Genomic DNA, 287483 nt, shown 5'->3' on the forward strand with positions numbered 1-287483 from the left:
TTGTCATTAAAAGCTGGACGAAAATGTCATTTTCTTAAGCAACACGTTTTGCTTTTCCACTTTTCCCTCTTCTTTCTTCTTTGCCTCTTTTTTTTTTACTTTTTCATTTTCAACTTTGTTTTTTTAACCTTACCAGTCATCTTATTCATCATTTAGCCACCATTGGAGGCGGGAAAACTCGAAAATTTGAAACATGTATTCATTCCCATCTATCTCTCAATATTTAGGTTTTGGTTTTCATTTGTTTTAGCGTTTTGCATTTCTCCTTCGCCCTTTCAATGGAGGATGAGGAAGATGAATCGTAGGGTAGAAAGAAAAAAAATGTGAAAATGAACGAGTGAAAAAAAACAGGAAGTAAAAACGTGTTCGTAAGGGACTTGATAAGCCCATTCGGAATTTGGTAACCCCATTTTGATACTGGATAACCCCAACCCTAGAGACTTGAAAACCCCCTTCCAAAACTCCAGTACCCTTGGGCAATTTTAAGGGACTTGATAAGCCCATTCGTAAATTGGTAACACCATTTTGATACTAGATAACCCCAATCCCAAATACTTGAAAACCCTCTTCCAAAACTTTAGTACCCTCCGCCAATTTTCAGGGAGTTGATAAGCCCATTCGGAAATTGGTAACCCTATTTCGATACTTGATAACCCTAATCCAAGAGACTTGAAAACCCCCTTCCAAAACTCCAGTACCCTCGGCCAATTTTCAAGAACTTGATAAGCCCATTCAGAAATTAGTAACCCCATTTTTTATACTAGATAACCCCAATCACAGAGACTTGAAAACCCACTTCCAAAACTCTAGTACCCTTGGCCAATTTTCAGGGACTTGATCACCCCATTCCAAAATTGGTAACCTCATTTTTTATACTAGATAATTCCAATCCTAGAGTCTTGAAAACCCCCTTCCAAACTCCAGTACCCTCGGCCAATTTTCAAGCACTTGATAAGCCCATTCGAAAATTGGTAATTACTTTTGAGAGTTACTAACCCCCTTCCAGAGAGCTGATAAACCCCTTCTGCTACAAAACCCTCTACCTATAGCAACTCTTCTAATGACATTACAATTCTGCTCATGATAGAAATAACAAAAGAAATGGATGTTGTTTTCATTAAATGTGCTTCATGTATTACATCCCAATTTCTGTATTACAAAAAAAAAAAAATGAAGTAAATAAAAAAATGTGTAGCCATCCATTCATGTATTACATCAACTTTTTCTTAGACAACCACTTGTCTTCCAAAAAAGCGAGTGAAGCCATCCATGCATTATCTATAGAACTCGCCCTAAAATACAAATCTCTTAAACCCTAAACAAGATAAATAAAAAATAGAGAAATGAAAAATAGTGCAAAATCCTAAAAAAAAAAAGAAAAAACAAAACTTAAATACAAAGAGATAGATGGTAAGAACTCAAATTCAAGTTTTCAAGATTTGCCAGCAACAATGGTGGCTGAACAAGGAGGAAGATGACTAGTAGGGTAAAAAATCAAAAAGGTGATAATGGAAAAGTAAAAAAAGATGGAAGAAGGAAAAAACATGGTCAAAACGTGTTGTAAATGCCAAAGGGCATTTTCGTCCAGCTTTTACTTGCAAGACCTATTTTGTCCCTCGTTGATAATTTTTGAAAAGCATGGGTCTTGTTGATAATTTTTCCTAATGTTTGTCCTCCATTGGTAATTGCTCCATAAATGTATCACATGGTAAGGTGATTGATGCTACAAACGAAAAAAAAAAAAATTGTATAAGATTATGTTGCCCCAATAACAGGCGCGGTGATATCTCCCCCCCCCCCCCGCGATGGCTATTTTCCCCTTCCCTTTAACTGAAATCATTAACTTTTATGCTTTTGGAGTTAACGGTTGCTTCTCCACCCCTTCAACGAAAACTGTTAGTTGGGGGGGGGGGGGGGGGGGGGAGAGAGAATATCACTGCCCCAATAATAGTAGTAAATTAAACTCGTGGAAACATCGAACAAATCAGGACGGATGATAATGGCAATGACAATGATAGTATAGTTAAATCAACAAAGATGGTGAAAACAATGATGATGATGGCATTGAAAATTAATTAAGTATAACTGATCAACAAGATCATGTATAAGTAATCAACTATGAAGATAACTTGCACTTCGAGATTTATTATGAGACACTAGATTGCCAAATATATTTTTCTGATTTTCTCCTTTATTATGCATAGGCAGCCTCCAAGAGCAAATCTTAGATAAGAAGCAAAAGCTTTCTTGTCTGTGGAGCACCACTCTGTCAGTTTGGTTGCACGTAGTAGCCTCGTAGAGTAATGGTGTAAGTAGTCAACAGGGAGGAGACAAGCATTGTAGTTACCTTGTAGTTACATAGTAAAGTAATGGTAAGTAGTGTTTCGTTGTCAACTCGTAGAGTAATAGTACAGGGAGCCATAATAAATATATACACACGTAGAGAGAACATCAATCCCAAGAAAATCCAACCAAACAACCACCTTTTTGGGGATTGTTAGGTTGTAATTTGATAGCAGTTTGCAAGCACCACACAAGTGGAGACAACTTGGAGACATCCTTGGTGGTCTTTAGAGATTTCATTCCTCTTTAATGGCAACCAACGTGGCACCCATGACCTTAGTAAAACTTAGGAAATCCCGGCTTTTGTACAACCAAGGACTTGTGGAGAAGATAAGCCGAGAAAATGTTGGCCTGTCAACGGTCGAATTGGATCCACCTATGCTTCTGCCACCATTCATTACCAATGCTTATGTCACTATTCTTGGGGACCCTTTTTCCTCATTATCGATTGGATCATCTTCGAAGTCTTTTTAAATCTTACTTTTAAGTGTCAATCCATTTCAAATAGAATCACCAATCATAGTCTCTTAGGTCTTACTTATAATACCTACAATTTAGGGTTGGGAAAAGTAAGAAGAGAAAGAGGAGAATCATCCGAATGAAAAGCTAGAACATGAAATTGTTGGAAAAGTTGCCTTATTTCGGGAAAGCAAAAGAATAAAAATAGAAAGAGTTCTTCTTAGGTTTCTAGAAAACCTTGTATAAAGTCTTCCTATTTTGCATGACAAGGGTGTGGGAAGCGGCACGAGAATTGTTAGGGTGTGTCTGCTTCAGAGGGTAGAGAGGAAGAGAGAGAGAGGAAGAGAGAGAGAGAGAGAGAGGAGAGAAGAAGAAAGTGGGTTTTTCTCTTGGGTGATCTCTTTGGGTTTCCTCTTGGGTTAACTTCTGGAAGTTCTCTTGTACGGTCTTGGGTTGAGGGAAGCAAAGAAAGGGTTGTGAGTTTGTAGGTTTGATATTAATCCATTATAATCCTTGTATTTTGTTTTTCTCATAGTGGAAGATCGTGTTTCTTGCCTGTGGAGTAAGCTTGCCCGAACCACGTAAAATCTTGGTGTTCATCTTGTGGCTTGTTTGTGTTATTTTACTTTTCATTTAATTTGTACACGATCGGATCGGATTTGCCTGGCGGATTTTCTCAACAGAAATGTTATTTTTCATTTTGACTCAGATATTTAAATGTAACCAAATACCCATAATAAAAAAGCATAAATGAATGAAAAACACGGGCTATTACTGTGCATTGGAGTAGTTCAATCGGATCTAGGATGTTCCATCAGATTTTGGGCTCGTTGCTATCCTTTCAAAGAAAAAAGAGCCTAGTTGCTATCAAAATAACATTCGGGTCGTTTGGACCGTGTGGGTCCATTGACACCCATGTGCATAAGGAGAAGTAAAAGGGAAAAGCAAAAGGGGAGTAAGTAAACCATTAATAGCCTGCAGGCAGGATAGGTGGGGATTAAATGAACCTTCCATTCCCGTATCTGTGGGAAGAAAGTCTTGCTTTTCCGCAAATTCTATCTCTACTTGCAAATCAGGGAACTCTCGTGAATTTGGCTCCCTCTTGTTGTCATGCCACACTATTAATCGAGGTGGTATAATCTCTCTCTGAGTAAGAAAAAGAAGAGAGGTATTTGCAAAAGATGTCTTTTCCTGTGTTTTCTTTGCAAAAACAGTCTTCTTTTTTGGACAATTTGCAAACAGTGTCATCACATTTAAGGCTCTGTTCACTTCTTTTCTCCGGAAAAGGTTTCCAGGTGACATGGCAGAAGGAAAAGGAATCCAGGAAACTGTCAAGGAAAAGGCTTCGTTTTTCTTGGAAAGCCTCTTTCCAATATTTCATCTGAAACCAAATCTCAAGTAACAGGGAAAAAGTCAATTTCCACGTCATTTTCAGCTTTTAAATAAGAAATTCTACATCTGATAATATTTTTCCCTGGAAAAGAAGTGAACACAGAAATTCTGTCTTGTCAAAGTCTTGTCAGGGGAAAAAAAGGCTGTTTTCCAGAGAAAACAATACCAGGGAAAATAAGTGAACAGAGCCTAAGTGATGTTTGGAAATCAGGTTGTGCCATCAATTTGTGACTACAATACCCACGGTGGACTGTTTTTGGCTCATCAACTAAATGCCCTTCCAAGTTAAAAGACGAAAATTACTCTGTAAACAAGACCCAAATACCTGTGATGCTAAATAATATGTTTTGATAGAGTGGGTCCCAACAACTCAACTTAAACCCATGCATCGTATCAGGCCCGCCATTTTGCCTTGTGTTTTGGGTGATGATAAACTCACACCCCCTGTAGGATAATTCGCACCCCTCTAACGCGGATTGATGTGGCAGACTTTAACACTTTTTCATGTTAAAGGGGTGCGAGTTTATCATCGCCCTGTGTTTTGATGGAGTAGGTCCCACAATCTCCACCCACACATGTATAGGGTGGGACCCACCATTTTGCACCTCGTGTTTTGTTAGGGTGGGACCATTTTTTCACACCCATCGATTGCATGGGCCAAGAATGTTCACATGTCTAGAAATGATATTCCCACACCCTCTGATTCAAAACTATCATCGACCCTCAAAGTATTTGGTCTCTTTGCAAGGTAATTTTCATATGTGAAGAAATTTTGGTCTTTTACGAATAAAAAACAATCCATCTTCGGTATTTTGGTGACCACAAATTGATAGCATGATTTGATTTTCAAAATTCAATCAAATGATAGGACTCTATTTGCAACTAGAAGACTCATTTTGAAAATAAAGGAAAAAGTAGAAGACTTCTTTTGCAAAATTAAAAATGCCAACAAAGAACTGCATTGATTTGCTGAAATGAGGCTCTGAGAGCAGCATCTTTTTGTTCATTGCTTCAACGAAGCTCGAACAAAAGAAACTCATCCTTAATAGTAATTGCACCAACAATTCCGATTCAAATATACATTAGAATCTTCACTACTTTCTCCACAAGAAAAAAACCCAGAAGCAATAATAAAAGAAGAAAAGAGACTAATACACTCCCTACCTGTTGCTTGTGTTTTTAATAGGCTTCCATGCAGAAGCAGTGAGCAAACAAAGATCCTTCCATCCGAGCTTCAAAGTACCCTTCTCCTCCAGCAGCGTATACCCCTCGCTTGAAAACATGCCGAGCAGAAGAGTAGCCTGAGTGGCTGCATTGCCCGCGAGAGAGATGCCTCGGAACCCACATTGCTCCATCTTCTCCCTCCAGTTCTGGAATTTCACCTCCCCACTCCTTGATGGCCCACCCACGGCCAGAACGTTCTTTATCTCTCTTGACAGAAGCTGTTGTTCCACCGCGTGTCTATCAGTACTCTCCTCCCCGTGGCTCGCACTCAATGAGTCGAACAGGGCTGAGTAGTAGTGGATAGCCTCCACGAACCGAGCCAGGAACGACCCCTCGTGGCTCAGGTCTTGCTCCACCATCGTCACCACCTTTGGAGCCAAGCTGTGGGAAGGGAAGGGTGTGCCACATACACACCATTTCAGTTTCATTCAATCTAGTTGCCTATGTTTCACAATTTTTTTTAAAAAGACTCAACCGTCCTTAGCGGACTTCAATTCATTTTTATTTTTATTTTTTATTTTATGGGTAAGCTGGGGTTTGGGGTGGGGGGGGGGAGTGACCTCTACCGGTTTATTAAATAAAGAGAAAGATGATACAATATAGCCACAAAACTAACCCTAACTCGGAACATGCGAGAGAGGGAGAACCAAGGCTCAGCACATATGAGCGACAAACACTAAGCCTAAGAGATCTAAATGCTCAATACTTGTGAATTACATAATCATCTAATTTGCTAGGGGTATGTTGGGCTGAGACTTCAATTCATGATGATGACAATAGATATAGATTCAAACAGTTCAGATCGAAACTCACTCAAACTGGCTAGCAATCAGACTACTTTATCAATCGTAATCAAGATGGTCTGTTACTCAAAATTATTGATCTTATATCTTTGGCTATGATAAAAATTCTCACCGATCTGATGGTCAGGATTGATCCAATAGGCAAAAGTCTGTGAACTTGGATGGTTAAGATCAACCAATCAGTGCAAAAATTTGGGCATTACAATTCCATAATGAGCCCCACTTGATATCGGTGACAGTGCAGATTATCAAAAGAGAAGAGTAACTAAAAGACCACCATGCCAAAAAGTACAAGATTTGAATGTAAACGATGAATAATTTATTTTCCATAATAGCCCAAATGCAGGCAATCACTCCTGTCCAAAACTTCTCACCCTTCTATCAAAGAATTTGAACGTTTTCGATAAGGATGCTCTTAGTTTGCCAGACATTTCTTTGAGGTGGATTTTACAAGCCAAAACATGTACTTTTATAAGCAAAAACCTGGAATTTTACAATCCTGAAAATGAAAAATCCATGTTTTAGATTATAAAAACTATGTGTATCCAAACGGCTTTTTACTTGTAAGAAGACAAACTGACATGGGTGCTATTCATAATTTTAAGGGTCCTGAAATAAGATTAGTACGTCACCACCGGAGCACGAGAACTGAAAATCCGTGCCATATTTCCATGGATTCCGCTCTGTAATGTACGTCAAGAAAGCGAGTGGATCACGGGAGGAAGATGAGATTTTTTTATTTATTATTGTGTTAGGTGAGAGAAAGAGTGTGTTTGTTAATGGTGCAGTAAGAAAAACAAACGTACCTCTGCAAGAGCCAAAGCGTATTGGTATCAGAACCAGTAACATCATAAAGCGAATGGTGCGACCAGTGTACGGCTACAGCCTCTCTCTTACTCACATGCAACTTCTCCAAATCCAAATTCCCCACCTTCTCACTCACCGCCTGAAACTCAAACGGAAGCTCTAACGTCCGAGCAAAGTCCGTCAACCTTTTTCCGGTCTCCTCTAAAGAGTCCATACAACTACCCAACCCCGTCAATCTCACAAACGGAGGACCCCCAGGTCTAGACGCAAGAATATTGAAAAGACCTGGCCATTGTAAACCTTGCATAATATCAAGGTCTATTATATGAACCCTATCTTCTCTCTCGAATGCTTCTTGAATGGCTTGGTTTGAAGTGAAGTGAGAAAACTTAACAAATGGGCTCATCCCATTAAAGGTTTGAAAGGCTGAGTATATTTTTTGAGTGGTGGCTTGAGGTGGTGATGGGAGTGGGGAGAATATGCCTAAGCATGAGCTTACAAGGCGACAAGACATGGCTTCTGAGAAATAAGCTGCTACGCGTTGAGCTGATGAGCCAAAGGGGGTTGAGAGTTCAGAGATTTCTAATAGCATTTTGTTTGCTTCGTCTAGGTTGTCTGAAGATACAGCCTCGGCACATTGGAGTAGGAGGGTTAGAAGGTGGAGCCCTTCTTCGTCTTTCTGTTTCTGATTCTGACGTTGCTTGATCTGTTCTCTATTGTCTTTAGCATTACTAGGAGTAGTACTAATCAAAGACGAGGATGGAGGAGAAATCTCTTTTTGTTTTTTTGATTGGTTGTGATTTGGGTTTTTTTCCGGAAGAGAAGGATACAAGTTCTTTTCGAGAATTGAAGGAGAATCAAGGTAGAGCTGATGATTAATGGCGATTTGGGTTTGTCTATTTTGAGAGGGCTCTATTGGGTTATTGGTTAAGGAGCGGAGACGAAATTCGAGAAGGGAGGCGAGGGTGGGATTACAAGGGTGGATGATTTCTCTTATGTTTTGGACCAGTTGTGGTATTGAAACATTCGTGGTGTTGTTTATAAGGTCTCTGATAATCCCATCAATCAATGTGTTCTCATCTGTAGAACAAAAGGGTACTGCATTCGGGTTTCCGGCTAGGGTTTCGACGCCGATCCGATCTATTTCCGACGTGAACAGAGGCAGGCCGGAGAACCCACAAATGGCCGGGGGCAGTGGTGGTTGAGAATCGACGAAATTAGTTGTAGAAAACCCAGAAAGGCCGGAATCCAAAAAACCCAAATTCTGGGAGGAAATGGGATTAGGGTTAGGGTTAGGGTTTAGAAAACCCAGAGAGGGGTGGGTGATTTGGGAATAAGGGTGGGTCCGGCGAGAGAATCGCTCGCCGGAATTTGTTTCGATCTCGGAAGCAGTTCTCTTCCTCACCATATTGTTGCCGTTGCCATTGCCGCCAGGAAGAATGCAGGTAGCCATGAGAGAGAAAGAAGAGAGTGAGGAGAAGAAAAGGGATTTTGCATGGTGGGTAGTGGGAGAAGGTGAGTCCTTTTTTTATGTATCTGAGTTTTTGTATTGGGTTTTGGGGATTTTTTCCAAACAGATAACGGTTGGGGGATTAGACAATGGAGGGTTGGGATTCCCTTTTCTCTCCACGAGGTCCAACGTAAAAGACGCAGCTCAGTAAAAGGAACCTTTTTATTTCTATTTACGTTTTCGAAATCTCGAAAGTGTATTGGGGGGCAGATTTTTGGATTTGAGAGTGGGTTTTGGGAGGAGGGGTTTGAGCTGGATTTTGGGGTTGTCTTGTTCGTCGTTGCGTGTTTAACGTGTTTTGGGGTTTTTGAATTGCAACTCTCGAGGGTTGTTGGGAATGGTAAGGTTTTTTCAGTAGCCAGGGTTCACCTCTTTTACCGTTTGGATATTTTGTTTCTATCGAGGTGAGTCAAAACTCCCGGGTCGACTCATTCCTGTCCCGAAAATCGTCTTCTATATGAAATGAATAGAAATTATTGCCAGCTCTTTATTTTTTGAACATAATGTGGAATCAGAATGAGATACTGATTCCAAGGCCCGGTTCTGATAATCCAATAGTCGATTTGGGACTCACAATCAGTTGTCATAATCTAAAACAAACAGGGCCTAAAGAATGTTTCACGCCTTCGGACCAGGGCTCACCCATGGCTATGCCAAATGCATCTGATGATTCTAGACCTTTGATCAAGCATGATGGAAACATGCCCATTAAAATGTCTTCAAGCCATTATTTTGGCACACCTCAGTAATGCCATTAAAATGTGTCCCGCACTCTTTTGTAGGTAATGAAAAAAGATGAGATCGTCTTGCTAGTCTATCTCATATTGAAAATCATGGCTAGTGTATTTGGAATAGGGGCGTATCATATGTGGGGGTTTTAGTCGTTGAGACGATCTATAATAAGAAATTAATTGCTGTTACAAGTGAATGATAGTACGAGAAGTCTAATCGAGGCCTACCCACATGAGATTGGAATGATCTACACCCTTCATTTGTTATTAGGATTTGCCTTGGAGATGGCAAGAAAACTTCCCTAATATGATCTTAAGCAATACATCTGATCTATTGCTTTCTAATAGGCTTGCTGATTACGGGAGATGTTATCGCCTTATCGGCACAACCATATTTGCATAAACCCAGCTGTCTTTTCTTCTTAAATCGGCTCGTGGGAGCTCTTTTTGGGAAACGTAATAACCTTTTTGACCGCTCTTTAGAATCTAAAAGACAAGATGTTTAGTGAAAATATCAGAATATGGTTGCCCTGATATAATTAAAATGACATATTCGTGGCTCCATCACTTTTGCAGGAGAGAACAGCCACACATGCTCACTTTCTAGCTGATTTTGTCTTTCTTATTTAATTCATCTGCTTAGGGTCTCTATATATAGGAATAGGATGGGAATGTTTTAACTCCATGATAATTTTATAATTGACAAGATAACCACAATGCACTTTGCCTTCCCAAAATTACATGTGAAAAGCTCAATGGAAATGGAAAAAGGACCTTATGTTAGGTAAATGTGTAAGACCTAATTTGGACTGTCATTGATTATGGGCCCACTAATCGTCTAGATTGAATTAATAGTACCCAATAAAGGAACTGGTGTTAGGTAAAAGTGTATGACCCAATTTAGTATGCCATTGATTATGGACCTATTAACAATATCAGTGGGTGATTATAAGGTTTAATTGAGTAATTGGTGCACTTAATAAATTAATTGGATATGGATGGTTTAGGATTGGGCAACCACAACTAGTTAAGGTGGAGATTTGCTTAAGTTAACTATGATCTGATAAGATCAAAGGAGCTTACATGTTTAAGTTCTATGAAGGACATAAAAGAACTTTGTTTTGTATTCTTGTAGTCTATCTGGTTAATTTAGTTAGATCTCGTGTTGGGTTTGTGGCTTAATCTAAATATTATGATCTAGTTATACAACAAGAATCTCAAATTTACACTAAACCACCATATAATAACTAGAAGAAAAAAAAAAGGAGAGAGGAGTTGAAAAATAGAAAAGGGTGGTGGGTCTATCAAAAGAGGGATGTAGTGTTTGAGGTTAGTTTCGTCATTGGAAAACTTCATGTGAATGGACGCTGAAGTACCCTCCTTCCATCTGACACTGTCAACAACCCACTTCCCAATAGATATTAACGTAGCGTTTGACATTTTGCTGTCAACTGGATCAGCTTTTTTCATGTGTATTTAATTCTCCGTTTTGTTTCCTTGCGGGGGGTCTCACTCACCGTCATTAATTCTTTTTTTTTAACACATCTCCCCAAAATGCACTCTCCTTTTCCATTGGCGTGCAAAAGTCGAACCACTTTTCCATTTTCATGGCTTCTGCATGTGGACAGGTCAATATGGGCCCCACCTAACTTTTTTCTTGGAACTCGCATTGTGAAATGACCACATTTACCCCTCGGTTAGTAGGGTGTCAACGGATCCACTTCGGGTCTGATCCACCTATGTCACAGTCACGATCTATGCAAAATCGTTATCGGACAGGTCGGATTCGGTTTGTTCTTCGGATCTTACTTTCCACGTTATGATCACAGTCCATTTTAATTCAGACCGTCCATCGGAGTGTCCTATTATGTCCCACTAAGCTAAAAAAGAGTTAGAATGGCAGTCCACTTTTAGTGTGTCTCTGTGCATTTTCTTCAATTAAATTAAAATTTTATCTATGTTTAATCTATGTGTAGATTAATGCTTGTATATCAAAGAATATGATACATAACAATAACACTCGGTAATAAAAAATGATGAACTAATAATATATTCATGACTGCATATATGTTCAATAGACTAGCATAATGAAAGTAAAAATTGAGAAAATGAATCAAAAAAAAAAAAAAAAGACTCATTATGATAATCCTCATCAACATGACACGGAACCATCCAAAAATAGTATTGCTCTTCTAAGTCATTTCTAAACAGTATTTCATTAAGTGATAAGAGAGGTTTCGACCAAAATATCCTTAACGGTTAGCATTAACAAAATTTGAAGGATATTTTTGCAGAACATTTTAGATCGTAACTATCCAATAGGCATATGTGGGGTGCCCATACCAAATCCGAAATTTTTCGGATCCTAGATTTGATGATCGGAAATATGCCCATAGATCCTATTCATATGTTTAGATCCTGTTCACTGACGTTTGGATTCGGACGATCCATCGGACCGTCTGAATCCATTGACACCCCTGTCGTTACTCTATTTCTCAAAGCAATTCTTTATGACTTTATTAATACAGCGCCTCCGAGTGAGAATATTTTGGAAAATGACGACTCGTTTTATCTAGAAAAAGGGAGTGACTTATCTTGGTCATTCCCCTACGAGTACATAAGTGTAAAACCAAAACCCATTGTACATGTGAAGAAAAGATGGCATTTTGACTACGACAAAAAGGTAGAGATTCAAATATAAAAACATGGGTTGGTCTGAATGAGTAAAAAGGCTTATTCTACTTCACCAAATGTATCTCTCTACTCTCTAGGTAGACATCCCACATGCCTACTAATCTACTATAGCTGAGATAATGGTCAAAGACCGATATGTTTTATTTTCAAGTGAAATTATATGGTGCACGAGCGTGGCTGCAAGTAAAGGGAGTAGAGATCCAAAGATCTTTGAGAGGAGAAAAGAAGACCATGATGAAATGTTCCTTTTGACATATTGATGACCCCTTTGATGGCCTTTAATTGAGAATATAGACTTGTGCATATGATGGCAGACCGAGTTTGTTGAGTATCGAATGTTGAAGGGGCTGCAACACTGCTACAATACTTTTTTGAATCGACAAAAAGGTCACCAGAATGGGCAAAGAGCTTTTGGCTCACCATGGGCATGATATATGCACACCCATCTTCTGAATTGCACTCTCTACTTACTAAACATCTCTCTTATTTTCATGGTGCCATTAAAGTTCAACGAGCCATTGGTGGGATATAAGAATTTGGCTCGACATGAACATTATTAGCAAATCTACTAAAGATTACTTTGAAAATGTTTTCACTTATGGAGGGAGGAGCAATGAAGACAATGAGCACTACAATCTTATTCGTCCCCTCATTTAGTATGAAGACAATAAAAGCCTAGTAAAAGACCCCCGACGAATTAAAGACAATGTTCTTGGTCCTGTTGGAGTTAGTGGATCCTTTTACATTTGCTGTTGGGACATCATAGGCAAGGATGTAGTAGAAGCTGCAAGAGAATTCTTCAAAAGGCAAAGTCACAAGGCACTACACCTCGACCTTTATAACACTTATCCCGAAAGTCGCCAAACCTATATACTTCCCAATCAGTTTATATAACTCTCTGCTAAGTGATCCTTGCGAAGCGGCTTGTTTAGGCTTTCCCTTATTCTTCCAACTCTCATATCTCATGAACAAGGGCTTTTCTTAAAGATAGGACCATTGTAGAACATATTTACATAGTTTAAGAAATGATGCAACGTATAGATTAAAAAAATGCAGGGGAGGCAATATTACGATAAGCTAAGAAGGTCCTTGAAAGGTTTGGTTTCGATGCCAAATGGAGCGACATCATTAAAGTAACCATTCAAGACTATTGTTATTAAATTCTGATTAATAGGAAGCCACATAGTTACTTTCAGTCATCAAGGGGTCTTAGACAAGGTGATCCCGATCTTCAAATCTCTTCATCATTGCTGAAGAAATTCCAAGCATAGGTCTCAAAGATCAATTTAAAAAAGTTTATGCCCAATTCTATTCATTACCTAGAGGTATTCTCTCCATCATCCACTGTCTCTACGCTGATGATACAATTATATTTGCTAACAAATCCAAGTCTTTTATTAGTACTAACTTGAAGTTTGTAGGCAGATATGATAGTGCTTAAGTTCAGAATGGCAACAAGACCAAAAGTTGTTTTATGTGCTCTCACAAGAGATTCATTTAGAGATAAATGATCATTGCCAGTGCCACCCATCCACTAACTCGGAGCACTCATATTAAGGGAATAGTGAAGATAGAATGTCTCAATAATTTGATAGGAAAAGTTTGAAACAAAGCAAAGGGCTAGAAAGCCAAACTTCTATCCAATGGAGGAAAGCTACTCTAAAGCTGTCATTAAAGAATAAATAGTATCACGGATAACTTCTGGTGGGATGGAACATAATTCATAAGAAAGCACCATTGGGTATCTTAAAGCAACATATAGAAACCCAAGAAGAGAGGAATCCTAAGAATAACATTGTTGAATGACTATTCCACTACTTTCATGCTAAAGTCTCTTCACAAGCACCTTGAGATCTCTATACTATGGATAAAATTTTGAAACTCTATCTACATCAATGATAAAAATAGTTCATATCAGTATGTTGTCATCCAGACAATGGAGAGACATATTGAGGGTCAGAGAAAATAGTTAGAAAACAGTAGATGGCTGATTGAGCATGGGGAACCTTTTTTTATATTTATAATTGGAAATGATCCCCTCGTTGAATATATTGATAACCTGATGGAGATTAATAAAAAGGCCTATGTTAGTAAACTCCTTGATAGTCATGCACACAAATCCTCAACACGTGGATTCCTTTAAATGGTTGCAAAGATATATTGCTATGGAGCATTTCAAACTAAGACGGATGTCCACTGCTCTTATCTAAGAGATTTTCAAGAAAGATATAGGCATATAAAGCAGAATCAAAAGTGTCCATATCCCTATCATGTCCATGTGCAATTGTTGTAAGCACCCAAAAGAAGAATGCTCAAATCACTTGTTTGCCAGTGGTGATCTTTATCATACTTCGCATGGCAAAACAAAAGAGATACAGGGAGGGAATCATTGTGAGAAGCATCCACATTTTCATCATGTGGGAGCTATGGAAAGAAAGGTGCGAAAGGAGATTGGAAAGTAAAACCAAGAATTGTGAACCACATCATTCGGAGAGTTAAAGAATGGTCACAAGCTTATGTAAGAAATCTACATTCCAAGCTAATAACAGGTTTGATTACAAATTAATCCTAAGATGTTAGCATATTATTCCTCAATACCACTAAACTTTTCTCATTCAAAGGAGGAGACCAGACATGGGAAGGTTCAAGCTAAGCTTTGATGGAGCTTCCAAAGGTAATCCAGGAAAGTCGACTGGGGATCGGAGGAGTTATCAGAGATGATAAAGCAAGGATTGTGTGGCATTCATTCAATTCTACCGTGAAGAATCCAAAATTCAGGCGGCTGTTGCATGAGACTACAGCCACATGGGCTCAGATTATTGTTCCTCATTATTACAAAACATACTCACCTGCCCCCACTTTATTGGATTTTTTATATGGTGCAAGGCCTTACAACAATACGGTAGGGCCTTAGATCATATAATTTCTCACTTTGAGTTTTTATATATATGGTGTTAGGCGGCCTTACATCATATAATTTCTCACTTTATTGTTCCTCATTTATCCTTGTCCTCTTGTCTCTTCTCTTCGCTTACCTAAGAATGATCTCATCTGTCTTTCTCCTACCCATATCTATATAATTTCACATGAAATTTTCGAAGTACCTGCTCTTCCGATTAGGGGTGCAACTCGGGTCACCTTAGGTTGGGTTGAGGCCAACCCTAGCCCAAACCCAAGGTTGCATTACCTCAACCCTAACCCGGCCCAACTCAAGCCACCGGTTGAGAAGGGTCAATCCAGATCCAACCGCATCTAAATCTCTCAACCATAGCCCAGCCTGTCCAACCTGATATTTTTCAAATGGGGTTGTATTGGGTCTGATTGGCCTTAGCAAAAACAGAAAAAAATTACAAACCCATCCCTAAAATTTTGAAAAATCACAATAAAGTTCGGGTGATGATGAATTCGCACCCCCTGTGGGACATCAAATCACGCTCTTTGACATCAAATCACGTTAAAAGGGGTGCGAATTATCGTATATATAGGGGTTGCGAATTTATCATCACCCTAAAGTTAAGCCATATAAAGGTCAGACTCGGATCGGTCAAGGCTTCAACCCTAAGGTACCCCAACCCAAGCGGAAATCTGGTTGAACCCGTGGGTAAGGTGGAGCCCGGACCAAGTTGCACCCGTACCTCTTCCATTCCATGTGACCTGCCCCATGTGACATGGGCATGCCAAACCAGATAGGTCTGAAAAGTCTCTAAATCCGTAAGATTTCGAAATTTTTTTCCCATGCAAATGTCGGCTCTGCAGTGAATTTCTTTGTCCTCCTCCCCTTTATTGCGATTGTATTTGTTCTTATTATCATATGCCTTTCATGCCAAAGAAAAAAGCAAGCACGTCTAATCTCGAAGAAAGTACTTCGAGAGGGCTACAACTTTTCCACGACGTTATACATGTAGCAGTGGGCCTTGATGGAGAGAAGGAAAGAGCCACCTTGCCTTCCTAATATATCTTTGAAAAGATAATTGATTGGGTGTGTAGTGTTTGTAAGGAACAATCTGTTTACAATCTATTTTTTGCACAATCTGATCACGATAGCTGTTTTAAAGTGGTGGGTCGCATCACCTCGCAAGTGTATATGGAATTATCACTGTCCACATTATACATGGGATGGTTTTCCTTTTTAAAAAGGTGGGGTAACTCAACAATCTATGATTCATCAATTATCAACAAGCTGGTCCAAAAACCTACCAAGAAAATGGGTAGGTCCGAAAACTGAGATCATCTAACCTATTAGGGAAATCATTGTGTCGGGTTTGGGCAGAGCTTATGGGAAGCCAAGCCTCCACTATGAATTGTTTTATTGGAAAACCGGCTAGGATTTGAGGGCCAGGGTCATGCAACATATAATGCAGATTAGACGATCGACGGAGGTAATCTGTGGAGAATACTTGGGTAGTTTAACTTAAGAATGGCAGTTTCAAGCAATAACTTTGCTATCAACTGCCACACGACCCACGGCGGCACTACTTACGAAGCCGCTCCATGAAACATGAAGGCTTCATCCAAGTATATGAGAAGTCAAACAGCAACATGCAAGATTAGGAATGTCACGATACTCTCAGTACATTCTTATTACACGTAGGCTTCATCTAAGTATATGAGAAGTCGAGATTTTATATGGTGTGAGGGCTTACAACAATTAGGTAGGGGTACAGCCCTTGATATTTGATCCAACAGCAGCTCACTTTTTGAGCTTTCTGAGGAGCTGCTGTTGGATCAAATGTCAAGGGTGGTACTTCCACCTTACAAAGGCCTTATTCTTGTAAGCACTTACACCATATATTTCTCAGGAGAAGTCAAACATTTTGACTGCCTCATCAAACCAGATGTTCCAACTACGAGGAGCTTGCTTTGACCCATAAAATGATCTCATCAACTGAGCATCTACAAATCAGAAAGCAGTGCACAAATGACTCCGGTGAGTCCAATGCTTGGAACTCTTGCAACTAAGGAAGGCTTTGCATTGATTCCAAACATTCAGTTAGTGTGTCTTGCAACTAGTGTTGTCAGAGTGTATGCCCAAATGGTGCCTCACCTGTTTCTTGAACTGATCTCTAAACTCACTTACATTGAGGCTTGTTTTACTCTGATGGCTCGTCCTTTAGATCCCTAAATCAGTTTGTAGTCAACTGAAGATTGGCTCAATCCTCCTTATGTTAGTGGAGACTTCCAAGGTTTAAAATTTCAGTGTTGGTTTCAGCAGCCTCAGCCGAAAGCAAAATTTCAGCGGCAATTTCGGTGTAAATCTTATAATTTCGGCCAAAAACTTTTAATTTCAGTTTCGGTGAAATTTAAAACCATGCCTGATCCTCAAACTTCCTTAATACCCCTTTCATGTTGTTTCATCTGTACACTTTCACAATTATGTTTACTAGAAAACATTAAAATCTTGTACATTTAGCCACGTTCAATCCATAAATATGCTGGGCTTGTAAGCCAGGCATGGCGATTGATTTGCTAGATCAGTTTGCAGTTTTATGAGTTAAAACTAAAATATATTTACATCGGTTGCATTTCCAAACCTGAGCAAACTCTTCCATCATCCTGCAGAAACGGAACAAGAAAGCAGAAAACGAAGACTTATCTGAGGGGGACTTTTTCCAAGTGACTAATCTTACTTGAGGACTTTCACCATCCTCTTCAGCGTGGGTACCTTTTTTTCTTGACCCTTTTATCGGGGATAGAATTCAAACATTCAAAGGAGACTCATCTAAGTGGCATGATCTGGACCATTCATAGAGTAGGGTCCAATCTTGATTAGCAAGCACAAGAATTTTATGACTGTAGCTCAGTTTCTAATAACCATCTTTAACTTGTGGTGATTATTTTATTGATGAACACTACTATTTCGTCTGTAGATTGGTTCCAATAGAAACCCATTTGGCGTGAGCAAACCTGCACACAATCAATCTCAGCAATTCCTAAAAGCAAACCCAATCAATCTCACATACCTTCTGTAATAGTTAAATCTTTTAAGAAAAATATAGAACAAGCACATGAAAAGGGCAGTTTATATGAGTCGTGTTCGCGCAAGGATCTACTTCGTCATCTCACCCTGCATGCCGCAGGGCCGCCGGTGGAAGAATTGGGATTCGGAGAAGCGCAAATTGTGCCATTGGCCGCAAGCCCCCTGTGCATTCGGTAATCGGGTTGTATGGTAACAACAGGGCTGAGTGTAGGGCCTTCATTAGCTCCTCTACTTTGTAAGGGCTCCAGCGTCTCAACTACGTCACTCATGAGGGGCCTTGCCTTGGGGTTTTGGCTCAGGCAGTAGTATGCCAAGCTGCAGGCCTTCTGTGCCGCCCTCACAGAGTACTGGTTTTCCAGTCGGGGGTCGATTATCTGCAGCAACTTTCGCTTGTCATTGAGCTTGGGACGGGCCCAATCAACCAAGCTCTGTTCCTTGCTAGGCCGGGTCTTATCCACGGACCGTCTACCTGTCAGAAGCTCGAGAAGGACAACACCGAAGCTGTAGACGTCACTCCGGGCAGTCAGGTGGCCTGATCATACAATAAAATGAATGAAATCAACAGCTCAAAAGAATCCACATCGGCCAAGTTATGAAGCCCAAGTAAAAAGGTATCAAGTCTGCAAAGTTTTAATTTTCAAAAGCTAAACAGATGCCAAGAATGTCATGAATTTCTTCAAGGAATAAGCATGAATGTCACTAGTTAAAAAATAAAGTTAAAACGTTGTGGGGTAATTTGCACATTTAAGGCCATTAGTGCCAATATAAGAACGAAAGGTTGGGTTTCATTGTTATGCCAAGTAGGAGGAGGTCTCGCCTATATCTGCGTGCATCGATGGATGGGCGACTGGGTCGTGGCAAATGCACAAAATGGTAGTACATGTCTGACTATGTATTAAAAAAAAAAAAACACTTTCTGTTCTTGTTTTTGCTTAATAATGTTTCATCATTCAAAAAAATGTCTCTACGTATCAATGGATGCGTGGCTTGATGAGCACAACAACATTTGGTGTCAAAATGAGTGCCAACGTAGGCATAAATTTTAAAGACTAAGATGAATTTAAACCACCTCAGATAAAAACAATGACATTCGATTCATGCTTTATTTACTAACATGAATTTAAATTACTTCAGATAACAAAGATAACATTCGATGCAAGTTATATTTCAGGAAGCTACTTGCAACTATAGACGCAATCTCTACTCATTTTAGAGATTCAGGATGTTTTCAGTTACTACGCAAGTATGGTGAGGTGCTGGTGTGCATATATTGATTCTTCAATATAGTAAACGACTCATTCATAAATATGATTAATCAATACAGTATACAACTCACTCATAAAAAAGTACATATGTATGTAGGTATTCTTATAAGTATGTTTCCACGTGCATTTACTCGGCAAAATGTAAATATATGCATATATGTATTAGCCATACATGTATGCGTCAGTTCATCCATAAAAAGTGTACAGAATTTTGAATTAGAATTTTATGCCCCAACATCACGAGGCAAACACCAGATCAAACTAAATAATTAGTTTGAGTTTTAATTTTTTCCAAATCCAATAGAACATAAAATAATGAAATAAATATGTGACAAATTAACTACCACATCAAAACCCAATTCATTTATAGTATTCCATTTTGCAATTTTATGTAGCGATAAGAGTATCCAGTGAAAGGGAAGTCAACGGCAGGAGTCATGAATCAATGAAATAAATCTGACTTTAAAACCAATAACAAACATCAAAATGTCAAAGTTTCGAATTAAGAGAAAATTGTATAATTCACATGTGACTTTTCTCAAACCTTATTCTACTTGAGTCATGAATCATTTCCCATGGAATTCATGAATTGCATGCATAGGAACTGAACATTATGCATATACACAGAGATGCATGTGTGCATGCTTATCTCTGCATCTATGGCAGATGCAGGGCTAGGATGCCCACATCAATTTACAGGAACCTAAGAACAGACCCAGATAGGAAGATATTATGCTTAGTGGATTAGTAATTACCCACGAGTAATTAGTGAAGCAGACATTTATAATAGCAAAGCAGACATTTTAACAAATAATTGGGTGAAATTAAAACAAGTTTACGAAATGAGGGTATTCCCATCAGGAAACAATAATAACAGAGAAAAAATCATGGACGATTGGAATAGACTTTAAAGTAATTGAGGAAATATCGCACAGGTTTCCAGAAAATAGCCAAAGCTTTCTTGCCTTACAGGAATGATTGAGGATTTGATGAAAACTAAAGAAATCCAGACGATCATTAGTCAAATAACAAAGTTGCCAATCCAAATGGGAATGAATATTTCAGGCATTTCTTTAGAATAGTCAAAAGAGTTCGATAAGTTTATGCATGAAAAATCTGGGCACTAGAGCCAACTTTGAATGAAAATTAGAAGTTTGGTAGATGGCGATCACTGAAAACAAGGAGCATTGAATCATCTCATAGAGCCAAAATGTCCTAATCAGTTTCAAAACAAGAACTTGTTTCTCATTTCAACGGCAGATTGCACAACTATTTCTTTAAGTCTCTGATCAAAAGAATTGAACAATCTTTCCAGCATCAGCAAAAGAACGAGATGCTGATAGAGAAACCCATTCCAAAAGGTCTGGAGGCCATACCGGTCATTACATACTCAGGTGCAGCATATCCATAGGTGCCCATCACACGTGTTGACACATGGGTCTCATCTCCCTGCGGTCCAGCTTTTGCAAGGCCAAAATCAGAAAGCTTTGCTGTGTAGTCCTGTGAGATGTAACAGAGAACCAAGGAGAAAAAGTCAAAAGAATCCAATAAATCCCCCATGCAATGTCAAAAAGACAGCCATAAAAAAGGTTTGATGGGTTTGTGAACTTTAAGAAACACCACTAACAGAGTCCAACAATATATTCGAGGTCTTGAAGTCCCGGTAGATAACAGGCCTTTCTGCGTCGTGAAGGAAAGCGAGCCCTTTGGCAGCTCCAAGTGCGATCATCATTCTCGTTGCCCAAGATAATGGAACAACCGCCTCTGAATGCCTCAAGGGAGAGAAGCTTTGTCAGCTTAAATCACATCAATGGCAATACGGGATACAAAAACTTAAAAAATCTTGGTCATGGAAATGTGTTCATAGCTTTAGGTTATTGAAGGGCAAGGAACTATAATTAAGTTTTTAAACTGAAATGTGTGTGCATGCGTGACATTTTGTGTGCCTGTGCTCCATGAATCATCTCAGAAAAGGGAGTGTAATAAAGCATCTGTAACTGTTATATCCATAAATAAATAAATACAATCATGGAGAAAAACCAGAGAAGATAGTGCCTCAAATAATTGAAAATGAACAAAATGAATGAGAAAAAGAGGACACATAAGAGCACAAGATATGAAAAAGTAAAAAAGGGGCACAATCATGAAAGGCCTATTAGTGTTCTGTTCTGGTCGAGCCTAGAGCTAAACGAACAGTGATCTAGGTTCCACATCACAACCTTTAGGTCACTAGGTTGATCCTAGCATGCTGGATGCATACCAGTATGAGGAAAAGGAGATTGAGACAGAAAAAATTTGATTGGAAGCATCATACCTGTCTCAGAAAAAGGATATTGAGTGCAGAAAGATTTTGATAGGAAACCCCACTACAGAGTTCAGGCCAGAAACGAATGGGGAACCTATGAAAAAGAGGGAACCTAACTTCCAAACAATCTATGGAAAAATGATTACTCCAGTTCATTGGATTGGATGAAAAAACAAATCATAAGTTGACCCTGGGATGACGAAGAAACAACAAATCTTTAGCTCATTGAATGGCAAAATGCATAACGATCAAGTAAAATATCAAATATTAGTAAAAAAATGCTTTATTTATAGAAAGCAAAAAAGAGGGGGCTTTGCTGTACATACAACACCATACAAGATGAGAGAGAGGGAGAGAGGGATTTTCAAATAGCTACGCATTCTGCAGTTCAAGGCATTATAGAATCTGTAATAAAGAGAAGCCAGGTGAGAAGGAAATCTTAGTTTGAATACATATGGAGAATATATGAGATTGAAAACGACAAAGAGGATAATATAACAGCGCATCTTATAAAGACAATACTACTGCCTCTGGTTAATCTGCTCATGCACTTGAAAACACAGATAACATCTAGACATATGGAAGCAAGACAATAAGAAATGACACCCAATGCACTAGGGAATGGATAACATGGGACAGATGCTTCCTTCCATGTCACTGCAAATGGAATATAGCACAGCTCATTGTAGTACGACACAAAATCTCTGGGAATTTGTACTACCTCATGCATGTGAGTGGCACTGTGGCCTAACAATTGCTGAAGGAACCATTGATTTTCCATTCGGATTTTATGATTTTGATTTGATAACGTGGCGACTGGTGAGTAAAACATCCTTTCCCCATCATACAGGTTTTGAGATGAGTACAAGCCTAAATTCCTATTGCTCTTGTCAGCATCTCTGTGATCAATGTTCAGGATTGACTTCTTTTTATTACATTGAGTTTGTACAGAAATGGAAGAGTGGCAGAATGATTGATGTCTCTGTACGAGTGGTCATGTTCAATTCCCAGATGCCACAAACAAGATTTTGTATTTTCTATCCAGTTTCTGGTGACAAGCTGCAGGATTATTTTCTCAAAAACGCCGGCATGTGGCAATGATAAAGAACCTGCTGAGATTTGGTAATCCTTCAAATGCCCTGGATAGAACAAATGCATTTCTAAAAGTTGGAAGTGAAGAAGATTGAAGGATCAGTTAAAGATTATATGAAGACTTGAGAAGTCGTAGGTTCTTGTTTAGTGGCAACACTCATCCAAATGGGATCAAATCACATCATGACTTCCACGAAAGATCATAACATATGTACCTGTATGCATATTTCATTCACAGGGAACAGTAGCATCCACCCTATTGGCCAAAGGGTAAAATTTCCATGCGGGCCTCATCTTATACTTCACACCAATATCAACATGCTTTGACTATTCAATAACAATAAAGGTTGTTTTCATTAGCAGGTTAAGCTTTGCACAAAAAACTGTTGGTTTTGTTGAAAATAATGTAACCTAAGCTGAAAGGTAACTTAAAACATGAGATATAGCCATGTCCAGAACATTATGAATACAAGGAAATGACGATTTGTTATTAAACAATAGACCATAAGGAACACACATCCAATGGAACAGAATGAGAAAACAAAAACACAAAACATGTGAAAAAAGGTACTTCTCAACGGCTACCAAGCTGCAAGCTTAAATGATAGTCATAAGAATACAAAAAGGGAGAAACATAAATTCATACTTCGGAACAAGTGGTTCTCAAGGCTGCCACGGAACATGAATTCATAGACGAGTAACCGATGATCATCTTCACAGCAATACCCGATCAACTTCACCAGATTTGGATGCCTCAGCTGCCCTAGAAAATTAACCTCTGTCTGAAAGAGAAATCACACACAAGAAAACATTTAATGTAGAACCTGAAATGCGACACACAACACAAAGATCAAAGGAAAATCTCCACAATCAAAGAAAAACCATATCATTAAATCTTACAAGCCATTCTCTATGTCCTTGAAGGCCCTCCTTGTTAAGGACCTTGACAGCGACGGGAAGAGATTTTAGGCCAACCCTAACATTCTCATCTATGTATCCCTTGTATACGGTTCCAAACCCCCCTTCACCAAGGACGTAATCTGAACGGAAGCTCTTCGTGATGGTCTCAAGCTCAAACAATGTAAACGCAATGACATTAATATATAACGCCACATTTTTTCTTAGATCTTCAATGTTTCGAGGGGTCGAAGGATCACTCAAATCTGAGAAAGAACGATTGTGTCTCTTCTCAGAGGGAGCATTTTTCACAGGCAAAGGGAACATTTGGAGTTGCTGAACTGCAAAAAACAAAAGGCAAAACGAAAGAAATATAGTTCAATATCAGGAGATTGAAGCATAAAGACAACAGATGAACAGATTGTCATGAATCATGAGATTTTTGTAAATGTATAGAATTCCAAGAAGTCCAAAACAGAAACCATGGTGAAAGTATCAGCTGATACTGAGACAAGACACCAGATACATCTCATATTTTCAGCTGGATGAAACAAAACAAGGGGTATGTCTTGCCCAAATAAATGTACTATTCATCCCAAAAAAATCCCATGTTATTTGACACAATGACTCTGATAGAAATTTAAAACAGCCAATGAATGTGTAGAGAAAGAGACAATAGGGACTCAACTTAGTGCAACTGCAAACATAGTGTTCACAGGTCAATTTCTGGGAGCTTTGGAGCTCAAGAAATGGTTTCTAATTCAGATTAATGGCAACTTACATTCCCAAAATGAAATAAACATCACATAATAATCAAAGCAACTAGAATTTTAATAAAGATCCATAGTTTTAAAATTAAGGGAAAAATACAGATACACCCCCTCAGCTATGGCCAAATTCCACTTCTAACGCCGTGGTATCGAAGGTACCAAAGACACCCCCTCAGCTTTCTGACATTGACTTTTCACCCTATAGTTCAAAATTCATCAAAGACACCCCAATTTCTTTGTTCCCGTCACATAACAAGAATTATTGAAAACTAAGGGGGTGTCTTTGGTACCTTTGATACCACAGGGTTAGAAGTGGAATTTGGCCATAGCTGAGGGGGTGTATCTGTATTTTTCCCCAAAATTAATTCAATAGAATTAGCTAATCGCAGTAGAAGTTCCAGCAATGGGTTCTAATCAAAAGGAAATCGGACCTTAATAATAATCTATCAAACAAACTAGATCAACTAACTAAAGTCTAACTATAGCCCAAAAAGATTATAACAGGATATATGGCTAATGCTGTTGATAGGTTCAGCGTATGAAGAAGGGGAAATGTGAAGAAATCGAGAAGAGGGGGAAAAGAGGGGAGGAAAGTCGACCAAATGGAAGTTCTCTCTCACATTTTTTCCGAGATACTACTTTTGGTAGGGATTCATGGATATTTATATGGAAGAGTGTTTTTAGGTTAAGTGGTGGGTACTAGGTTGGCCAAGAGAATGGAGAGAAAAGTAAAACGGGTTTAGGGGTTACAGCCAGTAGGATAAACAGGAAAGTGGGTCATGAGTAAGAATTTATAAATTGTGATCTTTTAAAGAGTACGCTGGCCATGGGTAAAAACGTATGATGGGTCATAGGCTTATGTGGACATGCCCCACATCTAGGCTAAACAAAATGGTAATAAATCATATAAAATACTACCTAAAAGAAAAATAACACGTCTAATAGTCTGATAGAAAAAAGCTAAATCTAACAACTAAGATGATTGCCGGATCACATCCGTTCCACCATATGGAAAGAACTTGACCACATCTAGTAGAAGTCTTTCATATGCTGAAACATATCCTCATGAGTCGTGAAGTCGTCGTAGTTGCACTACATCCAAAGAATACTCGATCAAAGAACATCACCTACAACGAGTGAGGTCTCTACTCAAATCTATGGCCATGGATTTAAATTTCGGTTTCGGTTTCAGTCCCTACCGAAACCCCTTTTTTTTTCAAATTTCGGTCATTTCAGCTGAAATTTTTACAACTTCGGTCAAAATGACCAAATTTCAGCCGAAATCCAAAATTTTCAGTTTTCTGTCCCAACCGAAATCCGGAATTTCGGAGGCTAAAATTTAAAACCATGTCTATGGCACATCACCATCGTCTGAAAGACAATATCGTAAGCTCTACCCTCTAGATGGTAAAAGCGCGATGATGGTAATCTTCAGCAAATCTCCAAGGTGCTGATGGTGAACGACTCCAACCACGAATCAGTCTTATTGAGGAAATGTCGTCACTACCCCCCACCCCCGCAGTCATCAGTCACCTTGTACCTCTCATTAGTCGCTCGCAGTTGCTCTAACACCTCTTGTTGTACCTCCTTGATGTGTTGAAAATCCTCGGCCACGACACTACATTGTCTAAGATATGACATATGGGCAAGATCTAGACGGTATATAATGGAATGGCCATAAGTAGTATCAAGGGAGCTGAGAATGGAACAAGTACATGTGCCTTGGGTAGAGTTAAGTCCCACTGATGAAATCCTTCGCAAGCTAAGCATCTAAATAAATTTCTGTAAGTGATCTCTCTAAACTTCGTCATCAGCCACCTCGTACCTCTCATTACTCGCTCGCACTTGCTCTAACACCTTTTGTTGTACATCCTTGATGTGTTGAACGAAATCCTTGGCCACGGCACTACATCGTCCAAGATATGATATAGGGGTAAGATCTAGACAATATGATAATGGAATGACAAATCTCCAAGGTGTCGATGGTGAAAAGCTATAACCAAGAACTGTTATCGAGGAAATAACTTCACTAGCCTATCTCCCCCCCTTCTCCATTGTAGAGTTGTCTCTTTGAAATTGATCAGTAGCCACATCATACCTCTAATTATTCACTCGTAGTTGTTCCAACACCTCTTGTTGTACCTTCTTGATGGATAGAACGAAGTCCTCAGCCATAGCACTACGTTTCCCAAGATAGAATAGAGGGGTACGATTTAGAAGGAATGGAATAGAAAGGCCATGAGTGGAATCAAGTGAGCCAGTAATGGAACTGTGGTAAGCAAACTCTATTAGAGGTAGAATTAGGTCCCATTGATGGGATCTTTCGCCAGTAAACTTCTCAAAAAAAAATATGCAGCAATTGACTACCTCTCTTTGTCCATCCGTTTGGGGATGATAGAAACTATTGAATGGAAATGTAGTCCCCATTGTGCTCCATAAAGTTCTCCATAAATGTCTTGAGAATGTCATAGATAAACAAATCTACATGAAATGAGACATCTCCGAGACCCTAACATAATGGCAACGATGGACTCAACCCTACTAACGGTCTAGATCAAAGATGCAATAATGAACTCAAATCTACTAACGAACTGACTCGTCCTTGTCCCTAATAGAGAGCATTGGCCCTATTAGCCATAACCTAGATATGTGCAATCGATGACTTGGACACCCTTACGGACTCTAGAAACAACTGAAACTCCTAACCAGAAACTAAGATGACATTAGACTACGGAAACTGACACTAACTTGGGATAGATCCTACGACGTAAAGACAACACTAGAGACTTGATTCCTACTTAAGGAAGCCCTAACTAACAGAAAACAACTAATCTGAAGTCTATAGGGAATTGGATCGACTACCTAGTGTGTGACAAATGAACAACTTAAGGCCTACCACTAAGGAGGACTATATCGGGACTTTTAATGGTGGGCTAAAAGTGATGGAACCCTACAAGGGATCTGAGCTCTGACCTTAGATACCAAATTTGAAGCGAATCCAGCTCAGATACCAATTAATGGAAACCTAGGGTTTGCATATCAATTTCGGGGAACTTTAGAGCACAAGAAATAGTTTCTAATTAAGATTAATAGCAACTTACATTCCCAAATTGAAATTAACAGTGCATAATAATCAAAACAGGTGGAATTGTCATAAAGACTGAATGCTTTAAAGTTAATTCATCAATAGAATTCAATTCATCCAAATAAAAGTTCCAACAGTAGGTTCTAATCAAAAGGAAATCAATTAACTAAGCAAAGAAATCAGACCTCTCATTTTCAAAAAATAAAAGAAAAGAAAAGAAATCAGACCTCAATAACAATCTATCAAGGTTAGTTTTGTGATCAATGTTTGCCAAAGTGGGAGAGACTAAGATCTTATGTGGGCAATCATTGGTCTAAGATCAACAGTCTAGATTGATTAATGAGATTAAGTGTGAAATTACTAGAGTTGCCCATTGACCAAAGTAATCAGTAAAAGGTATAAGCGTAATCAGTGCATCTCATCCTTATTAACATCATGCATCTCATCCTTATTAAGATGTAGATGATTGGTGTAGCTCTAAGTTCAACTACATCAGGAATATTAGTTGGTTAGATTGATTGAGCTACTTAGAGTTCTATTGTGGGTGGAACTCTAAGAGGTCTTTTTCACTGGACACCTGGTTGACCTGGTTTCTAATGGGGAAGATATCCTTATAGTTAGTTAGATGGTGACCGCTCTTTTAACAAGCATATGTAACTACTCTTGTTTGCAAAGCTTTTCTCGAGTGAAGTGAGGGCCCTCAGGAGAGAAGGACCAAAGCTAAACGACTAAACCGATAGGGCGCGGGAGTTGGAAAACATCTCCCTTCCGCGCTTGTGTGCTTGCGTGTGGGAGAAAGTCCCACCCCACAGATTGTTGAGTCAATCCTGGCTTCTGTTGGTTTATAAAGATCCTTTTTTTTTTTTTTTGATAGGCAAGCTAGGGTTAGGCACGAGTCGGGACCCCTACCAGAATTATATAAAGAATCAAAGAAATCGGAATTACAATCGGGGATAGCTAGAGCCATTGGCATCATTACAAATCATATCCATAAGAGGGGAGGGGACAGAATAAAGATCAATATCCACTCCCTTGATGGGGCAGTTTCTTTTGGATAAGAAGTCAGCAGGGCAATTTGCTTCTCTCCAACAATGAGAAATCTTCCATTCTTCCTTCTCTATAAGGAGGGACCTGATTCTCTCCAGGACGGGCTTTTTCCTCCAGGGACACTTAACTTCTCCTTTTATGATCTGCACAGCATTCATGGAATCTGATTCTATCCACAGTTTAGTGTTGTTCTTTTCTTTAGAAAGGATGAGTCCTTGCAGGATAGCCTCAAGTTCAAGGTCATGGATGGGACCGGGTTGAGATTGGAGGGAGAACAAGGCCACAACATCAACATCATGATTCCTCAGTAAACCACCAATGCCAGCACCTTCCTCCGTGAGAGAGGCATCGGTATTGAGTTTCGTCCACCTGGATTCAGGTCTAATCCAGTAGCACTCCCCCTTATCCTTGCTTGGGTAAAACAGGGGTAAGTTCATGTTGGCAGCAATGACTGTATTCTGATGGCTGAACTTGTCTTTGAGATTCAAATAGAGGCTCCTAGTCCTAACCAAGGCAAGAACATTCCTGAGAATGTATTGTTTATGGTTAGGCGACTTATCATGAAGCCTCCCATTACGCTCCATCCAGATCATGTAAATAGTAGCACCAAATGCAATACGAATTGCTGTCGCTGCTTGGCCTCTCCGTGTGAAATTTGTTCTCATCCATTCCTCCTCCTCTTGAAGGGATAGGCTTTGGTTTTCTCCTATGCGTGAAACGCCACAGGACAGACCTCCATATCCAGGAGGAAAAGGAGCATGAGAAGAAGAGGTGGTTCACTGTTTCTGCTTCTGAGTTGCACAGGAGACAGCGGGTCTCCGTGTTCGGTCCGAGGAAGAAAAGTCTTGTAGTTGCCGAAAGTAGTCCGCATGTCAGATTGAATCATGCCAAGCCCTTTGAGGTACACACTGATGCCTCGGATTTTCCCATTGGTGGGGTGTTGATGCAAGAGGGCCAACCCTATCTCGCCTTCGAGAGCCGGAAGCTCAACGAGACCGAAAGGCGATATACAGTGGAAGAGAAAGTGGAATCCTTTATCAGTATTCGAGCCACGAAGCAAGCTCTTCCCATCTGTTCCATATGCTATCACAATTCTCCTCAAATAAATGCTTAGACTGGGAGGTTGGTAAGCAAGTCTAAGCATTTTCTTTCACATTCTTTTCACATAGTAGTTAAAGACCTGAGTTCTAGCACTTAGCCCTACAAGGCACGTATATAAGGAAATGCTTAGATGCTCCTACTCCGTCTTGGTGGCTCAAAGATCTCAGAATTCGCATATGGAATGGACGGGAAGGCAGATAAATTTGCTAATCACAGCCAAATGTAATAGCATCATGTGCTGGAATTTCACGTTGAAGCCTAAATTGGTCCTTTTCACAAAATATAGGCCAATTAGTAATCAAAGTCGAATGTCAAAGCATCATTTGTTGGAATTACAATTTAATTTGTAATTTAGTATTTTTTTCCTTTTTGTTAGTAAAATTTTGCTCTTGGTGTGTTACAAAAGAACAGACAAATTCCAAATTGGCCAAAGCAAATACAACATGATAATCATAACAATAATAATATAAATAATAACAGCAATAAAATGTCAAGAGATAATATGGAGGCAACAAAATCAAGAAGATTTGTAAAATTGACCAAAATAACCATATGCCCTTCATTGAATTTGTAAAATTGACCAAAATAACCATGTGTCCTTTATTGAAAAAAAAAAAAAAAAAGTCTTTTGGTCAAAAAGTCTGATTTTGATGAGATTGAGTAGACTATATTTCTTCATTTATCCGTCTCAACTATCTCAATATTCCTAAATTAAAATAAGACATTTTACACCTCAAAAGGTTACAATTTTCATCACATAATTCAGGAAAAAAAAAAAAAAAACCCTAAATTCAGAGAATTCAATTGCTTACCAAAAAACAAAAAGAAGAATAAGAAGACAAATATTCAATGAAGTGTTAACTAGGAGAAACAAAAACCCTAATTCGTAAACCGGAATGCTAAAATGCGCTGAGAGAAGATCAAAAAGGAGGAAATCTGGACTTCACGAAGCTTGCTAAAATACGCATCGGAAACGTGGATACGATCTACGTGCGAAATGAAGAGATCAAAATAATGTATGATGAATCAAAGAGAAGAAGAAAAAAAGGCTAAAAAAAAACAAAGCCCTAGAAATCCAAACCTTGAGCGTGAGCTACAACGGCTGAGTCCTCTGTGCTTCCGCAGTTTCCCATATTTCTCCTCGACGGAGAGTCTCATTATTCGGCTACCGAAACCCTAGATATCCGTTTCGGTTCCAGACTCCGATACGCTCCGATCAAACTCCGATACGCTCCGATCAAAGTTCCCGTTTTCTTCTTCTTGTGTGGGTGCTTTTTTTTCCCGTAAAAATTATAAAAATCAAAGGGAGAGTGTCGCTGTCTTGACATTCGCTTTCGGATAAAATTACTAGAACACCCCTGGCTTCCTGCTTATCTAGGGGACAGTTTTATTTGATCCCTATTTTTGTCCGGGATATTATATCCCCAAAATCATGGAGTTTTTTACTTTATTTGGTATGATTTTATTGCCGGATAACAATGCACATTATCATTTTTCCCCTTTTATTCAATGAGGAATACTCGGGGTGAGAGCACGATCTTGGATCTTGGACCCACTAGAGGTCACTACGGCATCTGAGTCCCACCTTTGTTTGATCTGAGCCATTATCATGGAAAAAGCATCCTAATCCTAAGGCAGGATTGCAAGAAAAACAATTATTACTGGAAAATAATATCTGTGAAATTTTTTTCTTTTTATAATTTAGAGGGATATAATATGATTGTGGTTAATTGAAAGGGATATCATTTAGGGGTGCAACCTGGGTGGGGCTCACCTGAACCTGACTGGTTCAAACATATTTTGGCTCGGGTTGGATTGTGTTGGGGTTGGGAAAAGCCAGCCTGATTTAATTTCGGGTTGGGTTAGAGTTGAGTCCTTAGCAACCCTCTCCGTCCTATACTTCATTTTTTGTTTGGTCGTGTTGAGAAAATCCGCCAGGCAATCCGATCCAATCGTACACAAATATAATGGAAAAGTAAAATAAACAAGCCACAAGATGAACATCAAGATTTTACGTGGTTAGGCAAAGCCTAATCTACGGGCAAGAAACACGATCTTCCACTATGAGAAAAAAAAATACAAGGATTACAATGGATTAATCTCAAACCCACAAACCCGCAACCCTTTCCTTGCTTCTCAAACCCAAGACTGTACACCAAGAGAAAATTCCAATAAGAAAACCCTCTATTCTTCTTCTTCTCTCTCTCTTCCCTTCTCTTCACTTTTTCTCTCTCCTCACTCTCTCTATCTCAAAAAGCGGCCGACGCATCTTTGCCTTTATTACTAGAGAAACCTTTCTCTCATATGTCTTTCCAAAAACCCAAAATAGCTTCTTTTTTTATTTTTTGCATTTTCCTTTCAACGACATTCACATGATGTTTTTGCCTTCTGCCTTCTCGCCAACCATGGTGGGAAATAAGGCAACTTTCCCAACAGGTCGTAAGTGAACCCGAGCCCAACCCAACTCAACCTAACCCGATTTCGGGTTTGAATGGTTGGGCTAGGGTTGAGAGACTTAGATGCAGGACGGGTTAGGGTTGACCATCCTCAAAATGAGGCTTGGGTTGGGTACGGTTAGGGTTGAGGGAATGCTATCCAGGTTGGGCTCGACCCGACCAAACCCTACCCGAGTTGTATGGGAAGTTTTATAAATATTTTTCCTTTCCAGACCTTTTCACAAGTCGTTGCAAATTGCAATACAAACCGGGCCTATAAGAGGTAGAAAACTAGAAATTCACTTCCATGGAAAAGTGGAAAGGAAAACCTTCACGGAGTAGTAGAAAAAAGCCCTAACACGTCCAAAATCAAATTCGAAATCTGCATCAACCCTCTCCTCCACCGTCTTTAATCCTCGCTCTCGAAGGTCACAAAGGTAATCTATCTCTGTCCATTTTTTATTTTTTTTTGTGGGCAAGAGAAGCATGGTTTAGGATATCGGATTAGTGTATAGTGATATCTGTATTCCCTTGTTTTGACAATGACATTCCTCTCTATTTCTTAAACATGGTTAAACAACAAGAACGTTTTCAAGCTTACCCTTTTACAAAATCACATAACTTCCTTTGATCTGAGCCTTTTCTACGAAAGCACTCCCTGCTAAATCTCGTTTTTTTGTCTACCTCTTATATTGTGATTTAGTGTATGTTCTCTAGGATTCTTCTGTATGCGACCTATAACTGTCAGAAATATGAGGTAAACATATTTGGGTTTTGAGTCTGTTGACCAAAATCTTCATATATTCTTAGGTTGGCATGATTTTGATTTATGGTAATAGAATATTCACTTTTGGCTTTGGGCATTCTGTCCCTTTTTGTTTGAAGATATTATGTTGTGACTTGAGAGGCATGTTCATTCGCAATTATAGTTCATTTTTACTAGCATGATCTTATCATGATTTATTTTCTTTATAGTTTATTTCTTTGTGTGTTTTTTAATCCATTATAGCACTACTTATACGAAACTGGTTTATGTAGGCTGCTTTAAATTTTTTATTTTTTTATTTATTTTTTATTTTTTTTTGGGTTATTAAGAATTTTTTTTATGCTGCACTAAATTAACAAGTGGCATTCTCAAAACATTTTCTTGGTAAAATAGAGAATAGTCTAGACCCTAATGCAATTGGTCAATGTTTGTGAAATTAAGATCTATGAAAATTAAAACGAAAAAGGAATTGACGTCTAATAAGCAATCAATCAGTTGCACTCTCAAACTTAGATCTTTATCAGTTATATCGTACTAATGGTTGACAACTGCAGCGGCATCTCAAAGAAGAATAGTAATAATCGATGCTTTAGTGGTAACGTACTCCTTGCACAAGGAGAACATCTCGAAGAACCACAATGATAAATGATGCTTTGTTTATGGCTTGGCAGGAAATGCATTTGCAATTACTTCCCAGTCTATGAATTTGACTTTCATGGATCATGGTTACCAACAATTGGAAATTCATTAAATTAAAAGTCTCATTAAATCAAAGTTAATGGATCGATCTTCTTTGGGTTGAATGCTAATTTCAAAGCATACAAAAGTTGAGCAAACAATTAGTCTATCGACATAGAGGTCTCGGATCTAGGCTAGACAGAATTAGAGAGCTGGTAAAAATTCACATCTTAAAGACCAGCAACACCTTAGGGATCTCTTTTATGAGATTGGGAAAAGAAGCTGTTGTTTTCTTCGTGGCGGTGGAAATGCATGATAGATAGGAAGCTAGCTCCATCAGGCAAGCTCAGGCCTAAGGTTAATGGGTCCAGATAAGAGCAAGAGAGATAGCTCGTCTTGAGACTAAAGTGAACTATGCTGGGAATTCAGCTAACAGTGGACCTTTGGCGGGAAGAGCTAGAATTTGCATTAGAGATAGAGAGGAAGGAATCCTTCAACTGACAGTTGTAAGAGAGTTTATCGTAGCTGACAACCTCTAAGAGAAGGCCCGTGTGAAAGTAGTAGTTTTTAAGCACAAGTCTTTGGTCTTTTATCTTCAAGAGACTAAGTTAATGGGTATGTCAGTACTCAGTTTGAGATAGCTAGGCTGTAGGCATATGTTCACACTCTCACCTCTTGCCTCGATCAGTGTTTCACGTGGAATTTTGGTTTCCCAACGGCTTTGTTGGCGGCCTATACTCCCAATGATGCCACTCTTTTTAACAACATCTGGTCCGAAATTGAATCGATTCGTAGCAGATGGCAGATCCCTTGGTGCGTTGGGGATGATTTCATTGTCACTCTTTTCTTGAATGAGAGAGAAGGTAGCACCCATATCACCCCCTGTATGTCGGCCTTCTTGGACTTTGTGGGCAGAAATGCACTAGTTGATCTCTCGCTGTTAGGGGCTTTTTTTAATCGTAAAAGAAATTATTAAAACAAACTGGCAAAGCCCATTGGCCTAGTTGGTCAAGTAGAACAAAACTAAAAAGAGAGAAAATACAAAGGTGAGTTAAGGAAAAAAGCTAACTAAGGTGGACCATGACAGTTTGAATGCAGAAAGAGAAATTCAGAGAGAATTCTCAAGCAAAAAGATGACTCCCTCGAGGCCCCAGCTCGCTCTAGAGAATCTACATTTGAATTTTCTGATCACTAGACATGTCGGAAGTCTATGTAGTTGCCTTCCAGGTTCTTCAAGATCTCTTCTATAGCATCGACTAATCTCCACGGGTGTCTAGCATCATCTCTCAGCTGTCTGACCACATTGATGGATTCTCCTTCAATAATAAGTTGATCCAACTGTATCAAACAGTCTAATATCGTGAAGAAGCACCAGCATCTCTGCCTCAATAGAGTCTATTACACCAATCGGACTCGAGTAGGTCCAAATTAGACCTCTATAAGCTGCCCTCCGCAAACCTCCAATACCTGCCGGTCCAGGATTGCCGAGGCTCGAGCTGTTGAAGTTCAGTTTCAGCTTCTCCAGAGGTGGTGGTTCCCGTTTTGGGCTCGAGCTCTCCATGAAATGTTTACTCATCCATATTTCCTACCTCCCAAGACTTATAGAAAGATGCCACCGATATTCCTCTAAGGCAAGAAGGGTTGAAGCCTATTGGACAATGAATGAGATGATCTCCTCTGCAAACAGTCCACAGCCTTAACATTCACCTTTGAATACTCCTATTTCTTTCCTTCAAGACCAGACATGGAATGACAGTGAAGAAAAGACTCCATAAGATCTTACCTCGGTGAGATGAAGGGGAAAAATCCCACGATTTTAGAAGGCTGACACTGTGACTAGGGTGAACGTAGGAAACTCCAAAAGGACAAAACTTGAAGTACTAAAGCTTATAAGTGAATCCATAGTGAATGAGAACTTGTGTTCCACTCCACTTTCTCATTAGTTATATGTATGTTGTCTGTGACACTACTCTCTTCAATTAAAGCACACTAAAGAGTATGGGGAAATCCACTTTTAGTGTCTCATTTCACACGGTTATGAAGTAAAAATCAAATCTTCTCTCCATCGCTCACTGTGATTGGATCCCTTTTTCGAACAATGCCTTTACTTTTACGATATCTCTCCCTACTATTGTCCCTTTGACTCTATATCCTCTGAAACTAGATCCATATTGGTGCCCATAGTCATTCTCCTTAGGTGGAGAACTACTTTTGAATCCAAAGGTTTTAGACTGAGCAAGACTAAGATACAGACTATGGAGTGCAACTTTAGTAATGTAAGGAGGCGGGGCGAGGATGTAGTAAATATGACTGGACAGGAGGTACCTAAGAGGGATAGCTTTCACTATCTTGGTTCAATCTTACATAAGGAAGGAGAGATTGAAGAGGATGTTAAACACAGAATAAGAGCAGGTTGGTTGAAGTGGAATCATGCTTCAAGAGTTTTGTGCGACCGTAAAATACTTACCAAGTTGAAGAGCAAGTTTTATAAGACAACCGTGAGGCCAGCCATGCTGTACGACTCAGAATGTTGGGCTACCAAGAAGCAGCATGTGCATAAGATGAATGTAGCGGAGATGCGAATGCTTAGATGGATGTGCGGCCACATAAGGTTAGATCGAATTAAAAATGAAGACATCCGTAAAAAGGTGGGGGTGGCACCAATTGAGGAGAAGATGAGAGAGCACCGCTTAAGATGGTTTAAGCATATCCAACGTAGGCCTTTGGATGCTCTGGTGAGAAGAAGTGATGCGTGCCAAGTTGATGGAGTAAAAAGAGGTAGGGGAAGACCGAAAACAACTTGGGTAGACAATGAGGAAAGATTTGAGGGCTAGGAACATAACAGAGAACATGACCTTGGATAGGAGAGAATGGAAGAAAATGATCTAGGGGTGGCCAACCGGTTCGGTTCTCGGTTCCTTTTTTTCGGTTCTCGGTTCTCGGTTCCATGAATCGTAAGAACCGTAGTACACAGTAGGACCGAACCGAACCGGACCGAACATAATCGGTGCGGTTGGGTCCGGTTCTTCGGTTCTAATGGCTAATTATTAATTATTAATTATAATTTATAAAAACTTTTAATTAAAGTTATAATATAAGTTACTTTCTTATTATAAGAATAGTATTAACTATTACTTATTAATATTATAAGTAATTTATATTATTAAGTATATGTATAATAGAAATATAAAAATATTATATATATATATATATATTCAAAGTTCGGTTCTTCGGTTCCGGAACCGAACCGAGAACATTAGACCCGGAACCGAACCAAATAATTTCGGTTCTTCATCAGTGGAACCGAACCGGACCAAAAATATTTTTTTACAGTTCGGTTCCGGTTCGGTTCTTCGGTTCTGGTTCGGTTCTGGCGACCCCTAAAATGATCCATGTAGACGAACCCAATTAGTGTCAGGATTAGACTTAGTCAATTTGAGCCGGGTAGATCCTTTCACCTTCTTCATGAAATTTTTTTAAAGGATTCATTAGCCGGCCCACTTGGGTAGACAGTGAGGAAAGACTTGAGGACTAGGAACATAACAGAGAACATGACCTTGGATAGGAGAGAATGGAAGAAAATGATCTATGTAGACGAACCCAATTAGTGTCAAGATTAGACTTAGTCAATTTGAGCCGGGTAGATCCTTTCATCTTCTTCAGGAAAATTTTCTAAAGGATTCATTAGCCGGCCCCAACTAGTTTGGGACAAAGGCTTAGTTGAGTTGAGTTGAGTCATTCTCCCTGGGTGCTCTCTATCTTTTCCGTATTCCCACACCCACTTTATCAGCAAGGCTTTATTCATCAAACTCAACTTCCTCAAGCCAAGCCCTCTTTTGAGAGGCTTGCAAGCATCATCCCTATTTACTTAGTAGTATTTTTTGCCATCCACTATATCGTTTCCTCAAAAGATCCTTTGAAGATATCTTCAAAAAAAAAAAAATTCCTTTGAAATTCCTCCATTATGTGAATTACCGATACCAGACAAAGCAATAAGGACATGAAGTAAAGAGGGAGATTTGCTAGGACAACCATGATCGATGTAATTCTGCTGCTGAGTGAAAGAAGTGACTTTTTTCAGAGGGCTAATTTTCTTTCCATTGGTCCCATAGACTTTGGGTCAGTCTGCCAATACAGAGGGAAAGCCCAAGGTAAGAATTCTAAATTTCTCCTTTTTTTCCTCCCATGGAATCAACAAATATCACAATTTTCAGATCTTCCAGCCTCAACCCCATAATTAAGGATTTAGAGAAGTTGACCCTCTGACCCTCTGACCCTCTGACCTGGCATTACCTCAAAACATCAAAGAATAGCCTTTAAGTTTCCCAAGGTACGAATTCTAAATTTCTCCTTTTTTCCTCCCTTGGAATCAACAAATATCACAATTTTCAGATCTTCCAGCCTCAACCCCATAACTAGGGATTTAGAGAAGTTGACCCTCTGACCCTCTGACCCGGAATTACCTCAAAACATCAAAGAATAGCCTTTAAGTTTCCGAGCTTTCACATATTAGAGTTGCTGAAACGTAGTTGTCGTCCCCATAATGCAGATGTGAAATTTCATCCTATGATTGAACCTTTTTGAAATCTTCGAGTAGACCTTTAGATTGGCCTTGTCTATCATTCATCTAAGCACTTCTGTTAGAATCGTAAAAAGGAATGTAGATAAAGGATCAACTTGATGAAAACCTCCCGATGTCTTGAAATACCTTTGTGAGTCTGGTTAATCAGAATCGAGCACCAAACAGACAAAATGCACTTCATCATCCATCCTCTCCATATTCTTTTGAAGCCCGTCCTACTCAAAAGATAATGTATGCAATTCCATTCTCGTTTGTCATATGCTTTTTTCCATATCTACCTTACAGAATACTCTGGATTTGCCCGGTTTATGATGGTAATCAATGCACTATTTGCCAGTAGGGCACCATCGAGGATTTGTCTACCTTTAATGAATGTGCTTTGGACCATGGAGTTGATATCTCCCAAAATACCCTTTAGCCTGTCTGCGAGGACTTCAACTAAGATTTTGTAGATACTTCCTACAAGGCTGATAGGCCGGGAGTTGCCCAATCGATCTGCTCTGGCTTTTCTGAAACTAAGGCAATGAAAGTGGTCCCGTCACACCTGGTGATTGCACCACCTTTATAGAATTCTTTAAAAAAATCTATGGTATCTTTTCTTAACCGTTCCCGATCCACCTGATGTGTAAAAACCATCCGAGCCATGGGCTCTATCTTTGTTCAAGGAGAATATAGTTTCCTTGACATCCTTCCCTAAAAAGGGTCTTTGGAGCCAAATCATGGGCTCCTCGTTGAGCTCCGAGAAATTTACATTTTCTGGTTTAGGAAGGGATAAATTTTCCGAGGGATATAGCTTTTCAAAGAAAGAGATGAGTTCCGAAGAGATGGAATCCTGATCCTCTATTCTTTTGCCATTCACTCTCAGGGCCAAGATTCTGTTACATCTTCTAAGATTCTGTTACATCTTCTCACGCTGGCAATACTTGGAAGGAAGCAATGTTCTTGTCTCCCTCTTCAAGCCATTTGGTTCTAATCAACTCATTAAAGGGTCTTACAAAGAACCAACTGAGTGCACATGGATTGGGGAAGACAAGTTTCACAAGCTAGTTGGAACTGTCTTTCAAAGATATGTTGAAGTAGATTCGTCAAAGCTGATTCTTCTCAATTGATGGGGATTGATGCAGCCTAGAGAGGGGAAGTCTCAGATAATAAAAGGTGAAAGAAGGGTTGACGATGACCCTTCTTGCTGATATGACGATGTCAGCACAATACCTTGTTGATGTCAACATTAAATGGGGCTGTTTTTTTATTTTTATATGGATTTTATATGGGTTTTAGAGTCTCAGTTTGACTTCATTTAGGGACTGATTTTTGGCTGGAAGCTTCGATTTTCACTTGTAGTTAGAAAATCCAAGTTAAAGTAGGAGTCTTTTAGGTATGTTTTAAAGTTGGAAAGTATCTAGGATTAGGAGCCGTTACTTTGGAAAGGTTTTGGAGTCATAATAGGAAAAGTATATGGTCTATATACAACGTTCGTTAATGTTTCGGTCTAAATATGCGAAACATGCAACTTTTTAAATAAAAAAGTAAAATTTTTCTCGACATTTCGATAGAAACCCAGACAAAAATCAACTCCACTCGTAGAAAAGAGAAGAACAGCGAGATTCCTTTAAGATCTTTCTAAAAATGACAAAAAATAAAATAAAAACCATTGGTGAAGAATTTTTCCTGGATTTCGGCCGTGATTTCGTACCGAAGCCGAAATGTTTCCATTTTGTTGATGATCGAAACCGAAATTTAAAACCTTGGTTAGAACTACTGAGAATGAAAACAAGAGAGTAATGGTTTCGGTTTGGTAGAGACTTTGTAGAAGAGCTACATGAAGTAAACGATATTGCAATTGAAAATCAAAGCATTAGGCGCTGATCCAGCGAGCTGAATTTGGCTGTCTTATAGCCCAATTCCAAATCTAATATGAAGCTGTTTTGACACACTGTGTTGATCAGTCTTGTAGTTGAGTGTAAGAAATTAGATCTATATAGATTACACTCAGCAGTAGAACAAGAATGAAGCTGAACTGCAAATATGCTAGGCACTTGTATTTATAGTAAGAACACATTCAAATCTGGACAGACACGAGCAGGTGCTGAATCTTGCTTGTGATCTCTAACAGCTCTCTCCGGTCGTTCTTGATCAAAAGATGGAGGAAAGAAATTTAAATGATAGGAACTCTTTGATTTCTCACAGTAATGGCAGCAGGTTCATAACCATGGCTTAGGCAGGGAAGAACGGGTTTTGATATAAATGTGTCATGAATTTCAGGATAGAAACAATGATGCAGAAAAGTAATACAAGATTGCAGGAAATGAAATGAAATTGAAACACGAGGACGGTTACATCCAAGAACAATGAGAGAAAGGAAGGAAAGGGAGGACTTGCTGTGAAGAACCTCCCCTACTCTTCCGTGGAGAGAGAAATCTCTCCTCCTTGAGCCCTAGTCTCTCTACGAAAACCTCCAAACACTCTCTCTAAGTTTACAAAATCTGGACTAAAATCTCTGCACCTCATGCCCATTTATAGGCAGAAAGAGATGGCTCTGGGGGGGTCCATCTGGTGCCAACTTTTGGACAGCTGGATCCAACTAATAAGAGGTGATGTGGCACGAGGACAGCTCAGCAGATGGCATGCCAGCTGTGATCTTGGTGATGTGGCACACTTGTCTTATTACACAATTTCAGCTCACACACGCGCGCGCATACACCACAACATGGCTGTCTTGGCTGAACACACACACACACATTTGAACACATTACACTTTACAAATGTATAAACTAAGTCCATGCATCAAGCCAAGCCAAGCCAAGCCAAAGCTCCCCTTGTCCTCAAACTACTCTTGGTCTTTGAGAGCTGTTGTCCTCGCTTCACTTTATTATTCATGAAAGCAAAACTAACAAGTCTCTACTCTACGCCTATACTTCTTGGCCATGCTCCCCATGTCTACATCACATTGGGCACACATTATCTCTTGTATAGATAAGTATATATGTGTAGTCTGTGATTGCTTTTTTAACTCTTGGAGTGGGATCACCTTGACCCCCTGGGCCTTTGTTCTCATTTATAAAAAATTCTTTACTGGTAAGTTTCGAACATAAAAAGAAAAGGAAGAAGAATATGGACAAGTTGTTGTAGTGAGGCGATATGTCATCCACAAATTGTAGTGGGGTCTTGGAGGAAGAGAACTACTAACTTTGAAACCTTCAAGTGCGCCTTGCTCTTCCACGGGGTAAGCCAATGGCTTAAAGTTTCTCCAATTAATCTGAAAAGTAAGGGTGAGAAATGGACTAAAATCAAGTGAGACTTGGACTCAACTCAAATGAATTGAGACTTGGGTAATGTAAAAGGATTACCTTTTTAATAACGTGAAAAAAAACCCCCAATAGGGCATTAAAAAACATGAAAACTCAGACTACCCATAAGGTTTGTGCTTGACTGGTTTGTGTTTGAGTTGACTTATTTGGATTTCTTTTGTTTCTATTTGCTAAATATATTATAGAAGGTTTATTTTTTTACACTGAATATATTATAGAAGGTTTATTTCCTTTGTATAGGCTATACTGCATAAATCGCATTTCATTCAGAATGTCAGGAAACAAGCCAACAATTGGCCTTTCATGGGCACCAAAAGTGCCACCTCTATCTTCCGGAACAAAAAACAGCTCAGAGAAATCAGAATGTCTACCACAAAATACGGCGTATAAGCACAATGCTGAGCTTGTGGATGGGCTGTTTGTTCCACCAAGAGACCCAAGGAAGTTGAATAAAATGTTAAAAAAACAAGTGAAAGATACAACTGGCAAAAGTTGGTACGTGGGTGAGATACTTTGTGTTTGTACTTTAGCGTTTAAGGTTTCTAAATGTTTCTTTTGCATAGGTTTGACATGCCAGCCCCTAACATCACGCCCGAGATAAAGAAAGATCTCCAAATACTAAAGGTGTCGTTCTCTTTATATATTTTTTATCTAAACAGTTTTCATCATTCAAAAAAAAAAACTGTTCGCTTTTATTTCGTATGGGATCCTGACAGCTATAATTGTGCTGTAGTTGAGAAGTGTTATTGATCCAAAGCGACACTACAAAAAGGGCGATCCCAAGGCACTTCCCAAGTATTTTCAGGTGAGTACATGTATCTTTGTACTCAGTGAAATATCTCATTTATTGAGAGGTACAACATGGTCACTCACTATGTATTAGCTCTGAGTAACTAATTGGTCAATTTTCATTTTAGGTGGGCACCGTGATTGAATCCCCATCGGATTTCTTCTCGGGCAGGCTTACTAAGAAAGAGAGGAAAGCAACACTTGCTGAAGAACTGCTCTCTGATCGTTCCCTTGGAGATTACAGGTTAGGCGATGCCATAATTATTTACTCATTGAACAACATTCTCATTTTATTTGTTGCAACTTTGGTTTGTTACATTCAGTTGCTAATTGAAATGCAATTTGAAACATTTCGTTTGTGACTAATAGGAAGCGCAAGGTTCGAGAAATTGAGGACCAACATCGTTCTGTTGGGGTTGAGAAGTGGAAGATCAAGGGTCGCCAGACTATGAAGCGTGCCAAGCAAAGAAGGCATTAAGTTGTATTTGTCAAAGGGTTGATCAAACTTTACAATATGTTTAATCTTTTGCTTCTAGATGACTGAGCTACTTGGGGAACCATGGTGGTAAGTGTATAAATTGCTGGATATGCGTCTCTGTAGATGTTCAATTATCTATTTGAGAGCAAAACATTGCAGGGGTCTCGAAACAATCTTGAAGTGAAAAATTGTTCCAACAATGTGCTCTTAGTACAGGTTTTTTATCTTATCTCTCCATAAAACATCTGATCAACTTGGGGAGATGACATATGCAATCCTGTTTCAATAATGGCACTCTTTTCATTTTGCATTTCTCATCTATTAAGCGGTAACAATTTCAATATATTAACATTCAAGCAGTGAAGTGTTTAATGAAGTGAGGAGTGCCATATCAAAACTTGTGTGGAAAGAAGAAGAAATAACAACTGTAAGTTTATACTCTGTCTAGACATTTGACAGCAATGCATGCTAAAGTCTCCATACACTGGAAAGGTGATTAGCACAACCATAGGAGGAAACTTTCCCTTCAGTCTCCACCGTACACTTGGTTTAAGCACAGTGATTGGAACCATTCATTTGCTGGGACCTGCAATAAATCGACCACCAATCAGTTCTTACACCAACTGGATTATGATAGATATAAACATTATTATTGTGAATCTTCTATATTTAACAGTCATTACTCAGATGGTTATGGGTTTTTTTATCATTGAGATATTTGAAAGGGGGACTACCTTCCTTTTAGATGACCTTCTAATCCTCCATTGATTGAGATATTCTAACCAGAGTAGCCATTACACAGTCAAAAGCATAGGGTTGTGATGTACTATATCGTATAGTTGACGTCTGTGTGTGGCCTAGAAGCAGCTTACACTACGTTAGTTTAAAAGATTCCTTACTTCTTAGCTATTTTTTCTAGTTCACATCCGCACAAAATCAGCCACATCTTTTGTGTGGTTGAATATTCCTCAGTGGCTTACACCTAATAACCCACTATCACACAACTAGCTACCAAAACTATAAATAAAAGGAAAAAATGAAGTATGGAAGAAGACAAGAAAATAAAAATAAATCTTGACTTTGAGCTGCCCTTGGCTTTGAAAGGAATTTCTTACGTGCCACCGACTCCATGAAAGAATCTCTCTCTCTCTCTCTCTCTCTCTCTCGTCGACCCGGGGACGGAAGGGGTACATGCACATGAGACATAGAGAGGTTTTAAATTTCGGTTTCAATTTTCAGAAATGGAAGCGGTTTTGGTTTTGATTGAAAATTTCGGTAAAAATACTGTAAAATCACAGAAACGTATGTAAACGACGCAAATGATAAATTTTAAGATAAAACTTCAAAAAAATCTAGAATAAGCACAAATTCACACTTAAAAACTATCACATAAGTAAGAAAGCCACCCATAATGGTTTAGCAACATTAAACTCCTAGTGACATGCATTGTCCCACATGTCTGATTAGTTGCCGAATACTACATTTCACGTGTAATTCCTATAAATATTTATACATAATATGTACATCACATTTCATATGCAATTCGTATAAATATAATTGTGTAACACATTGCTATAGTACGTAGTTACACTTACAATTTTGGTTTCGGTATGCATTTCGGTTTCGGAACAATTTGGGTAGGATGAAAATAGAAACATTTCAATCATTTCGTATTGATTTTGGTGGAAATTTAAAACCATGCTTATGCATTGCAATTAGTTTGAAATTGAGAATGATATCATTGTAAAAGACTTTTTTTTGGGTCCCACACGAGGGTATAAGGGGACATGTACGTGATATATATCAAGAAGTTTAACTGTGTAGAGCATCATCATGATTGTTGGCCCCTCACGTTTAATGGTATGAATCGTAGTAGATCCCATCCAGTGGATATCGCATGCATGAGATAAAGGACAACAAAAAATCAACAGTTGAGCTTTTCTTGGTAGAATTCAAACGAGGCTTGATGAATCAAGAGCCTATAATCATCCGATCATGGTATTTCAACGGCATTTGGTTTTGGACTACGGGATCTAAGCACATAAACTTTGCGTACATGAGACTCAATAAATGTCTTTTAAGGAGATTAGAAGTGACTTTCTTTTTTAGTATTTTCCTTTGAAATTAGTCACAATTTTAGGACACTTTCAGTACTTAATATGTAGGATCTCACATCAAAAAGGGAGAGAGACTTCCTGGGCTATATATGTGCCTCTCCTTCTTAATGTGTAGACGTGTTTTCAGCATGTCCAAGGGGGGGCCTGCGGAGTGGGTCATAGAAGACCCAAAACCAAACAATATTTACACATAGTTGTCCTGACATGACATAATAGGTAAAACATTAGTGCATCTAAGCACTGTTGTAAAAATAGAAAGTTCATTTTAATTATAAATCAATATTTATAGCGATTCATTCCGATGCAAAGGTATGTATGTATATTTAATTATCTATACCATTTATTTAGTAAAATGGCAAGCAAAATACACATTTAAGTGCAGTTCAAAAAAAAAAAAAAAAAACAAATTTCAGTCCTCTATTTATATATTTTCCATGTTTCATCACCTAATTAGCTTGTTAATTAATTTAAAGAAGGAAGAGAAACCCTTCATTTATTTAAAAATGGCATTATTGTTATTTTTCTAAATTGAGTGCCTTTAGTTTTCCACATTTCGACCAGAACAAGGACAAGTTTCCTTAATCAACTTGAAGAAATTCCCTTCCATCTCTTCTCTAATCCTCTCTACCCCATCCACCTTTCCATCAAATCTTCTACCACTTCCATGGGCAACAACTTCATCATCCTCCTACTTCAATCTCTCCTGTTTCTTATCCTACTCACCTTCTCTACCTTAGGTAAGCAAAACTCTCACTAAACTTATAATTTCTAGCAAAAAGTTTCTTTAGATTAATTTTGTTCTCCTTTCATCTATACTCTCTAATTCACTAACTCTCCCACATATACACACAACACACATGTACCCACTTGCAGGATCAGGTGCTACTCAGACGACTTCCGTTGCTCCGGCGATCGAATTCCGGCCAGATGAATCAATCCGATACCGGATAATGCCCGATGTCAGCAGAGGGAGGCGAAAGCTAGCTCCTTTCCAGCTCTGCTTGCTTTGTAGATGTTGTGCAATTTCTATGCCAAGCAACTGCACCACCATGCCTTGTTGCTTTGGGATCGATTGCCAACTCCCCGATAAGCCATTTGGCGTCTGCGCATTCGTGCCGAAGTCGTGCAGCTGTACATCCTGCAGTGTGTGATTTTCCACAAGGTTTTCTTCACTTGATATATAGATGGGTAATTGACATAAGACGGAATTAATCTCATCAAAAGCTTTGATAAAGTATATTGTCTACAAATAATACGTGTGCAATGAACTGATTAAAGGTTGGAAATTGGTGGAAGGTTTATTAATTTCCTGTATTCTTGTTCACATTATTGGAGTCTTGTTGGTTTCTTGTTTCACAGCCCTTACTTGGTTAAAAATAGGAAAGTTTACAAGCAGTAGTTTTGGTTACTGTTCTTACTTTTATTTGAGTTGATGTCTTTAGAAGTATGTGATGTACCCTCTTTTATTTGAGAGAGTGTGAGTGTTTGTACTCTTCATCTCTCAGTATGAACAACTGAGAGGAGATACCATTCACCTCTATCATTGTTCTCTATATCTCCTATCCTTAGGAATGAGTGACCCTTCATTCTTATAATGGGTATCTCCTCTTCTTTCTAACTTATTATAGGAAACACAGAGATGCTCTTTCTAGATCCCTTTCTTTCCTTTCTTATTCCCTTCACATTATTGTATAGCTCTTCTCCATTTCTATCCACTACTATTCTTATCCTTTTTCTTTGTTGGGCTAAGTTATCATCTGTTTCCTATAATTGGTGGATCTTGTTAAAGGATAAATGTGCACTCCTCTATGTCTTGTCAGACACGTACACTGCTAATAGGTCTATAGCGAAAGGAAAGCACTTAGAAAACGGGAATCCGTTCTGAAAATAAAGACGAAACTGGAATTGACTAAGAATTTGGTCATTTTTCAATATTTCTAGTGTTTGTAGGGATTCGAGCCCTCTTCCTTGTTTTCTTCACTGGTCACCAATCACCATAAACATTCTCAGTCTTCTTCTTTTTCTTCTTTTTTCAAAAAGGATTCCCGTTTTACTAGCAACCCTCATAGCAAAAATAGATCACTTAAATTGTGCCAAATGCTACCGAGAATGTATTCTATGAAGGAAATTTGAAAGACGATCAATAAAAAGATTTTACCAAAGTCTGATTCCACTTTTAAATGTTTAATTCAATATTAAAGGAAATTTTAGAAATACAAGTAGAAAGAGGCTATTGTAAAGATAAATAAAAATAGACAATATATTAGATTTCTAAAAAAAAAAAAACAACAACAACGTAGAAAAGTACAGAGAAAACTCTCACAAGATGTAAGAAATTATTTACATCAAGAGATAATTTTGAGACATTTGTTCTGTCAAAGAGAGAGCGGGTCTATCTCTACTCCTAAGGGCAATGGTCTATATATCTCTAATCTATGTCAAGTAATTTATTTTAAATCACTAATCATATTTGAGCATGTTATTAACTACCTTCAAATCCAATTAATTTTTAATGTGTGGTTAGTCACTTTTAATTTTTAGTAAGATCTTAAGAGGAATGATAGACTGAAGGGCGCCATTGCAAAAACCATCTACAAGGGCGCCCCCATTGGTCCATCTCAATAAAGGGCATTTATAACCATGGTTTAAACTTTCGGTTTCGGTAACCGTTTCGGACCCCACCGAAAACTGAAATTTCGGCTGAAATTTTGTAACACTTTTCTTTTAAAATAAATAATGGCATTTAAACGAAATTTAGGTAAAATTTCGGTCTGAAATTTGGTAAATGGCTAAAAATGAAATTTCGGAAAATTTCGGTTTCGGTCCCCACCGAAATCCGATCGAAATTTAAAACCATGTTTATAACATAAGAATGGCGCAAGAAAATAAAAACTTAAATGAACAATAAATGCACTCTGTTGAGATTCACCAAAATGGGGCGCCCTTGTTGATTGTTTTTTGCAAATACGCCCTTCATTATATAATTGATAGATCTTAAACATGTTGCCCAGCTACCATCAACCTCCGCAAGCATTTAGGTATGTATAAGCTTTTAATGGGAGTAACTACTACTAAACTTTTGGCAAAGATGACCCATCAGTGTTTTAATTCAAGAATATACTACTCTCCTCAATGTGTCCTTCAAGTTCTCTTTTCCGAAAACATGCTTAATAATTAGGCAGGAGTACATATATTGTATAGAATGTTAATTGTGATGCCAACATATTGTCATTGTCACGGTCCCACCAGGCATCCCAAAAGAAGATGTTGATAGAGAAATTTAGCCATCTTCAATTTCACGTCGGATGCTTTCATAGACACGAAATTCCATGGGATTCACGGATTTATGCAATGTGGGACTAAAAGCATGGAGAAAATGGAAGCTCTGGAGTTTGTTTCCAAATTGGGAAACTTGCGACCATAGGTTATAATTTGAGACAGCAAGTGAAACCCTAATTCTAGGGTTTGCGACAAGGCTATACCAAATGACTCAGGGCCTGGTTTTGACTCGGAACTGGAGGATTTTGGGTGTTACAACTTATAAGGTATCAAAGGTAGGCTATTGTTGGATGCCTACGGGTAATCAATTCAATTAGGGGCGAGTTCTACCCGGTTAGATTCCCTTCAAATGGTATCAGAGCTAGGGTGTGGTAACTCCCGGAAAGATCTCGGTAACCCCGGTGTGCATCCGAGGACGGTGAAATTCCTTCGGAGAAGATCTCGTGGTTCCCACGTTGCCGTAGCGTGGAGGGACGAGATGGTCCGCGTTGCTTCTGCGTGGAGGGTGAGATTGTTGGGGTTCCACGCAAAAAGCAATAGTTCCACATCGGACATGTGACTATGTGAGATGGATGTGGATGGGTTATAAGGGAATGGGCACCCTCCCTCTAACAGCTAGCTTTTAGGGGTGAGTTCTACCCAGTTAGATTCCCTACAGTTCTCTTGCCCGCAGTGACCATTAGTCCGCATATTAGGAGTTGCTCATCATCAGGAGTTATCATCGCGATAAACTATCGTCAGGCCGAGCTGGGTAAAACGAGGTGTCTATAGATGTCATACTTTGGCAGAGGAAGCTTGGCATATGAATGCCAATGCCAAAGAGACAACAATATTTTTAATTACCAGCTGGACTAGCGATAGGGTGCAGGACTTTTGGATCCCAAAACCCAATCTCCGGAGAGGAGTGCCTGCAGTTAAGTTGGAAATCTCTTACTGTTTAAACTTCTGAAAAACTTAAAATCAAGGTCAATTGACTCCAAAAAGATAAGGTCAATAAACTCCAAAACCAAAGACAGAGACTTAATTCATACTCACATCCAGATAGACTAAGACACCTAAGTGCCCCAAAATATCAGAAGATGATCCTTTGCGATCGATCTGCACCGGCTAATGTGTTTCTCTCACTCAAAGCCCATACCAAAAATCCCAATGAAGGGTGTGCCTTACTAAGACACAAAACTAGCCACAGTTCAAAAGGTATCATTTATTCCCACTTTTTTATTAGTTCATTTGTTTCATAGTTCAATGTTTATTTTCAATAATTCAAAGAATCTAACTTTCAAGTTCAGAATATTAAAGTAAAACCTATTCTAAGAGAGATTAAACCTTAATATTAATCTAAAAGTATTCCAAAAACCCTATGTAGGTCAAGGAACCTACCTCTTTGGATGAAGCTTTTCTCTGATTCTTCCAACCACTTTAGGCCCACTTAGGTTTCCTCCTTTCTTTTCTTCAATCCTCCAAGGATTCTCACCAAAGCATCCAAGAAAAATACTCAAGAGAGGTTTCTTGTGAGTAATAATGGGTTAGGATCGTTCAAAGGATGGAAATGGGTTAGGGCCGTTCAAATGGGTGGGAATATGGAGAGACACTGCATTTTTGAAAGGCTTATCATCTCAATTTATGGGGAGATTAATTTCCCCAAGCTATTCCATATTCTCAAAAGGCATGAACTCACCAATGACCAATGATGAGCTCCCAAATCAATGGTTTGACCATAGCTATTATGGGTGTGTTTGGCGTACCGTTTGAAATAGCGTTTAAACGCCGTTTTGCAAAACGGTGTTTTGCCAAACGGCGTTTTCATGTTTGGTTGGCCAGATCAAAACGGCGTTTTAAACGGCAAACAGAGGTATTGTGTGTTTGGTTGCAAATGCCCTAAAACGGAGTTTAAGTGGTAAAATGACCAAAAAGGGCATTGTTTGGTTGGCTTCAATGTAACTCAACTACTCTCTGATTAGGCCCAATATTAAAAGGTCATTAGGATCTCATTCAAACATTATTAAAATAAAACATCATTGGCAAAAAAAAAAAAAAATGGCTATACCTTTGGGGTTCTTCTCCTTCTTCTTCTTAACGGCTGGATTTGACGAACGAGTGGAGGCGTTGAGGCAGTGAGGCAGACGAGTGGGTTTGCAACTTTGCAAAGTAGATGAAGAAAGTAAGAAACTAGGGTTTCTTTTAATTCTTTTGTCTTTAAAAAATCAAAATTAAGAGATCATATAATGATATCAGCAGCCCCTTGTTCTAAATTAAATATTAACAATTTAACAAATTTGTGTCCTCAAGAATGATATTAACACCCCCACTTTTTTGGTATTTGACGTAACGCATAAAGTCGCACGCATATATGTAAAAATGGATTTTGGTGAGGGCAAACACGTAAAAACCCACAGCCCAAAAACTCCGTTCAAAACGGCGTTTTGCAAACGGACCTCTCTCCCTCCGTTTGCAAAACATCATTTTGAGGGTTCAAAACGGTATTTCAAACGGTGGTTGCACACCCAAACACTCCCAAACGGCCGTTTGGCCCCAAAGCGGTGTTTTAAACTCCAAATGGTGTTTTAAACGGTACGCCAAACACGCACTATATCTTCATGGTGTGCATGGACTTTCATAGAACAATCTTTAATTTTCCCAATATCCATGTGAACCTCACCATGGGAAGTTGTGGTATATTAAGTAGGTAAAGATATCACCGATTGGTTTAGTGGATTCTAACGAAGCGGAGCTTAGAGCGGTTGCTCTTCTCAACAAGGTAGTAGTGGAAGGTGACTCTCTAAATGTAATTTGATGGTTGAAGGGCTCTTCTTCGTCTCCTTGGCGCTCAGTGCAATGGTTGGATGAAATTATGGATTGAATAGAAGGATCTTCAGTTTCTTTTCTTTTCACCATGTGAAAAGATTGGCTAATAGCAAAGCGGATACACTAGCCAATTAAGGATTGTATTTCCATTTCCCTGTTACCTTGTACTGACCATCTCGGTCGTCGGGTTTTTCCCCATGTATGGCCATTAAATAAGGAGAGTTGGAAGTTCAAAACACTGATGCTCTGTTTGGTTATTGAAGTTTCCTGGGAGATTAGGAGAAGAAGAAGTCAAAGGGAATTAGACAAGCATGGAAGATGGGGAGAAGATTAGAGGAAGAACTGTAAGTAGTGTTTAGTTGAGGGGCAATCCGCGAGAAGATTAGCAGAAGATGTAGGGGTGTCATTACCAAAATAGAGGCTAGAAGAGAGAGAAAGGGAAGAGAGAGAAAAGAGAATAAGACAAAAATCTTCTCCTAATCTCTCACCCAAATTCCACCAAAATGGTGAAAGATGGGGAGAAGATTAGAAGAGGGAACATTGCTGCCACATAGGCGCCACGTAGGAAATCGACAACAATGATGTATAGAAGATGTCTGGTGGTCAAAGGGAGTTTCAATTCAAAATGGCAACCAACATGCTTTGGGCAGATCTTGGGAAGATCTTCGGAAGATCATCCTCCAATGATCCCCCCAAAATGAGCAGTCAAACAGAGCATTAGGGTAAGACCTTTTTTGGGCCCCTAGAACATTTAAAAATTAAATTATGACTATTTAACCGTTAAAAATTAGAATTTTGACACAACTATGGGACGGTCCACGCCATACCTACAATCAAGTTACATTTATTCTTATTTTATTTCAAACATATGAACAATTATGTGAACAATCATAAGATACAATAGTTCCTATAAAATTACTGATTTTTCATTCTAAAAATCAAATTTACCACAGTATTAAACACCGGATTACTACCGATTTTACCGCGCTAAATTCTGTGTTTACCGCATTAAATTGCTTGAGATTTATGGTTCATTTCAGAAGTGGTTTAATCCTTTGAATATCTACTCTTCCATTGAAATGCTTCATAAAAATCATACTCGACTCATGTTATGGTAGGATTTGAGGGCATTGCAATATTTGCCGAAGATATACAAAGACATATCCCAGAAATGAAGGGCAAGGAGAAAACAACTGAGACTTCCTCCTCTAGGGGCAAAAATACCCTAGAAAACAATTCGGCATGCTGAGTTCAGAATCGATAACATGAAAATGAGTTCTCCAACTGGAACCTTGAAGAAATAATGGACATTGACATTTCTGGGTATCCTCTTGAGCTAATATCGACTTCCCAGGACTACAAATAAACCAAGGAAAAATAAGTCTTCAACCACGAAGGACTATATTTTCAAGATGAAATCAACTATACAAAGATGTTACAAAGGTTATATCAAGAAAAGTTTATCAAAGACCCAGGAAAAAAAAACCCGCATGTTTTCAGCCCAATCTCTACATCCCTCTTACTAGATAAACATATATTCCCTTTTTTCTTTTGAAATGGCAATATATTGAAAGAATGGAACCGAGATAGCCCAAGAAATAAACAAATATTCCCTTCTCTTAATTATTTTTTTTCATGGTTCCCAAACATGCACTAGATGAGACTTTTTAAAATTGGACGTAAAATTTGTTTTATGTTATTTGTACAGCATAAAACAAATTTTACGTCTTATGACTTTTTAAAGGGCAATGATAAATGTGCACTCACTGTAGGATAATTGGCACCGCTCTGACGTTAAAAAGTGTTGAAGTCTTCCACATACGCTCCTTTACAGGGGTGCGAATTATCCTACAGTAGGTGCGAATTTATCATCACCACTTTTTAAACTAGAAAGGCTATTGATATTGCACTACTACCATGTTTTGATAGTGAGACAAACTCGTCTTGTCTACTCACTTAGTCTCTTATTATTTAACCAGCTGTCAAAAGCTATAAAAATTTGTGTCGCTATCAAAACACAGTAGTGCAGATACCACTAGGCTCTAGTAGGGGTGGCAATGGTTCGGTTTGACCCCAAACTGAACCGAACCGAACCGAAATTTGAATCGGTTTGGGTCCGCCAATTTTGCCAGCCCTTACTCATAATCATTGGAAATATTCGGTTTCGGTTCAGTTTGATCCCCAAATCGAACCGAACCGAAATTTGAATCGGTTTGGTTAAACCAAACCGAAACCGCATTTTCGGTTCGGTTTCGGCTCGGTTCCGGTTTGGCTCGGCCAATTTTGCCACTCCTAGGCTCTAGCCATTAGAAAATACCCAACATAAACAGAGGAGTTGCATTCAAAAAAAGAAAAACCAACCAAAACCAACCAAGGGAGTGCAGAGATCATCTCCCCATTTTTTCCAAAGTCATCTACTTAACCCTCTCAAGCCAGCAACTAGAGAGGGTTTAATAAGTGGGGAGTGTCCTTATCAAAACAAGGTAAGTCGGATAATATATCCCCTATCCCCTGCCATTTATCCCAGAGAAAGAAAGAGCTAGGGTTTTTTATTTTTATTCAATGGCGTGTGTTTCTTCTACTTGTCTCATGGCTCCATGGACCATGTCCTCTCGTCGCTCTGCACTTCCTTCTTATTCCTCCTTACCTTCTCTTCAATTCACGCCCTCCCCTTCTTTTCCCCCATCCTCTCACCTTAAATCCCCTCAACAAAAACCTAAATTCTCCAAATCCTTTTCCGGCCTCGCTCCATCAAATCCCCTCCTCTCTCTCGCTTCAGGTAAAGTAAATCTTTCCCCTTCTTCCTTTTCATTCCAATTCCTGCCTCACACTTTATTTTCTCTGCGCTTGGAAATGTTATGCTATTTATCTGGAAGAATTTGAGAAATTCAGTTTATATTTAGGCCCTGTTTGGATTGCAGGAATTTTTTTTTGGAAAAAGTTTGGAAAGGAAAATATTTCTATAATTTCGTACCTTTATAACACACGAAAAAAGAGAGAAGATAACTTCATCTAACCCTATTCAATTTTTAATTAGTGAGACCATCAATGTATGATAATATTCCTAAAAATTAACCATAATCATATCATTTCTCTCTGAATTATGAAAAAGAAAGAATTTTCCTGAGAAATTTTTTTTCTGTCCGAAATGTTTTTCTTGCAATCCAAACAGGGCCTTAAGACTGTTTCTGTCTCTTAATTTGATATCCATTTTTGAATTAATTTTTTTTTTGTCAATCATGAAGACATGAAGTATTTTGGGCGATTTTCTTGTGGGGAGCATTGTGAGAGCTTGCAATCTTATGCTCATTTAAAACAAGAAGAGTCTGCACTCTTATCGTTCCTTATTCTTTTGCAGATTGCGATGGCTTTGAGCATAATTTCAATGTCATTGACAATGGAGGCAAATTCTTTGCAATGAGACATGGGAGGAGAGTGCCAAAGCTCAACAGGCCTCCTGATCAGCGCCGAGCCTTACTCCGTGGCCTAACAACTCAACTCCTTAAGCATGGTAGGATCAAAACTACCAGAGCGAGGGCAAGCGCTATGAGGAAATATGTTGATAAGATGATCACATTGGCAAAGGATGGGTCTCTGCATAAGAGAAGGCAGGCGTTGGGCTTCATATACGAAAAGCAGATTGTCCATGCCTTGTTTGCTGAGGTCCCAGATAGGTATGGGGAGAGGAATGGAGGGTATACAAGAATCATCAGAACCCTTCCGAGGCGAGGGGACAATGCACCTATGGCCTACATTGAGCTTGTCTAGGTACTGTATGTGTCTATCTTGGCGTTCATTCCTGCAATGCAATTATCTATGATTTATAATGTTAATGTCCATTCATGCAATTCGCTTCATATGCATCTAAATCTCAATAAGAATCATTCCTACAAATACATTTTCACTTTGGCCAAAACTTGCTTGCCGTATGTCATTTTCATTTAACATTATGAATATTCTTCCCATCTGTCAATAGTCTATCTCTGATGAGATGGTTACCCATATTTCGGATGCTAATGTTTCCAATCAATGTGGTTTTGCATTGGGGTCATTTCTAATGTGCTACAGAATCGGCTTATGTGTGTGGATGTTTAATGTGCGCACACACGCGCACACACACACACACACACCAAAAATCTTAAAAAATAAATAAATTTGCCTTCGTTGTTTTTGTAACAATTGACACTTACCCGCCATTTTCCGTACACTCATTGATGGTTATCAAAAATGGGCCATTGACCCCTTCCCCCTCGATGCTCATCTCCCATTACTTGAAAGCACCTTACCAATTCAAATATTTAAAATAGTCACTTCATTCTTCTCTCTGATTATCCTTCTAAGTTCTTCCTCCGATCACCTATCGCTGAAGCGATGAGGTCTTGTTTTTCCTTCAACTTTCTAGTAATTTTTGCCTAATTTCATTGGGTTAGCTCAATTTGCCAACTTAGCCAACTAAAACTTTGAAACCAACATAGTGGGTCCATTCCAATTTTCGGAAATTTGATGATGCATATTTATAGGTGTACCCCATTGGTAGTTATTTATTGATGCAAGATTCTACTCTGCAAACCTTATAATCCCTATCATGGCTTTGAATTTTTCTATTCACTGGGAAGTTAAACCCGAACAAAGTTAGCTGTTCTATATACTTATGTTAAAAAGTAAAGCTCCTCTATAAATTTTGTGTGTATTGCTACAACTGTGTGAAACACGTCAACCCATAGATTGAGGAACACCATTGTGAAATTTCAAGGAAAGCTAAGTTCTGTAATATGACAATGTTTGTGTTTTGCTACACAAGTTGGAGCTGGTGTATGAGGACATGGAAACCCTATCTTGATCCCATTTTGCAGAAAGTAGTTATGGAAAACTACTAAGGTTAGCTCTCCACCATCAGTTGAAGTGTCTTGGTACGTTGGAACCAATGTGGCAATATTGATAAACACATAGCACTTTGTTTCTGTGTTCCAAAATTTGAATCCGTGCAGCGAGTAAAATCATCAACAAAAAATAGAGTAACTATAGCCAGATAAGGAAGAAACTGTGGCAGGCTCCCTCAAATTACAGTGAACAAGTTTTGAAGGGGAAGCGGAAACTTTACTAGCTGATTCAAATGGTAAATGTTTTCGCTTCTCAGGCTGACGAATATGGCATAATTCAAATGGTAAATGTTATTAAGATTGGCAGAATTCAAATAATCAGATGAACGTTTATTTGGCATGACCTAATATGATGTCATTGAAATATGAATATGGAGTAGAAATAGAGAAACCTATACATGAGGGCTGGATAGAAGATAACAGATTCTTTAGTCGAATTATTCAATGAGTTATTTCCTTGGGTGTAGATTCTTCACAAAACAAATGAATGTGCGAAAATGAAATGAGAATGATTATAGTCAACAAATGAGAATCAGAAAGAACCGTTTTATGAATACTAGGAGCTATGTTTACATTAGAGATAGATATGAACAATAGTGTATGAATGCTGATCCTAAATGAGAATTAGGAAGAGATGAGCCATTTCCCATGATTATATGAAGACCCTTAATTTATGAGGAAAGAGTCCCGAGCGCACCAGAGATTTGATTGGTGGTACCCGTGTCAATAATCAAAGATGCTTTTGAATTGTGGTAGGTGTGGGTGTAGTGGTGGTGGTGGTTGTTTGTGGTGGTGGTGGTGGTGGTGTGTGGGTGAGTGAGTAGGTGGGTGTGGGTGTTGGGGAGCTGGTCCATACCCATAAGATGCTCGGTAACTAGACATATGAGGTTGTAAGGGTTACTAAAGTTTATTTTGCTGAAAATAGTTGTCATTAGTCTATTTTGTGGCTTCATCCTCTGCCACTTCATCCACGTCTATGGAGGAAGATTTATCCACCAAAAAGAACCTCAGTTTGATCTGAGGATTATGTAACCTGATTTTCAGAGAAAAAATGTGTTTTATGAAGATAACTTCTTACCAATAGAATTTGGAAATGGTGTCCTCATTGGTGGGAGACAACCATGCTATATTTATTACTATTAAGAGAATGTTTGATAGGACCCATCACCTAGTGACTAACTGATGAGGACCGAGTCCCGGCCAAACTTAAGGAGGGCTTAGCGTGGTAGGAAACTAGAAACGGTGAGAGTGGTAGTTTTGTAAATAAGCCAAGGGCAAGGCTTGGTAATTAGAGAGAGAGAGAGAGAGAGAGAGAGAGAGTCTGGGGCAAATGTAGTGAGCTTTTGTTGTAAAGGGAGGAATGAAGGATCGAGTAGGAGAGCAAGGTGGAGAAATCGGTTGGGGACCACACATGTCAAGTGGCAATTGGTTGGGGACCACACATGACAAGTGGCAACCAACTACTCATGTAGGAACTTTAGAGACAACATGAAGTGGACATATGTCAACAAATGGGACTTGGGAGCGCTCTTTCCAAACTACCTACACTCTACTTTTGACACATGGCAAGCTGACCACTTGGAGAAGGGGACCACATCCTTTAAGCATTTGTGGTGGCACCACATGACATGCCAAGTCAGCCAGCGCCACCACATGACATGCCAAGTCAGCCAACCAGCTGGCTATGAGTTGGCAAAGAGACACATGGCAGCCTATGATTGGAGCAAGGTCCCTCCAAAGGAGGACACATGGCAACGTGCAACGGGCTAAAAGTCCCTTCCTCTATAAATAGAGGAAAGAGGACTCATTGTCCATCAGTTTTAGTGTTGAGAATTTCTTTGGTTTTCCTCCTTTCTTGGACTGAGTTTGGAAGCTTTGGGAAAGCTTGCGAAATTTGAAGAGAGAGATTTAGAGAGAGAAGGAAGAACTCTTGGGAGAGTAAGATTTCTTCTTTCGCTTTCCTTCTTCAACATTGTAATCTCTATTGAAAGATTCGTTTCTTTAACAGTTAATCCAACACTATAGTTGTTCATTATGTGCTTTTGTTTCCTGTTAGTAGTTGCTACCAAACGTCTTTAAGCTGTTGCTTTTTGCATGCCTCAAATCTTCCGAATGAGATTTTCATTCTGCTTAAGATCTACACACATTGGGTCACCCTAACGGCCCCGATCACAAAGCAAATATGCCACATTGCACTTGGTCATGATCGTTTGTGTACATCTAGATGAGATCGTCTTGCTAGTCGATCTCATCGAAGAAACTTACTTCGATTGTAGTAGGAAAGATTGCCAAAAGCCATAGTAAGGTCCCTTTGGATGATGATGATATCACTTATGCGAGAACATTTATTGAAGGATCAAACCCAACTAGAAAATCAAATAATTAATTAAAAAATCATATTCCAAATAATTGGATTGGTTTGAAGTTTGTGAGATGCAAATCATAAATCTGAACGAAGCCAATTGAGCCCGTAAATCAGGTAGCTAGAGGGTTTGACCTCTTTGTTGCGCCACCTTCATGAAGTGCTAGAATAAGCACGAGGACATAGTTGAAAGCCATCACATAAGCAAAAGAGACACTCATAATAGTTCAACAACATCGAACATCTAGTGGCTTGCGTTGTCACGAATGTCTAATAATTAGTGTATACCACATTTGTAATTTATATAAATATTTATACATAATACATGCACCCCATTTTACATGCAATTCATATAAATATAATTATGAATAGGTTTTGATATAGTATATCCCTAATAAACTTACGGTTTTTGTTCTGATCTGCGTTTCGATTTTGGTATGCATCCCATCCATCACGTTGGAATGAAGTTTTGAGTTTAACCTTAATTGGTCAATATGCTTATTTCCTCTTAAGATGGCAGCCCCTACCGTTGAATGTTTGTGGATTTTTATTGAGGAGATCTTCTATCGGATGGAGGGGGGTTCATGTTTGCTTCCGTCATGTCAGGAGATTGGCCAATAGTGAGGTGGACCAATTGGGCCGTTTGGGGGTGGACAAAGCTAGTTTGGAGTTCTTTGATTTCCTTCCCTGTGACCTTTTCGATCTATTGTTGTTAGCTGTCATTGCCTATTTGTTGCTCTTGCTTCTTGTATCCTAAAACTTTTCCGTGATTAGTTCAAAGGATCTTTCCTTGTTTGCTCTGATACCAACTTCACATCCTGACTTGTTTGAATATCATATTATTGAATCTATATAGAGAAGATCATGCTTGATTATTTGCTGGCATTTATTGGAATTACTATCTTTCTAAACTGCAGGTTAAGAAGCCTAGTTTGCCAATTTGAGTTGATATGTCTATGGTTCAGAGATTTTTTGTGATCTGGTTCAAAACTGTGGTCACCTTCAACGTAAATGAATCAAAGTGTTCATGTACTTGTTATTAATTCAATATATTTGGCAGTCCAGCTACTCTCTCACTCTTTACCTATGTGCTTTCTACCTAAAGGTCACATCTTTTATAACTTCATCAATAATTTAAAGGTTGCTCTAAGTTTCCTTAACTTAAAATGATGTGCAGTCAATTCTCAGATGACCAAGTCACCCTATCTATCATATAACAAGAAGATATGTGTCACCCATAAATTAGATCTGGTGTCCAATCATCATTATAGGCTGAGAGTTATTTTAGGTCTACAAAAAAAGACTCCAGATCCCCTGCTAGTGATTTTACAATTGCAAGCATGGTGTCTCTACAATGTTACCTAAGAGACTTTGTATCAATGTCATCAATGACATTAAATTAACATACATATAAATAATCATGATATTTTAACTGATAAATTAAATTAACATTTATTCAAATAAATAATGACTTTTTAGGGCATATATCTGTAATAACTTCTCCCACCAATGTAAATGTAGGCTGATGGGTGTTCCTAATTTCCAATGTAGACTGATAGGCGTTTGGTGTTTGAAACTTTGAATACTTTTTCTTTCCTTTGATAAATGATGGGATTTTGGCTTGCTTAAGATGTAATTGGAAGGTGGATGGAAATGGAAATGGAAATGGAAATAGTTGTATTGACACTCTTAGTGGGCTGTTTCATAGCTCTGGTCTGGACCATAGAAAAGCCTATTAGTTAACTAAATCCTCTATGTAAGCACTTTATTGCCTAATAAGAAATTTTCATAGGAAATGTCTCAGTCCATCTTTTGTCTGTATGTGTAGAACTTGCATCTGCTTGTTCAATGTAGGCTAGATGTTCACTGCAACCTTTGTTTTTGGATAAAATATTAACAGAACAAAATTGGTGAACATCAGACAAAATAATTTCAAGATTAACTTATTCAAATGTCTGATTACACATGAAAATTAGTAACTTGAACCATTGCAGTTCAATTTTTACCTACAACGATCTTCAATTTATAAAGATAACCATCTATGTAATCCGTAAACCGTGGAAACGGACAAAAAATCCTAGGTAAAATTTATCTGCTGTAAATATTTTTCCAGCAATCCAAAAAAGGTCTTAGAGTAAAATTTTCTTTAAAAAAATGAGTTTTGTAGTTTTTGGCTAACTTATTTTTCCATGATATTTCTTTTTCAACACCAGAAAAGGCACTTTGTGAGGGATCTCTTATGTTTGTCATATGCATTGACTCACCATTGACAATGAAATGCTTCTGTTGTGCCCATAAAGTGTAAGTGGGTCGAGACAAGGGTGAGACCCTATGGCCGTACCAAACAAAGAGTATTCATGGAAAATATTTGAACCTTCTTCTGATAATGGTATCAGTCTTGACTTTCCCCACTACGGTCCCATTAACACGTGCGCGTGCACCGAAATTCCTATCCTAAAATCATATCTCTCGGCCGTGGTCGGCAACCTCCATCCACTCCTACCTTCTCCAATATATTTCTTGTCAATAAAATCAGATATAATCATGGTTTAAAATTTCGGTTTCGGCAACCGTTTCGGACCCCGCCAAAAGCCAAAATTTTGGATTTCGCCGAAATTTCAGTCCGAAATTTGGTAATTTGGTTTCAAATTCCGGACCCAAATTTCGAACACTTTAAAAAATAATAATAATAATGTCTTTAAACCGAAATTTAGGATATCGGTCGAAATTTTAAACCATGGATATAATACAGTGAGAAGCTTCTTCACCTGGGCCCACTTACATGACCCAAATACTTGATATCAGGGCCCCACATTTGCATATGGCATAACATGAAAATCTGGTCATTGATTGAAAATGGCATGGCCTATCGATGAAGGATATATATGGAATTAATGTTCTGTGGGTCGGCCTGGAGTACTTTTACCCATCACGTTTTTGATGGAGTGGGGCCTACCATCTCTACCCAAACCTATGCATAGGGTGGGGCCCACCATTTTACACCCATGTATAGCATGGGCCCGGAGTACTAGTGTATCTGCGTGAATATTGAACCAAAGAAATGATGATTAAATGTAATCCTGCAAAAGGAATCGTAATTAAGGTTATCCTTGATTATCTTGTCACCACCAATCTATGAAAGATCGACCAGGGTCAAATATTGATAAATACAGACGTACTCACCCATCCATCCAAGGCATCAGTTGAGATTTGCCTCATTTATCTTTGCTTTAATCTTTAGATATAGCAAAGATAATCTCTTGGATGATGTCTTTCATAGATTACTCTCATTCTAATCTCTACAACAGACCCTGTTTTATTTAATTGTATAGGCCCCTGGGCGGCATAAAATATCATGACATTCAGTGTGACTTCCTGTATCCGGCACATGTTATTCAAATAGTATTATTCTAATAGGAAGCTTTTCCACAGCTAGCTGCCCAGTTTGATTTTAAAAATAGGGTGATGATAAATTCAAACCCCCGTAGGATTATTCGCACCCCTTATAACGTGATTGGACGTCAAAAAGCGTTAGAGCCTGCCCCAATTCACTTATAATATTGTTGGCAACCAATATATTGTAACATTGTTTACCTTTCAAAATATATATATATATATATATATATATATATATATATATATATATTACCTTTCAAAAAAAAAAAAAAAATATTATATATATATTGTAACATTGTTGGCCGCCCAATATCCGGATAATTCCTATTTTTTATTATTACAAAAAGATATATGTACACACATATAAGAAACTACAGAGTATATGTACGTAATGTAGTACGACATAGGTGCCGTCCTCGATGTTTGATCCAACAACAATCTCTTATAAATTTGGTTTTGGTTAGATATTAAATATAAGGGAAAATTATAAAAAAATATGATTTTTATATGAAATTCTCAAAAAAGAGTTGAGAAGGCTAATTTCTCAAAAAAGGAGTTTTTTGGGACAAATATGCCCTTGTGTTGGTTTTCCCTCCAAGAAAGTAAGCAACGATTCCAAGGCATTTCACCTAACAATTTGACTTTTTGACCTTCTTCTTCCCCACTCCAAAATCAAACTCTATTTTCTCCTGTGAAAATCTCCTATGAAATTCCATTGCAGAGAGGTGAAAGTCCTCTCTTAAAATTTAGATTTTATTGGATTTCTTTATTTTTCTTTGGCTATCAAAACTAAGCTTCTCAGGTAGGTCCATTGTGATACATTTGCATAGGTTTAACATGTTCCTTACAATGCTATGGTGTATTGTCATCATCTTGTTTATTTGTTAGGGATTTGTTATGGTTTTGTTAGGCATTTGTTATTGTCATCATCCTCTTTACAATGCTATGGTGTATTGTCATCATCTCTCTATCTCTCTATTGCCCTCTATGTTTCTATCTAGAGTAAACCTGGATAAAACTCTTGTCTAAACAATTCAACCACTATTTAAATGTGTAGAAGTAATATGTTGTTCTCGGAACTACTGTTGATATATGGGAACAGTATTTAAACACTCAGAAGCACCAATTATACCTAGGAACCACTATTTACTAGTATGTAGTGGTTCCTAGGTATAAATAGTGGTTCCAAGGTATAAATAGTGATGCACACAATCTAATAGTATTTCATTGGGTGTCAAAGTTGCAATGAATTTATGAGTAATAGGTTAAATAGTTCATAGTTTAGATAGCTTAATACTTGTTCTAAGAGTTTAAATTGTGAGACTGAAAAAGTTGTGCAGTCAAAACTACTATAAAAAGTGAGAATTACTGCATTTATAGGGTTTTAAACAATTTGAACCACTATTTAGCAGTATGTAGTGCTTCCAAGGTATAAATAGTGGTTCCAATGTATAAAAAGTGAGAATCATTGTATTTATTGGGTTTCAAACTGCCAGAATCATTAATTATACCTAGGAACCACTATTTACCACCATGTAGTGGTTCCGAGGTATAAATAGTGGTTCCAAGGTATAATTAGTGGTTCCAAAGTAATAATATTACTTCACACAATCTAATAGTACTTCATTAGTTGTAAAAGTTGCAATGAATTTATGAACAATAGATTAAATAGTTGTCTAAACACTCATATCTTATGGTGGTTCATAGTTTAGATGGCCCAATACTTGTGATGAGAGTTTAAATTGTGATTATAAGAAGTTATGAAGTCAAAACTACTATAAAAAAGTGAGAATGACTGTATTTATAGGGTTTAAAACACTTAGAAGCACTCATTATAGCTAGGAAATACTATTTCCCACTATGTAGTGGTTCCGAAGTATAAATAGTGGTTCTAAGGTATAAATAGTGGTTTCAGAGTAGAAATATTGTGTCACATAATCTAATAGTATTTCATTGGCTGTCAAAGTTACAATGAATTTATGGACAATGGGTTAAATATTTGTCTAAACACTCACATCTTATGGTGGTTCAGAGTTTAGATGGCCTAATACTTGTTCCGAGAGTTTAAATTGTGATTACAAAAAGTTATGCACTCAAAAATACTATAAAAAGTGGGAATGAGTTTATTTATAGGGTTTTAAACACTCAAAACAAATAATTATACATAGGAACCACTATTTACGAGTATGTAGTGGTTCTAAGTTATAAATAGTGGTTCCAAGGTGGGTTTTATGGAGGGTGGGGAGTGGAGGGATGTAGGAGGGTTTGAGGGGTTTAGATGTAATTGATCTTAGGGTTATGGGGAGTGGTTTCCGCAAACGACATTTGGTTTTTTTTTTTTAAATCTCAAAAAACCAGTCGATCTGCAGGTCGACCTTTTCACATGGTTTTAACCTGGCTGATGGGATGGTGAATAGGTCGACCTGCCGATCGACTCATAAATGCTTTTCCTACCTATTTGGTCATATGTTGCAAAGGTCGACCTGCATTAAGGCAAATTCGCACATGTTTGTGAATAAGGTAAAAAGGTTGACCCATTAAGGCAAATTCGCACATGTTTGTGAGAAAGGTAAAAAGATCGAATTAAGCCTTTGGTAAAACTCCATTGTACAGCCCCTTTCTAGGATGAATTCAACCCATTTTTTCAAAATAGACTATACAGCCCATACCATAGGATGATCCAAACCGCCCAATTGATTGGCCACAGCGTAAATAGGTTGTGCTCCAAAAATCATTTTCATAGGATGATTCTAACCAGCCGATCTAAAGAGGGACTTAGATTATGGAAACTTCTATAGATTGGAAGGTTGGGATCATCTGTGGAAATCATTTTTGGGGCAGAACCTATTTAAGGTGTGGCCCATCAATTGGGCGGTTTGGATCATCCTATGGTGTGGGTTGTACAGTCCATTTTGAAAAATCATATTTTCAATGGGATGGAATTTTACCTCTCTGCAATGGAATTTTAAAACAGACAATGAAGTTTTGTTTGGGCATGGGGAAGAAGAAGGTAGAAGAAGATAAAATGTTAGGTGAAATGTATTGGGAATTGTTGCTTACTTTCTTAGAGGAAAAACCAACACAGGGGCATTTTTGTCGAAAAACACTCTTAGGGATGCGTTTTCTCATTTTTTGAGAAATTGGCCAACTTCACGCTTTTTTGAAATTTTCAGATAAAAAAAATATTTTTTTGAGAATTTTCCCTAAATATAAATATAAAGGACAGCGCTCTGATTAAGTGCAAGAAAGAATAGCCATGTCATGGTTGAATTTGTCTTATTTATTTAGTTCATATGAGGTGGCACTTCTCTCCCGAAAAAGCGCAGGGGGCGGGTGGTTCAAATTTCAAAATTAGGCCTTCGTTAAAGATTCTGAAAACCTGTTGTGAGTGGCAACCCTTGTATTGGACTCAAAATTTTTTGTTTCTTCATCGTGCGTGTCACTGTCACGTGACCCTCCACCCTCTATTTCAATGCCTATCTCATATTCCTCCAATCGATCATGGGTCGGCTGCCAATGACATGTTGCCATGTGGACCGCCCATTACCCCCACACCCAATTGGTTATTGCCACGTGGAATCATCCTCACGTCTTTGGTTTTCCTTTGTTGGAATCCGTCTTATCTTTTCTATTGGATGATTGATTCTGTGGTCTACATTTCAGAATTAATTAATATATATAGAAAACTTTATAAGATCCTATGAAATGTGTGGTGGTGATTTTTATGTGTTATAGTAATTGTTTTCATTATTAGTATAAAATGTAGAGAGCTTTGAGGGATGATGATGATGATGAAAGCTTCTGAAGATTGAAATTGATTAATTTAATTTAATTATTTATATTATTGTAACCCTATCTAAAGCTTTGAGGGATGATAATGTTGGAAAAATAATTCAAACGGTGTTATCATGTGGGCCCACAACGAACCGAGCTTAAGCTCGGCTCGTCTCAAGATCTTTCATTTGTGATAAACAACCCACATTCTTCTATTTTATATATAAAAAACAAACATAATCCAAGCTTTAAAGCTCGGCTCGGCTCGTTTATGAACCGAGTCTAAAAAGCTCGAGAGCTTTTCCGAGCCGAACTATACAAAGCTCAATTTCGGCTCGTTTATTTGGCGAGCCTAATTTTTGGGCTCAGGTTCGGCTCATTGATAAACGAACGAGCCCGAGCCGAGCTTTTAACGAGCCGAACCCAAACATGCTCACGAGCCTGCTCAGTTCATTTGCAGCCCTAGGCCCACTCAAGCCTACCCAAATTTAGTTATTTAGGATTCGTATGAAGAAGTAGTATTTGTGTTGAGTTGGGTTTCTTTGTCTAAAGGTTTTTTTGTCGGTAGTATTATCTTTTAGTTTCTTTATTCTTATCAGTATAGAGTCAAGTTATATTGGAAGACCTTGTAAAAGTTGGAAACGTATGGTTTACTTAGGTGGTGATTAAACGTACTGGATGGTCTATTTAAAGGGATGTTCTAATTATTTTGATATATGGAATGAATAAAAAAGAAAGAGGGGCAGTGACGTTTTATTTTTTCAACAAAAAAAATCCCTCTCCTATTCTTGTTCTTGGTATTCTTGTTCATCATATTCTACAGATAACGAAGGCTTTTGAAGATTGAAATTGATTAATTTAATTTAATTATTTATATTATAGTGACCCTATATAAAGTTTTGAGGGATGACGATGAAGGCTTTTGAAGATTATTATTGATTAATTTAATTTAATTATTTATATTATAGTAACCCTATCAACTTCTCCTTCTATAGCCATTTAATAGTATAACCATTGGTCAGTTTTCAAATTATTATTTCTATTTTTAATTTTTTTTTATTAAGCATACTTACAAGACGAGCAAAAACAACCATAACTTGGTACACACGTGACAAATGTTCTTGGTGATATAATATGAACCATCTGATTGGTGATCACGAGGCGACCCAGTCGGTCCAAGTCCAATGCCAAATTAAATTCTCATTCGCAGATTGCGGCGTTAAAAATAAATGGCTTGAAGACAACTTAAGGGAGTTAGCGATTTTCGATTCCAAATGATACTTATAAACTAATGAAATATCTAATAGTTTCAGTGTAATCCATAGGTTTTTAGATGAAAAAAATAATAGAGTATTACAGGAAATTGATAAATGCAGAGGGCCAAATGACACATTCTTTGTTCAAAATTAATTACTTGAATGTCATATTGGTTTCTAAATTGATAAGTTGCATAAAATTTCAAGTCAATCTACTCAGGGCCCATTTGTATTTGGATTTGGAATTGAATTTTGAATACAAATTGAATAGATCCGGCAGCTCATGTAGAGGGAGACATAGAGGGAAGGGGGTACTTCCTAGTGGAGGGGAGAGGTTGAGGAGCAAAGAGGGTGAAGGAAACTGCCACATATGTGGATTTCCAATTTCTTATTTCCACAGCATATTTAGAAATCGGATTTTTTCCACTGTCAGCTACTGAATTAGAAATCCAAGAATTTGATCCGATCCAAATTACAATGCAAAAAGGTCTGCAAATGTGAGAAATCCAAATCAAAATCTTCTCGGCACCCAAACGGGCCCTCAATGAATTCAGGCTTTTAACAAAATTTCCTAGGAAATTGATTGAGATGAGCATGCAAACATTAAAATAAAAATGGAGCCGATAGGTCCTGAGAAACCCTTTTATACCTTGTACACGTCGCTTGGCACCCACAAATAAAAGCTTAGGAGAACCTAAAAAATCATTAAACCTAGTAAGGTCAACTTTAACAACAGAAAAATATTAGGGTTTGCTAGTGCTTCTCTCTCTCTCTCTCTCTCATATTGACTAATTATTAAATTAATCTTGGAAGGAATCTTTTTCTTCCTTAAAGTGATATCTTTAGTTGGCATATTCTTATTGGATAGGTTATGGTAATTGAAGAGAATATCATATCCTAGTATTTTATTCTATCCAAAGAGCATAAGTTTGGTGTAGGATCATCTAATGGGAAGTGAATTTTTTTTAAGTTGGATAATAAATTAAACTTTGGTTCCATTTGTCTTATTGGGTTTCTCATATTAAATTAAAAAAGGACTCAAATATTTATATACTCATGTGAGCTCCGCCGCCTTACTTCACTCTTACCCCTACGCCGCTCCCTCTCTTGAGTATGCTGGCCCGATCTAAGATGAATGAGAGGATCAAAGCGTGGAGAAATTCTATATATTATGTGCACAAGGCGCCAATCAATATTTGGAATATAGAGTCTTTACTAGGAATTTCCAAGAAATCTTAATTAATTTTAATCATGGCGAATGGCATCAATTTATTATAAAAGAAAATGTCACAAGGTATGACAAGAGACTTAAGCGAACTTCTTCAATTAAGAGAGATGTTCTTCTTCTTCTTTTTTCCAGGATGCAGGGTGGGACCATTCAGACATGATTTTACCAAATTAGGTGACACCCTTGTTCATCTGGGTCTTGAGCTGTTTGGTCCTTCCTGGTGATAGCACACCCTTTTCCTTTATCTCAAATGAAGTTTTAATGAAGAAAATTGAGACAGAGGAAGGGAACATGAGAGAATTCATGGAGAAACATTACATCTGAAATATTTATAAAATATCTATTTTATTTTCATTTTTTAATAGTTTCTCTTATCTAGAGATTATTAGAAATACAAGAAATTAAAAAGAATATTATTACTCTATCCTAACTAGCCTAAATTGAATTGTTGCAGAAAGAATACTTTATATTTATATATTGTTTAAATATTATTATCGATTTCATCATTAGAAAGACAAGAAATTGAAAAGTGTTTTGTTACTCTACGCTTGACTAAATTACCCTTTATAAAGAGAGATATGCTTATCCCTTTTAGACCACAGTCATCAGCAGAGCTACCTTTTCAAGAACCGACTCTGGTGAAGTGAATTAGAACAAAGTGAGATGTCTATAGATGCCCCTCTTTGATATTAGATATTAAGATATTAAGTCTCTGGATCTCAAAGTCGATAGGCAAAAAAGGCTTTTATTAGACCTAATCAGTGTCAAATCCCTAATTTTGTTTCCTCCCTACAAGTCCTATGCTAGGTCATCAAGTAAGAAATCCGTCACCAAAATTGAAAAGCAAGTTGTGTAAACTCTTGGAGTCTTTTCTATCAACGAAGCTACCTACTAGCAGGATGCTAGATACTATGCAAGTGACATGGTGTGAGATGCATTTGTAAAATAAACGAGGTGCTTGAATATTAGTAAATGCAATGGCATCGTCCCTTTGAAAAGCTACCTACGCACCCAAACTACGATTAGGTCCTATGTAATTCAGAAGCAAATCTGGTTAGAGTGGCTGAATCGAGAGACTAAAGCTAGAACTTGCAATCTTCATATAGAATCTAGAATTAGTTGAATTTTGCTCAAATCAAAAGTGTTTAATTATGGAATATAGTATTTGAAATCAAGAATATGGCATTCAAAATCTTGTTTTGGAATATAGAATTCAGAATTTGTAAAGTGGTATATGTCTACTGAATCTTGGTAGGTTTAGAATATGGAATTTAGATTTGAAATCTAGTGTCCGGGGGAGAATCTACTATCTGGGTTTGGAATCTAGAATCTAGATATGGGATCTGGTATCTGGATGTGGGATTTAAATTTGGTTCTAAAATTGGTTTTAACAAAATTGAGAGAAATCAAGAGAATTTAAGAACTTTACCTTTTGTCCAATCATGGAAAAATATGGGAGGGTAACCTTTTATCAAATTGAAAGAGGTATATGAGGTTCACATTTTACTAAACCTAGGGATGATATAGGATGTTGACATTTCGTTGAACGAAAGGGATGTGAGCAAGGCACCTTGTTACTTATTCCTTCTCAAGCTCACCACGAACTACATTACAAACACGTTGTGGAACTAATAGGTGTGGGGTTTTTCGGCCTTTATTTTATTTTTATCTTCTTTTCTATCCTTTTCTCTCTTTTTCCTTTAAACTCCCAATCGGTTTTTGTTACGAACCTAAATCGATTCGCAGCGGATTTGATATTCTTAGAGGGAAGATTAGCCTCTTAACCCACTTCGAAGGAAAGGTCGTTCTTCCTTCCTGTTAAAAAAAACACAAATTTGGGATAACTTTCTTCATTCCCTCCAAAAGATTGGTTACATGTTATTTATTAAAAATTCATAATCTAGATAAGCCTTATCTCTAAGACTCCTAACTAACTAAATAACTACAAAGCAAATCTGAAAATAACAAATATCACAACTAAGTTATTTCAGCCAAGGTGGGACCCAAATAAGCACGTAACAGTTTTGCAAAATTCAAAACAAACAGGGACTAAAAAGATGTTTACTTTTATAAGGTTTTAAATAACCTTTGGAGCCTCCATGTTTCCCATTTTATATTGTATAGATAAGCAAAATGCCTTTGTGGTTAAAGTGGGCATCCATGATGAGAAGTACCCATTTGCCGCTGAAGCAAGAAAATGCCTCCCATTTATAAGAGATGATATTTTCACTCCCCCTCCATTACGCAGCATACGCTCTCCTTGTAACATGATTTGATGTGCAAAGTTGGCAGGTATAACGCTTTGTACGTCAAAATCACGTTATAAGTGGGGCGCTTGCGTAATGGAAGGGGGTGAAAATATCATCGCCCTATCTTTATTTTGTCCCATAGAATAAAGGGGAAATGGTGGTGGGACGGTTTATGCGGTTCTCGCATGATGCTTGGAGCCAGTTCCAAGGATAAATAAAGATGGGGATCCTCTTTCAACAGGCCACGTGTTATGTTCGTATCCAGAAACACTCCTCACCCACAAGTTTTTATTAACTTCAAAGCAACGAAAACATTATTATAAAGAAAAGCAATCAAATAAAAGCAAAGGCTGGTTTTGCCATTCCTAGAATTAGCTACTTCCACTCAACTTATCTTCTTCCATATTTAAGACGAGTTTTTGACTTCCGTGACAAGTCTTTCCTTCACTTGGACCTATTACGTGAAAATACTCGGTTCCAATTTTATAACAGGCTGTTAATGGATCGGATTCGGAGCTACTTATGTCGTGTTTGTTGGTACCAGGGTAGAACTCGCTCTCAAAAGCTAGCCATTAAGGAGAGGGTGCCAGAATCCTTATAAAGCCCATCCACATCTCTCACTCTTCCGATGTGGAATCTTTGTGTGAAACCCCAAACAATCTCTCCCTTCATGTGGAAGTAACGTGGACAATCTCACCCATCCACGGGGTGCAACATGGGAACCCCAAGGGCCCTGAGGGATTTTTCTGTCCTCGGAGGCATACCGGGGTTGCCGAGATCTTCCCTGAGGGCTATTTCCATCCTCGGAGGCTAAACCGGGGTTAGCATGTGCCCGGCTCTGATACCACTTGTTGGGACCCCGGTAGAACTTACCCTCAAAAGCTAACCGTTAATGGGAGGGTGCCCGAATCCTTATAAAGCCCATCCACATCTCTCACTCTTCTGATGTGGGATCTTTGCTTTTCACATGGAACCCCCACCAGTGATGCAATTCATTTTAATCCTAACTCGGTTTCTCATATTTAGGTTATAAGTAAAAAAATGAAAATTATTTTATACTATAGAAAATTATATTTGGATATGGGACACTCCTTTAAATTTTTTTTGGCAATATTTGGGCTCCAGTACATTAATTAAGGGCTAAGTATATAACCCACATGAGACATTTCAACGAACCCAAATTATTTGTCTATATCACACCCATTTAGAGTTGGACCCAAATGATTCTCGGGCCATCTAGGCCCGCGAAGGGCCTAGTCTCTAACCATTAGTTCATAAAATTTTAGTCGTGGTTGGGACCCTTGTTTCTAACCACTAGTTCATAAAATTTTAGTCATGGTTGCGACCTTTTTCTCCTAACCATCCATTTTCAAGCCACTGAGTGGGATTGTTACATTGTGCATGTTCATATCATTCCTTGTAAATATGGCAGACAATATTATAAGTTGGGCTAACTTGTTAAGTGATCCAAACCATTTATCCTTTAGGTGTTACAATGGACCGGTCATACATCAAAATCCAATATCATTAGATGATTCCATTTTTTTAAATGAAAATGAATTGTTATTTTGTTACTATCACCAAGGAAACACCTAACACGCTTTCCCAACTAAGCAACCAAAATAGTAGGTGATTGTGGAGGAAATGTGATTGCACCAAATCTCCTAATATTTCTTCCAACTTAGTTTGTCAAACATGTATATCAATAATATCTTTAATATCTCCCATTATATCATTCACTCTATGTGGGTCCATTTGGTTTGAACCAAAAATTGAGATTTTATGGAAAATTAAAGTAAAATAACATTTTCAGCTTTGTTTGGTTGTCATTTGCTATTCATGTGACAGTCTTTGTCGGCTCCAAACTTCCCAAATGAAAGAAGTTTTTCACCCTATAACTATCCAGTCAAATCAACAGGAAAAGGAAAGTAAAGAAATGGGAAGCTAACTTCCTTTCCTTCTACTTCTATTTAAATAGGGTACATCCAAACGGGACTAAAATAAAAAAGCCTACTCCTCTCATCAAGCAAGAAATAGTGAGACACCCAAACTTGCAATCTATCTATGGTAGGTGTTCTTTTCTTTTAATTTTGTCTACTTACCTCCCAGATGCAGTGTATTTTCTTCTTGTTCCCAAAGCTTCCTACGTCTTTTCCATTGCCAACTCCAGCGCAGCAATTGACGGGACCAGCTAGTCCACTGTAGACTCATGCTATCAATTATTTAATTTGAAAAACTCAATTCATTCTCTTTTACTAAGGTTGGAGTTCCACACTAAAGCAAATAGACCCACATCGGATAAATGAAATGAATGGGGATGTGTTATAAGGGAATGGGCACCTTCCTTCTAATAGCTAGCTTTTAGGAGTGAGTTCTACCCAGTTAAGTTCCCTACAAATGTTATCAGATTAATTCCCTACAAATGGTATTGGAGCTTAAGGCGTGTCAGAGCTTAGGGCGTGGTACCCCGGTTTTCCTTCGAGAGCCTCGATTAAAAAATCCTAAAAATCTATCAAATACATGTTGTATTTGATAAAAACAAAAAAAGACACGTCCTCGCATTTTCCCTTTCTGCCCATGACGTCATTGCCACCATCACCCACAAGTGCGATCCCAACTATTCTAAGCGAAATCCATCTTTCCTGAGGGCATTTTCGACCATAGCTACTATAAATATCCGGTCACTTGCCAACGAATTTTCAGTTAAGACTTGAGAGTTAAGAGTCCATCTTCTCAGAGAGAGGAAAAGGTCAAATAATCGAGCTGAATGACAAAGGTATACCCGAATACCGCCTCCGAGTTCCTGAAGCCGGTTTCAGACCGCCACGTGGAGATCTTGACGGTCTGGAAAAAATCCCTTCTTTTCAACTGCGACGGTTTCACGGTCTTTGATGCCAAGGGGAACCTGGTTTTCCGGGTAGATAACTACGTCGCCGGCAATAAGGCCGAGATCTTGCTTATGGATGCCGTCGGAAAACCGCTCCTCACCATCCGGAAAAAGGTAATTATTGTTGGGGTTTATTTTGATTTCTGGTTTTTTTTTTCACGAATTACTGGTTTAAATCGTTGGATTCGTTGTTGTTTCTCGATAAAATAGGGGGTATTTTTGTCTATTTAAGAGGTGGTAAAAGACATGAATATCTCTGAGATTTGTTCAAATTTTCGTTAATTCTTTTTCAGCCGCATTCATTTGTAGGGTTGTATTAGTCGTTCTACGTTTTGTAGCTCTAAGGTATTGATAATCGCACCCCCCTTATTTTGAAGTGGCACCCCCCACTTTTGTCCTGAAGCTTCAGCCATCGGCTGTCTTCTTCTATGTACTTAGGGGTGCAGATTTTACATAGTGAAGAAGTGCAGGTTCTTTGTGGTAAAAGTCTTAAATACTTAGGGGTATTTATGTCTTCTTGGCCATCGGAATTATCAGTGTGGTGGAAATTTAAGGGTGCATCTCGGGTCGGAATTTAAGGGTGCAACTCGGGTCAGGTTCGGTTTGGAAAAAAGGGTTCCTCGGCTCTGGTTGAACCTCATCGGGTTGGAAATCGGGTAGGGTCAGGTTCGGGTTCCTCGGGTAGGGTCGGGTCGGCCTCAACCCTACGCAACCCAACCCGAGTTGCACCCCAGTGGTCCTTTACGGCTTTACTACGTCTGAAGGGCATGTACTCATATAGGTCGTTGTCTTGAAACAGCCAACCTCATTATTGTGAGTTTGTATAAAGCGAAATGATACATTTGCCCCTATTCTTTCCCAGTCACCCCTCTAGTGTATTTATGAGTTATGACTACTCTTTTACTCTACGAAGGGGTGGCCTGGGAAGAAAGGGGGTGAATAAATTATTCCCCTTGTACAAAATATATTTTTGTCCTCTTCATTAATTTTTATTCGACTATACAACAAATTAACATAATATTCATTTACAGTTGGTAATTTATAATCTCTTATTTATAATGAGGAAAGTGTCTCTAGTCGACCGACCAAAAACACAGGGGTCCCACCTTATTTGCGTGATGCAAAGCATTCATTTGATGGGCCCTGACATAGAGAGGGTGTTAACAAAAAATTAGCTCCATAGGATCATCCTAACCATACGATTTGTGGAGCTTAAAATGGACGGCTATAAACCGTCACAAATCTGTCCATTTTTTAGCTTCACAAATCGACGTGTTAAGATGATTCTATGGAGCTGATTTTTTGTGGACACCCTATCTATGATGGGGCCCATCAAATGAATGCTTTAGATCACCACAAAAAATGTGGGACCTATGTATTTTGGTCAGCGGACTAGAGAGTGATCTCTAGTCGGAGACTAGAGACACTTTCCTTATTTGTAATACTTAATAAAGAAAAAATAGAAATACCTATTAATATAAGAAAATAGAAAAGACCAGAGGTGTCAAAATTCACAGAACTTAATCGCATTTTATACCACTAGTATTCTGACAGGATTAGAGGGTGTGTATATAGAGTATCTTTCTAACAAGAAGAGAGTGATACAGTTCATGTGTCTCTTTCCTCTCTCTATCTCTCTTAGTATTAGATGCTAAAAAAGAAATGAAAATTAAGGGGTAACAACAGTGCAAGAAAAATCAGGTGATAGACTTGTTTTCTAATACCTAATATGCCATAATATTTTATATAAAAGGATGTCATCCTGAGTATAAGAGCCCCAACTGTATTCCGAAGACATTTAATTAAAAAATTGCCATTTTTTAAAGTTTAAAATGGCCCATAGAAAATTCGGAATTTTTTTTTATGTAAAAGGGTATATAAGTCATTTTTGGTTGGCTAACATTAAGTTTTGATGGGTGCAGAAACTGAGCCTTGGGGAACAGTGGCTGGTATTTGAGGGAGAAACGGCCGTTAATCCTCTCTTCTCGGTAAAGAAGCACGTGAACTTCCTGAATTCCAAGTCCCTCGCTCACGTGATCCCCTGCAACTCCGGTGCCGGAGCCAACTCTAACAAGCAGGCCATGTACAACATAGAAGGGTCCTACTCGCAACGGTGTTGTGTAATATATGACCAAAAGTGGAGACAGGTGGCGGAGATAAAGAGGAAGGAGGCCGTCGGTGGGGCCCGCTTCGGGTCCGATATCTTCCGGCTGGTGGTGCAGCCGGAATTCGACACGCCGGTCGCCATGTCGCTCGTAATTCTTCTAGACCAGATGTTCAGTTCCAGTCTCTTCTGATGTGGATATAAGCTTTTGTTCATTAGGGGTAATTTTGTCCAAGAGAATTGCTGCTCTTTTTTTCTCTCTTCTTCTCCTTTTTTGTTACTTTTTCACGTGGAGCTTGGTTTTCACTCTCTCCCTCTCTCTCTCTTTGGGTAAAAACAGAAAGAAAACCAGGACATATGAGTGTAAATATTTTTGAAAAGAAGAAAAAGGAAAAAAAAATGAATAAAACAATATCAAAGGACATTTTCTCCTCATCCCAATAGAAGCTGGAGAAAGATATCGATGTGTCTCCTTTGAGGGGTGCTTAATTTTATGGTGTAGAAGGAATCTTAGGGGTTTTATGTATGTATGGAAAAATTTTCCTGATTTTTTTCCATTGGAAATGAATTTTCTTGTGTTTGGTAAACTCATTTTTTATGGAATTTATGACCCAAAAAAAAAAATCTTGTTTAAAAGAAAACTGCAAACCTGCTAGACCTTGGAATTTTATTTTCTATAGCATATTCTTTCATGAAAATTATTATTTTTCATAATTTCGTTTTCCCAACATACAAACACCACCTGGGACTTATTTGGATTCCCGCACAATAAAATATTTCATGAAAAAAGTCCAAGGTCTAACTGGATTTAAATTTTCCTTAAAAAAAGGGAAATTTTTTATTTTGAATAATATTTTTCATTTTTTTCCAACCCGAACCTGAAACCGACGAGGTTCGCCCCGACCCGAGGAACCCTTTTTCCAACCCAACCTAGTCTGAGTTTTTGAGCTTACAAAAAAAAATTGATAAAAAATGTCGGATTTCACTTGGGTTAGGTTGTCCAAACCAAGATTTAAAATTTTGGTTTCGGTACTTGAAATTTCGAAATTTCGGTCTAAATTTGGTACAAAACACGAAACGAATATTTTACTTAATATTAAATTTCGGTAAAATATTAAATTAATATTAAAAAAACAGTATTTTTGGGTCAAATTTCGAAAAAACTTCGACCGAAATAAATGACCGTTTCGGTTTTGGTCAATTTCGGTGTCGGTCTCCACCGAAATCCAAAATTTCGGATTTCGGTCGAAATTTAAAACCATGGTCCAAACCCTCAGCCCGAACCTGACCCAAACTCAACCCGAATTTTTTTGGGTTGAACCCGACCCAAGTTGCACCCCTAGTTTGGGGAAAAGTTATTGTAAAAAATTTGTGAAAGAAATGTTCTATGGATAATAGAAGGTCTTGCATGGTTTGCGATTTTTCTAGAAAATACGAAAAAAATTATTTTGAAAACAAAAATAACGAAAAAAGAAAGTTAGCCAGATGGTGGGAAAGTGTGATAAAAATCAAAGGAGGGTTCCAACTAATCTTCATTGAATTACAAAAAGCCTATTGAGTATTTATTTTGAACACTCAAAAGATGAACATAGAAAGATAAAGGGAGAAATTATAGTAAGAAATAAAGATAGAATTTTTCTAATCTAACCTACTTTCCTAATCACTCTAGGGTACGTACCACTTCTAATCCACTTGCCTAATCTACTACCAAGACAATCCAACCTTGAGATCCCTCATACTCTAACAGAAAGTTCATTTAACATGGAAAAAAATTTCAAAGAGAAAATTTCCTTGTATCCAAATAGAGTTTTTACTAGTGAGAAAAATTATCTTGAGCTTGGGAAAAATCATCGACGAGAAAATGATTGTAACAGATGAGACATGCTCGTATAAACTTACAATGCAGAAGTGGATACTTCTCATTTTTATTTTTATATTTTTGTTATACATCTTTATCCTTGGAACATCATTTTTTGTTAGAACATCTTTATCCATTTTTCTAAGCATCATGAGAGATGGTTTTAAATTTCGGTGGAGACCGAAACCGAAATTTGGTGAAATCCGGAATTTCGGAATTTACCAAATTTCGGTCCGAATTTCGAGAAAATGTAATTTTTTTTAAAAAAAGAAAAAGAAATGTTACCAAATTTCAGAATTTCGTCCGAAATTTCGAAATGAATTAAATATTCTTTGTTAATTTTCACGAAATTTCAGATTTCGCCGAAATTTCGGATTTCGTTGGGGTCCGAAATAGGTACCGAAACCGAACCGCAGATGGGACATTTTCCATTTATTCTATTGAACAAAATAAAGATATCCTCTTTCGGCAGGACACGTGTTCTGTTCGTAACTTCGTATCCAGAAACACTCCTTAGCCACAAGTTTTTATTACCTTCAAAGCAACGAAAACATTATTATAAAGAAAAACAATTAAATAAAGGAAAAGGCTCGTTTTGCCACTCCCAGAATTCGGTACTTCCACTCGATCGGCTTTGGGGACGGCTATAGGTATATAAAATTAGAACATCTGTTGGTGAGTGTGTCTGAAACCTTACTATTGTTTTTTACAAATAAAATTTTGTACGAAGTTAGGATTTTCAATTTATTTTTAGTCCCCTACAATCATAATCTAGTCTCTTTAGTCTATTTTCAGTGAAGAAGACATTGAGAAACAGTTGTGTGGTGGGCCAAAATCCACCGCCAATAACATCCACCAATATCCCACCAGGGAACACACGGAAATATCCCAAGATCTTACCAACAAACCACAACCACCAAAGAGAAAGAAAACAAAAGCAACAGCAAGAAGACAAGAATATATGTGGTTCACCGCAATAGGCTATTCCACGGACAAGACAACACTCAATCTAGTATTTAGAATAAGATTGTTGGGTTTCCACAAAAAAGCAAATAGTCCCACATCGGATAAGTGAAATGGATGGGGGTGGGTTATAAGGGAATGAACACCCTCCCTCTAATGGCTAGCTTTTAGGGGTGAGTTCTACCCGGTTAAATTCCTAACACAGTGGCAATTCTACAAACACAATCATGGAACAATGAATGGAAACGAAGAAACATGTACAGTGGCAACTATTATATGAGGTTTAGGGTTCAATGAGAGACATGAGATGGAAGGATAATTTGTTCGTTGGAATGAGATTTATGTGTGTTCTGTTTTATGTTATGTACTAAAAATATCCCTCATATTTAGGTTATAAGTCAAAAAATGAAAATTATTTTGTACTATAGAAAATTATATTTGGATATGGGACACTCCGTCAAACTTTTTTGGCAATATTTGAGCTCCAGTATATTAATTAAGGGATAAGTATATAGCCCACATGAGACATTTCAACGAACCCAGATTATTTGTCTATATCCCACCCATTTAGAATTGGACCCAAATGATTTCTCAGGCCCTCCGAAGGGCCTAGATTTTAACCATTAGTTCATCAAATTTTAGTCATGGTTGCAACCCTTTTTCTCTCAACAATCCATTTTCATGCCACTAATTTGGGCTGTTACATGGTGCATGTTCATATCTTTCCTTGAATATGGCAGACAAAATTATAAGTTGGACTGACTTGTTAAGCGACCCAAATCATTTATCTTTTAGGTGTTACAATGGATTGGCCATACATCAAAATCCATTATCATTAGATGATTCCCTTTTTAAAATGAAAATGAATTGTTATGGAAACATCTAACGCGCTTTCCCAACTAAGCAACCAATACCATTTTTCCATCTTTGATTTGCAATCTATTTCATCATTGTCAAACATGTATTTCAACAATATCTTTAATATCTATGCCATTATACCATTCACTCTATGCTGCTCCATTTTGTTTGCACCAAAAATTGGGCTTCCTTTTCCAAGCTCTGTGTCGTTTCCATTCCCTATTTATGTGAATGCAAGCTGTTTTTCACTTTTTGACATTCCTCTCAAATCAACAAGAAAAGGAAAGCAAAGAAATGTGAATCTAATTTCCTTTCCTTCTACTTCTAATTAAGGGTACATCCAAACGGACTTGAACCAGAAATCCAACTCCTCTCATCAAGCACGAAGGAACGAGACACCCAAACGTGCCATCTTTTTATGGTATCTGTTCTTTTCTCTTTTTCTACTTACCACCCAATTGAAGTGTGTTTTCTTCTTTTTCTCAAAGCTTCATACATCTTTTCCATGGCCAACTCCAGTGCATCCATTGACTCGGGTCCAGCTAGTCCACCAAGTCACCCACCTTTGACACCCACAATCACACCATTGCCGACCTCTGACTCGATTCATACTTGCAATGCCCTCCATTTTTTTTTGCATAGATACAATACTATCGATTATTTAATTTGAAAAACTCATTTCCTTCTCCCTTATCTAATGAAATTTATTGTTGTACACAAATCCATATCCATCTCAACGTAGCATTTCCTCGAACAATGCATCCATCTTTAACTCTCAAATGTTGCTTGGACTACACAAGACCAGGTTTTAAATTAGGTTTAATCCTGTTTTAATCTTCATATATTCTTTCATAGAGGAAGATTGTGATCTCTCTTCCGTGGTTGTAGGCACTGTTGTCAAAATTAGTAATCACATTATTTGTATGCTTGTTGTTTTCTTTTCTTTTTAACCAGTTTGGATTAGGTCTATCGGTTTTCTACACATAGCATGGTCTAATAAACCAAAAAAAAGGCTTATGTTATTGAACAAATCATTTTTTTGCTTAGAAAAAAACACGTTTTATCAAATAACAACTAATTTTCTAGGCATGTCATCTCCTCGGTGAGCCCTACTAAATAAAAGGTTCGGACATTGCTAGTGTAAATTATGGCCTCGGAGCAGGCTCATAGTATGATTTCTATTGGCCCCAATTGGTTGGATCAATTATGCAGTGTTGTGATCATAAGACTAAGAAAAGGGAGTTTGTGAGATACACGGCCAAAGGGCCGTGAAGAGCTCCACTAAAAGACAAATGTAACACCAAAATAAAGATTTTTATATATCTCAAAACACACTTACAAGTGACTCGGTGTTATTTCCCCTTTTTCTTAGAATCTCTACACATCTTCTCTCTTGAACCTTTACCCTCGAAGCTTTTCTCTAAGCTTACAATCTCTACACAAATCACTTCATACTTATAGACCCAAGACACTCCTAAAAAAGCTAAACAGATTAAACACCCTGTTGTAGATCTCATGAGTTGTAAAAGAAACCTAAGCAACATCATCCACATTCACTCTTTGATATTCTAGCTTGGAGATTAACGACTATACTAAGGACTCTTACATTTTGTACAAGTCTAGAAAGACTTTCCACAAAAGCCATCACATTGGTTTTGATTAACAATTTCCAATAATTTCTCTTATAAAAGAAAAACTAAAAATCTATCAAGTACTATAACTGAGATGGGTGGAATTGCCAAATTTCAATGGTATCTAACACGCCCTCTATTAATGATAAAAAAGAAGAAGAGAAAAGTATGGAATGCAGGCTGATGTTTCGAGTAATTCAAGTACGGAATGCAGGCTGATGCTTCGAGTAATTATGGATTACAGGCACCTTTTAAAATAATAATGGAACTCGGGCTAATCTTCAAAATTGGGTGGTAAAAAGTACGGAATGAAGGCTGATGTTTCGAGTAATTATGGATTACAGACACCTTCTAAAATAATAATGGAACTCGGGCTAATCTTCAAAATTGGGTGGTAAAAAGACCCTGATACTCTTCTGACATCCACAGAATCCGCCTTTTCATTACTGCATATTAAATTGGCGCGCTTAACGAGGCTTTTTTTGGTTCGTGTGAATGTGTATTTGAACCGACAGAATATTGGGTTCGTTTATATCTTGGCCGTTGGAAATAACTAGAGACGGATGGATGCTTGACACGTTTTGAAAAACTTTTTGGAACGATGACGTTATTGAATACTTTTTGGAATGTTGACTTTATCTTTTTCTCACTTCTCTTTTGGCTTAGAACGATAACATTATTGAATACGTCTCATTTAGCTTAGAATCTTTTTACTCCTCTTCTGGTCCTTACAAAGAAAAACTAAAATCCTATCAAATGCTACAAGTACAAGTGAGATGGGTGGAATTGCCTAATTCGACTGTGTCGGTGACAAGCCCTCTATCAATGATCCAAAAAAAAAAAACACGTTCTCTCACTTTCCCTTTCCGCCCATGACGTCATAGCCACCATCGCCTACAAGTGCAGTCCTTCGCAAGGGCATTTTCGACCATGGGAAAATTTCTACCGTATACTATCTCTATAAGTATCTGGTATTCCTGAGGAGTTTTCAGTTGAGGTTGCCTTTTCTAAAAAAGAGAGAAAGAATAAAAGGTTAAAAACGATCGGTTATCCGACGACCGGAAAACATGACAAAGGTGTACCCGAATACCGCCTCCGAGTTCTTGAAGCCAGTTTCAGACCGCCACGTGGAGGTATTGACGGTCTGGAAGAAATCCCTTCTCTTCAACTGCAACGGTTTCACGGTCTTTGATGCAAAGGGGAACCTCGTTTTCCGGGTTGATAACTACGCCGCCCGTAATAAGGGCGAGATCGTTCTCATCGACGGTGCCGGAAAACGGCTCCTCACTATCCGGAGAAAGGTAATTTTACGAGGATCGGATTCGATTTTCAGGGGTTATTTTTTTATTACTTGTTTTTTCACGAATTACGAGTTTAAATCGTTGGATACGTTGCTGTTTCTTAAGAAGAGAAAGGGGTATTTATGTCTTCTTAGTTGTGGGATTTTGTTTGTACCGAAGGGAAATGATTTATTTGTCCCCTTTTCTTCCCCAGGCCAACCCCTCTAGTGTGTTTATGAGTTATGAGTTTATGGCTAGTCTTTCACACTGTCAGGTACCCTAGGGAAAAAAAGGGGGTGAATAAATTATTTACCTTGTACAAATTTATATTTTTGTCTTTTTTCACACAAGATTTTAACATAAATATAGGACAAATTAATAGAATAATCATTTATTTTCGATGACATTTAATTAAAATTTTTATGTAAAAGGATATATTAGTCATTTTACGTTTGCTAACATATTAGGTTTTTGATGGGTTGCAGAAACTAAGTTTAGGGGAGCATTGGGTGGTATTTAACGGAGAAACGACCGTTAATCCTCTCTTCTCCGTGAAGAAGCACGTGAGCTTCTTGAATTCCAAGTCCCTTGCTCACGTGATCCCCGGCAACTCCAACACTAGCAAGGAGGCCATGTACAACATAGAGGGGTCCTACTCGCGAAGGTGTTGTGTCATATACGACAAAAATAGAAGACATGTGGCGGAGATTAAGAGGAAGGAGGCAGTCGGTGGGGCCCACTTCGGGGCCGATATTTTCCGGCTGGTGGTGCTGCCGGAATTCGACACGCCGGTGGCCATGTCACTCGTAATTCTTCTAGACCAGATGTTCAGTTCCACTCTCTTCTGATGTGGATATAAGCTTTAGTTCAATAGGGGTAATTTTGTCCAAGAGAGTTGCTGCTCTCTCTTTTTCTTTTTCTTTTTCTTTTCCTTTCTTTCTTTCTTTCTTTCTTTTTGGGAAAACCAGGACACATGAGTGTAAATGTTTTTGAAAAGAAGAAAAAGGAAAAAAAATTGAATAAAATAAATGGTGATTCTTATTCGAAAGAAGAGAATCAAATAGCTTGAAGACGTATGAGTTGGAAAAAGTTATCAATGTGTTTCCTTATAACTTGATGGGGTGTGAAAACACCAGCCTTTCACAGGCTGCCACCTGTCCCAGGGTAGGTGAGACCCAGCCTCTCATAGGCTGCCACCTGTCCCAGAGTAGGTGAGACCCAGCCTCTCACAGGCTGCCACCTGTCCCAGAGTAGGTGAGACTCAGCCTCTCACAGGCTGCCACCTGTTCAGAGTAGGTGAGATCCAGCCTCTCACAGGCCGCCACCTGTCCTGGACACCTGTCCAGGACACCTCAACAGATTTTCCTTATAAATAGGGGACTAAAGCTCAGACTAATGGGTAATGCTAAAAACCCTCTTCTCCCTAAAAACTGACATTTCCCTTCACTCTTGCTCATACTGACTTGAGTGTCGAAGGACCTGTCCGGAGTAAAATCCGGTCTGGTCTTCTGACCTCGTTTGCCTTGTGCAGGACTAAGCACTCACCACAGGACTCATACTCAACCTCCCTCGACACTCGCTCTCAGTTCTTACGCCACTGCTTTACCTGTTACCGATTTTAGGTCTAACAGATTGGCGCCATCCGTGGGACCAAGAACTAAAAGCTGTTCTTACATATCTCACTTACAAAAATGGCAGGGCGCAAGAGCGCGCGGTTAGCTTCTGCGCAGAACGACCAAGCCGCGCTACCTCGCAGGACCCGGAGCGGTCGAATCGCCTCGATGGTAGTGGCAGCATCTGCCGACCAAAGCCTTTCTCGCTCGGAGCATCACAATCCCGTGCCCACCTCGGAGCAAGTCCAAGCCCTCTTCCAGTAGATGACGGCCCTTGTTGGTCAGTACCAACAACTACTTCAAACACCCCCTCCACCTCCTCCAGAGGCCCCGCGATCTGCCCAAGGAGTCCACAGGGGAGAGTCATCACGTCATGGGGAGGGCAGAACTCACCACTCCGCTAGACAAGTTCATCGCCCCATAGTGAGGCACGCCCAGACAGAACCTCATCACCGCGAAAGATCGCGGTCTCGCTCCACGCAGAGGCGCCGGCCTCACGAAGATCGTTTGCCACCGGCAAAATCTCGGCCTCGTCGTAGGAGTCCGGAAAGTCAGTCCGGTTCTGCGGCAAGTCCATTTGTGGGAAGAATCAGGTCCCCAGACCGCAGAACGGACCCGCTGCTACAGAGAATGGAGGAGATGAACCACCGAATAGAGGAATTGGCGAAGGATCAGAGCCGGCCCGCCTCCAGAGCGTTCTCAAGCAGAACGCCGTTCACTAGTGATGTCCTGAGTGCTCCAGCACCCAGAGGATTTAAAATGCCTGCCGTCCCTCAGTACGACGGCACTACCGATCCCGTGGATCATTTGGAGACATTTAGAACAATGATGCTCCTCCACGGCGCCTCCGACGGCTTCATCTGCAGAGCCTTCCCAACGACGCTCACTGGCGCGGCAAGAGACTGGTACTCCAGGATCAAACCAAACTCCATCAACAATTTCGATGATTTTGGAGAGGATCTGGTCCGCCATTTCATGAGTAGCCGTAGGCCGAAGAAAACGACTGCATCCCTGATGGCCTTGCGACACGATGATAATGAACCCCTGAAGGTGTTCGTCCGCCGCTTCAACAGGGAGGCACTACAGGTGCCCAATTTAGATCCCTCAGCGGCTATGAACGCACTCCTCACCGGTGCAAGATCTGATGATTTTCGTCGAGCGGTGGCTCGGCAAAATCCGCACTCACTGGCGGATCTCATGGCCGGGGCAGAAGAGTACATAACAGTGGAAGAAACGCTGGCAGCCCTTAACTCAAACCGGAGGATAACCTCTGAAGAGAAGAATCTGCCTAAACAGCGTAGGGAGGATAAACCTCCCAGGAAAGAGAAGTCTCCACCCCCTCAGAGAAGAGAAGAGAACTTCACACCTCTCAATACCTCTAGAAAGCACATACTGGCGGCAATCAGTGAGGAGGAGTTTGTGAAGTGGCCGCCTAGAATGATCTCCAAGGGAAACAGAAGAGATCCTTCAAAGTACTGTCGGTTCCACAAGGACCACGGCCATGACACAGAGGATTGCTGGCAGCTCAAGGGAGAAATTGAGCAGCTGATCAGCCGGGGTTATTTGAAAAAATACATCCAGAGTGACGGCCGCACCCAAGAGCGCAAAGGAAAGAGTCCCCAGGGCCGTAGCCCTCGAAGATCACAGCAGCCCCCTCCTCAGGATAAGACTTCTCAGGTCACCGACGCACAGCCTGAGGCACCCCGCTCTCAACCAAGGGGGGTTATCAATACAATCATGGGCGGACCAGCCGCTGGGGGCACCTCCTCCGCTGCTCGAAAAGCATATGCACGGCAAGTTAACGCCGTTCACACAACCAGCAAAAAGTCAAGAACGGAGAATGAGATCTCCTTCTCGGACGCAGATCTGGACAGCCTTATTTTGCCCCACGACGATGCATTGGTATTAACCATGCTCGTTGCTAACTGGGAGGTAAAGAAAATTCTTGTGGACAACGGGAGCTCAGCGGATATTCTATACTACCATGCCTTCGAGAAAATGATGATAGGCGACGACCGTCTAAGGCCGGCGAACTCAGATTTGTTCGGCTTCTCCGGAGAGGTCGTAAAAGTGGTAGGACAGATCGAGCTCCCTGTTCTTGTCGGAGATTCACCATGTCAAGCGTTCGCCATGGTTAACTTCCTGGTAGTGAAAGCCACCTCGGTCTATAATGCTATCTTGGGACGGCCTGGCCAGAATCTGATCAGAGCAGTCGCCTCAGCCTACCACCAAAAAATGAAATTCATAACCCCTAATGGCGTGGGGGAAGTTCGCGGAGATCAGCCTCAATCAAGGGAGTGCTATGCAATGGCACTGAAAGGAAAAAACGCAGTGGAATCACTGCCAATCGAACTGCTTGATGTAAGGGACGAACTCAGGGGTACCCAACCCGCTGAGGACCTACTCTCCATCCCACTGTGCCCGGAGGACGGTGAGAAAGTCGCTCTGATCGGTTCCTCCCTTAGTAGTAGCATTCAACATCAACTCACCGAGTTTCTCCAGGGCAATGCAGATGTCTTTGCATGGGTTCCTGCCGATATGCCCGGCATCGATCCAGAGATCAACACTCATAGGCTTGGTGTCGATTCAACCTGCAGACCGGTGAAACAGAAAAGGAGACACTTTGCTTTTGAAAGGCGACAGGCAATAAAAGAAGAAGTGGAGAGGCTTCTGAAGGCTGACTTCATTCGTGAGATTCGATATCCGGACTGGCTAGCAAACGTAGTCCTAGTGAAGAAGACTAATGGAAAGTGGAGAACCTGCGTCGACTTTACTGATCTGAATAAGGCTTGTCCCAAGGACAGTTATCCGCTCCCGAAGATCGATCAGCTCATCGACGCCACAGCGGGTCATGAACTGTTGAGCTTCATGGACGCCTTCTCCGGATATAACCAGATCAGGATGTACGAATCGGATATACCAAAGACCTCATTCGTCACAGATCAAGGGACTTATTGCTACCGAGTCATGCCCTTCGGCCTCAAAAACGCTGGAGCTACTTACCAAAGGCTGGTGAACAGACTGTTTCAGAACCAGATCGGCCGAAACATGGAAGTTTATGTGGACGATATGCTGGTCAAAAGTCGAAGCGCACAGGACCACGTGTCTGATCTCAGAGAAACATTTCAGGTCCTCAAGAAGCACAACATGAAACTCAACCCCACCAAGTGCACTTTTGGTGTCAGCTCGGGGAAGTTCTTGGGATTCATGGTGAGTCAGCGAGGGATAGAAGCAAATCCCGAGAAGATCAGAGCTGTGATAGAGCTTACCGCCCCAAAAACCATCAGAGAAGTTCAGCGGCTCACGGGAATGATAGCGGCGTTGGGTCGCTTCATCTCCAAATCGGCGGAGAGATGCCTGCCTTTTTTCAGTACGGTTAAGGGCCTCAAAATTGCGCCCTGGACGGAAGAATGCCAGATTGCCTTCGACGAGCTGAAAAGGTATCTGTCCTCCCCGCCATTATTAACAAAGCCGGAGCCAGGTGAGGAGTTATTTCTATATCTCTCCGTTAGCTCCACGGCACTGGCAGCTGTCCTCGTCCGCGAAGAGCACCGCCAGCAAAAACCAATCTATTATGTCAGCAAGGTTCTTCACGACGCAGAAACAAGGTACCAGCGGGTCGAGAAATTGGCTTACGCGCTGGTAATGGCTGCAAGAAAATTAAGACCGTACTTTCAAGCTCATACTGTAAAGGTCTTGACTGACCAGCCGCTTCGGCAAGTACTCCATCGACCAGACATCTCCGGACGACTTGTGAAATGGGCCGTAGAGCTGAGCGAGTTCGACATCCAGTACGCTCCAAGGCCAGCCATCAAGGCCCAAGTACTGGCAGATTTCGTAGCAGAGTGCACCATCCCCCAGCAAGTCGCCGACCCTGAAACGGTACTACTCCCAGTTGCAGAGAAAGCGGTTCCTGACGAATGCATAGCAGAAACTCAGACAGAAATCTTGCAACCGCCGGCAGAGCAGGACTCCATGACCAGCACACCAACTTGGGAAGTATATGTCGACGGTTCTTCAAATAAAAACGGCTGTGGAGCAGGTAGCAAATCAGACCGGCGCCCGGAAATTAAAAGCATACTGCGACTCACAGCTGGTAGCAAATCAGATCCAAGGGGTCTACGAAGCACGAGATGAGCGTATGGTTAAGTATCTTGCCAAGGTTCATCAACTCTCCAGCCGGTTTGCCAGTTTCGAGGTCATCAGAGTACCACGAACAGAAAATGCCAAAGCAGATGTACTGTCGAAGCTGGCTGCTTCTGGATACACCACTCTTGGAAGCATACGTATGGAATTCCTACAAAGATCTAGCATCGAAAGAGAAGCCGCAGATATAATGCAGGTGGAGAACGAGCCGTGCTGGATGGATGAGATCATTCATTACTTACGGGACGCGAAACTTCCCGAAGATAAGAAGGAAGCCCGTAAGGTGATACAGAGAGCCGCCCGATTCTCCCTCAGCAGTGACATTTTGTATAAAAGGTCCTACACTCTCCCGTACCTGAAGTGTCTGGGACCAAGTAACGCCGCGTACGCATTGCAAGAGACTCATGAAGGAATCTGTGGAGAACATCTGGGGGGCAAAGCCCTGGCGATCAAGGTACTCCTCAGAGGATTGTATTGGCCCACCATACGACAAGACGCGCTGAATCTGGTTAAAAAGTGCGAGAGGTGCCAGAAATTCTCCCCCACAATCCACCAGCCTGCTGTGGCGATGGCCCCAATTATCAGTCCACTCCCTTTTGCAGTATGGGGGATGGACATTCTGGGTCCTTTTCCACCGGCTTCTGGAAAGCGCATATTCGTAGTAGTGGCAATCGACTACTTCACCAAGTGGGTGGAGGCAGAACCTCTAGCCCAGATCACTGAGCAGAATATACAGAATTTCTTCTGGAAGGCAGTGGTCTGCAGATTTGGGATTCCCCGTGCCTTAATCACAGATAACGGCAAACAGTTCGACTGCCGGAACTTTCGGAAGTTCTGCTCTGACCTAAAGATTGAACAGAGATTCACTTCGGTTGCTCACCCCCAGACCAATGGGCAAACGGAAGTAACTAATAGGATCTTGCTTCAAGGGATAAAGAAGAGGCTGGATGAAAAAGCTGGCCGATGGGCAGATGAGCTCTACCATGTTCTGTGGGCTTACCGCACCACTCCTCGCACGACGACTGGTGAATCACCATTCAACCTCTCTTTTGGAACCGAAGCCGTGATACCTGTTGATATAGGCACCCCATCTCCCAGAGTCATCAGTTTCCATGAGCAACTAAACAGCGACGGACTCCGCGCCAATCTCGACTTACTAGAAGAAATCCGGGAGGAATCTCGAATCCGGGTCGCCGCTTATAAGCAGAAGGTGTCGAATTATCACGACTCCAAAATTCGCCCCAGAGAATTCAGGACAGGGGATCTGGTCCTGAGAAAGGCAGCCGTCTCCCAGCCGACGAAAGTAGGGAAACTTTCCCCAACTTGGGAGGGACCCTATCGAGTGAAGGAAGTTATCCGGCCAGGAAGCTACAAGCTGGAGACACTGGAGGAGCACCTATTACCCCACGCATGGAACTCCAAAAACCTCAGGAGATATTATCAGTAGTCGAATTATCCTGCGTGAAAAGGTGATCTTGTAAATTTGTATACTTGTTGTTATGAATAAATAATCTTCTTGCAAATTCAGTGTCACTTTTATATCTGAAAACCCAGTTCACAAAACTTGGGTACTCACTGGAAACCCAGTTCTTAAACTTGGGTACTCACTGGAAACCCAGTTCACAAAACTTGGGTACTCACTGGAAACCCAGTTCACAAAACTTGGGTACTCACTGGAAACCCAGTTCTTAAACTTGGGTACTCACTGGAAACCCAGTTCACAAAACTTGGGTACTCACTGGAAACCCAGTTCTTAAACTTGGGTACTCACTGGAAACCCAGTTCACAAAACTTGGGTACTCACTGGAAACCCAGTTCTTAAACTTGGGTACTCACTGGAAACCCAGTTCACAAAACTTGGGTACTCACTGGAAACCCAGTTCTTAAACTTGGGTACTCACTGGAAACCCAGTTCACAAAACTTGGGTACTCACTGGAAACCCAGTTCTTAAACTTGGGTACTTGTTAAAAGACCAGTTCGTCACAATTCGACCATCAACAGCTTCATTCACAGGTTATCAAAATTAAAAAGACAAAGTCAAGTAAATCACTCAGTTGAGAAGTATCAGAGACAGACAAATGTGATTTCATTGAGCAGAATATGTGGGGCCTCGAGGGCCATTACAAAATTCACTTTAAAACTGGTAAGAGCTGTAGGGTCTCAAGGACCATTACAAAAAGAGGTCAAAACAAAAACAAAAAAAAATTCTAAGCATCTGGAAGAGAGGTGATGTCAGCAGGAGCATCAGCAGGAGTATCTGGCTCCTCATCAGTAATCTTCGGCCTGGCAGGGAGAGTCATGTTCTGCATCAATAGGTTTGGATTGCAGGCCTGGAGCTCCTGGAGGCAGTCGTAGTATCCAAGACTATAAGCCTCGCTCGACAGGCTGAAAAGTTCAGCCTCCTTTGCCTCTGTGGCCTCTTTCACTGCCTTCTCCTGCCTTTCAGTAGCTCTTCCTCTTTGAGCCTCCATGGCTTCAGCAGCCTTGGCCAGTTTCCTCTTCTCGGCGGCCAGATCCTCTTTCAACAACCTCTTCTCCTCCTCTATTCGCCCGATGCTCGTTTGAAGCTCCTGCACCTCAGCGGCCAACTTTCCGTTCACCTCTTCAGATGCAGTAATGGCTTGGGAGAAATTCTTACTCTTCTCCTTGAGGTCATTATAGTAGAGCAAGATCTGAAGAAAGAAACAGAAAGAAAAAGGCATCAGTATGGTGAAAGAAAGAAATGGGCAGAAAGTTAGCAAATCGAAGCACCACTTCCTTACCTGATAGGCTGAGGATAACACAGCCTCCTCTCCTGTAGCTGGCGGCTCGTAAAGGACCTGTTGCTTGTCCTTCCGCAGCAAACACTTGCTCATGAGCTCTGCTGCTACTCGGCTCTCGCCTAGGGCAGTGTCATCCTTCAAAACGGCCCAATTGGGTCGAAAGACATGCTCACTAAGTCCCGTAGGAGGACGAGCCCCAGAACCGGCTCCGGTAGAAGCACCACCGGATTTAGAAGAGCCACCACCCTGAGCAAAGGGGCCTATTAGCTTCACCGTAGTCTTGGGCTTCTGAGATGGGGGTGGAGTGCCCCGTGACGGGGCCGGACTCCCCAGTACAGTCGCCTTTCTCTTCTGGCGCTCCTGTTGTGCCTGTGCAGCACCCTCCTGTGCCCGTGGCTAGGCTCCTTGCCTGATTTTCTCGACGGTTGATTGTTTCTTCATCTCTGCAAGACAAATGAGCAGCCAACGGTCAGAAGCAAGTATATAAAAAATAAACAGATTGCATAGACAAGTCTAGCTACATGCGTTCTGGAGTCGCGGCACTCACGCCCAGCCCGACCAGAATCGCCTCTTCAGAAAACTCCTTACAACGGATGAGGCCCGATTGCTCAATCTCCTTCCGCATCAAGGCGAATGTTATCCTGTCCTCACCTTCGAGGAGCGGCTTTCGACTCAGTTTTGAGGTATCTGGAGTGTCCCACACTAGAGGGACGGACCAGGGCTCACTGGCCTCCTGATCCACAACATAGAAGAATCTATTCTTCCACGAGTGAATCGACGAAGGAATGCCAGTGATTATCTTCCGTTCAGGGCGCTGGCTAATGTAGATCCAGCCCCCTTCTTTATGCTTCTTCAGGTGTGCACAAGCACGGAACAGTGACAAAGTCACGCTCCTCTCTAACCGACCGTGGACGAGGTATAAAAACCCAACTAATAATCTCCATGAGTTCGGAGCTACCTGGGCCGGGGCTAGTCCGTAGTATCGCAGCACCGCTGAGAAAAAGGGGTGCAACGGAAATCAGAGTCCTGCCCTCAGTGACTCCTCATAAATACAGAGATCCTGGCTCTCGTTGCAGGCTCTGTCTCCCTCTATAGCTGCCCTCAGCTCAAATCTCGGGGGCACACAGTATTTATCCCTGATATCTCCCAGCATAGACCTGGTGAGGTAGTTCTCCTCGACTAGAGCTCGCAAGTTGTATTTTGGATCGGCATCCATCCGAGCTCTAGCGATCACCTCCACCGCCCGGCCAGGAAGGAATGTTGTGGACGCTTCAGCAACGTCGCTCTCAACACTCCCTCCTGCTCGCGGGAGACTGCCAGTCAAGGGTGGAGTGGCATTCAGATCTAAGATCACTTCATCCCTATCCCCTCCGTCGTCACTATCTACAAGGTCTATCCTATCAGACGCCCTAGCCACTACAGGCTCCTGAGGCATCCTAAACTCCGAACTACTGCTAGTGGAGGACCCCGTACCGGACTCGGAAGTGGAAGTACTACCAGACATAGTAAAAGGAAGGGCTGAGAGGAATACCGGTGAGTGGAGCTCGTAAAGACCTTGGAACGCGACTGCGAGCTACGGGCTGCGAGCTGCGATCTGCGATCTGCGGACTGCGAGCTGCGAACTGAGAAGTGGAAACTCCCAGAGCAAGAAGAGAAAAAAGATGAAAAGTAAAAAGTAAAAAGTGAAGGGGGGTAAACCTCCTTATATAGTTTTTAAGAGGCGGTGGGGCAATAAATGCGATGCACGCATCTCGAGGTCATCTGGATTGCGCCACGTGTCCCCTATCTATGACGGACACATTCTCCCACCATCAATACGATCAAGCACGCGCGTAAACATTCACGTCCCAAGAATGAATCTCCGCACTCCGCACTCCGCACTCCGTACTCCGCATTCAGTCCGGGAAAAACCGTACTGGATATAACGCGTTCTTATAAGACGACAAAAATCAGTCCGGTCCGCACCGAACTGGCCGCAAGACGACAAAATTCAGTCCGGAAAAAACCGTACTGGATATAACGCGTTCTTATAAGACGACAAAAATCAGTCCGGTCCGCACCGAACTGGCCGCAAGACGACAAAATTCAGTCCGGAAAAAACCGTACTGGATATAACGCGTTCTTATAAGACGACAAAAATCAGTCCGGTCCGCACCGAACTGGCCGCTAGACGACAAAATTCAGTCCGGAAAAAACCGTACTGGATATAACGCGTTCTTATAAGACGACAAAAATCAGTCCGGTCCGCACCGAACTGGCCGCTAGACGACAAAATTCAGTCCGGAAAAAACCGTACTGGATATAACGCGTTCTTACAAGACGACAAAAATCAGTCCGGTCCGCACCGAACTGGCCGCTAGACGACAAAATTCAGTCCGGAAAAAACCGTACTGGATATAACGCGTTCTCACAAGATGACAAAAAACTGTCCGGTCCGAACCGAACTGGCCTTGAAGCCGTACTCCGGACTGCGAACTCCGAACTCCGGACTGGATATAATGTATTCTGCAAAGCGCTAGGAGCCAGCCCGGTTGAAGCCGTACTCCGGACTGGATATGATGTATTCTGTAAAGCGCTAGGAGCCAGTCCGGTTGAAGCCGTACTCCGGACTGCGAACTCCGGACTGCGAACTGCGGACTCCGAACTGCGAACTCCGGACTCCGGATATTGAGCATTCTGTAAAGCATCAGAACCCAGTCCGGTTGAAGCCGTACTCCGGACTGCAAACTCCGAACTCCGGACTGCGAACTCCGGACTCCGTGCTAAATTCTTCGATTCACCCCCGAACAACGTCTCCCCATCCAGAAAAACGAGTGATCACACTTTCCCAAGTCCTTCAATGACTTGGAAAACTGGGGGGCAACTGATGGGGTGTGAAAACACCAGCCTTTCACAGGCTGCCACCTGTCCCAGGGTAGGTGAGACCCAGCCTCTCACAGGCTGCCACCTGTCCCAGAGTAGGTGAGACCCAGCCTCTCACAGGCTGCCACCTGTCCCAGAGTAGGTGAGACCCAGCCTCTCACAGGCTGCCACCTGTTCAGAGTAGGTGAGATCCAGCCTCTCACAGGCCGCCACCTGTCCTGGACACCTGTCCAGGACACATCAACAGATTTTCCTTATAAATAGGGGACTAAAGCTCAGACTAATGGGTAATGCTAAAAACCCTCTTCTCCCTAAAAACTGACATTTCCCTTCACTCTTGCTCATACTGACTTGAGTGTCGAAGGACCTGTCCGGAGTAAAATCCGGTCTGGTCTTCTGACCTCGTTTGCCTTGTGCAGGACTAAGCACTCACCACAGGACTCATACTCAACCTCCCTCGACACTCGCTCTCAGTTCTTACGCCACTGCTTTACCTGTTACCGATTTTAGGTCTAACATAACTCATTGGAATTCTTTACCAAAATAGAAATTTTTTCCTTGTTTTCAATGAAAACTATAAGAACCTGGAATCTTATTTTTCAAGAAATATTTTTCAAAGAAAGTTAATATAACATGGAAAAAATTTCCTTGTATCCAAATAGAGTTTTACTAATGAGAAAAATTATCTTGAGCTTGGGAAAAATCATCGACGAGGAAAAGATTGTAACAAATGAGACATGATCTTATAAACTTCCAATACGCAAGTATCACTAACAACCGAAGTGACTCCATTTAAGTATCAAATTGGGGTTGTTCAGAATGGGCATAGCAATTAGGGTTTATTGCTTTATCCTATCCTTAGACAGACTTGCTATCCTCTGTTCAGGTTGACCTGTGTCTTGGTGGACAGCGTACAAGATAATGTCAAGATAAACATATCAAAGCAGAATGGCCAATCCCAAGAACAACTTATTCGGAGATTTGTATTCCCTTGATGAACAACCAATTAAGGTTTGCATAGTTTGTTTACATTAGGTGGGTTTGTATTGAAGTTCATTACAACTGTGAAATTGTTTTCTTTAACCCAGAATTTATCAACGAACCCAGTGCGGCACTTTAAATTCTTTAACCCTAACCCGAAATCAGGTCGGGTTGAGTTTGGGTTCACCGGCCAAATAGAAAAAATACAAGAAAAAAACATATATAACCCAAAGAAAATCAAGATAAAATTAGAGGACAGAGCTTGGACCGTGTTGCCAAGGTCTCAACCCTAACCCAATCTGAAATTAAATCGGGTTGGCTTTTCCCAACCCAACACGAGGAAATGCCAACCCAACCCGAGCCAAAATCAGGTTGAGCCCGACCCAAGTTGCACCCCTACTGTAAGCCCATGGATTATTTAATATATTCCAAATTGCTTGCCTAATCCAAGTTCCACAGCCCAAAATCACAGACCCATTTCATGTTTTGTTTCGGAAGGCCTACATCAGTTTTCTTGTTTGGAAATGCAGTCAAGCAATTCAAAAGCAAAAGATAGACATGATTGTTTCATTGATCCTTTTTTCTTACTCAAATTAAAGATGGGTCAACAGCACTAACAACTGTGGTCTCACGTACATATTGATTGGTTGATGTTAGAGTATGGGAGATCCACTATTGGATTGTCTAGGTGGAAGATTAGGTAAGTAGATTAGAGGAGGTAACATTTAGTAATTAGGAAAGTAGGTTAGACTGTAAAGTCTGTAATTCCAGTTTTCTATTGGTCCACTCGAATCAAGTAAATAAATTTTTTCACAAGTATTCCCTGTATAGAATTACATGGTAGTATTACAAATTTGATATTCTTGAACTTTGATGAGTGGTGGTCCATTCTTCTAATTCAAGAGATGACCTCTTTGTTAGAGTTGCCTTGAATTTCGTAAGCAGCTAGCTTACGTAAGGTGTGTTTTTACCAACACCTAGTTGATGTAGGTGGTGGGGTCTCTTAGGAACCCTCAATTAAGAGACCTGTTTGGTAGATTTTTGTAAATCAAGAGGTGACCTATTTGTTAGAGTTGCCTTGAATTTCGTAAGCTGCTAGCTTACGTACGTAGATGGTGGATGGTGGAGACTCTTAGGACTCCGCTATTAAGAGACCTGTTTGGTAGATTTTGCAATTCATAAATCCCATTTACATTGGTAACCTTGCAACTATTTTGGAGATCTTATCCTTCAAAGAAAATTGAAACTTGTGTACGACTTGAGAAAAAAACAAGAGACAAGTGAAAAGGGGATTCAAGGAAAAAGGTGTGAAGGGTCTTCGAGGGAAAAAAGGAAGAGCATCGAAGCTTGAATCCTAGACCATATAATCCAGAAGGAGCTTTGTGCTTGTGTAATCCGGTGAGAGCTTCTTGTAATCCTTTTATTATCAGGAAAATCTTTTGAAGTCTTCTCTTGTGGCTGAAGCCTCACACTGCAGTGAACCACGTATATATGGCGTGCTTTATTTGTGTTTGTACATTACTTTTGTTTCTAAAAATCTAGTTCGACAAACTCTGCATACTGTCACCATACAAATCTAGAAACAAACTTTATTGTTTGGATTGTTAACAGGTCCCCGGTGTGGGCTGTTTAGCACCCTAAGTTTATAACACTCCTGCTAGGTTTTTTAAATAGATAGCACGCCTTAGTATTTGACTGATAACATCGTGAACTAATTTTGTAATTCTAAATTTATTTAGACCTAGACTTAATTTTGGAGCTAGATTCTTTTTCAGGTTAGATTATTTTTTATTTATGTATCACAATCTTGAGTAGGACTAGTCCTAGACTGACATCATCTACAGTGTTTGCACTTAATTAGTTGAAAGTCTACCTTGAAGACTATTTTGGTTCAAATATAATATATATAAAGAGTAAACATAGCAAAATCACCCTACACAGTCCATATAAAATCTTGGGTAAAGGTAAATTTACAAAGTTTATGCGAACGAACCGAACTATTCTTGGTCATTTCCATCCCATCACCTCCTCAAGCTCTATCAGGATCTGACCCGCTTCCCATTTTCCAACTACAAAACCTAGCCGTATGACCCACAAGAACAGGGTCCGACTGTTGACCAAATCATCCCAAAACTACAACAACTAGTCACGAATCACGGTTGCATAGCTACCGAAGCTGACATAGAGGACGAATTTCCTTTGCTGAGAGTCTTGCCAAGTCACGCAGGTTTTGTCAACTTTCTAGAGGCTACAAGTGGCACCAATGGAAGGCGAGTAATCGAGGGGTTTTGATTTAAGGATAAGACTGAATGGGTCAAATCGTGCATATTGTTGGAATTTGAGAGCAGATATGGGAGAAGGTGTTTGAGTAGAAGGGCAGAGGATCTGCACATGTTGAGGCTTTCGGTCATGACAATTTGGAAGGCCGAGTCGGTTTGTTTTTGGCTCGTAAGAAACTCGGGAGGTCTCAAAGACGGAGAAAGGTTTCCATCTCCGGCAAGCATCTTACTGCCCGATCCAAGTCGGCATCATGAACAATAAATAGAAATTGATCATTGACGGAGTTCTAAGTTCTAATAACCTTCAAAAGTTAAATGGGAATGTTTAGAGTGAAGTATCCATGCATTACTTACTGCATGTTTGGATTCAAGAGATGGCCGCAACAACAACACAGATGAAAATTCTCATGAGTTGTCTCAAATAGTTGCTCAAAAAAATCTGTGAAGTAATAAGGCCATTTCAATCTCCTAATGAGAATTTTCCTAGGCAGGTCATCAAACTATTTGGCATGATTTGTCACATAATTGCATTGACAACGCCAATTCAACCACAGCTTGGCAAAACTCTAGACCAATCCAGCAGCTACCTTACTCTGGAGTGGCAGGTCCTATTTCTAATGTTCCACTAATGTTCCACCAGATAGCGGAATAAGGTTCGGCCAAATTCAAATGTTAACGACGTCCAATCCTGTATTTGGCAGCCAATACATTGGCCCCTCTTCATTCGTCCCGTGAGAAACATGTAAAATTTTAGCATTGGGATATAATTCGCCATCGGCCACAACGATTCCTAAGAACGTCACACCTAATCTGCTTGCTCAACGAGCAAGATCACCTATTGCGAATTGACCAGACCCGTTGGACAAAATGAAAAGGGGAGGAGGTGGCCTGGATGAGAGGGCAGGGGCGGAGCTAGGAATTTACACTTGTGGGGGACTAATTTACACTTTGCCTACATTGGTCATTGGAGAGCCGTGGCCATATCACTTGGAATTTACATTTGGAATTTCTCCACTCCACTGATTTGGAGGAACTTCGTAAGGATGTGACAAGCATGCCACATCGGTCATCAGGGTGCCAACATCCCTGAAAAACCAACAGGTTCTCTAGCCCTATCGGCTCTGTTTGGTTGCAAAAAGTAGGGAAGACGGCTGAGCATTTCTAGGAATATGAAATACCAAGTGTTGTTTGGTTGTCATTTTTTAGCTCAAATCCCACTTAACTACTAGACATGGAAGAGACATCATTATTAGCTTTTTGCTTAAGTGGCGCCTATGTGGCGGAATTGTCCCCTCCCCTACTTTTCCAATGCCAAACTTTGTTTTGGTAAAATTTAGAAGGGAGAAGAGTAGAATATGAATTGCCATGTGTAATCATTACTTTTTTCTCTCTTTCTCTCTCCTCTTTCTCTCTTCTACTATTTATTTTGTTAATGACACCCCTTCATTCTCCCACATGTTTTGACATCTAACCAAACACACTACCAAAATTCCCCAAAATTCCCTCTAATCTTCTCTAGACAAGTCTACACAGATCCCACCCTTGTCACCTCCTTGTTGACTACTACTTCCACTAAAATCTCATCTAACCAAACAGAGCCATCGAGAAGTTTCTCGGTTTTCATTGACTGGAATATCCCGTGAATTATTCCTAACCCACGTAACCCTTCGTCACATGACGAAAGGCAACATCAATGGCGTGCATCTTTTATCAAATCAAGTGAAACCCATGCAATGCACCGAAATAAGGAATGATATTTACAAACCACGCCAGTTGAAATATAACAGTGGGTGCAAATATTAAAAAAAAGGGAAATGATGTCACCACTGCTGTATTTTGATGAGCTTCGATGAACTCGCTCATCACTTTATTAAAAAGTACGGTATGCCCCCACACCATAGGATGATCCAAACCGTCCATTAGATGGGGCACCCAACGCCTAAATAGGTTGTGCCTCAAAAATCATATTCATATGTTGAGCCTAACCCTCAAGTCTAGATCATTCTATTTAGGCTGTTGTCCATCTAATGGATGGTTTAGATCATCCTATGGTGCAGGCCACACTGTACTTTTTAATAAAGTGAGGACTGAGGAGTGCGTTCATAAAAAAAAACAGTAGTGGTGATATCATTTCCCAAAAAAACATCTTTAAAAGGGTCAAATTGCCGGTCATCTCACTCCGGTCTTTATTGTCCATTTTAAAAATGTTTTCGTTATGGGGAATGATATTCCCCCCTACGGATAAACTCACTCCCCTTGACGGTTTCTATGAGAATGGTTCGCTCACCTTGACCTTTGTTTAACTTAACGTTCTTCTTATCATTTCCCAATCGGAAACCCTAGCGTTGCAAGTAGCATTTTGGTTTCTAGACGGGAGGATGGAGGGAGATGCTGACGTGTCAGCGTTGCAAGTAGCATTTGGGTTTCTAGAAGGGGAAAAGATAATAGTGACACGTGTCGGTCACTGATTTTTTTTTGGGGGGGGGGGGGGGGGGGGGATTTTAAGGGGAAAGAAGGGGCGAGATTTTTGAGTCGGGTCTAGTTTCGGGCGTTACTTGCCCGATTTTCGGTTAGTAATCGGCAGAGGATTAGGGGTTTTAATAATGATATCTGCATTCATTATTAAAACAAGGGAGTGTGCAGATATCATTCAACGAGGAAGTATTTAATAAACTGAGGAGTGTCGCTATCAAAATAAGGTGTCGGCCGGGGCTGCTAATGTGCACGGGTTGGGAGGTATCTACTAGGCGTGGACATGGTTCGGTTCGGTTCGGTTTTGGGACATACCCAGAACCAAACCATATATAATCGGTTCCCTAAAATTGGAACCAGAACCGAACCATATAAGTTTGGAACCGAACCGAACCAGAACCATATATAATCGGTTCGGTTCTCGGTTTACCCAACCAAACTACAAATAGCCAAACAGGTATATATGGACTACAAACATGCCCTATCAAATTATATGTGAACAGTATATGGACTACAAACAGGTATATACCATTCGTATCAAAGTTTTGGGCAATTCCTAATATACAATATCCAATGCATATCAAAGTTGGGATAACATTTATATATGTGGACTACAAATAGGCCCTATCAAATTATATATGAAGTTATGAACTACAAATCGGTAAAAGGGAGGTGAGTTAAAATTTTAAAGGCAAAGGAAAACGTTACAGAGGGGTGAATTAAATGGGGGAGGACTGATTTTATCAAATCCCTAAGTAAGTAGTGTCGGTTCTCGGTTCGGTTCTCGGTTCCGGGATCCCAAACCCAGAACCGAACGAATATCCACTGGTTCCAAATTTTTAGAAATCGGAACCGAACCATATATAGCTGGAACCGAACCGAACCGAACCGAACCATATGTGCCGGTTCGGTTCGGTTCCCCGGTTCGAACCGGAACCATGTCCACCCCTAGTATCTACCCCACTGATTCTTATATCCAATTCGGCCTCGCGTGCTCTTTGTCTGATATTTTATAGTAACAAGTGCTAAACATAAAAGCGCTCTTGAGAAAACAATCCTTAAGGTCGTCTCATTGGATCCACGTAATCAAGGTTAGCACTAAAAATATCAGGAATGCAATAATTAAGGACTTTGATAACTTGGATCCAATAGGGAAACCGTTACTGCTAGTTTTTGCAAGGGCGCGCTTGAGTTTAGCATTCCTATTTTTATATTTACATAAATAAGGGGGTTTTGCCGTGATACCACGGCGAGCTTCACGCTTTCTTTTAATCTGTGCCCTAACTCAATCTGAAATTAAATCGGGTTGACTTTTCCCAACCCAACATGAGGAAATACCAACCCAACCCAAGCTAAAATCAGGTTGAGCCCGACCCAAGTCTCTAAAAGGGGGATATCAACCCTCTTTAACAATTTTTCAAAATTGTGTCCCCCCGTTCACAATTCTTGTATTTTGGTGTCCCCTATTGGCAATTTTTCCTAATTATATATAAAGTGTAAACATAGCAAAAACACCCTACACAGTCCACATAAAATCTTGGGTAAAGGTAAATTTACAGAATTTATGAGAGGATGCAAAGGTTTCTAATACTAGTTATGAAATTGAAAGTAACTAGAGTAGAAATTTGTCATCTTTTGATTTTTTTTTAATTTATAATAATTTTGAGTATTACATAACAACCATTAATCTCAGCTGCCCCCCTCGAGCAAATTTCTGGCTTTGTCCCAGCCAGTCATTAATTTTATCATTTTTCAACTTAATTTATGGCACTGATAAATCTCCTGACGTAGCTCCTCATGTGAGGAGGACTTCAAGCTAAGCGAAACTCTTATTTATTTTTATTTATTTTCTAGTTGTTAGGTAGTTTTAGTAATAACTAGTCCAAATAGGTTGGATGGTGGAGTTAAAGTAGATGTAGGAAGTTAGAGTCCTAGTTAGAGAGGGGTTAAATGGTTAGTATAAAACTCACTCCTTTGGGGTTTGTTTGCACAGTTTTTACACTTGATTTTGAAATTTAAGAAAAAAATTATTTTTTCTTATTTAGAGAAAATTGGTTTTATCTTGTTCTGGATTCAAAGAACAACCCTTCGTGGATTCGTAGGTCTACCCGATCGGTGTCGACGTTATTCAACCATGAGCTTGTTTTTCTTGCTCCTCTTTGACCGATTATGAAGCTCTATTTTATCAGTTATGAAGCTCATTACTGTGGTATCAGCTATGACGCATTGAAATGGAGGGTTTTGCTCCTCTCTTGCTTAATCTCTTTTTTTTGGTGAGTAAGCTCGGATCAACCTCCGAACTTTAGGATGGAGAATCAGCTATGACACACTGAAATGTTAGAGGGTTTTGCTCTTCTCTTGCTTAATCTCTTTTTTCTGGTAGGTAAGCTGGGTTCGAACCACCAAATTCTAGGATGGAGAATAAAGCCTTTGACTTTGAGCTAGAGATTGAGATTCTAGGGCTGCACAAAAAACCGGCCAAACCAATAAACCGAACCGAACCGGGCCTTTCGGTTGGGTTTGGTTAGATTTTTCTCGGCATTGGTTCGGTCATGGTTTTAGATTTTTAAACCAAAAATTAACCGAACTGAACCGAGAAATGGAGGAAAAGACGTACTTATTTTGTGTCATTATCAAATCTAAGGTGAGTTATTTCATTTGCAAAGAGAAGATGAGTGATTTAAACAAGGGAGGTTTGTCTATATCAATTCCTTGTATTCAAAAGTAAAGAATACATTCATGCCTTCCCCTTGGACCACGCCTTAGAAGTGTAAAAAAAATAATCTAAATACTTAGAGGGGTTGTCCAAGAGAAGAAAAATGAGGGGTATCATCCCCTTTATAAGGCCCTCGATTAGGGTTACAGATGGAGGGGTCTCTTCTTTTTTTGTTTTGTGAGAGAGATAGAAAGGGAAGGCAGAGAGAGCTTACTTAGAGAGCTTGCCGGTCTCGTTGCACACAATTGATGGTCGATTTGAATAGATAAACCTTTTTTTTTTATAGATAAATGTATTTTACTACTTGATTTGGATTTGTACTGGATAAACCGTGAACCGAACCGAACCAAACCAGTCAAAATCAGTTTGGTTTGGTTCGGTTATTCCCCCCGATCGGTTTGGTTATGGTTTGGATTTTCTCCAAACCGATGTGATTGGTTCGCTTCAAAAAAACTCCCTAAACCGAACCGGTCCGAACGTGTGCAGCCCAAAGAGATTCAATCCCTAAAAATTTGTACCATTTATCAATTTGTGCGTGTCCCCTAAAATTTTGGACCATTTCTCAATTTGTGCTTGCCACCTAGAACTTTGGGCCATTTCTCTTGTCTTGTCTTATCTACGAGAAAAGAAGAATATTGTTGGACTACAAATAACAAGATTGAGGCAACTTCTTACTCCCATTTAAATACCAACAACAAGATGGACGCTACCAACAACAAGATTGACCATAACTTGTTACACCCATTTAAATCCCACCAAAAGAAATAAAAAAAATAGGCTAAAATCTTTTTTAACTTTGATGCTTATAAAGGAGTCCAATTACATTTATTGAACAATACCATAGATCAAAATGGTAAGAGCAATAGGCATAAAAAATGACATTACATTACACAAAATAGTTCATATAGTAAAAAATGCAAGAAAACTAGAGATTAAAAAAAAATGTCTACATTATCACCAGGTAGCAGCTGAAGATAGAGAAGGATTTCAAGCAGCTCGGCACTGGCGGCCATCGCTAAAAACTTCAAAATACCCAAACCTGGAAACAAGAAATCAGTAAATCCCATCTAAAGCAAAGACAAAAATCAAAAGGGTGAATTAATCAACACCCTTAGTTTATTATATGAAGGGATATTGCAAAGTCCCTAATCCATTAGTTTATTATATGAAGTGATATCGCAAAGTCCCTAATCCATTCATAGACTGGCGAACCTAATATCCTCGATCAATCTCTCTAAATTATGATAAGAGTGCCCTCCTTCCCTGACACATTGTCCAGCAAGTTCCACTATCTTGTCAGATGATTTCTGCTGCTCCTCTCTTTCCTTCCATCAACTCCCTCACCATCTGCTCTACCAACTCTCTATCACAAGACTTATCTTAATTTCATGTCCAAACCAACCCCCATACCTCGCTAACTAATCGACTATTAATCTGCTGAGTGGTTCAGAACTTCCTCCTATGGGGCCCACTCCACCAAGAAGCCCCTCGATCTCCACAATAAATAGAAATTGATCATTGAGGGAGTTCTTAGTTCTAATAACCTTCAAAAGTTAAATGGGAATGTTTAGAAGGAAGCATACTTGCATTAGTTACTGTATGTTTGAATTCAAGACATGGCCGCAACGACAACACAGGTGAAAAATCATTCTCATGAGTTGTCTCAAATAGTTGCTCAAAAGAAGTATGAAGTAACAAGGCCATTTCAATCTTCTAATGAGAAATATCCTTGGCAGGTCATCAAACAGTTTGGCATATATGCTCTGTCACATAATTGAATCGACAACGCCAGTTCAACCACTTGCTTAGCAGAACTCTAGACCAATCCAGCAGCTAATACATTGGCCCCTCTTCATGAAACACGTCAAAATTTAGCATTGGGATATAATTCGCCATCAGCCCCCGATTCCTAAGAATGTCACACCTAATTTGCCTGCTCAACGAGCAAGATCACCTACCTATTGCGAATAGACCAGACCCAGGTGCCGTTGGAAAGGGACGGAGCCAGGAATTTGCTCCACGGGAGCAAAGAATGGCGTTATAGCATGTTGGAGCCCACCATTTTAGACTTCAAATTTTTATAGGTGGGCCCACCATCTCCTCATATCCCATGCATAAGGTGAAGCCCAAAATTTAAACCTCATATTTTGATATAATAGAGCCCAATATTTACACCTCATGTTATGATAGACAGAGCCTACTAATTTACAGGCATGCATAGTATAGCCCAAGAAAAAAAATCGCTTTTCTGCTATGAAAATCCAAATAATTCTCCAAATTTTATATGTTACCCCACACATGTAATCCAATATATTTCAAAAAGTACTGAGTCCACTTCATAGGATGATCCAAACCATTCATTTGTTGGGCTACAACATAAATGGGCTGCAACACATAAATAATCTCCATAAGATGATCCTATGTAGCAATCACATTGTAGATCAGAGCTTTAGTGTCATCCTATCGAGAAGATTCAAGGAGTGCAGCCTATTACATTGTGGCCTAACAAATAAACTATTTGAATCATCCTATGAAGTGGGCCACAGTGCCACACAATAGTTTTTTGAAAAACATTGGACTTCACTTGCAGACAACATATAAAATTTCATTAATTACCTATCTCAGTTATGAGTTTTGTGTTGGGATGTATGGTCCACCATTTAACAAAAAGGACTATACAGCCCACTTCATGGAATGATCCAAAACCGTTCATTTGTTGGGCCCAACCATAGATAGGTTGTGCCCCAAAACTCATTTCCATATGATGATCCTTACCGTCTGATCTGTAGAGGTTGTCCCTTTTAAATCGGAGGGTTGGGATCACCCTATGAAAATGATTTATGGGGCACAAACTATTTACATTGTGGCCAAACAAATGAACGATTTGGATCATCCCACGAAATTGGGTACAGTCCTTTTTTAAAAACACATACCGTCACACACAATATAAAATCTCAATTATTTCCGCTTTTGGCCTCAAATTTCTATGATATTTTGTTGTTAAGAGACAGAGACAGAGAGGGTTAAGAAAAAATTGCTATAATATAGGTGCTTAGTGCTTACAAAAAAATGCTTAATAAAACTCACTTCACGTATAAGAACCTTCGGATTTACCAAAAAAGGCTTTAAAAAATTTCCCAATTTTCAGAGGGGGGGGGGGGCGCAATTCCCCTGGACCCTCCTTGGCTCCGTCCCTGCTGTTGGACAAAATGAAAGGGCACTTTGCCTGCATTGCATTGGTCAGTGGAGAGCTGTGGCCATATAACTTGGAATTTCTCCACTCCACTGATTTGGAGGAACTTTGTAAGGATGTGACAAGCATGCCACGTCGGTCAACAGGGTGCCGACATTCCTGAAAAATCCTCAGGTTTTCTCTTCTAAAATGGCAACCAAGCTAATGAAATTGCTTACGTGGCACCGAAAACTCATGAAGCCTCAACTTCTGGAAACCAAACACCGCCATCGAGAAGTTTCTCGGTTTTCATTGACTGGAATATCCCGTGAATTATTCCTAACCCACCTAATCCTTCGTCACATGACGAAAGGCAACATCAATCGCGTGCATCCCTTATCAAATCAAGTGAAACCCATGCAATGCACCGAAATAAGGAATGATATTTACAAACCACGCCTGTTGGAATATAACAGTGGGTGCAAATATATATATATATATAAAAATAAAGGGGAAATGATATCACCACTACTTTTTTTTGATTAACTTCGATGAACCGACTCATCACTTTATTAAAAAGTACGGTATGGCCTGCACCATAAGATGATCCAAACCGTCCATTAGATGGGCCACAGCCTAAGTAGGTTGTGCCCAAAAATCATTTTCATAGGTTGATCTTAACCCTCCAATCTAGATCAATCTATTTAGGTTGTAGCCCATCTAATGGACGGTTTGGATCATCCTATGTTGCGGGCCATACCGTACTTTTTAATAAAGTGAGGAGTGCGCTCATCAAAAACAGTAGTGGTGATGTCATTTCCCAAAAAAAATCTTGAAAAGGGTCAAATTGCCGGTCATATCACTCCGGTCTTTATTTTCCATTTTAAAAATGTTCTCGTCACGGGGAATGGTATTCCCCCCTTGACGATGGATAAAATCCCCACCTTAACGTTTTCCGTGAAAATGGATAAATTCACCCCCTTTCTACGTTTGGTTGCCGGAATTTCTTTTTATTCTTGGGACTTTTGTGGAATTTCCGCAGGAAACCCATGTTTGGTTGGTGGGCTCAAAATAATCCCAGGAACCAAAATAACCCCGCACGAAACCCCAGGAAGGAAAAAAACTCCCAGGAACCAGAAATAAGCGTGTAGAAGAATTTTTTTCTTCCCAACAACTCAAGCAACCAAACAAAGCAGGGCCGGGTTTCGGGCATTACTCGCCCGATTGTCGGTAAGTAATCGGAAGAGGATTAGGGGTTTTAATAATGATGATATCTGCACTCATTATTAAAGCAAAGGAGTGTGCAGATATCATTCAACGAGGAAGTATTCAATAAACCGAGGATTGTCGTTATCAAAATAAAGTGTCGGCTGGGGCTGCTTATGTGGGTTCGTAGGTATCTACCCCATTGATTCTTATATCCAATTCGGCCTCGCGTGCTCTTGTCGATATTTTATAGTAAGAAGTGCTAAACAAAAGACCGCCCCTGAGAAAACAATCCTTAAGGTCGTCTCATTGGATCCACGTAATCAAAGTTAGCACTAAAAATATAAGGAAAGCAATAATTAAGGGTGAGTGATAAATCGACTCCCGTATATCTTAAATCGACTTGGGAGTCGATTTATCACTTCCCTAATTAAGGACTTCGATAACGTGGATCCAATAGGGACGCCGTTGCCGCTAGTTTTTGCAAGGGCGCGCTTGAGTAAAGCACTCCTATATTATACTTACATAATACGTGGTTTGGCCGTGATACATCGGCGAGCTTCACGCTTTCTTTAATCTGTGCCCTAATTTCAACGGTTTTCGGTCTCCTTCTATAAAATTTTATATATTCTCTCTCTAAAGGGTTCTCTTCCTTCTGTAACTTCATAAAATCTTCAGAAATCTCACTAGGTAATTGATTTCCGATCATTATTATTATTTAAAAGTCTTATTTATCTGCAATCATTCGCTTTTATGGGCAGTCATAAATCCAGATTTGTTTGTAATTTCATTCTAGATCGATGCATGTTAAAGGGTTAGCTTCTTTTTATTTTGTTTTCTTTCTCTCTTTTTTTCTTCGATTTTTTTCTTTTATTTTGTATTTTGCTTTATTCATTGGATTTATAGAGATGGGTAGTTCTGGATTCTCACACTGAAATAGAAAAAAATCACCTTTTTTTATTCTTATACTCTCTGTAGTAGGATCACAGATCTCTTCATATTAGTAGATTGTCTTTTGGTTCTTTTTTTCTTTCTTTTTTTCAATTTTTCTTTTGTATTTTTGCTAGTAGCTTTTCTCCTAGTTGTGGTTTTCTTTTGATTTTCTTCAGATTTGCTAATACCTTTCATTTAGATTTCGGCGATTTGTATTCTTTTACTGTTTTATGCAGGATTTTAGATTTATTCATATTTTTATTTTGTAACTTGATTCATTTGTTTTTTTCCTGTGCAAATTTCTTCATGTTATTAATTTTCTTTGTTACTCGTGTTTTTCTTTAGATTTAGAGAGATTAGATTGTTTAGGATTAGATCCATTCGTCTTCTTGGAATTTCTTCATAATATTTATTTTCTTCCTCTAGTAATAAAAAAAATTATTTTATTCCTCTATATTATTATTCTTGTCACCTATAGTACTACTCTTATTACTACTTTTTCAGTTAACTAATTACTGTGTTTTCCCCTCATTTGTTGTGATACTCTAGTTTTTGAGAGATGGGTAGCTCTGGATTCTCATGGAAATTGGCAGATCACCCGAAGCTTCCAAAGGGTAAGACTGTAGCGGTTGTTGTTTTGGATGGATGGGGTGAGGCCAATCCCGATAAGTATAATTGCATCCATGTTGCCGAAACACCGACGATGGACTCGCTTAAACAGGTGAAGAGAAAAACTTTATAATAAATTTTTAGACTATTTGTTTACTTAATTTTCATTGTACTGCTCCAATGGTGAAAGCTATGAATTTCCTTAGCTTATGTGGTCACTATTTTGTTGATCCTTTGTCTCTTATAAAATTTGTGTTCATTCTGGTTCAATCATATCCTATTTGTGCTTGCTCTAGAATGCTGCATTTACCAACCCAACTTGTTTCTTTTCCAATAAATGCAATCGAACCCATTGTCTTGGCCTTGGCATTATGATACTGTGACAGTGTGACCTAATAACTAAAATACCGGTTTCTAAGTTTTGTTTGATGTCATTTCATCCTTACAATTTTTTTCATTATTTTTCTTAGTTGGCTGCAGATCATATTAAATAGTTCGTGGGGATAAAGGGATTTTGGAAGTTTTTTGTATTTGTTGCTGCTACTACTTTACATTTGTCCTAGTCTCATTGTCTTCTTGATTTTCCCCTGGGCTACGTAATCCGTACTACTTTACCTGATGAGTGTTGACTTCTGAGTTATATCTTATTCCCTGTATGTATAAATGTTGCATCTATATATATTTTTCTATAGATATGCATGCAGCACACACATACATGTGTGGTCCAGTTCCCATGGCAATGTGTGGGGATAACAGATAACCTCACTTATATATGTCTTGGATTGATAGTAAGCACCAATCATCGTTTCAAAACTCCCTCGCGTCATCGTGGTCTCCCCTGCATCGACTCCCTTTTACCTTGGTCGCTTTGTTGTCTGAGTACGCGTTTGTCCACGTTTTTCGCTACAAAGTCAATTAAAACCCCTTTGATTCTCCCGAGTTATGACCGCACTAACCGTGTACTCAGCCACGCCAGCTGAGTACCCAGACCGCCTCGTGCCTAAGTCTACTAGAATTTGATTTGGCTGCATTTGACCCATATTCGCATTTTGAAACACCGGCACTAATTACATTGGATGGATGAATGACAATCATATAAGCTCTTGTTGATCATCTTGTATTTTCATGACATGGCTCTAGGCAGGTCTTTTTGCAGTCATGATTCAATTGCAGGCTAAATTTAGATTATGGCTCTGATAATATTTAACAGTTTAGGATCAAAAGGATGTTTTGGTGAAACATTAGTGCTCTATCTCGATTATTTGTTTTTTTATTTATATAGAAGTTCTTCTGCTCCTTTCTTTCCGATCTCTTCAATTTTATCCACTGAGATACCTGTTATATTCCATGTTGCATACATGCAAATTGGATATTTAATATTAGGCTAGTTTTACAACTACTTTGACACAAGGGGTTTAGTTTCTTCAAGTCTCTTTGATGAGTCCCTCTATTGTTATCTTTTCATTATTCACTAAATACTTGCATAGTGCTTTTTTTTAGTGACCATTGTCCAAAAGCTTGATGATCAGCTCAGAAAAGAGTTTGCTACTTGTTTTGGCGTGGCTCAGCATACACGGTCAAAGTCCGAACCATGGCATTTCTAGGAAAACCCTGAGTGGAAAATTGGCTTGCTGTTCTTTTCTTTCATTCTTTAAAAAAAAAACAGCTACTTTGCTTTTCCTTGAGTTGAACACCAGTAGTGACTGCTACTTGCACTAATGGGGAGTTCTTGGTGAAAAATGTCATTGAAATTGACCATTTTTCTGTTGTGAAGGGTGCACCTGAGAAATGGAGGTTGGTAAGGGCTCATGGTATGGCAGTAGGGCTTCCAACTGAGGATGACATGGGTAACAGCGAAGTTGGCCACAATGCACTGGGCGCTGGACGGATTTTTGCTCAAGGGTAAGCTGTTATACCTGATTATCAAATTCATTTCTATTTCATTAAGCTGTTGTTGGCATTATTTTGTTAGCTAATCTTCTTGCAGACTTGCACCAATAACCCTTCAAATAACTTCGTTCTTTCCAATCTACACTATCAGAACCACCTTTAATTAGGTTCTTGGTTATTTTCATATTCAAACCTTGATTCTGATTTGGGAAACCCTATACTGATTTTTCTATGGGCCATACAATTTGTATTTGGAGAACTGAGTTAGATCACCCGAGTTTCACGTAAATCAACAAGTTTCGAAACATTGGTTGTTAAGAGGCCGTTTGAATAATTCACTTGAAAACTTGGCAAGTGCACATCTCTTTTAGTGCAATGCCTTGGGATGCTTGGATGTTTTCGGAATTCGTATTGATAATCAGTATGTGATGGGCAGAGGTCCGTTCGGAGGCAAAAGGTAAATACTTCTATAAATAAGGTGTGTGAAATGAAAAGAAAACGATTTTCACTAATATGTGGAAGACGAATGGTTTATTGATTTTGTACATCAAGCACTTCATTGGCAGGAGGAGAGTCTTTCGTTCTTTCAGTTGGAGAAGGCTTTAGAGATTGAAAACTATTTGCTCCTAGCATAGTCTGCGTAGCTGGTACATTGTCCTCTCTTCCCCCTCTCCCAGTTGTGTCAACCTTAATGTCGACAGAAGCTCTAAATATAACCAAGGCCCGCAGGCATTGGGATAGTTTTTAGAAATCATTTAGGGTAAATAATAAAGGTATCCTCCTATCTTATCAGTGTAAAGAATCCAATAAGTGGATGGAGTAAGGGGCCATTTGTTTCGGCATTTGATGTATGGGAAAAGTCTTCCCCTTTCTGTTTTGTTTCGGCATTTGATCTATGGGAAGGTTGGAAGGAAATATGTTTTAATGCAGAGCAACGTCCCTCTATTGTGCAAGCTTGGCAGGCCCCTCCACCTGAGATGCTGAAATTAAATTTCGATGGCTCAAGTATAGGAAATCCTGGTCCGTGAGGCACAGGAGGTGTTCTTAGAGATCAAAAGGGAGAAGTAATTTGGGCTTTCTCAGGGCCAATAGGCTAGTGAATCCGAGGTTAGAGCCATCTATCAAGGTATCCTGTGCTTGGACAAGGAGTGTCTTGATCACGTGATCGTAGAAGGAGACTTTCTCAATTCAATCAATTGGATAAGAGGTTCTTTGGTTCCTCCTTGGAGGTTCACTCAGTTTTTTGATGAGATCATGGATAGTATTGAGGGTTCCTCTATCACCTTCAATCATGTGTTGAGATCGGCTAATAGTTTGGCAAGGGAAGGAGTAGATAGGTAATCCTTGGCGTGGTTTGATAGAAATAAAGCAAGGAAATAATGAAAAAACTCAGATTTTTTATTCCTCACGTCCAGGATTACGTCCTGGATTTTTTGCCACCTTGACTTGGTTCTCTCGTTGTATTTTTCTTTTCCTTTGTTTATCTTTCTGGTTCCATTTATGTTCCGGGTTGATGCCCTCCGTCGCCCCCGTTCTCTATTTTAATAAAATTCTTGCTACTTTTCCAAAAAAAAAAAACGAAGGTAAGGGGGCCATTTGTGGATGAATGTCTCCTGAAAAACAATTACTTGGGCGAAGCGATCATGCTCGATACTATGGAAATTTAGGTAACCTTTTGATATCATTGATCTTGATAGAGAGCACCCTTTTTCTGGACATATTCCGAGAAGAATTAGTGAGGTAGAAGATAAATGGCAAGTGAAGGCATAGATCAAGCCTTTCTATATATGGCCATATTCCCTTCCCCTAGTATTAGCTAATCTAGCTGTTTGATATCCTTTTAGCTTTTGTTTTAAGACACCTCGACCTGGATTTGTCTTCATTTTAAATAATAAACTAATATCTTTTGGAGAAAAAGGTGATCACATGTTTTTTTTTGTTATATCTTGGACTTAATTTGATTCATTTTAATGTCCAAAAACATGTTGATCACCTCACAGTTTTGTATGTTGTTTAAATTTGGTTGGATCTGACTCTCGTGTCCAAATTCCTTTCTGGATAGTACCAGAAAGTTTATCATTGACTTGCACGAGGTAAATTGAGGATTGAGTCTCATTGTTTTGAACATTGATTCACGTCATAGCATATCCTTTGAGCTATAATGTCTGTCACTGGCATTTTATATTTCATGTTCATCATGGTGTCTTGACTGATATAGTATAATGAATTCCAATGTTCCATGGGTTTTATTTGTTTTTGAATTCACTCAATGCAGAGCTAAACTAGTGGACCTTGCACTTGCCTCTGGAAAAATCTATGAAGGAGAAGGTTTTAAGTACATCAAGGAATCTTTTGATCATGGCACGTTGCATCTCATTGGGTTATTGAGTGACGGGGGTGTTCACTCCCGGCTTGATCAGTTGCAGGTATTTTGCATTAATTTGGAAATTATTATTTTTTTAATGGAAATTAAAGGAGCACGAGGCTCCTGCCATTGTGCATTATTTTTAATGGAAATTAATTTGGAAATCTGGGGAGGGCTAGATGTACATTATTTTTAATGGAAATTAATTTGGAAATTATTGTGTTTTCTTCTTTTGTTTGATTGTAGTCACTATGATTATGGACACGATTTTTCATGTTTAATGCAGTTGCTATTAAAAGGAGCTACTGAGAACGGTGCCAAAAGAATCCGTCTACATATGCTCACTGATGGGCGTGATGTTTTGGATGGTTCAAGCATAGGCTTTGTAGAAATTCTTGAGAATGACCTCTCAGAATTACGGAAAAAAGGCATTGATGCACAGATTGCATCCGGTGGTGGCCGAATGTATGTTACCATGGATCGTTACGAGGTAGTGTAGAGTTTCATGATTTTGGAGTTTAATTGTTTTTTTTCACAGATATTTTGGAGTTTGATTGTGTAATTCCTGTTTTTATGAAATTGCCTTTTGTGGGATCATTTGGAGGTTATGGAGCCATCAGCGATGTCATTAAAAAGCTCATACGCAATTCAACGTGGCGTATGCAATGAAAACTTAATGATTTTCTAACAAGTGCTGCCATGGAAACTGAGAGTGTAACCTAGAGTGGAACCAAACATATCACCTCATGCCACATGGCATGGGAGGGGTAGTTTTGCCATTTTCATGGAGATAAAAGCCAAAAATCAAGGGAAAGATTGCTAATGTGTTCAGAGGCTATTTGTTAGGTTCCACTCTTGGTCCTCAACTTGGTTCCAATATGATTATTCTTTTCTAAAACATTGAAGTTTGGGCATGGTGCTTGTAGCGCCGCTGAACGAAGCCCACTCTGATATATATATATATATATATATAGGGAAATGTTTTCTGAGCGATACCTCAGATAACTTATCTGAGCAAGAGCTCAAAAAATATGTGGGCCCACATTGTTTGGATGATCCAAAGCATTCATTTGATATGCCCTTACATAGATAGGGTGTGCCCAAAAAATCAGCTCCATAGGATCATCCTAACCCTTCGATTTTTGGAGGTTAAAAATGGACAAATTTGTGGAGGTGTATACCCTTCCGCTTTAACCTCCACAAATCGAAGGGTTAGGATAATCATGTGGACCAGATTTTTTGTGCACACTCTATCTATCTTTGGACTATCCAAATGAATGCTTTGGATCATCCAAACAATGTGGGCCCATATGTTTTTTTGAGCTCTTGCTCAGATAACTTATCTGAGGTATCGTGCAGAAAACATTTTCCCTATATATATATAAATATATATATATATATATATATATAGAGAGAGAGAGAGAGAGAGAGAGAGAGAATTTTGCAGAAAATGAAGAAAATTATGGGTTTTCTCTTCTGCTATATATATAATACACACACACACACACACACTAGTAAAAACACCCGTGCAATGCACGGGGCGAGAAAAATATAAATGGTTAATCACTTTCCCATTTGATGCGGTGGAGTATTTCACAGTCATGCTTTGACAGTTGGGTCTCAAGCACCATCTATAGCCAAACCCAAGCATTCGAGTGGGACCCGGAATATTTTGAAAGGTGGCCGAAATCCGTAGTATTATGTACTAAATGAACACGTTCTGTATTAAAAAATAATCGGGTTCGTCAATATTTTGAAAGGTGTCCATAATATGTAGTATTATGTAATATGATCACAAAAATCCGTAGTATTATGTAACATATGTACCCAATCCGCAATTTTGCAAAGAAAAAATGTCACTATGTTGACTTTGTCCACTGTTTTTATTAAAAAAACATAAAGGAGGGGGGTAGGATTGAAATTATGTGGCTTTAATGGGTGCCTTTGTAAGCATAAAAAAGGGGGTAGGATTGAAAATATGTGGGTTGAATGGGTGCCTTTGTTAAAAAAAAGTGATGTGTAATTCTATTAGAATTTTGGGAGAAATTCAAATAATTCTCTCCGTTTCTCTTCTGCTATATATACACCTCCACAGTTCGAAGGGTTGGGTGATCCTATGGAGCTGATTTTTTGGGCACCCTCTATCTATGTCGGAGCCTATCAAATGACCGGTTCGGATCACCCCAAAAATGTGGGCCCACCATGTTTTTAGCGGTCACCTCATATAAGCTTATATGAGGGGCCGCTCACAATCACGTTCCCCTATATATATATATATATATATATATATATACCTTTGGGTTACTTCTATTCTCACGGATGTTTATAGGGTTATTTATTGATCAATTTTCTAAAAATTGGATTCGACTTGGAATTGGTCTTTTGATTTCTGACTTTTGCTCGACTGAGTCAATGAAAAACTCCCCATTTTTATTGAAAATCGGCCGTCAATCTTTGACTTGGCCAGAGTTTCTATAAAATTGGAGGTTGGACTTGGTGCTGAAATCCCGACCTGGGTAGATTGGATGTGTTTCGAGCTGGTTAGCAATATTTCAAACATTATTCTTGATATTCAACTACAGTGGATGGCTGAGTTCAATTTTCAACCAACATTTAGGGATTCTCATGCATACCTTCAAAGAAAATCAGAAATAATTTCTAGTCTGTAAATTAAGTGTCCAGATTTAACTTTTTTTTCTTCTAATTTTTCAGAATGACTGGAGTGTTGTTAAACGTGGATGGGATGCCCAAGTCCTTGGTGAAGCTCCATACAAGTTCCGAAGTGCCCTTGAAGCCGTCAAAACGCTCAGGGCGGAACCCAAGGCCAACGACCAGTACTTGCCCCCATTTGTTATAGTTGATGAGAGTGGCAAGGCCGTTGGGCCGATAGTAGATGGTGATGCTGTTGTGACATGCAACTTCCGAGCAGACCGTATGGTTATGATTGCTAAAGCGCTGGAGTATGAAGATTTTGACAAATTCGACCGTGTCCGGTTTCCCAAGATTAGGTATGCAGGAATGTTGGAGTATGATGGCGAGTTGAAGCTTCCAAGCCATTATCTTGTTTCTCCTCCAGAAATAGAGAGAACATCGGGCGAATATTTAGTGCATAATGGCGTCTCTACTTTTGCTTGCAGGTAAGGTGGTGGGAAATGACATTAATTTTAGATGTTTTAAAGCATTTTTGGTATTCTTTATTGGATGTCTTATCATAACCACTTTAACCGCTAGACTGCTTCTTAGTTCCTTGAATTGTATTTTTATGTTTTCACCTTTATTCACTTCCTCAATTTTTTTCTTAAATCTGTGGACCCAATCATGTTTATTAACTTTCTCCTGCTTTCCATGAACTGCCCATAAAAGCTTCTCAAGTTTAAATACACGACCAAAGTCCCTTGTGTTTAATGTTGTTGTTATGAATTGTTCTTTCAAATAATGGCTGGCCATTGTTTGCATGAATAATCTGGTTTGGGAATTTGAAGTTGAAAAACTCAATTAAGCTAAGCAATTGCTACCTCATACATGGGCGACAAACTAAAACTACACATTTTACCTGTCCATATAATCTTTGGATTTTACAGATCCCTTTACTTACTCATCTGCTTTTGGATTTGTGTTCAAATTGCTAAGTTCTTAGAGCAAACTCAACTGGATCAGTGAAACCCAAATCTTGATTTTGTTTTTAGACTTGGCTGATTATGTTTTGTTTTTTGAATGGTACTTGGCTGATTATGTCAATTGAGTCATCCGAGCTCATATGTAAAAATTGATCAAGTCACACAAAGTTGATAATATTTTGAGTACTCCTTGGATATTTTCATGTACTAATTTTTTTGTAAAAGTTGGATTGGGTGGAATTTTCGAATAATTTGTTGGGCTTCTTGGTTATAAGAAAATCAAGTTACTCATTAACCTCAGTCCTGTTCAAGTTGACTTTGACGAGTTTTTTACAACATCTAGTTTTTGAATTATATTCTAGAGGAAATGGTGTCATGGGATTTCCAACTACAATTGTCAATCTACTTGTACTGTAAGCTTCTTTGGGAGATGCATGGCTCTGTCTAGCCATTATCATGTGGAGGTAAAGAATTAAATGTCGTATAGGATTGTGTCCAAGCGTTGAGCTAAAAATTGATTTTCAATGCTATGATATCATGGTTTTAAATTTTCACCGGAACCAACACGAAACGACCAAAATGTTTATGTTTCCCTCCCTACACCACCGTTGCGTCCTTGTCGCTGCGTTAGGAGACAATGGTGGTTCAGCGAAAGACCTAAATGCGGGCCCGGCTGGATAACGATGAAGATTTTCATACCAAATAATGTCTAAGGGTGAACTCCTAGTATATCTCTGCCATTGCTCTCTACTAAGGTAAGGCTGATTCGAAGCTCTCCGGCTCCGAAGGTGAGGATTTGACTTTCGATTGATTCAGTTATAAGTATATAAGGTTTCACCCTGAGCACTAAACTAAGGTTGACCCCTACCGCGATGTTTATTTGAATATGAGCCGCTAAATTTTGTCCCTTTTTCATGTATTTACCCCTATGAACCTGAGGTTTTTGATGCATACAAGTCTTTCTGTTGGAAGGCTTGAACACAACCAAAGGAATGCTTATAGCGTCTCCATTACCTGAGAAAACGATCTTTGAAGGTCAAAAGAATGATCTTTCCCTTGTGTTCGGCTATAGCCGAAACCCCCAAATCTAGAGCTTATGGTCTTAAAAGCGTTCCAACCCAGTTCCAACAATGCACTTCTCGGCACATCATCGGTAGGTGAAAGCGGAACTGGTTGATGCTGTACACTAAATACAACAAGCCCGATTCTCATCATTATGCGGAATGGGGGAAGCTAAAATCCAAAATATTTGAAGGAAGGGAAAAATGCTTCGAAGATGAATCTGTTCCCCGGAGCTGGAACAACTTGTTCTTCCTTACCCGATTCAACGCCAAAGAATTGCCTGTCGCTACCATATATTTATATGAATTGCATGTGAAATGTGGTGCAGATGTTATGTATAAATATTTATATGAATTACGATCCATAATCGTAATTTTAATAGTGGTATACTATATCAATATGTATTACATAAATATATTTATATGAATTGCATGTGAAATGTGGTGCATATGTTATGTATAATTATTCATATGAATTACCTTTGAAATTTGGTATGTACTAAATTATCAGACATGCGCGTAAGTCCACGTCACTAGGTGTTCGATATTTTTAAACCATTATTGATGATTGTCTTGCTTGTGTGATGCTTTCTAAGTGTGTATTTGTGCTTATTCTAGCATTTCTTTAAGTTCTATCTTTAAATTCTATCGTTTGCATATGTTCCCATTATTTTACAAGATTTCCACTGAAATTTCCAACCGAAATCGAAACATTTCTGTTTCTGCAACGATCAAAACCGAAACCAAAACCAAAATTTAAAACCTTGGATATCTCGAAGTCTGATGGCACATAGAATCATTGATTATTTGAAGCATATCATTCTAGTATACATACCATTCATGGTAATGAATATGGCGTAATGCACTTTTTAATAAAGTTTTGTTGTTTGATTTGGTCCAAGTCTGCTAATATGTAGGAAAACTTCGCGTTTAGGATATTTTAACAATTGGTTTGATGGTTGTCTCTTCTTGAAGAGATTTTGGGCAAATTGTTGTGTTTAGATATGAGCATTACCATGTTTTAATTGCACAAACTCAGCTTGTCTTTTCTTATTTAGTTGGCTTCTAAGAGCTTTATGGGAATTGTAATAAGCTTTGACAGGTGTTTAAATAAGAAAAGACAAGATGAGGTAGTGTAATTATTAAAACATGGTATTTACCAATATAAGTAGTCTTTCTTCTTATATGTGAATTATGCTTGATTAGCGGAGTAAAAAAAAATTCATTTCAAAAATGTTTTTTAGATAATCTTAAATATCTATCATTATATTGTACTTTCTTTATGAAATTTATGAACAGAGTGGTTTTTTTCCTACATTTTATGTTTATTTGAAGTGTACGTATTTGTGATTGTATACATTTTCAGTTTAGAGGGCGAGCCTTGGCACAATGGTAAGGTTACTTCATTGTGACCTGGTGGTCACGTGTTCGAGTCACGGAAACAGCCTCTCTGCAAAGCAGGGGTAAGGCTGCGTACATCTAGCCCTCCCCAGACCCTGGAATGGCGGGGGCCTCGTGCACTGGACCGTCCTTTATACATTTTCAGTTTAGAATGGACCTTACTATTCTAGACATGCGCAACAACGCGTGTAATTATGCAATTTGATATTTCAAACCATTATGGATGGTTGTCTTGCTTGTGTGATGGTTTCTTTTCTTTATATATATATTTAAAGATAACTTTATTGATATCCCAAAGTAAGTACATTGAAATAATGTATTTTGGGTGGGCAACAAGGTGTCAGCCGCCCGGCCCGCCCCCATTACAAACAAAGTACTAACCATCCCCCATTACCACCAAAGTACTACCCATCCCTGTTTTTTACCCCCGAAACAACTTTATTGAATATCCCCTGAAACCAGGTTTCTAAATGTCTATTTGTGCATATTTTGGCATTTCCTGGAGTTTCGTCTTAATTTTTCATCTTTTGCATGCATTTCTATAAACTTTATTGATTTTATAGGATTTCTGCCGAAATCTACGCCCAAAGCCAACATGTTCCCATTTTCTATAGCCAACGACATGAATTTGACCGAATCTGAAAAGGGAAAGCAACACCGCCATTTCCTGAATTTCAAACCTGTGAAAGTAGTTCCAATATTTTATAGAGATAAAAAAAGATCCAGTTTTATATGTACATCAAATTTTGCCCTAATTTCTTCAAAATATTCCTACTAATATTGTATGCCTTTTGTGCCATTTACAAGGTGTTAAATGTTGATCTGTGTAATCTTCATGGTTTTGTGGGTTCTGACACTGGGATAATCTTTTTCATTTATTGCTAAACGTGTTAATGTTCATTGTATGATATGTTTTCTGTCATCTTTGAAATTTAGTGCATTTCTTTTTCCAGTCATCTTTTAAATCTAATGCATTGCTGTCTTCATTTGACAGCGAGACTGTCAAGTTTGGTCATGTCACATTCTTCTGGAATGGAAATCGTTCGGGATACTTTAATGCAGAGTTGGAGGAGTATGTTGAAATTCCGAGTGATAGTGGAATTACGTTCAATGTCAAACCGAAGATGAAGGCCGTGGAAATTGCCGAAAAGGCTAGGGATGCCATCCTCGGTGGTAAATTCCTCCAGGTATGTAAACTTCTTTGGAAGCATTACGTTAAATGTGTGCAAGTTGGACATGTGGGTCAGTGTAACATTGACACAAGGTGGCCTTAAAACCCAGCATTTGATGTGTAATTATATGAGAAATATTGAAGGATATGTTACTAAAAAACTTCTAGTTTACAAGGAATACCAAAAAGAATGTCCCAAGACAAGGAAAAGTCATCTAGATTAGCAGTTAGATTGAAAAAATATTGAGTGTTACTACTTGGGAAACAAAAGAAGAGAAAAAGAAAAGTAGGCAGTGACATCTGTGTCATGACGTTCTTTTCTTTTCGTTTTTTCTTTTTCTTTTTCTTTTCTTTCTTTCCTTTTTTTTTTTAAAAGGTGACCTTGCATGGAATGAATGATTACCGAAAATGTTGCTCTTATTATTATACTAGTTAGTTTCTCACTATTTTTTTGAAAATTATTGGTGGTCTTTTCTGATAAAGATGGGGAAAACAAATAACATTGGAAATTATGGTGTATTTAGAAGGTAATTCTTCGTTCACAAATTAGTTCCTGCCTTTTAATAGTTCCTGCCTAGATCTTTTATTAGGAATGATGCCATATCTTTCCGGTAGTTATGAGTCTAACCTTTATTGTATATTTTTAAATGGGAAGTGATATTCGGGCTTGGGCCTGTAGCTCAATGGTTGAGGGTTTGTGTCTCAACCTTGAGATCGTAGGTTTGATCCTAGCTTACCTACCCAAAAAAAGTTGATAATCACCCCTGGCTAATCTATATTGTATGTTTTATATGGGAAGTGATACCCGCCCCATTTCTTCCCCGTGTCACCACCCTCTAATGTATTTATGACTACTGTTTTTACACTATAATGGGTGGCCGGGGGAAGAAAAGGGGGCGAACATATCATTTCCTTTTTTGTCTTTGTTTTGGCACTGGGAAACTGAAAACCTTTCACTAAATTGCTGTTTTTGCCATTGTTTTTACCGTTGCAACCATGATCTTTCTTTGGCATCCGTGGAATGGATAATGGCAAATGAATGTCTCATACAATTTTCATGTTTTGCAGGTACGTGTCAACCTGCCTAATAGTGACATGGTTGGGCACACAGGCGATATAGAGGCCACAGTTGTGGCTTGCAAGGCTGCAGATCAAGCTGTGAAGGTAATATTTAGGTTTAAAAGCACATTTCAAGGACACTTTTTTTGGAGGGTTCTGTAATTTGTCTTAATGTATACCAACAAACGAAAGTGTGAAAATGACATGGAAATTGATCCAGTCTGAGTTTGAATCAACCTACCGAGTGAGAGCACTAGATAAGTATGCAAACAAAATGAAAAATAAAAGAAGGGAAATAAAAGGATAGAAAGGGTTTCAAGTTGGATAGAAAAGGTTGGACTTTGCATATTTCAAAATACTCCAAAAACCAAACTTAGTGCAGCTAGGAATTATTTTAGTTTTTGGACTTTGCGTACCTAAAGGGAAATTGTAGGTGACTCTCACTTTGGTTTGTTTCTATTGCAGATAATTCTTGATGCAATAGAGCAAGTGGGTGGGATCTATGTCGTTACTGCAGATCACGGAAATGCTGAGGACATGGTGAAGAGGAATAAGACTGGGCAGCCTCTACTCAAAGATGGCAATATCCAAATCCTCACATCTCATACTCTTCAACCAGTAAGTGAACAAAACTCTCTTTCATTTTACCTGGCAGGGAACTGGAGCCTCACTTTCCATGAATGATAGCTGTCTGGTTGCTTGACAACATATTGCAACAACTTTAAGGGGCCGTTTGGATATGCGGATTTTAGAATCTTGAATTTCCTAAAAAATCCTAAATGGGAGACCGTCTGTTGTTTTTTTATTTCTCGCCCCTCTTTCCGTCGAGCAAGAGAGTAGGAGATCGTCCCATGTTTCCAGGTTTTAGAAATCTCAGGATGGGGGTGAGATTTCTAAAACCTGGATTTCTTACTTTAAATCCAGGACAACGGATTGTAAAATACAGAATTTTACACCGCTCTCAAACTAAAACCTTGATTCTAAAATCCACATATCCAAACAGCCCCCAAAGGAGGGGTTCTCCGCATTCACTGACTAAAGTATAAAAGGGGAATAATACTATGAAAAGACTGATCCTGGTTCTCACCCACATAGTTATAGGTGAATGATCCAGATCATTCTGACATTATGTAGATGGACCCAGCTCAAGCTTCTCTTAGTTTTAAGAATTTTCTTAATATAATTCTTCTACCAGAAGTCTCAAGTAAATGCAGTGGAATATATGTATTGAACTAGCCTTTGTAAATCAAAACTCTTACTAGCTTGATGATATTGTCTCTGTCTTCTTGTTTTAGGTTCCCCTTGCCATTGGAGGACCTGGGTTGGCTCCCGGCGTCAAATTCAGGAAGGATGTCCCCGATGGTGGGCTAGCCAATGTGGCTGCCACTGTGATGAATCTCCATGGTTTCGAGGCTCCATCCGACTACGAGCCAACTCTCATTGAGGTTGTTGACAACTGAATGGGAGAGCAGTGATTAATATCACCTAATAATCATATTATTATTATTATTATTATTGTCATGTGATTTTAGACTTGATTAGTGAAGGTGACACTTCGATGAATGTCCGGATGTCTGCGAGGTTAAAATAATAGTTTTGGGATCTGCTGTTGAATGTTCCAAAGTCATCGGAATTTTGGGGCTGGAAAGCTGACTAAAATATTGTACTAAGAGTCTTAAGAGTTGGATTCACAAATCGCTGTGATTTTCAGAGAGAAATTCTGTTGTTCTTTGTGGGATTTAGAATGCATTTTTTGTAGTTTTGCTCTTTAATATATGATAGTATGAGATGCTCCTCCAGTTTTGCCCCTTTTAGAGGGAGATGTAGATTTATAAATGAGAGTGCTTCCTTAAAACCATTAAATTTATGTTGATGAAAACAGTCAAATATTTATCAGAGAATTATTTGGGTGTTTTTTGTTTATGTCAACTAGATAAAATCTAGCAAATTTGAACTCATTAATCCTATGTTGTGGTGTCTAAGTAGGTGCTGTTACCAAGTGAAGTTGGCTATCTTTTTTAGGTAAGAAAGTTGATGTTGGGCAGGAACCAACGAGAGATATATCAGAAGAAAGCAAATTAATGCAGCAGAGGGCTTTCAGGATTTATTTTTTGGATAAGTTGGGAAAGGAAAATCATTTCTAAAATTTCTTGCTTTTACTCATGACCTTTCAATTTCTAATAGGGATTTGCTAGGGTACATTGCAAAAGGCATTTCATATCCCTATAAATTACATATAGTCATAACATTTCCCTGTAAGTTGTAGAAAGAACAAGTTTTCCTAAGAAAAATATTTGTCAGAATTCAGAAATGTTTTTCTTGCAATCCAAACAGGACAGCAAAAATCAACCGTCCAAATTGCCTTAGTATAACCCTAATGCCCTGTTTGGCTGCTTATATTTGGGAGATCATCGAAAGATAATCTTCCGAAGATCTTCCCAGAGCATGTTTGGTTGGTTTTGCACTTTGACCACTAAACAACTTCTAGACATCATTATTGCATTCTTGCCTACGTGGTGGCAATGTTTTCCCCCTCTATTCTTCTTCACAATTTGTGTGGGAGATTAGGAATAGATTCTTGTCTTACTCTCTTTTCCACCCTCTATTTTGATAACGACACCCTATATCTTCTGCTAATCTTCTCGCACAACCAAACAAAACTACCACTCATTCTACTATTCTTCTCCCCATCTTCCATGCTTGTCTAATTCCCTGAAATGAGGCTTCTATATATAAGATCATCCGATGAAGGTGTTTTCCAGGGCAATATGCCGTACCTAGTTGCCTTTGAGTTCGTTTTATGTGATCATATAAACAAGGTAGAAGTAAGGCCCAATAGGTGTGTTTTATGTAGAGCCTAAAAGTCACCATTAATTCAATCATGATAAATGATATTCGCCCCATTTTTTCCTCGGAACAGTCACCCTCCAGTGTAAAAGAGTAGCCACCATAAATACACTACAGGGTGGCTGTCCCAGGTAGAAAACAGGGGCGAATATATCATCACTTCCCTTAAATATATTAAAAATCCACGTGCCCCGACGTTTTCAAATTTCAAACAAACAAAAGAAAGCGGCATATGTTACCGTTCAGACACCCCCTCTCTCTCTTTAATAAAACGCTCCTCTTCCCACGATCAGATTTCAAAACCTGAAACAGAAAAAAGAAAGAAAAAAACGAATACAGAGAAAATTAGGGTTTTCGAAGAAAACAAAGAAGAAATCTAGGGTTAGAATAGATGGAGAAGTACGAGAAATTGGAGAAGGTTGGAGAAGGGACTTATGGAAAGGTTTACAAGGCTCAGGACAAAACTACGGGTCAACTCGTTGCCCTAAAGAAAACTCGGCTCGAGATGGATGAAGAAGGAATTCCTCCCACCGCTCTTCGAGAGATTTCTCTCTTGCAAATGCTCTCTCAGAGCATCTACATTGTCCGGTTCGTTCAATTCTTTCACTTCTTCTTGTTTCTCTTCAAAACCCTAATTTTAATTTCTCTTCTTTGTGTTTCTTTTCTTGAATTGTAGATTGCTCTGCGTTGAGCATGTGGAGAAGAATGGGAAGCCCCTTCTCTACTTAGTATTCGAGTATCTCGATACTGATCTGAAGAAATTCATCGATACGCATCGTAAGGGGCCAAATCCAAGGCCTCTTCCTCCTTCTATGATTCAGGTTTGAATTTCTAATGTTTTAGGGTTTCAGATCTCTAGTCATTTATGCTTTTTTTTTTACTTTTAAAGATGTTCTGGTCCATATATCTTCATTCTTGGGCTCTTTGGCTGGGAATTGTATTGGTGTGTAGATCTTTGGTGTCAAAACCCTAAATTTTGACATATTTAGATTTTAAACCAGTGTTTGCATTGTTAATCTGGTTCTGAATTTCAGTAGATTTGCCCTAGATCCTTTTAATAATTTCTTGACTCCGAGATTTCGGTCTGTGGATCATAATTTCTAGGTTATTTAGCGAGGATTTTGGGTTTTTGTTTAAATCTTTCTCACTGTAACCCAATTTTCACATGTTTTTTGGGATTTCAAATTGTTTCTTTAGGGCCCGTTTGGATACCAACAAGATTTAGATTTGGATTTAGTTTATATTTTTAACTCGATCAGATCCTTAAATTTCCAAATCAGCAATATTTGTGGCACCTTCCTTGACCATCGCTCCTCCTCGACATTGCTCCGGCAGCAGCGAGACATCCCTCCCTCCTTTCCTCTCTCTCTTTCTCTCTCTCTCTCTCTCTTAAAACATGACCATGAAGATGATTGATGTGTTTTGTATCCAAAACTCAAATCCAAATCAAAATACAAATGCATGAGGTATCCAAACTGGCCCTTAATGATTTCTGTTTTTGTAGCTTTTAACTTGCTGTTGTTTTCATGAGGTGGATCTTCTATTTTTTATAGACCTTTATATTATGTTTGGATGACTGGATTTTTCTATTTTGTTCTTTACAGAGCTTCTTGTATCAGTTGTGCAAAGGGGTTGCTCACTGTCATTGCCATGGCGTGCTTCACAGGTTTTTATTCTCAGGATTTTCTATTTTCTGTTTTCTTTTATTTTTTCAGTATTCATTTTTGTTGTCTTGAATCCATGCTTATGTTTAATTAACTGTTACATGGTACCTCCAAATAATAGTGTATCTCTGATCATGAGTTAGCAATCCATGGTTAACAGAGATTTGAAGCCTCAAAATCTTTTGGTGGACAAAGACAAAGGTATCTTGAAGATTGCAGATCTTGGGCTAGGAAGAGCCTTTACCATCCCTCTCAAGAGCTACACGCATGAGGTTTGTACATGTGTTGATAAAAGAAACACACATTGATCTAAAAATCAGTTTTGATTATAACCCATGTCAAGGATATTCACTGTCAGCTTGTATAGTTGATCTTTCTTTTATTCTTTTCCGGCTGCAGATTGTTACGCTTTGGTACAGAGCTCCTGAGGTATTGTTGGGTTCAACCCATTACTCTACTGGAGTGGACATGTGGTCTGTTGGATGCATTTTTGGTATGTTTTCTTATCTTTTTATTCAATATCCATTCCAGAAAACTGTTTTTCTCTCCTCCCACATTTTTTTTAAACTGTCTCCTCCCACATTTACCTTTTAAATCAATGAGTACTGGAGAAATTCTGTTCTAAATTTGCTAATTTACGCCGTACTTTGAAATGACCTTGTGAGGATAGCTACTTGAATCTGTTGCTATTTATTCTATGCATTAGCATGTCATAATATTGGGGTTAATTGCAAGATGTGGCAAGAAATGGTGTGGGTTTTTGGCAAGAGAAGAGTATAGACTTGGTTTTTTTTTACCCAAAGTATCAAACGAAAACTTGCATGCCAAGTAAAAGATTTCACGAAATGATGATCTCATGGCTGCATAATACATTCGTGATTCAATTTTCTTTAACTAAACAACATAAAATTGATATTGGATGTTATTCTCCGGGAGTTTCATCTCTTCACTCTTATCAATTACTCTTCTTTATGCAGCTGAGATGGTAAGAAGGCAGGCTCTGTTTCCTGGTGATTCGGAATTGCAGCAACTCCTTCACATTTTTAGGTACTGGCACAACAAATTTCTATAGCTGATAAATATAATCACTCTGCTATAGCTGACTTTGTTGTTTAAATTGGCAAAACATGATAAATATCAGTTTTAAGGTTAATTTAGTGTGTTATTTTCACCTGCTAATTATAGAATATTAAATCTATACTAGAAATCAGTGTTCAGTGTTCAGATGAGTTGATTATCGATAAAATTGTTGGGCCAACTTGGATTGATTAATTAGATACTGGAAAACCTTTGATTACTCAAGAAACTTGATTAACTGGTGACAGAGAGTTAGATTTGGTCAAAATTATGAATACACTCGCATGAGTAGTGTATTAATGTGGGTTGAATCGAAAACTATCCTTCTTCGAGCTCAAGTTAAGCTTCATGTGTCTAAAACTTGATAATAGAGAATGTCAATTACTCAACTTAGTCCCCCTCATAATTGATTTTTCAAAACTATAGTATCTACACAGATTTTTTATTTCCTGAACTCTGTCCTTAATTTTTATGCTTTGCTTTCTTATCTTCTTAGTAATTTTGTAATGGGGTTTTGTTAATCTGTTATGAAAGGTTGCTAGGAACTCCAACCGAGGAGCAGTGGCCAGGAGTTAGCAATTTGAGGGACTGGCATGAATATCCACAATGGAAGCCTCAGAACTTCGCACGAGTAGTTCCCTCCTTGGAATCTGAGGGTCTCGACCTCTTATCGGTAATTCCAATTTCATTGCCCCATTGCTTCTCTCTCTATAATATGTGAGTGTATGTACATGCGTGTGGAATACTAAATTGACTCTAGCAAGCTCGGGGTCAATTGGTGCATTCAGATTATTGCCTCCCTATGTATATAATGCATAAATCCTACACTCTTCTTTTTTGGCTTTGAAGATGTCTTCCTAGAAGAAACTAACACTGACATAGCCTAATCATACAAACCATTTCATTTGATTTCATAAAATAAAAAATTATTGGCCTTTTTCTTCAACTTCAAATTTGTTGAAGATAATACTAAAGTTTACATGACTTTCAATATGGGATTTTTTAGATCCAAGGAGATAAAACTGTAAAGGAAGGGATCTTTTTCTTCACTAAATACATCTTGCATCCGTTTTTTTGAACGCCTATACATCTTGCATCCGTATAACTCATAAAACGAAATAGTATGTCTAATTTGAATAGATATCTATTCATCGGAATTAATAGGTAGAGATTATAGGGCCTGGACCCGTGACATCTCATTTTTTTTATTTGTTCTTTCAATGCAGATGTCAAAGGACAAAATAAAGAACAATTTCTCTGTCCAAAAATAAATAAACCTGCATATAAAATCATTGGAATACAGATGTAGAACGCTCTTCTCTCACACATGTGAGGAGAGGGTGCATATAGTGCTAGATGTGATCTTGTATAGATAAGATAAGGTTGAGTTTTTACAAGCATTTATATGGTGTCCGACCGTGAAAATCACAAGGGCAGAGCCCCTTGATTTTTTATCTTGGTCAAACCCCCTTTTTTGACTTCCCACTTAGATAAAAAATCAAGGGCTGCCCTTGTGATTTTCACGGTCGGCCACCATATAAATTCTCAAGTTTTACAATGAAAAGATAGAAATTACATTTGAATTCAAATCATATTATTAAGGCGGTGAGTCCAATGACTTTAAAGGTTTTCTATGAAGACTGTTTTGAAGGGTTAACTTCAACACACCCCCTCAGGCACAATTGGGCTTTGTGAACGTTGAGCTTGCTTCAAAGAGAGCCAAACAGTCAAGACACCAGCCAATTGATCCTTTGTAGCATGGCCATCACTTGCACCGAGGACCATGGCCATCACTCGTCAGGGTTCTGATATCAGATGACATGACTCCTTGAATCATAGTTGTGTGAGATTCAAGGATAAAAGTAAGAAACGTAAATCTGTTCGAGATGGTCTCAATCTCCTAAAAGGTCCTCGAGCTTTTCCATTCCTAACCATAAGAGAGAGATTATAGCTTTATTATTAATCAATTGTTCCTTCTATTTAGGAGACAATCGGCATCAAAGTGATTCCAAACTCCTAAAGAATACATTTCCAAACTCCCAAATTTTCAAATGTGATCAATAGAGCCATGAAGATGCCCATGTCTACATTGGTTCATCCCGACTGACAGCCCTTATAACAAGGAAAGTTTGGAAAATGGGAGTTAGGGACAAATGATGTTTCATGTAAGAGTGCTGACTATTCAATAGATTCAACATTGTCTTTGAGGAGAGGCATCATCTTTGTAAGAGCTATCATCCCAGCAGACATCCAGTTTTGTATCACTGTTGCACAATTCGGAGAGGAAAATTAAAATTCCTCGCCAAGAGGCAAAAAATATGGAACTTATAATGGATATTTGACATGAATTATATCTGTATTTTTTTTATTTTTTTTTGCAATTAACATGTTTCTTTTCTTTGTGTGAATTGAGCAGAAAATGCTTCAATATGATCCTGCGGACAGAATCTCGGCAAAGGCTGCAATGGATCATCCTTACTTCGACAGCCTTGACAAGTCGCAGTACTGACACTTGTCACCAGCATATTGGGTTCTCCAAGGATGACTCTCTCTCTCTCTCTCAGCCTCACTTTCTCTCTCAGTGAACTTAGAAGAGTGGGGACAGAGTTCCTTATCTGCTTTGGTAATCTTTGTTGCCATTTTGTTGTTAAGACGTTGGGATCTTTTGCTCTTAAGAATTTCTGTTATTAACTATGTTATCAGTTCTAGGTTCTGATATTTGTAATTGCCTTGTATGGTCATTCTGGGAGGTTTTTCGGTTACTGCAATCAGGATTCTTTAAATACAAAAATCTGTACCTTGCAATGCATGTGGTTTGTCAATCTTTGTGAGCCTATTGCCCCATATTGTCATCCATTTTTGGATAATCTTTGTTTTTGGGTAGGTATTATTGGATAATACTGAAAAGGGTCGTGTATTTTAGTTCTCCCTCACTATTAATCAACTGTTTACCCACCAAAAGAACCAAATAGTGATCATATCTATTTGTAAGGATTATTCTCTGCCAATCTTTAACAACCCAGCTTCCCCATTGATACCCAGTTGCCATCAACTCGGTTTTGAAGATGTGAAGGCCAGAAAAGAGAACATGCCCCTTTACAAGAATCCAGTGGAAAAGGTTTAAACAACCCAATCTATCTATACTAATTAAAAGCAATTTGGGGTCCAATAATCAGTTTCAAAAACCAAAACCAACAAGGACACATTGGCAGAAGATCATCACCCCCTCCTCATTCTTCCCCATTTTGAATTTGTGACATACTTTTTTTTGTTTGCTTTTGATCATTTTTCAAGCGAGGGACAAGATAGGGGTGCAACCCTAAGCCAACCCAAACCGAGCCTCAGGTCAAGGATGCTAACCCTAACCCAACCTGCCTATAAATCTCTCAACCCTAACCAAAATCGGTGGGGTTGAGTTGGGTTGGGTTTGGGTTAATGACAAAAAATAAAAATAATAAAATAAAATATAAATCATAGCCCTAAGAAATCACCATAAAATTAGATAAGGTAGGGTTTGGGTCGGGTGAAGTTGCTCGAGGCCTCAACCCTAACCCAACCCGAAATTAAATCAGGTTAAGTTTTCCCAACCCAACTAGAGGAAATGCCAATCCGGAGCCAAAATCGGGTGAAGTTGCTCGAGGCAAAATTGGGTCGGGTTCGGGTTGAGCCTGACCCAAGTTACACCCCTAAGCTATTTCTGCAGCAAATACATCATCTAAAGAAAGCCTTGCGGTCTGTTTGGATGCATGGTCCATTTTCTTGTTCTAATTTGGTTTCCCTTTTGGTCCATTTTGTGCTTCTAATTTGGTTTAATAAACTTGGTAGGTCTCATTGACATATTTTCTTTGGCAAACCTTACCTTCAATCAGGTTTAATTCATTGTGAGTCTGCCAAGCCTCTGATATTCAATTCAAAGTGGCCGGCAATATTGAAATGAATGAGTGGCAAATTTTGGTTCACTTCAAGAACTCCCCAGGGACTCTCGGGTTACTTATTATTATTTATTTGCTAATAGACTTTTTCCTACAAAATCAGTTTTTTCCTATATTTGCTTTTCAATCGATACTCGAATCTGGTTGTTTTGCTAACTGAATCCTGTTGTATTTTCTCATCAACTTCACTATATTCTTGTATGTGGTTTGGGTTAATTTTATTGTTTACAAGCATTAGTTTACTCATTTATAAGTTTAAATTAGTCACAGAAATTTACCTAAATAAACTACATACTATGACTAATTTACCTAAATAAACTACATAGACACACAAATTGTAGACTGAACATTCATTTTTAAAAAAAAATTACTTAGAGATGTCCCGAGAGTCCCTGGGGAGTTCAATGCAATAATTAATTCTTCTTTTTTGTTCCAAATTTCGGCTGAAACGGAAACCGATATTTAAATCCATGTTCTTATCATATTTATGTGGGGTCAATATGTGATATTTTTAACAATAAATAATTTTGTTTTTTAACTGACCTGAAAATTTTATCATTAAAATAAATTTTTTTGAACTAATCTGAAATCTTTTGATATGCAATACGGATTCCCCAACTGAAAGATTTTTGAATTGATTTCGACAGAGGCAAAACTTTTCAAGATTCATAACATCTGGACTAAAGCAATCATGCAAGTAGAAGAAAAAGAATTATAATGAAAAACATCAGCAAAATCAGCCCTGCAATGGAACATCAGTTATGAATGAATTACAAACATCAGAAACAGATCAGTTTAAGCCCATCACTCCAACAGAATCCCTTCATGGTGCATCTCCCCCAAAATGAAAGTTCTGTATGGTTTAGACAAAGGGCTAGAGATCACCAGTCCCTTACAGTTGAGATATAAAAATAAACAACACATAGGTAGGTCCCAGCCCAGGCTAGGTCTGCATAGGCATATCATCAAACATCAGATATGCGTAGAATGAAGACTCTCTTCAAGGATAATGAGATCAACGGCCGAGCATATTTAATAGGGTGTAAACTTGACAGTGAATAAACTTGGCTTGAAAGCTAGCAACCTTTCAAAATAGTTAATCGATCTCCGCTCGCCTACAGAACAAGGAAATCAGAATGGCATATTGATCATCGCAAAATTTGCCGCTGCCATGTTCATTTCCTGGATTCAATTCTCCTTCGCCAGAATATGGTTTCCCAAACACATCCACTCATGCGAAATCACCGAATATTTAACTGCCGTGAAATAAAGAATCAGTTGGACCATACATGGACGAGACCTTGACGGTTTCCGGTGTAGATTTCATTGCGCTCTTCATCATAAAATAGGGCTGTTATGTCCTCCAGAGCTTCTGCAACTGTGTTCCTGATTTTGAAACTATGGGACCGTTTCTTCGACTTGTCCTTCGACTTATCCGATTGGATCTTCGCAAGGCATTTGCCCGTCAAGATATTGCTAATATTGATTGACCCAGCTGCACCAGGAAATCAGTCACATTAGAACTATAATAATAACCCAAACAACAATGCAAGCCGCACAGGTGTAGAAACTATAGTACCTGTTTGTTTGTCAAATTTTTTTTTTTTTTTTTTTTTGAAAGGTTTGTTTGTCAATTGTTTGTTCTTGTTTCCTCATGATAAGATAACAAAATTGTATTAAAAAAAGGAAAATATAAAGTTACACTAGGGGTAGAGTGCACTACTACCCACTAACACCTTTAGCCAATGAATATCTATTTACATGAGCCTATCTAAGATTGGAAAAACATAATCTCCTTTACAAATAGTGATAATCTTATCCACTAAGTGAAATTGTCAAGAGTAAGGCTATGACAAGACAGCAACAAGTTGACGTTGGATGACTCATACTTTCAACCAATGGTGTCCCTTCGAGATAAAATAAATAAGTAAAATACAAAAGCAACATACAGAAGAGCATGAACATCAGTTTAATTCAGATCCTTCACATGTCTTGTTGTTCCTGAACACACAGCAAACTTACCCAATCTCAGATTACCCGAAGATAAGACAGCAAATTCACCTTCATAACACTTGACATAAATGATTTCTTTCCATTTTCTACAAAGATCTCAAGCCAAATAACACTAGAACCCTTTCTTCCAAAGGACCCAACCTAAAGACTGGGCCATTGACCTCCCCAATAAATTTTGACCCTTGAAGATTTTACGGTTCTTTTCTTTACAAATTGTCCACACAAAGGCAAAGGCGGACATAGTCCAGACGATTTTCCAATTTCCCATTGATGCCGACAACACCACTCCACACAAGATGAATAACAGATTATGGAAAGACCCAGCAGTCCAGCACATTGAAAACCATTTTAAGAAAACATATTGATAATTTGAAAAGCCGTTGTCCAACAAAATCCTTGCACCCGGAAGAGAGATAGGAGGCCACCAAAATGCAATCCTACCGGAAAGAGGATTTCTCTCCTGACAGGAGAACCAGAAAGAACATGTACCCAAAAACGTTAAGGATACAAAGGCCACATCCACGAGTCTCTCCACCCACCGTTCCCATATCTTCCTTGACCCTTCTCCAGAGGGCCGGCATCCTTCTCTTCAACCGTATACCATAACCATTTTTCTAGGAGACTTATAATTCTTAAAACACAAGTTCCCAATACCAAGGACCACACATTGCAAAGGTGTGCATGCATCCTCTCACTTTACTAATGTGTCTTAAATGCTTTCCTTCCTCACGACCTTCACTCACACAAAAGTAACTTTCATTAGTAAGAGAAGTTCAAGTACATAGGCGTACAAGGACAAGACGCCCCCACCCTACAAATACATATAAGACCACATATATATAGTAGCAAGGAGCCCCACACAACATACACTCCCTACTCAACTACTATGTCCCAACAATGTATACACTGAAACAACAAGACTCCCAAGGCGTCAGTCATATCAATTCAATGAAAATTGATACAAAGAAAGGAGTTTGTTAGGCTCTTTCCTAACAGACATATTTTGGGCCCCACTCGTGCCACATGGAAATGATTGGATCAATTGATCTGACCAGTGACAAAACGTTCATCCCAAGCCGAGCCATGCCAAGCTAACTATGATTTGTCGTGGCCTAGTTTTGGCCCGCATGTTGTTTTCAAACACTGGTGCAAATTACACCACTATGAATATGCACACGAGCATCCAAAGAGCAGGGCCTCAATATCGAATATCAACATGCAAGTCCAACTAAACTATTTTTTTGAAAAGTGACGAATTTCATTAATATTTAACTGGCATTCGGGACCAGGAGTCCCAACCTGCGTTACAACGGTTTCAAAATATAAAAGCACGGGCATACCCGAGACCATTAACTAAACATGTCATACCAATACTAAAGCAATTACCCAACATCACCTTCTTCCTACCTTTTAAATACTAATCAAGTAATCATTCATATTAAGATTAGAAGTGCCCTATGTGCACCTCCTCTAGCTCCCTTTGCTCTAGTAAAGATACCAAGCTGGCCAAACGAAGTCCTAAAACAGACATGAAGTACAAGAATCCTGAACGGAAACAAGGCGAAAAACTGAGTCTCTCAAGCCAAGTCTAGCGGATTATACACTTCAGGATTAAGTCAAGATTTTCCATTTGCTGTTTGGACTGTAAAACCGTCATAGATAAACATCGCAATCACCATCATCAAAGGTCATCAAACCTTCTAAGATAACTTCAAAATAGCTTCAAAGAAGCCTCTAGTAAAGATACCAAGCTGGCCAAACGAAGTCCTAAAACAGACATGAAGTACAAGAATCCTGAACGGAAACAAGGCGAAAAACTGAGTCTCTCAAGCCAAGTCTAGCGGATTATACACTTCAGGATTAAGTCAAGATTTTCCATTTGCTGTTTGGACTGTAAAACCGTCATAGATAAACATCGCAATCACCATCATCAAAGGTCATCAAACCTTCTAAGATAACTTCAAAATAGCTTCAAAGAAGCCTCTAACAACGTCAAAACAAAACTACCCATTGCGAAAAGCTTGGCAAGGTTGGGGTTTAACTTGCCTCATCATAAATAGATTTTCCTTATCCCTTTTCTTTTCCACTTTCTTTTTGCTGTTTTTCCTCTCTCCACTTTCCTCTCCTTTTTTCCTTTTGGGGCCGGAAGGCTTTTATTCAGGGTTGAAACCCTCGGCCCCCTTAACCACCTGCGCCTGTACAACCTCTTTACATTCCTGCAAAGTCCTAATTGCCATGGCTTGAAATAACTTTTTAGTAGCGTCCAGATCTTACTCAAAATCTATTCCAAAGACATCTCCTACTGCTAACAATTCATCCATCTCCTCTCGGGGAATGACTATTTCCTCTTCCAGCTCCAGAGGTTCCAAAAGGGATGAGTTCGCCTCCTGCATATCTTCAACAGCCTATACGGTTCCGGATCTCTAGTCTAGGCTCACTTCTCGGTCAAGAGTGTCCCGAGTCCCTCTAGAGTGGCTCAGAAGTTTTTCTAGTCGGTCAATCTCTGCCGCCTTTATCTCCTCCCATCGCTGACAATGAGCATGTCGCTCTTCTGCTAAAGCCGTCTGAAAGAAGTCCATCTTGTAAATCTGGACAAAGACTTCCTTTGGATCTGATTTGCCTGACATTAGAAGATATCGTTCGCTGTTATCCATGACATACCAGTTAAACTGCTTCCACTGTTGTTTCAGTACTTTCATCGAGACCTCTTTGGGTGTCGGACATTCTTCCGACGCAAGATGTTCATTGTATTCTAATTCTCGGAGGAATTGTAGATCACCGACCTCAAATGAGGCCGCCTCCCACAACCCTAGAGAAGAAGAAGGAGAAGAGGCCATTGAAGGGATGGGAGGTCTAAAAGGTTTGTCGAAGTCTTTCAAAAGGGTGCTAAACTTCACGGCCAGAGAATGATTTTTGGGATGGTAAACAATTCCACAAAGGAGTTAATACTTTCACAGAAGCAAATTCCATACAATGGTCATGGCTACCCGACAGTTGGGTCTCCAAAATCTGACCAAAATGTTGGCCCAGAGATTCCACAGTAGATAGGGACCAGGCATGAAGCGGAATGCTGAAAAATCTCAGCCTCACAGTCCTTGCACCTGTATTTAAAATTGGAGACCAAGGCTGGAGGGAAACGAGGTAGCCTCCCAAGGCGTCACCCCCTTTTCAGAGAATGGTGGTAGCTTGACTTTGGGATTCGAAAATAAAGATCACTGATAGAGGACTCAGACAAAAGGGCTTACTAAGTTGTGGCAACCCCCATTGTCTTTTAGCCCAGAACCAAAGTTGCTCCACCAGCGTTTGGTTCCTTAAGGTACCTATCAAGCAGCTTTTTAGAATCTTTTTCCTAGCGTTGACCACTTCGATGGGTATAGAAATTAGTGGGGAACCTTCCATGGAGGGCTCAGGGAGGATGTTGTAAGGCATCTTTGGGATCCACATCTTACCAAAATCTTCCTTTCTTCCAAAATCAACTTTTACGCTCAGCTTAGGGGCCGTTTGGATACGCGGATTTTAGAATCCAAGTTTTTAGTTTGAAAACAGTGTAAAAGAGGGTTCATGATCAAGCTGTTGTATGCTAACCTGGCATCGTTTCTTGGATTTTAAGTGAGAAATTCAGGTTTTAAAAATCTCTCCTGCATCCTGAGATTTCTAAAACCTGGAAATATGGGAGGATTTGCTACTCTCTTGCTGACGAAAACAAGGGCGAGAAGTAAAAAACGAGTCAAAAATTACGGCTGGTCTGCTGCTTCTCTTGTCTCTTAGCTACAATTTTGAAGAAATCCCAGATTCTAAAATCTGTGTATCCAGACGGCCCCTTAGGCTCCAGGCATCTTCAACAGATGTTCCGCAGACCAAAGTTGTAGTAATTGCAATTCAAACACTTCCAGTCACTGATGCTATATTTTGGCTCTGTCCCCTGCCATTTATATTGCCATTTTTTTAATTCCAACCTCCTATTTATCGATCCCAGAAGCTCCCGACTCCCAAGAGATCTGGAGTAAGGTCTGTGGGATACCCATGGAAGCTCTGAAGTTCTTCATTGACTAAGGAAGATCAAAGATCGTTGGCAGCAGCTTTTGGAGATATTAAGAGTGGAAAACGCTTCTTGAGCTGAATATCCACAGTCCATAAGGTCTAAATAGGACGGGGATATCCATTCTAAATTACAGTAGCAAATGCCTTGGTCCGAGAAGCTCAGCCCAGCCGGGAATTGAACACTCTGTCCATAAATGGCATTTCGACGACTGAAGAAACCCCGGACAGACATATTCCCTCTCACTTTTTGCACCCAGCAATTCTCTTTTGGGTATTTATGGAGTCCAACTAAACTATAGGCACAAGTACAACACAAGTAGCTAGAACAATAGCATCGTTTGTATATTACTATAAAAAATGTTAATTAAACCTTCATAATTACTGAAAAAAAAATGAGGAAAAGAAATTTTGAAAAAAAAAGTACTGCTCTTATAATTTTAAAAAAAAAAATCATTTTGGATAATGCAATCATATTTTGAAATTCCTGATATTTCCAACATCTTGGAGCATAAGGTCTCCAAAAATTGGCATGGAAAAGCAAGGCATGAGTGAGCGAGGGTTTACCATTTCCTTCGACAGATGAATCATCAGAATCAGCCTTGCAATAAGAGATTATAAGATCTTGATCACTCGTGATATAAATGTTGTTGGTGTTGCAGTCTGGGTGCCACAAGAGGTGATCTTCGAATGAAGTTACAAGTTCTCCTCGAAAATTCCAGACAGCAACAGTACGATTCCGAAATGTCAAAAACAATTGATTCTCGTATAAGAAGATAAATGCTGAAGGAGTCATAAACTCTGTTCTACATACTTCTGTAAGCTCGGCATTCCGGACCTACATGAAGTGCTAATAATTACATCTAGCAGGTGCTAATAAGTATCATAGCTTCGAAAAATATCACTTTAGGGGGGGGGAGAATTGAAGAGAAAAAGAAAAGCTCACATCAAGAATTTGTAGGTTTTCATTTTCCTGCTTGACAAGAAGCTTTTCATTGAACTGTTCGATGAAATCCACCTTTTTATTCCGATGAAGGAGATGGTTGAAGTCTTTAAGAACAGTGCCATCCTCTATGGACAGGATCTTGAGAGAGACATGACTGCTAGCTCTAGTAAATATTAACAACATGATACCTGGGCTGTTACAGAAGCAAAATAAGGCGAGCACGGATAAATTCATATGCCCAAATATTATATAATGGAACTTCCATTCAAATCAGAAAAGCAGGCAATTAATCTAGAATGGTGGAAAACAATTCAAAGCATACCATTAGGGACACGATGAAAATTATGAGAATTGAAGCAGTGAGACCAAATTGCAGATGAGGCACGGAAAAACAGCTTTCATAGTAGTATTACAATTCAGTATTTGTTTATACAACAGTTTTGTTTATTATTAATGGCTAATTAGAATAGGGCCCATCATAATGTGCTTTAATGGCATCATCTGTAATTTCATTACGTAATTTGAGGGTCGTGGGGGTTGCACTTCAAACCCCACGAATTTCCTATGCCACTCTTTTCTCTCTTATATTTTTCTCCTTCTCTTACAGTAACATCATGGCCCAGCTGGTCACCCCAAGGAAATTCTCTTTACTTTAACATGGTATCAGAGCAAGATCCACAAGTGCCTTGATCTGATTTGTGTTTGTCTTTTCACTATTTTTCCTCGTTGGAGCTGGCAGGAGAGGGCAGTTATTTATTGGACGAGAAAGCTTCCATATGAGGAAATTCATAAAAAAAAATTAAATAGCTTCAAAACTCCTAAATATAGTCAATTACTTCCTTTTTCTTGAGAAGTATGCTAAATGGAGTCATAAACTTTCCTTTTCGAGGTGATGGAAATAGAAGTAGAAATAGTTTTAATCCCGGTCGGTATTCTATGACTAAACGAATCACTGGACTGTTATTTAAAACCGAGTCCACCTTTTGTCGAATGATCTGAGTCTACCCATATTTTGAATTGGATTTATTTTAAAACTAGTCAATTCAGACAAGTCAGGAGTTGACTCGCCAGGTTTTCTAACCTTTGCTAGGTCATGTACTCCACATCCACATGCTACTTTTGTTTCCTTTTACAGTTTATCACTTTATCTCTTTGACTGTAGTTTATCACTTTATCTCCTTCCTATAAAAGTTCTTTGATTCGCTGTTTATCTCCTTCCTATAAATGTCCTTTCACATTGTTTCTATAATCAAAATTAGTAGGTTGCAGGAGGAACTTTCTTATGACGGATGAAGGCTATGCAAGATGAAATGTCTACTCTTAAACAAAATCATACACGGGATCTATATGAGCTACCTACAGGGAAGAATGGTGTTGTAGACGGGTTTATAAATTAAAGTATGTTCCTGATGGAACTGTAGAGAGATTGAAGGGTGTCACTGATAAGGCCCCGTTCGTTTTAGATTTTGACAATAGATTGTGAGTCCAAAACTGATTATTGGACTCAAAATTAAACGTTTTTTTTAGTCCAATAATTTGTTTCGGACTCACAATCTGTGGTCATAATCTTAGACGAACGGACCTTAAAAGTTATACACATACCTTCAGTACTGATTATTCAAAGATCTTTGCCAATGTTGCAAAGCTTAATTCAAACAGAGTGATTACCTTTATCACCTTTATCGTTGCCAATAAAGAGTGGTTATTTGGCAACTTGATGTAAAGAATGTCATTCTTCACGGTGACTTACAAGAGGAAGTATATATGGAGCAACCTCCAGATTTATTGCTCATGTAGAGTCAGTAATGTGATCCAACTCACTTAAGAGTGGACCCTGAAGTTCTCTACAAGAACGTGCGAACCCTAGGTTTGCACTAGTCAGGTAAGGTTTGTAAGTTTAGAAAGGCTACTTACGGCAGGAAGCAATCACCTCGTGTTTAGTTCTATTATTACCAAGTATGGCTTTCTTCGAAGTCATATGGACCACTCGATATTTGTATGAAGACAGAATACTAGCATGATGATACTAGTTGTCTATGTGGATAGTATTATTGTTACATGGAATGATAGGAGAGGTATGGATGTAGAGAAAAGATTTGCAATACCAAGTGCAAACCAAAGATTTGGGGCAATTGTAATAGTTTCTTGGCATTGACGTGGCGAGTTCAAATTTTGGTATCAACCTATTGCCGATAAGTATGTTATTGATATGTTGCCAGAGACGTATAATGAAGGTTAGGGTCAAAGCCTATTGATACGCCATGTATCGTGTTTTCAAATTGTTGAAGGATAAGGGACATTTCTTATGACCCTAGTAAGTACAGTATAGAAGGCTTATTTATTTTATTTTATTTTATTAATGGTTAGGAAGGCTTATTTATTTGATGATTATTATCATTCAAAAAAAAATATTTGATGATAACATGTCCTAAATTTTTAGCCAGTTTATGGAAGCCCTAATGGTATCATTTGTAATTTCATTAGTGTCATTCATAAGAATTATGAGGGGTGTGATTTGCATTTCTAACCCCACAAATTTCCTCTTCTCCTTTTTCTCTCTTCTTATTCGTTACTTCTTCTCTAACCCTTACTCCATGTTGAGTGGTCTCCTCCAAGTAATTATCTTTTTCATTTTTCTTTAACAATCTGAAATGCACTGAATGATGCAATTCTCTTTTCTTGAACTAGCAGTATTGCAACACCAACAAAAAGAGGAATTTGTATCCCTACAGAAGAAAAAAGAAAAAGACCAAAATATAGAATGGAACTTATTAAAAATTATTCAAAGCACTAAAGATTACGCCAACTCAGGGATGTTAAAAAAGTCTAAGAGCAATTAACCCATGGAAGTATTGGATAAATGAAGTGTAGCAATTGTGTATGTGTGTGTGTGCGCGCACGCGCCCGTGTGCGTGCGTGTGTGTGTGTGTGTATTTTGGAATGGTAAGTGTAGCAATTGTATTTGTGAACAGTTGTGGATATAATTATACAAAATTAATGCATCACATATCTAGTTAGACAAATCATGTGTTCCGGAAAAGTAAGAGTGTTTAAATGGATTAGTCAACAAGAGAAGAAAACCCCAAAAAAGAGCAAACTGATTATATTTTTCCCCTCGTGGTGTGTGTGTCTCTGAGAGAGAGAGAGAGAGAGAGAGAGAGAGAGAGAGAGAGAGAGAGAGAGAGATTTACCTGATCTTGATTTCTTGGACATTTTTATCCGCAATGGAGTACAACAATGTATAGTTTTTCAGGTCGAACACCTTGTATACACTAATAAAAAGCAACAATAAAAGAAAAGTTATATATACCATTCAAAGAAAAAGTTACATACTCAAATCCAAAAACTAAGAAGCATTGGTGATGCTCAGGAATTAGGACATGAGAACAAAAAACTCACCTATCCTGTGCAGAGTATGTAAGAACCTTTCCATTTACATCGTCGAACTCTACAAAACCAGGCCACTTCAGTGACTCGGATTCAAAAAGAGCAAAACCAGCGTCTGGTTTGCCCCTTCGTATGTACCTGAACCAGATGGACAAGTAACATCTTCATTTGAGAAAAAGGAGCATTCAAAGGATGGATTAGAAAAAGTTTAGGTCAGACTAAATGGGATATACGCACTCAATCCTAGTGGTTCTGCATTTTAAAGAGCTGAAGTTGTCCGAAGCGTAAACTGAGACTGTAATAAGTGAATCATTATTCTTATTATAAAATAAGCTCCGAATGACTTCATCGGGACTCACGTTCAAAAAGCAAATCTTCTGGTTTGTCTCTGCATTAATTTCAACAATGAGACATGTTAGACAAGTGACAACTTCAAATGAGATTCATCAAAATCTAAAAGCAATATTTTGTTAAAATAGTATTTTGTTAAGATGATTATGAGTACTGCAACATAACACTAACCTCTGCTAAATGCAGCACAAACACCAGACTGTGCCAAAGCAAAGACGATGTCATGTGCTGCAACTATTTCAATAATTTTTGACCTCTTCTTGAGAAAATGAAGTTGCATGAAACAATGTCCCTTGGGATCATAAGTATCAAATTCCTCCTGCAAATTAGATTTCTTTAGACGCATCAACAAAAGTATAATTGTAGACATTTTATACAGCGAAGCCCATAAAATATATAAGCAGATGACTTCATGACATGGCATGCCTGCTAGTTTGCCGCCCTCAAAGAGAAGCTATAAAAAAGAAGAATCAATTCTTCTTGATGTTTTGCCCCTGTTAGAAAAGGCAAAGGTTTCCAGTTCCAAAATAAAGAAGAAAGAGGAGGCGACCTTCTAGGCTTCAAGTAGCCTTGAAGTTATGAAGAAAAAAACAATGGATGTGGAATGGTTGTCCGAAGGTATTATTAGAGGCATGTCTAGAGCCTCAACTCGCTGCTACGGACTAGAGCCTTGCACACTGGACCCCACTTGGGCTCAGAGGAGAGAGAGACACAGTTACCACAATTGCCAAGAAGGAGCTGGTACAATAACAAGATGTATTATACAAGCTAGTTAAGGTCACAAAGCATACCATTCAAAAAAAAAAGGTCACAAAGTATATATCAATCTTAAGATTAGAGGCGGGAAAGGCATCATAAATAGAATTACCATGCAACTTCTCCCTTCTAGCGTTGTTTGAAGTCTAAAAGATTTTTGACATGCAAGGGAAAAGGGGGAAAGAGAGACAAAATGGAGAAATAGGGGAGGAGGAAATAACACCAAGTGATGAGGGACCTTCGATCTCAAGGTTTTTCCACAGCTCTTTTTAAAAAGTAATAAACCAATTTTTTATTTTTAAAATACACCATTTTTATGATTTTTATCAATAAATGCATCAGTTAATATGTTTCCAAGGAAAAGTGGGTTCAACAAGATTTTTTTCAGAAAATACTCTATGTTCTAATAAATATGCTCTAAAACAAGTTCCTGCCAGTCAAGCATTCTAGTTCATTTAATTGGGTATCTTGTATCCTTTGATTTGAATAAAATACGCTAAATAGTTAAACTCAATTACTCCAATGGCCAATGGAAAAGTGGAAGGCATTATCCAAACAACAGATGTAATTCACTGTGACAAGAAGCTACCCAGATGTTTTGAAGTTTGATTATGCAAATAAAGTTATAATGCAATGTCAAAAACTAGACCAATGTTTACCAACACAATAATCACTTCCAAAGAATAGCAAGGTCGACAAACTTTTCAAGGGACAACTTTTCATCAAGCTAACATTTCCTTCCAATAAATTGTAAATTACCAAAACTTCATGAAACCCATTTTGCAATTGATAACGGTGCCTTTGAAACATGCACCAAAACCATTTTGTAATGATTGTGAACCAACTTTAGCTTACTAAAAAATTTCACTAAAGCAATGCGCGTTAGCCCAAGGAGATCCCTTGGTCTCTTCCTCATTCATGTTTTGACGACTCCAAACACAATATGATCTTTGTGAAACAAATGCTTGCAATATGTGTAAGAATGTTTTAGGAAAACAAGGCATGGACCAAAATTGAAAATCATTGGAGCAAGAGGGCATTGATCCAAGGAGAAGAAGACTGAAGATTTGAAGAAGACTAAATTGAAGAGGCAAAGTCAAGTCTCAGTATTTAGAGTGTAAAATCTAGTCCCTCTTTTAATTACATATAAGGGAACTCTAAATAATCTAAATGCACTAAATTGTATAAGTGGGCCCAAGCTAGGATGGCCAACGTGGTGTCCAAACATGTTTGGACCCGTATGACACTCCATCCAAATCGTTAAAAGCAATATCAAAGGCACGTGGCAAATCTGCAAAATTCAACAAAAATTGGGAAACAGATTGCCTCCACGGGAGCTCCGTGGGATTCCACGGACCTTTATATGCAATGACTTGTTGCACGAAGCTCCATGGAAGCCTCCGTGCTAGCCGTTGGGAGAGAAAAGTGCGGCAAACGGATGGTTGTTTCAAAGTATGGCAAACGGATAGTTTTTTCAACTTTCCACAAAAAAAGAGCATGTTTGCTCTTATCATCAAAACACGCACAAATCTTGAAAAGGTGGAGGAAAAAAGACTCTATTGTCTTTTCTGACACATTCAAAGCCCAACGTCAATCATTATCTTTCAACTCTAGATTTGAATATTTTATTATTTCTCACATCTCTTTTGGCTGAGAACGGCTACGTTATTAGTTATACCATTAATGTTCCTCGGTCCATCGTATCAAGAAACACCCATCGTTCAAACATATCAAATACGCCGACGAAATATAGAGTACGCTCCCGGAATATCGAGTACGCTGCCGGAATTTCTGGGTTCAAACATGTGCTTCAAACATATCTAGTACGCTGCCGGATTCTAAAGTACGCCGACCGTAATATCGAGTACGCTGCCGGAATTTCTAGGTTCAAACATGTGTTTCAAACATATCGAGTACGCCGTCGAAATATCGAGTACGCCAGTGTTTAAAAACGCGGATGTGACGCAGAAGGCGGACAAGAAAAATCCTTGTCAACTTGGCGCGGACACGGCCAAGAACGCAGCTGACGCGGTCATAACTCAGGAGAGTCAAAGGAGTTTTTATTGACTCTAAAGGGCAAAATGCAGAACGCGGATGTGTGCGACGCGGAACGCGGCCAAGAAAAATCCTTGTCAACTCGGGCGAGCTCCTTGTCCAGTCAAGGAGTTTTCAAACACTGGAGTACGCTGTCGGATTCTTAAGTACTCTACCGGAATATCTGAAGTACATGAAAATATGTCCACTTGTTAAGGATCCAACTGTCTTTGCTTATTGCTGACGACAATGATTAAAACGAACCCAAGGTATTATGGGTTCAAACACATGTTCAAACGAACCAAAGGATGACAACTAATGTGAAATGCATTAAATGCATCCCTAGTTCCTCTCGAAGATAATACTAAAATATAAAAAAGGTGGTCACAACGATAATCATGACAAGTGCTGATTCTGTCAGGAAGGGCATTAAGGTCGAGAAAAGTACGGAATACGGATAATAATTGCCAAATACTACGAATCTCGAAACCTTTCATCTTATCTACTAAACAAGCACGATTCTTTAAAAAGTAGTCCACAAAAGACCCTAATGCTCTTCCTGACAGAATCAGTACTTGACATGATTATTTTTGTGACCACCTTTTTTATATTTTAGTATTATCTTCGAGATAAACTAGAGCTGCATTTAATGCATTTCACCTTAGCTGTCATCCTTTAGTTCGTTTGAACATGTGTTTGAACTCAAAAAACCTTGGGTTCGTTTTGATCTTTGCCGTCAGCAAAAAGCAGAGAACTGTTGGATCCTTGACAAATGGACACATTTTCATATACTTCAGATATTCTGCTGGCGTACTCGATATTCCAACGGTGTACTCGATATGTTTGAAACACATGTTTGAACCCATAAATTCCGGCAGCGTACTTGATATTGCGGCGACATACTCTAGAATCAGGCGGCGTACTCAAGATTCCGGCAGCGTACTCGATATGTTTTAAGCACATGTTTGAACCCAAAAATTCCAGCAGCGAACTCGATATTCCAGCGGCGTATGCGAGATTCTGACAGCGTACTCGATATTCCGGCGACGTACTCGAGACTCCGGCATCATGCTCTATATTCCGGCGGCGTACTTGATATGTTTGGACGATGGGTGTTTCTTGATACAATGGGACGAGGAACGTTAAAGGAATAACTAATAACGTGGTCATTCTCAGCCAAAAGAGACGTGAGAAATAATAAAATATTCAAATATAGAGTTGAAAGATAAGGATTGACATTGGGCTCTGAATATGTCAGAAAGGGCAATAGGGTCTTTTTCCCTCCCTCCACCTTTTCAAGAATCGTGTGTGTTTTGATGATAAGAGCAAACTTGCCTTTTTTTGTGGAAAGTTACAAAAACTATCTCGTAGTATGTGACAATCATTATCCGTTTTCGATTTCATGCTATATATAAAGAGGTCCTAAGCCCCTTAGACTCAAAGGGAATACTCACAGGCTTATCTTAGAGTACATACTAAGTGTTAAACCCTTGAGCCACTATTTGTGAGATCATTTGAGGGATTAGGGAGGGATTCACTTGTAATCTTGCTTGAGTATTGTTTTGAGCTGCCATTGTAAATCTACCTTGAAAGAAGATGTTTTTTTTCTTCTTGTTGTAATCTGGTGAGAATGACACAGCATCAACCTTCAGACTCAAGACTTGGGGATAAAGCCTTGTCTTGGTGGGAGGACACTAATTCAACCCCAGGAAGCTTGTAAACGGTTTGGTCTTCACCCATAAGAAGATCCGGATAGTGGAAGCACAAGAGGGAATATCACGTGAGAGTGCATGTAGGCCGGGATATGGCCGAACCACTATAAAATAGATGCACATCTTCTAACTCTATTGCTTATCTTTTATCTTTTGTGCATTGCTTATCGGTGCACATATTACTCTATTTCTTACCTTTTATTTTATATCATTCCTGGGTGCAGCTAACTCCCCATGAGGTTTTGTGCATTGCTTTATATCTTCCAAGTTCTTTATCTTTTAATTTGGTCTTCGTCTTAATTGTCAAATCTGTTAAAGAACACCCAATTCACTCCCGCCCCCTTCTTGGGTTGCCACCTGGGCCAAACAAATTCTTCTTTCCAATTTAATTAACTTCATATACTCAATATAAAATATATCAAAAGATATCTACAGAGCTCAACCCACCAACCTTACATGCAAGACGGGACCAAATTTTGGATTGGGTAACGTAGATTCCTAAGCTACACTGCAACTTGGAGGGGCAATATCTTAAGCCCACTCCCTCAAAAAAATAATTTGACGATCCCAGTCATCCCCTCATTGAACTTTCGGAATTTTTTTTGATAGGACAACTTTGTTAAAAATAGAAAAGGCTACAAATATAAATCAGCGAGCAGATACTGCTCATAACATGACTCCGTAGAACTAGCCATTGATTTTATTAGCTTTTCAATCAATTGATTCGCACTTCTTGGTAAGGTATGTTTTTACATCTTTCCATAAAGTCAATCGTAGTTTCATTAATCCCGCTCACTCTTTACTTTCTCTCTTTTCTCTACCTCTCTCAACATTCATTAATCCCACTCACACAATTTCCAAGTCTCCATGGCCCCATTTTGTCACCTCATTCAAAAAATGATGTTGGATGAATCCTCTTCTACAAGAAGCCTTCCCATCAGTATTGTCCTAAACACTCTCACCCCAGCTATAAGTGCTCCCTCCTCCACCTCCGTTCTGCCGATTGAACCAAAATATGATAAAAGGAACTCCTCCATTAGCATCCCCAAACACCAATCCTCTTCAACAGGAAGCCTTCCCATCAGTATTGTCCTAACCAATCTAATCCCGGTTATAAGTCGTCTCACCTCCACCTCCCTTTAGCCGTTTGGATCCAAATATGATAAAAGATCTCTCTCTCTCTCTCTCTCTCTCTCTCTCTCTCTCTCTCTCTCTCTCTGACTTCGGCGGGCTATGCCACCTTTGATTTCCCCATTGATTTGGGGTTGCCAATGGAGCAACCATAAAAGTCAGCTTAATGAGATTTGAGGGGCGAGTGTTCCGATGAGCTTTAATCCTCTTTTTTTGGGACACTCCCTAGCAGAACTTCTTTCTACTTAACATTATTTCATGAGTATCCTCTAAATTCTTCCCCATAAGACACCAAACTGATCAGATCCAACTTAATCTTCAGCATCACTGATTTTCATGAGCTGTACTTGTCACATTCACTGTGGTAATGATTCAAATATGATAAAAGAATTCTCCATTAGCATTCCTAACACCCCAATGCACGTTGATACATCAAAATTCAGCTTAATGAGGTTTGAAGGGACAGGGTTTTTCAAGCTTTAATCTTCTTTTTTGGGACCCTTCCTTTTTTTGAATGGTAAAAATTTCATTAAAACAAAGGAAGACCGAGATGGTCCACCCAAATAGAACACAGGAGGAAGAAAAAATACAAAAAAACGCACAAACGCCAAGGTGGCACGACCGGCCCTCTAAGCAACAGATCACATCCAACGAATCCCCCTCTAAAATCGTGCTATTCTTTGTGGGACCCTTCCTAGGAGAACTTTTTCAATTTGACATTATGTCATGAGAATATCCTCTAAATTCTTCCCTAAAAATGCCGAACAGATTAGCTGCCACTGACCCGGATATGGTAAAGGAATTTCTCCTCTCTCTCTCTCTCTCTCTCTCTCTCTCTCTCTCTCTCTCTCTCTCTCTCTCCAACGGATACCTACCGATCTGGATTCTGGAGTTGCAAGGGAGCAACCATCAAAATTCAGTTTGGGGTGGTGGTGTCCAACGAGCTATAATTTTATTTTTTGGGCTCCTCCCTAACACAATATTTTTACATCTAACATTATTTCATGAGTAGCCTCTATATTCTTCACTGCAAAATGCTCAACAGATCAGCTCCAACTTAATATTCAACGATTTCCATGAGCTGCACTTGTTTTGAAAACTACAATCAATCTGCTACTTCCAGAATCCCCGCCAAATAGCCAAGGGAGCCGTGTTTCACATCATTCAACCAATGCTTCCCAAGGGTTTACAATTTCAGCCTTCTAAAACCTCTCTTACTGACCTTGGCTGCAACCGTGAGACTCCAAACCACTCATAAACCTCGGACCAAACTACTGCTGCCCCTTTGCAATGCACAAGAAGATGATCATCTGACTCTTCCTCCTTGTTACACATAAAACATCAATTTTCCAAGTAAAATTTCCTCTTCTTTGCCCTATCAAAAGTCCTAATTTTCTGCAAAACAGCCATCCATGTCAATGCTTGAACTTTTGAAAGTTGAATGGAGACACCTGGCTATAAATTTTTTCTAAGCATCGGTTCCAGGCCACCAACAAGGCAGTTATATCCTCTAATGACAAAGAGCTTTGGGGTATGGCAAACCCCTCTGTGCTTGCCACATAGATGAAAAGTCAGGATTACCACATAATGAGCCCCATATGTACAGTTTCTTTCCCAAATGAATAAGATCACCTTGCTCAGGCCGAGCGCTGTATAACCCCCAATCACATAATCATAAGTTCAATGCCTTTCAACCCAGCTCAAACTAGAATTTTGTAATATCAATTCACCCAAAGGGCGTAACAAGCACCAGTTTACACTAATTTTTCCAATTTTCAACTTAATTTTTTTGCCATCAAGCCCAACTATAAATAGAAAAAAAAAATGCAGGAAGTAGAAAATAAACCCAACTATAAATAGAGAAACACGCATATACAAAAATATAGGGAAAAAAGTTAAAGAATAAAAAGCCACAAACCTGGAGCTGTATATTCCTGAATCTCTCTTGGGCGTTGCTCATACTAAAAGCACGATCGCGCTTCGAACAAATCTCTCGCCTCTGCAGCTTCTTCACGCTGTTTACAAACCCATCAACACGCGGCCGTTTCTTTGCAACTATCCGGCGACCACAGCATGGCCTAGGGCTGACGGAAATCCGCCTTCCGTCCATCTCAAAAACCATAAGAATTTGGTCTCACCAACAAAATATTGCATATCAAAGGCCGATCGAAACCATCGACTCCGTTAGAAATTCACAGAATATTTCAAGCTCTGATTCCTCTCATAACCCCTAAAATGTAAGAGGAAAAAGAGAGAAAATTATTTTGTAGCAGATAAACCCTAGGGCTCTGGAGGAAACCTAGGGTTTTCACGGAAAAGATGGAAAAGAAAAAAAAAAAACGGAACAATTTTTCTCCCTCTCCCTCTCTCTCTCTCTCTCTCTCTCTCTCTCTTGGAGGAAGAAGCATCAGGAATGTAAAGGCCGGACAAGCGTCCGAAAACGGCTGAGAGAAATAAATCGGATTTAAATGAGTTTTGGCGTCCGATCTGGTTTTCATTTCAAAATTAAAAGGGGAAAAAGATAACGTCGGTCTTGACGGCGTCAGGCGGACCCCCACATGTGGTTTAACTTTATAGGGGAATGACAAATTCGCTCCCCTTTACTTCCTCTGGGCCCTGGCCCTGTAAGAAGTGTGAATGATTGGGGCTGGCCCATGGAAGAAAATGGTGCGAGTTTGGCTCTTCCCCACTTTGTCCTCTTTGTTCCGTGGGGCACCCCGTCTAATGTATTTATAACTAATCTTTTTACACTACAAGGGAAATGGTATATTTACCCGGTCAAGTGTAAAAAAAAAAAACACTAGAGGAGTGTGGCCCGAGGAAGAAAATAGGTGAATATGTCACTTCCCTTGAGACCATGGTTTTGAATTTCGTCCGAAATTTCGGATTTGGGTCCAGACTGAAACCGAAATCCACAATTCCCGACATGTTACAGGATTTTGCCGAAATTTCGGATTTTGCACGAAATGGGTGAAATCTCAATTTTTTAACTCAAAAATCAAACTTTTTCTAATATTAAAAAGTATTGGTCCGAGATTTGGACTTCATTCTAATACAATGAGGCATGGCCATCTTGGCATAGTGGGTCCCAACTTTGAATTATTTGAACAGTCCATTTCAAAGGTCTTGCTTTGAATCTCACACATTGTTTGCTTCTATTCATTGGACGACCAATAACATGTTCCCATTATTTGAATCTCACACACAAAAAATGCACCTTACTTGACGTTGGGATTGCATAATTGGTGTGATTTTTGGGGCACAGGAGATCCAAAGCAAAGCTAATGCGCAGTGCAGGTAGAACCCAAATGGCATGCCGCATTATACTAAAATAAGGTCACACCCAGCTCCCAGCTGAAGCATTCCTAATAGGGTTGTCTGGCACATAGCCCGTAATAGCGGATTTCTAGGTCATGCAGTTTGAGGGCAGAGAGAGAGAGAAGGAAAGGGATGAGTAGAGAGGAGAAACCTATTTTTGGATTCTGTGGATTGTCAATTTTTGGAAGGTAGGAATTGGAGAGATGGAATGGGAATGGGAATGGGATATATTGAAATCTAGTTGTATTTTGAGAGTACCAAAAAGTACATTAATGACTAACTTTATTACGTACAAAAATGCTCCTGTAACACCCTAAAACCGTTTCAACATGGACATCACCCAATTCAGAGAGAACTCTAATGGTTACATTGTTTCTCTTTTGCAACTATTTTAAGGTGGTAAAAAGCCATATTAAAGTGACAATTTTGTCCTTTTAGATATGTATTCGTAATTTTTACAAGCAGCCTTTGTATTTTTAGAGCCAATTTGTACTAGTAGTTTTAAAGAGTGCAATACACCCTTGAGAACAGCCATTTTTTTTAATGCCCTTTCTCTTTTATTTCTTTCCGCTCTTCTATTTTTCTTTCTGTTCTGTATATTTTGTAGTGATTTCTTTGTCCTTTTTCGTATTCCAAAATCTTTTCTCCGCTTCTTCCTCTTAATATGACTATGAGATGACGTATGGAGACTTCAGTCACTGTGCTTCATAAAAAGAAGAAGAAGAATAAAATGAAGGAAAAGACGAAGAGAAGTAGAAGATGAAAAAGAAATTACATGATGAGAGGCCATAGAAACACTTATACAAACACGTGCTCATCATCCCATCTTGATATTTGATCCAACAGCTGCTCACTTTCTGAGAGCTGCTGTTGGATCAAATATCAAGGGTGGTACTTCTATCGTACGACCTGTACATGTTTATATGGCAACATATAATTTCTCGAAGAACAACAAGAGGAACGAAGGAGAGAGAGAGAGAGAGACCATCTATGTGAAAAGTAAAAATTTTTCTCTCTCAAAATTTTTAGAGAGATGATATTTTCACTCTATGTACGCATTCGCCTCCCTTATAATGTGAACAGTGGGCAACTTCAACGCTTTTTGACGTTAAATCACGTTAAATGGGGGACGAATGAGTACTGCTGGGGAGGGGGTGAAAATATCTTCACCCTAATTTTAAAAAGTAAACTGTATTTTTTGCAAGAGTTTGGATCTAAGTGACAAAATTTGGGAAATGATTTCAGCGCTCCAATGTATTGATAAACATGCGCTCTCATGTTTGTCCTGTAGTGTTTAAAAGGCTTTAAGAGCTTTTTGAGAACCGTAATATTCCTCTCACAGCCCTTTACTACACAACAAACATGGGAGCGCATGTTTATCAAAGCACTGGAGTGCTGAAATCATTTCCCTAAAATTTTCATAAGATGATTTTAAGACAAATCCATCCAAGGAGTAGTAGTAGAATAACCTGTCCCAAGAACAACCTGATCAAAGTCAAGTACAAACACAATGCCCACTTGACAAAATAGTCAAGTGAAACCAAGGCCCACTTCTAAAAGGAGGAGCACATTAGCTAGCTTTTACCACAAAAGAACAATATGAAGTGATTCAAAAGCCACGAGCACGTAATGGCTATGTTTTTACAATAACCGTTTGATAATTACCCTGGAAGTGACCCAAAATAACTAAAATGCCACTCGGTCAATATCTGCCCACGTGAAATGACAAATGCCACTAGTATTTCAAGGCAGACAAAATAGTGCAAGAATCCCCAGAATAAGTCAAAAGCCAATAAGCCCTTTAATTTTCAAACCAAATGAGTTGTCTCAGAGCTCGGCTAAAACAACTCAATAGAAAATCAAGTCATCAGCTGACTTGATGACTTAAGTTTTTCCAATTCAACAGGAAACCAAGTCAATTTGTAAAATAAATCGATGGCTAGGGAAATATATGTAACTCTCTGTATTTCAGTGTGTTTAAAAAAGTACACTTGGACAGGAACTCATACAATGTAAAACTGGGTCGACTCAAGATTGAATGGAAGTTTTTTTGGACAGTATCTCTAATAAATAGAAAAGTAACACATGTTACTTCTTCTCTGTCCAGAAGAAGTAACAGCTCACCTTCAATTCAACAATGTAAAAACGTTGTGAACTACATTAAATTAATAAACCATACATCTATATCTATATACAAGAAGAAAATTGCCCCCCTGTATCTATCTATGGACATACATACAGGGTGGAGGGGAGGAAGTTCTTCATTCAATTCATAAACAACTCGGCCACAGAAGCAATGGCAGCTTCACCACCTCTCTCCAAGAGGGCGAGCGCAAGGTCGCATTCGTGCCACCCTCTCAGCCCGTTGGCCAACTTCCTCAGCGTGCTCTGCTTCACGTCCGGTATCCATGCCGGCATGAAACTCACCACCAATCCAACAAAGCATGACACGTAGGCCTTCCATGTGGCCATATCGCACCCAAGCGATATGTTTCCTTCCAATGCACCCGCCAGGAAATCCATGTGGGGCCCAATCACACGTGCACGCCTTGAAAATACCGGGGCCGCCCCAGAAACGGCACATCCAATCCTCCAAGTAAAAGCCCCAGACAGGACCATCAGGTAGGCCATTGCATATCCCTCTAAGATACGCGAAGTGGGCCCCCCAGGCCCCCCTCCAAGCTTCCCTTCCCTTGTCGAAAGGAGCCATGTGGGCAGCGTCTCTTGATACAACAACTGGACGAGATGGATCCCACCTGCAGCACACAACAAGAGGCATGGATAACCAAATTCCAATTGAAATGAAATCTTTAGGAGGAAACAATGAAACGACATCAGTTCAAATCCTGGATCTTCGAACTGAGAGAGAGAGAGAGTGAACTGGACGATATGGACCCCACCTGCAGCACACAAGAGGCTCGCACCAACGGTTGCAACTTCCTTGACCCGGGCTGCCGCATAGGCAAGAGATGCACTGCTAGATCTCAAACGTGGGGAGGCGGCACGGGCCCACCCCGAAGCTGACTCTCGGGCAGACTCAATGACCAGCCCCAAGATGACATTATTCACATATTGGAGGTTGTGGAATGTCCGGCATGAGCGGAGATAGAGTAAGCCAGGTGCAGTAGTGTGGGCACGGGGCACGTTGCCGGAGACAGAGTTCCCTAAAAGGCCCGTCACACCGCCTGGGGCAGCTGAGATGCACTCAGGCCTGAGGAAGGAGGCGAAGCAGCTCTTGAGGAGTTGGGCGATGGCTTCCTGGTCCTCTTTGAAGACAGAACGAGAGCAAGAGGCCACAATAAAGTCGTGCCACCGACGAACCTTCTGGGCCCACAGGGCTCCGATGATGGGCATGGTCGGCCAAGGGCAGCCTGACCCACAATTTTCCAAGGCAGGCCCAGCAACCCCATGGATGTACTCCAAGTTTTTGTCAAGTTTGAATGTAATGGTTAGACTAACCAGTGCCGCCATCGGCAAAGGAAGCATTGCAGGTGCAGCTCCACCTGCAAATTTGTATAAAAATATAGAAGCAATAAATACAAAGTCTGATCAGTAATTTATAAATAAATGAAGGCACCCATACCCAGTCTTTTGCATTCTTGATGGTTTAGTTAAAAGCTTATAGATTTGAAGGCTATGATTAGAAGCTCATTTTGACACAGAATTAGTTTTTAGAATTCCAAGTTCGACTGGGAAATCAATCTTCCCATTTCCAATTTCATTGAAGTTGGCTTGGTGTAAAATGCACTGAAAAATTGGTCGGGTCGACCAACTTTTTATAATATCGAGTTTATAATTTACTCATAGTTTGGTGTAAAATGCAATGAAAACTTTGTCGGGTTGATCAATTTTTTATAATATTGGGTTTACAATTTACTCCCTATGGGCCTATAGAGTTGACTTGGCCAGTTTTGAGTTGATCAATAAGTTTATGAACATTTGCTTCAAACTCATTTATTTAATAAAATATACACTCAAATCCTATGGGTTGCAATTCAAAACCAACATATATCTGATGACAATGTTTCATAACTTCAGTATTTTATTTTCTTTTTAATGGTAATGAAAACTTTAAGGCAACTAGATCAAGGGCAAAGCCTGACGAATGGCCAAATCTGATCTACCAACCCCCCCTCTCCTCAGTGTCTTAAAGAGAACAATGTAGATCCATTTCCTTATTCACCTTTTATGCAATGGATTGTTTTTGTTTATTCCTTTTCTGGGGAGGGTAATGAAATGTATCTTAGTATCTCAATTATTCTGCAACTAAAGTAAATGAAACAAAAATTTCAGTTCAGGGAAAATTATAGATTCAGAATTGATCATGTCAAATTTAATCAAAACCATTCTATCTGATCATGTATCTTTCATGAATGAAAATAAGCAGGTCCATTAATCGCAGTTGATCAGAACTGATTGGAAGAATTTTTTGGTTGGAGAGAGGGCCAGAAGAAGGATTCTTGACGTGCATAAAATCTAAAGTGAAAGAAATGCAGCTCAAGTGGTATGTATGATCCCTTTAATAGAAAGAAAACAGAGAAATGAAATAAGTAAAAAAAAAAAAAAGTTAAAGATCGTACCTGCGTAAAACATCTTACCTGCGTAACAAATAGGGGCATGAACACCGGCAGATGAGAGTATTTCCTTTATTTCAGATTCAATAGAGAGAAGGTTTGCAGCAGGGCTAGGCCAATCTGTTCCATTCATTGGAACAGGTTTCCAAATACCGCGAGTAACTTCTGCGGAAAAGTAGCTGATTATAGCAGCAAGAGAAGCTGGCAAAAAGTCCACAAGGTCCCTGAGACCTGCAAGAGATTTGAGGGTCCCATTTTTAAGGCATGTGCAAAATGAATGGAGTAAAATACTACTGTTTTTTTTTTTTTTTGTTATTTGAGTACATAAGTAGGACTACAAGGGTACATTGTCAGTTGTCAACGGTATTTGTGGAAACTCATAATATTCCTTGTACAACCATTTAGCTCCAATGAATGGAATAATACAGATTTTCAGTTCCTCGCAATGGACAAATGGAGATGCATTTTTTTAATGGTCTGGTATTAATTTTAAGAGACATGGATAAAAAGGCCTACAAAAAAAGAGAGAGAGACTCAAAAAGAAACAAATCAACCAGCAAAAGAAATCTCTACATACTATGTAGAAATAAGGAAAGAAAGAAAACAGGACAAAAACAATAAGAAACAATAAAACATGTAAACTAACAAAGGTAGAAAGAATCATATCTTCAGCCAACCTGTTGTCAAGTCCCGAGACGACAGCCTTCCATGGGCATAGGCAGTCAAAACTGCTTCAAGAACAAAAGGAATGGCTTCTAGAACCTCCCATCCAGGAAGCATGGGTCTCTGGTAACCATCATCTCCTGTATTTACGGGAGACCCACTTATGCTACCACTTGAAGTTGTCGATGGGTTACCTGGAATTGTTCCGCTCTTAGTCATTTTCAAATAAATCATACTCAGAATCTTATTGGCCACTTGGTGCACTGGATTTCCACTACAGAGACCGGAAAGTGTTGAAGCTATGCAAGCTTGATTTTGACAGTACCAAGCACGTAATTTTGGAAACGAATCGATATAAACTGGTCGAGTGGATGGTGCGTCGAGTGGATTTGTAATCTTACTGCTTGTTATACTAGAATTATGCAAAGCAACACGGTTATTGTGCAGTAACAAAAGATACTCTAGAGTAAGTGCGGACCCCGTAGCGCCTATCTCCACTATACAATGTTCATAAGGGGGTCTATAAAATTTCCACAGGCGAAGGAGAAAGAGAAAAGCGCATGAGAAGACTATGTAAACTGAGGTCTCGTCACTGGTGTTTGATTTGTGGTTTGAAGTGGGCACAAGTGATCCAAATGCCTCGCAAATTGGCATCAAAGAAGCCGCAACTTCTGGCACCTATACAAGCAATTATAAAATCAAAAAATATCAAATGATGAAAATATATACAAGCACGCACAAATGCATGTGACTATTCATAGGACAAAACCATTTGCTACAAGGTGGAAGTAACGTCAAATTAAATGTACAAACCTAAATTTCCAAGGGTTATGCTCAGAAACTGAAAGATAAAAACGGCAAGTACTTTGGAAAAAAAGTCTAATTTAACATAATTCAATCCAGTATTGCCATTCACTCATGTGCAGTGGTAAGATAAACTTGGTAACAAGGGCATTACTGAGTTCACTTGGAAAAATAGGAGAGATTTGAGTAACCATCTGCCATTTTTACACTAATCAGATGTTTCTGATATGGAATTCATGAAGGATTACAAATATTATGTTGATTACCACAAAAGTAATATGAGTACAGCCAATTTTATGAGTTATCGAAATGTGGAGTAGAATGTGGAAGCAGCAGCAAAATGTGACATGGACATGGCATTTTACGTATTCACAAAGATACAAGTCAACATAGCTGGATACAGATATAGTTCTTTTTATTATTGTTCCCATTTTTAATGTACATTATTATTTCCTTAATAAATATATTTAAATATGTTTGAATGGATAGTCTCGGAACTTGGGCGCCTTGAAGTCGGCATGTTTAACACCATCTTTGACACGGATACCTATGTCCAACAACCCACATAGCTCCATATACTTGTGAAGATATAATTTGCACTTAACTAAAGCCGTAGTGTGTTTTCATCGCCAAATGAAAACATCAGTTCTTTTAGATTCCACATTGGGCTGCAACTTGATTTAGTTCTTGAGTCATTGGGGTCAATCAGAACCCAAACCCAAAGAATCAGGGTGTCAATCCAATCCAAACCTGAATTGGGGTTCAGCAGATCTACAGTCTAACAGAATTGCACCCCTACTTATACCACGAATAGAAAAAAAAAATGGTAAGAGACAAAAGATAAGAAACAAGACAGCATTTTTCAAAATTGATAGCTGAAAGGCACAACATATCATCCATCTTAAAACCATTAGCCAGAACATAACCTGCGCTAAGTTCCTAACTTATAGCATAGTTCAAAATGCACAGAGCAGAAAACAAACGCCACAGCCTTCCTAACGCAGAGGTGTATAGTGGAAGCGGAAGCTTAAGGGTAATGATGGGGATAGGGGCGGAGGCACATATAGCATGAGGAGGGCCATGGCCCCCCAATGACTTGGAAAATCCCTTTAAAGGTGCATGGATTTACATGCATGCTTAGGTAGTTTAGCGGCCATGCCCCCCCCCCCCCCCCCACCCCCACCCCACACACACACACACACTTCACCAATGCAGGCAAGTGTAAATTAGTCCGGCCACTCCAAGTGTAAATTCATGGCTCCGTCCTTGGATGGGGACATCAACAATGGGCATGGATTCAAGGTTTACAAGCGCAGACGTGGACGAGACTGATAGCGGAGACTCTAGCATTGGCCACAGACACGGGCATCTTTTTTTATTATTTATTTTCTACTTTCGTCATTTTATTTCTAGCCTACTTTTTAGGCATCAAATCTCATTTGTTTGGCCTTTTTTGGTAGTCTTAGAAAGGTTTTTCAATTACATATCTAATGAGCCCAAGATCACATGATTTGGACGTGATTTGAGCAAGTTATGAGTGTTTTTAGAAAGTGGCATAGGTCTATTGTGGGATTACTATTTTAGGTAAGTTTTTAACTTTATTTAGTTTACTTTAGATTAGATGAATGGTTGAGATTAGTTGCTTAGGGTTTTTTTTTTTGAAATGGTAATGTATTGTATTAATAAAAGGAACCAACAAGGCCGTCAATATTTACAAAAGAAAGAAAAAAGAAATACAGATAGGCAGAAGAAAGTCAAACCATTTCAAACCCACTCTACTGACTCCAGATCTTGCTAGCGAATCAGCTTCACCATTAGCCTATCTCCTAACATGATTAAAAACAATAGAGGATCGGAAATTTTATCTTCGATCTCATTAAAAAAAAAAAAAAACCTCCAAGGAGGAGCCACCACGCCCGACAACCAGCTAATGACATTGGATGAGTCTCCTTCCACTATTACAGAATCCAACTGCTCTCTATCTAAATGCATGATACCATGAAATGCTGCTCTAACTTTTGCCTCAGACGAATCAGATAAACCAATTGGACCTGAGAAGGCCCACACAACCGCACCTAAAGCATCTCTGCATAATCCTCCGATACCCGCCGGACCCGGATTACCAAAATATGACGCATCAAAATTTATTTTGATGAAATCAGGAGAGATCCAATGCTGAATAACATGAGACCTTCTTTCTGCTTCGAAACAAATTGTCTGCCAACCCTACCATTAATCAAAAGCCGATACAAATCTGAACATAGGGAGGGATCTTGCCCACAAAATAGATAAGCCAATGATTTTAACGTATAGCCAATAGGGAGATTTAGCATCACCAACAAAAACCCAATTATTCCTTTCTTTCCATATAATCCACCACGATGCCAATAGGCAAATTTTCCATAAAACCTTCCCTTCTCTTTTCCAAGGAACAAACTCCCAACTCTTGATTACTTCGGAAATGGATTTTGGGAACACCCAACAAATACCAAACCTCAATAAGATGTAACTCCATATCTCTTTCGCTACCTTGCAATGAATAAACAAATGATCTATAGATTCCCCATCCTTCAAACAAAAAGGGCAATGATCTATTAAAATCATGCCCCCGAGTCCGTGCTTTTTCCTTTGTATTCTTTATTTTTTATCCTTGTATGCTTCTTTGAGGACTTTCTCGGTTCTCCTTTTAATGAATTATTTTACCGTCTCAAAAAAAAAAAAATCATAGCCCTTTTAGTTGTTTAGGGTTTCTTTTCTGATAAATACATCTTATGAAAGCAATGTAAGGGACATTTTGAATATTGAATAGAATTGACGTTTTGCTTAAAGCCAGAAATTTAGGCTTTCTTCTCTCTTATTTTTATGGTATGGAACCATCCTCTGTCATCTTCTCTCATTTATTCTCTTCTATTTCTATAATCAAATCAGGACAAACAAAGTTAGTAAATCAGATTTTCTATTTTCTTTGTTCTTGAACCCTAAAATTAGAAAAACCCAAAATCCATAGATCTCCCTTGTTCTTCAAGATCTTGTTTTGAGATTTTGAGGGATTGTTTTAGTAATTAAACCTCACCTAAAACTCACAAGAATCTCAACTTTCAAACCTTTTCGAACCCTATTGCAAGTTCTTAGCCTTTTCAAGCCCGGAAACCCTTTTTAAAGATACATAGCCTAAACCTACCATCAAATCAGAACCTAAACCCTAGAATTACCTTTCGTTTACCTACCTAAACCCTTACCTAAGATCTAGACATCAGTTTCCTTCAATTTCCAGATTTGCAAAAATTACCAAAATACCCCTACGGCCTAAATCTGGATTGTTTTGACCCAATTCCTGCTACTAGACATTTTTTTTATTTTTCTTCATTGATTATTATTAATTTCTCATACTTTCGTTACATCTAATTGATAGGTCTCATATTATCTTTTAGTTCTTTTAATTGGTTGCATGTGAAGGCCTAATTTTGGACTAATCCTTCTATTATCAATTCATCTTACGAATCTTTATCACTTTGATTGATTTGTATAAGGTTTAGTTCATGCTAAATTATGATCTTTACAATTAGTTATGCTATTTAGGTTTCATTATTGATGATGTCCATAGATTAATTAGGCGTTAATTCAGCCTTAGGTTAGTTGTTAAGTGTTCTTTTAGTTTTCCGTGTAAGCCCTAAACTGTCCTAAAGTCTTAATCCCATTAGGAGTGTAGGATTATCCCTACATTAGGTATTGTCCTGCATCAGGTAAGGTATTGGAAGAATTACAAGGAAATTGGAAGAGAAAAGGGGCAATTAGAAGGATTGGAAAGGGCTGTAAGAATAGTTGAAAGGGCACGTAAAATTGTTGAAAGGGCACGTGAAACTATTGGAAAAAGGATTAAAACTTAAAAGGAGTGTGAAATTAATGTAAATCTTTGTTGAAGGGGAGGTGACTGTGTATGGAATACTATGGGGAACCAATGGATGTTGGTTAGAGGGAAAAAAAAGGTTTATTCTTGGTTGGGGAGTCGGGGGGGCTGGAAGGAAGGGAGAGGGGTTTCAGGATCGTGATGGGGGGGGGGGGGGGGGGGGTTGAGGGGAGGAGGGATGATGGGGGTTTGGGAGCTGGAAGGGGTGGGAGGGGAGAGGTAGAGTTAGGGTTAGGGTTAGGGTTTAGGCGTGGGAAGAAGAAGGGAAGAGGAGGGAGGTTAGGGTGTCTATGGGGGTCCCTAGGGAATCAAAACCCTAGGGCTCTGATACCATGTTGAGGAAGAGAATGGGAGAAAGAGTTAGTGAGTTGGGAAGACTCCCCCTCACTTATGTATTTATATATAAAGAGAGAAATATACAATGACCTATATGCCCATAGGCAAATACATACACCAACATAAAGAATGGATCTTGAGTGGATGAAAAGAATCAAGAAAGTTCAAGAAGGTGATGGGTGGTTAAAGGTTTATTTCAGGAATGGTTAGGTAGTTAAAAGGAATCAAGAATTGGTTGTTGTCGTTATTGTTAAAGAATGGAAAGCATGGTTGAATTGATTGATCTAAAGATTGGAATTGGTTAATTACATTCTTGGATGTTTAAAGAAAAGGATAAAGGGTGTTTAAAACTTTAAATTTATGGGTGATCGGTTAAAGAATGAGAGGTTAAAGATTAAGGGTTGGAATTCGGTTAAGTTCATGGGAAGAACGGTGAGAATCTCGGTTAAGGGGGTGAAGCTTGTTGTTTTGCAAGGTGGTAAAAGGTGGCAGCTGGTCGTGTTTTCACGTGGATGGAGTTTGGTTACACAAGGGTAAAAATTGGTTTCGAAGAAACAAGAAGAATGGCTAAAATTTGAGAAAAGGAAGTAAAATCGTCTGGAGTGTTATGATATAAAAACCCTCCAAAATTTAGGGGACACAGGGACTGGTTTTTGCGGGTTTATGGGCTGTTAAAAGTTACACTTTGAATTCAAGCTCTCAGGTGAGGTATTGGGACTGGTTTCACGATCAAACTGGATGGCTGTTGGTGTTGGTAGATCGTAGGGAAATGTGGTGGGATGTTCGTTTGGATATAGGATGATAAAACTGGGCATTGCCGGTTTGGTTTTCCGGCCAACGTAAAGTTCTCTGGTGAGACCTGAGAACAAGAAGCAACTAAGGCGGGGCAAGGCTGGGCGGTAAAGTTAGGTTGCATCAATGAAAATAAACTTCAGAAATCTGAACTTCAGAGGCTAGAAAAACCCAGAAAATCAGGTTACGTGGGGAACCTTGGTGAGTCTCGAACTTCAAGAATGCAAGTGCTTATGCTGCACTATTCTTTAGGAGCTTACCTGCGGTTGGATGGGCTGGTTATCGGTTATGGCTGGACTTGTGGCTAAGGGACCAGGGATCTTCTTGCCTGAAAACCTACAGACATCGTGGTGATCAAGAAGCAGGGATGTGGCTTCTTTAATGCTTGAAACTTGTGGTGGATTGGAATGGTGAAGCAGGAAGACGGCTGCCTCTAGGGATTGTTGCTGGAAACCAATCAAGCTAGAGGTTTTATGAGGAAGGAAGATGAAAACCACAAAAAGTTTGTGCTTTGCAACTTCAGATCCAAGGAAGAATACAAAGGCAAACAGGAGGAGATTTCTCCAACCAATGTAAACTAAATTCGTTTATTTCTTAATAAAAAAGCCATGAAATTTTGTATACAAGTGGATGCAATTATAGAGATTCCGTTGGCTTCTAATTTGACTAGAACTAGGAAAGAAAACAACTAAACTTCCTGACTCTAAATTCATCCAACCCAAGAAAGTTTCCTAAACTTTCTCAAATTCCTAAAAGTTTACAACAACTCCTAAAACTCCTCTAGCTTGGTCGACCAATTTCCAATAAAAATCTCCTAACAAAAGTAAAACAAAAATCTACTAACCAATAGGAAAATTCCGAATAAAATAAAAAAATCTAAAGCAACTAAATTTTGGATCCATGTGAAACAAGGACCGTCGATTGTAGCGTCGTCTGATATTTGGATGATCTAGGGATGATCGGCCTTCAAGTAATATGATCTAGAATCATCTAGAGCTTGATCGTCAATCCATGCCACCCATTGGTTGATCCGAGGGTCATGATTAGCCTGATCATTGATTTGAAGCTCCCAGACTTCAGACGGCTGGATACACCTGCATCACTTCCCACCCCTCAGGTGACTGAGCATTCAAAAAGTTATTTAACTTGACAGGTTTTTCATTGGCTCAGTCAGGTTGAACCTGGAAACACTAAGTGTTTTTCAAGATGTGCTTGAAATTTTGACTATTGACTTGTCCTTTTATAAATGTTAGTAAAAAAAAAGAGAAAACAGAAGAAAGATTCCCTTAAATTAAATAACTAGCAACTCAAAGTGCATTCAGACGATCTTTTTCAGTGGCTCAGTCAGGTTGAACTTGGAAACAGTAACTGTTTTTCAAGATGTGCTTGAACTTTTGACTATTGACTTGTCCTTTTATAAAAGTTAGTAAAAAAAAGAAAACAGAAGAAAGATTCCCTTAAATTAAATAACTAGCAACTCAAAGTGCATTCAGACGATCTATTATACTACTGAGCTGGTTTTGGCATATCAAAATTTTCAGACAAGGCCCCTTTTATGCCATGATCAAGACTAATCAGAAAAACACACCAGGGAATGACTGCACATGCTATTAGTGCGATGTAATTTGAGTCCCCAAGAAAAAATATAAAATTTTACATTTGAGAAAATACGATACTATAGTCAATAGAACCATTAAAAAATAGTCAATAGAAGTTGAGCCATAAAGAGACCGAGAATCGCAATTTGAAATAAAATGCTTCTTACCATTCCATATAAAGAAAGAACATGAATGGTGTCAAAAGAAGACATCCCCAAAAGGATTGCATGTAGAGTGGACATATGAGCAAGTAAATGACTCCCAGGTCCTGAAAATTTGGGAGGAACAGGAGGTGATAGAAGCTTGACTGCAAAGTGCACCACATGTTCCTGTAAAATAAAGACTATCATGTTCGCAAGGCCTATTCCCAACTGAACTAAGAAAGCCATATTTTACTTTAAGGGATTTGCTAAGCAATTTCGCAACAACACATTTCACAGCTCACTTTTTCAGGAGAGAACAGCCACCTAAGATGAATTAAATGAATAGGACAAAATCTGATGCGAGGTGGCTGTTCTATGCTGAAAAAGTGAGCCGCAAAATGGTTTTTTGCGAAATTGCCTAGCAAATCCCTTTACTTAAAAGATATATAAGCTATGCAATTCCTACCTGGATATTCCACCCACGACTGAGAGATGCACCACATAGAATCTTAGCAGCAGCTGACCTCTCTTCCTCTGACCCATTTAATGCAATATGATATAATTTCTCAAGCTCCCCTAAGCTTAAAACAGTGAAAGATAGATTCAGATAATATATTCTAAGATTAGGAAGATTTTGATAACTAATCCACCCCTAAGCTTAAACCAGTGAAAGAGAGATTCAGAGAATATATTCTAAGATTAGGAAGATTTTGATAACTAATCCACCAAAATGCCACCAAAGAACCACACAAGTTCTGATATTAAGAGTTTAAAAAATTGGTTACAAGAGTAATCTGAAAGACCTCGAAACGGGAGTTGCAATAAGGGCATTTTTTAGGGGGCCAGTTAGTGGAGCTCCATCCATAAAGGTTGACCATGGAGATCCATGAACTGGCAATGAGTCAGCCGGTGATGTTGGGGAAGCAGTCACATAACCAGGCCAAAAGTATACTGACGTGTCAATCAATTTTCTCGCAATACAAGCTTCAACTATCAGATGCTGCATGCTTCCAACTGCCAGAGAACCAAAAATTAATGACAAGCAGAATACGGAAAAACTTGGTATGAAGAATAGGTTTAGGCAGACATAAGTCTACTGTAGACATAAATGTATTGAGACAAAACAAAATACCAGTGGTGAGGGACTGCTGGCAAGTTCTAATGAAAAGTAATCTACTGTATTATATTCTACTCACTTTTATCTTAACTAGTTCGATGACCAAATTGCTTGTGTCATGTTGTAGGACCTTGTTTCTTGCTCGCATAAAGAAGCACTATGCTAGACAATAAAGTAAGGCAAGATCTACTATGAATGCTCTGATACCAAATTGATGTAGAATAATTCTATCTACTATGGATACTCTGATACCAATTCATGATTATAATAATATCCAAAGCCCTTAAAATCAAGAACCAAAGTGCAACTTGAAGATACTTTTTCCAAAAACCCTAAAAATTAAGGATATGGAATTTTTTGTAACTAAAACTGAATTACAACTGTGATTTGAATGAATTGAAGACTGTTACATAATACCAAAACATATTAAATACCAACAATCATCAATATCAAGAAGTAATGTGCAGTCAATACTTTTGTGAGAACATTAGGGACCAAAACTGATATGTGTCGCTCTCGTTTAAAATTATGCACATCCTACTTTTTGAACTGTTTTTTTTGTAGGTAAGCTGGGATCGAACCTCAGACCTCATGGTGGAAGGCCAAAGCCTTTACCATTGAGCTAGAGGCTCAATCCCCTCATGCACATCCTATTTTAATTCTTAACCGATGCAGTCAAAAAATCTGGACGCTCTTCGTGGCTCAGCAGCGGATGCAAGATTGATAAAATAAATGAAAAAGGGGCCCTTCGAACACCGTCGTAGGGAATTTAATACTTCGATCACCGTCGAAGGGGATGTGATTTACTTCGATCTCGTCGAAGATGAGTTTCTCAGAGCGAAACTAGAAAATACTTCTGCAGGTGCTAATCCAAGCAACCAAAAGTTCTCAAAAGAACTCAAAAGCCAAAGGCAAATTTCATTCAATAATCAAAGTCCCATTACATGTCTCATCTACCTTCTTTTATAGATTAGGAGGAATTCTAAAAATTGAATCTCATACAAGCAAAAAGAAACATCTAAAATTGCCACCTTCATATTAAAGGCAATCTAAATATAAAAAGTAAACTCAATCCTAAATGACCTTATTTAGCTATACATGGAATGGACAAATTCCTTATTTGGTCATGCATGGAAATAGAAATAAATCTATCCTAATTGGCATGAAAGAAAATGAAAATAAATCTAGCCTAAATGATATGCAGGAAAATAGAAACAAATCAGCTTGTAGGATTTGGGTTGCATCATGAACAAAACTACCCAAAGAATAAACACTGCTGAAAATATCAAAGCTAATAAACCATAGATTGCCAATAAACAAAACCCAACACTGAGATTTGTAGTAAAAGATCAGTGCTATGTTGATTACAACCGCAGGTAAGTACTAAAATATTTCATAGAGATCAAGTAGCAAGGACCTTCATAAGAGTTGTCCCATAGTGGGGCATTCCCTTTTTTTAATGATATAGTGGGGTGTTCCCTTATTTTATTCACTTAAGCAATATGTTACAAAATGACAAGTCAACCCTCGACTTAAGCTACATGATGAATTCTGAAATTAAATAAAGACAATAAAACACATATTTCAACAAGTAGAACCACTTCTATGACCGACTATCAGTTTAGATCTAAGCATCCTTTCTCAAATACATGAAAAGTTTTAAGAGCAGACCAGGTGTACACCGTTATCCATAAACACATTGATTGACTCAGTCTCAGCCAAGTTGTCCCAGTTTAGATGGTCTTGCAGTACCGAGACAAACTCCTATTCCAACCTTGGAAGTCGGACGATCAGTTCCAGAGTTGAGTTCCAGTCTTTCAACACTGGTTAGCAGTTATAGCACACGCAATTTCGGAGTATCTATAATGATAATAATAGTGGAACCCATATGCAGGACTATGTTGTATACAAGCATTTGCAAGTGTTTGTGTGTACTAGTATTCTGGTCCCATGCTATGCATGGGTGTAAAATGATGGGCCTCACACCATCAAAACATGTGGTGTAAAATCGTAGGACCCACCCTAATGCATAGGTTTGGATAGAGATGGTGGACCCCACCCACCAAAACTTGAGGTGTAAAATGGCAGGCCCCATCCCATAAAAACATGAGGTGCAAAATGTTGGCCCCCACCCGTGCTAAGTCCCACCCTATCAAAACAAAATATGAGGTATAAAGAAAAGGTTTTCCAGAAAAAAAAATATTTCTTGGAAAGAAACCGAATGACAATGGAAAGAAATATGCTTAGTATATATTATAGATACAGATTTATACACACACAGCATTAAGCTATAAGAAAGATTACCAGCTTTAACAGAAGTATCACCATTGCCGACAGGATTAGTATATATTATAGATACAGATTTACACACACACGGCATTAAGCTTTACGAAAGATTACCAGCTTTAACAGAAGTATCACCATTGCCGACAGCATTAAAATTGTCACTACCATTCTTGATACTAGAAATGACGGCAGCTGCTTTTGCAGCAGCATTATTAGCTGCAATAACCACAGAGGCAGGAGGTACTAGGAGCCCGGTAAACTGTCCCAGTACCTGAAGAGACGATATCAATCCACGTCTTCTAGAAGCATATCTGTTCCCTTCCAACCCATGCTCATAACTGGTCACTGTATTCCCAGATGCACCACCACCCTTAAGTGAAGGCATTTCACCCTCTTCCTCCACAACACGGAGAATCGCCAAGGGTGTGAGAGACAAAAGAACACATAGTCGTGCATCAAGATGCGGTATGGGTCCTTCTAGAGGATCACGCTCCTGCAATGAAGCAAGGATAAGACATATGTTCAACAAGTGATGCAGATTGTAGGCCCCATAAGGGGCATATTTGCCCATTCGAACTTTTATGGATTTATTTCCACATAATTTAGTTTCTAGGATTATTAATTCCATCGTATTTAGTTTTAGGACTTTTATTTTCCATGTTATTTAGAGTTAGGGAATTTAGAGAAGAAGAGAGAGAGAGAGAGAATAGAAGTAGAAGAAGAGAGAGAGAGAGAGAGAGAGAGAGAATAGAAGTAGAAGAAGAGGAGGAGAACTTGAGGAAGAAAGAGGGGTACAAGGAGGAAGAAGAAATCTGGGGAGAAATTCCCAATCAGTCTTTAATCATCAACAACTAAAATCTCTAATACATGAGGCCTATATATAGACAATTGAAATAAAATTCCATGGAAAATAAATAAATTGCCTAACTCTAAATAACATGGAAAATAAAAGCCCCAAAACTAAATACCATGGAATTAAAAATTGTAGAAACTTTAAAAAAAAAATCGTAGAAAATAAATAACATAGAAATAAATCCCTAAAAGTCCTAATGGGCAAATATGCCCCTTATTGGGCCTACAATCCGCATCAACAAGTTTCCGTTTCAAGTATAAAGATGAGTTAAAAAATGCAGGTTCATCTCACTCGTTGCACAAGTCGAATAGCCGAAACCCATAGTGCTTGAAAGGTCTCTTGCCAGCTTGCACGGTTAATAACCTGGAGGGTTTTGGTTAATTCTGCAGTTTAATACATGTTAGAAAAGTGCAACATTGTAGAAATCACGAACTAATTATTTCTAACACAAATTATGAAGCCAAAAACAGAAAAGGCATTTAACAATTTGAACCTGCGAGTACATCAACGGAGGATGTAGCAGGTAATTGTCTCGCATCCATTGCAGTCTCCATATAGATATCAAAAGGAACCCAACAAGCAGCCCGACCAGCTCCGAAATTGTGAAAAGATGCAAAGCTGCATGATCCAATATCAATCAGGACTCCGATGGTTTGATGTTTGTTCAACTGATATTCCCAACCCAAAGCTCGCTGTACATTTGCAGACACTTTTGCCAACAGGTGACTTGCAGATTTTAAATTTGGGGATGTTGATTTATGAGCTTCGAGAAACTGCAGTCTCTGCAGCAGGCCATTGAACTTCTCCGGCCTATTGCTTGAAAGAATCCTTAAATCAGTAACCCCTTCTTGAAACTCCTAAGAATATATGAATGCAAATATTTTGAAAACAGAAACTGTCTCCACAAGGGTAAAAAAAAGACGAAAAATAAAATAAAAGATATGAAAAACCCATGAATTTAGTTAGAAAGATTTCATTGGGAGACAGAAGCTCCTTAACTACAAAAGCAGTAGTAAATAGGTACTTGCAAAATAAAATTTTAAAGAGCACCTGAATAGTAGTTGGTGGTCATTCAGAACTCAAACAAAAATTTGTACTTTTTCCCTTCCCTTTTGGTGCAAACATGGAACCCAAACCCGCCAATTGATACAAACAAACGGGGGGTACCAAGTAGTACTTTTGAATTCTTGCATCCTCATTTATTGAACTACAAACGATTGGTTGAATACCTGGCTACAAGGGAATTCAGTAGGAAACAGTTTGCGCCTTAAGTACACTGATTTCATGTTTAAGTTAGCACCACATCTGTTACCTCGTTTAGAGTAAACTAAAGAGTAATTTACTCATGGTCTGGTTTTATGTTAGTCCCAACGGCATAAAGGAAAAACTAGGTATTGTCTGAGTGGCTATTGATAGTTCTCTACTACATGATAGAACAATTGAAATACGCTCCCCAATAAGTGAAAATTTATCATTTATCTAACACGATTTACTATAAGCATCACTGATATAGTAATTTTCAAAAGTATTCAATAGGTTATCCAAGGCAGCATACTCTTGCAATGATGAATAACACCCTTGTCAAGTTGTCAAAGTCAACAGGATCTCCTTGTGAACGGGATGAGGTAGATCCTAGGTTTTCACCCAGATAGATACATGCATACTTTATGTTTTAATATTTGACTTGTATATGTTACATAAATTTCATGCAACATTTTCATTGTCAGTACAGCATTACCAACTCTTGGGATCACAAGGACTCACAACCTATGTATAATTGCTTGGTTTCTATTCTAAGTCACATAAAACTTAAGATTTAAAGAATTTACACTAACAAACCATGAAATACGAACCATATTGATTGATAAGTTTGCATAGCCACCAATATATCTCAGAAAACAGTAGGGTCATCAGGCATGTCCAACAATTGATATGAATTCTGGACTTTGTTCAATTAAGACTTCAATTGGTTTAAATCAGTGTTTAAAAACACGCATATGACGCAGAATGCGGCAAAGAAAAATCCTTATCGACTCGGCACGGACGCGGCCAAGAACGCGGTTGATGCGGTCATAACTCGGGAGAGTTAAAGGAGTTTTTATTGACTCTGTAGGGCAAAACGCATAATGTAGATGTGATGCAACGACGAATGCAGGCAAGAAAAATCGTTGTCGACTCGGGCGAGTTCCTTGTCGTGTCAATGAGTTTTTAAACACTGGTTTAATTCATACGTGGCATCTAAGTAAAGAAGGATACTACACTCTTACAGAAATAACTTTGCAGAAGAGACAGACATATTTTGACAAGGTTATCAGAAAGAAAAAAAAAGCTATACAGTATATACTTTATATGCCTTTAATATTATGTTTCTGCACTGTGTGTGTGTGTACACACACACACATGGGACACACATGGGAAAATTGTTTCTGCGCTGCAGCGCAGATAACTTATCTGTGCTGCCCCTTTAAAAATCATGTGGGCCCACATGATTTGGATGATCCAAAGCATTCATTTGAAAGACCCTTACATAGATAGGGTGTGCACAAAAAATCAGCTCCATAAGATCATCCTAGCCCTTACATTTGTATAGGTTAAAAATGGACCGATTTGTGGAGGTTTATACAATGCACAGATTTGTGGAGGTTTATACAATGGATTTGTGGAGGTTTATACAATGGACAGATTTGTGGAGGTTTATACCCATCATTTTAAATTTAAACTATACAAATGGAAGGGTTAGGATGATCCTATGGTGCTAATTTTTTGTGCACACCCTATCTATGTAAGGGTCTTTCAAATGAATGCTTTGGATCATCCAAATCAAGTGGGCCCACATGATTTTTAAAGGGGCAATGCAGATAAGTAGCACAGATAAGTTATCTGCAGTGCAGTGCAGATACACACACACACACACACACACACACACACACAAACATTTCAGAGCCTCAGATTTTCGACACGTGGCAAAAAACTTGTGTCTGTGTATGTGTCCATGAATAAATTACACAGAACGGATTAATAAACTTAGCAAGTGATATGACAGTATAAATAACAAAAGATACATAGTCTAGAGACTCCATGCATCAAATTTCTTTGCAGGATTATTGCTCCGCCTCAAACATCCAATCACATTTCCATCCCTATCTCATCAAGCACACAGTTCAAGTGCAATTAAAACGAACATTATAATAGAGATGAAAAGGCAAATATATGACCAAAGAAAGCTTCAAATTTCTAAAACATTAGAGGCTTATTAAGAGAAATGAAGGAGGCCAAAATAAATGAGTGATGGTGTATACATGTTCAGATGAACAAGACGAAGTAGAACCATGGCATTTCTGTTTTCAGTAAGTTTTCCCACCACCTCAATAGCCATAAAACCATTCATCCTTCGTAGCTGTTCACGATGTTCATTTCTTTTATCGTTTGTATTTCCTTTAACGTCCATATCCATATCCTGGTGGCCCACACCTCCATATAAACTTCTCTGTTTGTCTACAGAATTCGATTGCAATCCCCAATCTTCCAAAGTACTATCGATCAAACTGGTAATGACACTATACAGAAATAACACTGCTGCATGTCCAACTTCTGATACATGAACCCCGTATGCATGAGAGAGCTGTAGAGCATCATCAACAGATTTTATAATCCTGTAAAAGATTAAAAAAAGCATGATTCCATGAATTGAATTTCGGAAGCTTGCCATTTTCATTAGGCATGTCAATGGCTTATATTTGATACATTTAACATTTTTAGATGAAAATTACCAACTACAGTAAGAACATACATGGTTACAAGACATTAAATACACATGAAAACACGTACTTCTGTTCATGAGTAGGCTCTAAAAGGAAATATATATACCGCTCAACATATTTTATATATATATCGGAAAAGTGATGGCTGCAAGAAACTGAAGGAAAGAAGCAAGCAGGGAATTTCTCCAAACTCCAATGTCCAGTCTCAAACATGAATTGAGAGGTGCCAGGTATTTTGATGCTAATATAGATTTAGATAGGTGAATATTGTTACACACTGAGAACTTGGTCTCTTGAGGCACACTGTTAAAGGCTGAAGGTACTTCTCGGAAGTTGCTAAGAAAGAAATTTTGTATATCCTTCACAGGAAAATGTTTTGCTCAGAAATTATGTGGTCATATGTTTTCCCAAAGAGGGGAAAAGTAGTTGCATTCATTTAGCCGACCCCAACTAGTTTGGGACAAAGGCTTTGTTGAGTTGAGTATGTTTTCCCAAAGAAGAAGGCTGAAGGAAAGATGCACATGCCTTTTGCTTCCGTGTTTTGAATTACCAACATTATAAAACAGTACACTAACGTGTGTTCCATAATTCCACAGGCCCAAAAAAAATTGTGGAGACTTAGGCAACAATGACTAAAATTCCCTAAAACTAAAAGTTACAGAAGATCACAACTGCCTCATTAAACTTAGAGTGCACCCAAAAAAAAACAATAGCTTTACACCACAAATCGTAAAAATGACACATTTCATATCAGAAAATGATGCTCATGATCACAGACACAATTGCCTATCAGAGCTGGCCCCACTCTACACATGACACACATCGGACTATTGATTTGGTGGCCACCACAAGTTCAGTCCATTGCAGCCAACCCCACCCATCAGATGATCCTAGCCCCTCAATCAACGGTGATAAAAAAAAGTTATCTTTAGGGTGCACTTGATTGTTTGCAGGCCAATATTTACGGAAAGCAGTCTCTACCCATCAGGGTACCAAGACCCATTTTCCGCCTGGCGGTGGCCCACCAGATCAAAAGCCCGAATCACGAACACGTGTGCACGTGACAGCGGAGACTGACAGTGACGAAAGATTGTCATGCCGATCGACACCGAAGTAGAACTCTTTTTTATGTGACTCCTGAGATTGTGGAACGATACAGGTTAGTTATCTATGGACTATAAAAAATTTGAAATAACAAAATCGATTGACTTGGCCAGGAGTCAGCCATGTGTTTCAAAATTGATGGACTTATCCAAGAGTCAACCATGTGCTTTAACAGTCCATACTCCTTCAATGAGAATTCATTGAATCTATCAAGATGAAAAACCAAGAGTGGAGAACGGTACGAGTACATCAAAGATGTTGAGAGTGAGAAGAAGTTCAGGCAGGATGGACTCGGAGGAATGGCCTCTTGATTCTCATAAAGTATGAAGTGTGGAGAAGGTGTTAACAGATTCTGCAATCGTGTATAAGTTCCAAGAGGGTACAAAACCTAGAGACGCTTTGGCACATATTGTATTTTGATGTATTCCATGTTTTGTTCCAAGAGGGAACAAAACCAAGATTCAGCGTTGTTATGATATTTTATTTTCATTCAGTCACAGATGGGTGACAGTAGGACTTGGGATTATTGCAGTTAATGTTTATTTGAAACAATAATTAGTACGTTGATCTAAATGCCTGGCTTATCTTATGAATTTTTTATATTGAAAACTGATATTGAAAGCCATGGTATGCTACGGAGTCCGCCTTGTAGTGTACGGCATTGTAACAGACACAATGTTCCGATAAAGAGGATGGAATTTCAATGAGGCGCAAAAATGCAATTATGTTCTCATGAGAGATAGAAACACACTATTCACTTTTGGTGCACAAAATGCAAAGATAAAGATTATGTGCACATGACATATAGAAACGAACTATTCACTTTTGGTGCACAAAATACAAAGACACAGACAAAAAAACAAATGGGGATTTCATAATAACCTACCCCATCATTTTAAGGCATCTTAGTTTTAGAAAGAAACACAGTATTCACTTCATATGGAAGATTGAACTTACTTTTATACAGTGAACAGTGTAAACAGCAATAATTTTACAGTCATTTCTAAAAAAGAAACAATATGAAAACACTTACTTTTCTTTGCAAGGATCTGGCACCGTTGAAACAAAAGAAAAGGCGTATCGACTTAAAAGTTCAAGATAAAGTCTGTAAGCCTCTGGCTGACACCGTCGATTAGGAATCACCCTAAAATTAAAAAGAAAAAGGATATTGTATATGAATCCAAATAGAAGCAAAAATACCAGATTGTAACTAAGTAGCCTATTCTAAGTTTTATATTTTCAAATAGTTCATGAGCAAAGAAGAAAATAAAATACAAATTGAACCCTTCCTTAAGGAACCACATGAAGTTTTTTTGTTTTTTTTTTTTTTTCTCTTCATGATTTTCAGGTCCCCCTCTTTACCAGAAAAACAAATAAATAAAAGCATTGCCTACCAGAAAACCAAAAAAAAAAAACTTCATGTGGTTCCAATCAACAGTTTTTTGTCAGATCATGGGTGGTCCGAATCCAAGTGTGCTTGAAACTAAACACCATGGAGGGGATTTGAGGAGGATCTGCATAAGACCCAATACAATAAGGATCCGAATCGATTGTGACTTGAGTATGGGTGGATCAAGCCCAAGTATGACCTGTTGATAGTCCTAAAGACAAGTGATCATAGAACACAAAATTAAGGAGCAAGAGCTCTCTATTTTTCAATTTTGAAAGCATAACAAAGGAATAGCTAAAATCCATCAAGAGCATGGGTTTATTCTGAAAGCATAACAAAAGAATAGCTAAAAAACCACCAAAAGCATGGTTTTAAAAATCCATCAAGAGCATGGTTTTATATCCTTTATAGAAATGTCAATTGGAGGCCTTCTCAGGAGCTCTTCAAGTGAGGTTGATGAATGAATTCAATGGGTGTGATTTCCTACAAAAAGAAAACTTAGCTGGAAACCTGTAATTAATTGGTACTTTTACTGTTTAATCTGTTTTAAGAATATAAGTTGCTGCCCTGATTGAACTAAAAACCTAATTAACACTCCATATTCCCCAAAAATTAAGTTGTGAACCCTAGGTTTGCACCAATGACCCATCAAACTGTTTGTTATCTTATCTCGTCAAAATTCAACTAACAACTGCAATTGAATTTATCCCAAGAAGTTTGATTCCCTTATTTAAACCATCTAAGAAATCACTAAACATAAGGGACTAGAGACACAATGATCTCCAACTTCCAAGCATAGTTACTAACTTTGAAGTCAAGAATAATTCAATGAGGCAAATGTCTGAACATTTTGGGAAATGCTTGGCAACCATTTGGGGAAAAAATGAAAATAAAAGGCATATTTTTTTTTATAAGCTACACGTATATATTCTATATATACATATTTTTTCTAAATAAGACAACAAAAATCATGGATGGATGGGTATGATTTCAGCTTTTATTTTAAATTTCTTATTTAGATTTACCAATAATATATGAGAAATTGACAAATTTATTAAAAACTCATTTAACTCGGAAAATTAACTCCAACACTGGATCTTTTAAAGTTTAAACCATGGCATAAAAAATTCAGTAGCCTTTTAATTGTTCAAAGAATTTTGTAACTATGCTTACAAGACTCAGCAAGTTCTAAAAAAAGAAATAGTTATAACGAATTATGGTTTCCTTAACATCAATATGCACCATGGCAGTTAAAAAATTAAGGGATTCCTTGAATGTTCTTAGGTGGCTTCAAGGTGAGCATTCTCATCAATGGAGATTTGATCGTCTCTTTGATAAGATATTTGATTGGGCAGGCTCTTCTTCATTGGTATTTAATCATGTCCGTTGTTAGGCTAATCAAGTGGCGGATCGTCTAGCTTGGCAGGGAGTGTCTGGTGAAAGCTTTAACCATGTTTGACTACCTTCCTTCTTGAGTTCTTATCTGTTGTTTTTGTTGTTTTTTCCCTATGATTTGTGGACACGGGTACGAGTGTCGCCTGTCGACACGGACACAGAGTGTCAAACTCCCAAAATTTAGAAACAGGGACACACCTAAAATAGAAAGAACATATAATCATGATTTGTGGATACGGATTCGTGTGCCGAGTTTCGACCCAAATATGAGGTATCTGAAGTGGCAACCCCTAAAAATCTAGAAATAGTGCCACACTCATACACATACATACATATAAAGTTACTGACACTTCTAGCAATACACTTAGAAGTGTCTAAAGGAGTGTCGACACGGATATTGTGTCGGACACGACACGACACGCATGTTGGCAATAAATTCAAAGTGTCGGCCAAATCATAGTTTTTTCCTTATGTTGTTCTCTCTTGTATCTTGACTGTCTCGGTCCTATGCAGTAATGAAATTGGCTATAAAAAAAAATTAAGATACAATTGGCACTTGAATACTTGATGTTGAAGATTTTTTCCCTTTTTTTAAATGGGTTCGTGTTGAGAATATTACATCACTAAAAGAATCAAAACACCGCATAGAGTAGAGATTGAGGACTTAACCATCTATCCATAGGAAATCTAAGAACACATCTTCATCCCACCTTAGAAAGTATGAGATGAGGCACTTTTATAAGAAAAATGACTGACTACTTCCTGGAGTTTGTTTAAATGCTGAGACACGCAATAACCAAATCAATTACAAAAGAACAAGGAACCATTCTAGTAAGGAAAAATCCTTTAAGACATCTCGTTTTTGTGAAGGAAAAGAATCTGGTACTTCGTGGACCCACTGTCACAAGTATCAGGTGTGGTGATCAGTTCCATTCATATTGTTTCTCATCTCAAATCAGGCCTATTGCCCTTGGCCCCACACTCATAAGAGTATTTTAGACGGTTGATCAAGCATGATGAAAAAGACATCCTAAGGATGAGTTTAAGCCGTCAATTTTTGTATGCCTAAAATTTGAGATTGATATTCTGTTCAAAACCCGGACTGGACCCATTGGGTCTCCCTATGAGGGTCTATCAAATGAAAGATCCTAATCACCAAGTACATATGCCACGCGTGCACAATTTCACGGCTATTTTTGTTCATCAATACAAATCATCTTGCCAGTAGATCTCTTATAATAAAACAAAATTCAGAACTCAAACTCAACTCCAAAAACAATCTTTTAGAGAGAGAGAGAGAGAGCCATAAAACTCATCAAAGCTAGCATATTAACTTCACTATTGGCATATTAATTATTGAATGCTATCTGCAAATACCCTTTAAAATCACAGCCTACTACAACGAAAATATATATTAAAAAACGATTATATGTAAGGGAGATATCCTCTTTTCAACCTACCAAAGAAAAGGAAATCCTAATTATTTATTTTTTGTTTCTGTTTTAGGTGGGCTAGATGCTCAATGAAGTCTAGTACAAGTTATGATATATGTTTACTTTTTCTGTTCAATTCAATCTACAGTCACCCATTTGGAAATAATATATTAATCAAAACCCATCAAAACAAAATTCTGAAAAAAAAAAAAAACTCCCAATAAATAAATAAATCAACACGGTTCAAAATATATATATATTTTTTAAAAACCTTCTCTTGCCCTCTCTTTCTGTTACCCATCTCTCATAATCTCAGCTTAAACAAGTCCATTTAATTACTAAAGCTTTAAAATTGTTCAAAACCCATCAAAACAAAAAATTTAAAAAAAACACACATGTACTAAAACTCCTAACAAACAAATAAATCAATATGGTTCACAATAAAGAAAAAAAAAAAACGCTTCTCTTGCCATCTCTGTCTCTTACCCATATCTCATAATCTAGCTTAAACAAGTCCATTTAATTACTAAACCTTTAAAATTGTTCAAAACCCATCAAAACAAAAATCTAAAAAAAAACACATGTACTAAAACTCCCAATAAACAAATAAATCAATATGGTTCGCAATAAAGAAAAAAAAAAAAAAACCTTCTCTAGCCATCTCTGTCTCTTACTCATATCTCATGATCTAGCTTAAACAAGTCCATTTAATTACTAAAACTTTAAAATTAAAAATTAAACTAGTAGTACTAAAAGGTTTATACGCATGAATAAAAATACCTTGAGGTTAGAAGGGCGAGGACTTGAAGAGAAGATAAAAGACGAGAGGAAATGCCTTGCTCGATGAATTTCCAGAGAGAAGGGTTGTTATTTGAAAAACAGAGATTAGAGACCAAAACTTGCCCTAATTCGAGATTAGGGAGACCTAATCCCGTCTCTTGAATACACTTACTGACCTCCATAGCCCATACCAGAGGTGGGTCTTTCCTCTCCTGGCATGATTTCACTGTTTCCAAAACTCTCTGTTCGAAATCCATTATACTCGGATTTGAAACCATGCCCCCCTCTAGCTTTATTCAGTCTAAAACGGGGAGCGATTCTAACGTGCGCTTGGCGTGGAATGGGTGTCGACGGTGGGAGGTTTTGGGGGAGGGGGTGTTGCGTCAATTAATTATGTTACCTGGCTCCGACGGCTTATTTTAGCGAAGGGCAGTGATAACTTGAGGATCGTTTCAACTTTCAACGGAACTTAGGTTGCTGATATTCTTTTGGGAGTGACAAATTGGACTAGAAAACACTTACAAAACGGAACTCCGTTTTGGGAAATAAAGACGAGAGCAAAATTGACAGGAGATTTTTGTCATTTTCTGTTTTGTGGCATTTCCTGGGATTCCAGCTCACTTCTTTGTATTCTTACCACCATGTGTTACAAAAACGTTACCAAACAAAAAAACAGGCTAGTGTTGTTACAAAGAAGTATTCATCATCCCATCCTTGATATTTGATCCAATATCAAGGGTCGTACCATGTTTACATGTTTTTATGGTCCTTCATCATAGAGAAGGAGACAGGACTAGCAAGAGATATGACAATGGACCCCATCCTCATGATGTCCTATAATCAATTACATTTCTAACTCAATTGTTTTTGGGAAATGATTTCTGCACTCCAATGTTTTGATAAACATGCGCTCCAACTTTTATCGTGTAGTATTTAACGGACTGTCAGAGGAATCTTACGGTTCTCAAAAAGCACTTAGAGCCCTTAAGTGCGTGTTTGGGGTACCGTTTAAAACACCGTTTGGCGTTTGAAACACCGTTTTGGAGCCAAACGGCCGTTTGGGAGTGTTTGGGTGCGCAGCCACCGTTTGAAACGCCGTTTTGAGTCCGTTTGCAAAACGCCATTTTGAACGGAGTTTTTGGGTTGTGGGTTTTTACATGTTTACCCTCACCAAACCCATTTTTACACCTTTGTTTTTTTGGAAGAGCTTACATTACACCATACAAAATCTCTGATTATGGTTAATTTGGAAGGATATTATCATAAATTGTAAGTCTCTCTAAACAAAATTTGAATTGGGTTTGTTCCGATTTTCTCTTTTTCAAGCCTAAAAAAAGTAAGAAATTATAGAAATATTTTTCCTTCCCTAACTTTTCCACAAAATTATAGTGGGGCCACCTACAAAATTATGAGGATATCGTGTATTTATGAGTCAAAAGGTGGGTCCCACATTTTTAAGATATGAGAGTGGGACCCACTAGTCCACTACCCTACCCATCACCATGTGAGAAACTTATCTGTTTTTCCCTAAATTGAAAATGATTTCCCACCTCCTCTTTAGCATATCCTATACCTTTTGTTTTGTATTTTTTTGGCAATGATGTTTAATTTTAGTAGTGTTTGAATGAGATCCTAATGACCTTTTAATATTGGGCCTAATGAGAGAGTAGTTGAGTTACATTGAGGCCAACCAAACAATGCCCTTTTTGGTCATTTTACCACTAAAACTCTGTTTTGTGGCATTTGCAACCAAACACACAATACCTCCGTTTGCCGTTTAATATGCCGTTTTGATCTCGCCAACCAAACATAAAAACGCCGTTGCCAACCAAAACACCGTTTTGCAAAACGGCGTTTTAAACTCTATTTCAAACGGTACGCCAAACACACCCTTAAATACTACAAAACAAACAGGCGGAGCGCATGTTTATCAATTAAAACATTGGAGCGCTGAAATCATTTCCCTTGTTTTTTATGGAAGTTTGCAAAAATAAAACTCTCAGCCAGAGCTTTCCATAGTTCTAGAGGTCTAGATGTTAACCCTTTGTCCATAAACTATAGATCATTCTTTTTTTATCAACTGTACTTTCAGCTCCCAAATTTGGAACCTGGTTTTCTATAGTTCTGACACTACCTAAAACTTATTAGAATACCTGAGGGATTCTCTCAAATCTTTGTTCCAATTTCCCCTAATTCTTACCGTATCAAAGGAGTTTGGTCTACTAATCTACCCTATACTGTTTGGTCCATTTGGAAACTAAGAAATTCAATGATTTTTCAAAATTTATAATGGGATATGTCGAATCTCAAATATATCCTGTCGGCCAGTCATTCTAGTCCACGAGAACCATTTTGAATAGTAGTCCACAAGGCACTATCCACGAATTGTCCATGATAGACAGGGGTGGAGATACATGTAGCATTGTTGAGTTGGGCCAAATCTTTAATAGCCCCTTTAAAATTTGAAGGCCTGCCCCCCTTATGTATAAGCCCGTGTAAGCTTGCCCCCCACCCTTATGCATAAATCCGGGCTCCGCCACTTATGATAGAAAAGACAAAATTATAACCCAACATCTCTCTCTATTAGAGAAAGATGTGATATCCTGGTAAAAGAGAATCAAAACCAAAATTTATGATATGGAATGTAATTGTATGTGAAACTGTGTGAGGCGGGTTATTGAGGATCTTGAGATAGTAGAAATGTTCACCGATCTTATCATTTTTTTGGGCTTATAGCACTTCTTGAAGGGTTTTTTTGCTACAAATAATCATGTTCTATAGTGGTAAAACGCATGCTGGAGGAACGGAAACTAGAAAAGATATCTAGTGATCATGTTAGTAATGGCAATTTCATGGGGTGCCAATAATCAGTTTTGCATTCGCAAACAGTACTTAAAATCCAAAATTATTGGACTGGATAGCCGATTGTGACCCCAAACTGATTATTAGACTCAAATTTAAAAGGAAAAAATAGTCCAATAATAAGCTTTGGACTCACTGGCGGTTCTCAAAATCCAAAACAAACAGGGACAAAGTGATTAAATAATTCCTTACCAAAATATGAGAAATAAGTTACTTGTCCACTTGAAATCACAGCAAATATGGTATACTGTAGGGATTTGCTAGGGACCATTTCGCGGTCCGGCTGTTGCATGAGAGAGCAGCCACATATGCTGAGATTTTGTCTTATTCATTTAATTCATCTAAGGTGGCTGCTCTCTCATGCAACTGCCTTTCCGTGAAATGCCTTCTACGCTGGTCCCTAGCAAATCCCTTTCTACAAGTTGAATGAAAGAGTATCTTTGAAAGTTTAAACATTGAAGTCTTATATACTCCAAAGGCGGCCATATAAAACGAACGAAACTTGGCTCGGGTCGGGGTCTGAGGAACTTTCCTCGCACCCCTTACTAATAGTCTAATAGCAAGGGGTGTGGAAATATCAATTACTTCTGAAAATAAAAAGTAAACATGGAATTGATATTTCCACACCCTCACACTCTTTGCTATTATTTACAGGGGGTGTGAGGAAAGTTCCTCAGACCCCGACCTGAGCCGAGTTTTGTTCATATAAAACTGAAAGGAAAACCCTTTGGCAGTCCAACTTAATTTCCACTCCAAAAGTGGAATGCTCAAGACAATTCTTAAAGGGAAATGATAAGTTTGCACCCATTTCTTCCTTGGGCCACCCGCTTGTAGTGTAAAAACTTAAAAGAGTAGTTATAAATATACCTGGGGTTGGCCGAGGGAAAAAAAAAGGGGCGAATATATCTCTTCTCTTCTGGAAATAGTCTTTTGGTGGGGCCACTATAATGGAAAATGATCTAATGGAAAATATTCTTAAATTCTCATTGACCAGACTAACTCTTCCACTGATCCTAAAACAGACAATTGTCCGACAATTCACATTCAATAATCCATAAACTTAGAGAAATCATAAATTTGCCCACTTTTCTTCCCCAGGCCACACACCCTTGTAGTGTAAAACGTGCCGTCGTAAATACACAAGGGGTTGAATGTATCACTTCGCTGTATATATTGGATAGAAAATGCTAAAAAGTCAGAGGGGTTTAGTCTCAAATATTTCGCATTCATTCAAGAGTTAGATATATAGAACAGGAGTGCCGTGAAAGAAATATTGCTCAAATATTTCCAGCCCTAGTCAAACCTGAGGTCGCATTACTTCAAACACTAACTCAACCCAACCCGAGCCTCTGATCAAGGAGGGTCTATTGGGACTCTTAATAGGGTAGAACTCGCCCCTAAAAGCTAGCCATTAGAGGGAGGGTGCTCATTCCCTTATAAGCAAATACACATCCATCTACTTTCTGATCTGGGACTTTTTTGCTTTCACGTGGACGATCTCGCCCGTCCACACGTGTGCAACGTGGGAGCTACGAGATCTATCCTAAGGGATTTTTCCATTCTTGCAGACACAGGATTACCGAGATCTTCCCCAAGAGATATTTCCATCCTTAGCGACTAAACCAGGGTTTCCACGGCCCGGCACTGATACCACTTGTTGGGACTCTTAACATGGTAGAACTCGCCCCTAAAAGCTAGCCGTTAGAGGGAGGGTGATCATTCCCTTATAAGCAAATCCACATCCATCTACTTTTCTGATCTGGGACTTTTTCGCTTTCACGTGGAACCCCCAACAATCTCCCCCTCCATGTGGAAGCAATGTGGACGATCTCGCCCATCCACACGGGTGCAACGTGGAAGCTACGAGATCTACCCTGAGGGATTTTTTCATCCTCACAGACATTGCCGAGTTACCAAGATCTTCCCCGAGAGATATTTCCATCCTTAGAGACTAAACCAAGGTTACCACGGCTAGGCTCTGATACCACCTGTTAGGACTCTTAACATGGTAGAACTCGCCCCTAAAAGCTAGCTGTTAGAGGGAGGGTGCCCATTCCCTTATAAGCAAATCCACATCCATCTACTTTTCTAATGTGGGACTTTTTTGCTTTTACGTGAAACCCTGTTGGGGGTTTCACGTAAAAGCTAGCTGTTAGAGGGAGGGTGCCCATTCCCTTATAAGCAAATCCACATCCATCTACTTTTCTAATGTGGGACTTTTTTGCTTTTACGTGAAACCCCCAACAGGGTCAACTCTTACATAACTGGCTTTGAAATTTAACAAATCCTAGCCAAAGTTGTCGTGTCCAAACTAAGCTTGTCTTTTCTTTTTAAATTGACAGCTATTTAACTAGGGGAAGTGATATATCCACCCCTTTTGATTGCTTGGGACACCCAACAGCAGTGTATCAATGACTGCACGGGGTTGACGTACTTCATGTCAGAAGGATTCAATGGGGCTGATTGCCACGTACATTGCTACTGGGTGTCCCAAGTAATCAAAAGGGGCGGATATATCACTTCTCTTAAATAGTAGTAGAGAAGTTTGTGCAATTATCAAAACAAGGTAGTGCCAATACCCGAGGCAATTGATAATACCACAATTATTTTAAAAAATAATTGTATTTCCTTGACATTAAAAAATACAGAGATATTTGTGACTGATTTTAACATCAGATCATTAAGTCAACAACAGACTAGAGTGAAGGAAAGACAGGGAAATGATACCCGCATTCCTTTTTATTTTCTTTATAGCGGTTTCCCCATTTTGCTGCTACCTGAGCCGCTTCTAGAGGCATAACGATTAATGCCATCCTCAAAAGACCTTCAACCGCCTATCAGATTAATATGAAATTACTGAAGTGCAAATATCAAAACAATAATGCAGATATCACCTTCCTTACGGCAGGTAAGCATATCAAGTGAGTGGATGTCGATTAGTAGTCATCAGGACATGTTTGTCAGCCATGAAAAATTATTCCATGGAATATTTACAAGCACAGTGGCCAGATGGGCCAAAGGAGTGAAGTGACTTGAGAAGGCATGAGTGGAGAGAGCATTAGAAATCACAGAACTGGCCTTAGATGGCAACAAGGAGAGGATGAAAAAGGCTGAAAAACAAGGGAGGGGGGAAACTATTATGATTTATTGTTTCCTCTTTTTAGCATTTTCTCACCCCCCTCATCACTCATGCCCTCTCAAGCCTGCTCTTCAGGCAGCCTCTCTCACTCCATTATAAACTAATATTCCACGTAAAAAAAATTCATGATTGCCAAACACAGCCTTAGTACAAGACTTTCCTGATTGCCAAACACAGCCTCAGTACAAGACTTTCCTGATAAAAATCTTGAGAAAACAAAGACCCAAATTTTTTTTTTCAAAAATGATTGAAATTTTGCCCAAAATGCACCACTCAAATCTCCCTAAACCCACATCATCAAAATCACAAGAAGAGCTAACATTAAAAGTGTAAATGAAATATTCAGTCAAGAGGAAGAAGCAAAAAACAGCCATCTTATTGGTATCAGAAGCCACTCAGAGCTGCTTCTTGTCCTTGAATGGGCCCCTAGGGATCTTTTGAAGTACCTTAGCATCCAGCACTGCGTAATGTTTGTTGATTTCAACCATCGCCTTCTCAGCGAAGGTATCAACATGAACCTCGTGCTTCTCGTACAGAAATGGCACTGTGTGCAGAATCACAAACACTGCAAATTCGAGAATAAACAAATATGGTAATTAGGAGTATGGTTCTTGGGGAAACAAAAACCATTTACTGCAAAACAAAGTCAGATATATAAAAAAGGGAAAAGTGATGCTACTCCGTCTTGTAGCTAAACTTATCTGCTCGGCCGGGTTAAATACACTGGGGCGACATTGTTTGGTTGATCGAAACCATTCATTTGAAAGCCCTTACCTAAATAGGGTGTCCACAAAAAATCAGATCTATAGGATCATCCTAACCCATCCAACAGTAGAGGGAAAATGGGAAAAAATGGACAGATAGTTTGTCCACAAATCTGCCCATTTTCCCCTCCATTGTGGATGGGTTAGGATCATCCTATGGGTCTGATTTTTTTGTGGACACCCTATCTAGGAAAGGGGCTTTCAAATGAATGGTTTGGATCACCCAAACAATGTGGGCCCCCACTGTATTTAACCGGACCGAGTAGATAAGCTCAGCTACAAGACCGAGTAGCAACACTTTTCCGGAAAAAAAAAAAAAAGTATCTTGCAATCAGCAGCATTCTTTACCAGGAGGCCATGATTTTGAACTTGAATTCGTGGAGTTAACAAAAATCCAGGTGGTTGAAAATCAAAGATATTATTTCAAAGTCAATAGATACAAATATATGTCTTGGTAAGTTCTCAGGTAGGGTGTATATCTTGGGATATTTTAAAATTTGTTCTTAATTTCATGTTTATATTGGGAAAATAAAATATCTGAACATATAAAATTTAATAACAAAATTAAAACAACTATGAATATCGTGAATTTATTGCGATATTACCATGATATTTTCGCAATCAAAAGTAAATATTAATATATCTAGGTAATTTTTCAGAATGTAGGTAAAATTTTGGGATTTTGTCGTTTTACCAAAAAAAAAGGAAAAGTAACGTGATATTTTAAAAAATATCAGAAACAATAATGATATGGTAACGGAGTGTAAGACCGAGAGTGAAACCGAGCAAATAGCCTTTTCACACTTTAGCAATCTTCTCCTCTGATTCTGTTTTTTTTCCATTTACCCTCCTACATGTGGTGTAGAGGGATTTGTACGGATCCACTCTCAGTTCAACTCTAGGTTTCCAAAGCAGCACACGATCGGGAATATTTGTCAGAATATTTTGAGCGAGGAAAATCAATGGCATTATCATCTATTAGCTCAAATCATGCAGTTTAAGTAGGGCTGCAACTTGGGTCGGGCGGGTCGGGTTTTTTTTTCCAGAAAACCCATGATTCCCAAACCCGGCCCTACCCATCATAAATCTCAGGTCAGGTCGGGTTTTTTCACGTTAACGCAATTGTTTTAGGAAAACTCTTGTTTGGCAAGGCAATTCAACTCATAGAAGTAGAAAAACTCAAGCGCAAACTCTTTACTGCATTAACTAATAACTAGTCCAAGGAGAATAAATTGATGCATTACCAAATGAAATGATTATACTCATATGAGATAAACAACAAACTATTTAATGCATTAACTATTTAGTTGAAACTTGAAACCCTAGAGCTGAAGGAGGGAAACAAACCGAAGATGGAAAGAGTCCCTATGATTACGTACGTGCGTGCGTGAGTTTTACTTTTAAGTTTTCATTTTTTAAGTAACAAAGTTTTAGTAAAAAAAAAAAAAACTGTAACTTACGTAACTCGGGTCGGGTCAGGCCTCTTCAAACCCGGCTCGACCTGAGATTCATGCGGGCTTTTGGGTCATAGACCCGGCTCGACCCGAAACCCAAGAAACATGAACCCAACCCAAGCTATTTTCGGGTCGGGTCAATGCCAACACAAGCTAATGAGTCATAGCTTCCTTTTTTAAACTTACAAAAGAGAATTTAATAGGCAAAACAAAAAGCAATAAAGAAAGAAGAGCAACTAACCTATATAGAAGAGGGTCAAGAAATTGAACCAGCTGCCAACCACAGACAGAACCCACAGGGTTGCAATCACCTGCACAAAAGTTCATGCCATTATTGAAAATACATTAATGGCCTGTTCGTTTGAGATTGTGGGCCCCACAGCGACCACAAGACTCAAAATTGCAATTATGGAATCGATTTGGGGCCTACAATTGGGTGTCATAATCTCAAAAGAAGAGGGCCTAAGGAAGAAAAAAGAAGGAAAAAAAGAAGGCTTCGTCAGAGAAATATTACAATGAGGAATTTCTTCAAGTCCTTTCCAGAAGCAACTTCCCGAAGGGTTGCAAAAGCTCGGTTAAGTTCAAATCGCAATGACAGAGCAATGCTCATGAACAGATATTCAGGTAAGACAACCTTCGGAAATTCTGGTGGAGACCTGAGTTTAGAGGGGGGAAATAGAGTCTTGACATTAAAACCTGTCACAGAGTTGCTAATATACAATTTTTATTTCATAATGCAGGAATCAGGATGAGCAAATTCTGTTAAGCCCCACAGCAGTTGTGTGGCAGCTTCATGTTCATCTTCAGGACAATGAAATACTAATGCAGAGATAAGAGCAAAGGCACCACTACAAGGCTCCACTAAGGATTGTCCATGGCCCAAAGATCTTGACATCAGTGAACTGCATCTGTTAGATAAATGTTGTTCAATATAGATATTGGTAATTGCAAGCCATCAATCAATAGGGTGGTTTCTCACTATTTAGTGAAATCTTTAAGCCTTCCACTTATCCATGGCCCCCTATACATTGGAATGATGTGCATATGTCTAGAATATGAAAATACTCAAAAGATTATTGTATCCAGACCATAATTGTTAATTTCGTTTCGTTCGGCATTTTCATTTTGGTCAGTGGGAGGAGATGTATAGATGGTCCGTCCTTTTCATTGTTTCAAAAAAAAAAAAAAGACACTATGACCTGATAATTTTTTAAATAATTGATACTAAAACAATCAAAGAATATTAAAGTATTAAGAATATTAGAAATACTTATATCAACCATATTTAACAAAAAAACACAATTTACAACTTAAAACATCGACACTAGGCATGTATTGGCTCTTGATAGACTAATTAATGTCAAATCAAGAACAAAACAACAACAAAAGTTACAAAACTAACAATCTATCATACCAAATGCCAACTATAAATATTACAAATCAAAATAAAAATAAAAATATAACAAAAGAAATTCTAGAAGGACAGATGAAATCTAAAATATGGTACCTCCTTCAAATAACACTTTTTGACGTAGATACAAAAAATGAAGAAAAATATCGTTCAAATATCTTGCTTCTCTAGGAGTATTTTGGGAATTCTTAATGTAGTGGACATTTCATGTGTTTTTAACTCTCCAGTAAGTTTGAGGGGCTAAAAAGAGAAAATAATTTTACAATAGCTATAAAACGGGCCGAAACAAAACTAAAACAAAAAAAAAAAAACTTAACATAAAAAAAATACAATTTCGAACATCGCCCTATTTCTTCAGAAACAGAAGAAACGGACTAGTACAGAACACATTTCTGACTTATATGTTTCGTTTCTGCCGGTGTACTGGTTTTGCTAATGATACAAAATGTTTCATCCATTTTGGAGACTAACAAAATGAAATTCACAAGTATGATCAAGACTTTTATTAGACTGACAAAAAAGGCATGTGCATTGCACAGAGGGGAAAGAAAAGAAAGAGCATAATATACTCGGTTTAAATTAACCTAAACAACTGAAAAATAGATGGAAAATGAGAGAGATGTAGAGGAAGAGAGATATGCAAGGGCACTTAGCTCAATTGTTATAATAGAAACAACCAAACAAACTTGAGAAAGAAAGAAGATTTAATAGTTCAAAACAGGTATTCAGTTCAGAGACCATATTCTCCCTTCATTACTTGCTACACAAACTTCTCTCTGTACTTGTGGTGTGTAATTCATTGGGCCTTTTATTTTTAACAGAGAAAAGGGACGAGATCGGTGGTGGTAAAACTTTAAAAGAAATGAAGATTGCTAAAATTGGGAATGTAAAAGAACCTTCAGTTTTTAATCACGTGAAGGGCAACACATGTGTTAAGAGAAAGAAACATGATTAGTGGGAGATTTGTGAAATTTAAATTTACTTTTCTTAATTTGGGAGATAGTGAGCCCATCCATTTTTAATAGGAAATTAGTTCGTATGAAGCCTGTTTATGGGTAATAGTGTAATACTAATAAGCAACTATTTTCATAGGATTTTGAATATTGCTTTATACAGTTACAAATATGTCCTTCAAGATTCAAGGTAACATGAACAAACCATGCATACAGCACCAGAAAATTGCAGAAACAGAAAGCAAATAAAAGTAAGAAAGAGAGCTTACTTATTGATGGCAGAAGATATATTTGACCAGCAGAACAGTACACCTAACAACAGTATGAAGGAATGGCAAAGGAGGGTAAGCAAGTGATAGCCAAGCCATTCAAAGAGAAGCCACACAACAGTCACTCCAACGAGTATTCCTGCCGATATCTGCTTGTTTCTCCACAGTATAATATCAGCAGCTGAAAAGCCAAATGACAATTGCTCATTAGTCAGCAAGATTAAATAATTGCACAACTATAGAACAAGAGATCTGAAGCACTCAAAAACTCAACAAAACTCAACTCATCTAAGCCTTTGTCCCAAACTAGTTGGGGTTAGCTTCTCAAAGACAACCAAAAATCCCAAACAGAATAGAAGAGAAGTCATTCATTCATTAGAATAAACATAATCAATATAAACATCGGTATAAATGTCAAAACAGCATACATTGTGAACTGGAAACCAAAAGAGAAAAAAATAAAATTCCATTCAAATTTTCTATCAAAATAAAGAAACCCAGCAGAGATTAGTTAATATTCAGAAACACAGGCTTGAAATGGGAATCGGACTCTCAATTAAAAAGTTCAGTGCCGCAAAGTCAACTATACGGCCAACGGATCATCTTTTAATCAACGCTGCACTCAGGTCATATTCAAAAAATAAAAATTGAGTCTATGTTATGTGCATAATAATTATGGTGTGGATGTTAGTTGTGGGAATGTGTTTTTAGAGTTATGGGTGTTAGTTATGGTGTATGTGTTAAGTAGTGGGTGTTAGTTATTTGTGATGTGTCTTGTTAGTGGGTAAGTGTGCTTGTGATGTGGCACTCTCTCTTGCTTCTATTTATGTAGTAGTAATCTAATGAAAGGAAAAAAGGAGAGAAGATAATTTCCAGCAAAGGAGACTTTGTTTAGGAGAGTCATGGCTCCTCTCGAATCGAGCCGTTAGGAGCTCCGGTTGCCTCGAATCAACCATCCCCCCCCCCCTCTATTTCTCTTTTATTTTGTTATTTCCGTTACGGCCGATTAGGCACGTAACAGTCTACTATCTGAACAATCACCGTTAGGAAGAATCTAGTGTTCAACAATGGCTTAATCAGGACCATTGACATGGAAGTGTGCATATGACATAAACATTGAAGAAAATAAAACAAAAAACAACTTGTGGGAATCTCCAAAGATGGACATTATGGACCAAAAAAGGTTAAGGAATTCCACCAGGTCTTGTCATAAATTGACATTATAAAGCCGATCACAAAGAAAGGACTCAACTTGTAAAGAACTGTCTAACTCCTTAATATGAAAACCAATAATTGTGAAATCATAGATTATATATCTCAAAAAAATAAATCTTCAACACAAATTGGCCAAGTCAAACACCAATTGAAAAACCTCATTACATAAGTAGATTATTTTTAGGTAGAAAAGCTTAGGGCTAAAAGCAGTATTTAGTATAGTAACTCTCCATACTAAACCAAATCGAGTGTTTGAAATAGATGACTTTTTTTTCTTGAAATGGGAGGGAACTCTACATGTATAACAAAAATAATTCAGAATCAATTTCAGGCATTCTCCAACTATCAGAAACCACACGCCAATTTATTTTTTCAGAGATCACAGGAACTACTGTTTATCTTGCATTACTGAACAAACAGTTTATGAAATCCAAAAAATCAAGCAGAATCCACAGATTCAACATTCAGTTACCAGCCATCATAATAATCTCCACAAATCAGAAAGTTACCATTACCAATCATCATAAGCCTATGAAGTTTTCACATTGTTGTCACCCAACAAAACCAAATCATCTAACTTTAAAAGAGCCAAGTTCCTAGGATTTGTTTGTCTTTTAGCTCCATCTCAATAACAATTAACGAAACAATAAATCTCATTTTTTTTTATGACATAGGGTGGTATCCCCACGCCATTTTAGGGTGGGCTATGGATGCACGCAATCACCCGTAAACCGAAACAGATAATCTCATAAAATACTGCAAGATTACATTCATAAATTTACAATGGTTATTTTAATGTTCCAAATAGAAATAGGAGACTGAATAGCATATGCTTGTATAAACTTTTGGTATTCTACCCTACAAAGAACTCTAACAGAAAGAAAAACTAATAAACATAGATTTCCTTCATTCAAAATAAAGCAGATGAACATAATAATTGAAGAAGAAATTCCTAATAAATAACATAATAAAGTTTAACCAAAAATACAGAAACAAAGAGGACAGACACATTACATTTTCCACCACCAAGGACAGTATGCACTGGTTTCTGCCTGCCAAATAAGCCAGTCTTTTTTGACATATATTTCTCGTTATCAGAATCAGATGAAGACGATGAGTTGTCATGGTGATGAATCTTCTCGTTGATCTTCTCAATAAGAGACTCGGAACCAGTGTCTTGTTCAGTTTCAGGCATTTTCCCTGAAAGAGAAATAAGTTAAATGAAATTTAATAGAAAAAAGTAAATATTAGAACCGAGCAGAAATTAACCTAAAACTGTAACAATAACAAAAAAAAAAAAGGACCTCAAGAAATGAATATAAAACTTTAATCTCTCGAATTTACCTGTGACCACGATTACCAACTTAAGTTCGTTTGAATACATGGATTTTATAATGGAGGATTCTAAAATCCTGTATTTTACAAACTAAGATTTCACAAGGTAAGAGCTAGATTTTACAATCCTGAAAAATGTACAATCCAGGTTTTAGTTTATAAAATTCAGGTTTTAGCTTATTAAATTCAGGTTTTAGCCTGTAAAATCCAGGATTTTACAAGCCTCGATTATAAAATCCTTGTATCCAAACGGCTCATTAGAGATCAAGCGCGAGTAAAACGAATAGCAAGCAAAGATGAATAAGTTCCGCGGTGAGATTAGTTATAGGGTTGATCGATACCAGAAAAGATTGAAACTTCCACGAAACCAGATGAAAATCTAAAAAATAAGCTAAAAAAGCAGATCTGAAGCCAAAATGAGATTATAACATTCTGCTGAAAAGAAAACTAGTAAAAGCTCCGATCTATAGCGCGAAAAAATAAAATTCAATATCATTTCAAAAAACAGAGTCCAGAAAACTATGTTGAAGACAGATCAATAGGACGAATAAGATTTCGCTTCAATTCATCGATCTATTACTGAAATCATCTCAAAAATAAAAAAAAGAGCTTCGAGATTATTACAATAGTTCACGGAAATTGATGAAATCTCAATCAGCAACATAGGGACAGAGATTTGCTTCAAAAAGAAGCTCCATTGCGATTCAATGACACATTCCAGAAAATCTCAGGAATAAAAAATCGAGGAAAAAAAATTAGAACGCTCAGAAGAACGATCGGACGGACTGCATTTAATCCGATCGGATCGGATCTCACTCCATTCGATTCCTGGATCGATTTTGAGACATTCCTCTCTATAAATCAAACAAAGAAAAAATGAGATTCAGATCGAAATCTTACCGTTTTGATGTATGATCTCGTCTAAGCTTTCCAAGGTTTCGACCATTTTTCTCTCTCGATCGTTGTTTTAAAGCACTGAAACTCGAATCGCCAAAAACAGGAGGATGAAATGAGAAAGTAAGGAGTTTTCTTGCTTTATAAGGACCCTGGGCCGCGGGAATCTGACGGGTGAGAGAATTCCACTTCATCATCCGAATAAAGTAACGGATGGGAAAGTCCGTTACTAATATCGTCCTTCCACGTGTAACGAACGGAAGAAGCTAAGATGGGCATTTTCGTCTTTTCATTTGGATCATTTTTAATTCTTAAATTTGAAATTCAAGGCGGTTTCGGCGGCAAAAGCATGGTGTAGGCAAAATTAAATAAACAAATAACTACGAAATGACAGAAATACCCTTGAAAACTAACAATACGGTATAAACCACTAAACCGTTGATCTTGTAACCTGCAGTGTAATGTAGGCCGTTGATCTTATTGACCAGCCATGACGGAGGAGGACATACAGGTGTAATGTAGACCGTTGATCTTGCATACAATCATGTGGCACGAGGACATGTACATTTAGTGTAGACCATTGATCTACTAGACAATCTTTTTCCTTGGGCTCCATTTCTTTCTTAGTAAAATGGGGGCGTACAACAAATTTTAATAATCCTACTTACAGTGTAAGTAAGACTTAGTAGGAGACTTAGATGGACTAAGACTCCTTTTATTAAAGTTAAACTTGGGTTGACTAAGAATCCTTTGTTTTAATCATAGCTTAAGCATGAGTTAACTATGAGTTCCTAGAACTCAAGGACGAACTCTCTCATGTTTTAACCAAGGGTCTACTTAAATTGAGAGAAAAAAATTCTTGTATCCAACCATCTACGGTTCTAATGGGGAGCCAGGGAGGATTCCACAGAGGTTGGATCCAAAAAAGAGCAGGGGTTGGTTGAATGTGGGTTCTATTATCACGTCTATCAACACAAGCACAATCATTTCCTTTGTGTCTAAAGTCACCCCCATCAGTCTTTTACTCTTTTGTTTCTATCATGGGCCCCATTACTTTTTAATGCATGGGATGGGATGCATCATCCTCTTCCTATTCCAAGATGGGCCTAATTATCTTGTAAATTAAGATGGGCTCAATCATCTTACCTTGAACTACTACTTCTGATCTTGAAAATAAACAAGCTAGGTGTGGCATCTACCACTCGAACACCAATGGTATGGCCTTCTCTCAGTTTTTTTCCCTCTATAACTAGTGGATTCATGCACTTGCCACCGTATCATTGTTTGATAGACTGGTATAAGAAGGTTTTTGCAATTGTCCAACATTCAAATCAGGGTTCTGCCTAACAAAGTTCTGTATTTGCTAAACTTTTGATATTTTTGCCGATTTCTACCTTAATGAGACTAATTTTGGGCTACATCTAGTACAAGAAGGAACACATGTATTGGAACTACTAAGAAGATTGGTATTGCGGTAATATGAGTAACCCATCTTAATATGCAAATATACCAGACTTCCAGACACAACCTTCCAAAAATTAAGTTTTTCATCCCCCCATTTTGTCTGATTCACATATCACAAATTAAGTTTTTACATCCCCCCCAGTCTGTCTCCCACAACTCCTCATTTGAAATTCCAGAACCTCGACCGCCATTTCACTTGGAAATAAGAAACAGGATTTGGGTCACTTCTGCTTACTTTCAATCACTAATGCATAATTTTTCATAGGATTGGTGAGGACAAAAACATTTCACACTCAATTCCTAAGGAATGAACATCAAGATGCATGTAGCTTAGATATGATCTAGCAGCCATTTGAGGGAAAAAAATATAGAGAAGAGCCATGGCAAACATTCAAGAACAAATAGCAAACACAAGGACGTGGACTTAAATATCTTACCTCCCACAGTTTGTAAGCTCACACTTAATGATGTTCTCACCGAACCCAAAGTAGAATCTTAGACAGTATTTCTGGGGTGCATTTTACAGCTTGGTAATCATGCTAGACAAGTTTTCAATATGAATTGCAGATGGAACTTGGGAAAAAAAAGAGTAAGTTCGCGAAAATTAGCAATTCAACTTAAACATGATTAAGAATATGTTAAATGAACCCTTGCTATAGCAGTTTGTAGTTGATAAAATTTCTAATGCAATAAAGTTGTGCATGCACTTCACAACTCCTCTCTTTGTTAACAAATGAATGAGAAAATTCACATAAAAGAGTATTTATCCCAATAAAATAGTAGTAGGAACAGGATATAAAACTGTTTCATAAAGAATTGAAACACAGAGACAAAGGGTTCTAATGAAGCCATTCACAGGTTGAGGAAGAGATATATCTAGAGATAATTGAGATGGATAAATATCACTATTCATTAAAAAATTACAAACTCCTTCAAAAATCCAGATCAAAAGAACCAGTGATTTCATGGTACAAGTTTTCTATCCAAGCCAGCCTTTGCTAGAAGTCTGTCAGTAAAACATCAAAATCACTCCCTTCACTTCTCATAAAGAAACCAAGCTATGCACAGGAAACCAATAAAATTACCGCCAGAATTAGCATTACTATGGCTGTGAATTCCTTCGGATTCTTCCATCTGTAATCAAACCAGCTAATATTTTGTCACCTGCCTCAAAATAAACCCATCCAAACGAGGGTCATGCATAGAATCCAAATATCTTTTACAAGCAAAAAATCTTCCCCAACACTGACTCAAACAACCTCCATGAAGTTGTTCAACATCAAACAATTCAAAACTCGAGCTTTCGGCATATACCCAGATTAAAGTTCCTTGCTCTTTCAGCAGGTTTCATTGGCGCTCCCGGACAAGTATCAGCAATACCTGTTAGTAAAGGCAATTTAGTGGGTGTCTTAAAACCCTCAGAGACTTCCAGCCCAAATGGTTGATCCTCAGTTAAAATCCCCTCAGCCTGCTTTGTGATTATCGCATCCAGCAAAGACTCATATATCGATTCCAAAAAATATTTTTCACGAGAAAAATCTTCGGAATCACCATCCATTACATTGGAATCAAAATCAGAATCACCGTCCATTACATTGGAATCAAAATCAGAGTCAAAATTCAGTTGCCGCACAACGGGGCGGTACCTGAATTCTTCCAAACCCTTCTTCCTAGGGGCAAATGCAAGCTCTTCTGGACCTGGTGCAAATGGATTGAAAACATGGCTCTTTGGTGTCTGAATATCACAACTGAGACCCATAACCTCACTACCATCAGAAACTTCTACGACTGATGAGGACACACAAGTTAATGGTGTATCACTTCCAACAAAAGCTTCCCCACTTCCCCTCTCTGGAACAGGAGTCTCTGGCCCTAAATCTCCCCTGAGCCCCTTTTTCAAAGGCTCAGCACCCTCAGCCTCCGAAACCCTGATTTTCTCCACGCACGGTGTTACAGAAGAATAAGGCACCGCCGCCGCCGCCGCCGCCTTAATTTCAGAGTCCATTTCCTAAATATTTGAAGAAACAAAAAAGAAATGAAAAACTGACTCGTTACCTAAACTTTCAAACCTTCATTCAACAAGATAGCAGGAAATAAAATCTGAGATCTGTTTGGGAAAGAAAACAATGGTAAAATGACAAAAAATATTGAATTTTCATCAAAAACAAAAATCCTAAAGACACAAGTCATGCTATAATGAAGAAAAATATTCAATTTTGATAGAAAAAAAATCCTTAAAACACAAGTGAAACCCAAATCCTCAATTACGTATCGACAAAACCGTACCTCGAAGAAAAATCTGTAATTTGAATCTAATCCAATGTTACATGCCTGGATGAGTTACTGCGGTGGAGTAAAATATTTTTGATTTAGAAAATATAAGAACATTTGATTACTTGGATGGTAGAAGAGGCAAGTAGCGTAGATTTGGCAACAAGGGTTGATCTATATATACTAGTAAAGCTTGGGTTAATCTTTATATAATTATTTCCATTCTCATCACATTATTTTTCTAGATCTTTCTATGTTTATCCCTTGAGTTTTAATATAAACATACATACTTATTAACTTCTTTGTAATGGGATGAAGAAAGAGGACTAACCCTTCCCTCGAGAGAGAGTCAAGAGGCAGGTCTTCCCTTTAAGAAGATCAATCCTGTTGAGAAACTATTTGGGTCCATAACAATTGGTATGAGAGCAGGATGAACCGACCTCGTGGAAAACCAAACAAAGGAACAATGGATCAATGGGATGAGACTAAGAGAGAGATCAAAAGGCATCTAGCTTCTAAGAATGTCAAGTGCAACAAGATGATATTGAAGCTTGGCATGAAGTTAGAAGCAAGGTTTTAAATTTCGGTTTCGGAATGCATTTCGTTCCTCACCGAAACCAAAATTTCCAAAATCTAACATAATCACATAAAATAATATTTTATCTCGTACAAAATTTTGGGAAAATATTAAATAAAGAATAGAATCCAGATTTTTTGGAGATTTTCCGTAAATTTCGGACTGAAAATTCAGGGAAAACGAAATCTCGACCGAAATTTTGAAATTTCAATCGAAATTTTGTAACATTTCGAGTTTACCCAATTTCAGTTTTGGGGTTGACCAAAACCCGAAATTGAAAACCTTGGTTAGAATAGAAGAACCTCCATGTCTGCAGAAGCTAAGTGAAGAGTTTAGCACAAAGACTATCGGGAAAGTTTGCAAAATGAAAAAGAAAAGACGAAATAGAAAACAGTGAGAGAAGAAGACGAGAGAAAATATAAGATAGAAGAAAAGCCGAAAAAGGCACAAAAGAAAGGCGTCGATAATTATTAGTGTCGTCAATTCCGATAAGGTCGTTGGAGAATATACCATTTTACTCAAATTAGTCAATGCAATCGAAAAGATGAGACTATCCATGCATCAACATCTAAATCATTCTATAAAAACACAACGAAGGAGCTTTGAGGAACGGCACAATGAGACTGATTTGAAAATGGAGCTGCTTCAGCCATTGATGATATACGAAATTGTGACTAAAGAGAAGAAGAAAAGGAGCCAGAAAAAAGAAGAGAAAAGAGAAAACTTTCAAAAAATCATGTGGAAGATTATCGTAGTTCACAAACTAGCCATTCCTTAATCTCAAACCTTGAGGACAAGGTTGATTTCATGACGGGTGGAACGTTATGGGACGCTATGTGTCCGGAGGGGGCCCACTAAAGTGGAATAAATTAGTTTGCATTTAGAATATATCAAATCTTCTAAGATCATCGGAATACTTGGATGGTAGATTAGGCAAGTAGGGCAGGTTAAGCAACTGTGATCAATCGAATACTAGTCAAGATTAGGTTAATCTTTATTTAGTTATTTCCATTCTTATCACAAGACTTTGCATGTTTATCTCTGAATTGTTTTGTACAAATCATATACACTCATTAGCTTCTCTGTAGTGGAATGAAAATATTTATCCCAGAAATTGTGTTTTTTCCCACAAAGGAGGACTGAACCTTCCTTCGAAGTGGATCAAGAGGTTGATCTTCCCTCAAAGAAGATCAATAACGCTGCAAATCGATTTGGGTTCATAACACCCAAAAACTAGTTATCCCGGTATAGAAAACTCTGACCACAAGAAAATGTTGGGACAGAAAATTCGTAAAAAAAAAAAAAAGGCTGTAAAACCAAAATACTATTTAGGTTGCAACTCAGGCCGGGTTTTCCAGAACCCTCCCCCCTACCAGAGAAGTATCATGAATCGGGTCGGGTCATTTTTTTAAAAAAAAACCCAAGATTCCTAAACCCGACCCTACCCGGGTTTTCCATTTCCTCCATATATGCAAAGTACAAATTGCTTGACAATTGTTTTCTGATCTCATTTATGTTATAAGGTGCATTTGAGAGATTGGATTACAAGAACCCATTTAAAATCAATGAAACCCATCTAAGTCTTTAAGATCTTTATGACTAGAGCAACTCAGCTATTTTTTTCTCAGATAAATACCCATATCCATCATCATCAGCAAGTTCTAGCACACCTTCCCAGGATGAAAATGCAGTTCTAGCTAATTGAATCATATCGTACAAACAATCACCATTTTCTATTTTCTTTCCTTCCATCATTTTATCATTTGCGAAAGACACAAAAACTGAGGTAGCAGCTTGGGTCGGGTTTTCTAGAACCCTACATGCTATATCGGGTTGATGGTGGTCAGGTAAAACCCTACCCAAGTTGCAACCCTAATACTAATTTCGATTCAAAACAAGAACTTAGAAATGATCTAAAAAACAAGAAAGTCTAACGAAACCCCAAACAAGAACTTTGGAAAAAAAAACAAAAAACGTTTCCTATGAATAAAATTCAGGAAAAAAATGTCCATTTTCTTTCCAAAGAATTATCCAGTAACTGAATAAGCAGGGATAATATTTTTAGAGTTATTATACAAATCATTTCTATGTTATTTTGTAAAGAAAACATACCTGGTAGAAAGAGCACCAAGATAGATGCGAATGAACGAGACGGGGAGAGAGAGGATGAGAGGGTAAAAAAAAACGCGTCTATATTTTAACGGCTACGATTACATCGATTGCTGGTCAATCCGCGTATGTATGCATCATGCAATCATTGAATGACGCGTGTTGAGGTGTAATTTATGAGTCTAGGCATTTGGAGCTTCGCGTGAAATCTGGCTAGATTGGATGGGCGTGGGCCCGTCCAAAATCCGGACTAAATGGATGAGTTTAACTATTCATGACCCATGAGCCCATCTATGTGCAAGTCCTGTCTGTTTTATTGGGCTTTTTTTTTTTAGGGTGCATGAGAGACAGCCTCAATGGGCCATCCAAAACCGAACTTAAACGGATAGGATCTAGATACACTACAAGAACCATGGACAGATATTGGATCCTTATAGTAAGATTCGTAAATATCATTGCTCTTTTATCATTAATCTTTCTCAAGTCTGGCTCACCTTCTTCTCTTCCTTCTAAAACCAATAAACCTAAGCCCTCGTCCTGGCCCTCTTTTGAGACTTTTAACTATGTACAATGTAAGTATGATCTTAGGAAGCTCTGATGAACTGCTTGGTTTGAAATGGATCGTGACCTAGACACGGGAAGTAGATCCGACGAATACTCAAAATCCTATCCAAAAGTGTATCCATCGACACCTAGTCCTAATGGAGTCGCTCACATAAAGAATAAAAGGGTTTAAAATAGCTGAATTGGAGCTTGTGTTATAACGTCACTAGTCGCATAAATTATCAAATAGGTGACTGTGTGGGATGATCATCACATTAGAACCGAAGAACCGAACCGGACCGAACCGATTATGTTCGGTCCGGTTCGCTTCGGTCCTACTGTGTACTACGGTTCGGTTCGGTTCTTACGGTTCATGGAACCGAACCGAAAAAAAATGAACCGAGAACCGAACCGGTTGGCCACCCCTACTCCAGATGCACGGTGGTAACAATATGCACTAGCAGAATAAAATCAATAACTATAGGCTTTGATTCCACTTCAAAAGGGAAATAGCAGCCTAATAGACTATACTTTCAAAAAATATTAATTTAAATTGTCCATACTAACCCAGGATCTTTGTTATATTAGATTTTCATTAGTTCTAAATAAATAAAAACAAGAATCATATCCCTCAAGATCAATCTCTTTAATTGATCTACTCCTTCCCCAGTTTCAAATCTTATCAAGACGGAAACCCCAAAAGTTGAAGTAGTGGCTTACCTCTAATGCAAGATCTCTGGAAGATGAGGGCTTGGATCTTTCGTCGGCTCTAAGCCAAAAATAAAAAACCAAGAAGGGTGACAGAGAGAAATCGAAAATGAAGAGGGACGACAGCAGAGAGATGAAATATGTGTGCTTCCTTAGGGTCTTCTATCCACGTCTCATCTATCCAGGTTTAGCTTTCTCGGAGGCCCAAGCAGGGCAGAGGCACATATAGCTTGACGGGGACGATGCCCCCCCCCCCCCCCCCCCCCAACCATGACTTGGAAAATTCCTTTATATGGTGCATGGCTATACATGCATGCCAAGCTAGTTTAGTGGCCATGGCCCCCCCAATGACCAAAGCAGACAAGTGTAAATTAATCCGGCCCCCCCAACTGTAAATTCCTGGCTCCGCCCATGGGCCCAAGCCTTATCAATCAACTTCGATTGACTCATACTATCTTGTTAATGGATTCGGCATCCAAAGCTGCCCGTTGGACCACTTATTCGAATTTTTATAGGGCCCTACAGTACGAATTCAACCCCTTTTAACGTGATTTGACGTCAAAAAGAGCTAAAGTTGCCCGCTATTCACATTATAAGGAGGGCAATGCGTACTGCAGAGGGGGTGGGTGAAAATATCATCACCCTTTTTAAACCATTGATGTATCTGGTCAGAGCCTTGATTTCTTCTTATTATCTTAGCTATTGGGCCTTACTACTGTGGGACACATCTATCTATTTAGTACTTGCACAATGATCCATGCCTCGATGGTTACGTTATCACCTATCTTGGTCATTGGGGAACTAAGTTGGAGCTATGGACTTTTGCCAATTTTCCTAATTTTACATTGACTACATTAACTATGGTGGGCAAACGTTACTTATAAATTCCCTTTGTAGTGCGGGGTCTGTTCACCATTTGCAGTGCCATGAAATCAAAAGTAGTGCGGGGTCTGTTCACCATTTGCAGTGCTATGAAATCAAAAGTCCAACAAGGAATTAACATAAGAGTTTGTTCTTTCAGCTGCATATGTAGGGTTGATTCTGAAAGCTAGTACCTACAACCAAAATTAAAGCGAAATGATCTATTAGTGAGACCAAGTTCTAGACCAACACATTGATCAGTTGAGGCTACAGACTAGTCATGTTGGTTAGGGCTGCAACTCGGGTCGGGCGGGTCGGGTTTTGGAGAACCCAACCCTACCTGAGAAATATCTCGGGTCGGGTCGGGTTTTTTTTTCGGAAAACCCACCATTCCCAAACCCGGCCCTACCCATGATAAATCTCGGGTCGGGTCAGTTCGGGTTTTTTCACGTTGACGCGATTTTTTAAGGAAAATTCTTGTTCGGCAAGGCAACTCAACTCATAGAAACAGAAATTACACTCACATTACACTTGAATCAAACAATGATGTAATTACACTCACATTACACTTGAATCAAACAATGATGTAATCAAACAATGTTGTAATTACAATAAAACAATGCTGATTCAAACACTTGAATCAACTCAACTCATAGAAGCAGAAATTACACTCACACGCAATAAGAGTGGGTGCGTGGGTTTTCACTTTTAACTTTTAACTAACAATAGAAAAAAATGTACATACTATAACTTATGTAACTCGGGTCGGGTCGGGTCGGATCGGGTCCCTTCAAACCCGGCTCGACCCGAGATTCATGCGGGCTTTTGAATGCTCAACCCGGCTCGACCCGAAACCCATGAAACCTGAACCCAACCCAGGCTATTTTCGGGTCAGGTCGATGCGGGTCGGGTAAAACCCGGCTCGAGTTGGAGCCCTAATGTTGGTTGCCTCTCTCTCTCTCTCTCTCAACATGTGGCTTGTTTATATAGTTTGCAGCATATACTCCCAAATTGCCCTCCACTCCCCACCACCCAAAAAAAGCAATTTTATTTTTTATACAAATGAACTTGAAATGAAAGTGGCCATTGGTAAAACCAATTGAAAGCACAATTTGCAAACCCATTTGAGGAAACCAAATTAGCATATCTTCCCAAGTCGACCGCCCACTTTCCGATCAGATCCCACACTAGTCAACATTTATTCTAAAATTGCCCTCTTCACCCATTGCCCAACCACCTCTCCACATGTAGAAAACAAGCTCAAGTAAGAAAAGGGATGAGAGAATATCCCATCAAAGAAGCCACAACACACCATTCAAAAAAAAAAATGAGCCACAATATATAAAGAAGAATATGAAATAGATACATAAATATTTCATTTCATTCATATACCAACTGCAAAACATAAATATACCACCACCATATATATTAAAGTAAACAGCTGTGGGCTACATAATTTGCAGCCACTTCAACCTCTTTTTACTTACATCCATTAAACTCTTCACACTTTTCCTTTTCCTTTCACACTCAGTCATGTGACTCATGTCTCTCTACTTTCCCTACCAAAATCCCATTCACACCCTTTTCCCAAGAAAAATCAAAAGTAAGAAAATAAATAAAATAAAAGGAACATTAGTCAAAGCATATGTATTGGCGCCAAAAATCAAATGGCGGGAGATTAGACACAAAATTCAAACCCTGAAATTCTTGCCGGAGAATGTCTGTCCGAACTGCCAATTAGCCGGTGCAGCATTCCATGAGGTGGAGGTGCGACGATCGCTGCCGGTGACTCGGAAGGAGAGGGCCTGGCCCACAAGAACGGCATTCGATTGCCAATTCTGGCCCCAATTACGGCTCATGCTCATCCACCCCGTTCGTGATCCCTTGATGCTGACTCGGGTAATGTCCCCGGCTCCGGCCACATTAGAGACCAGCACTAGGTTGAAGTACCGGAATCCGTTGATGGTGAACCTGATTCCTCCCCTTTTCTGGCATGCCACCCTAAAAATAAAAAGGAAAGAAACATACCGTGAGATATGGTCCATAGGTACATAATGGGGATATGAGATTTTATATGGTGTAAGCCCATACAGTCCCTTATTTTTTTCAAAAAGTACTGTACTGCCCACACTATAGGATGATCCAAACCGTCCATGTGATCGAACACAACCTAAATACGTGTTCCCAAAAATCCATAGGATGATCCAAGCCCTCTGATCTATAGAGGTTTCCATAATATGCATTTTCTCTATAGATCGGAGGGTTGGGATCATCCTATATATAAGATTTTTTTAACACAACCTATTTACGTTGTGGCCCATCAAATGGACGGTTTGGATCATCCTACAGTGTGGTCCGTACAGTACTTTTTGGAAGAAAAAAAGACTAAACAAGACCAAGCGTGAAAAGACTATTTTGCCCACAATTAGGGGGCAGAATAAAACCAAACAGGGGCACTTAGGTAATTTGGATGAAACATACGGAAGTATAACCTTCACTGGCTTCGGTACAGTACGGTTTGTCATGCAATTTCAACCCTTGGCTATCCATGGCACAAGTTGTCAATTTGAATGAAACAAGAAGGCATATTCGACAAATCGGGTTCAGAAACAGAAGGCCAAGTTATCGGACCCACTTATTGGCCCGATAAGTGTCCAGTAACCTCCTTAAAAAAAAAAAAAAAAACTGCTAAAAGGAGGCTTATAAGGCCCTATTTCCTAGTGTACGTGATCAGATCCATTGATCTGAACACCAAACCCTTGATCCGTCAAGACCATAAGATCAAATTCAGTCAAAAATTTCTACTGGAAACAAAAACAAAAAACCAAAATTCGAACCTCCGGAAAGCAACAGGAACGATTCCGGCCCTGTACTCGGCGATCTTGAGGAACATGGGCATGGCGAGATCGAAATGGGGGCGAGGTGGGTTGCACCATCCGCCATTGTCGCTGGGTTGAGCGAAATTTGGAGGGCAGAAATTGGTGGCTGTTATGAAAATGGAGGGACTCCCGGAGTGACACCATTGAGGGTCATTCGCACATTTGAGCTCATAGCAAGAACCACAGCTCAGACCATCATTGAACAGAGCCGTACTTAAAGCCGCAGTCTCCACACCATAGCCCTGGCTGTAGAGATTTCCATACCCACATGCTCCACCTAGAACAAAAAAAAAAATCCAATGATAGCTGGAAAATGTATTGTTACTAAGGGCTTATCTACTCGATCCTGAGTAGATTACTTATCTACTCCGTCAGCTTAAAATACAATTGGTCCACATTGTTGGGGTGATCCAAAGCATTCATTTGATATGGGCCCTCACATAGACTGGGTGTGCCTAAAAACCTATTAACAAGAATTAATAGAAAATTCTTGTTAGAAATTTTGACATAATCTAGGAAACAGGGGAATTGTATGGGTATTCTAGTCAGAAAATACAGAGCCATAGGAGGGATCTTTCGTTCTTGACTGGAAAATGTAGTAGTAATGAAGAGTGTTTTCATTTGGTCAGTAAAAGATGAACAAGTAGGGTTTCTATGGTTCTTTGGAAACACAGAGCAAGATGGGGTTTGGATACTTTGTTTTCTAGAAAATGAAGTACTGGATGTGAATTTCATTCACCTTCTTGCCTGAAACTACCAAACTAGATAAGGGTTTCGCGCATTTCAATGAAAAAAAAAACACAAGAAACAAAAAAACAGAGTAAGAAAGAAAGAAAAGAGTTGGTGAGGGTATTGCGTAACGTACCCATGGTGCCTGAGGCATCACTCCCGCCGTAGAAGGTAGCGTGGGCGTTCTGCCATTCTCCGCCGGTGTAAACGCCGGGTATACGGGCGTTAACGAGCGTTAGAAATGAGAAAAGGGAAATAAGGGCAACGAACACGAGAGAAGCCATGAGAAAAGGAAAGGGAGAGAGAGAGTTTGTGTGTGTAAGGGGATGAGAGGGAAAGAGGGAGAAAGGGGGTCTACTTATGGAGGGTGCGTGGGAGAGGGTGGTGTCTGATAGGGCAGACGAAATTATGGCAGAGTAATTAATGCAAGTGGCAGAGATGGAATAAAAGCTTCCATTGGAGAAAGAAAAAAAAAAAGGGAAAAAGCGGAAAATGGGTTCAGCTTCTTCCTTTTTTTACCTCTTCTGACTTAACTGCCCTTGGCATTTCTCATTTCTTATCTTTTCCCATTTCCTATCTTTTCCCATTTATTTCATTTTCTTTAATAATCACTACTCCATAATCTCTTAGGACATTATGTTATTTCTATGCTCATAATTTATACTTTCTTGTTTTTAATGCTTAATACAAAAATATAGTATTATAAAATATAAGAAAGTACCTTTGAGGAAATATTGTTCAAATATTAATAATATCGAATACCTTATATAAAATACAGTTAATAGCAATATTAATTATTAGAGTACCAATTATATTTGCTTTTGTGTTTAAGACAAGTAAGACTAGCTTAAAACAAGGGATTTGGTAGCATTCATCGCGAAAGGCAGTTCGAAGATGGTCTGTCGCGTGTTAGGCCAGCTACAGAGGTTCAATTTTAAGCAAATTTTGTCAGCATTCAAGGGGTGGCTAGTCTGACATGTAACAAACCATCTGCAAAATGCCTTTTGCAATGGACGTTAGAAAATCCCTTAAAACAAAGTGTACTCTTGATTTGAGAATTATTTTAACAAATATAATTGACATTAGTGTTTTAAAACACTAATAAGATGTTAATTTTTTCTACAAATCAATATTTACATTGATCATTGGTGTTTTTATCAACTATAACCCCATCCAAGGTGTTTATAAATGCTTTGTTCACAAAAGAATATTCCTCCAAACCGACATTCTATTCGGAGTGCTCATAACTTTTTTATTTTGAGCTGAGCAAGTTGAACTTGTCCGCTACTTTTTACAAATGACTCTTAAGGATTCTCTATGATATGCTAGTATGTTTGAGGAGTTTAATGCGCTTATCTAGAATCTTATGCAGTCTTTGGTTCCTTTTACATATGCTTCCATTGTAGTTGGGTTTATAAATTCAAGTTAAAATTTGTTGACACTATTGAGCATTTTGGAGTGAGAGGTTTCAATTAAATTGTTGGACTTGATTTTGATGAGACACTTTTACTCTAATTCTTAAAGCTACACTCTTTCTTTGCAAGCCTCTTTATTAAGAGTTGTTTATTTTTGAGGCATTGACTATATACTGTGCATGGCCAAAATGAAGTGTTTAGATCATCCAAATAGGTAAGCCCTGTTGTTCTTTTGCTTTCTTATATGTTTGTGTGAAAATACATGCCCCCTGGCCCTAGCCTGTACTTTTTAACATACCTTTTCTTATAATGTGATTTGAAAACATTATAAGTCATTTTTCATAGAAATAATAATAATAACATTTCCAAAAAGAGAAACGAAAAAGCATGAGGAAATTCCTGTCATTCTAAAATTAAAAGGGCATATGACGTAAATGTGAAAAGGAGACAAAAACTGAAAAAAGAAAAGCAGATGGTAAAACCGCTTTGCTTCCATCGCAAGTTGTGCCGTTACCACCGGTGTGATTTGGGTACTTTTTCTTTCGATCTATCGTTCGATGACGGTAAATTCGCACCCCCTGTTGGATAACTCGCACTCCTGTAACGTGATTTGATTTCAAAAAGCGTTAGTCTTCCACTATTGAGGTTATCAGGGGTGGGAATTATCCTACTGAGGATGCGAATTTATCATCTCCCGCATCGTTTTGAAGCCGAAGAGATTGAATTTTGATTGGTCTCACGACTATCTGACGCCGAAGAGATTGAATTTTCAGCGGTCTCACCAAACGCTTTACCCGCCAAATGTGTTCTCTCACACACCACGACAATAGTCTTTTCTCACGAGTGGTGGGTCCCACTTGTCCGGATTCATCGGCCCACGTATTGCGCCGCGCTTTAACCGTACCTGTGACCCATCCCCAGCATACTCTCGCTTTTCTTTTGCACTTCCGCTCTTTATCGTCTCTCCACTCTCGTATTTGTGTAATCTCTTTTTTTCACGTTTACTTGTGTTACGGTGGGGCCCACACGTACCGTGGCTGAGTGGTAGTGTCCTCGTGTGGGCCCAGCTAGGAGTGAAGCTAAGCCGGTAACCCATGTGAACTAAATAATTGATTGGTTGCCTCCCAATCCAAGCGACCCCCATGTGTCTCTCTCTCTCTCTCTCTCTCCCAAGAAATTTTCTTGGAATTTCGCTGAAAGGCATTTCACGGCTGTTTCGCATGAGAGCATAGCCACAGAGTTAGAAATTTTTGTCTTATCGCTTTAATTCATCTGTGGTGGCTTTTCTCTCATGCCAAAGTCAGCAACAAAATGACTTTCCACGAAATTCCCTACCAAATCCCATTTTTTCAAAGGAAACTATAATTTTGACGCGTTTTATAAAGAGGGATTTGCTAGCGTCCATGTCTTTTGTCTCTACTCTTGTGGCGGCTGGTCTCACATGGAAAGACCAGCCGCGAAATGTCTTTTGCGATGGATGCTAGCAATTCGTGGTCTGTTTGGTTCCTCGAAGTATCCCGGTAAAATAAAAACCCCATGTTTGGTTGACCGGACTATGGTGGGTCTGCTTTGTTTGGTTGCTTGAACTGTTGGGAAGAAAAAAAATTCTTCTCCAGATTATTTTTGGTTCCTGAGATTATTTTGGTTCCTGGAGTTTTTTTTTTTTTTTTTTCCTTCCTGGGTTTCGTGCGGGGTTATTTTGGTTCCTGGGATTATTTTGGGCCCACCAACCAAACGTTGGTTTCCTGAGGAAATCCCACAAAAGTCCCAAGAGTCGAAAAATTCCGGCAACCAAACGGTAAAGATATAGTTGAACTCACATTATTCAATAATTCAAACTATTTATTTGCTAGGCCACAACTTAAAAGTTAAGTAGATCGTGCCCATAAATTATCTCCGTAGGAATAGGATGATCCTAACATTTCAATCCGTAGAGGGTTTCTATAATGTTCAGTCCCTATAGCTACAAATATCAAGAGGGTTAAGATCATCCTATGGAGATGATTTTTGGGTATGGCATATTTAAGTTGTGGACCAACAAATAAATAGTTTGGATTATTGAATTATGTGGGCTCCATTGTTTTAATTTTAAAATATTTGCACGTATGTGCTGACACTATATAAAAAAAACACAAAATATATGTTTGGCAACATGAATTTTTTCCTTGGAATGTTAGCTTACTCGATGGTGATGGAGGGGGAGACCCAAGAGGGAACGAGTGATGAGAAGTTAAGAAAAGGGTAAAAAATATGGGAAAATTCCACTCAATATACGAAATTTTTTTCCACCCTCGAGTCATTCATGCCCTCTCAAGTGACAAGTCTCTTCTCTCCCAGCTCCCTACGCATCTCTTACCACTTTTGAACTAATATTCCTTGGGAAAAACATTCAGAACTGCCAAACATGGCATATAGTTCACACTTTATATAGCATTAATTTTCTTGTTTTAATCCTTAACAATGCTTTCCCATGGGACGTTCTCTCAAAACCCTCAAAATAGGTCCCACCCACATGACATCAACATGCTACTGGCTTTTCATCAGTGGCCCCCTTTCCCTTTGAGGATTGGTTCCACCCGCATGACATCAGAATGATCAGAGCCATGTTCTAGGCGTGGCCCTGCTAAATATTGATGTACATCATATATTTTATTTGAAGGTGGGCTCAATCAAAAGGTCAGTTAGTAACGACATCCTACTAACAACATACACTATAATTAAAATTAAAAATAGAAAAATATCTGTGTAAAATTAGAAGAGCAAAGTCTTACATAAAAGACAAGCTATATGAGGAAAGTGTCTCTAGTCTGCTGACTAGAGATCATTCTCTGGCCTGCCGACCAAAAACACATGGGTCCCACATTTTTTGTGGTGATCTGAAGCATTCATTTGATAGGCCCCATCATAGAGAGGGTGTCCACAAAAAATCAGCTCCATAGGATCATTCCAACCCTACGATTTGTGGATCCATGGACAAATGGGTGGCTATAAACCGCGACAATTCTGTCTATTTTTTAGCTCCACAAATCGTAGGGCTAGGATGATCCTATGAAGCTGATTTTTGTGGACACCCTCTCTATGATGGGGCCTGTCAAATGAATGCTTTAGATCACCACGTTTGTTTTTGATAGGAGGACTAGAAAATGATCTCTAGTCGGCAGACTAGAGACACTTTCCTCTACCTATATACTAAAGGAAAAGAGATGAAAACTTTGTATTTATGTGTTTGGAATTAAAAATATTTAAATCCTCTCCCATGTGCCTCTTCCAATTTTCTAATTTAGTTTCCTTTTTCTTATATTTTGTCATCATCTTAGCCATATCTTTTCGAATCACAGCCTCTTTTGTTTTCTTCCTTTTATTATTTTAAAGAAAAAGAGAAAATCTTTGCCAAAATCTCTGTTGAACGTTGGATGTAGGGGTTAGCTTCTTTTTTTTGTATTTTTGGGTTTTTTTAAAAAATGTGCATACAGGTGAACTAAAAGCGCCTAAGCCAACGATATGTGGATGGCCAACCCAACCTATCCTTCAAATGACATATGTGAAGGGAAGCTAACCACACGGTCATGGGTTTAGTGACAAAACACGTGAACATGCAACAAGACCCACCATACTTCCACGTTGTCTCTAGGAATGTGATTCCCAGTTCTTCTTCTCTCGTCTTTCTTCTTTCTTCTTTCATTAAAATAAAGAGTAGATTTCACCTCTGTGGCCACTAAAATCAGCACATTCATTTTCCTGTGAATATCGGAGATTAGCCTAATTGATCGAAAAACTGTTTTTTCATTCATAGAAAAATGAATGGGTTGATTTTGGGAGACACAAGGAGGTGATCACATTCTGTAAAATAAAAACCCTATAATTAAGTCTCTATTTAACAATTCTTTGTTAATTTTTTATTAAGCCTTTTTTTTTTTTAAAGGGCCCATTTAGTTGTATCACTTCTAGTTGAAACTCAAGTAAAGTTGTGGATTTTACACACCAAGTCAGCAATTTGTTTGATCAAGTAATGTTGTGGGTTACTGAATTTCATTGGAAGTTTGATGTTAAAACCCATTTATGTCCTTGGTTTTGATAGTGCCATCCCATTTTACAATACTTAGTTTTTTGACGACAAAATCCAACAAATTTACTATAAATCTGCTGTAGATGAATTGATCCTGGTGGATCTCAGAGGTATGTGGGCTAGATAAGGGGATACTGCATGCAAGAAAACATATCAAACATGTAAAGAATAAGATATGCATCAAGGATGAGGTTTCTGTCCTATTTTATCAAAAACTTCCCTATTTCATAGGAACGGAGGAGAAGATATTGATTTAGTTCTATGAATTTTGATTAAGAAAACCCTAATATATCTCATGTGCTAGTGTAGGAGGTCAGAGATATAATTTCCAGAAAACTTATTGTTTATAGTAAGTCGGAAATTTATCATTTATAGTAAGTATATAGGCAATTTAGCATAAACCCATTTCGCGGCTAGCTTTTGCATGTGAGAATAGCCACACAGGTTGACTTTCTGGCAGATTTTGTCTTGTTCATTTAATTCTTCTGAGGTGGCTTTTCTCACATGCAAAAGCTAGATGCGAAATGGCATTCTGCAAGATTGACTAGCAAATCTCTTATGCTAAATACGGGATTGAAGGAAAGCCGGTGTGATTGAAAGCCTCATAGGCCATATCGGATTATTGTTCATATAAATTCCGCAATTGCATATTATTAATATAAAAAATATACAGTTTGGACTTTGGATCAAATACAAACAACACTTCACTTTTCTTCTCTCTCATAAAACCATTACGGATTTAAGGGTTTTAACCATTGAACTTTCTCTTTTGTAGTATCAAAGGCAGACGAGTCATGGGATTTCAATAATAAGGTCTTAGGATTTAGGATCTAGGATGTTTAGAGTCTAGCACTCAACATTCTTATTTTATATGGTTTCTGGCTGCATCACTTCTAATATTTCAAGGTGCTAATTATGTTTTTTTTTTTTTTTTTTTTCATATTATGTGCATGACTCGTGAACTAGCAGGTTTTGACTATGGGATTCTCAAGAATCAATCATAAGGTCCTAGGGTTTGTTTTGGCCGGTTTGAGATGATAGGGTTTTAGGGTTTCTCTTTAAAGCTTATTACTTTGGATTATATGTCCAAGCCCATTCTAGGAAAGCTTCAGTCGTTCACTCTTGAATTAGGGTCTCTTTGGATACTACCAGAATCAATCCTTATTTGAAAATTAGACTATTTTAAGTTAATTTGCAGGTGGGACATAAAGGCCCTTTACTAAAAACCATTAACCAAGATAGATATATGACTATCATAACCATTGTTTGCATAAAATATGAATAGAAGTATATGTAAATAATTGTTAGGAAACCCTAATTTGGATTTCTATTTTGTGTTCTAGATCTCTTATGTATTGGTGAGTTGCATGATTCCACTATTAGTGGGTCAGGGTTTTGTATATCTTCCTAATGAAGCGGGGCTGATAGCTGTACTACGGTATTTTATTTTGATAATAGCACTACCCACTTTGTTTTGCTTGGATGTTGATAGCAACTTGAGTAATGTACCAACCATGAAAAGCTAATTAGTTTTTTTTTTTTTAAACGAACTGAGTAGTGTCAATAGCAAAATATGGTAGTGCCGATATCAGTCCCCGTAAAATGGCATCAAGTTCCCATTCAATGAGTAAAATGCCCATTGATTGGAGGTTTAAGTGTAGAACTATATTAGGTTTTCTTAATCAAAATTCCTAGAACATAACTAATCTAGATGATCTAATTAGAGAATCATCTGATCTTAGCCACATAGATCAGATATAATACAAAATGTATCGAGAGTTTATCTCAATCGACCATTCCTGTGATCGATCTCGGGCTCGATCTTCTACTGCTTCTCTGACAAGGCCCCCAATGCAGTCCGGGCCCGAGTTACCAATACTTGAACCATCGAAGTTTAACTTCTAACCGGGCTCAGGGTACTACCTCTTCTTCCCTACTCATGCAGATCTCTCCAACACCACCTGATGTCTGTGCTCCAATATAATTAGAAGCAAGGAAAAATTCTGCCCCGGATATTACTAGCACTACAATCCTCTCAAAGGAGAACATGGCACTCATGGATTTGTTCTTGAAAGTACGAGCATTCCGTTCCTTCCATAATACCCGAAGCCAATGGAATGAGCATCCCTAAAATCAAGCATTTCTTAGACCAGGGTGCATAAAAGTTGTAGTCCCAGCTGGAACTTTTATTTCCTTTTTATTTCTCGCATTTTAAAGTGATGTGAATCTCCACAAAATATTCTAGGAAATTTCATCACTCTCGTGAACACTCTGCTAAAATCTTCTTGCCAAATATTATTAATGAAAAATTTCTCATTTAAACAAGTATCTTAATTTGCCGTGAAAATTAGCAGAGAACACCTTTGCACGTGTAGCCTGTGTGCTGCAATTAGTTACTTCCTTCGTTGTAATCGAGACCAGATTCAAAATCTCTTGGCATACAATGTCAATTTATTTTATTTTATTTTATTTTTCTACTTTTTGTTATTTAAATTTAAATTATTTATGTTTATGTCGTTTACAGTTACGAAATTTATATTCTAGATAGAATTTATGTTATAGACATTTACATTTTGTCGTTTATATTCAGAGAAATTATATGGTGGCCGACCATCAAGTCCCATGAAGGTGGTACAATGGAAGTACCATCCTTGATATTTGATCCAACAACAGACTCTTAAAAATGCTTTGCTGTTTGATCAAATATTAAAGGTGGTACCACTTTTGACGGTCCTTGACGATTGGGAACCATATAAAAACTCTTAAAAACTCTATAAGAAGGCCGCAAGTTTATTTCATATGCAATGAAAATTATAGGATTATAATCTCTATAAGAAGGCCGCAAACGAAATTTATATTCTAGTCATTTAAAATTTGTTTCATTTGCGGCCTTCTTATAGAGATTATAATCCTATAATTTTCATTGCATATGAAATAAACTTAGGCACTCATCTCTACATAATCTTGTGCGCCATGCAAACAATATTTACATTATGGGGCCCATTGGATGAATGGTCAAAATCCAATGGTTGGAATTCAATTGAAAATGAATGGTGAGGATCATTCAGATGGAGAAAAACTTTTGGGGGTGACCCATTCCCTTTGGGGCCCATAAGCTGCACAATTTGGACTGTGGCCCTCACCTATGTGGCCGCATTGCCTGAACAAAAAAAGGCCCATCTTGATTCCCCCCAACACTACACAATCCCTCTTTTTTCTAGAAACAATCGTAAAGTGGAATTCTGCACTCCTATTAGCCCCACACAATCCCTTATTTGTGTCTCAAGCAAGCAAATTTAGAATCATATCTCTCAACTTTCTCTGCTTCCTTGTACCAAAGGAACCATCCATTCTCCTTTGCATGCCTCCCTCCACCCTTTTGTCTCTTTTTCGAAAGGAAAATGCACTCAACACTTCTTTTCATAATTCCAAAAAGTGAGGGAAGAGAAGGGAATTAATGGAATGAGATTCACTTTGCAAAACCAACCAATCTTTCTTTATTATTTTCATGATAAGAAGCCAAAAGGCTCCAAACCAAATTGCCTTGAAGAATAACCAAACTAAGACACGAAGTAATGGTCCTTGTGTAATTTATTTCCTTTGGTGTCATGTTATCATGTTAATTGATGAAAATAATTGGAATCATTGACCATGAGACAACCCTAATCCCACCCATTATTACCTTAAGCACTTTGCAACTTTTTTGTTTCTAAATTATGGCTATTATAGCTGTTTGGTTAGCGAATAGTGGAGCGCGGGAATGGGATTAGATTCCAGGTTCCCGCTCATCTGCCGTTTGGTTGCACTAGGAAAGTGGGATTTGGGATCCTGCCCACCCCTGTTTTCCCGCTTATTTTTGAAATTTTTGAGTGGGTGCAATTTCCAGATGGAATGGAACTCACTCCCTCTTTCTTTCATTCTCATCCTCATATCAAACAACAATCTAGTCTTTTGGAAGAGAACCCAAGAAACCTGAAATCAAGAGAACTCTAATCGTGTAAATGATCATTAGAATATGCACCATCATGGTGAGAATTCAAATCCATCCTATGATAAAGGAACACATTTTATTAGGTTATTAAAGAGTTTTCTCCCAGCTATAATAATTATTACTTTAAATGAGCCGGACTCGATCACAGCTTTAGTAGAAAAAATTAATAGCCTAAATCCAAATCCAACCTGATTAGAAGATAAATTTTAGATCTAATTAGACTGTCTATCAGGTCCATTGACACCATTAGTCACCGAGGCTGGTTCGAGTTTTGTTAGTCAGCTGGATCCCCTCGGAAATAATTTCAGATCATACAATGGGGATCCGAAATGTGTCCATAGATCCTGCTGATATGTCGAGATCCGGATGGTCCTACGGTGGGTCCATTGACACCCCTAGGTGTAGTTTTTCTACATATTTCTTGGTGCGTGATCCCTTCCCATTTCATTGCAGTTTGCCTCATATTATACCAAAAGTGCAAGTTGGGTGGCTGCAAATAGACATTTAGGGGCCGTTTGGATACGCGGATTTTAGAATCCAGGTTTTTAATTTGAAAACAGTGTAAAAGAGGGTTCATGATCAAGCTGCTGCCGCTGTCCTGGCAGCATTTCTTGGATTTTAAGTAAGAAAACCAGGTTTTAGAAATCTCATGATGGGGGAGAGGTTTCTAAAACCTGGTTTTCTAACTTAAAATCCAAGAAACACTGCCAGGACAGCAGCAGCAGCTTGATCATGAACCATCTTTTACGCTGTTTCAAACTAAAAACCTGAATTCTAAAATTTGCGTATCCAAACGGCCTCTGTCAAAATCTTGTATTTTGGTAATTACTTGGAACATACTTTGCAGATCAGGGATTTAAAATCTATTGAAAAGTCTAAATGCAAATGAAGAATATTGACAAAACATGTCACCATAGCCCATTCATGAATCGTTAAGATGTGGTTCCTACTGTATACCTTTATTTGCCCATATTTTTCTCAAGTTTTTATTTAGAGAGAGAGAGAGAGTCTAAAAAAGGCCCAGCATAATGCCACTCTTCTACTGTTTGCTCCTAAATTCCTGGCAATCATGCAATATAAATCTGACTAGTAGCAGCGCTATAAACTCGGTCAACCTCAAAGATATCATATCAGATTAGTTTATGGTAGTTCAAATCCTTTTTCTGCAATTTTAGGAGAGTTGCAAACAAGAGAAAACATGTTAAAAATATCTGAGGACAGGCTTTAAATGGTCTATCAAAGATGAAAGCTACAAATTTTCAATCCAAAGTTTCTACATCTCAGTATCAGTACAAGGGCGGATGAAGATACCAGGGAGCTAGGCCTGCTGGAAGGCGAGGATCACGGTAGATAGCAGTGTCATGGTACTAGGCATAGCGATCCCGGCGTTGAAACTCAGCTATTGGCCTTAATGGTTCCAACTCCACAAGCCGACGATCACGAAGCTCCATTGTTCTATGTTAAAGTATAAAAGATAAATAACGCCTTTCTCCAAAAGCTTAACTTTTGGAGTGACTGGTAGTTTCACATAGTATTAGAGCATGCCGCTTGTAGGCCAACCCTAGAAAGAGGGCCCACATGTGAAGGGGAGTGTTAAAGTATTAGCCTGTTTGTGTAGGCATATTCTGGAGGTGGTAATGGCGGAGCTATCGGGGGTGCTGATACATACTCCTCTCTTCGGTATGTATCAAATAAATGAAGCTATCGAGGTATAGCTTCACAGTGACAAGTCATTTTCTCATTACTTTGGGTCTCTCATTTCCTATTTTTATCGGCATTACTATAGTGGGATTTCAAATAAATGAGCTTCATTTTTTAAGCTTCTCATTACCTGCAGGAGTCCCACTGCTGTTAGCATCTTTTTTAGTGCTCCTTGAGCTAATCCCTCATTGTTTTCGCGAATTAAGCTCAGGAATACGTTTATTTGCTAATATGATGGCCGGTCATAGTTCAGTAAAGATTTTAAGTGGGTCCGCTTGGACTATGCTATGTATGAATGATCATGAGTTAGGTACATCACTCTACCATGACCTTGCCTCTTTGTTTCCTGATCCATGGTACCAGGTGGCTCTTTTCTGTCAACCATTCCACCTTGGGCCCCGTCCAGAAAAGCTTACATAAGTTTTTGACCTGTTGACCAGTGTGTGTTCACACCAAGTACTACGCAATAGAAAGGATTGGGAAACCCTGATAAATATCACTTGCAGAAAAGTTCAACAGAATAAGAACCTGTTCAGAGTTGAGTATACAATTGAACGTGTTCTTCGAATAATAATTATCCTTGATTGCGGCTTTGAACGTTCCTTTAGCAAAGGCAAGCAATCATGCAATACAGTGAAACGAACCTGCCATTAGAAAAATATCTCATTAAAATTTAAATGTCATAGTACTCTTGAGTCTTGATCACCAACACACAAACAATGAAGAAAATGACATGAACACTGACAGCAATCCAGCAATATATGAAAGTTAACGGCAGATAGCACAAGGTGAAATTGCAAGCAATAATGTGAGCAGAACATAAACCAACAGATAAACCTGATCTGGCAAAAACCATACATAATAAGGCAAAGAAGAATGATAGGAGTTTGTCTGTTGGAGAGATAAGAATTCAAATAATTGAAATTACTATATTGGCGTCTAAACAAAAGAATTAACCACTATCCATTTGAAACAAATTAACCATTGTTACAAAGTTTGTGTTTTGGAATAAACCCAAATGTTCTAAATTTTTTCGAAAACAGTTTGGGAGTCCTGAAGAAAACAATAAAAATACATAAGAAAAAGGAGCATCATTTAGAAATAGGTCATTACGATAGCTTTTATGAGTTCCATGTTTGGGACAGATCAAATAGGTATAACTATGTACGGACACAAGTGTTGTGTGTTGACTGGACATGGAGTATCGGACATGGCACACCCCCAAAATTTAGAAACTAGGACACAGCTAAAACAGGAAGTATATTAAAAACAGAAAGTACATATAATCATAATTTATGGAGACTGATTCGTGTCGAGTTTTGACACAAATACGAGGCGTCCGTCTGACAGGGCAACCCCTAAAAATCTATAAATGGTGACAGCCACATACTTGCAAACATATAAAATTATTGATTACTATCATATTTATAACAATATAAATATGATATTCATTTAACAAACTAGTAAATCTTAGGATTAATCTTAGATCCAGGACAATGTATGGTGTGCTAATTTATCTTTTTGTTATGTACGCCGTTCGGCCAATGCGGTGGACGACTCTTTAGCTAGAGCCGGAGTGTCGAGAGAGGTGGTGGAGCTATTTGACTTCCTCCGCCTTGACCTTTGTTTTCTTCTCCTCATTTTTATTTTTCTTTTTGTATTTGGCCATCCCGGTCGCTTCTATTAATGATTTTTTTTTTCCATAAAAAAACATATATCAAGTCTATGACTGTTATAAAACAAAAAGTTCATAATTTAGTTATGAATTCCGTTTTATTCATCGTTTCGTTTTGGCCAGTGGAACGAAACGCTTCAGCGTTTCAATGTTTCGTTTTCGGAAAAGATGCTACGACGACCAGTATTGTTTTCTTTTAATAGTTAAAAATAAGAAAAAATTCCAAACAATAAAAAATTGCTAAAAATTGGAACAATAGTGTCATCCTCTGCAATCCCAATCCATCACAACATCAAGGTTGTAAAGATCCAACATTTACTTAAAGGATATCACTAGAACCTGAAATGCTCATGTTGACCAGTGCCAGATTAGATGAAAAAAATTTAGAGAGCAAATTATGAGATTTTTTACCAGACTTTTGGGATTTAATAATGTTTGGACATGATAAAATTTATGAATTTTAAAAATTGAAAAATACCCTATCGCTTGGAAGTTCAGATTTTGACCTGGTCCGAAATGACGAAGGTCAATTTTGTACTAGAACGGAAAATGCGACTTTTTATTCTTTTAGAATTGGGTCTTGAAACTATCTTTGTCCAAATGGGGGTATTCCCTTCTGTACATTTAAATATTAATTAAATGGACTGTGCATGTAAATACTAATAAAAGGAAAGAAGAAGAGAAGAGGAAAACGAAGACGCAAGGAGAGACGAAAAATACAGTAGAATGGGGCTATTTTAAAAAAAAAGTAAAATGGGGTGCTTCGGATGAAACAAGGCATTTCAGACGAAAAAAATAAAATTGAGTGTTACTGACGAAACAAAACGAAACACCCAGTTTCGGCCAAAATGGACTGAAATCGGACGAAATTCCGAACGAAACAGATATGATGGGTGTTTCGTTCTGGTTTTCCGGATGAAAGGAAACGAAATCAATAACATAGGGTCCTAAACAAAATGACTAACCCCAAGTTAAATCACGTCATATGCTCTCTTGAGCTAATTAGAAACACAAAAGAAAGAGATAAATTCCTAGAAGAAACCTTCAAGCACTCATTCAAAAAAAAAAAAAAAAAAAAACTTCAAGCATACAAAACGGAGAAGTTTATGGTTTGGGCGAAAAATAAATAAATTTAACTAGAGCAAAACAGCATGATCCTCGAAACATGGGAATGGTAAAGAAAGAATGATAACAAAAGATCTATCTTAACATAATGGCATCGAGCCAGAATAGAACTTCCAAACGATGGAGGAACAATGATGATGCAAGATCTACGGTTTTGAAACAACATGAAATCTAACCAGGTACAAGAAAAAGAAAAAAAAAAACATTCTAAACTCTAGTATAATCGTATCAGTATTGATCTATATCGCCAAATCATGACAAAAAATATCATGGGAAAATAAAATAAAACAAAGGAGACCAAGGTTAACGAAAAGAATCATCTCAAACAATAGCCACACATGCAAGCCTAACAAAACCATACAACCTTCGCTTAATGCTACGAATCAGCTTGGCATATGTATAGATATACCATGAAAAAGTCAAGAACCATTACAGCCAAATTCAACTGCATGGCATCTAATCTAACTAGATATATGCTTGTAAATTGACAGGGAATTTATCAGCAACATTTCAATCAAGAAAACTGGTTTAACCCTCAGCGCCACTGCTACCAAATCATTTGATTTGTAACGATAGGCATGATCACACTTCGAAAACAATAAAAAGCCAGCAGACCAATATCGAAATTGTATATGTCTGAACATGAGAAACAAATCAATAGAAAAAGGAGCCAATGCTTAAGTTTACTAAATCATGGTTATCAAATCAGATTGGAAAATAGCCACGGATAAATCTGAGCAAATGAAGACAGCTTAATCTTAATGCCACTAATCAACTTCACAGATGGACAGATATAAGCGGAACCAGTAGACTGATATCGACAAACTCAAATGCATGACATTTAACCAGATACACGCACAGCAACTCAAACATACATCAAATATTACAATTACAAGGAAACATAGAATTTTTAAGATACTTTTCAGACCAGTCAAAGAATCTTAGCTCCATTTGGAAAGATGCATAACCACATGCCAAACAGGTCAAGAACAATAAAATCCAAGCCACCATTTTAAAACATGGTTTGACATTGAACCACTAATAGGAATAGACAAACTTGAGGAGCAAAAAGACTCAGCATGAGTTCCACGATGCAACCAGAACCCCAACAAAACAATTACTCCAACCCAAACTCAACCATGTAATGTTTAAATACAGACATGCATGCCAGAAAGTAGAGAATGCAACGCTTAAAAGTTGTTATGCCAAAAACTGAGTGGCATTTAAGCACTGTGGGATCTAATCTCAATTTAAAACAAGTTAAGACCAGGGGCAGGGCTACATGTAGCATTGAGCTGGGCCAAACTCCTTAATAGGCCCAACTCAATTGGGCCCAACCCCCTTAAACTTGGAAGCCTGCCCCCCTTATGTATAAATCCGGGCTCCGTCACTGGGTAAGACTAAAACCTAGCATTTTAAGTAATTTGAACCATGGTTTTAAATTTCGGAATTTCAGTCATTTCAGTCCGAAATTTCAAGAAAATGTCTTTTTTTATTAAAAAACAATATTGGTACAAAATTTCGGCAGAAATTTCGGAAATTCGGTTTGCAATTTCGAACCGAAGTATCAAATTTCTGCCCGAAATTTCAGATTTCACCGAAATTTAGGATTTCGGTGGGGTCCAAAATTAGTACCGAAACCGATATTTAAAACCTTGATTTGAACTACCAATATTATTCAACATTTAACAAAAAATTCTAAATGATGATGAGAATACATGCATGATTTCCAAAAATACATTGAAACATATAAACAAATAATTATGAACAATAAACAAGTTAAAAACTATTACAGCCTAAATCAACTGAAAAACACAAGCCAGAAATGCCCATCACAGCTAGAGAACACAAAACTTGATGCTCAATTACAAAATGAACCATATAGTTCTTGATAAGGCACCCATAGTATTTGATTGGACACTCCCAAATCCAAATGAATATGGAATCATGAAATCCTAATATCCATTTTGCTAATGAAACAGCTCGGAATATATCCATAGACCTCAAACAAGCTGAGAACAGGAAAAACAAAAACATTCCCAATTTAACAATACTACTCAACATTCTCCAAGGAAGAGAACATGCAAAGAGTTCAAGAATGATGGGAAAATAAAACACTAACCACAAATTCCACATCACAACTAGATCCACATAAAAAACCAATCACTATCCTATCCCGTGCAACATCTAGCCAAAGATGTTCATGACAGCTCAAGAATATGGAACTCCAAACTCCAACCACGCCAAGAATCGAAATGTTGGGAAAGTTGCCTTATTTCCCACCCACATTGCTTGTGGTGGGAAGGCAAGCAAAACAAAAGGAGAAAGCTCTTTTTTGGGTTTTGCAAAAAACCAGTGTATAAAAAGGAGAGTATGCAATTTCTATTGTGCGGAAAAAACAAGAGTGTGGCGAGAGGCTTGGGGTGCGTTTGGCTGCCTCAAGGGGAGAAGGGAGAGAAAAGAGAGAGAGGAGAGAGAAAGAGGAGGAGAGGAGAAAAGGGTTTCTTCTTGGATTTTTTTTCTCTTCCGGCCTCTTCGTGTTTTTTCTTGGGTTTTCTCTTGTGGGTTTCTCTCTTGTTACTCTTGTACGGTCTTGGTTTGAGTCTAGAAGGAAATGATGGCGGATTTGTGGGTTTTGGTTTAATCCATTGTAATCGTTGTATATTATTTTCCTCTTGTGTTTCTCACCCGTGGATATAAGCTTGGCCAAAGCACGTAAAATTTCAGTGGTCAACTTGTGGTTCACCGATCACAAAACCCTGATTTCGATTTCGATGCCAACGAAATGTTATAAAAATTGATGTGCAAATCTGTAATTTAGGATGAGATAATACCTTATGCGAAATTAATCTGGTAACTCCAAAAGCAGATTTCAACAGTAACAATTTTCTGCAATAATAAACTGTAAAGGAAGAACAAATCGTTAGATCACTTATCGAGTTGAGGCACGAAGAATCTTCGCTGTCCTTAAGGCAAATCTCGCCCCCACTATGACGAATCAACGGTGCAGATGGGCGTCACGGCGTATGCCTCCAGGATACAACAACTCTCGCTCCAGGGGTGTGCACTCACGCAGCCCGGATGCCTAACAACTTGCTTATATGTGCCAAAAGCCTTGATCAGAAAGGTTGGGGAAAACCAGAAGATAGCAGAAGAAGAATCCGTTCTGTATTTTTTTCTATCTCTGTAAAACCGTTTTTTATAGAAAAATAAGAGACACGTTGGGATGAAACGTCGCACTCTTTTAGTGCGTGAGAGACGTTTCCCAAACGGTCACAAAACCACGATTTAAGGAATCTCAAACGGTAAAAAGTATTAATTAATGATTAAAGAAAAAGAAAGGAAATAAAAGAAAATAAAAAGGCTTTGGGGCCACGCGCGCGGCCGGCCGAGCCGCGCCGGGCCGGGCGGCGCGCGTGTGTGGTAATACCAAAAGTCCACCGGACCCAAGTGGGTGATCCGTGCGCGTAAGATTCTCATGACCTCTTTCTCATTCACAAGACTAAGAGAGTGAAAGTATATATATGGCCACTCTCACCCTCTCACACTTCCCATCTAGGACTAAAGTTTTCTCATGGCTTTAGTCCTTTTGGAGGGAAGCTCTAACTTTGAGTGAGAAGCCCTAAAGCAAAAAGCAAAGCCAATGTAAAAGACTAAAAGCACCCCTTTGTAAGATTGAATTACAAAAAGACTTTTGCATAAAAAGTCAACAATCCCCCACTAATTCAAAATTACAAGAAATAAATCATAAATGTAAATAGATTTGATCAAGGCAAGATGTGTTATGCATCAGTAGAGGTGTCTTTTGGACTTGAACCTTTACTTAGTGCAGGTATATCGAGTTTATCAAGTACTTGGTGAATATACGTCTTGAACCAAGCACTTTTAGTAATAAACTGAAACAACATACCACACACACAACACAGAAAGCATAAGCAAGTTCATACGGTGTTGCACTTTTCGGCCATGTGCTATATCCTGATTTCATGAGAGCTCTAGAGAATTTAGCCCAATTCTCATAGGAAGCGGCCACACTTCCACACTCATATAGGTGTATCTATCAGGAGTGCCCTGTAACTACGCACCCCACTGACAATCAGCATGACAGCTAGTCAGCTATAGATAACATTAAGAGTCCTACAACTCATCCTCTTACCGTTACAGGTTGCACCCACACCATAGGGATAGGCTTAGTGAACTTAATTCACATACAACTTGGTGCAAAACAGATCACTCAAATAACTTGTTTTTCCCATTGAACCTACTTTTTGGGATCTCCAGTCAGATAGGTTGGGTTCCTGTTATAGGTGATCTAAACAGTGGGCTTCAGCCCCATCCCCCTCGATGTGCTTATGACTGAATTTTTATTTAGTCCTTTTGTAAGACAATCTGATATATTATCAATTGATCTTACAAAATCTATGGTTATCACTCCATTCTTCAACAACTGTCTTATGGAGTTATGCCTCCGACGAATGTGTCGGGATTTTCCATTATATACATTATTACCTGCTCTTCCAATAGCAGCTTGACAATCACAGTGGATTGTAATACCTGGTACTGGCTTATTCCAAAGTGGAATATCAGACAGAAGGTTTCTAAGCCATTCGGCTTCCTCACTTGCTTTTTCTAAAGCAATAAACTCAGACTCCATAGTGGATCTGGCTATACAAGTTTGCTTGGTAGACTTCCAAGAAACCGCTGCACTTCCTAGAGTGAAGACATATCCACTCCTAGATTTGGTCTCAAATCCAGATACCCAATTGGCATCGCTATACCCCTCTAGTACAACAGGATATTTAGAAAAATGCAAACCATAGTTTATGGTTCCTTTAAGATATTTCAATACTCTAATTAGTGCTTCCCAGTGATCACTACCAGGATTACTGGTATAGCTACTGAGTCTACCCACTGCATAGGCTATGTCTGGCCTAGTGCAGTTCATCAAATACATTAGACTCCCTATAACTCTAGAGTATTCAAGTGGATCTACTCCACTCCCTTTATTCTTACATAATCTTATACTAGAATCATATGGGGTAGCCACAGGTTTACAATCAAATTGATTAAACCTCCTTAATATTTTTTCTACATAATGAGATTGAGTTAAAATTATTTCTTCTGGGTTTCTATTTATTTTGATACCCAGGATTACATCTGCCTTTCCCAGATCTTTCATATCAAAATTATTTGATAAAAATTTCTTAGTGTCTTTAATTACACTTATGTCTGTTCCGATGATCAACATATCATCTACATACAGACAAACAATAACACCACCATCCCCACTAAATTTGCTATAAACACATTTATCTGATTCATTTATTATGAATCCATTTGATAGCATCACACTATCAAACTTCTCATGCCATTGCTTTGGTGCTTGTTTTAAACCATATAGAGATTTTATAAGTTTGCATACCTTTTTCTCTTGGCCTTGGATTACAAAGCCTTCAGGTTGATCCATATAAATCTCTTCATCTAATTCACCATTCAGAAAGGCTGTTTTGACATCCATTTGATGGATTTCAAGGTTATAGATTGCAGCTATGGCAATAAGGATTCTAATAGTGGTTATCCTGGTTACAGGTGAGTAAGTGTCAAAAAAGTCCATTCCTTCTTTTTGCTTAAACCCTTTAGCTACTAGTCTAGCTTTGAACTTATCTATAGTTCCATCAGTTTTTAATTTATTTCTAAAGATCCACTTGCAACCAATAGGTTTACAACCAGGAGGCAGATCTGTCAAGATCCATGTCCCATTACTCAAAATAGAGTCTATTTCACTCTTGACAGCTTCTTTCCAGAATGAAGAATCTGGAAGTGACATTGCCTCTTTATATGTTTTTGGATCTCCTTCTAGAAGATAGGCAATGAACTCTGGACCAAAGTTTTTCTCTACTCTTGCCCTTTTACTTCTTCTAGGCTCTACAGATTCCTCAGACACTTGATGCTCTTTTTCTATAGATTCAATGGGTCTTTTTAGTGTGTTCTCACTTAGACTAGTTTTATAAGGGAATATTGTTTCAAAGAATTCAGCATCTCTGGATTCAATTATGGTGTTAGGATGCATATCAACATGATCTGATCTATAGATTAAGAACCTATATGCACTACTGTTTTGTGCATATCCAATGAATGCACAATCAACAGTCTTAGGACCTAACTTAGTACTTTTAGGATCTGGAATCCTAACTTTAGCTAAGCACCCCCACACTTTAAGGTATTTAAAATGCGGTTTTCTATTCTTCCATAACTCGTAAGGAGTTTTGTCAGAATCTTTAAATGGAATTTTGTTTAGAATATAACAAGCAGAGAGAAGAGCCTCTCCCCATAGGTTATGAGGTAAACCTGAACTCCCTAACATAGAGTTTACCATGTTCATTAAAGTTCTGTTTTTACGTTCAGCAACTCCATTTTGTTGCGGAGAGTAAGGTGCAGTTACTTGATGAATTATGCCATGAGATTCACAAAAAGCTCTAAAATCATTAGAGGTGTACTCACCTCCTCTATCAGATCTTAGGATTTTGATCTTCTTTTCTAACTGATTCTCTACTTCAGATTTGAATGTAATGAATTTATCAAATGATTCATCTTTATATCTAATAAGATAAACAGTACAAAATCTAGAGAAATCATCTATAAATGTAATAAAATACCTTTTTCCTCCTCTAGTTAAAACATTGTTTAAGTCACATACATCACTATGAATTAAACTAAGAAGTTCTGATTTTCTTTCTTCTACTCTATTAAAAGGCTTCTTAGAGTACTTTGATTGCACACAAATTTCGCATTTATCTACTATTAGATCACTTTTAGGAATTAGACCTATGGTCATCATTTTCTTTAAAGATGCATAGTTAACATGACCTAGCCTACCATGCCATAAACAAGAAGAATCAATAATATAAGCAGAAGAAGAAGATGCTTTATTCATAATGTTCTCAGATACATTCAGTTTGAATAAACCCTCACTGGAATAACCCTTCCCCACAAATTCACCATTCTTAGTAATGACAAATTTATCAGCCTCGAAAACTAGTTTAAAACCTTTCTTGATCAGAAGTGACCCAGACACCAGATTCTTTCTTATATCTGGTACGTGAAGGACATCACAGAGCTTCAGAACTTTTCCATATGTAAGCTTCAATAGGACTGTTCCTTTACCCGCCACAGCAGATGATGACGAGTTTCCCATGAAAAGCTGCTCTCCATCCCCTACAAGCTCGTAGGAAGAAAATACACTTCTGTCACTACAGATGTGTCTGGTGGCACCAGTGTCCACCCACCAGTCCTTCACGTTGCTAACCAGGTTCACTTCAGATACTACAGCCGACAGATATTGATCTTCAGCCATATTTGCCTGAGGCGCATTATTTCCTTGAGGGTTTTTCTTCTTGTCGTTTTTGCGACAGTTTTTAGCATAGTGACCTGCTTTCCCACACACAAAGCAGTTACCTTTCTTTTTCTTGAAGTCCTTATTATTTTTCTTGAAATTTCCTTTTCCAGATCCAGACCCAGGTTTAGAATAGATTTTCTTTCCAGATGAAGATTCAGTGAGATTTGCCTTAGAGTTAAACTCATAGGCCTTTGATTTCTATTTTCTGAAACGGTTTTCCTCTTCAGTTCGAAGATATACAAATAGATCTTGAAGAGAAAAATCGTTTCTGTCATGCAGAAGGGTGTCTTGGAATTTCTCCCATGAAGGTGGTAATTTTTCAATGATTGCACCAATTTGGAGCTGTTCTTCTATTTTAATACCTCTAGCAAGAATATCAGAAACAATCAACTGGATCTCATTTACTTGATCCATAATAGATTTTCCATCTATCATCTGATATCAGAAATATTTTCCAATAAGATGTTTCTTAGAACCCGCGGCTTCAACCAGGTATTTCTGCTCTAGAGTTTCCCACAACTCTTTGGCAGACTCAATTCTGAAAAATACATCGAACAACTGATTACTGAGACAACTTAGTATATGGCCTTTACAGAGATAATTATCTCTTTTCCTTTTCTCAGAGAGATGGGTTCTTGCAGGTTCTTCCTCATCAGGTGATGGTTCAGGAGCATTCAAGATATAATCTAGGTTCAGAAAGGTCAGAAAGAATCGCATCTTTTCTTGCCATCTACCGAAATCCGATCCATCAAATTTTTCCGGTCTTTCGGTTTGGGAAGTCATGATGATTAATTTCCAATAATCGGAATCCCAAATTACAGATCACAGATCGTAAAGATTTGCCTTAAGATTGTTATAAAAATTGATGTGCAAATCTGTAATTTAGGATGAGATAATACCTTATACGAAATTAATCTGGTAACTCCAAAAGCAGATTTCAATAGTAACAATTTTCTGCAATAATAAACTGTAAAGGAAGAACAAATCGTTAGATCACTTATCGAGTTGAGGCACGAAGAATCTTCGCTGTCCTTAAGGCAAATCTCGCCCCCACTATGACGAATCAACGGTGCAGATGGGCGTCACGGCGTATGCCTCCAGGATACAACAACTCTCGCTCCAGGGGTGTGCACTCACGCAGCCCGGATGCCTAACAACTTGCTTATATGTGCCAAAAGCCTTGATCAGAAAGGTTGGGGAAAACCAGAAGATAGCAGAAGAAGAATCCGTTCTGTATTTTTTTCTATCTCTGTAAAACCGTTTTTTATAGAAAAATAAGAGACACGTTGGGATGAAACGTCGCACTCTTTTAGTGCGTGAGAGACGTTTCCCAAACGGTCACAAAACCACGATTTAAGGAATCTCAAACGGTAAAAAGTATTAATTAATGATTAAAGAAAAAGAAAGGAAATAAAAGAAAATAAAAAGGCTTTGGGGCCACGCGCGCGGCCGGCCGAGCCGCGCCGGGCCGGGCGGCGCGCGTGTGTGGTAATACCAAAAGCCCACCGGACCCAAGTGGGTGATCCGTGCGCGTAGGATTCTCATGACCTCTTTCTCATTCACAAGACTAAGAGAGTGAAAGTATATATATGGCCACTCTCACCCTCTCACACTTCCCATCTAGGACTAAAGTTTTCTCATGGCTTTAGTCCTTTTGGAGGGAAGCTCTAACTTTGAGTGAGAAGCCCTAAAGCAAAAAGCAAAGCCAATGTAAAAGACTAAAAGCACCCCTTTGTAAGATTGAATTACAAAAAGACTTTTGCATAAAAAGTCAACACGAAATCCCTCATACCGTCAACAAACCATGACCATTTGATTCTCTTCCCTTCCCCATACAAAATAATCCACACTGAGTGGGTAACAATATATGAGAAACCACATACGCTCGACGCTCGTACCTGTAAAATCTGCACACTAAAACCAGAGGGCTTAGGGAGCAACCTCTTAAAAAGTGCGCTGCAATTGGATCAAATATCAAGGGTGTCTTTGTTGGTCGGGTAAAAAAGTGAGCTGTAGTTGGATCAAATTCAAGGAACTTGATGGTTGAGCACCATATAAAAACTCCAACCTTTTAAGCTGCTTTTGTTGTACGAGAAGTAATATGGTGCCCGATCGGGAGCTAACATTGGCGGGTCATCCGCCCTTAGGGGTGTCAATAGATCCACTTCGGATCGGATCCACCTATGTCTTAGTCAAGATCTATTCAAATCCCTTATCGGTCGGATCGGATTCGGAATGTTCTTCGGATCCTATGTCTTGTGTCCCGGTCACGATCCATTTCAAATCGTCCATCGGAGTGTCCTAGTAGGTCCTACTTACAAAACAACAAAAAATCTCAACTTTCTTCATTCGAAATGAACTCCAAAACTTCCTCAATTCATAAAAGAATTAGTTACTATATCTAATAATAACCCATGATTCTGATGAATAATAGGATTTATTGTTGAAAAGAACTCCACTGCTCGAGAGTGCTCGACCATAAAACTATTGAGTAACTAATCCTTGTTGAAGGTGAGTGGCAAGTTTACAGGAAGAAACACATGATAAGAATATAAAAAGATGCCTGGAATGGAAGCTAAGTAACATTTAGTTTATTTTTATGAAAATACCCTTCCTTTAATTATTAATATAAGAATTATTTTAAGGGTATTTTAGTAAAAAGATTTCGGATGGTGACTATCCATCGGATTTTTTTGCCTTGTCCTGATCACGATCCGAAAATTTCGGTTCATACAAAGAGGATCCATAATATGTCAATGGATCCTTCTCATGTGCATAGATCCCATTTAAAAGTGGGCTGCTATTGGATTAAATATCAAGGGTGGATGCCCTGCTATTGTTGGTGCCCAATCAGGCACCCTATAAAATATGTGTGTACATATATATGGCACATTCTGATGGTCGGTTTGTCCATTGGTCTTGCTAGTGATTACCATATCATTTTCCAATTATTAAGACAAGATGGGTTAGTATATAAAATTATAAAAAACACTGCAATGCCATAGGATGATCCTAACCCTCCTATCTATAGAGTTTTCATAATTTACAGCCCTTTTATAGATCAGATGGTTAGAATCATCCTATAAATGATATTTATGTTGTGGCCCAACAAATGAACGGTTTGGATAATCTTATGAACTATTTATGTTGTAGCACAACAAATGAACGGTTTGGATCATCCTATGAAATGGGCCTACAGGACTTTAAAAAAAAAAACTGGACTAGCCGGCCACACACCACATAAAATTTCATTGATTAATATATCTTCTCTCTCATGTCAACCAAGTCGTTCTCTCTAGATCCCCTTCCCTCCTTCTCTCGTTTTTCTCTCTTTTAGGGTTTCTCTCAGCAACAAACTCCATTCCAACAATGGCATACGAAAACGACCCGTAATTTGTTCTCTGAGCCCTAACTCTTCTTATTAAGACTTTTCCCCTTATCTCTTCTCAACAAAATCGAGGGTTTCTAAAATTAGGGCTTCTGAAATTCACATCTTTCCATGAATTGCAGGTACATAGACGAAGACGGAGAGGCTCTGATGGACCCTGACGTGGTCTCCGATCTCGAACCCGAAGAAGACGATTGGCGGCGTGAGCGATCTCCAACGCCCGTCCTCGATTATGGAGCAGAAGATGTGGAGACATCTTCAAAGGGAAAACCTAGAAAAAGGCTGATAAAGAAGAGTGGGAAGGAGAGCGAGAGCACACCGGATTTCGGATATGAGAGTCCGGTGAGGGACAAATTTTCGGATGAGGAGGAGGAGGAAGAGGAGGAGGAGACTAGAAAGAGGAAGGTATCGAGTGGGAAGATGAAGGAGAAGAGGATGAAGGGATCGAAATCGGGTGGGAGTTCTGGAGGATTGAGGGATGATGGGGGTGATGAGATTAAGGAGATGTGGGATACGATTGCTGGAGGCGATTCTGAGGTAATGGGTTTGTTGGGTTTTCAATGTTTTGTTATCCGAGTTTTCTTTCAAACGCAACAAACGGCCTTGAGAAAGTCAAAAGGGATGAGAGAGTTCTGGTCCGTTTTCTAAATGTTGGTAGCTCAGTAGATTTTACATATTTCGGTGTCGATTTTTGAAGGCTTGTTTTTATAGGGCTTTATGAAACATATTTATTTGACACTGAATTTGAACAGAGCTTTTCTTTTACTATAATTGTTGATAAGTGAGTCTTTATATACATGTGAATGAAACAGGATGACCACGAGGGTGTTAGGACCATGGATGATGAGGCTTTTATTGATGATACTGGCGTTGATCCAGCTGATCGATATGGTAGCGATAACGAGGCTTCTATTGGTGCTGCTCCCCAGGTTGGTTTTTCTTCCATAAATTAGCGTCTCTTTTCTTAGTCATTTGAGTTATATAATCTTTCATTTTTTTAATTCTAGTTTTGTATTATCTTGCTATTATTCTGTTCTAGTTTGAGTTATGGGTATAATATTTTGGCACATATAGTAGCTCTCCATGATATTTGATGCTAACAACAGCGGTTAGTATTTTTTTCTTTCTTGAATGGTACAACAACGGTTAGTATATATGTTGGAATATCCAATAATTTTGTTTGCTAATTGCCACTCTTAGTGAGAGTTCAAGCCCTTTATTAGAAAAAAAGCATAGTTTTAAAACTCCCCCGCGTCAGAGTCGACACCCTTTTACCTTGGTCGTGTTCCGCGTTGTGCCGCATTCACGTTCCACGTTTTGTGCTACAGAGTCAATAAAAACTCTTTTAACTCTCCCGAATTATGACCGCGTCAACCCGAATACTCGACCACATCGTGCCGAGTCAACTAAGGTTTTCTTCGGCTGCGTTCCGCACCACATCCGTGTTTTTAAAGACTGGAAAAAAGAGTTGAAGTTGGTTGCTGTTGCTAATTGAGGACATTTGGAGATTCTGTTTTCTGTTCAGTTATAGATGATAGTATTTGTATTTCTTGTTCTTTGACGCCAATTTTACAATTCTTACAGGCGGAAGAGGGTGAAGAAGATGATGAGGTCAACCGGCTCTTCAAGGTGGGTAAGAAAAAGAAGAAAAGCGAGAAATCACCGGCCGAAATTGCTTTGCTTGTCGAACATCTTATGGCTGAGCTTGAAGTTACAGCTGAAGAAGATGCAGAGCTGAATAGGCAGTCTAAACCTGCCATTAATAAACTCAAAAAGTTACCACTGCTAACCGAGGTTCTTTCAAAGTAAGATGATTCCATGGCGTAGGCCATAGGCTGTTAGAACCAATGTGTATTATTATTGCTGTGTCATTTGTGGTTACTGATTTTCTTCTGTCTTGCCACTCTTTTACAGGAGGCAGCTTCAACAAGAATTTCTAGATCACGGGGTATTGACTCTATTGAAGAATTGGCTTGAACCTCTACCGGATGGAAGCTTACCGAATATAAATATCCGGAGTGCTATATTGAAGATCCTGACTGAGGTATACTGTGGCTTGTTCCATTTTCTTTGTGAGAAATTCTTTAATGTTGACACGTGGCATGTTATTTGCATCCTCTTTTCATCCATACCCTGAAGAATTTAAATTATTTGAGCCATTGCTGGTTTATGGGTTCTTATTCTATTCTTTATGTGCATCTGATCATGACATGCTACTTCCGTTATGCAGTTTCCAATTGATTTAGACCAGTTTGACAGGAGAGAGCAACTTAAAAAGAGTGGTCTTGGAAAGGTCTCAGAAATCATGGAGCATTCACTTTCTCTTTCATACTTAGAAATAGAAAATTCTGGTGTAATGTTATTCTTTTCTTGTGCAGGTCATTATGTTTTTGTCGAAATCTGATGAAGAGACCACGTCCAATAGAAGACTTGCTAAGGATTTGGTGGATAAATGGGTAAGAACACAAAAATATTAATCTTAGAGTTGTAAATTACTATGCATTATTCTATGAATTCTCTCTTGAAAATTCAGCATTGTGTTTTTGGTTTACTTTATTTGCATACACTTGATAGAAGTTATAATTTGGTAATTGTGAGGTCAAGTTTATTTCCTAGGATAAAATGTCACGAGCAATAGGGAGAAGAGAATATTGGAGAAGTCAAATGATTGCTCTATTCGGAGAATTGACCATTGTATTGATTATATAAACTTATTAGTGGAGATGAAAGGTGGAAGGTGAGCTAGAGATTGAGTCATAGACCATAACAGAAAGGCATAGAGATGAAAGGAGGAGAGGAAGGTCGAAGAGGTGGAGGGAGGAGAGGGAGGTCAAACACAAGGGAGGAATGGAGTCCGTGAAGCAGGCTTGGCTATCGAGTAGGGCAGATGGATGCGGTGGACGAAGCATGGGAATTGGTTCTAAGCTGAGACCAAAAGAGGTTTGAAAGAGCAGTAGTGGAGAGGAAAAGGAGACAAGCAGGTGACTGGGCATGCGGCATATGCAATTTCTACAATTTCAAGAGGTGTATTGCCTGTAGAAGATGCAAGAAGTATTGGAGTAGGGTAGACAGGGAGGTTAGAGGCTGAAAGGGTCTAGGGCTAGAGGGCAGAGACAGAACCTTAGCTGAGGCGGCTGCTACAGGTTCAGAGCCTTCGAGGGAGGCCTATGGCATATATGGCGAAGGTAGAGTTGGTTAGATAGATACATAGATCTTGGAGGGATGGGGTGCCTATAGAAATCTCGTATCCAAAGGAATATCAATGGAGAGGAAGGAGTCTTTCGGTTACAGGAAGGCTAGGATGACACATTTTGCTTGGGTCAACGAGCCTTAGGTGCTTGTGGCAGAGGTGGTATTTCTAGAGAGGTGTTTGTCGAGAACCGACATCCATGGCGTGGTGACGATGGTGAGTGTGATATGGACCGAGGTGCTTATCCCTGCCACAACAGTGGTCATTTCGGAAGGAAGTGCAATAGAGATTCTTCTGTAGCCGGGTGTCTTTTCAGAAGCCTGAGGAGATGGCATAAGTTTTGTGGGGTGCCAACGATGTGTTTGGTGTTCCAATGCATGCGTGGGAGGTGGAGACCATATCACATGTAGCCGAGGTTTTAAATTTCGATTTTGATTTCAATGTGCCTGAGGCTCCTCAGAGATGATAGAGGGGAGACTAAGTGAGCCTTTTCTGTTCCCGGTAGGATGAGATTTGACGGAAGTGCAAGCTATCCTTCAAGAAATTCAGTTTGTTAACCCTTTGGATCTCGATTCCCTTATAATTGAAGATGATTAATTTAACATGATCTGATGACTGAAGAGTAGACAGTAGTTCTCTTGGAGACTTGCAGATGTGATTGAAGAAATCCTGGAACAAGTGGAGGGAGGGGCACCTAGTTTAGTTTCAGCATGTTTGGAGATCAGCTAACAGTAATGCAGTAATGCAGACTGACTTGCTAGATCTGATGTTGATAAGATCCGGTTAGAGCTTTTTCGATTTTCTCGCCCGTAACTATATATCTTTTACTTTGTTTTTCTTGCCTTTCACTTCTTTTGTACATTGATCACCTTGGTCTTGGGGTCCCCCCCTTTTTATTAATATATATTATCATCGTTCAAAGAAAAAATACCCATTTATTGGTTTTTCCTCTCCACATTTTTTTTTCATGGATTAGGTTGTGAGAAGACAAGCCTCAAGCACATCCGTTTTCCACTATTTTTTTTAAAAAAAGTAGAAATAAAAGCCTTATTGGCTAATGCAAGGAGTAGGAAAATAGTAGAGGGAGGAAAGGAAGCGAAGGAAGGAATTACATAGAGGAGGGAGGAGGAGGAGAGCGGGGGTGAGGTGGCGCTCCTTACTCTCTCTCTCTCTCTCTATTTTTTTTAATGGTTCTCTCTCAGCACACATCACACTTTTCATCAAGGGGAAGGAAAATAGTAGAGGAAGGAAAGGAAGCGAAGGAAGGAATTACATAGAGGAGAGAGAGAGGCGGGGGGGGGGGGGGAAGGGAGGGGGAAAGAAGACTCCTCTATCTCTATCTCTGCACACATCACACTTTTCATCTAAGCCATGGTTTCCAACGCCGCAAAACTTATGAGGGCTGCTAACTCCTTCGGGAAGAAAACACACAATGACAACTTGATCACAAAATCAAGGAGATGCTCTCAGTGCTCACACAACGCAATGCCCCCCCCCCTCTCTCTCTCTCTCTCTATATATATATATATATATATATATATATATATATATATATGAGGAAAAGATTGTACGCTTGAGCGTACCAAGCTTATGGTACGCTCGAGTGCCCAAATCACATGGGCCCATATGTGATTGGGCACTCGAGCGTACCATAAGCTTGGTACGCTCGAGCGTACAATCCTTTTCCTCTCTCTCTCTCTATATATATATGGTAAAAAAAAGAGAAAAAAAATTAAGACAGAAAGAAAGACTTCTTTCATCCATTCTCTCCCTCTCTCTTTCAATCATCCATTAAGCAATGAAACTGTTTTCTATTTACTTTGAAGGATTCACCGAGTACGTGAGGCTAGGTACTTGGAGGAGTTAAAAAGAGTTGATTTCTCATTTAAGTTGGTGAGTTTTAAAGTTAGAGCTAATTGAACTTTAACATAATATACATATTTTAAAGAAGCCATTCAAAAAAAATATGCATATTTTAAAGATAGAACCAATTGAACTTGTCATCTTATCTACATGCACATGATCAAAATGAACCTATGCTTTGAGCATGTGCACTTTAATCTTTAATGATATAGAAAATGACATTCTCTAATTATTTGAAATGGGATTGCATGCAGAGTCGGCCTATATTCAATAAGAGCACTCGGTTTGAGGACATGAGAGGCTTTGATGATGAAAGGGCTCCCTATAGAAGGCCAGCTTCAAAGAAGTACTTGAACTTGTTGCAGCTAATTTGACACATTTCTTTTGTTGTAACAACTTAAATTGTTTAAGTTTTTGATGTAATGTATTTTCTTTATTTCTAATATGTTGCCTCTGGTTTATTCTTTTATGAAAGGCCAACAACAAAAGCTGCAGGACTGGAATCCAGGGATGACGATCTTGACTTAGCTGGATTTTCCCAGTAAGATGATATTATTGTAGACTATCTCTATTTGAGCATCCCTTTTGATTGATTAGTAGTTACGTGGGTGCTTTGAACTTCAAACCCATTTCAAAAAAAGAGAGTAGATACATAGGTGCGTTGTATTCCTCAGGTATATTGGTTTTTGATGAATTTTAAACTGCTGTGTAGGGAACCAAAATCTGGTCAGGCAGGTTCCAGACAGCATGCTTCTAGGCCTGAAGCCTTACCTTTGGATTTTGTGGTACGTCCTCAATCAAAGGTAGACCCAAATGAAGTTAGAGCACGAGCTAAACAGATCGTACAGGATCCACGTCGGCTAAAGGTTAGTTATTTGGCTATGCGTACATTTCATTTCCTTTGTTCTCCTGTATCTTCACAACTTTTCAAATTTGGCACAAAGTGGACACTTTGTGCACCATGTTGCGGTCTAAAATTCTCTGAAAAAATGCTGATGATGGTTTTCCTTGTTGTTTATGTATTAACTTCTAAAATGTCAATGGAATTAGACTTGTGATCAGGAGCTCTAGTGGTATTTTGTTCGGGAGCTCTAGTGGTATTTTGTACTTGTCAATGGTATTAGACTTTGATCAGGAGCTCTAGTGGTATTTTGTACTGGACATAAGCTCCACCTAATAGTTTAGAAGACTGTAATCTCTATGTAACATACTAATTAGATGTAAATGCTGCAATAGTTTCATCTTTATTTTCCTTTCCCTTTTAGATAGTTCTGTGGCTCCACACGTATAATCAACTCTTACTAAGTGCTGAGTTGAAACTAGGCTTTATAAATTAGCATAGTTTTAAATGTCAGGCGACATGTGGATTTCGGCAGACATATGTCAACATTGGTTGAAACCACACGAAACACAGCAGCAACCATATCGTTACAATATCTCGACTGACATTTTCGTCGTTTCCGTTCAATGTTGTAACATTATTTTTTATTTTTTTGAAATGGTAACAACATAGTAGTAACATTTCGGTCGACATGACCAAGATTTTATGAACGTTGTTTATAAAGTCTTTTTTGGCGATGCACATGACTGAAAAATTATGTCAGTAGGTACCCCCGAGGAAACAGATGATGTATGTGGGATATCTATGAGTGAAACTGATGTCGTTTTGGTAACTTGTGCAAAATGTCAATCCCATCTTTCACCCAACTTGGCCCATCTTTTAGCATGTCGGCCCCAACTTCTAAAAATTCCCTTCCTATTCTTCTTTTTCCTTCTTCTTCCTCTTCATTTCAATTTCCTGACGTCTTCCATTTTCTCTGGCGCCTTCCATTCTCCTGCGTCATTTCTTCTTTTTCCTTTTTCTTGCTCCTCTTTTCTTTCTTTTCTTCCTCTTCCTCTTTCGAATTGCAGTGATATCGGCAGTGGTAGAGATGAGAAACGGGAAAAATTAGAGAAGAAGAAGAAGAAGGGACAACGGTTGACTGTGCAGTACCACACCAAAGACAATAGAGCTGAAACTAGTATCCATACGTAATTTCAGACTCAAAATGCAATTTATTCGTATTTTTCGCTAATAAATATAGTGATTAAGTCTGGTCTTTTGGTCCTACAAGGATACCATGTGTATTAGATTGAGACCGTTGATCTTGTTGAGCATCTCGAGGCAACTTGCATGATTTTGATCCCACCCCGAATGGACATCCTATGCATAACATCCAGGAAAAATTCATTAACAGTGTCTTTTCTTGAAGGAACACCAGATAGGTCAAGGGTGACGTTCTGACACATGTAAGTAATATTCACAGTTCTGGACAGATCTGGAAGCAGGTAAGATTCTGGGATGTTATGACAGATCAGGGATATGCTATAGAGGTTCTTGGGTGATGGGTAGGGCAATAGGTTTCGGGTCTAGGGCTGGTAGAAGATTTAATAGGAACTGGTAGTAAGGTATAAATTTTTGGACTGTTGCAGGAATATTTGGTTGCAAGGTTGCGGGGTTGTAGGTAATTGGTGAGGTTCTTGCAGCAATGAGTATAGGGAGGCCAAAAGGTTGGAAAATGGTGCGTATACATTATAACTGATTGGTGGGAACATCCCTGACAGGCCCGAAAGAGTGAACCCTTTTGGCAAAGGCAGAGGTTACAGGTTACATAGGGTTGCAATGGGTAAACCAGACGTGGGGGTATGGATTTAACAAGTTCTTGAACCTGTAATAGTTCAGAATAATGGAGAAGAAAAGGGTTAGAGCTTATGGCAAATGTTTCTAAATTTGAAAGATGGGAGATCATTGTCGGAGAACTGTTACATCAACTATTACATTAAAGTCTGAAAATGATGAAAAGGGTTTGGATCTAGAGCTCCTCAGGTGTTTTCACAGTCAAATCATTCTACTATTAGATGGTGCCTTGCCCAATGTCTTCACACATAGCCAGAGTGGGGCATTCCAGCTTCCTCCCAAGGTATGCTCATTGAAGCGCTTTTCTTAAAAAATCATTACGGTGGATCACTTACATGCTTATCATCGACCATTGTGTCCTATGTGTCGAATCGGGGGAGTATGTGGATCTTATGTTGCTCCATTGCAGATTGGCAAGAGATCTATGGAGCTGGATTTTCAACTCTCAAGAGATTTGGCTTGGTATGGAATCTTCCCTTATGTCTTCGGAGATCTTTTGGAATGATGATTCTTCATCCCCTATAGGAAGAATTCATGTTAGCTACCATTTGGGTGCTTTGGAAGGAAAGGAATGCTTGGGTCTTTAATGGGCTCCGTAAAGGGCTTAACAATTCATGACGAAAGTGCTTGTTTTGACCATTTCCTGGGTGAAGATCCTTCCTAACTTGGAGTTTTTCTCAGCCTATGACCTATTGTACGGTTGGAGAGAAATTTGCACCAATTCGGAGCAGGTTGACTCGTCATCGCCCATGTGGACTCTTTATCCGGGTCAGCTGAAGCTCAACTTCAAATTATGCCACAAATATCCGATATTTTCAAAATCTCGCATTTTTATCTCAACATTTTGATAAAATGACAGAATCCAAATCTTGAGATTTTAAAAATGTAGCAATATTATCAATTTTATCACAAAATATCGCAATAATATCACTATATTATCCCGATATTTTTATTTGTATTTTTTTCTTAAATTTCATATATTTTTAAATAATTTTATTTTTATCGCCTTTTTCCGATTTAAACTCGAAAAAAATATAAAGAAATTAATATATCCCGTGATTTTCCCTTGCCGAGAAATTCCCGAGAACAATATTTGTGACATAGACTTCAATGGATCTATTATGGGCAATCTAGAACCACCGGGAGTAAAGAGGCGTTCTCAGAGATGAGCTCAGATCGACTAGGTGGACCATTTCAGGTCCCTATTGGAACCACAGATTCCAATGAAGCGGAGGTCGAGGGTCGTTATTCAGGGCATCAGAATCACAGATACGAGAGATATGGGGTGATTGATTATTGAGGGAGATTCCCTCATTGTCATTCTGTGGCCTGACAGTTATCACCCCCATCGTTGGAGATTCACCCACTTTTTCTACGAGATTCAGTATCGATTGGCGGGCTTCTACCCATCAGTCAAACATGTGTGAAGATCAGCTTATAGTGACACCGACAGGTTTGCTAGGATGGGTATTGGTAGAGATAGTTTTGAGATTGTTGACTTGTCCTCCCTTTAGGGCCTTGCTTTCCATTTTGTTAGTACTCTTCTTTTGTATTTGACCATCTCAGTCCTTGGGTTTCTTCCCCCCTTTTTAATAATATTTTTCATCATTCAAAAAAAAAAAAAAAGTGTTTCAGGTAGAAGTGAATGTTGCTTTTGAAATGTCATGGATCCGGGAATAAAGGAAGGTGATCTTGATAGATATTGTGATCGGCAGCTTTAGGGACTCGTTTCTAGGTGGATGCATGGATTAAGGGATAGGTAATATGGTTGGCAAGTTCGGAGAGGGTACTGTAGTTTCAACAAAGGTTACAAGTTAGGATTTGGAGAATGAGTCGATGAACTGTGGGTAGCTGAAGGTTTTCTTGGATAGTTTGTACAGTAGGAATTTAGTCTAGGGTTGATCAGTTAAGGGGAAAGGAGTCAGCTGCTAGGGTTGGGATCCTTAGGACATATGGTGAAAAGTTAAGGACTGAGAAAGTGACCAATAGATTGGAAGTGGTAGAGATGGAGTTTTAAACTGGTCAATGGGTTCATGCCTTACGGTAACAGGTATGGAGGCTAGAATAGAGAAAAGAACATGGAATCTCCCATGTCATCCTTTATAATTAAAGACCCATCCAAATGATAATGATACTCCCTAAAAGTGATACTCCCTAAAAGTGACACCTCCAAATGATCAATGGCCCTCCTTTATAGAATCTCCCTTGTAGACCCTCCTCCTTTAGCTTCATGCCATATCAATACTGGAGCTCTAGGGGTGGTACCTTTGTGTTTTCTCTAATACACCTTCAGGGGCTTTTAAATCTATCATCTTTTCCCGTTTGAAAAGAACTTGACTTTGACGAGTTAAAGGCATGGTACTTGTCATAAACATTAGGGTTAAAATACTGAAATTCCTCTGCTGTGATCCAAGTGTAGTATGATGGTAACCTCCACTCCTTGTTGAAATGAGTCGCTTGTCGAGAACATCCTCGATAACATCTGGGGCTTTAGGAATGGATGATAGTTGTGGAATGTGTGGTGTGGTCCGTGTGGATTGATTGTCGACATGGAGCCTTTGATATGCAGTAAAATCATTCACATTGAATATCAAATTGATTCCCATGTCGCGGAGAGTTCCAAGACATTGGTGTTAGAACTGATTTTCCTCAAAATTTTGTATGGACCCATGCTCCTTGACTATGGAAGTTTTGCTTTGGGGAATCAGTCAGGTCTAATCCTGACCATGACTGTCTCTTTGAAAGTCAATAAAGCGACGATGTAATATGTTGCCTTCGGCATTGAATGAACTTGAACTTTGATGGGTATTGAATAGGGAATCTGGGTGTGTTGCAGATCTGGGGAGTGTTTCATGCAAGGAAAATTTTATTTCTGGCAATTTATAGTGAGAGTTTGATGCAAGGAAATGTTATTTCTGGCAATCTATCGGGAGTGTTTGATTCAAGGAAAATATTATTTCTGGCAGTATCTTCAACTTACAACCAATTTTCCCTCTCTCTCGCTATTGTTCCCACTCAAATTCTCACAAAGTCACAAGAACATTCAGTAGAAAATCCACACGAAAATCCCTAAAACGTAATCGTGACACTAAACTCTTGTAGCCATTAGCCGTACAACGATACCATTCAAGTGTCGCAGAGAAAATGGTCTAAACTACGTATCTCCTAATTCCACATGTAGGTGCATCCACAGACCTTAAGAATGCAGCTAGGATTCCTCTAAAAATAAAAGAAAACTGGACTGGCTATATTTGAATCTGATGAATGAAGTTGTTTTTGTTTCCAAAACAACGGAAAATAAAATATTTCCCAAAAGCTATTGTGATTGTCATGTTTCTTAGTAAAATGTAGAATATTTATTGGTTGTGCATTTTATTTTTATTTCATGCTTATAGGGTGAATTGCACTGTGACCACTCATTGGTTGGTTGAGTGCAGATGAATAAGAAGTTGCTACAGTTGAAAGCCCCAAAGAAGAAGCAGCTTCAGGCAACAAAGCTGAGCGTGGAGGGCCGTGGCATGGTCAAGTACCTTTAGCCGCGTTGTTATCAAACGCGAAAACAAAGGCCTTGAGCAAATGCTCAAATATTCCCCACTATCCCAACCTCTGCAAAAATGTGACCATGACCATAGTTTCCAGCTTCAGAGTTTGGTTCAGTTCGGATTGGGCGTTGGCTTTGGTTCGCTGTTCATAATCTGATTGGTGACCAGTGATCAAACTCACTGAAAGCTGTTTTGCCATCATTATGTTTATTGTGACATCGATATGCTTAAGTTCAGACCCTAGTAAATGATATAATTCAAAAAATATTTGCAGTTCAAAGAAAGAAATCACACTGGGGGATGTGTTTTCTTGTGTTAAATACTTAAATAAGCTCCATTTTCTTATCCATGGACCAGTGAATTTCAAGCCATCAGTTCTGTCTATTGTCATCTTTATTTTCAAGAAATTTATTTCTTTATAGAGTTGTATCTATTTCATTTATGATGACTAAATATTATGATATTATCAGCCCTCATCTATGCACTATGATGACTAAATAGTGAAAAAAAATAATAATTCTCCCTTTAATCTCCTCGGGAGGGGGGGGGGGGGGGGGGGGCATATTGGGCTGGGCTCAACCCGAACCGACGAGTTCAGGGGTCCCATGAAGAATTTCCTTGGGCTCGGTTAGGTTTGGGAAAGCCAACCAGATTTGATTTTTAATTGGGTTAGGGTTGAGGTTTTGGGCAGCCCGTCGGTTCAACCTGATTTCAGCTCGGGGTTGGGAAAAGCCAACCAGATTTGATTTTTAATTGGGGCAACCCGACCTGACCCCAAACCGGACCTGCCCTCTAAATTTTTCATAATTTTTAAAAGGAAAATGATATATTCCCCCCTGTTTTTACCTGGGACAGTACCCCGCCCTCTAATTTTATCATAATTTTTAAAAGGAAAATGATATATTCCCCCCTTTTTTACCTGGGACAGTCCCCCCTTCTACAGTAAAAGAGTAGTCATAAATACAAAGAGGTGGCTGTACTAATTAAAAAATTGGGGGGGGGGGGGGTGTTAATTATATCCTGAACTCAACCCAACCCAATTTGTTAAAAGACTGGTTGGGCTAATGTTGAGGGAATGCCTCAACCCCACCCATGAGGCCATGACCCAACCCGGCCTGAGTTGCACCCTTAATCAATCTCTCACCAAATCGAAAAGCGTTGGGGCTCCGAATACAATGAACTGGTGAAAGTGATCACACTGTACCACAAGCAATGGTGGTGGTTTGAACTCAACCTTCGAGCTCTGGTTTTAGTTTAGCTGAACCTTAGAACTAAAAAAATGAAGCCTTATATGGACTTAACATGTGTGGAGGAAGAGAAAATGAACAAACAAGGGAAGGAACAAGATTTGGGCTGGGGCATGGGCTTGCTGAGTTCAAGATTTGGGTGCTAACCTCGACTTGCACATGGATTTTGGCCATTTTTCCTTTTGGCTTGAGTTTCGGATTGGACAAGTGAGCCTAAATGTGGACTTTGCTTGGGCTAATTATCTAGGCATGAGCTTGGTCCTGGGCTGAATAATTATCTTGGCCTGAATGGGAGACTAGCCTTTGGCCTGACACTAGTTGGCCCTAGATGCAGACTGGGCTTAGGCTTGGATCTGGGTGGGCCCGAATATATGCTTGGGCTTATAGGGCACGGGCATGGGCTTGGTATTTGTGAGTTGACTCTGGTTTTGATTATGCAACAGATTATGTTCCGACTCACGCATTCTTCCACCTAAACTTCAGTAAGTTGGAAGTTGGCGTCGAGTAAGCTAGTCCCTTCCAAGGTATAAAATTTCGGTTTCGGTACCGGTTGAAAATTTGAAATTTCGGTTGAAATCTGGTACGAAACCCGAAACCAATATTTTATTCAATATTAAATTAATATTAAAAAAAAATAGATTTTTTGGGTCAAATTTTGGAAAAACCAAAATTTCGGTCGAAATTTCTGCCGAAATAAATGACCGTTTTGGTTTTTATCGATTTCGGTGTCGGTCTCCACCGAAATCCGGAATTTCGGGGTCGAAATTTAAAACCATGGTCCCTTCATATCATAAAGTCCGTTTGGCATTCCCATCTATCTCAAAAGAGCTCCCTATTTCCTGTCAATCAAAGAGCTCCATATTTCCAGTGAATAAAAAAGGATGAAGGAGCAATACCCAGTTTCTAGATATATCAAGAGGTTTGGTATTACTCCGTTCCTTGTCCATGACTAAAGCGGCTAAGTACAAACTCTATTAGATCAGAAAAAACAAAATCCCTAAGAAGAAGACTTTCAACTATTCCAACAAAAAGAGGTAATTTGAAGGATCTCAATTTGCTATGAAAGATCTTGGCGAACGAAACTCTTTTCTAGGTATTGAAGTTTGTCCCACAGATTGAGCAGCACATGGAATCTTTATCTTTCAAACAATGAAGTATGCCATGTCTTTCTCGCGCTAATATAGTCAACACCTGTAGGGACCCTATGGAAGCAAACTCAAGAACCATATAGTCCCCCACCTGTGAGGGTGGAGGATGCTTGATCCAAATAGCAAGAAGAAGCCTAACGATGAAATAAATAGCCAGAATAGGAGAAGTTGGCTGAACTACCACCCCCCTACAGGATTCCTTGCATTTAAAAAATTTACAGCCCATAAATGGAAAAAACATACTTTTACTCTGGTTTTCCCAATTTTTGGTGCAGTCAAATGGACCCAAAAAAAAAAAAAAAAACAGTTCAAGAAGACAAAAGGATAAGAGAACCAGTTTCACAGTTCCATGCATCATGCAATTTATGGTTTGTCTCCGTTGGAGGTAACAGCGGAACACATCTCATTTCATATGGGGACAATATGATATCAAGACTCGGAAAGAACAGATTTCACCAGACTCTTCTAAAATGAAAAATGGATGAAGAAAAATGGCAACAACAACAAATTACTCTTACCTGTAGCTTTTGCACTTGTTTTAAGGCACTAGGGGCTCACCCAACCAAATAAATCATACAATTGTTCCTCAACTAGGAAAATAGAAAGAAAGAAAAAAACCCGGTTTGGAAGTCATGATGCTAGCCAATTAGAAATGTGCCAAGCTGTATACTAGAATCCAGGCAAGCTGCACACCCACAAAACAGATTTTTTGTCATTAAACTGGCATTAGTATGAGTAGTCATTGCCCAAAATATACACAGGTATTCTTCGAGCAGGGTACTATCTCAGACTTGAAGCATAATGAACAGGGGCTGATAGATAATGCATAATATAGCTACACCTGACAATATACCTGACAATTGTGTAATGATCTACACAAGTGCTCAAGCCTCTTAATTAAGAAAAAAATAACAAAAGGAGTATTTAGAAGTACCAGAAAGAGGGTTAAGGAAGCAAAGAGTCCCTCTTGAAGAAGTGCCCCATGACCGCCGAACTCTTCTTCATCGACCTTCAGTATGATAGCATAATACCCATAAATAATCCCGGATGAAATCGCTAGGAATCTGGAAATCATAGGATAATTAGATTTTATGAACCATTTAGGCAATAATTTCTTGTATCATTAGAAAGATTGTAAAGATTATCCAAGAGTTTGCATCAAATGGTTTGATAATAACAAAAGGGTTTCAAATTAGCAGAAGGGTAAAAAACAGATTTTTTTGCAATCGCCAAGTCAATGAAATCAATTTTGTTTCCTATTGCACTCTTTTAGTAGCAATTCTATTGTGCCTGCTTAGCCCCCATCTTAGGCTCATATCTTATCCAATCAGGAGATATGAAAAAAACAATATGATGAGATGATCCATCTTTATTTTATTTGTTTTCTTTTTTCTTTTTCTCTAAAACAAAGAAAGAGGTACACAAATTACAAAGGGGGTAGAGATTAAAACACATAAGACTATCTAACTGAAAACGCCTTTAAGCTAATGCGTCAGTGAATTTATTTGCCTCATGAAGGATGTGGACGACTGCCCAATACACATCCCTAATCCCCAATACAATGTGAGCCAGATGCCTCGGGTCCAGGTTGAGTCTCTTAGACGACACAATGACAATCACGAATCCCCTTGACACCCAACTCTCGGTCAATATGCTCAATGAAGACTTGGAGTCCAGTTAGAAGAGTGTGGGCATCCCTTTCATCAGAATCCAAAATGGCATTGGGTCAAGAAAAGGCCAAGACAACCTCCCCTTTATCACCAAAAAGAGCACCCATCCCTTCTTGCATGGGATTGCCCAACGATGAAACATCAAAGTTTAGCCTAATGATGTGGTGTGGCAGGGGTATCCACTTGATGAATGAAGATTTGGAACCCAGTTTAGAAGAGTGAGGGCCTCCGTTTCATTATAATCCATTACGCCAATGGGTCTAGAAATAGGCCAAGACATCCTCCCCATCACAAAAACATCACCCATCCCCACCAACCCTGGATTGACGAATGATAAACATCAAAGTTTTGCTTTATGACATGGTGTGGCAGGGTATCCATTTGCAGCTTTCTCGTCTTTGAAGGATCTACTCACTAAAATCTCAATCCCAATTCCTTGACAAGAATTGAGTTTTATAGCCCGCTTCAGAATTAAAGCCTTCAATTTATAGATCCATCAATCCCTTTGCCATATGATCCATCCAACTGCAGACGCAGTCAACATTCAAAGAAAGCGACCTTTCTCCCTAAGTTGATAGCAGTTACATCCTTCCAATAGCCTGGCAGAAGTTCGAAGGAAAACACACAATGCTAAACCACCTCAGACCCAACACATCTTTCTTGGCAAAGAACAATGGAGTAAATATGGCTCCACAACTCCTCGTCTTCAATTGCTGACTTTATAATTAAACCTTTCAATTCCCACAATATCTTGGAAGTTGTTACTTGCTTCTCATAAAGATCCACTGGTCCCTTTGTTCCATACGATTAACGCAAATGCAAAAGTGGTCACCTTCCAAAAAAAGCGACCTCTCTCTCCAATGTGATATCAGTTCTATCCTTCCAATAGCCTGGCAGAAGTGCAAGGGAAAACCAACAAAAGAACCACCAAATCTTCCTTACCAATGAACAACGGACAAAAATATCGCTTCACTTCTCATCCCTCTTTTGTTTCTTTGAAAGATAACACAAATATTATTAAGAGGGAGAAAATGGAGACGAGGGAGTGTAGGGCCTCTCCCTCACCGGGACATCAGAAAATGAAAGAAACAGATTAGAAAAGTATGGTCATCCCAAGCATTGCAACGGAGGAAGCCAATCACACACAACAAGAACATCCTAACTGACAAAATCCCTAGCCAAACCCATCTACAATCTCATTTGCATTCTATCTTGAGTTTCACTGAATGCGCTAGTATTTCAAAATATTGATCCAGATAGAGAGCATGTGGAAGGCTTTGATTCGTAACCTCAGAAGGAGATAAGCAGATAAGAGATGTGCTCAAGCCACTCCAGAACTATAAAGCAATGCACCAGAAGAGTTGAGCATAATTGAGCGGTCTGCTGCCTTTGTTTAACAAGAGTAAAAATGCTGATGGGGTTCTCAAGTTCAGTGTCATTTTGTATACGGGAAATGCCATTCTAATACTGATTTATAGACCACATGTGGTTACCATTCCAAAAAAAACAAAAAACAAAACATGTGGCTGATTCACCATGTGAAAACTACAACATGCGGTTATTCACAATAAGCTATGATTTGTGAACACAGACACGAGTGTCGCGTCTCGACACGGACACGGGGTGTCAGACACGGCAAACTCCCAAAGTTTAGAAACGGGGACACGGCTAAAATAGAAAGTACATATACTTATGATTCGTGGACACGGATTCGTGTGCCGAGTTTCGACATGGATACGAGGTACCTGACATGGAAACCCCTAAAAAACTAGAAATAGTGTCACACTCATACACACACATACATATAAAGTTGCTAACACTTCCAGCAGTACATCTAAAAGTGTCTAAAGGAGTGTCGACACGTGTGGACACGGGTGTCGTGTCGGACATGACACGATACGTGTGTCGGTAATAAATTCGAAGTGTCGGCCAAATCATAGACAATAAGACTTTTCTTTAAGATGATATATTGTTCTCAGAGAACTCCAATGAAAAAGGATAGCCAGTCGAACTCCAATTTGATTATAGAAGTGTGTATGGAATCTCAATATTCCATTACATGCTGCTTTGCAAGTTCGTTATCAAGTGTGATAAAAGATTTGGATAGACAACCCTAAGGATGCCTCTCAGTTCTCAGTCAAGTATTTCTGCTCCTCTCTTGTGAATTGTGGCGCTTGATGGTCCCATCTTTCCTGATTGCTGTCATTTGTGGAGCAGTGTTACGACCTCGCATCAAATTGTCGTGTTGGACTGCAGTGGAAGGCAAACATAACACTCACAAGATGCTTAAAATTGTTTGTTTGCTAGGGATGTGTGTTCTTTGTAGGAAAGAGAAATCAATAGATCATGAATTAACCCACGAAAAGTAATGCATAAATTTGGTTGACTACGTTCAATGTCTAGGTATTCATAGGGTGTTTCTAGGTTCATTGGTGCATCTATTTGTGGGGTGGCCTAAAGGTCTCTTTGGAGATAAGGAAAGACCCTATGGAGATAACTTCATATGCTATAACTTTGGGTGTTCTGAACAAGGTTCAAAAGATCGGTATCAGCAAGTGTATCGGCCGTAAGCCAAAACAATATATATTGGTGGCAGGTACAGACTTATTGGCAATACACCTGTGAATCGGGTAATATAAATTCTCATGATCCCAAAAGTAGAGCAATATGCAATATGTTTTTTTTTTAATATAGCAATATGCAATATGCTGACCACATTTTTTGTTTACTTTTACTTTTAAGTTTTAACAATTGTTGGAACATTTACTTTAACTAAAAACTACGATTTCGTAATTTTAATGTGATTTAATAGGTTTGTACTATATTAGTGAGCATATTGGCTGCCAGTCTGTCAAATTTTTTTGGTTACTACTTTAATTAAACGTGAAAAGCCAATTCATTTATCCAACAGATGATCCAATAAACAATAACAATAGGTGAAACACTAACATAGTGGTGTAAATAGATTAGATCTTGTCATTGAGCAACCTCTGTGTGATGATTTTATATTGTAGAGTTGTCCTTTATTTTAATGAAACTGTTATCTGTTTCAAAAGAAATTCTTTTTAAAAGCCTCGAGATGGGGCCGTGATGGGAATCCTTTAAGAAGATGATTGAGTTGTGATGGGAATCCAACCAGGGATCATTTTGAAGATATGGAAAGCGATCGTGAATGGTTAAGGGCAATATCAACATTATTTTAAATAGTGAAAATTGCACAAATGAAACAATGCTAGCAGCAACACAAATTTCTTCAAAACTACAAAATTATACAATTTGGGACCATGGAAATATTTCCTTGATCAATTAACTATGGTGGAATTAAGTTAGATTATCTTTTCTTGATTGAGTGGTGACGATTTTGAAATTTGAGTGGTGACGATTTTGAAATTTGATTGAGTGGTGACGATTTTGAAATTTGATGATTCAAACTCTAATTTATTTGTTTCATGGTGCTTTTTACGAACGTAAATCAGGTTCCCCTTTTAGGTTTATATTCCATGGATAGGTCGTATTTGGTTCAAATTTTAATTGATATTTTTAGGAAAGTATATTGAGTTTATAAATCCCTTTTGGGTTTATCTTTCATGAGGAGGTAATTTCTACTATTTTAATGATTTTCTTCCTCCAAGGGAATTGAACAATCACAAGTGCCATACTGTAAGATTCCTAGTTTCAAGACCTTTTTTTCTTGTAATGGAGCCCTGACCTCATTGAAGTATTTTCAACCTTCACCAACCTTCAACAGAAGAACAATGCTATTTAAAGAAGTTTTAATGGAAGAGATCAGCTTCGAGGACCCACCCATGCCACAAGTCAAGTTTACTCATAAAATCCCATGATGAGAAGAAAGGATAAACTCAGGGTATACTTTGTATTTTTAGAAAAAGTTATCCTAAACTTTTCTTCCTAGGGCACACATTTGGATCCTTTTTATCGAATCTGCAAATATGAAAACAACTAAACTTTCATGTATAAGGGTATTTTAGCCGCCCAAAGAATTTTTATGACTTGCATTTTATTCTTCTTCTTTCATAATTTTCATTTTTAGTTTACATTGACTTGCATTTTATTCTTCACCTATCATATTTTTCATTTTTATTTTACATCTTTCTTCATGCCCTTTTTTTACATATTTTTCATTTTTATCTGGTTGCTGGTGGAGAGGGACTGCAAAAAAAAAAAAAAAAAACACTCATATCAAACTACAGGGCACAAAAGAAGCAACATGGGCTTTTACCCACCCCATATTGAGATGGACTTCTCCCATGACGCTTTTTTTACTTAGCAGTTAAGGTGAATAATGCACTTCTAAAGCTTAATATTTTTATTGTGCTCCATAGTGTGAAAAAAAAAGAACATTTGATGAATCGGAATGCTATAAAAGAACTTGATGCACGTCTAGTAACAATTAACAACTCAAGCTAAGGGCTACAACTGATGTAGTAATAATTGATATAAGAAACATCACTTATTACTCAAAATAGCTAAAGAACATCTGATGTTACTAACAATCAATTGCCATCCATGTCAGTTGCCACCATTCAATATGCATGGGGAGTAGTTTTGCCTTTTGTGTACTATCTTATGCAAGGAAAAATTGAGGCCATGAAAGAAGAAGATGTGAAAAGTCTACTCAAAATAGCCATATGCAATAAATGCTACAAATAAAGAAGCACTGAGAATTTGCACTTACACTACAATCCATATGGCCCCAACCAAAGGAATTGCACCCCACAACAATCCACATATGAGGGCAACAACTTGCCGAATCCAATGCAAAACATCTCCTAATTGATCCTACAGAAAAAGAAATCAGAGCTGAATAATTTGCAAGTGCAATAACGAATTTTAAATTCAGCACGATAATCTTCAACGAAATTATACCCCAAATAAAATAAAATAAAAACTGATTTTCCCCAAATTCCACAAACCAAGCTGGAATGGAAGCATTAAAACAGCATAGTTTCTGTTCATCCTTTCAAAAGATTTTCAAATACTGTAGAAAAACCAATCATTCAGAGATCCTAAAATCCAGGTCAAATGGCAGAATACCTAATTTCAAAGCATATATAACAATCCAAAGCGAAATCAGTACCTTGTCCCAAGAAGCCTCGGGATCTAACAATTTTGCCAGTATGAAAAGAGAAATATGGCCGTTTTGATGTTGCTTCTGGTTTTGGAGATTGAATTTAACTGATTTCCCTTCCTTCATGGCGAATTATATCTGCAAAATCGATGAACCTGATTTGTCTGACGCACTCAATTAGATCAATTGGTAGTTTCTTCCTCCATTACCAGCTGAAATCGCCAAGAAGATAGCATTCTTTTAGGGTTTTGGAACAGTCATGAAAACAGAAGAAAGAATAAAAAAGGAGTGAAGACAGGGATTGTTAAAAGAAATCTCGTATAAAAAGAGACGAAAATTGCTCAGCTTCTACATCTGAACGAGGTCAACTTAAGAGAGAGAGAGAGAGAGGGTATTTATTGTATCCCGCACGTGGAATTGCACGTGTCTTTTAACGTTCCCGGGAGAAGAGACCAAAGCCCACCTTGTTCGAAGATCCAAACCATTCAATTGTTTGGCCACGATGTTTCTAGCCTAACCTCTAATTTGTAGATAAACAATACCACAGGACCCACCAAAGGTTCATGTTCTGAGAAGAAAGAGTTTATTGGTTGTGAGAATAACTACACCCCTAGTTTTTGGGTTAGGAAAATGACATGTGAACCACTTTTGTTTCGATTTTATGTCCGCCTAACATCATGATGAAAAAGACCAAAATGCATTCTTCTGTAATTTTCTCAGAGTTTTCATCTTCACCACCGCCAGCAACTCGAAAGAGGAGGAAGATGAAAAGGAAGAAAAAAGACAGAGAAAAAGAAGAAGGAAATACATGGGAAAAGGGGAAAAAGAATTGACGTCGGGAAAAAGGAAGAGACCGAAAAATGAAAAATACGAGAAAGAAGATGAAAAAGAAGAATCGACGCAGGAAAAAATAGAAGATACTGAAAAAAATGAAAGAAAAAAAAAAGGAGAAAAAAGAATAATTGAGATTTGGGTTCGACTAGTTTAATTTGGGTTTGATTGGGCTAATTTTGAAAATAACCTGGTTGAAGCCAAATCTCACCAACACAATCCTAAATCTTCATTTTTCTTCTTCTTCGTCTTTCTTTATTTTTTCCGGCGTCGATTTTTTTGTTTTCCTTCTTCTATCTCCTCTTTTCTTCTTTTTCCTCTTATTATTCTTCCTCTTCTTTTACTTTCTCTTCCACCCCTTTCTCTTGTTTCGAGTTGTAGCTATAGTCACCGCCAACATGGTCGCCGCCAGTAGTGGAGATGTAAAATCAATATAAATTAATGAAGAAGACGAAGAAGGTATTTTGATCCTTTTCATCGAGAGATGATATCTGCGCCAAGGTATTTCGATAAACAAGCGCTCTACTTGTTTGTCGTGTAGCATTTAAAGGGATTTCAGAGGATATTAGCAGACGAGAAATGACAAAATAGTGTCATTTTGAAGCCTTTGGATAGTTCAATTTTCAACAAGCTTTCCTCGAGAAAAAAAGAAAAGAAGAGGACATTTTTGTCAAAATAGTGCAAGTCGTTTCTAGAAGAACTAGGGTTTCTAACGATGGCAAAACAAATTCGTGCAATGCAGGTGTGAAGCTTTGGTCACAAGTGATTATCACTTGTCACGTGATAACTGAAACAAACACCTGTCGTTCTTCTTTATTCCACATCGTGTCTAACAAGGCCAACGCGATACACAACTGGCAGGGTGCAATCGGTAGCCATCGCATGTGCATCCAACAAGGGTTATTATGATACCAGTAGCCGACAAGGGGACTGCATCGACCATTATTCAAAAGCCAAGGGCATATCAGTCTTTTCAAACACTAATTATAAATTCACCCTAATCCCTTTTTCGATTTTCCCCCTTTTTCCTCACTCCCCTCTATTTCTCTGTACCGAATTTCCAATCAAAAGGATCGATTTTTCGGCGCTTTCTAATCGGAAAAATTTCAGATCACTGATTGTTTTCGAAGCTTTCGCTTCTAAAAGAGGATTCAAATTTAGGGTTTTGAAATGGCATCGAATGATCAGAAACAAGGCGGGGGTTTTTTCTCCTCGATTGCATCGAGCTTGTCTAATTTTAGCAACGCTATGCACAAATCTGTCAACGGGTATACCATAATTTCTCTCTGCTCAATTTTTTTTTTTCTCTTTTCTTTTCATTTTTTTCGGATTGATCTTTATTGAGTCCGGATATGGATCCTGTTTGTTTGCTGATTTTGTGGCTTGAACCCTAGTTTTTGGGCTTTTTTTTTTTTTTTTTTTTTACCATATGATTGTAGCTTTATGCATCTTAGTTACATAAAACTCATTTTCTGTTAATCTTAGGTCTTTATTTTTTTTTATTTTGTAATTATCCTGTGCAGATAATTGTCTTCGATGGAAAAATGTTTTTTTTTTTTTTTTACTATTGATTTGTGTGATTGTTTTTCGTTTACCTCGAATTTAGTTGTCATTCTGGAGCTAAACTTTTTTTTTATGCCCAACTTTCCTCATAAAACATAATCCTTCTTTGGCCAACTTTAGGAATCTGTGTTTTTTCTCTCGAGATTGTTGAAACCACACCTTTTTCAAATGGAGAAATCTGGGTAGAAATGGTTTTTTTTTTAATGGCATTTTTTTTAATGGAAGTTGTGTAGAAAAATATGAATTTTAGGTCCTGAATGCAGAAAAAGTTTATGATGATTGGGTTGAAAGTGTCCAATTTTAGTGGATAAAAGGGTAAAGAAGGCTAGGGAATTTTTAGCTTCTTAAATGTTCTACATCTTGTGTTTTTTTAATCCATCTTTTCATCTGATATTGGTGATTCAAATATAAATCATATGAAGCGGTCATGGTGCTAAATCTATAAGATTACATAGTGACATTAGGAATTCACTCTTACCAACTCGAATGAATAAATTATCCATTCTTGGGTTTGAGTAAGTTAACATGGCATAGTGTTTAGCAATGTTCATAGGGATTTTGGTCATCTGGACGTGGTGATCTTATAAGACTATTATATATGTGATTTTTGAGCAGCCCCAAACATCACTCATAATAAAAAAATATTATGTGATTTGGTTGTCGTCCGGTTGTATTGCCCATTTCTCCCATTAACTAGCATTCATGGGTTCCGATCGACCGTTGTATCCTTTTAAACTTTTCTATTTTTGACATTCATTTAAAGAAAATAGATTAGTGAAAATTATGCCACTTCTTGTGAAAGTAGTGACCTTCTTCTTCCCCCACCCTTTCTGGATCAGGATTAATAGTTCAGTTGCAGATGGAACTATACCCGCTCGATGGAATTAGGATCTTGTTTTAGGTCATTCCTTTTACATGGAAAGATCTACTGGACATTTACTATAGTCTCACATGTTTAATCGAGTTATCTGCCATTACGTCAGCCAAGTATAAACTTTTCTCGTAGCCTAGACAAGCTTGAAGTTTGCTTGTCCTATAATTGGGTGGGGCATGCCATATTTTATTTCCTGCTATTTGTAATGTGTAGTTTGATTCAGGTTTACAAATCTTGGGAATTTGTAGACATTTAAAATCAATTTTCCATGCATAAGATTTTGCCGCGGTTGTCCAGTCTCTGCCAGTTGGCCCGGTTGAGTTCTGAATGATACAATCTAACGGAGAAATTTGTTGCTAATTCTCTATTTCTTTATCCTCTGTGGAATAATTTCTTATTTTGGCAGATTAGTTAATCCAGTGTTCATGGTTCTCGGTTTAGGTCTTCTATGTGAACTTGTTTATGCAGACACATAATGTTTTTTTTTCCCAGTTTGTTGGTCATGATCAGCCCTAGCAGGCTGAACTTTCTGTCTTGTGTCATTCAAGGAAAATATTTGGCTCTTAGCCTGTATATCACTGCCTGAGTTCAGTGTATTCCATTGTATGGTCCAATCTCGATATATCATTGTTAATGCTCTTTAACCAGAATATTTTATGCTTGTATATTTCTCTTTACCCTCTTCAGGTTGATTGGTTACGAAGGTCTTGAAGTTATAAACCCAGAAGGAGGCACCGAAGATGCGGAGGAGGAAGCTCAGAGAGGAAGATGGAAGCAAGAGGTTCTCCCCCTTCTTTTTTCTTCTTTTACAGTCAATCACGATGATGTCCTTCTGAGAAGCAACTGCAAACAAACCTGGAGACATATTCTTTAATGAAGAATGAGAGCACCAAATATCATTTCATAAACTAATTCTGTCTCCAAAATAGACTAAACCGAATACTCTGATGAAAACGATATTTTATGCGCAAAATATCACGCCAAACCGTCTCCCCGGGTCTCCTAAGTAAATCCTTTGATCGCCAATGACCCGGTTCTGCCCCGTATTTGCTCTCAATCACTGTAACCCACAACTGTAAAGGTTCCTCCCCAAATCTCCATAACCATCTTTGATAATGTTTTATTCAACACTTGACTCACTTTGCTTTTGCCTCTTAACCAATTCATTTTTTTTAATTTTTTTTATACGTCTTCTGGTTTGAACTTCTCTTGTTTTCATGCAGGAGCGAGATAGTTATTGGAAGATGATGCAAAAGTATATAGGGTCCGATGTTACATCGATGGTGACACTTCCTGTCCTCATTTTTGAGCCAATGACAATGATTCAGAAGATGGCAGAGGTTTGTATTATTTCTACTTTTAAACCATTTTTTCTTTTGTTATGTTTGTGGGATATAATGCGATTAACGCAACAAATTGCATGTTGCTTATCGCAGCTAATGGAGTATTGCCACCTGTTAGATCTGGCAGATGAATGCGAGGATCCTTACATGCGGCTGGTCTATGCTTGTAAGTGTCTCTTCTATTATTTGATGTTTATGAGCAATATGCAAATGTAATCAATGTAATGGGATTCTTGGTTATGGGTTGCAGCATCATGGGCAATATCTGTCTACTATGCTTATCAACGAACCTGGAAGCCTTTCAATCCCATCCTTGGAGAGACTTATGAAATGGTTAATCATGGTGGTATTACATTCATCGCGGAGCAGGTGATTTGTTGGGAACCATTTATTTGTTTCTATTTTCTTTTCTTGTCTTTTTGGCTGCTGCTATTTTCACTTGTATGTCACAGCTCAAAAAAGAAAGGTCCTGATCTTTTCTTTTAATAGAAGCTTGCTTCAGTAGGGCTTAACCTCATTGTATTACAATATGACACTCCTACTATTACATAGTGCGCAACACCCTGTCCACCTGATAGCGCTATACTGGCTCTTCATTGGCCCAAAAGTAACACTAATCGGACAATCCCACTTCCCAATAATATGTATTTTTGGCTGTTGAATGTGGATAGTGGCCTATGCATTGTTTTGTGATAAACATGCAATGAGAAGGAAATACATTTAGTTGGACGATATGATTGTTCGATTAGTGAATTTTTGGGCTACTTGAGATCCAACATAGGATCCATCAGATTTGTGGCTTAGACAAACCGAAGGTGGGGCCAACTGTGTAACGTTACAGTGATGTAATGCCTTACCAAATTATTCCTCCTTTTTCGTCTATGCATGTTAAACCTCATGGTAATTATTTGTTGTGGTTGGTTTCTCTGACAATCAATTATGTAAGTGCCACTTCACAACATTCCCATTTATCCCACTTTAATTTCAGGTGAGTCACCACCCTCCAATGAGTGCCGGGCATGCTGAAAATGATCATTTTACTTATGATGTGACATCCAAGTTAAAGACCAAATTTTTAGGAAATTCATTGGATGTCTATCCTGTTGGAAGGTGAGGTTTAACCTTTCATGTCTACATCTTCATCGCACACCATAGTTATTGATTTCTTCCATTTTCTGGAATGGCATGTCAAAAGGTTTAAAAGGTTAAAACTTTAAAAGAACACTAGGAAAATCTAGAGCAACATGGAACCATACATTTGACTAGACCTACTGTCCATCCCCATCAAGTAATCTTCCATGTGGAATGAATCTATATAAACTTTGTGGCATCCACACAAGGTTTTAAATTTCGGTTTTGGTTGGAAAATTTGCTAGAAATCCTGTAAAATCACAGAAACATATGAAAACATATGCGAATGATAGAATTTAAAGTCAAGACTTAAAGAAATATTATAATAACCACAAATACACACTTGGAAACCATTGCATAAGCAAGACAACCATCTATAATGGTTTAAAAACATCGAACACCTAGTGACATGCACAGTCATGCATGCCTGATAATTTAGTACATATGAAATTTCACATGTAATTCCTATAAATATTTATACTCATGCACCATATTTCTCATGCAATTCATATAAATATAATTAGGTAATGCATACTGATATAATATACCACTATTACACTTGCGATTTTGGTCGTTTCGGTTTGGATTTCGGTGGGGATGGAAACAGAAGCATTTCGGTCATTTCATGTCGGTTTCGGTATATTCTTAAAACCATGCATCCACATAATCCACATGAAGAACCACTTTTTACTATTCTAGAAAAAAATTCAAATGAGGTGGATTTTAAGTTTATAACCTCTATTCGATTGGGAAATAAGAACACCCCTTGTGGCATCTTTCTTTTCTTTAAACATGGCTGGAAAATGTAGAAAAAATAAAATAAAATTCAAGACTGAGTTAACTTGCCAGAATAATCCGGAATGACTGGAGTGACTGGAACATAACACATAATTTTGGTACGGGATGCTTTTCTGGTTGCTTACTGGAAGGATTACTACATTCCCGAGATTCCCTTCAGTTCCAGTTGTTTGCTCAGTCGTTGAATTAAAGTAGTTTATGTAGTTGTTTTATCTTTTGTGCAGGACACGCGTGACCTTTAAGAAAGACGGTGTAGTCTTAGACTTGGTGCCCCCTCCCACAAAAGTTAACAACCTTATATTTGGAAGGACGTGGGTTGATTCACCAGGGGAGATGGTCATGACAAACTTGACTACTGGTGACAAAGTTGTGCTATATTTTCAGCCATGTGGTTGGTTAGGGTATGCTCCTTTCTTTCACACTTAGGATTTCCAGGAATTTAAAAATCTGAAATTCCTCTCAAGTTTGCTAATGCGGTGGATAGAAGTCATGCACCGAGCATGGGTGTTGCTGGGATGGTAAAAAGAAAGTATTCCCATAAGTGATACGCCAACATGTTTTTTGACATACTTTGTTATTGTCACCCATGGACTCCTGGGGACGGGGAACAATAGTTGAAAGCATTGACAAATTGTTGGCTTTGATTTTATTATGAAGTTGTTGTGAAGTTCTTTTTTCTAATGTTTTCCCTTATTATTGCACTTTATATAGTGCACACATGTTCTCTCATTATAAATTGTCATCGATTGTAGGGCTGGCCGATATGAAGTGGATGGATATGTATATAATGCAGCAGAGGAACCTAAAATATTGATGACTGGGAAATGGAACAAGTCAATGAGTTATCAACCATGTGACTTGGAAGGGGAGCCCCTTTCAGGCACTGAAATGAAAGAGGTAAATTTCCTAGAAATTTGGTTCCCTTTAATTATTTTTTGAACTTTCGTAAACTTCATAGAACTTCATCATGGATGTTCAAAAAACTCTGTCCGCTTACCTACTTATGGTACCAGAATCAGAATATATGGATTTTGTTTTCTTGGAATGTTATTGGACTACGGGGACTTTTATATGAACCTCTTTAATAATTTTCAGCGGTAATTACTCTACATGAACAGTGATACACTTGCTCAGGCGTAGCTGCTTCAACTGGTTAGAACAGTGAACTTGCCATAAACACATTAATCTTTTCTTTTATGCAATAACTATTGAATAGGAGCCCTGAATGAAGCATGACATATCAGATTATTGTATCTGAAGCATGGAAATATTCTTTGCGAAATTTGGATTTTGAACCATCAATAATTTTGTCACTTAATCATGACCTGTGTAGGATTGTTAGAGCAACCCACTTTCCCAAAACCAATTGGTGATGGGAGAGGCACAACTAATTCTCTTAAAGTCTAGGCTGACCACTCACCCTGCACTACTATCAATGGCAGCGCAGAGCGTCCTACTAAGTCAGGGATGAGCATAAGGTGTTGCACACCTCATGGGGGCGCGCCCCAGGTCAGGCTGTCAAGCCCCCTGAGCCCGCTAGGGGTTCTAGCCCCCATTAACTAGCTCTCTCCAAGGAGGACAGCTGGCTCCATAAGCCAACAATTAACAAACCCCAACCCACCCACAAAAAAAAAAAAAGAAGAAAAGAAAAAAAACTCTGCCTCGAGGAGTCTCGAAATTGGGACATCGCTCTGCCCCTAATGCCACTTATAGGATTGTTAGCGCAACCCACTTTCCCAAAACCAATGCAGTCTGTACTGCTATCAAGTATCAACGGTAGTGCAGAGCCCCTACTCAGAGAGGGATGTGCATAAGGTTCTGCACACCTCATGGCTGCGACCGAGCTCGGGTTGTCAAGTCCCGTGAGCCCGCGGGAGTTCTGGTCCCCCATAAGCCAGCCCCCCAAGGAGGACGGGTGGCCCCCATAAGCCAACATTTATGTACATAAATGTGTGCATATTCGTTTTTCTTTTGCTTTCCCCATTGTAGTGACCAGCTAGGCCGTGGGGGTTAGTTGATCCCCGTTTTTCATTAGTATAATTCCCCATCATTCAAAAAACAGAGAGAGAGAGAGAGAGAGAGAGAGAGAGAGAGAGAGAGAGAGAGAGAGAGAGAGAGAGAGAGAGAGAGATTTCTTATGATTTCATTTGGATATTTTTTTCTCCATTGAGTAATATACTGTAAAGACATTTTCTTCGTTAGTAGCTTTCTTTTCTTAGTTTGTTATAATCATCTTCAGAGAGGGTCGATTTAAATATGGCGAAATCTGAGTTTGACTGCTGGATGTGTTCATCCTTCCCAATTAAATGAAGCTAAACTTCATAGACTTTTCACCCAATTTTCACTCATTTATGACTTGTCTATTCCCGAAGCTGTTCTACCCATGCATCTAACCAGCTCGCGTGGTTCACTGGTTCCCGAGAACTCTCATTTATTGAAGCGGAGCATAGTGCGCTTTAGGCGCCGAGCGATGTGTGGAATGGTGCTGTACGAACACACATGAGATTTATTACTAATTTGGCAGTGCAGTGATTCATGGAGATTTCTGTTGTACTCAGTTGGGTACTTTTAAGTTGCGCTGGTGTATTAGCTATTGCTAATTGCTACCATTCATGAATTATGCTCATTGGCTTTTCTTATCTATGCCAGGTCTGGAAAGTTGCTGCGGCACCAGAAAATGACAAATTTCAATACACTCATTTTGCGCATAAAATAAACAGCTTTGACACAGCGCCCAGAAAGCTATTAGCATCAGATTCCCGTTTGCGGCCTGATCGATATGCTCTTGAGAAAGGAGATCTATCCAAAGCTGGTGCCGAAAAGAGCAGGTGTTGCATTTTTCGTTTTCAAGATGTGGTGAATCATAATTAAATTGCACTAGCTAGTAACTCGAACTAGCTGGATCTTGTTTAGAGTTAGAATGGTAGAACTCCAAATAACCGGAATTTACATAAACTGAAGTCCAGCAACGTAATAAACAAATCAAAACTTTTAGATTCTTGGACCGCACTCCTCTGTTATTATTTTTATTGCTTGCCTGTTCCTAATAGAATCCCAAAAGCTTTCGTCTGTTCTATTCCTATGTCCGTGTTTATAAATTAGTCTGTTTTAACATAACCACATGGTGATTTCAGTTTGGAGGAGAGACAGAGAGCTGAAAGGAGAAATAGAGAAGCCAAAAACCAACAATTTACCCCAAGATGGTTTAGCATTTCTGGTGAAGTTACTCCAACACCTTGGGGTGATTTGGAAGTGTATCAATACAATAGTAAATATGGCGAGCATCGAGCTTCAATCGAAAGCTCTGACTCGGACTGCATCGAAGAGGTCGATCTTAAATCCATTGAGTTTAATCCATGGCAGTTTGGTAATGTGTCTGCAGAATGATATAGTATGCTTGTGTCCTTGTTTGCTCTTCTTTTTTCTTTCTTAAAAATCCAGTTTGGGGAGGTTTGTATTTTCTTTTCTTTTAGTAGCAGTAACAGGAAAATTACTCAGGTGTGCTATGCAGGTATTATTTGCTTAATTAAATGTGTAGATGGCTTCTGATTCCATATTTTTTGTATACATTAATTATTCTATGTCTTTTTTTGTTGATATTTTAGTTCATATTGTGATATGTTTTTACAGAGATCCTACTGGCAAAATCAAAGGGACCCACACTATGATTACTTGATTTTACTGTTTCTGATTAGATTTACTCTTCAATTTTGGTATATGTTGGGATTCTATTTGAATTCTCAACATGTCTGATACAACACTCTACCATCTCTGATTTATATTGCTTCTCATGCTTCCTAGGAACATGACTTCATTATCACTGATTTCTAATCATTGTATCTTCTTTATGAATGGATCTTCTCTAGAAAAAAAAGAAAATTAAATCATACTACTCTTTTCCTCCACGGGTATATCTCTGTATATAGAAGTTTGATTAGATCAGGCAACTTCGTTAGGGTTTAGTTTGGTAATTGGACTCTTCTCTCACCTTAAAATCAGTAACAAATCTCCTATGATTTATCACGTTAAAATCAATATTGGATTGTTTCCTATTTACTCTCTAAAACGTTGAAATTTTAATGATTATTTAAAGTGGACATGAATTTTGTGTTAACTACTATAATAATAGATATTTAAAGAAATATTATCAACACAACTCTATTTTGATGATTGCATTCATTGTTTTCCATTTTTGTCTAGTTTTCCATTTGCCGGTTTTTCTTTGTCACCCCGTGCGAGTTTATATAATTGTTGTCAATGAGGTAATCATACCGTTTGTTATGTAAATAAGTAGTTTTATGTACTCAGATGACTTCATTTAGAGATTCTTGGCGTGAAAATTTCAAACCCAACTCGAGAAATTTTATTGTGTAGGGTTGTATTTATAAATCACAGGTTTTCTCGTAAAAAATTTGACGCCAGAGAATTTCCTTGGGTAGGGGAGGTTCGTAAAAACATGACCCACCGACCAGAGTTGGAACCTAGTTTCCACCAAGAGCGTGTGTTGCAACTACTATCATTCCCTTATTCTCGAACATAGTCATGCATAACATGATTATGATTCCTTTGCGGTTAAGCCTCTAGCTCAGTTAGTAAAGACTGTTCTTTCACCCTGTGGTTGGGGGTTCGATCCCAGCTTACGTATAAAAAAAAAAATTATGATTCCTTAAGAACTGCTGAAGTGATCACGCTTTCCTTTGCAGATTCTGCATTTTTTGTCCCTCATGAAACTGGAATGGAATCGGAGAACCGGGCAGAATTATGATTCCTTAGACTCTGCTTTGCTTCACAACTTCTACATTCTCTGCCATTCATATGTTTGAATGAAAGAATCAGGCCAAGTGGGTAGGAATTGTAAGTGTCTGCTTGGTTGCACAATTCTGTGGTTTACTAGGTGTTTACAGATTATGGGGTGTCACGTCATCTGCTAGTAATATTTGGTTGCAAGTTTTGATTAAGGGAGATAATATTTTCACCCCCTCTGTCGTACACATTCGCCCCCTAATAGCATGAACAGCCGGCCTTTAATTAAACCTACTAGGAGACTACTTTCTTTGTCTCTCCCTCTCAGCCCATGTGGCATGACTTTTGTCCCTTACTAAACTACTCTTAAAAAAAAAAAAAAAAAAAAAAAGGGTGACTTTTTACTAGTAGAGTCTTGAGATTTAGCACTTTTCTCTCCTCTCTATATTGGTAATAACACCCCTACTGCTCCTTAATTTTGGGAATGACACTCTGCACTAGTAAACTAATTCCGTTGACAACCACTACTTACCATTACTCTATGAGCATACTACTTCACTGCTATAACGTCAGCTGACTACTTCAATTCTAATTCACCACTACTTTACAAGGCAACTACGTGCAACCAAACTGCTGTTTTAGTGAGGGTAAATATAAGTGGTAAAACATTCGTTTACCTCTGTGCAGAAGTAATGTTTGTTGAACATTTCTTTGGGAATGTTCAGTCGTTTATCCTCAAGATTATCATCTCCTTCCTCTTGATGTTCGTCTATGAACCCTCCGAGAACTTTGGGACCCGCCATTGTTATGCATAACTAAAACAGGCTGTGGGTTTATATTGTGGACCCCGCCATTGTTTGTTTTGGATTTTGAGAACCGATTGCGAGTCTAAACTGATTATTGGTCTCAAAATTAAACTATAAGTTTAGGCATTCTGCACCATCTCAGTGTTGTCTTATTTAATTTCCTTTAAAAAAAATATTAATACTAATGGTGGGACCCAATATTAATACCAAATAAAATCCTAGTAGGTGGACAATCACTACCGGGATCAATCTTGACAATCGATTTTTAGGATTGTTTGATTGTGGGATACTCTAACCTTAAATAAGATTAGGGCATTTTGGTCATTTACTCAAAGAAAGATGCCCTGTGTTTTTTTGTCATTTCTTAAAAAATATCACTAAGGCTATTTTTGTGACAACCATCAAATAAACATTAAACGGCTTAGATTGAAGAATGTCCACCGATTCAATGGCTAGATTCATCCGATGAATGCAATATGTGCTATGTATATTCAACCATGCCTACCCGTACCGGTTTCTTTAATGCTTTGCCTTTCTTTGTACTCACGTGAACTTTCCCTGTCACATGATGAGCACATTATAAAATAGAAAAACAACAGTTCAGACAGTTTGCATGTTAAGGCAGATCCACACCTCACAAGAACTGAACCCGACAACTAACGTGATCCTTTTTAACATATTTCACAGTAGAATTATAGAGGGAATTGATGTTGGCACTCCCTTATTAAGATTTTATAACTGCACTTCTCACTATGTTAAGCACTTTTTTAATTAGCTGTTGATAGCTTTCTCAGAATTGTGACAATTAGAGTTGTAACTCGGGTCGGGCGGCCCTACCCGAGAAATTTTCTCGGGTTGGATCAGGTCTATTTTATTTTTTTATGGGAAAAGCCAAGATTCATAAACCCGACCCTACGTGAGATAGTTTCTCCGGTCAGGTTGGGTTGGCTTTAATTTTTTAGTGTAGGATAGTGACTAATTTCAAAGATCATAGGAACAACAAATTTTCACACTAAATATCCCTAAATTTATGCCTTAAGCGTATGAATTTAAAAACAAAACTACTTTTTCACATCACAAACATGATTACCTCAATGAAAACAATTACATCAACATATTGGAAAATAATTTGTGAGGTTATTAAAGAGATATTTAAGAAAGTAGGGTCATGTTATAGTTTTTTCTTCTTTAAACCCGACCATACTCTACTCAAGATTGGGTCCGGTTTTCCAAAACTCATGGTTTCTAAATCCGACCCAAGTTATTTTCGGGCCAGGTCGATGCGGGGTCGGGTTCGGTTAAAACCCGACCCAAGTTGCAACCTTAGTGAAAGCATATAGGGCTTGTTGGGCAACCACAGAAAAATATCCATGCAATATTAGTGAGGTCAGTACTCAGTAGTGAGAGACGGACAAAGAGGGGGACAATCCTGAGGGAGCGTTAACAGTCCTACTCGTGCCCTCTCAAGTCTCTCTCCACCACTCCTGAGCTCCACTTACACAATGGGTCCACGAATATTCCATGGAATACGGGTAGTATATGTTAAGGAGTAGGGAATCTTCTTCTCCCATACGGAAGGTCATTTTAGTCATTTTATGAACTCGAAGGCATTTGACTTTATGTAACGGTCGCTTAGACGGCAAGAAAAGCTCGAGCCTTCTTAACTTAGAAAACCATATCTACATTTATCACATGCCAGAAATGCCCCTATTGGAAAAAAGCACACAAATCCCAACACGCTTCCTTTCCCCCCTCTGTATTTTCAAGCTATTATGTTAAGGATAGAGCCTTGACCTAATGCGATCACGTCTCTTTATCCGATGATATTAATTCTGTTTCTTGATATTGATTTTAATTCTTGATTATGTTTTTTATTCTGATTTTTATCTTGAAGAATCAGAATAATGTTTTGTGATTGAGATAGAAAATTTTATTTTAAAACAAAATCACATATAACTGATAAAATTGATTATTAATTACTAAGTATGAACTACCCAAATGTTAGTATTTTGTAATAAGTGTCCTACATAGAGAAATTATATGGCGGAGCAAGGATTTATGCATAAGGGGGCAGGTCTTCAAATTTTAAAGGTGCCTGGGCTATAATTGAGTTGGGCCTATTAAGGATTTGGCTCAACTCAACAGGGGCAACTGACCCCCTTATGCTACATGTAGCTCCGCCCTTGATCCTAATCGTTTGATCTAAGGAGGTTTTTATACTGTGCTGTCCATTTTAAACCTACACAAATCGAAGGGTTAGGAAGATCCTATGGAGAACATTTTTCTGGGCACACCCTATCTACAACAGAGCCCAACAAATGAACGGTTTGGATCACCCTAGAAAAGTAGGCCCCACTGTTTTTTGGGGGGTGCACGTGCACGAACAACCATACCCCATATAATTTCTTTATGTAGGACACCTTTTACAAAATACTACTATGTAGGTAGTTCATACTTGTAATTAATAATCAATATTATCAGTTAAATGTGATTTTATTTTAAAAATAAAATACTTGCATGGACAGCCAGCGACGATATAATTCTCCCATATGTATTGTAAAAGGGTTGTAATACAAGTGGTGTAAGCCCTTATAGTCCCGTATTTTCCAAAATGTATTGTACGGACCACATTATAGGATGATCCCAACCGTCCATGTGATGGGCCAAAACGTAAATAGGTTGTGCTAAAAAAATCATTTCTATAGGATGATCCCAACCCTGCGATCTATAGAGGAACTGCATATTATGGAAACCTCTATAGATTAGAGGGCTAGAATCATTCTATGGAAATGATTTTTGGGGCACAACATATTTACGCTGTGTTCCATCGTGGACAGTTTGGATCATCCTATGATGTCGTCCATACAATACTTTTTGAAAAATATGGGACTAAAAGGGCTTACACCATATAAGATCTCGTAATATAAATGTTTTTGGAAAACACTAATAGGGGTGAAACTCGGGTCTGGTTCAACTCAAAAAAATGTCGTGTAGGGTCAGGTTCAGGTACGGGTTGACTTTTCCCGGCAACCCGACCAGAGTGAAACCATTAAAGTGGGGGATTTTATCCATTTTGTGTGTGTGCGTGTGTGGGGAAGGGGGGGTATCATTTCCCTTTATTATTTCATTCGTAACTTTAGATTTTGCATTTTATCATTGATACAATTACAAAGGTACAACTACCCTAACATACTCGAAAGGACCATTGCATTTCTTTTTCTTTAAAGAATGGTTAAACCACTACTTACGAGAGGAATTAACATTTTTCGTAGGGAGAGGATTTATCATTGCCTTTTAAATACATGTCAAAGGTAATTACAGTTCCTAAAATGCTCTTAGAAGCCAATGGACAATCTAAGTTTATGCAATTATTAAAGGGTTTTGCTAACGAGTGCCCTAAGGGCACTTGTTAAGGTGTATTAGAAAAGAAATTTTCTAATCATTTTACGCATACTTTCAAACTTTTACATCTGTTTTTGAGATTTCTTTATAAAAATATGTGTAAAATTTCTTTCCCAATGCACCTCAACGGGTGCTTAGGGCACTCGTTAGCAAAACCCATTATTAAAACATGTTAGTGCCAATATCGGTAGCCTTTTTTAATAGGGTAGTTTTGTAACTTTGAATGATGATAAAATATAGTTGGGGCTGACATCGCTTGTTTGCTTATTTTGATATTCACACTCCTCTCAGTGGTTTATTGTTCACTTTATTGGCAGGTAGAGTTGCGCAAAGGCAATCATAGACCAATCAAAGAAGTATAAAATGGAGTTTTGGAGACGAGTAAGAATAAAGGAATAACGAATAAGATATCATCTTTCGGTTGTTGTAGTATAAATTCCTGTTCCGCTAATCCGCTATTTGGTTACCAGCAGAAATGGAGATTCGCTTATCCCTGTTTTCTTGCTTATTCCTAAAATATGTAGAGTGTAATTTCAGCTACAAGTTATGATGAAATTCACAAGCATTTTTTGGGATGTGAAGGATCTGGGGTCTCTCATGACACGTACATCGCAAGTAAGGAAAAACTGAAAACAAAAGTAGTTTATAATTTGGGATTTGCTAGGCAATTTAACAAAAAGCCATTTCGCGGCTGAGTTTTGCATGAGAGAATAGCCACAGAGGCTCATTTTATCAGCAGATTTTGTCTTATTCATTGGGCTGTTCTCTATTGCAAAAGTCAGCCGTGAAATGGCTTTCCGCAAGATTGCCTAGCAAATCCCTTATAATTTTAAATGCAAAGTAGATGTTTTTAAATGAAATTGAAAAAAAAAAAAAAACATCAGGCAGTAAAGCATGCATATGGAATGCAATCTAGGCAGTTTATTTTGTATAGAATCACGAGGGACACATGACCTTGGTCCAATGCCAAACGTACATCCTATAGCTTGGAGGATTAAAAAAATTAACAACTTACTGGAACCTGAAAAGGCCTGATGGATCGAGGGACTGTGATTATATGATCAAGGTGTTCAGACTGTGATTACGTTCATGGGAGGCACAAGTGCGACCCAAAAGTAGGGGGGTCAATGGACCTAGACGGTCCGATGGATCATCCGAATCCGAACAAGACATATCACCGAACCTTCTCAGGCATGGCAAAAAAATCCGATAGAGGGTCACAGTCTGGGGGTCCTTTTAAACTAAAATGCCCTCAAAATATCTCTTCTATTATCTCTTAAAGGAAGGGTATTTTTGTAGAAATGAACCAAGTATCCTTTGACTTTCTTCTTCTCCTCTTTTCGAGACATGTCATATCCTCCTTTTAAGCCTCCTTGGTTCTTGTGCAAACTAACACACCCGAAGAGCTCTCATAAGCAGGTCCTCCTTTCCTCGAAAGCAAACACGAGCCTACCGCCACGGGTGCGACAGCTGAGGCTTCGATATAGAGAAAAACTAGCCCATGCTGTGCATGTGCGTAAAATAATAGGTCCACCCCATCAAAACATGATGCGTAAAATGGTGAGCCCCATGTCCATTTGCTTGGGAAGAGATGGTGGGCCTACCATATCAAAACATGAGTTGTACATTGGAAGACCGTACGCATACTATGATGGGTCCTACCCATGCTGTGCATGTGGTGTAAAAAAATAATCCACCGTAGAAAAATTACAGTGAAATTTTTCAATAAATTATTTCAGGAAAAGAAAACGAATGACAGTGTAAAGAAACAGTGTTTAGGTAGAGATGAACAGAACTTGGCTCCCCAACATCCGCAATGCACTAATAGCATGGGGTGTGGCAATATCAATTTCGTGTTCTGTTGTTTTAATTGATATTTCCACACCCCTAAATCTCCCTTGCTTTTAGGGCATTGCGGGTGAGGCTCCTCCACAGCGTTGTGGAGCCAGGTTTTGTTCGAGATGATGGGCCTTAGACCCTTGGTATATGAGTATATCAAAACATGAGGTGCTATATAGAAAAAGTTTTCCAATAAATTTTTTTTTATAGAAAGAAAATGAATGACAAAAGGAAAGAAACATGTTCAGTATATATTATAGGAGATTTTACATGTTGTGTGCGGTTAAGTTCCAATATTTTTCAAAAAAGTAATGCGGGCTCACTCCATAGGTTGATCCAAACCGTTCCAAACACGACCCACAAAATAAATAGGATATATCCTGTAAATAATCTCCATAGGATGATCTAACCCCCCGACCTCTAGAAGTTTCTATAATGTGCAGTCCCTCTACATATCGGATGGTCAGGATCATCTACGTAGATATTTTATCTGATGCATCCTATTTACATTGTGGCCCAACAAATGAGCGGTTTGGATCATCTTATAAAATGGTCTACTTTTTGAAAACTACTGAAATTCACGCGCACACAGCATGTAAAATTTCTGGGTGGTTTTGTACCAAATAAGGGGGATTGGGAAAGTGGGAATTACTTTTAGCTGATGGTAGAATATCGCGAGAAATAAAGAGATGATCCATAGCTAAATTTTTGTCTTTCTCGCTTCGTGACTAAAGGTGAGCTGTCTGTGATCACGACACGTGTCGGAGGAAAAACCGGGTTTTCTTGGCGAGCCGCTCTTGGCGCCTGGCCGGACCTTTTGACTGTATAACTGTTACCGATCGTGGCGTCGTGTTTTGGCCCTCGTTTCGACACCTTCATTAAACTCGGTCCCACCTTCTCCACTCGCACAAAAATGAAAATTCCCCTTATCCCCTAAAATAACGCCGTTAAATCTCTTGGTCAATTCATCCTTCGCAGACCAACGCCGTCAACTTGCCGTCATATTCAAAGCCCCCTGTTTTTCTTTCAGATAAACTTCCCAACGTAAGCCAATTAAGGCTTCGCTCTTTTTCCACGTGGACAGTATTTTAATCCTACGTGGCATGAATAAAAGAACGGACGGTCGTGATATAACGGAACGGAGACACCTGTATTCCGATAAATCACAGGAATATTCCCACAAATACTGAAATGACCAAAATACCCCGACTCAAATGATAAACGGTTTAGAATAATGTTTCCTAAATCTCCACGTGCTCGTAAGTCGTAACTACTGCTCTGCTTCAAGGCGAATTACCTCCCCTGTATTTTACTTCAATGCCCTTCTAACTCATCTTAAACAATTGCAATATTTTTGTTCGGGGATTTGCTAGGGACCATACCATAGGGCATTTCGCGGGCGACTGTGTTGCATGAGTGAGAAACCACATAGGCTCACTTATCAACATAGTTTGTCTTATTCATGAAGTGGATGCTCTCTTATGCAACAGCATGCCCGCGAAATGGATTTGATCCCTTTGTTCCTGAATATATTAGAAAATTTGAAAATTTATTTACTACCATAAAAGCAGAGTAATACGCGAACTTAAACATGCTAAAGAAAAAGAACATGGGCATTTCTATTTATGGCTGGGAAAAAAGACAAATCTATGATGAAATGAGGTATTAATGTCAATTCATGTTTGTTTTTTGTAACATTTTAAACCCCAATTCAAAACGATATACAACATTTTTATTTACATTTTCAAGCTTAGTTCGAAAGTAAGATTTGAAAGGCACTCCAAAAAGAATCCGACCGTTAAGGATTCAAACCGATAGTGACCAAGACATAGGTGGATCCAATCCGAAGTAAACTACGGCGTATTCGGCAACCATTATTAAAATGATTTCCACCGATTTTCTAGAAGCCAAAATGAGGAAAGCAAATTCCAAAAATCTTGTTTGGAATCCACAACCCCGCAAAGCCCGTTTCTATACTCTTTGCACAACTAAATACATAGATTTTGCAAGTCGGTTGGAGTTAGGGGTGCAAATTTGGCCCTGTGAGCCCTGAGCCTGAACAGGATCAGGGTTGGAAAATCTGACCCTGAGGGCGGGTTTGGGTACATTTTGTTGGCCCTGACTCAGGGTTGGGTCGGGTTCAGGGTTGATACCCCGGGCCGACCCAACCCCCTTTACACTTTACTTCGGCCCGCCCTGACCGAGCCGACCCTGTTTACACTTTACCCGCGGCCCACCTTTGAGCCTTTCTGTTTTTCATTTCTCCATCTATTGGGTTTTGGTTATGTATTTATCACAAAGAATCATATATCAATTAGAATAATAGATTGTGTGGAAGTATTTTGATTTTTGACAATAAAACAAACCAAAAACATGTAAAATTGCCCGGCTCGGTCCGACCCAAGCAGGGCCAGCCTTGCCCAATCAGGGCGGGCAAGGGTTGGGTTGAACCCTGTAGGGCGGGCATTGGGTTGAGGATTTTCGGCCCTGACTCAGGGTCAGGGCGGGTCAGGGCTAAGATAAAGGCAGCTAGGGTTGGGTTAGGGTTTTGCAAAACTGTTGGAGTCACTTCTGCAGATTCTCATTAATTTCCTTGAGCTCAATTCCGCCGACGAGAATGAGAAGCATTACTGACACCCTGAATGGTATATATTTTTAATTTTTTATGGGTAAGCTAGGTTTAGGCGGAATATGCTCATTAAAATGCCGAATTCGTATATATTCATTATTGAATATTATCCATTCCCCATTAAAAAGGGTGATGACATTTTCACCCCCTCCAATACGCATTCGACCCTTTTAATGAGGGGGGGGGGAGGGGATATCATCGCCCATTAAAAAAAGAAAATTACACTATGCACCTTGTACTAGACACAGTATCAGTAATAAGTCCACTAAATAAAATGAATTATAACATACCTTGGTGTTTTGATAAACAAGCACTTTACTTGTTTGTCGTGTAGTTTTTAAAAGGTTTAAAGAGCTCTTTGAGAACCGTGATATCCTCTTAAATCCCTTTAAATACTATACAACAAACAAGTGGAGCGCTTGTTTATCGAAACACCTTGGCGTAGATATCATTTCCCTTGTTATAATTTATAACACTCTGAAATGTATATATAAAGAGATCTTTATGTAATTTTGCATAAAAAACGAGAAAAAGAAAAGAAATAAAATGAAGAAAACCAAAATCCAAAAACCAGATTTCTTATCACGTTTCTCCACCCGAAACTATCGTTTTTTTTGTGGCAAAACAACGTACTCTCATATTGCATGGTCGTGCAGCAGAGGGCCCACCGTATGATCCAACTGCCATCCACGTGGCGGCCATCTACGAATTATAGGGAGGAACCGGTCTAGGTGGTTTTTGTGACCGGGGGTAGGCGGGAGATTGGTAGACATTTTACCGGCTGAGCCGGTCGCAGGGGGTCAAAGGTATAAGAGCTGGGGTTTAAGCAAAAGAAAATGGTTTTCAGGGTTTTGGCGATCAGAGAGGAAAGAGAAAGAGATAGAAAAAGGGTAGCGTCTGAGAGAGAGAGAGAGAGAGAGAAAACGTGCATGAAGTGAATTCCTTTTCCGAGATCTCAACAGATTTTCCAGCGAGTCTCCGAATCACGTCCGACGGAATTCCGGCGAATTTCGTCTCTTTCAAGGGAGCGATCTCTCTTTCAAACGGTGATTTTTGAGAAATCAGACGGTGTATTTTTGCTCCGGAATCGTTTATTCAGAAGTGAGTCGATTAAATTACCTTTTTTTTTTTGTAATTCGGAATTTTTGATTTTTTCCAGGGGTTTTGATGTCAAATTGATGATTTTTATTTTTATCGTTTGTGAGATTCGGGGTTTAGATTTCCCTCTAATTTTGTGGAATTTTGTTCTATATTCGATCGAAGTATGTTTCCTTTTCTTAATTCCAAAATTTTGATTTTTTTCGGGGGTTTTGATGTCAATTGATGATTTTTTTTTGTCGTTTGTGAGAGTCCGAGTTTAGATTTCGCTCGAATTTTGCGGAATAATGTTCTAGATTTGTTTCTCTCATGTAGAGATTGATTTACTTTGGATTTGATCTGTGGTTTGGTCAGGATTTCTCTCGTTTAAAATTGAAGTTTTTTGGAAAGTTTTTGTTTTTCCTTCAAATCTGTTAAATTTTCAAAAATATGATCAAGATCCATCGTTTTGTCTGAATTTTGTCTTGATTGTCAAAGCTTATCTCTATTGATCTCCTTTGGCGAGGGTTTTGGGATCTGAAACTCATATTTGTGTGAATTTCACAGAAATCTCTCTCTCTCTCTCTCTCTCTCTCTCTCTCTCTCTCTCTCTCATATTGTAGATTCTGTTTGTTGATCCCTCCTATCTATGTTTTAGTTTTTTATATTTTATTTTTAGTGAAATAAAATCATTTCTTCTCTACGAATTTGCAGAAATTATTGGAAGGTATCCGATAATCAACTCAGGAAGAATTTTCTTTATTGATAAGCTGGTGGATTTCCTCAGATGCTTTCAAATGTAAGATCTTGATCTGTATCTCTCAAAATCTATTTTTTTCTTTCTCATTAAGATCTTGAGGTTTATTTAGTTTTATACGTCTGAGAAAGGGTTTATCTATTTGATTGTCTTGAATTGCAATAATTCTTTTTCTTTTGCGACAATAGACAATATTTATATCCTTGATCCTTATTCTAATCTTGGTAACTAAATTTTTTCCTGTGCCATTAAAAAAAAAAGCTAAATTCTTTTTTTTTTTTTTTGAACGGCAAAAAACCTTAATTCTTTCCTGCATAATTTTCATACATTCATGTTTTTTCTCATTCATCTGTCGGTTTTCATTTTTGGAATTTTCATTTTCTTATTATTATCTCACAGATTGTAGGGATCTGATGAACCCACCAGAGCTGGGTTTTTAGCCCTTTAAAGATTTAAATTTTGTAAAAATTTTCAATATTTTTTTAGTATTTTAAAATAAATGCTGCTCTGTAATATATATTTATATCCTTGATCCTTATTATAATCTATGTAAGCAATTTTTTTCCCCGTGCCATTAAAAAAAAAGCTAAATTCTTTTTGTTTTTTTAACGGCAAAAAAGCTTAATTCTTTCCTGCATAATTTATATGCATTCATGTTTTTTCTCATTCATCTGTCGGTTTTCATTTTGGAATTTTCATTTTCTTATTATTATCTCACCGATTGTAGGGATCTGATGAACCCACCAGAGCTGGGTTTTACCCCTTTAAAAATTTAAATTTTGTAAAATTTGCAATATATTTTTTTAATATTTTAAGATAAATGCTGCTCTGCAATATATTTTTTTTATATATTTGGAGAGTTGGCTTAGAAACAAATTATCTTGACCCAGGTTTCAGCTTGGATTTTTTAGTAGCAGTTAATTGACAAAACCACTATCATAGGTTAAAACTGTGAATGGATTGGTGCACATTCCTTTCTCATGAAATTTTGTGGAATTTAGGCACTCGAAAATGTTTAAATCCCCACCTAATGCCATTCATTGTTCTCTTTGATCATCTGGTTCTTGAGTTATGTGCAATAAGTCTAATCTAGACCCCTTTGGTTTGTACTTTACTCTTCTTTGCATTCCCCTTATTTTTATGTAGTTGTAGAATGTCTTTCATAGTATTTTGCATTAGTGGGAGTGGATATTTTGTGCATACTTGTTGTTCGGAAGCATCTGATTTTTTGGCATTGCTCATGTCTCCCGTGTTGCAGGGTTTTGTTATGGGGATTCTCTAGTCCAAGAGATGCATCAGTGGAGGGTGAATTGAAGATGCAGGGCTTTTTTTAGATTGGAAGAGGCAAATGAATTAAATAATGCTGTTTCTTCATGCTTGCTGAGTTATTATTTTTGGTATGTGTCTCTGAGATATGGTGTTGCAGAAGAGGCTAGACTACGGATTCAATGGCTACCAGGTACCTGCCGTGCCCCGAGCTTCAAGATCCGTTAGGGTAAGTTTTAACTATCACATCATGATTATTGTCTATTTGTCCTATTTTTTGCGGGCATGGAAGATCTGAGCTCATTTTTGTTTTTAAATATATTTTCAGGGGAAGGGTTCATTTAAAAAGAAAGTTGGGGACAACCAGATGTGTGCATTTGACTTACTAGCTACTGTAGCTGGTAAATTACTACTGGAGAAAGAAAGTTCTCCGACTCCTAGTAATGTTTCAGCTGGAAGAGGTCAGTTTGCCATTGGAAAGGATATTGTTAAACTCGAACTGCAGGATGAAGAGAAGCCATTTAAACAAGATCCTTGTGATCAAGGAAGCTGTGATGAAAGTGTGATTGCCTTTAAAGAGGCCTCGCAAAGGAATACACAGACGTATACTTTGAAGGAATACTCACGTGCTCAGGAGGATGCTAATTTGAAACCTCCTTCTTTAATAACAAAGTCTGAGAGATCAGAGAAGGTTGCTTGTGCTGTGGAGTTGATAATTAAAAAAAGCAGGAATGGGTTTCGGAATTCACAGTCCCCAATTCATGGAAAGTGCAATTCTGAGAGTGGCTCCCCTGGGCGTGCAGAATCCCACGGGGGCAAAACAGAGGATGAATTTGAGGGAAAAGTGGAACCTGAGAATCAAAAGATCGGAAGTGTGATACATGGAAACATCCCTGATATGTGTTGTTTGGAGGATCCAATGGAATTGGAATTATTGGATAGTAAACCTCCTGCATTAGTTAGTTCAGACAGTAGCGTCGAGGTGCCTTTGTGCGGGGATCACATTCCTCGTGGTTCTCACCCATGGTGTCAAAACGATGTGAAAGAAGTTAGTAGAGATGATGACGAAAACTCTTCTAGGTGCACTCAACCTAGCACCATATCCTTTAAGGCCTTTAGATCACCACGCCTTGGAGATCGTAGGATACGAAAGTCGTGGGCATCCAAATTCTGGAAAGTAGCTCCAACATTGTTGAAGGACGGAGAACTTTCTAACTCTGGTGTGCATTTTCGTTTTCCTAGCTTAATCCTATTGTCTACCATGGTCTTTTATTTGGCAGTAATTTTTGAAGTATCTGCATTTTGAAGGTTTTGCTAATTTTCTTGGTTATGATTAAAAATGATAATTAATTATGGTTGCTTTATATTCCATATGAATGATCTACCTGATTTATTGGAATTTCCTACTGATGTTACCAGATCTGGAATTGAAGCCCATTTTCTGCAGTAGGAAAATGTGTTACACACGCCGAAGGACACAAAGGTGTTCTCCCTTTAAAAGGAGGAAGCTGTTTGAGCCGCGCTCACTATCGAACTCTGACGGGGCGATTAGTAGTGACGATGTTTCTAACTCACCTGAGAAGGGTGTCAGTGGAGAAGCAACTGGTTCAGACTGACCCCCTCACTGACTCATTTTGTTGGTTTTATTTGCAATATTCTAAAAATCTAGCTATTTTGTGCAGCCAAAGGGGCCTCATCCTTAGTAGGAGATCAAAAGTCATCTTTTGAATCTGGAGATTCACATGGTAGGATAACCTTCAATATTTCGTAACGAATTTTTAGTTATATGACTTTTTTTGTGCTTCAAATCAAATTATTTGGATTGTGACTTTTGATATATGAAATGTGGTTATTATAAATATTGTACTCACCTTTACAGTGAAGCTCAGTATCAAGTCCTTTAGGGTTCCGGAGCTCTTCATTGAGATTCCTGAAACAGCAACTGTTGCTTCACTGAAGGTATATGATTCTTCCTTTTTATTTCCCTGATATTTTATTTTGGGAAAATAACTTTGCACTTTATTTCATCCTCTCCAGTAGATATGAGTAAATCCACTGTTTAAAACTCTGAATCAATCATTGACTCGTCCTAGTTGAGTCAGTTTTGGCTTCTTAGTCAATCAAAAACACTTTTGCCTGGCCCGAGTCAATGAAAAAATGCTGTGTCAATAATTGACTCGCCCAAGTTAAGTATTTACCTTGGCGGAGTTCTTGTCCATATACGAGTTCTTAAACACTAGATAAAATCCCTAATGTTGTATGTTAAAAGAAAGGATATTCTAGAATTCTTTTCCTACTTCTAGAATTTTTGTAAAGAAATATCCCTGTGGTTTAAAAATTGGGAGTTTCTGGACAAGATCTTATTTGATTCCTATCATTGTTCCACGTACGATATGTAACCAGAAACCGTGGGTGCAATTCATGGCTATTATAGGGGCAGAAATAGCCATCTTTGTAAATAATCGAGCATGATTTGTAAAGGAATTGAAAAAAGAAGAAACTGACAGGTAATACTCGTAATTTTCCTGCTGCATGAATGGGGTAGACCCTTTAGTAAACAAAAATTCAAATCAGTGACCAAAGATATTCCACATTTGGAAGCTTAGAATGATATGTTTTAACTGATTAACTCATGTAATTAAAAAAAAAGGTGGCCCACAGGCCCAACGAACACTAAAATCCTACCTTGTTTGAAAATATCTAGACAAAAGGACAATACAAAGTCTAAAAAACTGTACAGATGATGTTGTTATGATATTGGTCATTTTAATTTACCATATGTTTCTAAATAAGATCTCATATTTCTAATTCTCATGGCTATGAGTTTCCTATTTTGGATTAGTACTTTTGCAATTAGATTAGCAATATATAGATGCATCTAGTACGTGTTTGGAGGTGGTAAGTTTGAGTAAGAATATAAAGGACTTGGAGTTATAAGTCTTAAATAGGTTTTATAATGAGAAAACTGTTTCTAAGCTCTAGCTGAGATAGCTTATCTGAGCTCGAGCGTCAAAAACTCATGTGGGCCCACATTTTTGGGGTGATCCAAAGCATTCATTTGAAAGGCCCTTACATAGATAGAGTGTGTACCAAAAATCAGGTCCATAGGATCATCGTAACCCATCTAAAAGTTGAGGGCAAAATGGATAAATACTGTTTCTCCTGCCCATTTTCCCTCCACAAATGGAAGGGTTAGGATGATCCTAACCACCTGATTTTTTGTGGACACCTTATCTATGTATGGGCCTTTCAAATGAATTCTTTGGATCACCCCAAAAATGTGGGCCCACATTTTTGGGGTGATCCAAAGCATTCATTTGAAAGGCCCTTACATAGATAGAGTGTGTACCAAAAATCAGGTCCATAGGATCATCGTAACCCATCTAAAAGTTGAGGGCAAAATGGATAAATACTGTTTCTCCTGCCCATTTTCCCTCCACAAATGGAAGGGTTAGGATGATCCTAACCACCTGATTTTTTGTGGACACCTTATCTATGTATGGGCCTTTCAAATGAATTCTTTGGATCACCCCAAAAATGTGCCCCCCACTGTTTTGGAGCTCATCTGAGCTCGAGCTCAGAAACAGTTTTTTCTTTTATAATTTATATAATATTTTTTATTTAGGAGAGACATTTTGGCAATTCTTATTTCAGTTTATGAAGAAATTACTTGAGTTCTTCAAGTACAGATTGTGTGATCAGTTCTAGACATATTTCATCTCAAGTTTTCTGAATTCTTTTTATTTTTGTTGAAGGTGATCCTTAAATTCAGTTTGTGCTACATCACTCGCTTTGCTGTGTTCCCAACAAACCCTCATCACTTTTTGCCCGCTAGATGTTAATTGTTTCTTGACTCCCTTTTCAGTGACAATGCCTTAAACTTTTGTTAATGTGCATTATTCTTCTTGGACATATGCTGCATGAAACATTTTTTTGTTGACAAATCTCTAATTTTCTATTCTGGGTATATGTACCTGTGTTGTAGAGGACAGTTATGGAAGCTGTGACCACCATACTTGGAGGTGGACTGCGAGTTGGTATTCTTCTTCAGGGTAAGAAGGTTAGAGATGACGATAAGACTTTACTCCAGACTGGGATTTCTCAAGATGATAAGCTGGATAGTCTGGGTTTTACCCTGGAGCCAAACCCTACACATGCTCCACCACCTCTGTGCACCGAAGATCCTCACTTTCTAACCCCTTGTGATGCAACTCAATCACTGACCAGGTAAGTGAAGAGGCACATGTTTATAATTTGTTTCTGTTTATCATTTCAAAGAAAGAAAAAAAAGTAAAATAAAACTTGTTTCTGTTTATGGAGAAGTTGATGGTGATCACCCTCAATTAAAGATCAGATCCTAATTCCCTTTTAGACTATTGCATACTTGAAATTCTTTAAACTATAGCATTTAACTTTTACTTGTTTATGTTACTGTCACATTTGGAAGTTTCATGTTTGAAGCCCATGGTCTTTCCCTGAAATTAAATCGTTAGAGTATTGTTTAGCTTTAAAATGGTTGAGAACCCTGTAAATGGTTACCAATTTTTTTTTTTAACCTTTTTATGGTGAAGCATAATATTTAGTGAAGAGGAGCTAAACAAAATTTTGCTATTTTGTTATTTCCTGGAACATGATTTGTATATTGTTTGGGTCAGGGTCTGGTGCAAAAAATTAAGGTATTTCTACAGGAAAATCACAAGTCGATCTAATATTTGAAACCATAGTCCTATCCTATATCTTTTAAAACAATAGTTCTGTGAACTTCGATCATTTGCAGGAAAACAGTATTTGCTGGCTTTTTCTTTTCCTTTCTTTTCTTTTTGTAAATCTCAAGCCTCAGGCTAATGCAAGTCTAACAACATACATGAGAGACTGTTATGTTCTTACTAATAGATAAGGGTCCAATAAATTAATTGTTTTTCTAAATTTATGAACTATTTGGTTATCAAAATATCAAAGGCTATTTCCATGAATGCTGGTCACGTGTAGATAATGATAATGTCTATATGTTACAAAATCCATGGAAAACATCTACCAGGCCTTAAATAGATTCTTTAGCGGCAATTGATATCATTCTGGTTTATTGTCAGGCATCCGGCAGTTCTGGCTCCAGATCATGGGGAATCTGAAGCCTCCCCAGATCTTCCACTGACCAATTCGGGCAACTGTGTCGAAAGTGATCACGACTCAGTTCTCTCTCCTACTGATATGTCAATGGATAAAACAACACCAAATTCCAAAGCTTTGGTTGCCATTCCATCTATTAGTGTGGAGGCATTGGCCGTGGTTCCCTTCCACCAGAAGTCGAGGCGTTCTGAGCTTGTCCAGCGCAGGATCAGGAGACCCTTTTCTGTCTCCGAAGTAGAAGCACTTGTACATGCAGTTGAGAAACTCGGAACTGGAAGGTATGTGATGATTAACCCCGAACAGACTAGAAAATCCTTGGGCTTCTCATTTGTAGTAGTTGGCAATATGAACTTTGAGGGTCAATGATTTGATTATTTTTCTTCCCCACTGTTCTTGGCCAAAATTTGTTCCTTATATTGTACAAGTCGCATGCATTTTTTTTTTTTTGGCTCCGAGTAAATGATAGAATCAAGGGCACCCTTGCAAAAATCAGCTACAAGGGCGCTCCTATTGGTTGGTTTGGCGCAGAAAAATAGGGAAATGGTTTTGCCATGAACGCGCTTTGCTTAAACCAACCAATAGGAGCGCCCTTGTAGCTGAGTTTTGCAAGGGCACCCTTCATTCTATCATTCCTCTTTGGTTCCCCCATGATCTGGGTTCCTACTCTCCTGGTGTCTAATTATGAAATAATATAACTTACCATTCAAAAAAATAAAAATAATAATAATAAAACTTTTTATTCAGTAGCCATTGAGGAAGGACTGCTGTTGTTTCAGGAGACATGTCTGTATCTGAAGTACTTTGATAACATTGTCAAGTTAATGGGAATTCTGTTGTGGGGTTTCTCATGGGCCTTGGTCTTTTTCTTCAGGTGGCGCGATGTTAAATTACGCGCTTTTGAAAATGCAAAGCATCGAACATACGTTGACTTAAAGGTATGTAATTTGTTTTCTTAATTGTGTTCCTTTTGTTTTCCATGTGCTTTCTGCATGATCAGTGCTACCACTCTAGTAATGAAGGAAACAGGGAAGGAACTTTACTACGTATTATGTTAAAAAATGGGGAAATGATCTGGTTTGAAACTGCCCACTATGAATCTTATCAGTTGGTTTCTGGAAAAGATGAAAATTTTGTCCTGTTGGTTATTGTGTTAGGAAGATTAGCTTTCCGAAATTCGAAAGGAAGACCAAAACCTTGCTCGACATTCATCCATTGACAAAAACACCTCCCCCTCATTTATTTCAACTGTACAGAAATTAACGGATACTTTCTTGCCGTTTCTTTCAAGAATTTCATGCCCTGAAGGAACCCCATTTTCCCTTGTCATGCCTTGAAAGCTTTCTAATTGGTATTTTTGTCAGTTCCGTTGAAATTTGAAATTCTGTTTCCTTTCTCTTGCCAAAAATAACACTCTTGTATTTTTTTTATCAAAAAAGGCAGACATTTGGTCATTTCAGAAAAGCCAGTATGTCAACCATCTTCTAAGAAAAACTATACGTCCACCCACTAAAAATGACGATTGGATATCCACCTTTTTTCTGGTAGATATAAAAGTAGAAAAACACAAATCTGTGCTGGCTATTATATTGACTGAAAGATTGGGGCCTATCCTTTTCCACTGGCCTTTGTATGCTGGGTAAGCCAACTTGAACTCCTCCACCTTCCCATTGGTGCAATTGATGGGACCCACAAAGTAATGGGGGTTCAACTCGGGCCGGGTTGGTTCGAGTTGTTGCCAACCCTAGCACAACTGGATAAAGCATTTCCTCAACCCTAACCCAACCCGTCTAATGTGTTTTTCTCCAAATCGGTCGGATTGAATTTTTAAAATGGAGATAAAATTAGAGGACGGGGTTGGGTTGCCCAAGGCGTCAACCCTAACCCAACCGTAAATAATATCGGGTTGACCTTTTCCAACCCTAACCCAACCCAATCCAAGGAAATGTCAACCCAACCCAAGCCGAAATCAGATTGAACCCATCGGGCTCAGTTGAGCCCGACCCACGTTGCCTACAAAGTACAGGTTGCGGGTCCCAGGGCGGTGGATGTCTTGGTACCTTTTTTTCTTATATATTCCAAGAGTTGGGTGTGAGTCATGGAATATCTTTGCATGCAGCGTATAAAGAAAGAGAGAGTGCAGTTTTTTGCAACTAAATTGAGCTTTTTCTTCCTTTTTCACGTGGGGTGTGGCAGGATAAGTGGAAGACACTGGTTCACACGGCAAGAATCTCCCCTCAGCAAAGGAGGGGAGAGCCAGTCCCTCAAGAACTCTTAGACAGGGTCTTATCTGCTCATGCCTATTGGTCTCAACAACAACCCAAGCAGCTCAAACAACAGGCAGAGACTTGCCTACTCTTCTAATTAAAGCAAGAAGAAGAAGAAGCCTGTTGATGATTTGTAAAAAGGAAGAAGATTAATGACAATTGAAGAAATCTGTGTAATATTCTCACCATGATTCTTAGCCCCATTTCCTTTCCTTATTATTCTGAAAAAGGAGAGGGTGGCGCTTGTACATGATGCCGGAATAAGAGCATGCTAACGCGATTCGCCCTTGTGAGCCGACTCGGCGAGCTTATGTTCTCTAATTTAATTCTTTTGTTCAAAGAAAAAAATATGGAATTGGAAGGATTTAGATGTAAGAGCTTTCAAATGTACAGTGTTGGGTCTTTAATTCTCCTGGCTTCAGTATTATTTTTACTTTCTTTTCTTTTTCTTTTTTAATTTTTGCATTTTGGGATTGGAGATGGAAGACATACTCATCTGTAGATTATTGACTGTGTTCATGAGATGAATGGATTAACGGTTCATATCAGAGAGTCTTGTCAAGGATACAGATTGTGATATGGAAGGAAAAGAGAAATTACACAACAAAAGCAACCATTGATATCCAAAATTAATTCCCTAGCAATCAAGATGGAAATATGATTAACTGCTATTTCTATAAAAAAGGTTATAAGGTCCCCATACATATTAAGAACACTAATGGGCTTATTTTAGCCCTACACACTGAGTGTTAAACCCTGCCATCATTTGTGTGATCATTTGAGAGATTAGTCTGGGAATTCAATTGTTTATCTTTCTTGTTTTAGTGAGCTGAATTGTATATCACGTTGTAAGATTTTTTTTATTGTAATTAGTGGAGGGCAGTGTATCAACCCTTGGTTACGGGCTTGGGGATAAAGCTCGGGTTGGTGAGGAGGCACCACACCAACCTTGGACGAAGCTTGGGGATAAAGCTTCAGAAGTTGGTGTGAAGGCACGGATCAACCTTCGGCGTGTAAATGGTTTGATCTTCACCCGTAAGAAGACCGGAGGCTCAAGAAGAGGATATCTTTGAGAGAGTGGATGCAGGACGGGTTTAGCCAGCCGAACTACTATAAATTCTCTGTGTACTCTTTCTTCTCCCTTTCTTTCTTCTTATGCATGGTTCTTCTTTTTATTCTCAATTTGCTTTCCTCTTCAACTTAGTTGTTGAAAAGGCCAATCCCCCCACCCACCGCCCTCTTGGGTTACCTCACATGGGCCAACAATTGGCATCCTTGGTTTGCCACCTGGGGCTAACACACTTTTACAAATGAATTGGATTCGACTCAAATTGACCTAATTAAGGGGTTAAAGCCCAATACTATGAACATGAAAGGTTGCACCTCTATGATTTTATTCTTGGCACAAGAGGCAAAAGAGATCGATGTGAACTATTTGGTGTGAGGAAAATCAAGGGTACATTGGAGTCTCATAGATCAGTTCTATCACAACCTTAATACTGTTTTTTTTAGCTTTGCCTCTTGTGATGATCAGCATATTCATCTATCAGAAATAGAGGTGAAAAGTAAGGGTGGGAAAACAAATGAGTTTGCACAAATAGTTGTCAACTATAGGTGATTTTGTGAAGCTAAATGACTTTGAATCTGTATCTTGTTACAGCACAGGGTCAAATGAAAGAAGAGGTTACAAAATTGGTTTCACATTTGACTCTGACTTGAAGCTCGTCAATGGTGTATACATTAGTGTTTTATTGAGAAGCCAAATTTAGTTAGTCTGAAATAAAAATGGCATTTGCATTTTTAGAGTGTTTTCACACATGCCATCCCTGAGAACTACAATGAAAAGTTAAAATTTAAGACAGAACTCAGTTATCAATAGGCAGAGACTCCCACACCAACAGGACAAAAAAAATAAACCCAACAATTTTCTCTGCACCAAAACACACACATATAATGAAAAATTTCTATGACAGTTTAGAATCAAATTGAAACACTTTTTGTACCTTTACAGTCTCCATTTCTTCATACATGGGCACCAAAGTGACCTCCCAAAGCTTAACTGGTATGGTACAAAGGCGACCGGGAAAAAACAGAAAAGGCCTGGCCTTTTCTGTGGGTCTCTAGATCTTCTAATCCGTGGCTCTATTTACACACAAGATCTCCATATCCTTCCCTCCAAAGACACAACAATTATGGAAACATCGTCATGGTATCGGCGCCTGTCACCGTGTGGAATCTCAAGCAATTCGTGGAATTCTATTCCAGCTTTCTTTGCTGCGCGAAAAAGAACTTCTTCAACAAGATGTTGTGCAGGATCTCCTTCAGGGTACAATGAAATGAATAGTTCTACTTCGGCGACTGCCTCTTCATTTGTGAAATATTGATAAATCCCGTCGGATGATAATATCAAAAATTTATCTTTTGGGCCAAGTCTGTGGTGGCATAGAGATGGGATACATGTGATGTATGGAGAAGTTCCAACATAATCAATTCTGAACGCCTCAAGAAGGGCATTGTTCCACTTGGGCTGCACAAAAAAAATAAAATGAGAGGTCATTTAAATGTAAATGTATAGAGACTAAACCTCTAAGGCACATAATCAAAACTTTCTAAGCATATTTTTTAGATCCATGCTGAACACATTATTGTTTTGGATTTTGAGAACAGATTGTGAGTTCAAATCCGATTATTGGACTCAAATTTATGTTTAATTTGGACCCCAATACAAAACTGTTCATAAAATCCATAATAAACAGGGCTTACATCTGTAATCAAACCATGACTAAGGGATTACGATGACAGGAAAATCAAAACACATACATGACATGAAATGGTCACCATTGAAAATGTCAAAATCTCAATTACTTGGTGAGAGAGAAAAGCAGGTGGACTTCCCTAAACAGATTGGCATAAGATTAACAAATTTCTGGCATCTCTATATTAGTATAACTTCGATGGATCTAACTTCTATATCAAGAAAATGGTCAAACATAAATGCACAATGCCTTGATGCACATATTTTAGTTGTCTACGTGGATACGTAAGCTTAAATCATAGTTTTAAAACTCTATGGCGTCATCATGGACTCCCCCGAATCAACTCCCTTTTCCCATGGTCGCATTCTGCGTTTTCCCCTATAGAGTCAATAAAAACTCCTTTTGACTCTCCCGAGTTACGACTGCGTCAATCAAGTACTCACCCGTGTCAACTGAGTACTCGACTGCGTCGCGCCGAGTCAACTAGGATTTCCTTGACCGCGTTTTAACCGGCATCCACATTTTGAAACACTGGCTTAAATAATGCTGATATGAATTTAGAAATACCTGTTTGAGAAATCCAGCACCAAAAGCACGTGTGACCTTCAACGAACCCTTCACACGGTCATTCACAACCGCAGAATCATCATCTGGGTGCTCATTTCTGATTCTCTGAACTTCCTGAAATGTAACATAAAAGAGTTCATATAATGCTAGACTTTGATACAGAACATAAACACAATCAACCTAAGAACTTAACAATAAAAGAGGAGCTTATAATTAAGGAAACAGACTAGTCCTTTTACCTCTTTTACAGAAGTACTATGATCCAAGGAGAGTTGAAGGGGAGATAATGTCAGAAAACTATCCATTTGATCCCCATCGGATGTTTCTACATCATTCAAAGTTTCCTCGTTAATCCGTTCCAAGTCCTGATTAGGCTTTCCTAAAGAACCCCAAACATCGGGCTCTGATTTCTGAGCTAAAACTGCACGACTATCGCCCACATTAAGCAGATAAACATCCTCTCCCTTCATCAACATAACCAAAACACACGAACCCATCAGAGCTAATTCAGGATTTTCCATTACCATCTTATCGGCGAGATCCAAATAGGCCTCCTCGGTGTTCCTCAACGCGCGAGAAAGAGCTTTCAAAACATCAGAATGGTTAACAGCGCTTTGTGAACCAGACCTACTCAACTGTTCTTTCAATCTCCGCTCGAGTTCCAATCTCTCTCTATCCCATTCACACTTCCACCTCCTCTGATTATCCTCCCATTTCTTCGCAGCCCCATTAAACCTGTTCTTCGAATTTTTACCCCTAACCTTATTCGATTTTAAATTTGAATCTGAATTCAAATTTGAATCACTAGAGTGATCAGGCTCATGGGTCTGAAGTACCAAAGATAACTCCTCTTTCATATTAGAATCTGTACTAGTTGCAGCTGGGGATTCAAACTTGTCTTCCCATAACAATCCTTTAAGCTCCTTATGAACAGCTTGGTATAGATTGGATAGAAGAAAATCAGGAGCATCAGGCCCATTAAATCCATCATAAATCCCAACGAAAACCCACCCATGTTCTTCCGAAACGACGACATGAACTCGATCCTCCCCTGCTTTCCCCTGTGCCCACTGAAGATTCTGACTTTCCAACGAATATTCGTCCTCCAAACTCAATTCACTACTCAAATTAGTACTAAATTTCTCCCCTCCTTTCTTCTCCATCTCCATAGCCCAATCCAATTCCTTAACACTAACAATCCCTTTCACCGGAGCGACAATCGAACTTCGCCCATGAGCAATTGTCTTAAAAATCGCCCTCTTAAGAGCCCGAATCAAAGACCCTTTTTTTGATCTGGGTCTAAAGTTAAAATTAAAACCCCCATGAGAGAAACTCCTCTTGAATTGATCAGACCCATTATCCATCGGACCCGAAAAAAGGCTAGGATCGATCGGGCCCGACATGAACCCACGCTCGATCGGGCCCGACATGAACCCTCGCTCTATCGGTCCTGACCCAATTGGGAATCCCCCCAAATTCCCCGAAAGCGGACCGGAAAACATCCGAGGGACGGGTTGGAGGGGGATAGCGGCGAATGAGGTGGAGCTCTCGAAGGCGGCGGACGCCCTATCAATACAATTGAAAGAGTAGGGATCGACGAAAGCCGTAGAGAGAGGAGTAGCGGTGTTGGCGCTCACCGACGCGCCGGATATCGATCGAAAAGTCGTCGTAGACTCCTCGGAGTGAACTTTGCAAGATGAAATTAGAGACCGATCTGGCCTTACGTAGCAGAAAGAATGTCCCAGTCCTTCATCCAACGGCTCAGACATCACCATCGCAATATCATGACGCCCTCGATTGCCTCCTCCACCACCACCTGAGAAACACACACCCATCTTCCCAATCCCGTTGCCCATCAAAGAGGAACACTTCTAAAACCCGATAAAAAACCGGTACAGAGAGTTTCGGCCGATACGAAATCTACTATTGGAAAATCATACTATTTTGTGTTCTTACTTCTGAGAAGAAGATGAGGAGAAGAAGGGGAACAAGTAGAAGAAAGGAGGTGCGTTGACTTTTGGGGGTTGTTAGGGGTTTGAAATATTTATGGGTTTTTATTTTATTTTTATACGGCGTTGACTGTAGAATAAGGTTGAGTAAACCGTGTGGGTTAGGTTTTGAAGGGTATTAAATTTGGGTGGATGGCGAAAATGGGGGCCCAATGAAATAAAGTCAAAGGGGTGAAAGTCTGATCACTGTATACGTCTGGGAAAGCGTGCTGCCCGTTGGATCATGGGTAATTTGATCTGTGGATTCGGGAGTTGTCGACTGACACGTGGCGGTAAGCTTAAGATTATTTACTAGTACGGCCACCGACGTCCTTCCAATTAAATTCATCCTCTTTTTTGTCTGTGATGCTTAATGCATGCATGCCTATGCTATGACGAGTTAATAGTAATTAATAGAGTTTGACTGTCGGGAGAAATATAAGATAATCCTCGAGGCCACCTCAATTGCTGGTCCGCTTAATAACAAGGAATAATTACATTTACACCCCCTCTAGTTTCTGGCACATCCACTTCCACTCCTATAGTTTAAAACGTGACAAATACACCCTCTAGTTTCAATTTGTTTAAGGTTTGCCCCCTCAGCTGAAGGTTCGTCAATAGGTAGTGTTTGGATTCGGGTATGGGCCCACATTATTTGGATGATCCAAAGCGTTCATTTGATCGGTCCTGACATAGATAGGGTGTGCTCAAAAAATCAGCTCCATCGGATCTTCCTAACCCTTCAATCTATTGACGAACCTTCAGCTGAGGGAGCAAACCTGAAACAAATTGAAACTACAGGGGTGTATTTGTCACGTTTTAAACTATAGGGGTGGAAGTGGATGTGTCAGAAACTAGAGGGGGTGTAAATGTAATTATCCCTAATATAGAAGCTATTTTAGCTATTGAAATCTCTCAAGACTCCTTTGCTGAGCAGCCACTAAGCTGCTCTCAAACCCCACCGACTCAGCCCTCGTCAATGAACTTGGAAATGACAAATGTTCTTTTTACCTATTTTTTTCAGCATTTTCGGCCCATCTTATTCACCTTTTTCAAAATATTATTATGTTTTCCCTCCTTTTGTTTGACTTTGGAATTATTATATACTTCAATAGGGAGCTTCATATTCAAAACGTTTGAGTTAAATTAAATCAAAATTCTATGCTCTCACTTTCTTTTCTTCTTTATTTTTTTCCCGTCATTGCTGGGAAATGAGATTTTACCCCCATTTTCAGCCCCTTTTATTTGTATAGAGTATTTTTTTTTTCTTTTTCCAATTTTCTGCCAGTTTTCACCTCTTCTCGTGCCCTCTCAATTCTCTCCAGACACGTTTGGCTACCATGATTTTTTTTTCATGATAAATTGATGTATCGAAGTGGAGGTGAGAGTGGAGTCATTAAAAATCAGGAAACAAAATCTACAAAACTAGTGTTTCCGGTGATGAGATGTCGCTACAAATCCAGAAACAAAAAATTCTACTCAAAATCAGACAGACCAATTCCCGATTTTTAGCAATTTCTCACCACCGGAGGCACTAGTTTCCTAGATTTTGTTTCCTTATTTTTAGTGACTTCACCACCCTCATCTCAACTTGGAAACGCCTACTTGTCATGTAAAAAAAAATCCCGACAGACATGGCCTTCATCTTCCACAATCCTTGCCCCTCTCCCACAACTTGATAAACCAATGTTCAATGGAAAAAACTTCTGTAATTGCCTGATATAGCTTACATTTTTTGTGAAACAACTAATTACTCCGTAAGCATAAGGTTTTAAATTTCGGTTTCGAGGGTAATTTCGGTCCTCACCGAAACTGAAATTTTAGTTGAAATCACAAAATTTCAGCCCGAAATTTCGGTAAAGGCTTGAAATGTAGTTTGTTTGGGTTGAAATTTCGGTAATTTTCGTTGAAATTCTGTAAAGGAATAAAAATTAATATTTTATAAAAAATTCACCCAAAATTCAACCGAAATTTGGTAAATTTCAGCCATTTTGGTTTTCAGAACGTTTCGGTTCCGGTCCTAACCGAAATCCAAAATTTCTGATTTCGGCCAAAATTTAAAACCTTGAGCATAAGCTGTTAAGGCTGATGTCATATATATATATATATATATACTTCAAATAGCTGTGATACCATGTGAAATAACCAAATAAGCTTTTGAAACAATTGGTTGTTTCACAGTTTTTCCTTTTTTTTGTTTGACTTTTCCTGAAATTAAAGCCATTGGTAGGAGAAGACAATAAGACCAGAGCTGGAATGATGAGAAAGACCAGATGAAATTATTAAAATAGGTATGATAAAAATGTTCAATGTATGAAGGGAGCTGGTATGAACCCGAAAAATTGAAAACTATGATGATGTGTGTGACCGGTCCCACATGTAGGATATTTGCCAGGTGAGTCCAAAACTCCAAATCATGTGGTGGTGGGACCCATGAAGTGTATACACTGAATTTGAGTGTATGTCTGGCATGCTTCAGAAAAATAAATTAGAATTCGGTCAATGGTGGAACCCTAATTTTTAATAATCCCAATAGTAAGTTCTGAAAGTCAGACGTGTGACCGTTGAAATTAAATAGCATTTACGAGATGGGCGTTGGCTTTTTTAAAAAAATTGCAGAGACGAGTACAGGTGTCGGTTAAATAAAGTTACCACGTGGAGAAACTGAGGTCGTACGATTGCATTTTGGCTCTTTGTGTTCGGTTTTAGTGTGTGGGTGTAATTTTATAAAAGAAATCTAGGGTATAGAAGATTGAAAAAATATTTCATATCTTAGGTTAGAATTGTCTAATGCATTAGATACTTTACCCCTCCCCATCTTTTGTAGGGCCATGGTTTGAACCATAGTTTCAAAACTTCTCCGCGTCATTATCAAACTCTCCCCCGTCGACTCCTTTTTGCCTTGGACGCGTTCATTTTGTACTATAAAGTGAATGAAAATTTCTTTGACTTTCGTCTCAATCGAGTTTTCAGCTATGTCAACCGAGTACTTGATTGTGCCACACCGAGAAAACTAAGATTCGCTTTGGCCACGTTTTTTTAAAGGCTTTGAACACTTTTTCATAGCCTTCGAGTCTTAATTCCAATCTCAATGTCCATCGAATCTCTTCACATTCAAATCTCAAATAAGTCCATTTTATAGGTTGTCTAACAGTCTTGTGTTTAACTTTACATTCAAATCTCAAATAAGTCCATTTTATAGGTTGTCTAACAGTCTTATGTTTAACTTTGTCACCAATATTTTCTTTGAGGTCATGCTTGTTGCTACTGTTGAAATCTGGATTGAATCTCTCGAATGACGAGTGACGTTGAGATGACTCTCTAATTGAAGATCTGCAGCCTATGGGCATAGAGAAATATTAGAAAGCTGCCAGAGTTTGGATTCCCGAGGGCTCTCCGATGCCTAAGTCAAAGTGGGGAACATATACTGAGCTCCCTACGGGCTCAGTTAATTGAAAGCAAGGGAATGCTATGTTCACGGGCAAAAATTAAACAAGCAAGCACACAAGAAAATGTTGGATCGGGTTGCCCTCTCATGCAACAGCCGATCCATGAAATGGATCAGAGTGGGCAACAGATATGAAATGCTTGCACAAGACAAAAGGACAGTAGATTTTCTTTTGTGTTTTTCTAAGAAATGAATAAGACAAAATATGAGCCATCTCAGATGAATAAGATGTATAAGACAAAATATGAGCCTACGTAGCTGCTCTCTCATGTAACAGCCGATCCGTGAAACACCTTCTGCAATGGTCCCTAGCAAATCCTTTAATCTTAATATAAAAATTTCACCTAAACAAGAAGGGATTTGCTAGGCAATTTCACAGAGGAGAGGGAGGACATTGCCTCCGATTAGGGGTGCAATTCGGGCCAGGTTGAGGAGATAGCATTCCCACAATCCCTAACCCAACCCAACCCAAGTGTTACGAACCCGATTTGGATCGTAACGTGATTGATCTTATTAGAGGGAAGATCAGCCACTTGATCCACTTCGAGGAAAGGATCAATCCTCCTTTGTGCACAAGACACGTTTAAAAACAATTTTCTTCATTCCTTCTAAAAACTAATTACATGTTATTAACAAATAAAACACCTACTTACCAATTCCTCTAAAACTCCTACCCAAGCTAATCTAGATAAACCTTACATCTAAGAGTCTTATTCACGGCAACAACTAGA

General features: G+C 38.7%; 19 protein-coding genes and 1 long non-coding RNA gene across 34 annotated transcripts; 10 read left to right on the forward strand and 10 right to left on the reverse strand.

The window, feature by feature from the left end:
- Window positions 1-5139: 5139 nt before the first annotated feature.
- On the reverse strand, window positions 5140-8874 carry LOC143851479 (protein SCARECROW-like). The gene is made up of 2 exons (XM_077360935.1): window positions 7028-8874; window positions 5140-5799 (listed from the first exon to the last, which is right to left on the reverse strand). The coding sequence occupies exons 1-2, from the start codon at window positions 8479-8481 to the stop codon at window positions 5355-5357; spliced, it is 1899 nt and encodes a 632-aa protein (XP_077217050.1). The 5' UTR covers window positions 8482-8874; the 3' UTR covers window positions 5140-5354.
- A 9020-nt stretch (window positions 8875-17894) lies between these two features.
- Window positions 17895-30797, reverse strand: LOC143851539 (Protein kinase superfamily protein). The gene is made up of 6 exons (XM_077361004.1): window positions 30584-30797; window positions 23503-23840; window positions 23249-23384; window positions 20833-20969; window positions 20582-20705; window positions 17895-18472 (listed from the first exon to the last, which is right to left on the reverse strand). Exons 1-6 carry the CDS (start codon window positions 30633-30635, stop codon window positions 18018-18020), a joined length of 1242 nt encoding a protein of 413 aa, XP_077217119.1. The 5' UTR covers window positions 30636-30797; the 3' UTR covers window positions 17895-18017.
- Window positions 30798-32175: 1378 nt separating this feature from the next.
- On the forward strand, window positions 32176-42702 carry LOC143851471 (rRNA-processing protein fcf2-like). Of its 4 annotated transcripts, none has more exons than XM_077360926.1 (6): window positions 32176-32374; window positions 41512-41766; window positions 41835-41895; window positions 42005-42076; window positions 42189-42304; window positions 42430-42702. In XM_077360926.1, exons 2-6 carry the CDS (start codon window positions 41543-41545, stop codon window positions 42536-42538), a joined length of 582 nt encoding a protein of 193 aa, XP_077217041.1. In that variant the 5' UTR covers window positions 32176-32374; window positions 41512-41542; the 3' UTR covers window positions 42539-42702. The 4 variants fall into 4 exon arrangements, with proteins under 4 accessions (XP_077217041.1, XP_077217042.1, XP_077217040.1 ...); XM_077360927.1 differs by having other exon boundaries at window positions 41542-41766; XM_077360925.1 differs by lacking the exon at window positions 32176-32374 and adding an exon at window positions 32512-32694 and having other exon boundaries at window positions 41542-41766.
- A 2532-nt stretch (window positions 42703-45234) lies between these two features.
- LOC143850868 (uncharacterized) lies at window positions 45235-46011 on the forward strand. The gene is made up of 2 exons (XM_077360143.1): window positions 45235-45392; window positions 45529-46011. Exons 1-2 carry the CDS (start codon window positions 45320-45322, stop codon window positions 45804-45806), a joined length of 351 nt encoding a protein of 116 aa, XP_077216258.1. The 5' UTR covers window positions 45235-45319; the 3' UTR covers window positions 45807-46011.
- A 7232-nt stretch (window positions 46012-53243) lies between these two features.
- Window positions 53244-59521, forward strand: LOC143850960 (Ribosomal protein L17 family protein). 6 transcript variants are annotated; one of them, XM_077360262.1, is made up of 3 exons: window positions 53244-53518; window positions 54098-54512; window positions 58899-59057. In XM_077360262.1, exons 1-2 carry the CDS (start codon window positions 53302-53304, stop codon window positions 54505-54507), a joined length of 627 nt encoding a protein of 208 aa, XP_077216377.1. In that variant the 5' UTR covers window positions 53244-53301; the 3' UTR covers window positions 54508-54512; window positions 58899-59057. The 6 variants fall into 6 exon arrangements, with proteins under 6 accessions (XP_077216377.1, XP_077216380.1, XP_077216376.1 ...); XM_077360265.1 differs by lacking the exon at window positions 58899-59057 and adding an exon at window positions 59503-59521 and having other exon boundaries at window positions 53245-53518; window positions 54098-54507; XM_077360261.1 differs by lacking the exon at window positions 58899-59057 and adding an exon at window positions 58502-58784 and having other exon boundaries at window positions 53245-53518; window positions 54098-54507.
- A 13104-nt stretch (window positions 59522-72625) lies between these two features.
- Window positions 72626-75310, forward strand: LOC143851807 (protein LURP-one-related 8-like). Its single transcript, XM_077361295.1, has 2 exons — window positions 72626-72885; window positions 74694-75310. The coding sequence occupies exons 1-2, from the start codon at window positions 72652-72654 to the stop codon at window positions 75066-75068; spliced, it is 609 nt and encodes a 202-aa protein (XP_077217410.1). The 5' UTR covers window positions 72626-72651; the 3' UTR covers window positions 75069-75310.
- A 5851-nt stretch (window positions 75311-81161) lies between these two features.
- Window positions 81162-95426, forward strand: LOC143849971 (protein LURP-one-related 8-like). The gene is made up of 3 exons (XM_077359294.1): window positions 81162-81486; window positions 81951-82341; window positions 93736-95426. The coding sequence occupies exons 1-2, from the start codon at window positions 81253-81255 to the stop codon at window positions 82311-82313; spliced, it is 597 nt and encodes a 198-aa protein (XP_077215409.1). The 5' UTR covers window positions 81162-81252; the 3' UTR covers window positions 82314-82341; window positions 93736-95426.
- Window positions 95427-106206: 10780 nt separating this feature from the next.
- Window positions 106207-121553, forward strand: LOC143849292 (2,3-bisphosphoglycerate-independent phosphoglycerate mutase). Its single transcript, XM_077358281.1, has 10 exons — window positions 106207-106365; window positions 107158-107329; window positions 108992-109119; window positions 111383-111533; window positions 111759-111962; window positions 114185-114609; window positions 118546-118738; window positions 119791-119886; window positions 120247-120399; window positions 121077-121553. The coding sequence occupies exons 2-10, from the start codon at window positions 107168-107170 to the stop codon at window positions 121239-121241; spliced, it is 1677 nt and encodes a 558-aa protein (XP_077214396.1). The 5' UTR covers window positions 106207-106365; window positions 107158-107167; the 3' UTR covers window positions 121242-121553.
- A 1295-nt stretch (window positions 121554-122848) lies between these two features.
- On the forward strand, window positions 122849-128178 carry LOC143851618 (cyclin-dependent kinase B1-1). Its single transcript, XM_077361102.1, has 8 exons — window positions 122849-123216; window positions 123305-123449; window positions 124233-124294; window positions 124453-124564; window positions 124692-124785; window positions 125270-125339; window positions 125904-126042; window positions 127786-128178. The coding sequence occupies exons 1-8, from the start codon at window positions 123020-123022 to the stop codon at window positions 127876-127878; spliced, it is 912 nt and encodes a 303-aa protein (XP_077217217.1). The 5' UTR covers window positions 122849-123019; the 3' UTR covers window positions 127879-128178.
- Window positions 128179-130044: 1866 nt separating this feature from the next.
- On the reverse strand, window positions 130045-148067 carry LOC143849751 (Transducin/WD40 repeat-like superfamily protein). The gene is made up of 8 exons (XM_077358929.1): window positions 147588-148067; window positions 140208-140355; window positions 139923-140073; window positions 139698-139823; window positions 139490-139570; window positions 136299-136491; window positions 135920-136190; window positions 130045-130796 (listed from the first exon to the last, which is right to left on the reverse strand). The coding sequence occupies exons 1-8, from the start codon at window positions 147789-147791 to the stop codon at window positions 130576-130578; spliced, it is 1395 nt and encodes a 464-aa protein (XP_077215044.1). The 5' UTR covers window positions 147792-148067; the 3' UTR covers window positions 130045-130575.
- Window positions 148068-150925: 2858 nt separating this feature from the next.
- Window positions 150926-176398, reverse strand: LOC143849540 (mediator of RNA polymerase II transcription subunit 33A-like). 4 transcript variants are annotated; one of them, XM_077358598.1, is made up of 13 exons: window positions 175924-176398; window positions 171959-172069; window positions 169360-169713; window positions 166554-166870; window positions 166352-166443; window positions 165322-165700; window positions 162608-162818; window positions 162271-162385; window positions 161829-161990; window positions 154239-154902; window positions 153586-153792; window positions 151888-152490; window positions 150926-151743 (listed from the first exon to the last, which is right to left on the reverse strand). In XM_077358598.1, the coding sequence occupies exons 1-13, from the start codon at window positions 176199-176201 to the stop codon at window positions 151253-151255; spliced, it is 3984 nt and encodes a 1327-aa protein (XP_077214713.1). In that variant the 5' UTR covers window positions 176202-176398; the 3' UTR covers window positions 150926-151252. The 4 variants fall into 4 exon arrangements, with proteins under 4 accessions (XP_077214713.1, XP_077214711.1, XP_077214712.1 ...); XM_077358596.1 differs by having other exon boundaries at window positions 153568-153792; XM_077358597.1 differs by having other exon boundaries at window positions 166554-166876.
- Window positions 176399-182218: 5820 nt separating this feature from the next.
- LOC143850880 (reticulon-like protein B5) lies at window positions 182219-190375 on the reverse strand. Its single transcript, XM_077360157.1, has 6 exons — window positions 190226-190375; window positions 189005-189190; window positions 186776-186956; window positions 184657-184798; window positions 184384-184453; window positions 182219-182489 (listed from the first exon to the last, which is right to left on the reverse strand). Exons 1-6 carry the CDS (start codon window positions 190269-190271, stop codon window positions 182320-182322), a joined length of 795 nt encoding a protein of 264 aa, XP_077216272.1. The 5' UTR covers window positions 190272-190375; the 3' UTR covers window positions 182219-182319.
- Window positions 190376-192560: 2185 nt separating this feature from the next.
- Window positions 192561-196767, reverse strand: LOC143849959 (uncharacterized). Of its 2 annotated transcripts, none has more exons than XM_077359280.1 (2): window positions 196644-196767; window positions 192561-193691 (listed from the first exon to the last, which is right to left on the reverse strand). In XM_077359280.1, exon 2 carries the CDS (start codon window positions 193686-193688, stop codon window positions 192972-192974), a length of 717 nt encoding a protein of 238 aa, XP_077215395.1. In that variant the 5' UTR covers window positions 193689-193691; window positions 196644-196767; the 3' UTR covers window positions 192561-192971. The 2 variants fall into 2 exon arrangements, with proteins under 2 accessions (XP_077215395.1, XP_077215396.1); XM_077359281.1 differs by lacking the exon at window positions 196644-196767 and adding an exon at window positions 194286-194726.
- Window positions 196768-200111: 3344 nt separating this feature from the next.
- On the reverse strand, window positions 200112-202750 carry LOC143850791 (expansin-A4). Its single transcript, XM_077360046.1, has 3 exons — window positions 202497-202750; window positions 201590-201908; window positions 200112-200753 (listed from the first exon to the last, which is right to left on the reverse strand). Exons 1-3 carry the CDS (start codon window positions 202642-202644, stop codon window positions 200444-200446), a joined length of 777 nt encoding a protein of 258 aa, XP_077216161.1. The 5' UTR covers window positions 202645-202750; the 3' UTR covers window positions 200112-200443.
- Window positions 202751-212944: 10194 nt separating this feature from the next.
- Window positions 212945-218905, reverse strand: LOC143851482 (uncharacterized). Of its 2 annotated transcripts, XR_013236352.1 has the most exons (4): window positions 218456-218905; window positions 214062-214177; window positions 213664-213962; window positions 212945-213287 (listed from the first exon to the last, which is right to left on the reverse strand). It is a non-coding gene; the product is annotated as an uncharacterized LOC143851482 (long non-coding RNA). The 2 variants fall into 2 exon arrangements; XR_013236351.1 differs by lacking the exon at window positions 212945-213287 and having other exon boundaries at window positions 213319-213962.
- Window positions 218906-226970: 8065 nt separating this feature from the next.
- Window positions 226971-238820, forward strand: LOC143849724 (protein IWS1 homolog 1-like). Its single transcript, XM_077358887.1, has 11 exons — window positions 226971-227118; window positions 227240-227654; window positions 227930-228046; window positions 228702-228922; window positions 229032-229161; window positions 229348-229410; window positions 229496-229573; window positions 232425-232516; window positions 232646-232711; window positions 232883-233036; window positions 238285-238820. The coding sequence occupies exons 1-11, from the start codon at window positions 227099-227101 to the stop codon at window positions 238381-238383; spliced, it is 1455 nt and encodes a 484-aa protein (XP_077215002.1). The 5' UTR covers window positions 226971-227098; the 3' UTR covers window positions 238384-238820.
- Window positions 238821-241109: 2289 nt separating this feature from the next.
- Window positions 241110-247919, reverse strand: LOC143851756 (uncharacterized). Its single transcript, XM_077361243.1, has 4 exons — window positions 247553-247919; window positions 247151-247254; window positions 241719-241848; window positions 241110-241469 (listed from the first exon to the last, which is right to left on the reverse strand). The coding sequence occupies exons 1-4, from the start codon at window positions 247667-247669 to the stop codon at window positions 241431-241433; spliced, it is 390 nt and encodes a 129-aa protein (XP_077217358.1). The 5' UTR covers window positions 247670-247919; the 3' UTR covers window positions 241110-241430.
- A 1459-nt stretch (window positions 247920-249378) lies between these two features.
- LOC143851755 (oxysterol-binding protein-related protein 3A-like) lies at window positions 249379-257680 on the forward strand. The gene is made up of 10 exons (XM_077361242.1): window positions 249379-249642; window positions 251499-251592; window positions 252035-252151; window positions 252248-252320; window positions 252405-252523; window positions 253143-253264; window positions 254308-254484; window positions 254836-254980; window positions 256733-256911; window positions 257218-257680. The coding sequence occupies exons 1-10, from the start codon at window positions 249545-249547 to the stop codon at window positions 257468-257470; spliced, it is 1377 nt and encodes a 458-aa protein (XP_077217357.1). The 5' UTR covers window positions 249379-249544; the 3' UTR covers window positions 257471-257680.
- Window positions 257681-268349: 10669 nt separating this feature from the next.
- On the forward strand, window positions 268350-278541 carry LOC143849857 (telomere repeat-binding protein 5-like). 2 transcript variants are annotated; one of them, XM_077359125.1, is made up of 12 exons: window positions 268350-268603; window positions 269294-269378; window positions 270595-270680; window positions 270763-270831; window positions 270931-271822; window positions 272022-272207; window positions 272285-272347; window positions 272482-272561; window positions 274588-274829; window positions 275693-276007; window positions 276601-276664; window positions 277923-278541. In XM_077359125.1, exons 5-12 carry the CDS (start codon window positions 270970-270972, stop codon window positions 278088-278090), a joined length of 1971 nt encoding a protein of 656 aa, XP_077215240.1. In that variant the 5' UTR covers window positions 268350-268603; window positions 269294-269378; window positions 270595-270680; window positions 270763-270831; window positions 270931-270969; the 3' UTR covers window positions 278091-278541. The 2 variants fall into 2 exon arrangements, with proteins under 2 accessions (XP_077215240.1, XP_077215238.1); XM_077359123.1 differs by having other exon boundaries at window positions 270595-270831.
- A 1364-nt stretch (window positions 278542-279905) lies between these two features.
- LOC143849722 (putative protein phosphatase 2C 23) lies at window positions 279906-283337 on the reverse strand. The gene is made up of 3 exons (XM_077358884.1): window positions 281556-283337; window positions 281317-281430; window positions 279906-280520 (listed from the first exon to the last, which is right to left on the reverse strand). Exons 1-3 carry the CDS (start codon window positions 283170-283172, stop codon window positions 280140-280142), a joined length of 2112 nt encoding a protein of 703 aa, XP_077214999.1. The 5' UTR covers window positions 283173-283337; the 3' UTR covers window positions 279906-280139.
- Between the last annotated feature and the right edge of the window lie 4146 nt (window positions 283338-287483).

Source organism: Tasmannia lanceolata, unplaced genomic scaffold (assembly GCF_043159265.1).
Source record: "Tasmannia lanceolata isolate RefF3 unplaced genomic scaffold, GAP_Taslan_0.1 ptg000018l, whole genome shotgun sequence".
NCBI classification, from domain to species: Eukaryota; Viridiplantae; Streptophyta; class Magnoliopsida; order Canellales; family Winteraceae; genus Tasmannia; species Tasmannia lanceolata.

Bases quoted from the DNA above. Each gene is read 5' to 3' on its own strand.
- LOC143851471 (XM_077360924.1), top strand. From the start codon at position 32,666: ATGCGACCTATAACTGTCAGAAATATGAG. The intron at 41,767-41,834 runs GTACGTGGGTGA...TCTTTTGCATAG, and splicing joins GATACAACTGGCAAAAGTTG to GTTTGACATGCCAGCCCCTA. The intron at 41,896-42,004 runs GTGTCGTTCTCT...ATTGTGCTGTAG, and splicing joins AAGATCTCCAAATACTAAAG to TTGAGAAGTGTTATTGATCC.
- LOC143849971 (XM_077359294.1), top strand. From the start codon at position 81,253: ATGACAAAGGTGTACCCGAATACCGCCTCCGAGTTCTTGAAGCCAGTT. The intron at 81,487-81,950 runs GTAATTTTACGA...GATGGGTTGCAG, and splicing joins TCCTCACTATCCGGAGAAAG to AAACTAAGTTTAGGGGAGCA.
- LOC143851756 (XM_077361243.1), bottom strand. From the start codon at position 247,669: ATGAAGGAAGGGAAATCAGTTAAATTCAATCTCCAAAACCAGAAGCAA. The intron at 241,849-247,150 runs GTAAGTGCAAAT...TATGATTTCCAG, and splicing joins GGGGCCATATGGATTGTAGT to ATTCCTAGCGATTTCATCCG. The intron at 241,470-241,718 runs GTACTTCTAAAT...GTGGGTGTGCAG, and splicing joins CTTCCTTAACCCTCTTTCTG to CTTGCCTGGATTCTAGTATA.
- LOC143850791 (XM_077360046.1), bottom strand. From the start codon at position 202,644: ATGGCTTCTCTCGTGTTCGTTGCCCTTATTTCCCTTTTCTCATTTCTA. The intron at 201,909-202,496 runs GTACGTTACGCA...TTTTTGTTCTAG, and splicing joins TGATGCCTCAGGCACCATGG to GTGGAGCATGTGGGTATGGA. The intron at 200,754-201,589 runs GTTCGAATTTTG...TTTTATTTTTAG, and splicing joins GTTCCTGTTGCTTTCCGGAG to GGTGGCATGCCAGAAAAGGG.
- LOC143849751 (XM_077358929.1), bottom strand. From the start codon at position 147,791: ATGGTTTTTGAGATGGACGGAAGGCGGATTTCCGTCAGCCCTAGGCCA. The intron at 140,356-147,587 runs GTTTGTGGCTTT...TCTAATTTGCAG, and splicing joins TCAGGAATATACAGCTCCAG to GAGGAATTTGATACTTATGA. The intron at 140,074-140,207 runs GTTAGTGTTATG...AAATTAATGCAG, and splicing joins TTGTGCTGCATTTAGCAGAG to AGACAAACCAGAAGATTTGC.
- LOC143851479 (XM_077360935.1), bottom strand. From the start codon at position 8,481: ATGGCTACCTGCATTCTTCCTGGCGGCAATGGCAACGGCAACAATATG. The intron at 5,800-7,027 runs GTACGTTTGTTT...CCCTTCCCACAG, and splicing joins ACGCTTTGGCTCTTGCAGAG to CTTGGCTCCAAAGGTGGTGA.
- LOC143850960 (XM_077360262.1), top strand. From the start codon at position 53,302: ATGGCGTGTGTTTCTTCTACTTGTCTCATGGCTCCATGGACCATGTCC. The intron at 53,519-54,097 runs GTAAAGTAAATC...ATTCTTTTGCAG, and splicing joins CCTCCTCTCTCTCGCTTCAG to ATTGCGATGGCTTTGAGCAT.
- LOC143849959 (XM_077359280.1), bottom strand. From the start codon at position 193,688: ATGGACTCTGAAATTAAGGCGGCGGCGGCGGCGGCGGTGCCTTATTCT.
- LOC143851755 (XM_077361242.1), top strand. From the start codon at position 249,545: ATGGCATCGAATGATCAGAAACAAGGCGGGGGTTTTTTCTCCTCGATT. The intron at 252,152-252,247 runs GTTTGTATTATT...TGCTTATCGCAG, and splicing joins TGATTCAGAAGATGGCAGAG to CTAATGGAGTATTGCCACCT. The intron at 252,321-252,404 runs GTAAGTGTCTCT...TATGGGTTGCAG, and splicing joins CATGCGGCTGGTCTATGCTT to CATCATGGGCAATATCTGTC.
- LOC143850880 (XM_077360157.1), bottom strand. From the start codon at position 190,271: ATGGTCGAAACCTTGGAAAGCTTAGACGAGATCATACATCAAAACG. The intron at 189,191-190,225 runs GTAAGATTTCGA...TTTCTCTTTCAG, and splicing joins CGAGATCATACATCAAAACG to GGAAAATGCCTGAAACTGAA. The intron at 184,799-186,775 runs GTAAGCTCTCTT...CTCTAAACTCAG, and splicing joins ATATCTTCTGCCATCAATAA to GTCTCCACCAGAATTTCCGA.
- LOC143851539 (XM_077361004.1), bottom strand. From the start codon at position 30,635: ATGGGAAACTGCGGAAGCACAGAGGACTCAGCCGTTGTAGCTCACGCT. The intron at 23,841-30,583 runs GTTTGGATTTCT...TGTTTTTTGCAG, and splicing joins CGTTGTAGCTCACGCTCAAG to TTCAGCAACTCCAAATGTTC. The intron at 20,970-23,248 runs GTATGAATTTAT...TGAGGCATTCAG, and splicing joins TGAGAACCACTTGTTCCGAA to AGGCGGTTGTTCCATTATCT.
- LOC143849724 (XM_077358887.1), top strand. From the start codon at position 227,099: ATGGCATACGAAAACGACCC. The intron at 228,923-229,031 runs GTAAGATGATTC...ACTCTTTTACAG, and splicing joins CTAACCGAGGTTCTTTCAAA to GAGGCAGCTTCAACAAGAAT. The intron at 232,517-232,645 runs GTACTTGAACTT...CTTTTATGAAAG, and splicing joins AGAAGGCCAGCTTCAAAGAA to GCCAACAACAAAAGCTGCAG.
- LOC143849540 (XM_077358595.1), bottom strand. From the start codon at position 176,201: ATGGTTTCAAATCCGAGTATAATGGATTTCGAACAGAGAGTTTTGGAA. The intron at 172,070-175,923 runs GTATTTTTATTC...TTTTAATTTTAG, and splicing joins CTCGCCCTTCTAACCTCAAG to GGTGATTCCTAATCGACGGT. The intron at 161,991-162,270 runs GTAGGAATTGCA...TTTATTTTACAG, and splicing joins GTCGTGGGTGGAATATCCAG to GAACATGTGGTGCACTTTGC.
- LOC143851618 (XM_077361102.1), top strand. From the start codon at position 123,020: ATGGAGAAGTACGAGAAATTGGAGAAGGTTGGAGAAGGGACTTATGGA. The intron at 124,565-124,691 runs GTTTGTACATGT...TTCCGGCTGCAG, and splicing joins TCAAGAGCTACACGCATGAG to ATTGTTACGCTTTGGTACAG. The intron at 125,340-125,903 runs GTACTGGCACAA...CTGTTATGAAAG, and splicing joins CAACTCCTTCACATTTTTAG to GTTGCTAGGAACTCCAACCG.
- LOC143849292 (XM_077358281.1), top strand. From the start codon at position 107,168: ATGGGTAGCTCTGGATTCTCATGGAAATTGGCAGATCACCCGAAGCTT. The intron at 109,120-111,382 runs GTAAGCTGTTAT...CACTCAATGCAG, and splicing joins GGACGGATTTTTGCTCAAGG to AGCTAAACTAGTGGACCTTG. The intron at 111,534-111,758 runs GTATTTTGCATT...TGTTTAATGCAG, and splicing joins CCCGGCTTGATCAGTTGCAG to TTGCTATTAAAAGGAGCTAC.
- LOC143849722 (XM_077358884.1), bottom strand. From the start codon at position 283,172: ATGGGCAACGGGATTGGGAAGATGGGTGTGTGTTTCTCAGGTGGTGGT. The intron at 281,431-281,555 runs GTAAAAGGACTA...GTTACATTTCAG, and splicing joins ATAGTACTTCTGTAAAAGAG to GAAGTTCAGAGAATCAGAAA. The intron at 280,521-281,316 runs GTATTTCTAAAT...TTTTTTGTGCAG, and splicing joins GTGCTGGATTTCTCAAACAG to CCCAAGTGGAACAATGCCCT.
- LOC143850868 (XM_077360143.1), top strand. From the start codon at position 45,320: ATGGGCAACAACTTCATCATCCTCCTACTTCAATCTCTCCTGTTTCTT. The intron at 45,393-45,528 runs GTAAGCAAAACT...ACCCACTTGCAG, and splicing joins ACTCACCTTCTCTACCTTAG to GATCAGGTGCTACTCAGACG.
- LOC143849857 (XM_077359123.1), top strand. From the start codon at position 270,751: ATGGTGTTGCAGAAGAGGCTAGACTACGGATTCAATGGCTACCAGGTA. The intron at 272,208-272,284 runs GTTCAGACTGAC...TATTTTGTGCAG, and splicing joins TGTCAGTGGAGAAGCAACTG to CCAAAGGGGCCTCATCCTTA. The intron at 276,665-277,922 runs GTATGTAATTTG...GGGGTGTGGCAG, and splicing joins GAACATACGTTGACTTAAAG to GATAAGTGGAAGACACTGGT.
- LOC143851807 (XM_077361295.1), top strand. From the start codon at position 72,652: ATGACAAAGGTATACCCGAATACCGCCTCCGAGTTCCTGAAGCCGGTT. The intron at 72,886-74,693 runs GTAATTATTGTT...TGATGGGTGCAG, and splicing joins TCCTCACCATCCGGAAAAAG to AAACTGAGCCTTGGGGAACA.